The sequence below is a fragment of the Balaenoptera ricei genome, chromosome 16 (genome assembly GCF_028023285.1).
Source record: "Balaenoptera ricei isolate mBalRic1 chromosome 16, mBalRic1.hap2, whole genome shotgun sequence".
Lineage (NCBI taxonomy): Eukaryota > Metazoa > Chordata > Mammalia > Artiodactyla > Balaenopteridae > Balaenoptera > Balaenoptera ricei.
In genome coordinates this window covers 52,112,974-52,357,069 of record NC_082654.1, presented here as the reverse complement: position 1 = coordinate 52,357,069, position 244,096 = coordinate 52,112,974, and the positions used below count along the sequence as shown (strand labels likewise).

Here is a 244,096-nt window from a genome sequence, read left to right as displayed (position 1 = left end):
TAGAGCCCCAATAAAAACCTGCTCTCTCTAGCCAAATCAACAGGAAAGGTGCAGCCTGGCAAGACAGAAAACATTTAGCCAATAACCACCCCAATTTAATTAAATACCACGGGAAAATGTTATTTCAACATGTAAATTTGACAACTTAAATTTTACCGATTCCTTAAAAGCGCGAACTACCACAACACATCCAATATGAAACAGATCTTTTGAATAGCCCTATAACTATGAGGGAAATTGAATTTATACTTTAAAAATTCAGAGAAAAATCTCCAGATCCAGAGAATTCTACCAAATGTTTAAAGAACTAACACAAATTCTATGCAATCTCTTCCATATGGTAGAAGAGGAGGAAAGGCTTCTCAATTTATTTTATGAAGCTATCATTACCCTGATACCAAAACCAGACAAAAACAGGAAAACTACAGACCAGTATACCTCATGAATATAGATGCAAAAGCCCTTAACAGAATATCAGCAAATAGAAATCAAAAATACTTAAAAACAATTATACGTAAAAACAAGATCGGAAGAATCTATTCCCAGGGATACAAGGCTGGTTCAATATGGGAAAATCTATCAATGTAATTGTGGACAAAGAATGTCACCTGCCATTTCAGAAAACAAAGAATGTTGCCTGCTCTTCCAATAAACCACAAATGTTGTCTGCCATCAAGCCGTCAGCCACTGCAGCTGCCACCTGCCCACGGTGCACCCTGAGGGGAATTCAAGATAGAGAAAAACAGGATACTGGCCCTAAATAGTTAAGATGCATATCTAAGGAATAATTTCAATATGCCCAGATTCTTGCATATTCCCATGCATGGAAAAGCACTAAAATCATTAACTTGGGATGTCTGGTTTTTGTGATTAGCAGTCTTTAGATGTTCAACTACAAGTTGTTGTTGTTTTGTTTTTCATCAAAAACTCCTCTATATCCTTGCTCCTCCCTTATCTCTTTGGAGCAATTCTTGAGAGCTATCTGAGAGGCTGTCTCTCAGGCTGTGGTCCACAGGAAGGTCCCTGAATAAAACATAACTCGGAATTTTTAGGTTTTGCATTTTTCTTCAGTCGATATAATCCACCATATTAACAGACTAAAAGAATAAAAATCACATGATCATATCAATAGATGTAGAAAACACATTTGATAAAGTTCAACACCATATTATTCATAATAAAAATTCTCAGAAAAATAGGATAAAGTTATTTAAGTCAGACAAAGAAAGACAAACACTCTTCCTTAACTTGATAAAGAGCATCTACAAAAACTTACAGCTAACATTATATTTAAAGGTGAAAAACTGAATGTTTCTCCCTAAGATCAGGAGCAAAACAAGGACGTCCACTTTCATACGTCCTATTCAATATAGTCCTAGAAGTTCTAGCCAATATAATCAAGGCAAGAAAAGGAAATAAACAGCATAGAGTTTGGAAAGGAAGAAATAAAACTGCCTCTATTTGCAGATGACAAGACTGTCTATGTAGAAAATCCCAGCAAATATACAAATAAACTCCTAGAACTAATAAGTGAGTTCAGCAAGGTCACAGAATGAAAGAAAAACATACAAAATCAACTGTAGTTCTATATGCTAACAACTAACATGTGGAAACTGAAATTAAAATACAATACCATTTACAATTGCTCAAAGACAATGAAATACTTAGGTGTAAATCTAAGAAGACATATATAGGACTTGTGCGCTGAAAACTATGCAATGCTGATGAAAGAAATCAAAGGCCTAAATAAATGGAGAGACACATCATGTTTGTGAATTGGAAGACTCAACACAGTAAAGATGGTAATTCTCTCCAAACTGATGTAAAAGTATAACGCAACTCCTATTAAAATCCTAGCAACAATTTTTGTAGATATAGATTTTTAAAAATTTTATATAGAAAGGCAAAGAAACTTAAATATCCTAAAATTTATGAAAAGGAAGAATAAACTGGGAGGAATCCATCTACTCGATTCCAATACTTATTATAAAACTACATAACCAAGACTATGTAGTATTGGCAGAAATATAGTCACATAGATCAGTGGAACAGAATGGATAACGCAGAAAAAGACCCACCCTAATATGCCCAACTAATTTTTGAGGAAGGTGCAGAAGCAACTCAATGGAGGAAGGGTAAGCTTTTCAACAAATTGTGCAATGCAAGTCCATAGGCATAAACAAACAAACAAATAAATGAACAAAAATTAACTTGACCTAAGTCTCACACTTTAGGCAAAAATTAACTCAACATGGATCATGGGCATTAATATAAAATGCAAAATTATAAAACATTTAGGAAAAAAATTTAGGGAAAAAATTCACAGGATATAGAGCCAGCCAAAGTGTTTTTAGACCTGACACCAAAAGGACGATTCATAACAGGTAAATCTGGTAAATTAGACTTTATCAAAATTTAAAACTTTTGAAAGCAACTGTACTCCAATAAAAATTAATTTAAAAAATTAAGGGCTTCCCTGGTGGTGCAGTGGTTGAGAATCTGCCTGCCAATGCAGGGGACACGGGTTCGAGCCCTGGTCTGGGAAGATCCCACGTGCCGCGGAGCAACAAAGCCCGTGAGCCACAACTACTGAGCCTGCGCATCTGGAGCCTGTGCTCCGCAACAAGAGAGGTCGCGATAGTGAGAGGCCCGCACACCGCGATGAAGAGTGGCCCCTGCTCGCCACAGTTGGAGAAAGCCCTCGCACAGAAACAAAGACCCAACACAGCCAAAAATAAATAAATAAATAAATAAATTTATTAAAAAAAAAAAAATTAAAAACTTTTGCTCTGCAAAAGACCCTCTTGTCAAAATGCCTCTAAGAGTTACTTTGACAAGAACACATTTAATAGTTTCTATGAGGAAGAAAGGAAACCTCACTTCAGTTCAATAGAGATTTTTATTTGGGACCCTTTCAAAACAACCAATTATTACTGTCTCTACGATATTGCCATCCAGCCCCCATCCCTCACTACTGTCTTCATGGTAATTAGAAGGTATTCATTCATCCTGTGCCTTGCTGAAGTCCAGATACTACTGTCTAAAGCAGTTCTTTAATCTGCCTGTCTAGTGATCCCACCACAAATGGTTCTATTGAGTCTGGCACGCCTCGTGCATGGTGTGATTTTCTACACAGTACACTCATTGTAGGTGAACGGGACAAATGATCTGATTAATAAAGAAAGCTACATTCAAAGCATTTTGTCCCAGACCCAGTAATCTCCATTAGAAGGAAAATACACTTTCTATTTGAGAATCCTCGGATTTAAGTCTTCCATTTGGAGGTTGGAGAGAATAAAGAAGGGAATCTGTGGCATCTACTTCATTCAGATCTTTTTACAAGGTGAAGATTTATTAACTATTTGTTGTTTGGAACTCTTCATTTTAAAGTTCTCAGTGAAAGCAGTCTGTGATGACAGAATCTTCCTACCTCAGAATTCATGTGTGCCCTTTATATTATCAAGGAATCAAATGTTAATAATCATAAATAATTTGTTATAGAAACTACTTTCGCCCCTCTTGCCTTCATTGTACACTGCTCTGAAAATATTTCAAATTCTTCCAAAGATAACTGTCTTGGGAGTAGTCACGGAACATTCTTCTTCAACCTGCTTATTAAACCAGCAAGCAACAGCTTTGGGATTATGCACCTGTGATCAGGCCAAATGTGGTAGGAACATTATTTACCCCTGTCTCCTCAGGGATGAAAAAACTCTGCATTGCACATCAGCCTCATTTTTTTCCCCTTACTCTCTGCCCAGAAATCCAGCCCCACCCCATGAAAAGGCTGTCTATTCAATCAGAGAGACACAAAGTTGGCTTGTGCAAACTAGGCCTGAAAGACACAAGAGCAATTTATTCCGGTTAATAAGCTGGGAGAAAACATGTAGAGGCCAACTCTACGTTGGGCACAAGAAGGGTTTCTTGTCTGACCAGTGTATAATGTTGTGGCAGACACTGTTATTTGTTTGCTTACCCAGTAGCCACCTCCCACCCGCCTTCTTTATTACTTAGAAAAAAACTATCTGCTACAGATATCAGGCAGGTGGCCATGGGATTTAGGAAGGAATGATTTGCTATCAGCCCTGACAGATGAACAAATTACAATTTCTCTATACAAATGTTGGGAGCCAGCTTTGAGATGGTCAAATGATGCTCACCTCCTGGCCTTCATGCACTTGTGCAGTTGTCTCCTACAGTGAATAGGGCTGATGTGTGAGCAACAGGGTATTGTGGAAATGGCAGGGAACACTGGCTAGCAGAGCTGAGGACCCCTAGGAATAAAAAGTCTCTTAAAAGAAAATGAAACAAAACCTGAATCAGCTGAGGCCTTCTGGCCTGATGTGAGCTGCCTTTGGACCCACATAACCTTTTTAAATGGGAGGAAGAAAAGAGTGGATACTGGTAGAATGTGTACTCTGTGTTTATCACTGGATTAGGTACTTTATAAAAATTATTTTATTTGGTTCTCACACACTATATGTCAGCAAATGTGTCGGCGTTTCCCTAATGATGAAGAACCCAAGACACTGAGAATTTAAGCAACTGGCGGAAGGTCACCTAGCTAATCAGCAGTGGGGAAAGAATTTCATTCCAGGTCTGTCTCAGTCCAAAGCTCCAGCTCCTTACACTCTGGATGCTGCTATTTCCAAAAAGTCAACAACACAGTGGACTCTTGACCTATCTAAGAAGAACTAAAGAGCATTTGGATTAGGTAATAAATAATGTGGATTATTTATTATCGTAGTGCTCTGCTTGAAGTCAGGGGATACTGCTCCCTCTACATCCCTTCTTCAGCTTTCAGGGGAGCTCCTCTTAGTGCTGGAAAGAGCCTGCAAATAGCTTCACTCCTACTCAGTGGGAGAAAGTGAGGTCATTCCTGAAAACATGGGCTGGCAATGCCCTGGGACAGTGACTTAAGCCAAAGAGGGCCAATGCTTGACAGCAACCAAGGGATTTCCTGGTGTGTGGTTAGGTCCCAGGGAACAGAAGAGGCTTCACACACTAAGAGCAGGACCTCATCTTGAAGCCATGCCTGAGATGTGGTCAGTTCAACAAACACCACACTATGGGATAAACATTTTATGGTAAGGTAATAGCATGGTGGTTAAGTGCCACCTCAGGTTGTCTGCATTCACATTGTTTCCACTAGCTGTGTAATTTGGGGTGCATTTATTTAACCCCATAAGCCTCAGTTTTCCCATCTGTTAAATGGGGATAATAGGGCTGATTTTATGCAATTATGTATGTCATATGCTTGACCTATGGAAAGTATTCAATCAACTTTACCTATTTTTATTAACACCATTACTCTGCAGTGATGCAGGTCACTGAAGGAAAAGGCAGAGTTTCAACAATAAAAGGGAGAAGGTCCTTAGCGTGTCTCCATATTCCTTGAAGCAGAGCTGGAAAGACAAGATGGGCTTGGCCTCACTTCCCTCCCAGGCCCTCCCTGTTGGACTGTCATTCCTCTGCACACATTCCTCTACAGAAGCAGCCCCACCCATCTCCTGAACAATTCCCAACCAGGACAGGAGGACGTCATGGCCTCAACCCACCAGCTGCACCACAGTTGAGCCTCTTGTCAGGTGCCCACTGAATCCCAGGCCACACTTCTCCTGTCCTTGTGCATCTGACCTGACTTCTGACTGGTTTTCTCTGCTGGACACTTGTCTGGGGCTGTATCTCCACATGGATCTTGTGGTCCCCTGCCCAGAGGTTGCGGGGAAGAGGTTCCCACGCCCTAAGACGACAGCTGAGCTCAGTCCTCTGTGAGTGCCGCCTGTCAGAAGAATAATGGCACTGTGTTTAATGTGCCAGCTGTCACTGTGACCCTATCACCCAGATGAGCACATGCCATGCACCTGTGGATCACCAGCTGCTTTGTTGAGGGGTTCTCCCATCCTATGATGACCTAATTGGCTTCCCAGTCTTCCCCAAAATATGATATCACTGAGGTCCCTGTGGATCTTGCAGATAAACTCACAAAGGACATCCTATACACAAGACAAGCTGCTTATATTTAAACAGTCTTGCTCTTCGGTTCCTGGGCCCTACTTCACAAAAGATGGCAGCCAGCTGTCTGGTTTACCCACTTAGGCAAAGGGATTCAGAAGTTTTCCCATCCATTAAAGCTACCACCTTCCATTCTGAACCACACCCCTTAGTGGATGCACTGAAACACAGTCTCTCCCCTCCACCTGCTTGCTGTAACCCAGGGAAGCCCATGGGTTGTTCTTGATTTCAGTATTTCTGATTGCTATAGGAACAGGGGAAATAGCAGCCACATGAGAAACTGAGTTTGACTCTGTAATATTATAAAATTCTTATAATAACTGGTTTTAGGCTTAGGGTCTGTATTGTTAGAAAGAGATGATTCAGTGGATGCTTGTTAAAAATGGCAAGACAGAGTTTATTCAAGACTATTGCAACAGAAGCGAGACCAAACTCAACTCTGAATACAAACAGAAGGAGAGCGTAGGAGGAACTTGGTTAGGTATCAAGAGTTGGGAGGAAGAAGAACTGGATTAGCCCTTGATAAAAGGTGGAGGAAGAAGAGTTTGATTGGAAATCAAAAGGTGGTTGGGAGAGATTCTTCATAAACTGGCTTAGCAGGATTATTTGGTAAAATTAGGCTGAGCAGGTCAAGGATGAGACCTAGTCAAGAAGATCAAGGGGGGGAGTCTTTGTCAGTATCAGTCAGAATCCTTTGTAAGTATCAGAACCATCAGGATATATGTATATGGAGAAGGGGTGGGGAGGGGTGGGAGGGAGGGAGAGAGGAAAGGAAGGAAGAAAGGAGAGAGACAGAGATTTATTTTAAGGAGTTGACTCATGTAATTATGGAGGCTGGCCAGTTTGAAATCCATAAAGTAGGCCAGCCGGCAGGAAACCCAGGCTGAATTTCTATGACACAGTCTTGAGGCAGAATGTCTTCTCTGGGAAACATCAGTTTTTTGTTTTTTGTTTTTTGTTTTTTTTGGCTCTTAAACCTTTTAATGGATAGAATGAGAACCACCCACATTATGGAGGGTACTCTGCTTTTTAAAAAGTCAACTGATTGTAAATGTTAATCACATCTGTAAAATACCGTCCGTCACAGCAACATCTAGACTAGCATTTGATCAGAAGACTTCCACCATAGTTGAACCATGCTGACATAAAATTAACCATCACAAGGTTCAAAGAAAGTATGTGGAAGGCCAGCTGGGCATGTCCAGTCCCCTTTGACTTCTGAGGGGCACTCACCAGCCTCCTGATCCTATTTTCAGAGAAGATGATACAGAAGACCCCTCCCTTGTACAATGCTCCTCTTTATAGCCTAGAGATTAAAATGAGGTAGAAAATATTTGTGCCTTTACCTCAAGTGGACATTTTTTATCCAGAAACCCACTGTTCCAGGAACATCTGCCTCCCTCGGACTCTGACTGTTGAGCAAGGGTGTTTTGAGGCGTTTCATACAAGATGCATTGCCAAGGAAAGGGAAAAAATAGTCACCTGAACCTGAAAGTAGGGTCTCAGTCCCGGAGATGCTGAGGCTTGGCAAAAATGCTAAGAACACTGATATACGCACCGCAGTGTTATTTGGAGCTAAGAGCAAGGAAGGATTAAGCCACAAACCTAAAAATCAGAGATGATTGAAGTGGAAAATCTCACTTCCCATATATGCTGTTGTCTTCTGACTCTCAAAAATGAGCTAAAAGCTCATAGGGGCTTCCCTGGTGGCGCAGTGGTTGAGAATCTGCCTGCCAATGCAGGGGACACGGGTTCGAGCCCTGGTCTGGGAAGATCCCACATGCCACGGAGCAACTGGGCCCGTGAGCCACAACTACTGAGCCTGCGCGTCTGGAGCCTGCGCTCCGCAACAAGAGAGGTCGCGATAGTGAGAGGCCCGCACACCGCGATGAAGAGTGGCCCCCGCTTGCCACAACTAGAGAAAGCCCTCGCACAGAAACGAAGACCCAACACAGTCAAAAATAAATAAATAAATACATCATTAAATGTTAAAATGATAATATTAAAAAAAAAAAAAATGAGCTTTTAGATTTGGCAAGGCAGGAAAAATCACACAGATAGAAATGGCCACCATCCTCTCCCCAAATAGGAACTTGTCACAGAGCATCTTACTGCTTTGCTGAATCTTCATAACCGTCCTCCACGGAGTGAGAGCCAAGCTGCTCAGAACCGAGTTCCCACTGCCAGCTGATGCCGCTGCTTCACCAAGCACCTCAGCTCCACTGGGACTGGCTGGGCCTCCTTTCATAGGGAGTCCCTCTTGTCCAAGACCGTGGGTGGTCTTCAAACAAGCAAGGGAGTGAATAGAGTTTTCCTACTTTCTGTGATGGATTTTCTTGGTGTGATTATAAAGTAGGGTGCTTGCCTTTAAAAGGACAGCTCCCTTGATTTTACTTACTACATCCCGTTCTCCCAGAACTTAGACATTAACGGCTGGGCTGAGAGACAAAGCTGAGAGATGCCAGGTCTGGCTCCTTCCTGATAACCAAGCTCCTGATTGGATCAGGCTCAACCTGTGGGAATTCCTCCCCTCTCATTCACTCACGAGTGCATTTTAGAAATGTACTTTGAGTGCCTGCGCACCAGGCACTGCTCTGGGTGCTGGGGATTCAGCAGTGACCACACAGCCTCCGCCATCCTGAAGTGCCCCTTCTTGCAAAAAGACCTCTGCTCCCATCACCCCAGTGGTCAGATGTGTCCCAGTGGTCAGATGTGTCCAAATAGGCCTGCTTCCAGTTCAGACTCATGATGGGCTCTCTTACCCCTGCTATGTTACGTATATTTTTAAAAAATATTTTTAAACATTTGTTAAATAGCACTTAGTGGTAAATATTTCTTTAAAATAGGAAAACGCAGAAAAGTTTAAAAAAGAAAAGTAATCATTTTTACATCCATACCCATTGATAACAATTGTTAATATATTGGTATATTTCCTTCCGGTTTTTTTCCCCAATGTATATAAAATTGGAAACATACTACACATCCTGGTAATGGGAAGAATTGGCCATTATCTCCGTTTCCTCCAGAAGGACTTGGGAGATCAAAGGCCCTTGGCTGAGAATGAAGTGAAGGCATTGTTAGAAGCGTCATTTCACAGCCCCTCTCGGGGTAACCAAGGGAGCCTCCTCTGAGGCATAATGTGGCTCCTTTATTTTTCAGGCCAGCCTTAAGGAGAAGCAGGAAATAAACCAGACACGACATAGCTTAACAATGCAGCTCACTGACTCCCAGGAAATAGGGAGGTGCCCTCAAATTATGGAGCTGCTCAGGGAAGAACTCCCTTCTCATTGCGGGTTTGGACACTGACTCTGACGACTAGCATTGCTGTCTGTCCTTGGGACACATGGGTGTTGATGCTGGCTTTAGCAGGTGCATCATTTGAAGAAGCTGGATGTAACAGGTGCATTCCCTGGTAGAAATGTGGCAAAGGAAAGCCGATCTGATGCCAGCATCCACCTCGACCATTGATATCTGACAGCCAAAGCCCCTCCCGGGCCCAGGATGTGCAGGGGACTAGATTATGGGGTGGGAGTTCCCCCATCATCCTTCCAAAGCCCAGTGGATCACAGACTCAGGCTTGGGGAAAGGCACTGGCGCCTTATAAAGCGGTGGGTGTGGGGATGAGGGTTGTGTTGCTCAAAAGTTGGGTGGACGTTTATTTATTTATTTAAATTTTATTTATTTATGGCTGTGTTGGGTTTTCGTTTCTGTGCGAGGGCTTTCTCTAGTTGCGGCGAGCGGGGGCCACTCTTCATCGCGGTGCGCGGGCCTCTCGCTATTGCGGCCTCTCTTGTTGCGGAGCACAGGCTCCAGGCGCGCAGGCTCAGTAGTTGTGGCTCACGGGCCTAGTTGCTCCGCGGCATGTGGGATCTTCCCAGACCAGGGCTCGAACCCGTGTGCCCTGCATTGGCAGGCAGATTCTCAACCACTGCACCACCAGGGAAGCCCCGGATGGAGGTTTAAAGAAAGAGGCATCACCACAGTGGGGCAGGTGTGAGCGGGGGCCTAGTGCCAAATTAGGACCTGGGTCATGCCTTGAGGGGCTCCTCCATGAGGAGCTCATCTCTTTCATACTGTTTCTTTGGATTCTGGGGAGAAATGGTAATTACCACCCTCAATGTGACAAATCCTTTTCCTCCACTGACCTAATCAAAACCCCTGAATGACATCAGGGCAGCAGGTGCAGGTCAGAGTAGACAGACAGATGCCACTGAGAGGGGCTCTGTCTTCTGGAGAAAAAGGAGATAACTCCATACCTGAGACCGCGGAAGCCTTGTTTTTGTGGTTAGTGTTTAATGGAAGAAAAGAAAGAATGTGAGGACTTCAGGAAAGAAAGACACAAAGAAAGAAAATGTACTCGTAATACTCTCCCCAGATCCACAGAGAGCATTGTCAACGTGGACATAATAAGGTAGCCTTTGTTTATTGATTTAACCAAAATAGCAATGGAGCTATATTGGGAGAATGGAAGAAGGAGAAGGTGATGTAAGAAGGCTAAATCATGATCTAAAGGAAGTAAAGAGAGAATGTCTAAAATTAATAAAGTATGATTGAAAGTGCTGGGGTGCTGGGAGTCCAGGGAGCTGGGGTGTGGTCAGAGGTGGTGCAAGATATTGCTTTATCATCCTCCTCTTCTCCTCCTCTTAGTTCTCTTAGCCATGTTTGTGTATAACTTTTACCAAAAAATTTAAATCTATGAAATTATTTGGGAAGTGGAAGTATGCCTGTTTACATGGCTGGTATACGGAGGGGGGGTCTTGGGGACTACAGGAGGGTAGGGGAGGAGAAGGGCCTCCTGCATGACCCCCGCCCCCCCCCCCATGTCTGTGCTGTGTTGGCGGACGAGCAGCAGCCAGCCATTCAACAGGTGGTGTCCGGGGAGCAGCTCTAATGCCGAAGACGCCCTGCAAGGACCCCTCCTGAGAGACACAGGTTAGACCTTCTCTCTACTTGTGTAAGTAAGAGGAAGCTGGCATTGAAAGGGGAAGTCGAGGTTGACACTGATGTTTCACATATCTCTGTGTCTTGCTTTTTACACTTACGGGCATTTTGTGTGTGTGTGTGCAATATATACATCCTTTGGAAATTTGGTCAAAATGATATCTAGTCGCATGTCGTGACAATCCCATGTTAGTGGCAAAGCCAAAAACAACACTGCTGGTTAAGAGTGCAGGTGTACCAGTCTCATCCTCTGGGCTGGAACCCTGACTCTGCCACCTGACACAGCTTCAGTTTCTACCTCTGTAAAATGACCTACTTCACAGAGCAGTTGTGAGATTTAAATAAATGGATACATGCAAAGTGCTTAAAACAGCATCTGTTACAGGGTAAGCACTCAATACACTGTAGCTATTCCTTTTTTTAAAATTTAGCCATCCTCATTTTTAAATTTAAGGTTTCTTTTTCTTAAAGCTCACTTTGATAAACATCCTTGTACAATTTTTTTTTGTGAAACAGTAATACAAATAATATATATTTATTATAGAAAAAATAGACAATGCAGATGAGAAAAAAAGAAAGAAAAGAAAAGCTGCTTGCAGTATTACTCCTCAAAGGCAACCACAATATATTTGATGTATATATTTCAAGTTTTTATTTCCTATATGTGTGTATGTACACATACACACACATACACACACACACTTTACAAAATGAATCTTGTGATACTGTTTTACAATTTTCTTTCTACCAGTTAAGAATAATCATGAACACTTGTCAGGAAAAAAAGGCAACAACATAATTTTTAGTGGCTGCCTAGTATTCCTTTGCATGTTTGTATCATTCTTTATTAGCACCCATTGCCAATTACAAACAGCATTTTATTTTTCAAATTGTGCGTATGTGGTGGGGTAAAAAGTTATGCACAGTCTCCTCTGGTGCAAAAGCGTACAGCTTTAAATTTTCTCTGTAATTATCACAAGGTATTCTCTATCAGGTGGTGTAATGACAAAAATTTAGACTTGCCATTTAAAAGTGTGCTATCTCTTCTCTTATTAGAGATAAATTGCCTGTCAATATTTAGTCTCCTTCTTCTGAAATTGGTATCTGGATTGACAGGTGCACAGTGTGTGTAGGAATGAGGGGGCAGGTCCTGGGGCAGAGCTTGGAGCTGTGTACTCTGGTCATGGGGTGTAGCATGAAGTCTCTGGGGGCCCCTTTCTACCAACTGAGCCCTTGACCCCTGAATCCTGCAAACCCTCTTGAGTCTAGACACTTTCTCCATCAGTCCCCTGGCCAGTCTGTCTTCACCAGTGCTTTTCAATCTTTGGCACACAAAGCAATCACCTGGAGAGCCTGTCAAAAGAGATTCCTGGGCACCACACCCACAGATTCTGATTACAGGTCTGAGATAGGGCTGTGAGAGTTTGCATTTCTAACGAGCTCCCAGGAAAGGCAGGTCCAAAGACCATACTTTGTGCAGCCCTGGTCCACGTCTCCACCAGAGCCTCTGCTTTGGGGTCACTTTGCTCTCACCAAGGTGGTCCTATGGCTGGCTCATTGGTTCTCAACTCAGCTGCCTACCCCACATGTTACTGGGAACTTAGGAGAATTTCTGGATTCTTGTATTCCACAGAAGAAACAGGGGTGGGTGCTGGGGAAGTGCTTCCTCTAGCTCTCCCTTGGATGAACATTCCATGCTGCCTCCTCTCCCCTAAAATGAGGTGGGAGTTCCCTGTGAGAAGCATCCTTCCAAAGTACCAAATGGGAAGAGAAACACAAGCTCCCTTTGCTTTAGGCTTCGATCTGAAGAGGCAGTTCTTCCATTTTAACACTAGGACCAAATGTGGGGAGGGGTAAACACAAGGACACTGGCACCTGACATCATTTGTATCTCTTTCTCTCCTCTCTTTTCCTCCCAGAGCCAAAAAGACTTTCTTTCATTGCCCGCTTTGTCTGAAAATCACTTTTCCATTGTTAATGCCTCCTTCTTCCTGTCGTGGACATTTGGCCGCCTTCCCTGGGGCCATAATGGCAGAATGGCTTCTGGGGAACATGATTGAGAGAATATTAAAAAATACATGGCTTAATGTTTTCAAAAGATTGTCTCTGATACATTCAGTAATTGTGCTATCTTTTTTTCTTTGTTACATTTGCCAGACATTTATTTGTTTATGCTTTTTTATTTGGTTTGATTTATTAATTCTATTTTTTTCCAATTTTCACATTCAATAATATTGTTACCTTTATGACATTCTTCAGTTTTAGATTTTTTTCTAACATCTTGAACAGAAAGCTTAGTTTATTAATTTTCATCATCTTGAACTTTAAAAATATCAATATATTTCACAATCACATGCTGTAAGTAGGTAATTTTACATAAATGGGATCATGTCACACATGGACACCTTCTCTGCCACCCTCAGTTACATCATCCCTTTTGTATCAGCACCGCCCCTTGCCATTTTCTTCTTATATAATAGAACATTTGAGGCTAGAAATTTATTTCTTTAAATGCTTTGACTGTATCCTATTAGTTCGACATGTAGGATTCTCACTGTCTTTAAATTTCTATAGACATTAAAATCCTGCTATAGGTTGCCTCATAGATAATGTGAATTTAGACATACTAGATCTAAATTTACTGAGATCAGTGCTTTGTTCCTCCCCTCCTCTGAGCCCTCTTCTTCCTTTTCTTTTTTTTTTTTTTAATTTATTTATTTATTTTTGGCTGCGTTGGGTCTTTGTTGCTGCGCGTGGGCTTTCTCTAGTTGCAGAGAGTGGGGGCTACTGTTCATTGCGGTGAGCGGGCTTCTCACTATGGTGGCTTCTCTTATTGTGGAGCACAGGCTCTAGGCGAGCAGGCTCAGTAGTTGTGGCACGCGGGCTCAGTAGTTGTGGCGCATGGGCTTAATTGCTCCGCAGCATGTGGGATCTTCCTGGGCCAGGGTTCGAACCCGTGTCCCCTGCTTTGGCAGGCGGGTTCTTAACCACTGTACCACCAGGGAAGTCCTCTTCTTCCTTTTCAAACGGGGTCAGCTAAAATTCTTATCCTCCTCACAGGAAGGGGGATCTTAGAAGATGTGAGATTGGGCAATGGAGTGAAGAGAATATGGCCTCCAATTTCCTGGGATTCTCCTGGCCCATTGGCCCCAGGTCAGTTGGAAAACACCAGGTAAGAGATCCTGGGACTGTTGTTCATGTCCTGGATGTAATCAGCCACAGAACTCAAATGCACTCCTCTGAATATTTAGGTTGGGGCGGCCATCAGCTAGCAGGTAGCACCAAATGCAGCCAGATCCTGGATGGATTTGGGGAAATCCCAGCTACAAAGACGTGACCCTCATCTTTTCATCTCATTAAACATGCAGTAACATAAACCTGTGCATTTTACAAAATTGAATTTTTTGGACTCTTCTAAGTGGATTATGGTGGGGTTTTACTGTGGGATGTGTGAACAAAGAACAGAGAGCGTCACTCATCACCCAGTTATACAAGGGTTAAATCGAAACCCATGCGGTTGCCCACTAACGGGACACCCTGAGCAGGATTCAGGATGAAAAACAGGATGAGGCACTCTGTGCTTTGAATAAATGGGCCCCTATATTCCTAGAGAGTGAGAAGTCTATCTCAGGAAGAATTTCAATGACCCTAGATTCTTGCATCTTCCCACATACATTAAAAAAACACTAAAATCATTAACTTGAGATATCTGTTCTTTGTGATTAGCAGTCATCTTTTACCATGATGTATGCTTGAATATATGTATTTCCTAGCCAAAAAAAATCATATACAAGCTGGCTCCTCTCCTACCTCAGAGCTGAATGAGTGGCTGTCTCCAGGGCTATAGTCCTCAGTAAGATCCTGAATAAAACTTAAACTCACAACTCTTATGTTGTGTTTTTCTTTAAGTCAACAGATGAAATATACTTGAGTCTGTTCCTACCCCCCTAGACCATGAACACCCAGCGCCAGAGAATGGCTCCCTGCCCCTGATGTTCACTCACCCACTGCCCTCCTTCCAGCTCACATCACCCTGTGGTCCTGGCACCAGGCTTTTCTGCATTTCGCACCCTTGGCTCCTAATTCTGTCTGCCATTTCCTCCCTCAAGCCTTCTTACTCCAACCAATGATTCTGGTACTCTCCTTTTTGATTGCGTTTTAAAATGATTATTATTGTTATTGTTTGAATTTATTTCCTATACTGCATAGGTATTTCCTTCATATGGTACAGCATTGAAAAGCTACACAAGAGTCTACAGTGGAAATAAAGTCTCCTTTCATTCCACATCTCTTAGTAACAGAATCCCCCTTTGTGAAAGCAACCACTGTTAGAAGTTTCTTGAGTATCTTCTGAGAGATGGCCTTTGAAACTACAAATATTTGTGTATATACACCTATTTCCTTTTCCCTAAACAAGTTGTGGCACATTATACATATACCTCACACCTGGCTTTTTCCCCTTGACATCGTGACTTAAAGGGAGTTCCATTCCAGCACATGGAGACCTGCGTGTTGTTGTTAATGCCATTACATTTCTTGGGCCTTGACTTTTGGAAAAATGTCTTGGGTCATTCTGAGAACCCCCAAAGCTGCCTTCTACTCCCCACACTGCAGCTTCCAGTAAGAGGTACCCCATTCAGTCCACCCCACCCTCAGGGACTGGTACCATCCCTGCCGCTCTCCCAGGCTTTCCTGCCAATGATGGAGAGGAACGAGCCAGCTCTAGCCACAGCACTTTATTTCTCTCACAGAACAGCTGAGCTGAAAAGGGAAATGGCTCTTTCTGGAAGGGAGTCTGTGGACCTTCAACAATGACATGCTGATGCCTGGCAAGGAGCCCAGAGTCACAAAACCTCCCCAACCATAGCGGGCAAATGGCATTCATACGGGAGGGCAAGGCTCAGCAATATCAAATCAGCAATCCTTTCTTCTTTATCTGCGTGTTTATCCTGTAAGATAAACAAGGGGTCACTTTCCACGAGGAACAGTCAGCATCCTTCTCAGGGCCCAGGGCGGCAGGATATCTCAATTTCTTTATTCCTTGATCATGCAGGTTATTGTATTATCACTTCTTAAAAAGTTAGCCTTTTTCTCCCCAATTCAACAAATATTTTTGAATACCAGCTACGTTACAGGTTGTATTCTAGGTACCAAGAATATAACCGTACTGGAAGGTCCCTATTCTCAGTCCAGTTGTTTTTTGTTTGTTTGTTTTGTTTTTTTAATTCTCCAATCTTCCCTCTTACATGCTCTAAAACCTGTTGGCTGTTTCTTGTATAATATTGATATGTTCATTGTAGAGTAATTTCACGGGAAGGATAAAAAACTTTGCTCAATTTCCTGCTTGCTTTTGGTTCCTATTCCTTTCTCCAGACATGTCCACAGATCAGGTGTGTCAAGCAGAGTCTCCTGGCTTCCGTGGCTGAATGCCCTGGTGCTCAGGATAATGCAAAGGAGGGAATGGAAGGGAGAAGGAATCAGATACTGCACTGAAGTTGTCCGTGGTAGAAACTGCCTCTAATATACATTCTCCTTTTCTTCATAGGCATAGATTTTTATATCTGGGCACAGAACTGTAGAGAGGAAAGAACACATTTGCCAGCCTCCCTACAACTAGGTGAGGCCATGAACTAAAGTTTGGCTGAGGAAATATAAGAGGAAGCGTCCTGTGGCCACTTTCAGGAACCTACCTTAAGAGACTGCTGGAGCATGCCTTTTGCCCTTTCTTCATTCCTTTCTCCAGCCTACTGCTTAGAACACAGTTGTTGACTTAGACCTTGAAGACGAGAGCCACATCCTAGGGATGGTAGAGGAACTTCAAGAGAAACTGATGGCGCCAAGCCCCATAACGATACTGGACTACGTACACCTTGACTTTTCCTTGAAGGAGAAAAGAAATTCTGGTGTAGTTGTAACCTCTGTCAGGTTGAATTTTGCTGATTTTTTTCCCCATCCCTACCTACGTCATAAACTACCATCCACTCAGAATTCTGAAGAAATATATTTTCATGTTTATTTTAAAATCTCTGCTATTAGTAATGGCAAGGGTTAATTTATAAATGTTGATTTAAAAGCTATCAGTCATTCTCAGCCCCAGCCTTTCCAACCTACACAGTAAAATTTTCAGCTTGAAACCTCAGTCCTACTCAGTGGGTGAGCCTGAGAAGGGGGTATGGAGTGTGCATGTGGAGCAGGGCAGCGGGTATAGAGGAGTTTGGAATTGTTCTTTCAGGAGGTTGGATTCCAATATGCCCAGGCTACCCACATGGTACTCTACACACCTGTGTGCTCAGCCCAACATCCGCCTGACCCTTAGTGTCTTGCTTCTCCATCATGAGCAGGTCATTCACTCCTCAAGGGTGCACATCCTCTTTTATGTCTGTTAGAAGAACTGGCTACTGGTTGGTGGCCTAGGATGGGAATCCTCTCCATGATTAGTCCCAAGTACCAGGGAAATTGGCAGCAGAATTGGCATAGGAGCCAGTTGGGAAGAAGTGAAAAAGGCAGCCCATGGGTCATTAAGCAGATGGTTTCCTATCACTGGCACCACTATTGGCCGATGGTACATGGGCACATGGAAGTCCTCTCTACAATGTCCTTAGTGACCTGAGCCTTGGGATCACCCATCATCCCTTTTCTTCCTGGCCCATTGTTGAGCCAATTGCCCAGGATCACAGACAGATTTCAGAGGCTCTGTGGTGTTTGCAGGAGCCAAGGTGAGGCCAAGTCATCCAGAGAGAGCTACTGAGCCCTGAACAAATCAAGAGGACTATATCTCCCTCTACCTTACTTGGAGTCTTCCACTTGGAAGGTTAAACAAGGGACATTGCTCCAGTGACTACAGAAGGCAGGAGACAGCATCTTTGAGGACCCCAACTCTTCCCCAGCACCATAAGGTCTTAAAAGCTATAGCCCTTCCCATCCCCCATAAATTCAGACACCTTCTTAGAGAGAGAAGCAGGGAACAGATGAAGCCATATAGATATCGGGTCTTTTTACCAGGAAATAATCAAAGACTTCTTAAAAGGTATTGTTTAAAAGATCAGCTATGTCCAAGTTTTAAGCAGACTGATATATATTTTTCCAAAACCCAGCAGAGAAGGAGTCAGGAGAAAAGTCAGATTAGTTATAGTCAAATAAAGGAATTTAAATTTCTCTGCTGTTATGGGCTAAATTGTGTCCCCCCAAAATTCATATGCTGAAGTTCTAACCCCGTGTACTGAGTGTATTTGGAGATAGAGTCTTTAAAGTGGTAATTAAGGTAAAATGAAGTCATTAGTGTGGGCCCTAATTCAACATGCTGGTTTCCTTGTAAGAAGAGATTAGGGCATAGACACAGAGGGACACAGGGATCAGACGGCCATCTACAGGCCAAGTTGAGAGGCCTCAGAAGAAACCAACACTGCCGACACCTTGATCTTGGACTTCCAGCCTCCAGAAGTTGAGAAAAAATTTTCTGTTGTTTAAGCCACTCAGTCTTTGGTACTTTGTTATGGCAGCCATAGCAAACTAATATATCTGCATATCTGAATAATAGTGTAAATAAATTTACATCCCCGTTACGACTTTAATTTTTACATGAATTGAAGTGTGTTGTAATAATATCTAATTATTTAGCACCTCCTCTGTGCCAGGCATTACTCTAAGGGCTTACATATATTAATTCATCTTATTCTTATAAGAACCTCATTTATTCTCCATTTACAGATATGAACACTGAGGGACAGAGAAAGTAACTTCTAAAGCCTCACAAAGCATCAGTGGCACGTGGCAGAGCCAGGATTCAGAGCTAGACAGTTAGGCTCCAGAGCTACATGCTCCACCAGCACAGGGAAACTTGGTTTTTCACTTAAATATAATACTTCCTGGCAGTTGTCCATGTCAGTACATGTTTGTTTAAAGAGTCACATGGAATTATAGTTTTATTCCAGGGTATGAAAACTAAACCTGCATTGATGCCTTTGCTGCTTTAGCTAGTAGCCTTCTGACCATCCTCAGGAACAGTGACTCATCCAGAAAGAATTAAGGCATTTCCTCTCACCCCCAAGGAGGAGAGTGGCCATTGTGTTTCTAAGGATTGGTGGGCCCTCCTTCATTTAGTAGAGCTCCTTTTTGAGAAGCTTTGCCTGAAAGGAATTTAAGCCATATTATGACAGAAAAGAAGTAAAATGAGAGTTTGTAGGAGAGGTACTAGGTGGATTTGGAGCTGGCACCCTAAGAAATGCCTGGGAGCAGGGGACAGGAAGAAGTCTTTTGAAAGGTCTTGGGGTCCAGTAACTAGCCCATACTTGTGTGGTCCCATCTGTGGTATATAGTCTGGAAAGGGTCAAGTCTAACACCAGTGGGGGCAGAGGACTGTAGGGAGTTCTGTTGGAGTGGCCAGGGTGGATGTCAGACTAGAGGAGGACTGTCCTACACTAGAAGCAACCAGCCAGGGCAGGCTGCACAGTGGGGAGAGGAAACTGTGGGAGTGGGCACTTGCCCTAGATGCTGCCTGCCCAGCCTCCTGGGAAAGTCTATGAAATCCATGTCCCCTAGTGAATCATCTGCTAGTGAGGGGCTTCCTCTTTTTACCCCAGGAACTTGGCACACCTTCAGGAGATCTCACTAAATTATTTAATCTCCTGTTCTCAATCTCTTTTTCCGTTTTCATCAATTTCTGGGAGAGTTCCTCAACTTTATTTTCTATCCCTTCTATTGAGTTTTTTCGTTGTTGCTTCATCTTTTTCATTTCCAAAGGCTCTTGAACAGTGTTTTCAGAACATTTTTTATGACATCTATTCTTGTTTCATGGATGCAAGGATATTTCTTATTTCTTTCATATTTCCTTAAACACATTATTTATACTTTTTTTGTGAGGCAAGTGAATGGGGGGTAGTTTTCTTTTCCCTGCAGAGTTTCTGGTTCCTTTCAGGTCTATTTGTTTGGGTCTCTGTCTTCTGCATTAGAGGTTGTCTTCTAGTGTGCTGCAATTTTGGTTTCCTGTTCATTGTTAAGCAGGAAGGGGGAACTAAGGAATCCTATAAAACTATATTGGATTCTGTACCTATAGAAAAGAAAATATACCTTTTTTGAAGTGCACGTGGAAAATTCATGAAAATTAACGAAATATTAGGTTGCCAAGAAAATCCCAAGAAATCCCAAAGAATAGAAATATACAAATAACATTCTCTGATCATAATGCAATAAAACTTCTGGAAATTAGTGACAGAATTTCTTAAAAATGTAAAATTTCCTTTTTCCTGGTAAGTTAAAAAAACTACTAAACACCTATTGGATTAAAGGGAAAATAAAAAAATAAGATTGCAGAATTTCTTGAAAATAATAATAATGAAAACATGACATAGAATCTCTGTGATACCACTAAGGCAGTTATCACAGGAAAACTTATAGCTTTAAACACCTGGTGCAATAGAAATAAAAACATCAATATAAATGAATTTAGCATCCAAAATGGAAAGCTAGGAAAAAAGTAACTAAAAGAAAGGAGAAGGAAACTAATAAAGATCAAATTATAAATAATGACTTGGAAAACAGAAAAGAGTAGAACTAATAAATCCAAAAGTTGGTTATTTGAAAAGCACAACAAAATACACAAACAATTAGCTAACTTAAGCCTTAAAAAGGGAGAAATCACACATGTAAGAGGGAAATTGCATAAAAGGGGGTAAATCACTACCTAACTTATGCTTTAAAAAGAAAGAAATCACAAAAATAAAAGGGAAATAGCATAAAAACAGAGAAAACAATTTTTAAGAAGAAAGTATTTTGTGCAACTCTGCAAATAAATATGAAAACTTAGAAGAAATGGGTATGTTTTCAGGCAAACAGAAGTTGCCAAAATTGATCCTAATAGAGACAGAAAGTCTAAACAAATTGTTATAAAAGAAATGAAAAGGCTAAAGAGTTATTGCACAAAATAATACACAAAGAATCACCAAGCCAAATGGTTTCACAACGAAATTCCACATAATCTTTAAAGGTCAGATAATTTCATTGTTACTTAAACTATATATAATATTAGGTCAGATAATTTCATTGTTACTTAAACTATATATAATATTAATCTCTAAACCTGATGAAGATTATCAGGTTTTTATTCCAATACATTTCAACTCATTTAGGATAAATTCCAAAGATTTTTATTCCATCTATAAATCTTTTTTTTTCTTTGGCCGTGCCGTGCTGCATGTGGATCTTAGTTCCCTGACCAGGGATCGAACCCGCGCCCGCCCCCCCCCCCGTACTGGAAGCACAGTCTTAACCACTGGACTGCCAGGGAAGTCCCAAAGATTTTTATTCCAATAAAAGGAGACCACAGACTATTCTCAATTAAGAATTTCCTTATCTATTCATCCATGTCTTGGCTCTTGTGAATTATGCTGTGATTAACACTGAGGAAGAGATATAGCTTCAAGTTAGTGCTTTACTTTCCTTCAAATATATACCCAGAATGGGATTGCTGTGTCATATGGTAGTGCTATTTTTAATTTTTTGAGGAACCTCTGTAGTGTTTTCCATACTGGCTGTACCAATTTACACTCCCAACAATACTGCACAGGTGTTCTCTTTTCTCCACATCCTTGCCAGCATTTTTTATCTCTTGTTGTTGTTGTTGTTGTTGTTTTTTTATAATAGCCATTCTAAGAGGTATGAGGTGATCTCTCTCTCTCTCTCCCTTTTTTTTTTTTTAAACATTTTAAAAAAAGAAATTTATTTAATCAAAAAACCAAAAACAATTCACCCGTTTCTCCCACCCTTCCACACCCCCGCCTCTGGCACCCACCAATCTGTCTGTTCTCTGTATCTAGGAGCTTGAGCTTGTTTTTTCTTTTTTTTTTCCAGATTCCATGTATAAGAGAAATAATACAGTATTTGTCTTTCTCTGTCTTACTTATTTCACTTCATGTAATGCCTTCGAGGTCCATCCACATTGTCACAAATGGCAAGATTTCATTTTTTTTCATCTCTGAATAATATTCCATTGTATATATACCAAATCTTCTTTATCCATTCATCTGTCAATAACACAGCTGTTTCCATATCTTGGGTATTGTAAATAATGCTGCACTGAACACAGGAGTTCATGTATCTTTTCGAGTTAGTGTTTTGATTTTCTTCAGATGAAAATCCAGAAGTAGAATCGTGGGATCATTTGGTAGTTCTATTTTTAATTTTTTGAGGAAACTTCATACTGTTTTCATAGTGGCTGCATCAATTTACATTCCCACCAACAGTGCACAAGGGTTCCCTTTTCACCACATCCTCACCAACATGTATTTCTAGTCTTTTCGATGATAACCATTCTAACAAGTGTGAAGTGATATCTCATTGTGGTTTTGATGTGCATTTCACTGATGATTAGTGATGTTGAGCATCTTTTTAAAGATAATAAATGTGTATTACAGTATTTAAGCAATAAATAAATAAATAAATAAATAAATAAATACAGAAGTCCCTAGGAATATTAACTCCAAACTAGTAAAACATGTTAAGATGTCTATAAACTTAAGAAAATACACTGAAATATTACTATGATTGTATTAAGTGTGTTTGAGAATTGTGAGAAGTCTTTTCCTTGTTTTACCTATTATGATCCTATTGTAGATACTTTTTTAATCTAATAAACATGCATAGTAAAAATGTATAAATATGCTTGCTGACTCTTCTCTAGACTCATTCCCATACAGACATCTGTAAGGCAGACACCTCTTCCCCCAAACATTCTGTGCTATCATACCGTTTTTCTTAATAAGCAAGTCCAGACTGCGAATCAAAAGATCATCTGATTCCCTGTTTCTGTGCCCTGACACCACTGGGCCCATCCCAAAAAACACGAGGAAGGTTTGTCAAACTACCAACGTTCCCACCACAGCATTTTGTACATCTGCCCCTGACTCTTCATCTTCTGTTCTACTTGCCTGCTCGTGGGGCTGGGGTTATACCCTGGCCTTCTCAGTTGTTCTCTGCTGCCTAGCCTGTGTTGAAGGCTGCCACAGTTGGGTTACTTATCCACATAACACATGACACTTAAACCTTTGTCTCCCATCAGTCATTCATGGGTTTCTGGGAGATGGTCATCTCCTACCTGATTAGGATGATTGTAGCATAGATTGTTGAAGAGGTAGTTTAGTGCAATGGTTCTTAAGGTGTGGTCCCTGGGCATTATTCCTCCCAGGAACTTATTAGAACTACAAATTTTTGGGTACCACCCAGGCCTTCTGAATCAGAAACTCTGGGGGTGGTGCCCAGCAAGCTACAGTTTGCTAAGCTCCCCAGGTAATTCTAACTAAAATTTGTGAACCACTGCTCATCTTGATCTGCCCTCTCACCTTTAACCTCAGTCATAAGCAGGCTTCAGACTCTCAGAGGTCAGACTTCTAAGGATATATATAATATGTATATACAATAAATTTATATTTAATATTAAAAGCTTTTCTATATATAGCTTGATATGCCTGATAGAACTAATGTGACATGATAACAACCAACTAAATGAGGAAATTGGGATAAAGACTAAACAGCAATAAGGAAAATTAGATGAAGTTGGGAAATATTCATACACAGCAAGCCCCCAGTAACCTTTGCAGAGGAAGAAGGGAAAGGTGACAGTATTTAAGAGCTGCTAAAGAAAAGAGAAAACATAATCACCTCAAGTCTTTAGAGAATCACAAGATAGCAACCTAGCAGTTTGGAGAAGCATAGCTCTTTCTGGTTTTTGGAACAGAGATGTTCCTTTCCTAGATCCTCATATGCAGACTATCGAGTATGTAGCATCTTCCCCAATTCCCACATACAAGCTGTTAGGAGACATTTCTTTTCTTTTTTTTTTTAAATTAATTAAATAATTTATTTATTTTTGGCTGCGTTGGGTCTTTGCTGCTGCACGTGGGTTTTCTCTGGTTGCGTCAAGTGGGGGCTACTCTTTGTTGCGGTGCGCGGGCTTCTCATTGTGGTGGCTTCTCTTGTTGCAGAGCATGGGCTCTAGGCACGCTGGCTTCAGTAGTTGCAGCAGGCGGGCTCAGTAGTTGTGGCTCGCGGGCTCTACAGCACAGGCTCAGTCGTTGTGGCGCACGGGCTTAGTTGCTCTGTGGCATGTGGGATCTTCCTGGACCAGGGCTTGAACCCGCGTCCTCTGCATTGGCAGGCAGATTCTTAACCACTGCGCCACCAGGGAAGCCCGAGGAGACATTTCTTGTACCACCTCTCAATTTAGCTGATGGCATAAACCCCAAAGAGCATGTTAGTAACTGCATTTCTTGAAGGATGTTCTTGAGGGGTGTGTTCAAGTGTTCAGTCTGGTGTTTGCCTAATGACCTGACTTAATCCAAAGATAAATCGTGGAGTGTTTAGTTCTAGTCTTTCTCTACATTTTAAACATACATCTTATCATCCAAGAAATTCAATCTTTAACTTTATGGGTTGATTTTAAACATGACACTATTTTCCAAATATAAAAGTATATTATTAAGAGAAGTCTGGTTCTACAAATCAGGTATGCCCCCTCATATCAGTCTGGTAATTTCCACTCCCTTTCCTCTTGGAGTATCACTGATCTGGAGGCATGAAAGAAATGGGTATTTCTCAAGAAATCCTCAAAGTTATTTACTGCAGTGGAGGTGTTGATAAGCGTGGCCCACAAGGATTTCAGGTAAGTCTATTGCCAGACAGGTGAACCTCCAGGGCTTTTACATCCAGCTAGACCAGGGAGGCCTCCAGGGGCAAGGGCACTCAACAAGCCAAGCCATCAAGGAAGAAAGGAGAGGAAGAGAAGGCCTATGGCTGATGGAAGTCCCAGAGGGCAGGAGGACCTGGCTTCCGGCAAAAGAAACCCAGATTGATTATGTCATGAAGCTGTTTCCACTCTCAGCACTCCGGTGTGCCTATTTCTTCCCCTCAGTCTCAGTAAGATCCGGCAGAGTGTTGGTTCTGGCATTACCCAGAGCAAGCACCGGAGGGCAGAAAACCGGGATGGACCTGAAAACACAAAATGTTAGACCTGTCCACTTCACCGAAATGTGGGAGAGGAGCCCATGTCAGTCCCAAAACTCAGACTACTCCTAACTTTTCGGGGTCAGGAGGTTTAGTTGACAGGTTTGACCGCGGTCAAAAGGCAAATGTTGGTCCAGGAGGCCGGCTATAGGTGGGTCAGCCACCAGGCTGGCGTCACAAGTTGGGCGCAGGAAAGGCCTGAGTCAGGGGGCAGAGAGGCAAAGTCAGTGGAAGGGGGCGGGTCCTGAAGTGGGGGCGTAACCTGGGAAAGGCTGGCGAGAGGGCGGGGGCGGTGCCAGAAATGGGCCGAAGCCGGAGTCAGGCGGCGGGGGCGGGCCCAAAGGCGGTGCCTAACCTCGTGAGGCTCGCGCCTGCGCAGGGCGTCCCGGGGGGGCGGGTTTGCGCGCGCGCGGTTCGTGGGCCCCGGAGGGCGGAGTCCAGGCGGGCGCCGGCTGAGGGAGGGGGTGCGGTGGCTCTGGAGTCCAGCGCTCCCTGAGGCCGTGGACGTGATGCTGGCTGCTGTGGGTCGGGCGGCTGGGCCAGCGGGGATGTGACGGGCGGCCCCTCGCCTCACCTGCCGTCCTTTGGCCTGCAGGTCGCTGGGCGACCCGCAGCCGGGCCGCGGCTGAGGAGGCAGCGCGACCTCCGCACGGTGAGAGCCGGGGTCGGGGCGGGAGCAGGGGCCGGAGTCGGGGCGGGACGAGCGCCCGCGGCAGCCCTGGGCAGGGGGCGCGGTCCGGGGCCCAGGTCCGGGCGCCCGGGATAGGGCCGTGGCGTCCTCCGGCCTCCTGCCCTCCGGAGCGACCCTCTGGAGTCTCCGCGAGCCGCCTGAGGCCAGGCAGGCGTGGAGCGGGGAGGTCGGACGCCCCTCGCCCCTGGGGCTGTGACAGGCATATCGGGGCCCGTGGGCCGCTGCGGCTGCGGCCCTCTCTCTCTCAAGGAGAAATCAGGGCGAGGCTGAGATATCCAGTGATTTCAGAGCCAGGATGCTAGTGAGGGATGATAGGGAAGGTACCAAGTACCGGGATGCCCCGAATGACTGTGGGTTTTTTTTTTTTAATTTTAATTACTGGGCCCAAACAAAGACACACCCTAAACACATCCTGAGAGAAAACTTTGGTGGACCACACCGTTGCCATAGGTTCAGATGCTTCTTCTCTCTCCTTTTTAGGCATCTGCTGTTTTTATACATATATATATATATTTTAATGCACCTACTTTTTTTTGTCAGGCAAAAGGAGAATGACTCCTTTGAGGGATCATCTGACGGCTAAGCTTGAGTTTGAATTTCAATAATTGCAAATTCATCTTTGTGGGCTACCCAGCCAGTTAGGCTTGCTGTTCCTAGACTAGGCCTGAACAGCGTGGAAATTACTGATGCAGGGACCCTTCGTAGTCCCAAATTGGAATGTCTGTGTTTCACTCCCATTGGTGAGATAAATGGAGCTTAGGCTTACCAAAGTAACCTTTTGAAAGGCATTTCTTTTCTCCCTTTTTTTCCTGAGCATTAAAATATTAATGGAACCTATTAATTTTGCCAGTTTTTTTTTTTTTTTCTTAAGCATCATGTTTTAGACTAGTTTTAAAGAGAGTTTGGTTGTGGCACCTCTTCTTCAACCAAAAGGCATTTAAGATACTCGCCTTCTGCAAAAGATAGTCACAAAAAAACATGTCTTATCTGTAATCAATATATGTATTATAAGGATTTAAACATTCCTGAATGTTTTGCCTGAAGTCAGTCTTAGATGTTATTACTGTTTGCCTCTCTTAATTTATTACTTAGCATCTTTATTATTTTCTTATTTGCTTGTTTTCTTTAGTGTTCTCAACAACACTGATGTCAAATAATCTTTAGGTAAACACACACTTTCTTGAACCCTTTAGCTGTAATTCATACTGTTTTACTTCAGTGTTGTATTAATACGCCATAGTAAGAAACTGCTAGAAGCCATCCTGAACAGCAGGAACTCTCCATTTAAAAAAACACAACAAGGCAATTTATTGTACCTTTTCACATCCAGACCTGCATTCTCCGTTTGTTGTCTTGACTAAACTTTGGGGAAGAAGGGGGGACTTTGATTTCATGTTTAAAAGTCCAGCAGTGACTCTTCATAATCTGTATTTGATAAAAAGTCAGAGTCCTTCACGATTTCTCGTACTTGTCTTTGTTTCTCATTTCATCTTCTACCATTTTGCCTGCCCTCTCTGAACAAAGACTACTTAGAGTTCTCTGAAGATGTCATCTTCCTTTGTGGTTTTACACTGTTGCCTCTATTGAGAATTCTCCATCTAGTAAACAACTTGCCCTTCAAGATCTGACCAAATTATCACCTCTGAATCTTGTCCAGACATCTCACTTATCTTCACTGATCCATTAGTACATTGTACATTCTGCAGTTAGTATTTGTCAGTTGGTAGTTAATGATTTGTTAATATGTCTGTGTCCACCAGACTTTTGGGCTTCTTAAGGGAAGGGACCTTTGCAACTCTAACGCATGCTGTTTTATGGCACAGGTGCTCACAAACTGTTTACTGAATGAACTTTTGAGGAATGCTCCTAATCTTGAATATAGTTTATAGGTAAAGTATGTTAACTACCTCTTTCCATGTTAGAAAACTTAGAAGAGGTGACTGCACAAGGTACTTTAAAATTTCCAAGAATAAAGTCAAAATTGTTGTTGCTGGTTAGGAATGAAACCCCACTTATGACAGAAAAAAACCAATATGTTTTATGACAGAAGAATAAAAAGAATATGGCCAGTAAGTATTGCTGTTTCTTTAATTTAGGACTTTAAGACAAAGAAATTTGCCCAAGGTCATGCAGGTAGAAGGGGACAGAGCTGGGATACAATCCAGGTCTTTTGACCATCTGTGTCCTTGCCCCCAGTTTCCTACTTCTAAGTCTTGTTTTATAATCAGACTGGGAGGTTTTGAGAGAGTTGGACGTATATTGGTTAAGGGGGTCTATTAGTAGAATATTGAACTTGAAAGAATTCATAGATTATTTGTTTCAACTTTAAAAATTTTACCCATTAAACGACTGAAACCCCAAAGGGCAAGAAACTTATTTGAAGTTTCTTAGAGTCACTTGTATCCCACATTTCCTGATGTCACACTTGTGTATTTTTCATTATTCCATGGTGCTTTGGGGGAAAATGAGGAAGTTGTCAATTTTCAGAGGAAAAGCAAATCAGCTTCCACTTTCAAGCTCTTTGGCTGCTTAGCTGCCTGCTGCTTCTAGGGTCTTAGAGCCCTTGAGGCTAAGAAACATGATGATTCATTTGAGGATATAGGAGAAACCTAACCTCCACTATTCCATTCGTCTGGGGTTTTTGACCTCATTGCTGGGCAGAATGCCCCATAATAAGTGGCTTCTGCTCACCATATGGAGACCCCCACATACAGTTACATTTTGATGGTAAAATGAGATTTAATAAAATAAGGTTACAGCTGGCTAATAGCATGGCTAAAATTACATGTATGGCTAGTCTGTATGTGAGAAGAGCCTATCTGATTACTTCTATGTGATAGGTTTTTTGGAAAAGAAAAATTGTGGTTTTATGCCTTTGAAAAGTTAGTTTTGAAATGTGTACTTCCTATGGGAGGCCTGATCAATTCCAACAGACAACTTAATGGTCAAAGAAATAAGGAAAAAAAAATAAACTTAAAATATTCTTTTATTCATTTCTCATCATATATACATGATTTTGTACTGTAATCATAGCATAAATATAGTTCAATATTTGCCTTCATATTTAATGTTTTCTTACTGCTATAGATTTTATATATTTAAATTATTATACAGTGTTACAGTGAGTTGATTTATTTACTTATTTATAATTATTGGACATCTATGCTGCTTCCCGTTTTTCATGGGATGCAGTTAACATGGAGATGTCCTTTGTTTTGCTTCTTTCCTTTAGGCTAAAGCCCCAGCAGGGGGAATTATAAGGTCAAAAGGTATGAAGGTTTTTGTCACTTTTGAAAACTATTGCTAGGTTTGTTTCTGAAAGGTAGTATTTTTTTTTTTTTACTGCTTCCAGCAGTTTGGTTGACCAGTTTCATCTTTTACTTTTACAGGCTTTTGTTTTTAACTTTTTTTTTTTTTTTCAAATGGGTATAAGGGTACCTGCTGTCTAAGATCACTATTCACAACAGAAAAGGAAGTGCAGTATTTCTCTCATTTTATTTTCTCCTTTGTATGAATTGTTTGTCCTTTGCCCATAAATTTACTGGACTCTTCTTACCAATGTTCATTAGTACCTAGCATCATAAATATATTATTCTCTTGAAATATGTTTGTGATCTGTTTTATTTTTGTTATTTTTATTGTTGTAGACTTTGCAGTTTAAAAATTATTAAAATCATTGACAACAACAACAAAAAAAACCAAAAAAAAATCATTGACAAAATTTTTTGTGTGTGATTTCATCTTTTGATTGTGAGGTCTAAGAACAAATGTCACTCTACCATCTGATGCATATTTTTATTTTCTTAAGCTACTACAGTTCTTTTTGTTATATGTATATATCTTTAACAATACATGCAATTGAGATTGCATTTAATTTTTGTGGATTTTATACTATAGAGAATCACGTTCTTATAAATATATAAGTGAGTTTCCATTGGTAAACTGCTTCCTGCCTTTTTTCTTCTTGAACTTGAATAGGAAACAAAACGAAACTAACCTAGTTTTTTTTTATAAATGGGTACTTGTTTTTTAATAAATTATAGTAAATTTAGGCAAAAATTTCATGAAAGCAGTTTTTGGTTAATTGAAGTTTTTGTTGTTTCTGGTTTAACTAGAAGATCATTTCTGATTTAACTTTTATCGTTAATCATTCTAAAATGTACGAAAATAAAACCTTGGTTATCTTCTTCCTTTGGGAGTAAGACATTCTAGATAGATGAGACAACCCTGGTGTAGTAATTAACATTGACTGAGTGCTGGGTACTTTGCTGGTACTTGGATAGAATTTCTTACTTAATCCTCATAACAACCCTAAGATGTAGGTTCTTTTCATATCCTCATTTTGCAAATGAGAAAGAGAGGTAAGGTGACCCGCCAAAGGTAACACAGCTAGGAAGCATCGGAACTAGAACTCAAACAGCCTGCTTTTAAAGGGCTCTATTTGAAAAGTATATTATATTACCTTATTTTCTCTGCTAAGGATTTGAATTTTATCTCTTAGGTACTGGAAAAATATTAGATGTTTCAAAGCAAGGGGATGATATAGTGTGTTATATCTTTTAGGGAGATGGCTGATGTGGCATAGTGGAAATATATTGAATTGTGTTTCTGATAGGAAGTGGTTGAAATAGGTCAAATGAGAAATGAAGCCTAAACCAAGTTGGAAGTGGAGATCAGGGGTATTATGGAAAGCTATGGGGCTTAGTAACTGATAAGAGAGTGGGAAGCTGGAGTGTTGATTTGGACGTTATTGAGTGGGGTTATGACAGATGAATATGCGCTCACAGCACTTTGTTATATTTCTTTCATAGCATTGACTGTGATTTATTGTACGTAACTTAGTGACACATCGACCTCCCCCACTGGGTTATGTACTTGTCAAGGACAGGGACTGAGTAGAAAGCACGAGCTAATACAGGATGAGCTAATTCAGGAAGATGGCAAGAGACTGAACTGGGGGTAGGAGACACCAAATCATCAAAATCAAAAAGTGGCTGGAGGAAGAGAAGCTCTAGAGAGTGACAGTTGTCAGGGAGAAGGGGGAAGAGCCATCAGTGCAGGATTAGAAGAGGAGCCTTAAGGAGAGGGAAGTATTAGCACAGAAGTAAGCACGGAATGCCACCTCACGCTACAAACAGTTTTGGTTCGTGTGCCCTGCTGTGATTTGCTGATGGCCAGTGGCTGTATGGCGTTAAATCGTCTTTCCTTTGTTACTGACCTCCCCCCCCCACCCCCCATCCCCCCATCCCCCCATCCCCCCATTTCTCAGAGTATCCTGTGCCCTCTTTTAGCTTCTACCATCTTCTTGCTACAGGGGCTGTTGCTGGGGCGTGACTCAGCCTATAGAGAGCAACGAATCAGAACGCTTCTTTTTAAGTGAATTGACCAATCAAGAGTAGGATACGTGTAATCTCTGAGTTTTTAGCTCTTCTCTGCTGAGTTGATCGCCTTTGAATGCTCCCCAAGTTACCTCTCTGACTTCTAATTGGTTATTTTGAGATTTGGAGCCATTGGGAAGCCAGAGAATTCTTAAAGCCTGCATCCATGAAAGTGAAAGATTTTCACCTTTCCCATGTTGATCAGTAAGTTAGTTTGAAAATATTTAGATCATCTTTGAGGATTGTTGATCTTAAAAATGCCCCAGGACCATCATTCCAAATAATTAAGAATCTCTCTTCTCTTTGTATAGTTCTGTCATTATCTAAGGTGTGGGAATTTGTTTTAAATTTTAAATTTCCTCAGTCAGTTCGTAACTTCATGTCTGTTTTTCCAAGAGTCACTTAGAAAAGGAATTTGTGCATGATTTCTTCTGCTACCTTTTGCTTCAGAGCATCGTTATCCTTCACTGTCTGTGTTGTCCTTCCTTGTATTCATCTGCCCAGTTTCTTCTGTACTTGCTAAGTAGAATAGGAAGGGGGAAAAGAGAAAAAACATGGGTAATTATTCCTCTCCCCCGCTTTTCCATGGTTGTTACCACTCTTCCCTCCCCCATTACTGCTCTCAGCTGTCCATTTTGGCATGGTCTCCTGCCCCATCTCTTCAATTCTATGTATGGTAATGGGAGATGCAAGACAGCTCTTTAGCTGAGGAATGCTGGATTTCTCAGGGTTTTGGTTCTTCTGTGATCTCTGTTTTGGTGTCATATTGAAGAGCCCAGGTGACATCTTGTATCTTAACAGATGCTTTCTATTCCCTGGCAATCTACCTCTCTGTAAAATGGGAAAAAATAAATCCAGGTCCTGTTTCTTTGAATTCTCTCTCTCTCTCTCTCCCCCCCCCCTCCCCCCCTCCCCCCCATATCAAGATACCACAATCTCTTGATGACAGATACCCTAGTGCATACACTAGAGAAAATGAAGATAGGCAGACACCAGAAGGTACTTTGAATTGTTGTTGTCATTACATTAATGATATTTGGTTGCAGCCTGAGTGCTTTGGGGAAATTTGAGAGCTTTCTCTGACCATTATGTCTTGGCAGCCAGTGTTAGGGTTGGGAGTTACAATTTTCTCAGAAGACCATACCTTAGAAAAGCAGGGACTATTCATAACAGCTATTTAAGTGTGTAGAATGGGTCTGGTAATATTTTGGTCTAACTAACTTGGTAGGCCAGCTTACAGGAAACATATCCAGGTGGTATTTCTTTATAGGGAATAGGGAGACAGGGATGGCCATTTCTTCTTCTTTCTTTTATTTTTATTTAAACATTTTATCTCAAGCTTACTTTCTTTATTTTAAGATAGTCTGGACTTGTCAGCCCTTATTTATTATTGGCATCAGCTAGACTTGTAGACTTGGCCACTGTTGTGGCCACTTTTGCAGTTGACGTTTTTTTCACTACTTGAGGATTTCTACACTGTAAGTTTCCTCAACCCAGGCTTTGAGACCAGATCCTGAATCTGGATTTTCCTCATTCATGCCATCTTTCTATTCAACAAATACCAGCTGGGCACTTGCTAGTAATGGTGCAGTGAAGAAAACACATTTTCTGACCTTGTGGAACTTATATTCTAATAATAAGATACAGAAAATAAGTATGTATGCAATATGTCAGCTATTATGTTGCTGTGGAAAAAAACAAAGCAGAGGGCTTCCCTGGTGGCGCATTGGTTAAGAATCTGCCTGCCGGTGCAGGGGACACGGGTTCGAGCCCTGGTCTGGGAAGATCCCACCTACCGCGGAGCAGCCCGTGAGCCACAACTACTGAGCCTGCGCGTCTGGAGCCTATGCTCCGCAACGGGAGAGGCCAGCGCACCGCGATGAAGAGTGGCCCCAGCTCGCCACAGCTGGAGAAAGCCCTCCCACAGAAACGAAGACCCAACACAGCCAAAAATAAATAAATAAATTAATAAATTAAAAACCAACAAAGCAGAATAAGGTGGAAAGAACACACAGGGGGAATGCTGCAGTGATCAGTGGTGAGCAGAGATGTGGCAGAAGTGAGGTTGTGATCTAATTTGTACAGATATTAGGGGAGAGCATTTGAGGAAGATGGAATAAGAGTGCAGGTGTCTATTGTCTGAAGCATGCTTGTCCTGTTTGAGGAGTGATAAGTAGATCATTGAAGGCCTTGTGAGGAATGATTGGTGGAAGATGAGGCCAGAGAGGTGGGTGAGGGGGCCGAAGGGATGGTAGTGGGAGTGCAAAATAGATCATATATGGCCTTACAGGCCAGTAGAACTTCTTGGCTTTTACCCTGAAAGTGGGAAGCCATTGATGGATTTTGACTTGTTTTAAATAGACCTTTCCACTGCTGTGTAGAGAATGTCATAGACGGGGCATAATGAGATAATTCAGCAGGCTCCAGCAATAATGCCAGGTGGGAGATGATGGTGATTTTAGGCAGGGTTAGGAGAAGTGCTCACAGTACATTTTGAAGGCAGAGCCAACAGAATTTGATGGTGGATTGGATGTGGGTTGTAGGTTTTGGCCTGAACAACTGAAAGAATGGAGTTGCCGTTTACCGGGATGGGGAAGACTGCAGGAGAAGCAGGTTTTACGGGGAACTAATGCCTTCAATTTTGGATATGTTAGCAGTCCAAGTGAAGATACTGCCTAGACAGCTGGGTATACATGAGTCTGCGTTTCACTTCAGAGGAGGGGCTAAGGATATAAATTTCCAGTCATTGGCATAGAGATAGTATTTAATACCATTAGAACTGATTAAGATAATCTAGGAAGTGAGTATGACTGCAGAAGTCAGAGACTTCGCCTTGGGGTCCTCTAATGAGAGAGAGGGACCTGGAGAGAGAGTTAGTGCTAGAGCTAAAAAATGAGAGTAAGAAGCACCCTCCGAAGGAGGAAAATTAAGAGTGAGTGGTTATCTCTGAAGCCAAGTGAAATGTTTTAAGAAGGGGGAAGTGAGTGATCAGTTGTGTTGGCTGCAGTTAGATCGAGGACTAAGATGTGACTTAGATTTAACAATATGAAAATCATTGGTGGGAATTCCTTGGAGGTCCAGTGGTTAGGACTCCGCGCTTCCACTCACTGCAGGGGGCATGGGTTCGATCCCTGGTCAGGGAACGAGGATCCCTCATTACTCGTGGTGCAACCAAAAAATTTAAAAAAAAGGAAAATCATTGGTGACCTTAAGTTGTTCATGGTGGATTAATGGAGATGAAAACTTGATTGGAGAGGGTTTAAGAGGGACCTGTAGGAGAGAAATTGGAGACAGCCAGTTTTTTCAAGGAGTTTCAACTGAAACTGAGGAAAAACAGGGTGATAGCTGGAGGGGATGTGGAGTCAAGGAATTTTAATTTTTTTAAAAGATGGGTGCTTTTCTAGTATATTTGTAGCCGATGGAATGACTCAGTAGAGAGAAAAAAAATTACAGGAGCTATTTCTTTGAAAAATAAATGAAATTAATTTTATCCTTATCTGTGACCCTAAGGTCTGTCATTATCATATATGTGTCCTTATGTACTGACCTATTTTTTTTTCAAATAAAGACAGTGGCTAGTGGAGATAGGTATTAAAGAACATCCCTTCCCCCCAATTTGGTGAATTTTCATCAGTTCAAAACTGTAGTTTTTATATGTGGGTAACAAAATTTTTAATGAATTATTAGGAATCTGTTAAATAATCTTTGTTGTTGTTATTGACCAGTTTTTCTCTGGTAACTTTTATCATAATGTTAACTGATTATCATTCTCAGTAGTTTTGCACAGTGCTAGTAGCCATGTGGTAGGTTCTAAATTTGGATTTGGTAATCTCTGCCTGCTATGGTCGTTTTATTATAAAGTACCTTTTTTAAAAAGAAAAAAAATTTTTTTAAATAAAAAAAAACCTTTTAAATTAAAGTATAGATGAAGTACTTTTAAGGGGAAAATTTGGTGGCCACTCTTTTTCCCTTTTTTTTTTAATGTCCCTGATAGTACTTTTACTGTAATTGCTTCTGATTATGGAGTTGTTATCAGAGATGAGTTCGGAAACTCATGGTTCAAAGCCCATATTACAGTTACAGCACTTTATGTGCCTCTTTCTGTGGTTCATTTATGTTTGAGTAGGTAGTTGTCAATATTTAGTGCTGGAGCATTATTGCAATTGCTTCTTAATCTTCTTCAGTTTTCCTCGAGATTTTCTTCCCTTAGCCACTGCTACTGACTTTTGGATTTCTGAAACAAGTTTTGTTATTGCTTAAAAATCTTCTGTGGCTCTGCCCTGTTTTTTGCTTTACCATCTCCTGTCTGCACTTGCACTCTGCTTTAGGGGATTTGGAGTGCTCCTTAGGGCATTCTAATGCACATCTGATGTTTCTTACCACAGGACTATAGGATAAGGGTCAAATTCCTTATCAGTGTACAGAAGGTCTTCCATGAGCTGTGCCATGACATCTCTGTCATGTTTCCATGAAGATGAGAAACTCTTTTTGACATCTCCATGCTTTTGCACATACTATTCCTTTTGTTCCAGAATACCATTCAGCTTCTTAGCTATCTTGTTAAATCACTTCATCTTTTAAAAAGCCCAACATAGGTGTCTCCTCTTCCAGGACAGCTTCTAGGTCTATTTTCATCATGCCTCCTTTACCCATCCTCCATTATATTCTCTGTTCTGTGTTACCTGTGTTTCTTTACATTTTTCAGTGACTTTGTTGTAGTATTTGCTGTGTGTTACTTTATTTGCTTTGTGTCTGGTCCCCCTTGTCCCAATGCAAACTGATAGTCACTCAATAAATATTTTTGAATGAATGAATAAATAAAGCAAGTAATTATTTAGTATTGACCCCGTTTTTTTTGGTTTTTTTAAACAAATTTATTTTATTTATTTATTTTTAGCTGCGTTGGGTCTTCATTGCTGCGGGCGGGCTTTCTCTGTGCTGTGCGTGGGCTTTAGTTGTGGTGAGTGGGCGCTACTCTTCGTTGCGGTGCATGAGCTTCTTACTGCAGTTGCTTCTCTTGTTACGGAGCATGGGCTCTAGGTTTGTGGGCTCAGTAGTTGTGGCTGTCGGGCTCTAGAGCACAGGCTCAGTAGTTGTGGCGCATGGGCTTAGTTGCTCTGCGGCATGTGGGATCTTCCCGGACCAGGGCTCGAACCCGTGTCCCCTGCATTGGCAGGCGGATTTTTAACCACTCTACCACCAGGGAAGCCCTATTGACCCAGTTTTGATTGACCTATTTGGTTGGGCTTTTACATCAATTTAATTTTTACAGAATATGCAAGTAAGCAATTCAGATAGCATTCTTAAAGATAGAGTCATACCCCCAAAGTGTCTTAGGAAATTGGTATTTTGTTAAATATTTGTTCTTATGAGCAAATAATAAGATTTGTTGATGATTTCATGATGTATCTCAAAATTCTCTTTGTTGTTTGAATATCTGAATGCAGTTTACCCTTGAAAAACACAAGTTTGAACTGCATGGGTCCATTTATGTGTGGAATTTTTTCAAGAGTAGATACTATAGTACTACAGGATCTTAGCTGGTGAGATCTGTGATGCAGAGGGACCAAGTATAGGGAGGACTTACTGTAAGTTGTACTTAGATTTTTGGCTGCGTGGAGGGTTGGCACCCCTAATCCATATGTTTTTTTTTTTCTTCTGTGGTTTCATTTTTTGCCGTTTGATATTTCTATTTGAATGTTGTCCTTAGACACTTCTCATCCTAAACATATTTTAAACTCATTCCCTAAACTTGATCTTAACTTCTCCATTAGTGTTTTCTATATTACCGTCTTGTAGTCACTTAGGTTTCTCTGCAGTAACTTTAAGTCCCACTTCTATATTTTATCATTACTGAGTTCTATTGTAATTCAACAAAATTTTTTTTGCCTCTTCCTGTTTTCCTGTTTTGTTAGTTCTAGTAATGAGAGACCGAATAAGAGAGGGTTCCAGTCCACAAATGATTATGATGCAACGTGATGAGTACAATAATATGACTATTTTAAAAAATTTATTTTATTTATTTTGTTTCTGGCTGCGTTGGGTCTTCGTTGCTGTGCGCGGGCCTTCTCTAGTTGTGGTGAGCGGGGGCTACTCTTCGTTGCAGTGCACGAGCTTCTCATTGTGGTGGCTTCTCTTGTTGCAGAGCACGGGCTCTAGGCATGCGGGCTTCAGTAGTTGCAGTCAGCGGGCTCAGTAGTTGTGGCTCGCGGGCTCTAGAGTGCAGGCTCAGTAGTTGTGGCGCACGGGCTCAGCTGCTCTGCAGCATGTGGGATCTTCCCGGACCAGGGCTTGAACCCGTGTCCCCTGCATTGGCGGATGGACTCCCAACCACTGTGCCACCAGGGAAGCCCTATGATTATTATTATACTCCAGTCCACAGATGATTATGGTGCAATGTGATGAGTATAATAATATAGTAATAGTGGAATATCTAGGGCACCCTGGGATTAGAGAATATCTCTCCTTCATGTATCTCTTAATTCTTACTTTGTCTACTGCCAGCCTCTGTCAGGCCCTCATTACTATGTTTAGATAATTTTAAGACTGCTTAATAGCTTGTAACTCTCTTGTCATTCCAGTTCATCATGAATGTTGTCACCAGGGTAGTTGTTTCAAAAAGAAAAAAGAAAAGCTACTTGTCTTTCTTCTTCCTCACAGAATAAGATCTAAAATAGAATAAAATCTTGAATGCAAAGTGTTTGGCCCAGACATCCTTTCTTGTCTTCTGCTACATGAACTTTCCATTCCAGCAAAACTCTTCTACATTCTGTTCCAAATACACTTCGCCAAATACACTTCACACTCCTCCTTTTTTGTTTCCTTCTCCCAACAGTGTTTTTATTACTCTTGCTTCCTCTACTTGTTGAAATTGTATTAACCTTGGACATAGTTCCTAACTGTTAAATCCTGAGTGAACCATTTAGCTGATCATGCCCATGTTCTTGACACCCTCTTTTTCTTGGCTTCCATGATATCACTCTCTCCTGTTTCTCTTTCTTACCTGTTCTTTCTCAGCTATCATTACTAACTCCTGTCCCTTAATGTTCATGTTTTCCAAGGTTTCAGCCTGATTTTTTTTCTTCATTGTTATGTTTTCTTGAACACATTATTTTTTGTTATCTCATATCTGTGTTCTTTTATTCACCCTAGTTTCTCTCTTGAGCATTCCAATCCTTAAGTTTGCTATTTAGAATGCCTACCTGATAGTTCAGCAGAAAACCTGAAATATAAAACATCAAAAATTAGTACGTGGTCTTCTGCAGACTTATGTATTTATTCACTTCATTTCCTGCCATGGTTAGTGATGCTTCCCGTCACTCAGTTACCCAAATTATGAACCTGAGAATCATCTTGACTTCTCTTCATTTTCCTTTGCCTGTCAAGTTCTGCTGATGGAGCTTTTCCTTCTCCATTCCCCTTATTGTTTCCTTGGGCCAGGCTCTAATATCCTGAGTAGACCATTGTAAAAAAACCCTTTGAAAGTAATTCTTCTGCTTGGTCCTGGATATTCTACAGGAAATGCATATTGGTTGTATCCAGTAGGAATGTCAAAGGCAAAATAATTTTGGATCTGCCACCCTAGAATAGTGCTTGAACCATTAAAGGTCAATTTCCTAAATATCTCTGTTAGGTGATATTGTTAAGAATTAGTTTATGCTTTTTACAAGAAATTTGCTTAGGAGTTAAGAATATGATTTGTAAGGATTAGTGGGGAAAAGCAAGAAAAGATACATGGATAAGTCCCAGAAGTGCTCTTATAGGACACTTTCTTAATGAGCTAGAAAAGAGATTAAAACTTTGAAAGTAACACTTGGTGCTTTGTGTCCAAATGCCAGTTAAAGAGCAATTAAGTATAAACCCTACTTTCCACTTACACCAAACCACCCAAGGATCTGTGACCATACTACTATCTTTCAGGACTCCTTACCAGTCTTGGTACCATACTACCCCCTTGGCTCAAAATGCCCACTCACCCACCTTGGTCCACCTTGGGAACTCTCTCTGAAGACTTTTTCCTTTCTTAGCTTAACCCTTGAGCAGGAAGATCTTGAGGCTGTGAATAGATGAAAATAGGAGCTTTAGTGTGGGGAATTGTAAGCTAATATATTTGAGTAGTACCTTGAAGAGATGCTGTTTAACTGCCAGTTAATACCCAGAAGAGACTCCTGATATCATTGTTGCATGTTCCTGGAAGATGCGGGCCTAATATGCTGATGCTGCAGATGTGGTAACATAATCCCTGTATCTCTGCATCATCAAATATGATTCATAAGCACAAGTCGTTTAGTATTGAGTCGCCATTTTCTGAACCCAGATATAGTCATAGAAGAGCTCTTTACTTTCTTGAATTTTGTCTTGGTTTGCTAACAGATTTTGTAAAATTTTGTAGAATTTGTCTTGCTTGTTACATTTAAAGAAGTCCAAATTTGCAGAAGAAAGTATTTTAAAATTTGATCCTTTATATTCTGGATGATTTACCACATATTTCAAAATAATTGGATTTTACATGTTGTGAATATTTTGCAAAAGTATTAAGTGTATTTTTATTAGCCTTTGCTGTTGCTGCATTGTTGATCTTTATTTACTTTTCTGATAAATGTAGAGTTTATGAGGCTGGCACTATATCTCACCTGGAAATTACCTTGGAAAATCTATTTGAGCATTCTGTATTGTAGCATTTTGAAGTTTAGAGTGGGGTGTGTGTATCATTTTGGCTTATATTGTTCTGCCTAGGGACCTCCCTTGTGGAGGAGGTAAGAAAGAAAGGAAGAAGTCTTCAGAGAGAGTTCCCAAGGTGGACCAAGGTGGGTGAGTGGGCATTTTGAGCCATGGGGGTAGTATGGTACCAAGACTGGTAAGGAGTCCTGAAAGATCATAGTATGGTCACAGATCTTTGGGTGGTTTAATGTAAGTGGAAGGCAGGGTTTATTGGGTAGTTGTGGGAGAGCGCTGCTGCAAAGGAGTAAAAGCCAGATTTTGAAGGCTTTTGTAATCTTAGCTGCATTTTCTTACTGTCTGTGTGGCTATGGACAGATCATGTGATTTTTCCAAGTTTCATTTTGCTTAAATCTGGAAAATAAGAATAATGAAAATATCTACAGTGTAGGATTGTTGTGAGATTTAAATGAGGTAATGCAGGTACCTGGCATACAACTTCTCAGCAGCTGTCACCTGCTGTTGTTAGTACTGTTTTAAGGTGTTTGTTCTTTGGAGGACCACTGAAGGATTTTAAATTGAAGAGTGACATGATCAGATTTATGATTTTAAATACCAACTCTGGGAAAACTATAGGGATGAATTGAAGGGGAAGAAACTGAAGGTAGGGAATTAAGGAGATTTATGCTAGAATATTGTCTCTAGATGGTAGGATTCTAGATTAAGAAATGAGGTAGTATTGGAGAACACAGGACAGAGTTGAGAATTATTACAAATTGACATGCGCATTGTATTCCACGAGTTGGAGAGATCTAAAGGAAACTAGGAGAATAGACAGCCATCATATAGACAGAGTACCTAGCTGAGTAGGAACCATTGTATTCTCCTACTCATAATAAGAGAGTGCAGAAGAGGATGGTTAGAAGCAAGTACTTGTCATTGCCAAGGAACTAATGACTGAGCTGGGTTGCCTACTGTTCCCCAGATGGGACTGGAGGGTTTGGGCAACTCTGGATGAGTCCAGAGCAGTAACTTTGGGCAGCACACGGGGATTATATGCCAAGTGTCAGGAAACTCTCATGAGTGGAGGAGAGAAATGACGTAGACCACAAGTAGACCTTAAGCAGTAACAGGCATGAAATAGAGAAAGAGGTAGTTCCTAAGGGGTTGGAAGGACAAACTGACAGTGTTGTGATATATTTGGATTTTCTAAGTACTAAAAGAGGATCAAGCCCCACTAAGGACTCACCTAAGTTTTGTGAATTTTACAAGCCCAGAAGTATCCTTCAAGCATTTGGTATTTTAACATTTGATAGTGAGACATTTTGCAGTATTACCATATAGTCATTTTGGGTAAAGATGTATTTCTGCTTTATAGTTTTGTTTTTGAAGTACTTTATGTGTATTCTCGTTTAATCATATTGTGTCTGGCAAGTTTAATTGTAGTATTTGAAAACTACCTTTCACAGTAAAATGATTAGTTTTTAATTTGTTTACTAAGTTGCTTATTCTTACCTGACATAATTTTACTTAAAGTTTCTTTCATAATAGAGAACAAAGTTCTGTCTAGAATATTATGATATGTATTTTCTTGTCACTGAAGCATTCCTTGCGTTGTACTGACCAGTTGCCAGCATAGGTTAAATATAAATGTACTTTGATTTTAAGGTGTGGTTGGTACTCAGGCCTCAGCCTTTAACTTTTTTTCAGTCATAGTTTGTGAAATTATTAATTATTTGTCATTGAAGTAGTTAATGAAATTATTATTTGTGTTACTGACGTAAACACGATTTGGGGATTGTGCATAGTGTTATTAATATTTTAAGTTCTTTATCAGCAACCCCTAGTTACTGTGTCTCGTTTGCTATGGAATTAGAGGAAGACTCTTTCTACATACTGCTATGTCCAAGGTAAAGAAAAAAACCAAAACACCTTTTTACTAGAATTGTAGTCATAACATATTTAGATTCTTCAGTAACTTTTATTTCTTCCCTCAGCTTTTACTGAGTGTTTCTTCCTACATCTTTAAGAATTAAAAAACCCCAAATATGTTGTGGTCCTTGTTTTTAAGGAGCTTCCAGTCTAGTAGAGAAAGCAGAACACATGTAGACATGATTTTAAAAATAAAATAGTGTGATAATTGCTGTACTTAGAGAGGTATGGGAATGTTTAGGAGGAACACTTAATCCAGGTGGAGAACACATGAACATGCTGATTCTACAGTGAGGTTTATTGCTATATGTTACATGAAAATAGAAGATACAGAAGCAAAGAGCTGTCATCTAGCAGCCTGATATAGATCAGGACATAGGACATAGAACATTCCAGAGAGCAGAAATATAGATATTGTACTTCATGTGAGATTGCAGATTGCAAAAAAGCCTGTTCTAGTCCTCACCTCTTGTCATGCCATATCTCTGTAGAGCTGTTGTGTATGTTTCTTGTCTCACTGATGGAGACACTACTCTGGATAATGGAAAAGACAAGGTGGCTTGTTGGGGGGAAATACAGATGAGATGGGTTGAAAAGAATTGGAAATATTTAGCATGAATAAGAAAAATCTAGGACTGACTGCTTAAAATTTTTTTTTTTTAATTTGGAAATTATTTCATACTCAGAAAAGTTACAAGAATATGAGTAGTACAAAGACTGAGTAGTCTTTATTCAGATTCACCTGTTGTTAATATTTTATGCTATTTGCTTATCATTTGCTCTGTCACATATGTACATATATATGTATATGTATACATATGTCTGGATACAGGTATATGTTCTTGCACGTGCCCACATGTGCGAAGCATTTGAGAATAAGTTGCATACATCATGATACTTTACCCCTAAATACTGTGACATGTACTTCCTAAGAATAGGGGTTTTTTAAAAAATGTATATTACTCAGCCATAAAAAGGAACGAAATTGGGTCATTTGTTGAGACGTGGATGGATCTAGAGACTGTCATACAGAGTGAAGTAAGTCAGAAAGAGAAAAACAAATATCGTATATTAACGCATATATGTTGAACCTAGAAAAATGGTACAGATGAACCGGTTTGCAGGGCAGAAATTGAGACACAGATGTGGAGAACAAACGTATGGACACCAAGGGGGAAAAGCGGCGGGGGTGGTGGTGGTGGTGGTGTGATGAATTGGGAGATTGGGATTGACATATATACTGATGTGTATAAAATGGATGACTAATAAGAACCTGCTGTATAAAAAAATAAATAAAATAAAATTCAAGAATTCAAAAAAAAATGTAACCATGGTGCAAACTACTTCACTGAATTTAACATTGATAAAATAATTATATCTACCATTTGTAATCAATTTTTAAAAAATTGACCGAGTCTCTTTTATAGCATTAATCCCCTTCCACAGACTGCCTTTTAAAGAGCAAAGAATGAATCATGAGAGATTTTTGGTAGCATCATGGAGACTTAAAAGTTAGATTCCCCTTTTATTCCATATCTGTCTTTCCCCCAGTCTTTGCATCTCAGAAAGTGGCAGCACCATTAGTTGTTGCATTTAACCTATCATCAAGTGCTATAGCTCCTATCTCCCCCATTCACCTTGAACTCCTTTATTCCTTTCTGTCCATCTACTTCAACCTGCCTATCCGTCATTTCTCATCTGGATTCCTCCCTACCTAGCTTCTTAACTGATTTCCCTGCTTCCATGTTTTCTCCCTTCCAATTCATTCTCCACATAACAGCTGGAATAATCTTTTAGGAATGAAAATCAGATTGTGTCACTCTCTTGCTTATAACCTTCAGTGGCTTTTCATTGCACCAGAGTGCTAGCTCCTCTTAGGTACAACCTAGATACTATCCCTCTGAGATGGCTTCCTTGATGCCCAGTCTGCTGTTTTCTCCTATAGCATTTCATTGTTTTCCTTCATAGGATTTAGGATTCATAATTATTCGTTTACTTGTGTGTTTTTGTTTTTTTCTTTTTCTCTGTCTCCTACACTAGACTGTAATTGCAAAAAACATAGGGGTCATGTCTGTTCTGTCAACTTTTGTATACCTAGCACCTAGCATATTGCTAGGATCATAGCAGGTCATTAATAAATATTTGAATACACTAGTAAAAGGAAACCTGGGAGGTTATATAGTTCTACTGCCCACCCAGTATGAGTCTGCACTATCTCTGGCAAGTGATTATCTAGCTTGTTTTTGAATGCTTTCAGAGATGGACAGCCTAGTGTTTTATGTAGTAGCCCATTACCTTGTTGAGTAAATTCTGACAGTTTGAAAAGTTTTCATTATTTTGGGTTGAAAATACATTTCTGTTATTTCCATCCATTGATCCTAGTTCTGCCTCTTCTTCACACCTTAAGCTACTTGACAGCAATAATAATATATTCTCATGGTCTTGCTAGGCTAAAACATTTGTAAATACTTTGCTTTTCATCATGTAAGATGGTTCTTCACCCGTACCCCAGGGTAACCCTAAAAGTGGTATATTGAAAGATAATGATGTTCATAATTGGTCCAGTAATTTGTGGTAAAATAATTTATAGCATACAAATTCAGTGTAATATATTGTAGCCATTAAAATAACAACTATAACTATAGAAATGTGGGAAATATTTATAAAATAATGATATTTAAAAAGTAGAGTATTGCATCTAGATATTTATCATAGCCGACTTTGGTGTGTAGATGTAATTGAGAAGGGAAATAAAGTAATGAGAACAGTTGTGTTAGGGTAGTGGATTATAGGAAGAAGTTTTTAAATAAAAACTAGCAATAGTTTATAGTAATAGTTTAATAAGAAAGGAGAAAATGTACTGCTCATAATGTCATTCCAACGAGCCTTAAGTGAGACTGCAGTAATCTGCATTAACTCCTGATTTACGTGGTGCATTTCTTTTAGTGTAGTCTAAGATTGCCTGTGTGTGGCCTTATCACACTGTTAACCCTTTTGAGCTCATCAACTAAAATTGCTAAAGTTAAACTAAGGCCCCAAATTTATTTCCTTGAGATTTAAAAACATTTTAATTTTTCTGCAGTAATGTATCAAATTGGCTTAGAGACCTGAAATAGACTGAATGACTTGAGGGATTGTTTAGGGTATTCTTTCCTGTCTAAATTATTTCTTGAAGGTACCAAAACCTTAGGCTGCTGGTATATTATTTGAATGTTTTCTACCAATACTACAATTCCTACTATCCTGAAATAGGTTACTATTTTAATATTTTCAATTAAAACTAATAATTAAGTGGTAATTATAACTAAAGTTTAGAAAGTTTTTTTCTGAGAAAAAGCTTACTTATATACTATAGCATATTTAAAAGCAAACTTAACAATAACTCCATACTTCGTTTTTACAGAGAAATGTCTTTAGAATTGAATTATAGTAATTTCTAAACTTAAAGGTGTTTATTTAATACTTGGAAAGCTATTTTCTCATAAAACCATTATTTTATGTTTGTCAACCCAAAATAATAGACAGTAACACAATTGGATATTAGTAATTAAATCCAGAATATAAAATTGATTGAAATTATGCTTTTTAATTGATATGTGAAGAAAATCAAGTTTTATGAGATGAACATTAAGGAGATAGGTGGACATTTAAAAAGAATGAGGGGCTTGAGAGTAGGATTTCTGTGTTACTGTTCTTTGTATCTAGTAATTTGCTGTAAATGGTTGAGTGAATTCTGAAAGAATTTCTAGGTAAGAATTTCTAGAAATTTCTAGAATTTCTAGGTTTCTTTTCTGTGTTAGAAAAGCTGGCTCTGTGGTCAGCAGACTCTGAATGGAAATTCTCTTAACTTCTCTGGACTCAATTTCCTATACGATCTGTAATTTCCCAATTCCAAAGTTCTGGTTTATTAAATTTAAAGTACACTGTATGACAGAGTGGCATTTTTAAGGATATAGAGATTGTTAATAGCACTTTTATTTATTATATCTAATTTTACTTTAAAATATTTTTCATGATAAGAAGCCATTTTTAACTGTTTATCTAATTTTCAAGGTTTATCTGTCTTCCTCAGGCACGTTTTGTGATTTATAAGTGGAGTGAAAATAAACAAGAGGACTTTTTTTTTTTTTTTGGTTGCATTGGGTCTTCGTTGCCGCACGCGGGCTTTCTCTAGTTGTGTCAAATGGGGGCTACTCTTCATTGCGGTGCGCAGGCTTCTCACTGCGGTGGCTTCTCTTGTTGCGGAGCATGGGCTCTAGGTGGCGCGGGCTTCAGTACTTGTGGCTCGTGGGCTCTAGAGAGCAGGCTCAGTAGTTATGGCGCACGGGCTTAGTTGCTCCGCGGCATGTGGGATCTTCCCGGACCAGGGCTCGAACCCGTGTACCCCGCATTAGCAGGTGGATTCTTAACCACTATGCCACCAGGGAAGTCCCAACAAGAGGATTTTTTGTTTTTTTTCTCTGAAGTAGTAAATGGGCAAGAATTTGAAAAGACAGAAGGAGAGATGGATAAATACTTGGTTTTTAAGTTTGTGTATAAGACTGTGCTGTCCATTATGGTAGCCTCTAGCCACGTGTAGCTTTTAAATTTAAATGAGTTAAAAGTAAATAAAAATAAAAATTTATTTCCTTAGCCACCGTAGTCATATTCTAAGGCTCAAGAGCCACTTGTGGTTAGTGGCTACTGTATTGGACAGGGCAGATATAGAACATTTCAGTTATTGTAGAAAATTTTATGGATAGTGCTAGAATAAGAGATTGTATGGAATGGGATTACTCATGAGAGTGGAGACAGACAAAATGGTGACTTGTGTGCACACATTCCTTTTAAGGCTAAAGAGGCTAAATCTTGAAGGTGGGGTGAGGGAGAGGAGGTGTGTGAACAGGGCCCCAAAGACATACAATTCTTTACACTGGCCATCAGGTGACAGTGTCTACTCAGGTCTGGGGAAAGGGGAAGAATGAGGGGAGCAGTCCTATGGATGAGTGGCAGCCAGTGTGCAAGGTTTTTTTTATATATGCAAAAGTTTGTCGGTAGGGTCTTTACATTTTAAACGTTTCTTAGATGTTGCAATAAAATGTTTTATCCTTGTGTATTTTAAAACTTATAATCAGAACATTTTACACGCTGCACGCACATATATACACATAACTGAAACTAAAGTGTCATGAAGTACTTTCACTATGCATGATGCCTTCTGATATTTTCTGTTCTCTTCTATTCTTATTGCTGTATATGTAGCAAAGGTATTGATTCATTATTAAGTAGGGAAAAACTGCTTTAGGATATTACTACAATAAATCTAGTTTCCAAAATATAATATAAAAATGACTCAGTGAAATGTTGCAAGATTAATTTTAAAAATCCAACTGAACATTATAAAAACTGCTGAAACTGTAACTGTCTTAGGTTCTACACTGGTTTTTCTTATATGAAACACAAAGGCAAAAATGTTTACATAAAAGAATTACATTTTATAGTACTGTTTCAGGTTTGAAAAAACATTGCAGGCAAGTTTATAACTCTAAGTCCACTGAATGTGACATGCCTCGTTTCTTTGGTCTGACAAGTAAGACCATTACTACACACAGATGGAATCACTTACTTCACATGAAAAGACTGAGTCTGTCACCATTTTACTGTCTTTAATCTACCTTAATCTTTCATCCGCGGCTTGATAATACAATTCGGATAAAGCCTTTTGAGGTTATCTGCATCTTCTGTCCTCCTTTGCTGGCATTTTCTCTCACAGTGGTCCTTTCCAGTATTATTTTGTAATTCACCCCAAATAATATAATTATTTTTCACCTTCAGACAGTTTTGATTTTGATTTCTCAGTTACATCAATCAGAATTTCCCCTTGCTGTTTTTCTTCTTCAAACAATCAATGCCTACATGTATTTGTGTACTCTTCCAACATCTCTTTGCCTTCTATTTGTTCTCTAATAAGTTTTAGATTTCCCTGAACTTCACCTGCTACGTCTTTGCAAAAATGTCTTCCTTCATCTGTCGTCTTGTCTCACTAAAAATTTCCCAGTTGTCATTTTATAGCTTCGTTTTTCCTTATTTGTTCCATAACTTCCTTTTAATGATGAAGCTGACAGTATCTCTCCTTTTACTTAGGATTTCTTTCCCAAACTGCTTTTAGAACTTCCGTCTGCATCATCTGAATCAGACAGTTCTACTTCCAGTGTTCTTATGTCATCTTCCTGTTTAGAGAATTGCTTTTCATTTTCCTTTTGTTGATTTCTTAGCCACCTCTAATTCCTTTAGGTGGTAAGAAGTATCTTTGACTCAGTGTACAAGAGACTTCCGTTCTTTTTTTGGCTGCAGTAGTTGTCTGATTTGCATTCCTTGTTCCATTTTCTTGGCTTTAGCTATGTTTGCATGAAGAGTTATTTTAAGATACAGTTCCTACCCATGTTATAATTCATTGTTAAAAAGTGAATTTTTTTCTTACTGTGATATTCTTGAAAAAAACTGCAATTTGAATATTATTTATTTTCAGTTCTTCAGAAGGCTCTAGTAACTGTTGTCTCCCCCTGTGGCTACATTTTTTTCTCTTACTGGAGTTAAATTGAGCATCTTTTTCAGCTTTCTATTTTCAATCCCTGACCCTTTTCATCATATTCTTCTGTTTCCCTGAAGTGTTGATTTCTTCAAAAAAATAGATCATTCTTTGGGTTTGTTTCATTGAAATTGACTTTACTGTTACTTTGAATAATTCTTAAACATTTTCTCTTATCTATTCTGTACAACTTTTACATTTAAAGAAGAAGAAACAGATTTTCTGATTTGTGCTCCATGAATAAGTTTTTGAATATTTTTCACTGTTAAATTTGATTGATTCCTTCCCCATCCATTACAAAACTAAACAAACACATCTGTTACATATGCTTTTCTTGCAGTTCGCCCAGGATGTTGGCCATCTCGTCCAGCACTAGAGAAGGTATTGGGAAAAGAGTGGAGTAGTCCATTCTATTCTAGTCTTTTCATTTACAACAAAACTTGCTTGTCATAAACCAATACATTGATGTCATGATCAGCAGTTTGAAAAACACAGTATATTGCGTCTTAGCCTAGAGAAAATGAATTGGAGAGAGGCTATATAGAGTAATGGTTAAATTTGAATCCTGGCCCCACCACTTAGTAGCTGTGTGGTCTTGGGAAAACTACCTAACCCCTCTGTGTTTACTTTCTTCCTTTGTAAAATGATTACATTTACTTCATAAAGTAGTTGTGAAGGTTAATAAATATGAAACCCTTAGAACATTGCCTAACACATAGTAAGAGCTATAAGAGTGTTAGCTGCTGTTGTTCCTGCTGTTACTACTACTACCACTACTATCACTACCCGTCATATTGAGTGCTACTGACTTGGGTTCAGTAGTCTTGGTTCTTTATTATCTATGTGAACTTGGACAAGTTACTTAACTTCTGAAGAAAACTGAGTTTCTTCATCTCTGAAATGGGAATAAATGTACCTGTCGTGTGTGGTAATGAGGTTAAGATATGGTAATTCTTATAAACTGATCAGCACAGTGCCATACATATACTGTTCTTGATAAAAATTAGCTGTTATCATTAAGGCCCCTCACAGTCATGTTGTCCTCTTTTGTTTTCAGTAGGGACAATTAGGTTTTTCCACCCTCCTGGTCCCATAGGAAGGAGACTTTCTAGCCAGGTCATTGGAAACACTGCAGAGCCTGCCTTCCACAGGTGTTCTGTCTCTTGGGATATTGCCCTGAGTCGGTCCCACAACATCATTCACTTGTATGCGCTGATGTCTGTTATGTGCCAGGCTCTGTGCTAGATGATGAGAATTTTAAAAATGAGTCTTTTAATTAAGCTGTTGAGTAAATATTACAGACATTTTCATTGCACTTATATTTTTGAAATTATTGGTATTGCCCACGTTCTCAATAATCTTGCTGGTTGAGTTTGCTCATAACATCTAATAAGACCTAGTCCCTGTCTTCTACAGCCCTGTTCAGCTGCAAGCACAATTCCCACATCGTGCAGGTTTAGCCAGTCCCGACTAAGGTGGGTGAGTGGAGCCTGCAGTAGTGTCCAGTGTTCCCAGGGCTAGAGCCCTGAGCAATGTGCCTGTCAAGCTACCACCTTCTTTGTGACTGAGCTGTAAATCAGAATGTCTGCCTTGTTTTCCTGTCTAGCATTCCAGGTCTCATTATGGGACTGGAAGCCCATCTTCATCTTATATCCTGTGGTATCTTGCTCTAGCTATTGTTCCCACCATTTTCTTATTTTTAATCTTCTGTTTTAGCTCTTTCTCTGCATCTTAGAAAAGAGAGCACAAAATTAGAAAAAACCAAAACTACTGCCTTTATATCCTCTCAAGTTATTGCCTTTTTCTTTCTAGTCTTTGAAAGAATGGGCTACGTTTCGTGACTCGATTTCTTTACCTTTTTTTTACTCTTGAACTCTCTGTAGTTTTCTGTGCCTCATCTTGTCTCCTGAAACTCCTCTGGCAAAGGTGACCAAATTTGAAAACTACCAAGGGTGATCATTCTTTTCAGTCTTTAGTTTTTCTTTGCTTATCTGTGGAATTTGACACTACTGCCTGTTATCATTTTCAAATTCTCTTCCAATTCTTTTCTTTCCTTTTGGATTGTGCATTCTCAGCTGCCTTTGTTGCTTTTTTTCCCTTCTGTCCATTCCTTAAATGTTTGTGATCCCCTGGTCCTTAGCCTTTCTTTCCTTTTTCTACATCTTCCCCAGATGACCTCACCTGTTTCTGGTGGAACATTTGACTGTTATCTTTGTACTGACAGTTCCCCAATCATCTCCCATTCAGATCTTTCCCTTGCATTTCAGACTCCTTTACATGGCTTGTAAACACCCCCACCTGCACCCTCTGTAGGTACCTCAAAGTTACCTCAAAGTCAGCTTGACATGCTAAGTTCACGATCTCTTTCCCCAGACATAATGTTTGCCCTCAATTAAAGGCACCACCCTCTGTCCAGTCAGGCCTGGAATCATGAACCCTTTCTCCTCTCTACATCTAATGAGTCAATCAGTTGTCCATTTCCATCTCATACACCTAATCAGTCAGTCAATTATTCATCCATTTATTCATTAAATATTGTGCTCTCATTTTGTGTCCACTGTTATGATGAAATTCTCAAGATTCAGTATTGCTGATATCTTTTGTATTTGTATCTTTTCTCTAACCTTTTTGCTACAATCCTTGCCATCATTTTCATGTTGAAACCTCTTAACCTATCTACCTTTCTTCCTCTGGTCCATCCTTCATACTGAAATCAGAGTCAGTTTTCAAAATTCAGGTCAGGTCATTGTTTTCTGGCTTAAAACCCTTTGGCTTCCTTACTGCCTGTAGTAAAGTTCAAATTTCTTAGTATGGCATTTAAGTCCTTTCGCAGGCTGTATTTTTTCCATTGAACTTCTCTTGTTTCCTGCAGCATTTCTTTGAACCCTGTTCACTACCCTTATTTAATTAATACCAGTTTCCTGAATGTGCCATGCTGGTTCTGTGCTTTTGTTTATACTCTTTACTTAGGCTGTATTGCTTCTCACATTGTCTTTATTATTATTTACTATTTATCATTTGGACCCAACTCAAGCATTGGCTTCCTCTTTGAAGCCATTTATGAAATCCCCCTCTCCCATTAAGCACTTTCTTCTTTGTGCCCTCATGTACTACCCCATATATTCTCCTATAGCAATTATAGCACTTCATTGCCCTTTTCTTGTCTATATGTCTTTTTCTCTGTATTGGAGTGTCTGTTGTATCCACATCCTCTAGCACAGAGCCTGATTTGTAATAAATCTTCCAATAAATGTCTTCAAAAAGGCTTTCAATACATGTTTGATTACTGAATTAATGTATTCTAAGTCATGACCATGATGAAAACATTCCTTCCTTTGCCAGATCATAAGCTTCTCCTGGCAGGCATTGTATCCTACCTTGTTTATTTTTTAGGATCTTGTCTCATAGATGCTTAATAAAAAAATGTTATAGTAATCTGAGGTGGAGGTATGCAGTGAATTAAGTGGGGCTTCCCTGCAGAGGAAGAAGTTGAATTGTGATAGACCTAAGCACAATAAGATTGCTCTTACATTCAGTGGTCCTTATGCCTTACATCATGATCAACTTATAGATGCAAATATTGTACCTAACTTTAATCACTCTGATTTTTACAAAATCAATAAGATTCTCAGTGCCAATAACTCTGGTGACTGATTAAATGCTGTTAACTAGTTTAAGGATTTTTACTTTTTAAAAATGTTAAAATATGAGTATCCTAGTTCTATTAAAAGTTGCAGAGTAATTATCTAAAATACTTTGTAATTAAATCACACAAAGAACATATAAAGAGCACAATCAGACTGAGATTGTGTCATGTCCCATTTCTTTTGTAATTTATTTTTTTAAAATAATGTTTTGTGCCAAAAGTTGTAGGTTTCTTGGAAAAAACTTAAAGAGTTAGGTGCCATGGGTATGCATAGGGGATGAGATTCCAAATTAGAATAAATTCTTAAGCAAGAAAGCTACCAGGGAGGAGATTGGCTTTTTCATTGGATTTAATAACCCAGTGTGGTTTGTGGAGGGGTGGGAAAAAAATCAGTATCATGAATTTGGGTACCTGTTTTACCTAGGAAAATAGGAGTTTATAAACAGAAGCTTGTACTTGTGTCAGGCTGTGTTATGCTTTATACATATAAATGCTTATATTGCTTTTTAAAAAAATTTATTTATTTTTGGCTGCATTGGATCTTCGTTGCTGCACGCGGGTTTTCTCTAGTTGCGGCGAGCGGGGGCTACTCTTCATTGTGGTGCGTGGGCTTCTCATTGTGGTGGCTTCTCTTGTTGCAGAGCACGGGCTCTAGGCACGCGGGCTCAGTAGTTGTGGCTCACGGGCTCTAGAGCGCAGGCTCAGTAGTTGTGGTGCATGGGCTTAGTTGCTCTGTGGCATGTGGGATCTTCCCGGACCAGGGCTCAAACCTGTGTCCCCTGCATTGGCAGGCGGATTCTCAACCACTGCGCCATCAGGGAAGCCCTAAATGCTTATATTGTTGATTTGAGGTAAAACTAACAAAATTCTCAGAAAATCACTGTTAAGGGATATGCTTTTCTTGCTTTCAACCTGCATTTAGAAAATGCCAATTATGTGCGAGCCTATGTCCTAGGGCCACAGTGAGGAAACAGAAGAGTGAAAGGCATAGTTTGTATTCTCAAAGAACTTGGTTTCCAGTGAAGGGAACATAAACCTGGAGTGGTCTGAGGAACGCTTCTTGGCTTGTTGACAAGAAATAGGAGTCCACATTCATTTGAATGCCCTACGCAGTTATTGAGTTTTACCTGAACTAAATAATAAAATTTGGAGAGAGAGCTTTTGTGGTTGGCCAGGGGAGCTTCCAGTTCTTCTTTAGCTGCTAGTATTCTCTTTGTTCCTTAAATTAAAGTTTCAGGAAGTAATATACTTTGAATCTGCATTTAATAACATCATTTAATGTTCCTAAACCACAAATTCATTTTGAGACTAACTTTCACAAGTTGCTTTGATCCCCATCTGCCTGAGTAAAAAATTGTAGCTAGAGGACAAAAAGGTCAGCTTGATTAAAAAAAATAATAATAATGGGGTTTTTGGGTTGAGCTCGGTGTGCACTCTTTAAAACCATGAAGAATCTGGAATGAAGTTGTATTGTTTTAAACCTTTACTTTTGAAGGTGTTATTTTTACTTATTTAATTGCTATAATCAAGGCTTTGAATCAACTTGACATAGGTGACAGCCAGAAAAAACATGGGAGAAGAGGATATGAGAGAAATGGTTGGGTAACACAAGATAAAAAAAAAAAATTTTTTTTTTAAATTGAATGTAGTTATCTGAATGAGAAAGCAAGTTTCAAGAAGTGACTGGTAGGGGCATGTAGTCATCAGCATTGTTGTTCAGTTAACTGCTCTTGGACTCAGTAGTGAATTTATGCCTATGTAAAATCCCTAAAATGTATGCATTTCATACCTTCTAAAAAGCTATTTGAAAAACTAAAAAAAAAGAATATGAGTGGGTGGTTCATCAGATGATAAGGTAATTGATATGAAAGGAATTTGAAAAAGAGAAAGCTCTTACTTGTTCCTTTGCAAAAACTTCTTTAATCAATTCCTAGGTTCTTTGCAGTCTTCATGCTTCTCTAACCTTAGCTATCCAGTTCCTTCCTTCACTGTTGTCCCTAGCTATCAGTAAACTTCTCAGAATATTTCATTCCTTTGTCAGGAAGGCAGTCTGCATGGATCCTGGAATCAGGTAGAGTTGAACCTGAATTCTCTTAAGTAATTTATGAACTTGTGACTTTGGACAAGTGTTTTAGCCTTTCTGAATCTTGGTTTATCTGTTTAAAATAGAATGAAATCTACCACCTTATAATATTAGGAAGATAAAACAATTAACAGGGACAAAGTGGTAAGGATGTTACCTGTTACATAAGTGCTCAGTAATATTTGCTCCTTCTTTTCCCTTCTTATCCAATTGTGGATTCCTTTTAAAAGCAAAAAACTTTGATTTATAATTTTTTTAAAAAAATTATAAGTAGTTTTGAAAATTCTTTCAAATGTGAACTACCATACTTTAAATGTGCTATACTTAAAAAAATTATTCTTACAGAAAGTAACTCAAAATCTCAGATATTTCCAGGCCCTGTACCAGGTATTATTTTTAGTTCAGCATTAAACTAAAGCTCACAGACAATGTTAAAGTATTTCAGAGAAGATTATATCATTAGATGATGTAGTCAACATGTACTTTTTCAGACTTATGACTGCATTTTTTAATTGCTTAACCGACTGCATACCAGGTAAAGTGTAGCAAAGACAGCACAGCTACTAAAATGAAGCAGATTAACAATGTCTGTTTTATTTCACTTCAGAGTTATAAATAAGTATAGGAGAAAGTTTCATGATATTTAAAGACAGAAGGTAGCTCGTCAACAAATGAAGTGACAATATTCATAACATAAGCAAATATGGAAACTTTATAGAGTTGAGCTGTCAGATTAGCTTAGTTTTAAGACCACAGTCCAAGATGATTGATATCAATTATGTTGCAGTTATTTGTGCACTTAGAAATCAGTAAATAATTTTGATAGGAAATAGTACATTCAGGTTCTAATCTTTTTTCTCCCCCCCACATGATAGCACCCTAAACATTTTGTAGTAACAGTGTGTCTTTCTTGTGGGCTTATCTTGTGCCTCTAAGTTATTAATACTTAAGATGTTCTTGGGGGATAACATATATTACCCTCATTTCAGACAGTCAAGTAGAAGCATAGAGAAGTGAAAGAATAGAGTGTTCCGTTCTCAGTCTACTTGTGACTGGCAGTGAAATGTTAAAGCCTTTCTGATTCACAGATGACTCACCAGAGGACAGAATCTTTAATGTGTGTTATTTAATGATTTGCAGAATGACCCTTATATCTAATATCATTACCAGTTTTCTTATGGTCACCCTGAAAGTATTTGTAGGTGTGGAGTATGTTTTGTGGTAAAGGTCATTATCAGATAATGAGGATGGCAGTCATCTGGCATGGATATGCTGTCCCTTTTCTTGCTCGTGGCAGATAATTGCTGTTAGATCAAGATTCTTTACTGCAGAGTCTAGATTTAACCTGGAGTCCTCAACGTATTGCTCAAGGCCGCTACTACCAGTCAGTCACAGGCCCACAAAATGAAATTACTTTTCAGTCTTGGCTTACTATTTATTAAATTAATTTGCACTAAGATTATGAGTTTACTTAAAAGTTGAGGATCTATCATATTTGTGATCCTATAGCAGGCACAGTTTATGCTCTCATACTTTCTTATGGGTCAAATAAACATGCACACACATTATAAGACAGGCTCAGCTCTATTATTGGTGTGAAGGGAATAGAGAAGGATGCAAAATTAATTTTAACTGGAAAGGTTTGTGAGTGTAATGATTTTGGACTTGGAGGGTAGGATCTTCAAGGTGGTCTTTACAACTTTAGCAAAGGCATAGAAGGTGCAAAATATAGGATGGATTTTGGGGAATGATAGAAAATGTATCTTGGCTAGAATGTATAGTACTGCAGTGATAGGGTAGAAGCAAATAGAGAAGCTTGATCTCTGTACAGTGGGTTTTGGATTTTATTTTGTTGTTCCTGGGCCACACGTGGTTTTTAATCTATAGAATGACATGATCAGATCTGTGCTTTGAGAGAATAACTGTTTTGACAGTTTGAATAGAAGTGGAGTCGGAATCTTGATAACGTAGGAAGCCTTTTTAGTAATGCAGAAAGAGATGAAGGTAAGAACTAGAATTGTGGAATGGATATGGTGAATTTAGAATAAAATTTTAAAGATAAAATTGGTAAGTGAAACATTAAATTGAGGTTGAAGTCTGGAGAAATTGAAATGGTAATTTATGAAAAAATAATGTCTTTTGACTAAAAAAATCCTTTTTTGTGTTTTATCCAAACTTCTATTTTTATGTTTTTTATTTTGTGTAATATTAAACTTAATTTTAAATAATTTTTTGGTAAGATTAAACTGTTTAAGAGTCTTGTTTGATACTGAATAAATTTTTAAAATATTTTAAATGCAGTTTTTTAGTTAACATGTTTTAAATGGCAAAAATATGGGCATATTTAAAGTATTTAAACAATAACGATTTAAAGGTGAAAAGAAGTCTTCTTTTCACCTAATTCTCACTTCCCTAATGGTAATCACTATTAACAGTTTGTGTGTTTAAATATATAGGTGCACGCACATCTCTATGTGATATCTTCTGTCTGTCTGTCTGTTTATTTATCTATCTGGCATGTTACTTTTATAAAAATGGGATCTAGTGTACAATTTCTCAAAGTAGCAAAAACAAACATGTTCATTTACATGTCCCAAAGAGAGTCTTTCTGTAGCACACAATAACAAGAAGCAAAAGCATATAAACTTGAAGTTATGCTTAGTAACCAAAGTTTTAATATTCTTACTTAGAAATGATCTAGCAAACCAGTGATTATCCACTAATTAATTCAGCTTAAGATTAGTCTAAGCTTTTGTTACCTTAAAGTTCTTGGAAATTATTTGTAAGCTGACATACTATGAAACATAATTACTGTTGAAATGAAAAGTTTGTCAGAATAGTCATTCAATTTAAACACAGTTTTACATTTTCATAGTCTTAAACATTGTGTGTGAGTAATACTGGCTTATTTGATCAGTAAGCCTATATACGTTTTAGAAAGTTACTCTAATGGAATAAAGATGTATGCTTGTATTATACTTAACATTGATTAAAAAAAACAGAAGATAAACCTATTTTATTAAACTATTTTTGTTTGCCATTTACCTTAATTATATGAACTTGGTTCTTAAAACCTTTCTGAGTTAATTTCTGTAAGAATAATTTTTAAAAATATAACACATTTAAAATATTAGAAGATCAATTTGCTTATTTTCTGGGAATTTTGGTAATATTCAATTTATAAAAATAGTGCATATTTATCTCTATAAGCCAGTTGGAACAGAGCTGCTTTAAGAGACTTTATAATCTGATTTATTAATACCCTCTGAGGGTAGGAAAGCATTATGTACTCAAAATGAGAGGTAAAGACTTTTTTGAATTAATAGACACATAGCCATACAGACACTGAGAGAGCTTATCTTTTTCCAATTCTCCAATTTTAGCCATGGCTAGAGTTAACAAACACAAACCCTGACCTTTCCAGATACGGAAGAGCGATTCTCCTTCCTGGTTGGCATGAAATTCTTAATTGATTTGAGCTCAAGATAGGTAAACAAAAGAGATAAGTGAACAGGTGACTAATGAATCAGAGTCTTCTTTTTCTCTCACCCAAGGCAGATCTGTATAAACCATTAATTTGTTTACAGAGATCACTGAATGACAGTCCATAAAATCAAATTCTGAATCATTGTTATCACCAACAGAGAATAACTTATTGACCATAAATAAACTAAAAACAAAAACAAAATTAGAAAAGAGGAAAGTTAAAATAGAAAGCACAGTTAACAAAGTTCTATTGCTGTTCTTAGTTCACTTCTGGGAGACAAGAAATGTCTGGGCTTGAGCTGCCTGTGAGGTGTACTATTCTGGCAAAGAAGTAACCTAGCTCTGTCAGGTGAATCCACTGGGTATTTTGGTGGAATTTCCAAAACTACTAAGGATAAATTTTAGAAGAGAATTAAATCATGACTCCTATTCAGATATCAAATGAACATGATAAAGGTTTTATTTATCTCATCATTAATGAGGGAGTCAGAGATATATTATAGCTGGTTCAAGGGAGAATGCAAAGGACACGTACATTTACAGATCAGGAATATTGAAGTGAATTTGCAAAGCTGGCTTCTTCCATCATGGTGGAGAGAAGTCAACTGAAATGGGCAGAATTTATTTGCATGTCTGTAGACAAGAATTGTGTGCTTTACCATTAGTTTTCTATATGTTAACCTCTATCTTTACAGAGTTGTAAAATAGTCCAATGACAATTCCTGTAGGATTAAATTATCCCTAGAAGCTGCAACATTTCATCAAAAGGATCTTTTTTGCTTATTTAAAAGTCTTAAAATTTTCTTTACAAGATGATTTTTTTCAATCTGCATTCCCAGAGAATTATTTCTTTATCCTTGATGTTTTATTAATGTAATTTAGATATATATTTGGATCTATGGTTTATTGTATTTTTCCTTTCCCTTTGTAGATTTTCTTCACCTTTATTTTAGGGCTATTTTCTATCATGTCTACCTGCTTTTTCTCTTCTATTTGTTTAGTTATTCTACTTCAGGGATACTAATTATCTTTCTGTTTAGTCTCTGTCCTACTTATTCTATCTGATTGCCTTGGTATCTCTGTCTTTTTTTCTCCTCAGTACTTAGGTTATCTTATGATTTTTCTTCTTGCCATTAGTTTGATTTTCAGTGTTTGGTTCTTTTTCTTGCTTTTTTTTCAAATTCATTGTTCTTAATTGATTTTCTTAGCTCCATAGCTTTTCTTTTCAATTCTCCTGTTTTGTCTTTTTATCTTTGAGCTTTTGATTTATTAAATGTATGTGCTTATTAGGTTGTTTTCTGTTACAAAGAACTCACTGGGGATTTCCTTATTTTCCTGTGTTATGTTTTCTTTCAGACTAGGTTCTTCTTTTGTTCTTTCCTCTTCCTTCCACCCTCTTGTTTATACAGTTGCATGGCCTTTTCTTTATATCTTGCTAGGTAAAGACTTGGATAGCGAAGTCAAGACTTTGTATCTGCCCTGATATGACATGGGTGAGTTCTCCTTGATGCCATCCTCATCTTAGCTGTGACTTTGTCTCCTCCTTTTACGGTACCCCCTCAATACATCTTTTGAGCAGTGTGTTTTATTCTCTGTCTGCTTCTCTGTAGTTGAAGGATATAAGGTGGTGGTGGGGGGAGAGTTCTTCTGGGGCTCCAGGCTCTCTTGTCTCCTTAGATTTTGTTAAGTGTCCTGTACTGGCCTTAGTCCATCCTGCCGAGGATGTAGTACATTTCTAGGGGCTTCAGACCCTTTCCTTAACTCAGAAGAATGCCTTGGAAGTCAACAGGTTCTGGTGGCCACTCTGCCTGTCTCAGCTTAGGTTTTAAAGCTTCTGTGCTGAAGATGTTCTCCTGGACTTTTCTAGGGCATGCCAAATCAGGTCTCTATCCAAACCGGAGGATATTTATTAAAATATTAAAATATTTATATATTAAAAATTTCAAGTTTTATTAACTCACCAATTTTTCTCATTATTGCTTCTAGGCAGTGTAATCAGGCTAGGAGCCAGATCACACTGTGCAGAATCTTTTTCTGGCCACTACTTTTTAAAGTTTAGAGATTTTTAGTTTAATCATTTTCTTGTTTGACTGTAGCTGGTGGATTTTTGGCTGAAAAATGACACACACACACACACACATATGTATAGTCTGTCTCTCTTTTTTTTTTTATTTTATTTTATTTATTTTTGGCTGCTTTGGGTCTGCGCGCGACCTTTTACTAGTTGTGGCGAGCGGGGGCTACTCTTTGTTTCGGTGCACAGGCTTCTCATTGCGGTGGCTTCTCTTGTTGAGGAGCACGGGCTCTAGGCACGGGGCTTCCGTAGTTGTGGCTCGCGGGCTCTAGAGCGCAGGCTCAGCAGTTGTGGCGCATGGGCTTCGCCGCTCCGTGGCACGTGGGAACTTCCGGACCAAGGCTTGAACCCTTGTTCCCTGCATTGGCAGGCAGATTCCCAACCACTGCGCCACCAGGGAAGCCCTAGTCTGTCTCTTTTATTAGATATTGGGGATAGGAAGTTCTGTAATTCTGTTTCACCCCACTATCTTTACTTAAAAGTCTGTATGATTTTCTAAATATTTACTTTTGAGATGATTAATAACACATATGTACTCTAGAAGCTCTCTAATTCTTAATGTCAGGAATGATTTGGAATCCATTTTTTTTAATTGAAAAAATAAAACCAACAAGTTGAAGACAATGTCTTAAGGTACATAATTTAAAAAAAAAATCAGTGACCCTAAGGCATGTGTTTATCTTTTATTTGAATTTTGCTCTTGTATGTGGTGTTACGACATTTTTATATAACCACAATGAACATATAGTGACCATATGATATTTTTGTTAATGTTAGGGCATTTTAATATTTTTATCTCATTTTTGTAATCTCATCAGATGACATATTATAATTTAAGTTACTCAAATAGAGGACACTTTCTATTTTTATGCTCTTTTGTGTTCATTGAACCTTTTTGTTGTTTTTTATTACCTTTAAAATAATTTGAGGGACTTCCCTGGTGGTGCAATGGATAAGACTTCACGCTCCCTATGCAGGGGTCCCGGGTTTGATCCTTGGTCAGGGAAGTAGATCCCGCATGCATGCTGCAGCTAAGAGTTCGCATGCCACAACTAAGGAGCCCGCCTGCTGTGACTAAGACCCGGTGCAACCAAATAACTAAATATTAAAAAAAATAAATTTGAGAGGTTGAGATTAATGGACTAATCAATGTTATTAAATCATTATACTTCTCACCCTGGCACTAACTGTAATGTATGTTTATATTACTGGATAGAAATTCTTTTGAGATATTTGCTTAAAATGACAGCTGATATTTCAGCCCTTGATGCCAGAAGAATTTTTTTGGTACTGTTGGATTCTTTATCCACATCCTTCCCGTAACTTTAATAATGAAAGTTTTAAAATGTATTCCAGTTTTTATAAGATCAAATGCACTTAAAAATAAAACCAAAGCCACGTTTTTATTTTTAAAGGAAATAATGTTACCCAAAATGGAAGAAATAATTTGGATTGGAAATTGGAAGATGTGCTGTAGAAGTGTTATTTTTTAATACAAATTTGATATTCTAATTTTATTATTTCTGGATTTTGCTATCATCATCCATAGCCCAAGTTAATAAAAGCGTTTACAAAAATGTTTATTTTCTTCTAACATAAAGTTATTAATTAGTACAATCAGTATTTATTAAGAGTTCTGTAGGAATTATGGTAACTTTTGGTTTTTGCTGCATTTAATTATTTAAGAATATGCATTCATATTATGTAATAATCCATGTAATTATCCTTATTTAGAAATGTTTAATCTGCTTTTTTGTCTCCTCAGATTTTGTCAAATTTTAAGAACAAATGCACCATATAGCTCATGGAAGAAAAAACACAAATCAAGACTTTTTTGGGTTCCAAGTTGCCAAAGTATGGAACAAAACCTGTAAGAAGTACACTGCAGCCAATTCCAAATGGAAAACCTGTTAATTTATTGGGAACGTCCAAGAGTAGCAATGCCAAAAGTTACATCAAAAATAATGGCTCTGATTGTTCATTGTCCCATTCATTTAATTGGAGAACGGCAAATAAATACCAATTTAGTGCACAAAGTCCTGAAGAGCCTAACGGTACTCAGAGTTCACATGATAAAGAAATTGATCCTGAAAAACATGCACCTGCTCAAGGAATGTTTGATAAAAATGGGATGAAGGGAGGTTTGAAAAGTATTTCTTTACTCACATCAAAGTTAGCAAAGCCATCTACTATGTTTGTGTCATCTGCAGAAGAGTTAAACCAAAAGTCCTTGTCTGGACCGTCTAATTTGGGTAAATTCACCAAAGGCACATTATTAGGAAGGACTTCATATGCTTCAGTCAGTGCTCCAAAATCGCAGTTGAATGGATTTTATGGAAACCGATCAGCTGGTAGCATACAAAGGCCTAGAGCAAACTCCTGTGCCACCAGAAGCAGTTCTGGAGAAAGCTTAGCACAATCCCTAGATAATATTAAATCTCTTGCTTGTGAAAAAATGGTTAGGTCACAGAGTTTTTCACATTCCATTCAGAATTCCTTCCTTCCACCTTCATCTATAACCAGATCACATTCCTTCAATAGAGCTGCAGATCTTACAAAGCCTTATCAGAATCAACAGCTACCCATTAGAGTGCCTCTGAGGTCAAGTATGCTAACAAGAAATTCTCGGCAGTCGGAAGTACTCAATGGGAATGAACATTTAGGGTATGGATTTAATAGGCCTTATGCTGCTGGTGGAAAGAAGTTGGCTTTACCAAATGGCCCGGGTGTAACTTCCACTTTGGGTTATAGGATGGTTCATCCCTCTCTACTGAAATCTGGCCGACCTCCATTTTCTGGGACTATCACAGTTGATGGTAATAAAAATTCACTGGCTGACACATGTATAGAGGAAGATGCTGTACTTGTGGCTAAGGACAGAGCTAAGGATAAGGACCAAGAACTAATTGAAAATGATAGTTATAGAACAGAAAATGACCAGACCATGAAGCATGATGCTAAAATTAGATACCTGAGTGATGATGTGGATGACATTTCATTGTCTTCTCTGTCATCTTCTGATAAGAATGATTTAAGTGAAGACTTCAGTGATGATTTTATAGATATAGAAGATTCCAACAGAACTAGAGTAACTCCAGAGGAAATTTCTCTCGAAGAAAAGTGTGAAAATGTACCACCGAAGGATATATTTGATTCCCCCAAGGAAAATGAAAAATCCTTCAGTAAAACTGATGAGTGGATAGATATAAGTGTCTCTGGTAAATATTAATGTCCTTAATTTTTTTTGCTTTCTCCTAGATAATAGAACTGAATTTACACTTAGGATTATCTTCTGATTAATTCCAGGATACTAACAATTTCATGGAAGGATGGATCTAGACAAAATTGGAATGGGGCAACATTTACTTTCCTTGTGACTTTTGTCCCTTGTTCTATTTTTCATGCTAAAACAACATCCATAAAAACATTCATTCCCTTATGGTATTTTACCTTTGCTCTTCTTTGTCACACACAGGCTTATTCCTGCTTGCTTCAAAATTATTTTTTTTCCCTGCTTCCTCCAATCAGTGGCAGCCTGTTTTAAACCATCTCTTCCTTTAGGGTAGTAGATCACTACTATTTGTTAAGAGTAAAGCTGTACCGAAGGGTAAATGGACTAATATAGGTTATGTCCAATCTAATGAATTTTTTTATCCTAGGCAATTTTCATTTTTTTAAAGGAAGACTTAGATTTCTTGCTTAGTAGACTTAATAGTTAAACTTTCAGAGGAGCTTTATTTTTTTAATTGAGGAGAGTGAGATAGCACCTGTTAAACATTTCTTCTTATACTTGGTAATCCTGGTGCTAAATACTGGAGAAAATACATCTCTGTGCCCATCTGGCCTGAAAAAGGAACAAACTGAGGGTTTGGGTATAGGCATGTAGTCTGGTTGAGGGACTAGGCCATCCCTAGAGATGTGCATAAACCCTTGACTGTCTGAGGGTCTTCTAGTTAGGAGTGACTGCTGGAGCAAGTTATTTCCTTATAAGGAGTCAACTGCAAGGTTAAATGATATACACAGAGTAAAGAGTTTCCTGGGCAGTGCTTAAAAATAAATATCTTAGGAAATATTCAAAGAATATGAGGCTTTATGTACATTTCTAGAAATATTGCAGAAGTGAAAGATGGCTCAATGAATTTTCTTTATTGGGAAATATTTCAGTAGGTTATTTTTAAGATGTTGCATCTTGATTTTTTTATTGTTTAGATTTAGAAGATGCTAGTTATGAATACTTTTTTGCCAACTTTTTTGCTATATCAAATTATTAAAGCTTATATTTTTTGAACCTGAGAATTATATTTTTGTGAATTAATAACTTTTTTTTCCCTCTCTTTTAAAAAATCAGTTGAAGACAGGAGTGAATGTTCAAAACATGCTTCTGGAAACAACTTGATTTCACCAGATACAGATTACAGAGCTGGTTCTTCATTTGAACTCTCTCCATCTGATAGCTCTGATGGAACGTACATGTGGGATGAAGAGGGCTTGGAGCCCATTGGAAATGTCCACCCAGTTGGGAGCTATGAGTCCTCTGAGATGAACAGCATAGTATGTATGGATTTATATACCATTTTGGAACATTTTGTTTACTTTGCTATAGAGAGACTTGGGATATTGATTGGATTTTTTAAATTTATGAACTAACTCTCCTAGTTTGTGAAATGGGAATTCATATCTCTTAAGGGCCTACAAAACATCTGGTCTTAATACATAAGCATATATTTGTATCATATAGCACGAGTTAAATATGTTCTCATACACACATATTCATAATATAGTTGACCCTTGAATAACATGGGTTCGAACTACGAGGGTCCACTTATATGTGAATCTTTTTCAATAGTAAAAATACTACAATACTACACAGTCTGTGGTTGGTTGAATTTGCGGATGCGGAAATGCGGGTATGGAGGAACAGCGTATATATAGAGTGCCGATTGTAAGTTAAACGTGGATTTTCGACTGTGTGGAGAGTCAGCACCTCTAACCCCATGTTGTTCAAAGGTCAGCTGTATGTAAATAAATACACACACATATATTCATATGGACACACTGTACTGTTCAGGTTAAGCTAGGCTAGTGGTTCTCAGTAGGGGAAGGCAATGTCTGGAGACATTTTTGGTTGTTACATTGAGGGATGCTGCTGGCAACTAATGGGTAGACACTGGGATGCTGCTTAACATCCTGTAATGCACAGGATAGCACCCACGACAACGATGTATCCAGCCCAAGATGTAAATAGTGCTGCTGATGAGAAATCCTGGGCTAAGCTGTTCTGAGGTAACATTCTCAGTGCCAACTCTCAGTGACTTAACACAATAAAAGTTTATTTTTTACTCTTAAAATGTCTATTGTAGGTCTGGACAACTCTCTAGGGCAACTGTCTTCAGTGTTCTAAGCTGCTTTGATCTTGGGGCTTCACCATGGCCTTTTGAGACCCTTTGTCACTCTGGTAACAAGGATCTCACACATGCCGATACTGCCAGAGGGTCTCACACATGCAGTTACTGCTGTGGCCTGCAGATGGCATATAGCACTTTTACTCACAACATACTGACCGGTACTAATCTTATGTACTGAGTGGGCAGGAAGTGTAATTTTCTTGTGTGCCTGGTAGGCAAGGGCACCAGATATGGATGAGCACTAGAGGACCTACCATATATTTATACATGCATATTTTAAGAAAAATTGCAAGTAATGTGGATTATATGCCATGTGAGTAAAGTATAGTTGGTATAATTAAAGTTATTCCCTGTAGTTACTGAGTATATAAAATCAGTTTTCCAGTAGTTGTATGGGAAAATTGGTAGTCTTTGTGGATATACTAAATTCCAGGTAGACTTCAGGTGATGTAATTTTCACAGGTTTATCCATATAAACCTGTGACTTGGAAAAAAATAAACGTTGTTACCAGAGGCTTGTTAAATTGCACAGACATGGAGAGGACATGTACTTAATTTAGAGGCAGCATCTCTTATTTCGTTAGATAAAGAAAGTTCAGAAAATATTACAGTTTAGGGCCTTATGTGCTCTCTTACTAGGACTTTTAAAGCGAATATGATTGAAGTTGAAATGACCATTGTGTCCAGTAGATGGCAGCAGTCAGCCGCCTAGTACCTGACATTTTTCAGACAGTTCACTGTTCTTGTAACATAAATGATGAAATAGCCTCTGGAAGAGTTCAGTACACATCTGAATTGACCATTAGTCTCTAAGATCCATGAATTTCCTCCTTAATCATTTGGCTTGTGTATATGGGATGGGAGACTACAAAAGTGTTCATTCTGTGCTTTGGAACGGAATGGTGTCTTGTGTTCTCTTCGGATCTAAGAGGAAGGTAGTCTGAGAAAGGATGGAGAATTGATGGTAAAATTTGAAAAGAGTGTTTAAGATCTACTGTGATAGTGGATTTACCATTTATGCTCTAAAATTCTATCAACTGTTTGCTTTTTCTATTTTAAATTAATTTTGTTACATGTGTACCTGTTTAGAATTGTTTCCTTGGTGAATTGGACTTCCAGTCATTGTTTAGTGATCCTCTCTAACCCTCATATGCTTTTTGTCTTAAGGCCTCTTTTTTTTCAGAATTAGTATATTTTACCAGTTTTATTTATATATTTTCTATCCTTTCACTATCAGCTCTTTTGATATATAACAAATAGGTTATTATTTTTAAAAAAATACAATCTGTCTTTTGCTTTTAACTGGTGAGTTTGGTCCTTTATGTTTGCATTTATTGATATACTTGGAATTAACTCTGTTATCTTATATTTTTATTTAAATTATCTCACTTTTTCTGTTTCTTCTTTCTCCTTTTTCTAAAACAGTATATCTAACTTACCCAAAAAGAACTTTAGTCTGTTCTCATTTTCCTTTGTCTCTCCATTGCCTCCTTTGTCTCACCAAAGACATTTCCTAATCTTGTGTCCTTCCCCACAAGCACCACTATGGTTGTTCTTTACAACAGTGCTCATTCCGGTCCAGGTTGAGGTTAGGAGCCTTCACTAGAATGTGAGTCAGCTGTGTCCACAACTAACAGTTTAGTTCAAATCCATTGTTTAGTTTAGCTGATTTTCTCTTTGAAGAAAGCAGTGTGTTGATGCAGTCTGGTGCAAGCTCCTTATCTTGTCATAGGTCCTAACAGTTTGTAGACGGACTACTTTGCATAGCACTTGTCTAGAATCTAGGCTATTTTTTTTTTTTTTTTGCTTAAATATTGACAGTGGTTTGTTGAGGTATAATTTAAATACAATAAAATGTACAAGTCTTTTGCATATAGCATAGGGAATTTTGAAAATGTGTGTACTTGTTTAACAATCATCCGCATTTATGACATAGAATATTTCCTGCACACCAGAATATTTCTTGTGCTCTTCAGTCATTCTGTTACCCCACCCCAGGAGCAACCACTGTTCTGATTTCTATTGCTGTAGCTTAGTTTTGCCTTTTCCTGAATTCAATATGAGTAAAATTATAGACATATGTTGTTTATATCTGGCTTCTTCTAATAAATGTTATATGCATATTTGTTAGTTGTTGTTTGCTCATTCTTCTTGTTACATAATAATCCATTGTGTGAATATATTGTAATTTATTTTATTCTGCTGTTGATTGACATTTAGATTGTATCTGGTTTTGGGCTACTGCTTCTGCTGTGAAGATTTTGCAGCATGTTTTTTGGTGAACATTTATGCATTTCTGTTCACAAAATATGCAGGAGAGGAATCGCTGGATTATAGGGTATACTTATGTCTATAGCTTTAGATGCTTTCAGTTTTCCTAAGTGGTTGTATCAGTTTAAACTCTCACTAGCAGTAAATAAGCATTCCAGAAATTCCACTTTCTAGTTTATACTTTATGTTGTCTGTTTTTTTTGCATTTTTGCTATTCTGGTGGGGGTATAGTAGTATTGCATTGAGATTTTTGTCCTGTGGTTTGTGGTAACTACTTGTTTGCCATTAGTATATACTCTTCTGTGAAGTGCCTTCTGTTGGGCTCTATGTATTTTTTCTTAATTGGTTTGTAAAAATCGTTTATATATTTTGGATATAAATTTTATATATATACACACACATATACACATATGTGTATACATTTTTATATATATGGATTGCTTTAAAAACCTTTTAATAGTGTCTTTTGATGAATAGAATTTAACAATTTAACATTTTTCCTTTATTATTAGCACTTTTTGCACTGTGAGAATTTTTTGTCTACTCTAAAGTTATGAAGGTATATTCCAATGTTTATTTTTAAAAGCTTTGTTTTTTAACCTTTCCTATTAAGGTCTACAAGCCATCTCGGAATTATTTTTGTGCATGATATAAGGTAGAGGTCAAGATTAATTTTTTTTCTTCTTTTGGAAAAGTCATATTTTTCCTACTCTACTGCAGGGTTTTCTTTGTCGTAAGTCAGTAACTGTATCTATGTATTTCTTGCCTCTCTTTTAGTTCATTGGTCTCTTTGTTTATCCTTGTGTCAGTGCTACACTGCTTTAATTGTTGTAGCTTTAAAATAAGTATTGACGTCTGGTAGTGTAAGTCTTCTAGTTTTGTTCTTTTCCAAGGTTTCCCTAGTTGGCTTTTTGTAATCTATTTAAATGTTAGAATGAGTTTGTCAGTTTCTGCAAAGAACCTATAGGGATTTTGAATGGGATTGCATTGAATTTATAGATCAGTCTGGGGAGAAATAACATATTTACTATAGTGAGTCTTCTACTTTATGGGTGTGGTCTGTTCATTTATTTGGGACTTTAAGAAATATTTATTGCTAATATTTTGTACTTTTCTGTAAAATTTTATACATATTTGCATTATTTTTAGATATTTGATTTGGTTGCTATAAATGGTACCACTTTAAAAATTTTATTTCCTGAGTTTTTTATATATAAAAATACTTGATTTTTATATTTTGACCTGTTTTTTCAGTGACCTTGGTAAATCCACTTACTAGTTTTGATAATTTGCCTGTGAATGTTTTTGTAGTTTCTACATATACTATACAATGATACCATTTGCAAAGGCTCAACATCCCTCCTAAACCCTCCTCCCACCCCACCCTTTATTGCACTGGTTAGAACCTCCAACATAATGTTGAATTGAAATGGTGATAGAATTTTAGGAAAATTTTAATAGCTCACCATTAATATTTGTGTGTATGCATATGTGTGTGTGTGGGGGGGGTTGTAGATATTTTTCATCAGATTAAAGAAGTTCCCTTTTACTTTATTTGCTGAATTTTTGTTGTGAGTGAATGTTAATTTTTTTATCAAACACTTTCTCTACATCTATTGAAATGATTAAATTATTATTGTTATTTCTGTTAGCGTGGTAGATTGCATTTCTTTTTTTTTTTTGGGCCATGCTGTGCCGCTTGCAGGATTTTAGTTCCCCGACCAGGGACTGAACCCGTGCCCCCTGCAGTGGAAGTGTGGAGTCCTAACCACTGGACTGCCAGGGAATTCCCTAGATTGTATTTATTGATTTTCAAATATTAAACCACCTTTCCATCCCTGGAATAGATTTACTTGGCACTTGAGTGTGATGTACTATCCTCTTATAATGTTGTTAACTTGATTTCCTAATATTGAATATGTATTTATGTTCATTTTTTTTTGCATTTATGTTCATGAGCAAGATTGCTTTGTAATTTTCCTCTTTTTTTGTGGGGGAGGGGGTATTCTTGTGGTGTTCTGGTATCAGGGTTATGTTGGCTTTATAAATGGGTTGAAAAGTGTTACTTTTTTTTTTTCCCTTTGAAGAGTTTATGTACAATTCATGTGGCTTCTTCCTTAAATGTTTAAAAGAATTCACCAGTGAAACCTTTTGGACCTGGAGTTTTCTTTGTGAAAAGAATTTTAAGAACAGATTTAATTTTTAAAATAGATGTTGGCCCATTAAGGTTTATATATATATTTATTCTTGTGTTGGTTTTGAGAACTTGTCCATTTCATCTAAGATGTCATTTGTTGGTGAAGGTTGTTCAGGATTATCTTATTTTTTTTTAAACATCCTTATGGTCTTGTAGTGATGTTCACTTTTTCATTCCTGATTCCTGATTCCTGCTAATTCATTCATTAGCACCCTAGTAGCAAATATAAAAATGAGTTTCTTCTAATGTGTCTTACTTTAAAACAATGATTTCTAAACCATGTTGTATAGGCCATCTTTTTTTTTTAACCTTTAATGCATTTATGTATCTGTGGATAATACATGATATCGTTTTGTATATCTGTTTTACAACTTATATAAGTGATACATGATGTTCTGTGATTTTTTTTCTTTTTACTCAGTTTTATGTCTTTGCGGTACATGTGTATTTATATTATAGGTCTATTTCATTTATTTTTACTACTGTATAATATCATTTAAATATACTATTTTTTTGCTCTCCGTTCCTCTGCTAATGGACATTCAAGTTATTCCTCACTAGTAATATCAAGACAGTGCAGCAGTGAACATTCTTACTCATGTTTCTTTGATCATATATGTCAGGATTTCTCTAGGATATAAACCTAGGGATAGCATTACTGGATCAGAGGATCTGTGGATATTCAGCTTTACCAGATGCTGCCAAATATCTTCCTAAAATGGTTCTACTAATTTATACTTTGCAGCAGTGAATGAAAATTTCTCTTGCTCCTTATCTTAGCCCACTTGCTATTATCTGACTTTAAAATTTTAGCCAGTCTGTTGAGTGTGAAATGATACTCATTTTAATTTGCATCTACATCACTATTAATTTTATAATTTTTTCATATATTTACTGGTTGTTTGGTTTCCTTTTCTGTGTATTACTTATTTACTGATTTTTCTACTGAGTTGTTTGTCTTTTTCTTCTTGATAAAAAGTTTCTTGTGTGGTCTGAATTTAATTCTTGTTAAATAAAACAAATATTTCTTGTCACAAATATCTTCTCTCAGCCATTGGCTTCTAACTTTTTTTTTTTTTTAATTAATTTATTTATTTATTATTTATTTTTGGCTGTGTTGGGTCTTCGTTTCTGTGCGAGGGCTTTCTCTAGTTGTGGCGAGCGGGGGCCACTATTCATCGCGGTGTGCGGGCCTCTCACTATCGCGGCCTCTCTTGTTGCGGAGCACAGGCTCCAGACGCACAGGCTCAGTAGTTGTGGCTCACGGGCCCAGTTGCTCCACGGCATGTGGGATCCTCCCAGACCAGGGCTCGAACCCATGTCCCCTGCATTGGCAGGCAGACTCTCAACCACTGCGCCACCAGGGAAGCCCCTTCTAACTTTTTTTGTTGCCTTTACCATGTATAGTTTTAAATTTTCATGTAATTAAATTTAGTAATGTTTTTCTTTATGGTTTTTACTGTGTGTGTGTGTGTGTGTGTGTGTGTGTGTGTATGATAAAGACAAAAGCCAGGGCTCTGAGACAAGCTAGATTAAAAATCCCATCACTGTCATGTACTAGTTGTATATCTTTGGATTCTGTTCCTTTTTTTTTTTTTTTTTTTAATAAAATGGAGATAATAACAGTACATATCTCCAGGGCTGATATTAGGAAGTACATGCCTGAATGTTTTAACAGCCATGTGATAATGGTTGTTGAGTACTTTGAGTATCATCTCGGACTACCCCCTGGAATTGCAGTGAACCTTAAGTAAGGTCATACATATAAAATACTTAATGCCAGGGAAATAACAAGAGCTCAACAAATGTTAGCTATTTATTATTTTTCTGTTGTCTTCATTTGTTTACATGTAAGACTTTAATCCATCTGAAGTTGGTATGAGGCATAATAATTTACCCTCAGTAATGTTCTTTCATAATATACTTGCTGTGCAAAAAAGACTTAACATAGCAGGCCTGAGATTGCCTATCCTTAGCTGGCCCTTTGCTGGTAAACAGTTCCCTTACTGTGATACGAAACTTTCCCTAAGTGATAAAGAGTGGTTCACTGTGCCTCAACTGTGCATGTGGTTTATTCTGTGTACCTGCTTTCCTTCTGGGGTTCTGGAGTTTTGGTATGTCCTAGGCAGAGGGTGCCCATGTCACCAGCCCTCAATAAAAACAACCGAATTTCTTAGGAACGTCTGTAATAGACAACACTTTTCACGTGTTGTTACAACTTGTTGCTGGAGGAATTAAGCATACGCTGCGATTCCACTGGGAGAGGACTCTTGGAAGCTTATACTTTGTTTTTTCAACTTCGTCCCATGTGCCTTTTCCTTTTTTTATTTTGTTTCGTGTCTTTGTGCTGGAACAAATCTTAGCTGTGAATATCTATGACTGCTGAGTCCTGTGAGTCCTTCTTGTGAACCATCTAACCTGGGGGTGGTCTTGAGGACTCTGACATAGGTACTGATTAGAAGTTATCTTTGTTCGCTGCAGTAAGTATATTTTTAATTTATCATCTTTTATATTTTTATAATAATCCTTTGAAGTAGCTATGGACCAGTTACTAACTCTTGCTTCAGATCTGGATGAGTTTAGATGCGTTGAGTGAACTGATATTGATAGGTTGGGAACTAGCTTGCTGACTGTTGTACTCTCAGTCCTGTATTCTTGTTTTTCAGCCTTATATCTACTCAGGATAACTGAGCATTTTAAAACTCAGGAAACTTTTAGTCGACATTTAACTTTTTTGAACATGAAATATAGCATTTTTTTTTGTTAGTAAATATTGTCCGAATCATATTGTATGTGAACAATTAGAGGCAAAAACATTTTCCACTGTTGTACACCGAATCACAACCCTCTTTGCTGTGGTGCTGTGACCAATATAAGAGCTCTCATTGAAGAGGAATTGAATTACAATGTCACAATGACTGATTTCCTAACACTGATATATTTAGGGATTGATAATTTTAAATCATCACATGGAGTGCTTTTATTTTTGGAAGGATTTTTATGGAAGGCTAAAGAAGTGGTTGAACCAGATTTTCCCTGAAAGTGTCTAGCTTTATTTTTCTATTTTATCAGCCTTGACTTATGTTCACGTAGTAGGCAGGTTTAACCTTATCATTTAAATAGAACCTTTTTTACTTTGAAATGTAGATTCAAATTCTTGCTTGAATGCTTTTGACACATCAGTAAGTAGTTATGCCTCATGATGCTAACACATTTTATTACAAATTTTTTTACCTGTGTTTTACTAAGGGAACAGCTGGCTAGATTTGGGTTTCTACCTTTGTGGCTGATGTTGCTAGACTTTATTGAGACTTAAATGTATGCTGAATATCATAATAATCTTAGCAGTAATTTACGTGGGAATAGGACTCCCATAGGTTTTTTTGCACTGAATTTTGGAATTTCCTGTGGTCTAGAAATGTAGCAGAGGAATACTAGAATATCAAATTTGGTTTTTATTTTTCATATTTAGTTTTATTTGGCTTTAATTTGTTTCCTGTTTCTTTGGGGTATATTAACAGGGACCAGCAAGCTACAGCCTTGAGGCTGCCCACCCATTTTTGTAAGTAAATTTACGTATATGTAAAGTTTAATTTACACGTAGTCTGTGGCTGCTTTCTGCCACTGTGGCAGTATTGAGTAGTTAACAACAGAGACTATTGCACACAAACCTAAATATTTACTATCTGGGCTTTGAGAAGATGTTTGCTGACCCCTACATTAGAACACTGCAGATAATTTTAAAGATTCAGAAATTAACTTTTTAAACCAAATAAAAATCTATGGAAAATTTTTAGGCATTTAGTTTTCTCTTTGTTGTCATTGCTACGCCGTTCTTCCTCTGACCCGCAGTGGAAGGTATCCATCAATCCATTTAACATATTTGAGTGACCATCATGTGCAGAGCACTGAGGATACAGTGATCAAGACAGCTGTAGGATCTGTTTTTGTGCTTATATTCTATTAAGGCAAATGTAGTTGAAATATTTAGCTAACTCATTAATTATCTTCAATCGCTAAGTGGAGAAAGTGCTACAAAGGAGAATTACAAAGTGTGAAAGTGTATTATTGGAAAACCTGGTCTGGTGTGAGTGTAAGGTAAGGCTTTTTCAGGAAATGATGTTTAGGTTTAGTTGGCCCAGGGATACAGTAGGTAAAAAGGGTATATGTAATTGGAAGAATGTCAGGTGTTTTAGTAAACGGGATATGGAAATGCCTTGAAGTAGGAAGGGATCATGGAGTGTTTGCGGAAATATGAGAAGGCCAGTATGGCCTGAGCACTGACACAGAGGGGAGGAGTGGCAGGAGAGAGGAGGCTATTAGTATCGAGCTTTTATGGAGCACAAAGGGTTTGAATCTTTATCCTAAAAACTGAAGGGGAGCTGTTGGAGGATTTTAAGCTGGAAAGGGACATAATTTGATTCACATTTTAAAACCGCTCTGTATAAAGATTGAATTAGGGGGCTTCCCTGGTGGCGCAGTGGTTAAGAATCCGTCTGCCAATGCAGGGGACACGGGTTCGAGCCCTGGTCCGGGAAGGTCCCACATGCCACGGAGCACCTGGGCCCATGCACCGCAGCTGCTGGGCCTGTGCTCTGGAGCCCGCAGACCACAACTGCTGAGCCCACATGCTGCAACTGCTGAGGCCTGTGCGCCTGGATCCCATGCTCCACAACAGGAGAGGCCACTGCAGTGGGAGGCCCGTGCACCGCAACAAAGAGTAGCCACAACTAGAGAGAGCCCACGCACAGCCAAAAATATAAATAAATAAGTAGAAAAAAAAATTGAGTTAGAAGAGAGAGAGAAAGTATGCTGGAAGCTGTCATTCAAGTGAGGGGTGGTAGTGGCTTGGGCTAAAGTGACGGTAGAGTGAAGATGTAGTGGGGTCAGCAATCTTGAAAACGGGTTTAGAGGGTACAGCTGATGAAATTCAGTTACTCATTGACGGTAGGGGAGAAAAGTGTCACTTCCTCCCGTTTAGAAGTTATGATTAGTACTGTTGCTCTCATTCATTCTGCCAGAATCATCCTAAATTGTCAGTTTGACTTGTTATTTTCCTGATGATTTTCCCATTCCTTATAATGTCAAATGTAAACTCCTTGACTGGCTCTCCATGGTCTGTTCTCACTTTATACAGGTCTGTCTAGTTGCTTTTAATCTCCAGTTCCTACTACATGTCTTGAATATAGTTGATATTTCTCTCTCTCATCACTCTTTTAGGTTTCTGGCACTAAATAAAGACTCAATATATACTTGTTGAAATGGGTGCCATGATGACATGCCATTTAATTCAAAATAAATGGAAACCCTTAAACTAAATATAATGTTTAATATTATTCAGTATTTTTCCATACACATTGTGACATAACCTATTTACAAAGTAAGTTTCTAAGGTACCACGTGTCATAATAGCAAGTTGCAAGTAACTAAAAATGTGACATTAGCATAGGTGTGATAGTGGAGGGACAGCTTACAGAAAGTTGAGACCGTCCTAATATAGGTAAATGAAAATCTCAAACTGACATTAATATTTTCAGTATGCTCTGATATAGAATACAGAACTTGAATGCATAGAAGGGATCTAATCCAACTCATTTAACTATTTTACAGATAAGGGGAAGGAATGAGATGAGGAAACTAAAGTTTTCTTAGTTTCCTTTTTTTTAGCTAGACTAGTGAATCTCCCATGTCCATTTAATTACTAGCGTAGCTTCTTTTTTGGCCTGTTAATGTAACTTTTAGGTTTAAAAACAAAGTTTAAATTTATCACACATGGTTGTTGTGACCCTTTAAACATAATACTTCACTCTATATTGTTTCTTGTAGATTAAATCTGTTTAATATGGAGTTCAATTCAGTAATTATTTATTGAGCTTCTGGTACATCTCAGACACTCTGTTAAGTGCTGAAGTTACTGAATATGCATAAGGCTGTCTTTGTCCTTTATGAATTCAAAATCTAGTATGATAGGCAAATATAAATAGATAATCATAGTATAATTTTTAAGTGATATCATGCATGCTGTGTTAGCATGTGCATGATATACTTAAGAGGAAGTGACATCTGAGTTGAGTTTTGAAAAATGGATACAAAGTTGACCAACTGGTCAAGGAAAAGGGAGGGTGAGCATTTTAGGCATAAAGAATAGCATGTACAGTGACCTGGAGAGATCACAAAATCGTGATGTATGAGAGGAATATCTGCACACTAATAGTATAAAGTGTGAAGTAGAGAGTAATTAGAGATGAAGCTGTGGAATTAATAAAGTGGAAAGGAAGAAAAATCTTATATCTCAAATCAGAAAGACAAGTGATGTTTACAAATCAGATTTTAGAATAAGACAGATATAATTTAAATATTATATCAACATCTATATTTCAGATCTTTATACACACTTCCTGTCTGTCTAAACTCCTTCTGGGTCAAAGCCTGTGTTTCAGAGAAAAAGTTAGTGAATTTAAAAGTAGTTTGTCTTATGGTTACCAAGGGAGAAAAGGCGGGGGAGGGGTAAATTGGGAGATTGGGATTGACATATGTACACTACTATATGTAAAATAACTAATAAAAACCTACTGTATAGCACAGGGAACTCTAGTCGATACTCTGTAATAACCTATATGGGAAACGAATCTAAAAAAGAGTGGATATATGTATATGTATAACTGATTCACTTTGCTGTACAGCAGAAACTAACACAACATTATAAATCAACTATACTCCAATAAAAATGAATTAAAAAAATAAAAGTAGTTTTTAAAAAAAAAAAAGAGTAATTAGTTCACTACCAAGTCCCTTTTACCTAACATAGGACCTGGCATAGAGTAGATGCATAGTTAGTAATATTTATGAAGAAAATACTGAATTCTGTGAGTTGGATCAGATAGTTATTAAAACTAGTTATGGTTAATGAGGACACTGAAGACTGAGGAGTTAAATGCCTTTTATGAATTTTAGGAGTTGTTGAAGTTGCTGTTCTAACCTAAATGATTAGTCACTTCAGAACTGTTAATTTGTACCCCCATAGGAAACACCTTTATCAGTGAAAGTAAGGTGTTTATATAGAATTCCTTTGACTTTAGTCTTGCAGACTCCGTTCATTTCCACAGTTACTTTGGACAGTGCTTTATTCCCCTCACCTCCTTCAGTGAGGTTGTTTCATAAACTTAAAAAAAAAAAAGCATGATTAAGATTTACTCTTTGTGCTATAAAGATCATTGAATTTTGACAAATGCTTAATGTCTTGTATCATAAAGAATAGTTTCACCATCCAGAAAATGTCCCCTATATTTTATGTTTATCCCTCCCTGCAGTGAACCCCTTGCAAACACTAATGTATAGACCATCTCTATAATTTTGTCTTTTTAAGAATGTCATATAATTGAAATCATACAGCACATAGCTTTTTCATATTGGTTTCTTTCATTTAGCAATATGAATTTAAGATACATCTGGGCCTTTCTGTGGCTTGCTACCTCATTTCTTTTTATTGATGAATAATATTGCATTGTACCACAGTTTGTTTATCCATTCAGCTATCAAAGGACATGTTGGTTGCTTCATTTTTGGCCATTATGAATAAAGCTGCTATAAATATTCACATGCAGATATTTATGTGGACAGGTGTTTTCAACTCATTTGGGAAAATACCAAAGAGTGCAAATGCTCAATCACGTGGTGAGACTGTTTAGCCTTATAAGAAACTGCCAAACTGTTTTGCAAAGTAGCTGTACCATTTTGCATTTCCACTGGCAGTGAGTGAGAGTTCTAGGTCCTCTGTGTCCTCACCAGCAATTGGTATTGTCAGTGCTTTGTGGTTTAGGCATTCTAATAGGTGTATAGTGGTATCCTGTTATTGTTTTATATTTATAATTCCCTAATGACAAATGATGTTGAGTATCTTTTCATATGCTTGTCATCTGTATATCTTTAAGTGTCAGTTTGGATCTTTTGCCCATTTTAAAATTCATTTCTTACTGTTGAGTTTTAAGAGTTCTTTGTATATTTTGGATATGTCTTTTATCAGATGAGTGTTTTGCATGTGTTTCCCAGCCTGTGCCTTGTCTTTTCATTCCCTTAAAAGTGTCCTTAACACATATACACTACCAAATGTAAAATAGATAGCTAGTGGGAAGCAGCCACATAGCACAGGGAGATCAGCTTGGTGCTTTGTGACCACCTAGAGGGGTGGGATAGGGAGGGTGGGAGGGAGACGCAAGAGGGAGGAGATATGGGGATATATGTATATGTATAGCTGATTCACTTTGTTATAAAGCAGAAACTAACACACCATTGTAAAGCAATTATACTCCAATAAAGATGTTAAAAAAAAAAAGTGTCCTTTACAGACCAAACATTTTAATAAATTCCAACTTAATTTTTTCTTTCACAGATCAAGGTCATGGAGTTTTTCTACTTTGTTTACTTCAAGAAGTTTTATAGTATTGTATTTTACATTTTGGTCTGTGATCCATATTGAGTTAATTTTTGTGTAACACCTATGTTTGAGTTAATTTTTTTGCATAAACTTTTGTCTAAGAATTCCAGCACTATTTGTTGAGAAGACTATCTTTCTGCATTAAGTTGCTGTTGCTCTTTTGTCAGAATGAGTTGAGTGTATTTGTGTGGGTCTCCTTTTGAGCTCTCTGTTCTTTTTTGTTGATCTACATGTCTGTTCTTTTGCCAGTCACATTCTGTCTTGATTACTGTCTTGTTATGTCTTATAGTAAGTCTTGTGTTGTATAACGAAGAATTCAGCTGGCTTTTGTTCCTAGTTCCTGCGTGGGAGCCTCTACATCTTTGGAATTTCCCAAGTGATAGGAGTGTTTTTGTTCACTGTGGGCCGTAATAGTTTATGCTAACAGGGCGACTCAGGGTCAGGGTAGGCCATGCAAGAAAAACCAAACATGTGATTCGAGGGTTGGGGTGTTGAGCCCTCTGCTATTAGTCTGATCTCTGGGGAGCAAGGGAAGTGGGCTGGGCATTGAGTTCAGTCATGTGGCCAATGATTCAACCATGCATGCTTTCGTAATGAAACTACTATAAAAACTCTGGACACTGAATCTCAGGTGAACATCCCTAGTTAACCATACTCTCTGCATATGTTGCTCATCCGTGTGCCAAGGAGGTGACCTGTTCTGACTCCATGGGGAGAGAACACAGAGGCTTCGCATTTGGGACCATCTTAAACTTTGCCCTGTGTGTCTCTTCTTTTGGTTTGTCATGATTTATACCATTTTGGCTATAATACAGCTTATCATAAAGTATATTGCTTTCCTGAGTTCTGTGAGTTGTTCTAGTGAATAACCTGAGGGAGTCATGGGAACCTCTGCATTTGTAGGCAGTTAGTAGGACATACAGGGCCTGGGAACGCCTGAGCTTTTTTGGCTAGTGGTGTCTGAATTAATGTCAGTCTTGTGGAAGACTGTGCCCTTAACCTGTGAAGTTTGTCCTAACTCTGGATCATTAGTGTCAAAAGTCCTTGTAGTTGGTGTCAGAAAAAGTGGAATATGCTAGATAACCCTGCCTCACTGAAGCATGTGGGAAGAGAAAGGATGAAAGGCCTGGGGATGAAGAAATTTTGATTCTTGGATGGCTATCTAGTCACTCATGATATGAAACTGCAGCTGTGCTGTGATCCATTACTAAAGGCAAAAGTTGTGGAATAGAATTTAGAAATGGTGGGAGACACAATCCCCAATGAGGTGGCTCACAGGTTACAGAAGGAAATGCAGAATAATAAGAAACAAACTAAATATATAATGTGTTGGCTACTGTTACTTGTAATAGCTAAAGTGAAAGTAATATAGAGTGCTGGGGCTGATCCTGATGCGGGGCCTAGCTTAGATTTCAGTCAGTCTGATCTACAACCAATAGCTTTAAAGCCACCCCTAATGGGAGAGATTATTCTAGGACAAAAGGCAGTACTGTTATGAACTCTGGTTACCAGGAAGGTGGTCCAGTTAGGGAGAGGGAAAAACCAAGAAACTACTGAAACCAGGGGTTATAGTGCCAAGGAGTAGTCTTATTTTGTGGACCTGTGTCATCAACTTCCTGAAGAACTTTTAGTAAAATGGATTGTGAGAGTGACTAATTTAGGGGTAGTATCTTTGGTTTTGAATGCTACAGAGTGGAAGAGAATGTTGGGTTGATATAGGACCCACAGCTCACTGTAGAACAATCACAGATGGCTGTCCATAGTAGGTTACCTGAGGGAGTGGGTAGCCTGGCGGACTGGATAAAACTTGCTGTAAAGTCGGTTTATCTGAGAAGAGAGACTGTGTTTCTTCTATAAATGCCAAGTGGAACACCACAGATGAAGAGTCTGTGCACTTCATAGCAAGCCATGCTGGACTGACTTGATGATGACTGGGTTATTTATCTACTGAATATGCCCCATAACCAGGTCATGGTAACTCTTGTGATTAAGAGGGCCCCTTTTACATGGGCACCTCATGAAACAATACTGTTGTAAAACCAAGCAGCTGAGAAACGTTATTAGATTTGTTGTCTCAGTTTCCCTTATCGATGTTAAAGATGAAAAAAAAAAGTCATTAACAAGAAAAGGGAGGAAAACAGAAGGGGAGAGCCAAGGGATTCGTCCCATCAGGGGTCGATGTTTATGAGAAATGGAGTGAATATATTGGACATTGATGAGGTTAAGACAAAGGTGTTAATGCAGCAGTGTTGAAGATTGAGTGTACCAATGGGAGCTAATGCTTGTTCTACAACTTTAAAGGGGCCTCAACAATACCACTCCATTTATCCCAGTTTGGAGGAATTTTAAAAGCTTAAAGGCAAAGATAAAATTGAGAAACCTGACCTGGAATCACCTGGGACAATGGTCTGCTAGATTAGTCAAAATGAATATTGACAGAAGGGATAGGGTCCTTTGGCTCTTAACTCTTCCCCTCTGGGGACCTAAGGCCTTATGTATGTGAGTGGGTAAAATGGTCACCAGGTGTAGAAGAGACATTTCTGGGACTCCTTGACACAGACCCCCTGTACTTTGGTATCAAAACATGTTGATGAACATGTCTTAACTGCGGCCACTTTTAGACTGAGAGAAAATAGTAATGCATTGGTTGATGGGATTAAGATGAAAGTTCAAGTGGAAGTTTAAACAGGCTTTATGTGAAGTAGTTGGTCTTCTTAGCTGAATGTTTTATGGAAAAGGATATTATGCCCTATCTAGTATTGTGAAGCAAAACTGTTTGGTGAAATTTTAATAAAGGCTACTGTTAGGAATGCAAAGTTGATGGGATTACTGTCCTATGAAGGTCTGAGAATAACATTGTAATTTTCTGTAAGATGTTATGGAAAAACCCGAACGAACTTTTTGGCCAACCCAATAATTCCACCACCAACAATATAATTCTTGAAAACAGCTTGAGGATTTTTTTTCTTTCTTTCTTTCTTTTTTTTTCTATTTGAAGTAGTTTCTTTCTGAATGGTTATTCCATGAACTTGATACACAGGTTTGTGTATATTATTTTACTTTTGATTTTTAGGGATTTGTTTAAGCATTATTTGCGATAGTAGAATATTGGAAATAACACAAACACCCAAATAACATTCATATTACATAAGAATAGCATATTATAGAGGCTAAGGCAGGGGAAGGAGTATGAAAATACAGATATTTGTTTAAAAGTTTTAAGTTAATTTTTTATTACATTTTTTTTTTAGAAAAAGTAAGCAAATATGAATATATTTACCACCCCTCAGCTTCTAAACATATATATTATGCTTTTGCTATTACAACTAGTTCTTTAATAAATAGCCTTGTCTTTTTGTATTTTGGGGATAGATATATAGAATGGTGATATTGGATCAAAGGTTAGATGTACAATTAATTTTCTTAGAAATTTGAGCAATATTTTTTAATTTTCAAAAGCTCTTTTTTATTCTTGAGTGAAATTTCATTCAACATAAAATTAACCATTTTAAAGCAGACATTTCAGTGGCATTTTGTATATTTGCAATATTGTGCAACCACTACCTCTGTCTAGTTCCAAAACATTTCATCACCCCTAAGTAAACTTTGTACTCATTTAAGTAGTTACTCTCCATTCACCCCTCCCCAGCCTCTGGAAACCATCAATCTGCTCTCTGTCTGTATGAATTTACCTATTTTGGATATTTCATATGTGGAATCATACAACATGTGACCTTTTGTGCCCAGATCTTTTACTTACCATAATGTTTTTGTGGTTCTTCCACATTTTTGTAGCATGTATCAGGAGTCCATTCCTTTTTAAAGCTGAATAATTGTCCATCATATGTACATTCCATTCATCCATTAATGGACATAGGACATATGGGCAGTTTCTACCTTTTTGCTGTTGTGAATAGTGCTGCTATGAACATGCATGTACACGTGTTTGTTTGAGTACCTGCTTTAAATTTTTGAGGTGTATATACCTTGGAGTGAAATTGCTGGATTATGTAGTAATTCTGTGTTTAACTTTTTGAATAGCTGCTGAACTGTTTTTTTTATTTTCAATTGCAGCTGAATCATTTTACATTCCCACCAGCAATGTATAAGTCTTCCAGTTTTTCTACATACTTGATGACACTTGTTTACCATTTTTTTTTTTTTTATAGTCAACCTACTGGATATTAAGTGATATTCCGTTGTGGTTTTGATTTACATTTCCCAAATATATAATAATGTTGAGCATCTTTTCATGTGCTTGTTGGATATTTGTATATCTTCTTCAGATAAAGTCTATGTAAGTCCTTTGCCCATTTAAAAAATTGGATTATTTGTGGTTTTATGTATCTTGGATACTAGAGTCTTATTAGATATGATTTGCAAATATTTTCTTTCATCCTGTAGGTTGTCTTTTCACTTTATTGATAATGTCCTTTGATGTACAAAAGTTTTTAATTTTGATGAATCTAATTTAATTTTTTCTTTTATTACTTCTGCTTTTGATGTCATACCTAAGAATTTATTGCCAAATGCAAAGTCATGAAGATTCAGGGTCTTTTGTGTTTCCACACAAAGTTTAGAAATATTTCTTCTATTTCTATGAAAAGCGCCATTGCTATTTTGATAGGGGTTGCATTCAATCTGTAGATTGCCTTGGGTAGTATGATTATTTTAACAATATTAATTCTTCCAGTCTATGAGGACATATATCTTTCCATTCGTTTGTGTCATCTTCAATTTCTTTCATCATTGTCTTATAGTTTTCAGAGTAAAAGTCTTATTCCTATGTATTTTATTTTTTTTGATGCAGTTGTAAATGGGATTGTTTTCTTAATTTCTCTTTCTGATAGTTTGTTGTTAGTGTATAGAAATGCAGCAGATTTCTGTATATTAATTTTATTTCCTGACACTTCAATGAATTCATTTATTCTGTTTTTTGGTGGTGTCCTTAGAATTTTCTATATATAGTATCATGTCATCTGCAAACAGTGACAGTTTTAGTTCTTACTTTCTAATTTGATTTCCATTTATTATTTCTTTTTCTTGTCTGATTGCTGTGTCTAGGACTTCTAGTACTATGTTGAATAAAAGTGGCAAGAGTGGGCATCTTTGTCTTGTTCCTGATCATAGAGGAAATGCTTTCAGCTTTTCACTACTGAGTGTGATATAAGCTTTAGGCTTATCATATATGGCCTTTATTATATTCTCTCTATACCCACTTTCTGGAGAGTTTTTATCATAAATGGATGTTGAATTTTCTCAAAAGCTTTTTCTGTATCTATTGAGATGACCATATGGTTTTTATTCTTCAATTTGTTAATGTGTTGTATCACACTGATTGATTTGCAGATATTGAACCATCTTTGCATCCCTGGGATAAATCCCACTTGATCAAGGTGTATGATCCTTTTAATGTATTGTTGAATTTGGTTTGCTAGTGTTTTGTTGAGGATGTTTTCTTGTATTGCTATAAATTTCCTCCTAGAACTGCTTTTGCTGCATTCCATAGGTTTTGGAGCATTGTGTTTCCATTTTCATTTGTCTCCAGGTTTTTTTTTTTCTTTCTTCTTTGATTTCTTCTGTGATCCAGTGTTTGTTTAGTAGCATATTCTTTAGCTTCCACATGTTTGTGTCTTTTTCAGGTTTTTTTCTTGTAGTTGATTTCTAGTTGTCATAATGTTGTGGTGGGAAAAATGCTTGATGTGATTTCAGTTTTCTTAAATTTGAGACTAGTTTTGTGGCCTAGTATATGATCTATCCTGGAGAATGTGTTATGTGCACTTGAAAAAAAATGTGTATTTTGCTGTTTTGGGTGGAATGTCCTGTAGATAGCTATTAAGTTCAATGAGTCTAACACGTTCTTTAAGGCCAGTGTTTCCTTATTGATTTCCTGTCTGGATGATCTGTCTGTTGATGCAAGTGGGGTTTTAAAGTCCTCTACTATTATTGGGTTACTGTCAATATCTCCTTTTGTGTTTGTTAATACTTATGTTATGTATTTAGGAGTTTTTCTCTTAAATTGTTATACTTTCACCTTCAGAATTTTTATTTTTCATTGCTTTATATTCTTTATCTTCACTGATATTCTGTACTTGGTTAGATATACTTTGCCTGAGGTTTGAGCATATTTAAGATAGTTGATTTAAAGCCTTTGTCTATTAAGTTCAGTGCTTGGGCTTCCTCAGGGATCATTTCTGTTAATTTTTGTTTTTTTTCTGTGACTGGATGATACTTTCTTTGCATGTCCCTAAGGTTTTGTTGAAAACTAGTCATTTTAAATATTTTAATATAGCAACACTGGAAATCATATCCCTCATCTTCCTTAGGGTTTGTTTTTGTTACTTTTTTAGGCTATAGCTGGTTTTTTTTTTTAATTAATTATTTATTTATTTATTTTTAGCTGCGCTGGGTCTCAGTTGCAGCATGCAGGATCTTTGTTGTGGCATGCGGACTCTTAGTTGCGGCATGTGGGCTTCTTAGTTGCGGAATGTGAACTCTTAGCTGCGGCATGCATGTGGGATTTAGTTCTCTAACCAAGGATTAAACCTGGGCCCCCTGCATTGGGAGCATGGTGTCTTACCCACTGGACCACTAGGGAAGTGCCCCCTTTTTTTTTAGTGAATTTTCTAAACTATTTTTCCAAAGCCTCTCTTCTTGTCATGTATGGCCTATGAAGTGTGTGTTACTTTAGCTTGTGTTTATTTAGTGTTTTATGCAGAGATTTCCTTGGATGCCAGATGGCAAATACAAAGAAAGAAAAGAAAAAAAGAGGGAGAGAGGAAGAGTGAGAGGAAGAGGAAGGGAATAAGGGAAAGAAGAAGAGAAGGGGGCAGAGAAAGAACAAAGAATTAAAAGGAAGGAGAATTAAAAGATCTTACAGTCAAAATTAAAAAAAAAAACCCATTCAGTGTCTCTCTGCATATTGGCTCTGTGTTGGGGCACTCCTTCAATCTTTAGCCTGACCATTTACAGTTCTACCTTAGCCTTCACTTGCTACTTTTTCTGGGCCTAGAGATCAGCCAGAGGTGAAAGCTTTGGGCTTTCTTAGGTCTTTAATGAGAATACATTCTGCTCTGGGCATTTTTGTGGCTTTCTAAATTCCCAACGTACATGGCACTTTTGAATTACCTAATTTCCCAAAGAAATTCTCTCCCCAGCCTTTTTTCTCAGTCTTTTAGTATTCTATTATATCAACTATAATCTTTTTTTTTTTTTTTTTTTTTTTTTTTTTTTTTTAAATTAATTAATTAATTTATTTTTGGCTGTGTTGGGTCTTCATTTCTGTGTAAGGGCTTTCTCTAGTTGTGGCAAGCAGGGGCCACTCTTCATCGCGGTGCGCGGACTTCTCACTATCGCGGCCTCTCTTGTTGCGGAGCACAGGCTCCAGAAGTGCAGGCTCAATAGTTGTGGCTCACGGGCCCTGTTGCTCCGCGGCATGTGGGATCTTCCCAGACCAGGGCTTGAACCCGTGTCCCCTGCATTAGCAGGCAGATTCCCAACCACTGCGCCACCAGGGAAGCCCTCAACTATAATCTTTTGCCCCAGGGTGATTGTGGATTGTTTGTTTGACTTACTGTGGTTTTGAGCAGTGCCCACAGCTTTTCTGCCTGAGTGAATTCCAAGTTGGGCAAAACAAAGAAAAACACTTTGTGTTAGTCATTCAGGTAACCCCAGACAGGTTAGAGCGGACAAACACAGTATTTCGTGAATAAGTTTGTCACTGTGCCCTTTGGAACCAGGTAGCAGAGTCCCACACTGGGAACAAGGTCTACTTTAAGTCTGCAGTCAAGCTGGGGAGGGGCATATGGGAGAGGCCAGTCTCAATGATAATTGGAATGCAGATTGTTGCAGCAATTCTGGGAAATGGTTTAGCAGTTTCTTATGAAGTTAAACATAAACTCACTATATCACCGAACAGTCCTACTCACTTGGGTATTTACTCTAGAGAAATGAAATCTTATATTCACACAAAAACCTGTACATGAATGTCCATAGTAGCTTTATTTATAATAACTAAACACTGGAAAAACCAGTTTACTTCAGTGAGTAAATGGATGCACAAACTGTTACATCCATGCAATGGAATGCTATTCACTAGTAAAAAGTAATGAGTTACTGATATATTCAATGATTTAGATTAATCATAAAGGCATTCTGCTGAGTGAAATAAGCCAGTCCCAAAAGGTTACATACTGTATGATTGCATTTATATGACATTCTTAAAAAACACAACTATAGTGATGGAGAACAGATCATTGTCTGCTAGGGGTGGTGGGTGGGAGAGGGTGTAATTAAAACTGGATAGTACAAGGAACTTTCTTTGGGTGAAGAAATTGTTATGTGTCCTGATTATATTGGTGATTACACAAACTTATATGTGTTTTAAAATTCATAAACTGTATGCCAAAAGAAAAAATTAATTTTACTGCATGGTGATGAATACAAACTGGTGATGAAGTCCTTTATTTGCCAGAAACATTTAGGCTTTCTTCAGTGTTATTACTGAAGGAGAAACTTGTTAAGGAAGCACTGGCCCACCATCTCATAGTTCACTCTTTTTGAATGGAAAAGCATTCTCAGAGACCAAGGAAGTTCTGTGGCACTTCTGCTCATATGTGTTTAGTCAGGGTTTTAATTCCAGTGAGACTTGTGGGAAGCCTCTGGAAGCCAGACAGTATACAAACTTATGTTTTCATTGTCATACTCCCAGCTAATGGCTGTGCTAGATCATCTCCCAGGTGTATGTGGATGTTGGCTCCCAACAGATGCAGGCTTGCCAGTGAGAGGAAGAGCCTGCCATCACAAACATGGAAGAGAAACACTTTCCCATGTTAAGCAGTCTCCATGCTTACATGGCTTCCTTTCTTCCTATAATAATGCATTTCCTAGGCTGTGCAAATGACAGATTTCTACACTAGTGAAGAAAAATTATAATAATTTTTTTTCTTATCTGTTTGCCTGAATCCTTTCTGAAAGGTCTAATAATATCTCTGATACAACTCTTCTCAAAATCTGATATTGGAGAAACAGAGACCTTCTATGGGAATGTGGGAAGAACTGTCTAAGACAGATATTAGAATCCAGTCTTCTCAGTCATCATTGTGTCTCTTGTCAAACTCATTATTCAACAACTTTTAGTTGTCATCTATGTGGTAGTGACTCCCACACCTCAGCTCCACTCCCCTGTATATTTAGTTGTCTGGTGGACATGTCTTCTTGAAGATGCAGCAGGCATGTCAAAACTGTCAGGTTCTGATATTATTTATTAATTTTTTATCTCCTATCAGATCTGGTCATCCTTTTTCAGTACTTTATTTCAGTGAATGGGAATCACCCACCTGTTTCTAAATCCAGGAACCAAGGAGTCGTTCATGGCTCTTTCTTTACTTCTTAGTTAACTTTGGTTCTTTAGATCCTAACTCCTCAGTGTGTCTTATAATTGCTATTCTTTCATTGTCACTGACACTAATTAATATCAGGCTGCTGTCATATGTCACATGGATTCTGCAGTAGCTACAAAACTGCTTTTTTTTTTTCCCCATTTAAATCCATTGTCTACACTGTAACCAGAATAATGTTTCTTTAATGCAAATTTCAATTTGTCACTTCTTAAAACTCAACAGTCATATCCCTGTCATTGAGATACAGTCCAAACTCCTTAAGATGGCTGAAATAGTTGTTCATGATGTAGATATATTTCTGTCCCTTCCCCTTACACTCTGTTTGAGTGTTGTCTTAGTTCTAGCTACTGTAACAAAATACCGTAGGCTGAGTGGCTTGAACTGAGGCCTTTATTTTTTACAGTTTTGGAGTCTGGAAGTCCTAGATCAAGGTGTTGGCAGATTCAGTTCCTAGTGAAGGCCCTCTTCACCCTTTAACAGAATCCTCACATGGTGAGGAGAGAGAGTGTGTGCTCTGGTCTCTTGCTTCCTCTAAGGACACTAATCCCATCATCGGGTCCCCACCATCATGACCTTGTCTAAACCTAATTATCTCCCAAAGGCCATATTTCCAAATATCCTCATGTTGAGGGTTAGAGCTTCAACATATGAATTTTGGGGGGGATGCACACACAAACATTCAGTCCATAACAAGTGTTAATGAGCTACTTGAAGTTATTTGAATAGAGCAGGTCAGCATACTATGTCCTGTAAGCGAAATTTGACCAACCACCAGTGTTTTTCACAGCCTGCAAACTAAGAATGCTTTTTACACTTCCAGAGGTTACACTTTAAATGGTTATATAAGTACCTACATAATATACTTGATTTTCTCTGTAGGCTTGCAAAATCTGAAATACTTTTCACCTTTTAAAAAGTTTTTGCCAACGTTTGGAATAGATTATGCTTTTTACTTCCTTGCCCTTACCATACTGTTTAAGCAGAATATAGTCTCCTCTTCCACGTTCTAGAGGCTGAATTTGTTGTTTCTTAGGTTGTCTTGACTTGAATTTGTTTTATTTAAAAAAATTTTTTTAATTTTATTTTTTAAATTTTTAAATTTTTTGAACATCTTTATTGGAGTATAATTGCTTTACAATGGTCTGTTAGTTTCTGCTTTATAACAAAGTGAATCAGCTATACATATACATATATCCCCATATCTCCTCCCTCTTGTGTCTCCCTCCCACCCTCCCTATCCCACCCCTCTTGGTGGTCACAAAGCACCCAGCTGATCTCCCTGTGCTATGTGGCTGCTTCCCACTAGCTATCTGTTTTACATTTGGTAGTGTATATATGTTCATGCCACTCTCTCACTTCGTCCCAGCTTACCCTTCCCCCTCCCCGTGTCCTCAAGTCCATTCTCTGTGTCTGCATCTTTATTCCTGTCCTGCCCCTAGGTTCTTCAGAACCTTTTTTTTTTTTTTTTTTTTTTAGATTCCATATATATGTGTTAGCATACGGTATTTGTTTTTCTCTGACTTCCCTCTGTATGACAGACTCTAGGTCCATCCACCTCACTACAGATAACTCAATTTCATTTCTTTTTATGGCTGAGTAATATTCCATTGTATATATGTGCCACGTCTTCTTTATCCATTCATCTGTCGATGGACACTTAGGTTGCTTCCACGTCCTGGCTTTGTAAATAGAGCTGCATTGAACATTGTGGTGCATGACTCTTTTTGAATTATGGTTTTCTCAGGGGATATGCCCAGTAGTGGGATTGCTGGGTCATATGGTAGTTCTATTTTTAGTTTTTTAAGGAACCTCCATACTGTTCTCCATAGTGGCTGTATCAATTTACATTCCCACCAACAGTGCAAGAGGGTTCCCTTTTCTCCACACCCTCTCCAGCATTTATTGTTTCTAGATTTTTTGATGATGGCCATTCTGACCAGTGTGAGGTGATACCTCATTGTAGTTTTGATTTGCATTTCTCTAATGATTAGTGATGTTGAGCATCCTTTCATGTGTTTGTTGGAAATCTGTATATCTTCTTTATAGAAATGTTTATTTAGGTCTTCTGCCCATTTTTGGATTGGGTTGTTTGTTTTTTTGGTATTGAGCTGCATGAGCTGCTTGTAAATTTTGGAAATTAATCCTTTGTCAGTTGCTTCATTTGCAAATATTTTCTCCCATTCTGAGGGTTGTCTTTTCATCTTGTTTGTGTTTTCCTTTGCTATGCAAAAGCTTTTAAGTTTCATTAGGTCCCATTTGTTTATTTTTGTTTTTATTTCCATTTCTCTAGGAGGTGGGTTACAAAGGATCTTGCTGTGATTTATGTCATAGAGTGTTCTGCCTATGTTTTCCTCTAAGAGTTTTATAGTGTCTGGCATCACATTTAGGTCTTTAATCCATTTTGAGTTTATTTCTGTGTATGGTGTTAGGGAGTGTTCTAATTTCATTCTTTCACATGTAGCTGTCCAGTTTTCCCAGCACCACTTATTGAAGAGGCTGTCTTTTCTCCATTGTATATTCTTGCCTCCTTTATCAAAAATAAGGTGACCATATGTGTGTGGGTTTATCTCTGGTCCTTTTGTCCTGTTCCATTGATCTATATTTCTGTTTTTGTGCCAGTACCACACTGTCTTGATTACTGTAGCTTTCTAGTATAGTCTGAAGTCTGGGATCCTGATTCCTCCAGCTCTGTTTTTCTTAAGATTGCTTTGGCTATTTGGGGTCTTTTGTGTTTCCATACAAATTGTGAAATTTTTTGTTCTAGTTCTGTGAAAAATGCCATTGGTAGTTTGATAGGGATTGCACTGAATCTGTAGATTGCTTTGGGTAGTATAGTCATTTTCACAATGTTGATTCTTCCAATCCAAGAACGTGGTATATCTGTCCATCTGTTTGTATCATCTTTAATTTCTTTCATAGTATCTTACAGTTTTCTGCATACAGGTCTTTTGTCCCTTTAGGTAGGTTTATTCCTAGGTATTTTATTCTTTTTGTTGCAATTGAATTTGTTTTAGATTGACTCTGATTTGCCAAGATATATATCCATGTGATATACCCTCATGGCACTTGGGAATACCATACTCTGAAGGAATTGTCTGTTTGAGGGGAGACAAGTAAACTTGGAGGGTTGTTGTGACTTTGTTAAATTAACATTTGTTAAATAGAGCCCCAAGATGTTGGCTGGTAAACCCCAATTCAACAAAAGACCACAAGGGAAATTGAAATAGAGAAGTTTATTACTCTCAGGTACTGGAGGAGGTACATGGCATGCCTGCAGGGACCATATGGGAAAACGTGGCATGCCTCGAGGAGCCATACAAGGGCAAACAGAGTGGCAGGAACCTGGGGCACATGCTTTTATTATTAGGGTCTGTGGCTGGAGTGCTTTTAGGTTCCTGGGCTAATGCTCGATTGGACAGTTCAAACCAAGAAGTGCAGGTTTTTGGTAAGCTCGGCGGTGGTCTTATCTAAGGTTTCACAAGGGGCAGTCCCTGGGAGGCAGGGGAGACTGTTGCTCACAAGGGCTGCTGGAGAAGTCCTGTTAGGAATTTACATTTGCTTGTGACTCTGGAACTGTTATCTAGGGCAGGCCCCTGCAGACTTCTTGGTCACAGAAAATGGATGCCAAGGCAGCAATATCATGGAGTAGTTTAGCAAACTCTCAAGATAGGGACTGTCTTTTTACATGAATATATCGTGTACCCAGAATTGTGCCTTGCATATACTGGTTTTCATATGTGTTGAATTTTTGATGGTATGTCTTGCGGTTGCCACATGGAGCCAGGATCAACTCCCCTCCCCCCAGATTTGTTCAGTGTCGAGAAAGATGATGCCACACATGTAGCAAGAGAATGTGAAAACATTTATTATTCACATAGTGAGACTTTCTGGGAACACCAGGACAGACACCCAAACTAGTCCAGAATGGCTCGAGTGAAGAGGGGAGAGGCAGGTGGCTCTGGTTATTATTGTGGTTAGGGGTTGGGCTGGGTTGAGGATTCCCACATGCAGGCTAGATTTGTGTGGTTTGAACTTCCCTGCTGTTGCCAAAGGAGGTTCACATTTTTTAGTGTGAAGTTTTGCTTATTATAAAAGCAGTATGTCCTTACTACAAAATCAAAAAAAGTGTAACAAGTCAAAATCAAAAAGAATACAAAGAACATAAGCACATGTTGTCTCACATAGTGGAAAATAATAACAGTTCTTTGGTTTATCACCATTCAGACATTTAAATGTATTTTTCAGCATTAAAGATGGAGTCATATTGTACATATATAATTGCTTCCCCCCCCACCATTTTACAGAGCATCTTTCCATATGTCTAGATACCTTTCTGAAATATCATATATAATGATTTATTGATGAGTGTTAACTTGAAGCATAAATATGGATGGATTTCCCTTTTTGTAATTATTGCTAACTGTGTCCCCCTTCCTTTTCCATTGAGCTTTCTTAGTAACTTCTCAAAGTGATACAATTTTTTCACCACTTCTGAATTCATTAGAACAGGCTCATTCCCATTCCCTAAGACTATGTTTTTAAATCTTCGTTATAAAATGAAACCTACAGAAAACCCTACAAAACAAATGTAGACTTTAGTTAGTTATTAAAAGTAGAACACCTTTTTGGCAGTGGTGGCAGTGCTCCTTTTGCTGACTGGTGCATCTCAGCAAGCCCTACTTTGGACTTAGAAAATGAGGTTCTATTGCCTTTGATTCTTTGCTGTGTCTTTAGTTGTCGGATTTGGCCTGGGGTGCCCAACATCATCTTGTTTCACACATATTCATACAAATAGCCAAATGTTTTAAATTGAAGATATGATTTTAGGAGTAAAATTATATAAGTTATAATACTTTTTGCAGAAAATGAGAAAATACAGGTAGTCTAATCAGAAAAAAAAAAAGAACAAAAAGAAAAATCTCATAATCCTAAAATAGTTAACCTGTGTTTTGGTTTTCTTCTAAGTTTTTTCCAATGCATATTATACAATGTTTTTTTCGTAAAATGGATAATTCTATATATGCTGTTTTAGAGACATGATTTTTTTTTTTCCATTTTACATGTAGGCCTTTTCAGTGGAAGAAATGTAGCTTTTATTTTAAGATGAAAAACATCTTGTGTTCATATTGATACTTCCCACTTATACTCAGGAACATAACATAGAATTTTTACTTAATTTCATTGTTTTTTACATCTTTATTTTCTTTTTCCTAAGATGAGAATCCATTTTTCAGCAAATACCAATATACACAAGTCTCAGAATAACAACACCATTATTACCATCTGTAATGTAATTACTGAAAATAGTTTGAGGATTTTTTCCCCCACTTGAAATAGTTTCTCTCTGAGTGTTATACCATCAACTTGATATACAGATTCATTTATTTCAATTTAATGTTGACATTTAGGCATTCGTTGAAACATTATTTGTAAGAGCAAAAGATTGGAAACAAACTAGTTCGTATTTTTCCCAAATTAACATCTTTCTATGTCTGTAAATATATTTTTATTATCTTTTTTTAAGAACAACATCATATTCTGTTATATGACTATATCATACTTCCTGTTTAACCATTTTTCTGTTGTTGGACATTTAGCTGATTTCTACTTTTTTTGCCATTCTGTCCAATGCTACAATAACCACACTTATACATATATTTTTTGCATTTGTCTGTTTCTAAAGGATAAATTCTTAGGAGGGAAGACTTTGCCTTTTTAAAAAAGGTTTTAGCTAAATTTTAACAAATTGGCCTCCAGAAGGTTTGTATGAATACTAGATTCCTCTAAATCATGATAAATCCACATTGGTGTGGTAGCATTCTTTCCTACATTGTATTTATTGGCCGTTTATTTTCTATTTATTTTGTGAATTGTCCATTATGGCCTTTGCCAGTTTTTTTTTTTCCATATTCATTTTTTTGCTTGATTTTTTTAGGAAGACTGTTTTAAGGACAGCAAATATTTCATAATGGAAAGAGGTTCTGCGAAATACCTTTTTCTTAAGCCAAGGTTAAATAATTATGCAGTTTTTTTGTTTGTTTTAAATAATAACAATTATTCCAATTACTCTTAGTTCTCAGTGGATCCTGGAAGGAAGGCCCAACACAAAATTGAAAAGATTTGTGTGGAATATCCAATATAGGGAACACTTCTAATTTTATTCATATTATCTGTAATAAAGTAGATATTCCCCTTCTGTGAGTGTTTTTCAAGGTCGTAATCTCTCAGTCCCATTTAAAGATTTGTGAATTTGTGATCTTTTTACTTATATATACTAAGGCAAGATCTTGCAGTATTAGATCAGTTTTTGGATTGGAGGGATTCACTAGTGGGCTATAGGTCAAACTGAGTTCATTACCTTAAACTTAGTTTTTGTTTATTTAGTTATTTAGACTTCAGAATAAGAGTCTTCTAAAGCAAAACAGTACTTTTCTAAGGATAGATAATAGCTAACAAGATTGCAAATAGAACCCAAGAGGGACTGCTTATAACCAATTTGAGTAGTCCAGTCCTACTGCAGAGAAAGAACAAATTAAGGTAAACCAAGGAAGTAATAGTGGTGCTGAAAGTAGTAGTAGCAGCAGTGTGTGGCTCAGGAAAGGAAATGTAATAATGACATCATTAAAGACTCACTTCATTAATTTACGTAAGTAGTTAGATTCCTAGAGATAATAAAATACCACCTCCCATACCAAATATGAATACATCTTGTGAGATTGTTTACCATTTTTGATTATTCATGTTGTCAGGGAAGTTGTTAAAAGCATGGACTCAGAAGATTGACCTCCTGTTGTTCACATTCTGTTTTGGCCAGGGATTTAGATTTTCTGTGCATTAGTTTCATCGTGTATAATATGGAGATTATACTAGTCACTAAATCATAGTGAAGACTAAAGAAATCAATATCTGTGACGTGCTTAGAACAGTATCTTGCAGATAGTGAGCACTGTGTAAATTTTAAAAAATACAAATAAAAATCTACTGGTGGGGAAGAAGACTAGGAAAAGGATGTTACAAATAGCTTAACCAAGTAAACCAGTTGAATCTATTTTTTTTTTATTTTATCTTTAAAATCTATTCTTAACCACACAAACATTGAGTAAAATAAGATTCTCATATAGTGATGTTCAAAAATAATGATTACACTGAGCTAGGTTATAGCATTTTTTCTGCTTTTGTTTACAGGATATTCTGAATAATCTTGAATCATGTGACCTTGAGGATGATGACCTTATGCTTGATGTGGATCTGCCTGAGGATGCACCTCTTGAGAATGGTAGGGGGGACAATATTGAACCTTCAGAAGTATATAGTTGAGCTACTTGACTATATCCAATTTGGTATTTGTTATTTACAGACTTCATTATCTCTATGGTGGTAGCCTTTTCAGGCTGAGAATTTATCTTAAGTGATGTTAAAGAGGTTCATTTGCAAAATTATTTAAATGTTTAAAACCTGACTTTGTAGGTCTTAGGTATAACTCTATGATCCAATAAGATTGTATACCTATATCCTAAAGTATCTGGTAGATAGGATTTGTCCTTTTTTCCCTTTGTCTTATCCAATTTTTTATTCCTTTGTCTCATTTTGATTTTAAGAAAACATAAATTTAGAGAAAAAGATATCATTTGACTTGTAAAACAGCAGCAAAAACCATTAAGTTAATAAGTACTTTAAAAAAATCAATTCTGGGAAAATGGTGACCTGAATGAATCATTCTATCCTTTTTTTTTTTTTAATTTTATTTATTTATTTATTTATGGCTGTGTTGGGTCTTCGTTTCTGTGCGAGGGCTTTCTCTAGTTGCAGCAAGTGGGGGCCACTCTTCATCGCGGTGCGCGGGCCTCTCACTATCGCGGCCTCTCTTGTTGCGGAGCACAGGCTCCAGATGCGCAGGCTCAGTAATTGTGGCTCACGGGCTTAGTTGCTCTGCGGCATGTGGGATCTTCCCAGACCAGGGCTCGAACCCGTGTCCCCTGCATTGGCAGGCAGATTCTCAACCACTGCGCCACCAGGGAAGCCCCATTCTATCCTTTTTACTCTCAAATCTGGTCTGTCTTCGTCTCTGGATCCCAGTAACTGCTGGAGTGGGGCTTTAGATAATCCATGTGCAAGAGGGGCCTAGGTGCTCTTGCCCCCACTGCCATAGCATTTGAAGGATTTTCTGTCTTAAAGACTTGTCAGGAACCAGAGACCAGCCTAGGAATCCTCTGGGGCAAGGGTTGAAATGAGGATCCTCCTGGAAGAAGAATCTCAGAGAGCTATGGATTCCCTGTTAGTCAACATTTGCCGGGTTTCTTAGGCTTTCCAGGGTCCAGGGATGAACTAAAAAGGGTAGTGAAGTCCTTTTTATACATGATGCTAGAAAAATGCAAGGATATTTCAGAGAGGGTGGTTGGTTGTTCTAGTGCTTCATCGAGGTACAAGGAGCCTGCTTGATGTTCACTTTTGTCATATTGGTCAGGGTTGTTTTGTTTGTTTTTTCTTTTCCCCTGCTGCCAGGATGCTGTATAATAATCACTCTTAGAATCTCAGTGGTTTTCAAAATAAACATTTATTTTTCTCATTCATGGATCTTTGTATTAGCTGGGACAGCTCAGGCTGTGGGACTGAGTTCAGGTCTACTCCTTGCTTCTTCATTTTGAAACCAGGACTCCTTGGAGCAGGTTGTGCTCATGGCAGATGGCAGAAGGACAACAGGGTGAGGAGAAGCATGCGTATAGTATCTCTTAAAGTCTTCACTTAGAACCAGCACAGTGTTACTTCTGCCCACATTCTGTTGACCAAAGCAAGTTACATGGCCAAGCCTAAGACCCGTGCGACTGGGAAGTATACTATATTCATAGTGCGCATCTCTGCGGCAGAGGACATTGGATGTATAAGTCTATTGAAGGACAGAGTGTAGAGCTGAGAACAGTATCTACTCTACCACAGGAGTAGAGACTGTTACATCTTCTTGTGGTTCTGCTGTCACTTGGGATACTCTAGCAATCAGTGCTGAGTTCTCGTCAACTGAGAAAGAAAAATCACAGCCAGTACCCAGGAAGAGGAACAGGGAAAACAGCAGAACTCCTGGGATTAGAGTGGCCGAAAGAGATAATAATGAGAGCACTTAGAGAGATTCAATTGCAGCACAATGCTTTCTGGAGCTTATTATAAAAGAAGATTTCCCAACAAAACAGTTCAATCAATGACAGAAAGCATAGTTGAAATCTGAATTAGTGGCCTAGAAGATCAAGTGGAAAAGTATTTTAGAACACAGAAGAAAAACGTAAACCATTAATGATTATAAGGGAAAAAATAATGAGACTTTATGATCCAGGAGATTTAATGTGAAGTTTTAAGGGCTGGTAGTGAGGAATGAAGGATTTACCTCTGTGGAATAAATTATCTAATGCATTTTACTTTGACAGAACTATAACAACTTCTCTTTGGAAACCTTAGCTAAACCAGGAAGTAGAGAGATGGCATTGGTCTTAGCGCCTGCCTCATTTTTAGAGCACAACAAAAAGTTATCCATATGTTACGTAAAAGTAGAATCACAAGGCAATTTAAAGTTTCTGAGGTCTTGGCTGGGGACTTGTGAAAAGTAGGAGGGAACTCCGGAGATACAACATCTCACATATATTATAGATTTTCCTAGGAGAAGGCAAACAAGTATTGATTATTTTGAGCTAATTGAACACTGAAGAAAGCAGAACCTGGATCTAAAATATGTAGCCTTCAGAGGCACCAAAGATAAAACAGTATTTAGATTTGGTACTACTGGGAAGGAGGGAATGACTATTCTCTTTATAGATCTGAGGTCCTGAATGACTATACCCACTGCCGCTGAGTTTTTATTGACAGGATAGGAATGTTACAAGGACTAGTACAAGGTTTAAGGAGTCTTCTAATATACTTAGACTATTGGTTTTAGTTCCCTTTAGCTTCTGGTTTTTGAAGCTATTATGCAAATTTGGGTAGAGTTTTGGATGGATCACTCTGGATTTTATGGGTTCAGCCCCACTAATTCTGCCAATATCAGTGGAATTTTTGTCAACAAGAAGACTGGCAGCTTGTTGAGATCTTTAGTTTGGGTTTGATTTGGACACAAGTTTGCTGTGACTTTATTATGAATAGGGAAGTCATCTGGGATTTCAAGGAAGAGGCCATGAAGAGAATATTTAGCTGGCAATTGCATTTGTGTACCTATTAATAAGGTAGCATATGTGGTAGCACAGACAAGGAAAGAATGTTTGTTGGTCAAATGTTTCTTGGACAGTTATGGGCTAGGACTTGGGAACTGTCTGAGTTATTGGAGATAGCTACACTGGGTGGTTTAGTGACACTGAGGGGGAGGTTATATAATAGTCACAGGGTTTAAAGTTGATATTATAGTGCCTATATCAATAATATATTTGCAGGGTTGTCCTTTACTGTTTAGAAAATTTTATCTTTGAGTTTAGGTGTAAAACCTGAAATTGGGTGCTTGATTTTTCCCTCAGAACACTTTGACTAATCACCCACTTATTTTTTCTCTTTTATTTCTTAGGCAATGCAAGACAGTTTTTCAGTGCCCTGCTATTTATCTATAAGTGTATCAAGAGACTCCTTTCTCCAGTGTTTAATTTACTGGGGTGGAGGCATCTCGTTATATGTGAAGGACATCATTTTATTCTGAGTCTTATTCTGCTTTTTTCTAAGTCTCTTTCCAAGCACTGGAAGTCTGGCAAGTGAGGAGGGAGACGAGGTCACATCTCTTTCAGAATCTATTCCTGAATGCTATCTGATGGTGTTAGTCTATCTGTGAAATCTCTAGTGGATTTATTCTTCCTTTGCTTACAGAACTGAATCAGAGCCCAGTCTACGTTCACAGAAAAGACTTTGTTGACAGCCTCTGAAAGTCCTTTTCTAACTTCTGATTTCCTCTGCAATTGATGGAGTTCAGGACACACGACCCCAAAATATGGCACCTTGGCATATTGCATATTTTAAGCTGAAGGAGTTTGAGAAAATGGCAGAAGCAGAAAAGTCACTCTGATTTCCTCCCCCTCTTGCCCATCTTCCCTGAAACAGGTCATAAAACTGTCATGTGAGAGGTGCCTTCCCCATACCTAGAGGAAAGGAGCATCCTTATCTCTGAAGACAAAGTTAGACCAAGAAGATCCTAACAAACAGGCCTTGCTAAAGTTTCCCCCAGTTTACCACACTTAGACTCCTTAACCTGTCACATTCCTCCTTGACTGTCTACTCTTCATCAAGCCTAGCATAAAAATATACAGGTCTGTTTCTTTGGGTCTTCATTTCCTCATGAAGGCTCCCATTGTCACATATTAAATAAATTTGTATGCTTTTCTCCCATTAATCTATCTTGTCAGTTTTATTTTCAGGCCCTAAGAGAGTTGAGAAAAACTTTCCTCCTCTACACAATCGTGGGTTCTTAAGTCAACTTTAGGTTTTTCACACTATGCTTTTTCTATTCTGTTTTTATGTACCTAGATTTCCTTCTAATGTATGAACTAATTGGTATAGATCTGGAGGCCCTGGATTATCAGTTGCTAAAAGTATTCTAAATTCTTCTGGAAATTTCTCCCAATCTTGTTTAGACCTTAGAAAGTCTGTAGCTATGACTCTCAGCTCAGGATGAGACCACATCCAAGTCAACCTTAAGAGAATCTTCCATCTTCTGAAGGAAGGTTCACTTTAAGAGGCATAGAGCTTTTTAGGTTTCTGGTCAGCTTGAGGGGTAGGGAAAGAGGTTAAAGGGAGAGATGGGGCAGAGGGAAACTGAACATAGAATGAAGGAAGAGGAATAAAAGGAAAAAGGACTTTAGATTTGAGTAGCAATTTGGGAGGATCTAAAAAGAGAGATCATTTTCTTTTATATTTTTCTTTTACCTTGGTCAAGGAATCTCTTAAGGAAATTTTGGAATCTGAATTTCTTTTAGCAGACCAGTGGGTATTTGAGATTTGCTTGCTTTTTGTTCTAAAGTGTCTCTCATATGAACAATTTGGTTATACCAAAGGCATAGTTGTATTGTTTTATTCTCTTGCTCAGAAACTTCTAATGGTCACTCATTGCCTACAGATTAAAGCCTAGCATTTGGCACATGCATAGCATCATCCTTAGGTTTATGAAATTTCCATAGTATACATTTTCTTAGGTGTGATCTTTCTTCTACTTGTTCTGTTTTAAACTCTTCTCTGTTGAAAAAGATGTCTTTCTAATTACTTTCTGAATCCTACCCCATCAAATTATGGTGCCTATTAAATTGCACTTACTTCATGTTATTAATATATTTCCTAAGGCCACTTTTTTGCTAAACATTTTATTGAGATATAGTCATATGAGGTCAGTAGTATTGTCCTTTACCACTTTCCAGTTACTGTATTTTCTTCTGGAAATTTATCTTTCTTTTTCAGTACTAATGGCTTTTAGTAATAACAACTTCATGATTTTTTTTTAACATGAGCTTTTCTTCTTTCAACCAAATTTCATTTTAAAAGCTTTCTTGTTCAGATTGTAAAACCTCCTGCATGACACATTCTTTCCAGACTTTCTAATGTATAATTTCTTCCTGCTATCTTCATAGCCAGTTGTTAGTCATAGATAGAAATACTACCTTTGTCAGCCATTATCTTCTTAGGACTTTAAGTTATTAGAAAGAATCTAGGTTACTTTTGGCGTCATATTTCGTTCTTTATCAAATCAGAAGAAATGGGTATGATGAGTGTTAGACATAGGCATCTCCATATCCCATACTTTTCAGTTAGCTATGTTAGATTCTCTTTCCCTCATCACAGGGTAGAAGTCCTGAAAATTCTGTCTCCTACTCATAGTAAAAAACCTACTAAAATCTGCCGTTTACTTTGGGAGCTAGAAAGCCCCTTCAGAAGGCGTTTATTTATTCTCTATTCCTAAACTCATAATTAGGGTCAAATCTGGTGTGTAGATAGTTTTGATCAACATATTGGTTAAAATTTTTTTTGGAAAGCCTTTAGGTTTGCCTCATCCTTCCCAATGATATTACACATTCAGAAGGATTTATTTCCTTTCTTAGTCTTGTTTGTCCTGTTCCTTCATTGGCTCTGGAAACTGGCTTTAAATTAACTCCATCTTGTAATTTTATTGGCTTTCCACTTTATTTTCTATGTTATTTCTTTTTCTCTGCCCTTAGTCTTTTCTAAGAAATGACCACTAATGTTATTTCGCATTCTCTTCTTAGTAACATTTTAAAGTATCAAAACATGATTGATGGGTACTGCAGGTAGTAGAATAAGCAGGACCCTTCCTTCCTTCAGAGTCTTGGAGGAGACATTTTCCCCCCTCTGTCCCAATTCTAACAAGAGTGTTTTGTAGTCATGGAAAATATTTGTTTCCGGTGCCTATTTGTCAGTTATGCTGATGGTTGAGTTCATGTTTCAATGAAAGTGCTTTATTTGGAGCCTGTGTGTATTACCAACAATCTTTAGTAAATACAAAAGCAGCACATCATTTTCTGCATTATAATTTCCCACAGCATTTAACCCCATCTCCTGACCTGTTTTCCTGGTTAGTTTGCTTCTTATTACTCTGAGTGCACTGTGTGGATGATACACTAATTATATATCAGATTCTTATTACAGAATTTCTTTTTTGGGGAGTGAATGGAATTTTACCTGCGTGAATTAAGAATAGATATGAATTCAGATTTAAAAGTAGATATAGATTATCCCTCAGTTATATAGAATTGCTTAACCTAAAGTAACATTTTAATGCCATGTAGAAATACTTAAGGAACTTAACTGAGTCTGTGAGTATAATGTGAATGTCAACTAAAAGCATTTTTAAGCCTTCTTAGGATTATTTTTCAATTTATTTTTCTTTTGCTGTCTTATTTTCTCCTCCTTACTTTTGTGGCATAATGGTCACCATGCCTTTATTTACCTAACAGTCTGGTTTTCTTTATTGAACTTTAAAAAAATATGTATATCTTAATTTATCCCAATAAGATGATGAGAAATTGTTAGAAATAATTTCAAATGTAAGTCTTCTTTAAAAAATTTTTCTTTAAAAAAATTTTTTTTAAACTATAAAACCTATTGTTTTTTTCCCCAAATTGATTTCTCTAATGGAAATTTTCTAATAAACAAAATTTCAATGTCTTTTAGAACCTTATTTACATTGTTACTCATATACAAGTAATGTGTTCACAGTGAGTTCAGTGTATATGAGAATTGAACATATACACTTTATATCAACCTTTTTTTGGAGTGGGGAAGTTTGTTTTTATCTGGTATACCGTAATTAAACACTTTCCATGTATCAAATTCAGGTTTAGGTTAAGTTAAAACAATCATTTAAATAGTGAGTTTTTTTTTTTTTTTAATTGGGGAGGATTAGGTTGATTTCTAAAGCTTTCTTATCACAAGGGATTCTGAACATGCAGGATTTGAACTTTCTCATGTAATAATTCTCAGACTAGAGAAACCTTTCCTGTTGCTGCCTTGGGTTAGTGTTTAGTTGTATTTTTAGTAACAGTCTTAACTCAGAGGCTATGTAAGCACTGAATGAAGATGGAGTCACAGGGTAAACTGGGCTTGCTTCCCACAGGGAGGGCTGGGAGTTGAGCAGGAAGGAAGACCTGTTTGTCAGTGCCTTGTATGCAGCTATGTCTGAGTAGGCAGCAAGCGACACAATGTCTCCCTTGTACAAAGTAACTCTCTTTAGTGAGTGCTCAGATATGTGAGGAAAAAGTGTTTGGGTAAGTGAAGGAGAAGCTTGGGGTGTTTCAAAGAAATTCTTTTCATGTTTTTGTGGCATTTGGATTTCAGGGAGTGTACTGTTTGTTGCTGCAAAGTACTGGCTTTGTTTTCAGTGGCATTTTAGAATTTTTGAACAAGCTCTACTATCGGCAGATTGGAGCGTTTTACTTTCTAAAACTGTGAGCTTAATTTAAAAAATATGATTTGTTTATGATGAAGAGTTAATTTGTGCTTCTTGAAATCAGTAAAAATTAATTGTGGCATTCATTTTTAGGAATGAGTTCTCTACCAGACTTAAAATCTTCTACTTTTTCTTGTCATTTTCATTCTGAAGTCAGAACCAACTACTGATAATGATGAAAACCACTTAAAACTGACTACTGGTGTTTAAAATGTATAACGTTGATTTCAAGGATAATTTGCTTGTTTTAAAACAGTAGGACTGTTGTTACTTAAGTGACTGTGATAATGAAAGGTCTATAATTTACTTCAGTTTGAATAATATAAAGTTCGGTTTTCACTGAAAGAACTAGTCATTTTTCTTCTGGAAATCTTGATTTTGTGGTTAGCTAACATAAATGGCTGGTATTTTTAGAATATTACTTTCATATTTTCAGCAGCATTTAATTATTGAGCTATAAGTAGTTAGCTTTTATAGAGTGTGTGTACATGTTTCTAGTGTTTCACTTTTGAATTTGTCTAGTGGAGTGTGACAATATGAACCGCTTTGACCGATCAGACAGAAATGTTCGGCAGTCTCAAGAAGGATTTTGGAAAAGGCCACCCCAGAGGTGGAGTGGACAGGAACATTACCACCTTAGCCATCCTGACCACTATCATCACTATGGAAAAAGTGACTTGAGCAGGTGAGTCTAATGTCGATTATATTTTCTATCTTACTAGTTTTGAATCATATTTCCCCCCACCCCTCAAAACTGTTTTTCGTCTTTGTTTTTAGAGGCACCAAAAAACATTTCAAGTTATATGTGGTACTAATTGCAATAATATGTCTAATTCTTTTCTTTTGGCTCAAATCTTTTTTCATTAGCTTTGTCGTGAATATAAACATTTACGTCTGCTGTTTGAACTTTAAATTTTTGTGTGATTTTCTAGTTCTTATTTGGGAATGATCGGAGATGTTGACTTTGTTGAAGTTTATTATGTTTAAGATATTAATGTGTAAAATTAGTGCCAAGTGATTTGTCTTCTTTTGCTTATATAATAAATTGAAATTTTAAAATTCCTCAAGTACTATACTAGAATACTTTTTCTTTTTGAAGTGTAGCATAGTCTTTAATTTGGTCAGACCTTACGTATAGTGTGGCTGTGTAGTCATTCAAACCTGGGGTCAAACCCTGGCCTGGTACAACTTAGGTTTGTGAGCTTAGGTAATTTTTTAACCCCTCTCTACTTCAGTTTACCATCTGTAAAACATACTTAATAATACCTTTCTCTCAGTGTTCAAGGATCAGGGATAAAAGTGCCTGGAACAGTGTCTGACTTACTATAGACACCCGATGGCAGTTATTAATTTTTTTCATTTTTACTCTGTCATCTCATTCTCCTAGGGACTTGAGGTCCTTTTGGAGCACATTTACAATACAAATAATAAAATTGGGACAAAGACATAATGGAAGGGGGGAAACTTAAGGCACTGTATAGTTCTTGAAGTAAGAAAAAAAAATTAAGATTCCTTGCAGCAAAAGCAAAGAACAAAACTTGAACAAAACTTGAAGATTTATAATATACATAAGACAAAGGGTATGTTTCTCAATTAATTTGCTTTTATGAGATAGAAACCTGAAAGCAGTTGCTTTGCATGAGTTCTTATAAGGAGAATACCTTGTGATATAGTGGACAGGTCTCAGACAGCTTCCCAAAGTAGAAATAATGATAAATTCCTTAAGTCTGTTTTTTCTTTATGTTCTTCAATCCATGCTACAAAAAACTCTAAGTGAGAAAAGGCAGTTGTACAGTGGATCATGAAACAGTGAGGTCCAACTAAAGATCCTTCTGTTGGTAAAATTTGATGCCAGGATAAAATTTAGAAGATCTAGAAGAATGTATGGAGTACATACCCTTCCAGGCATTATTTTGGCTGTTCTGTTTCTCGTATCTGGGCTTTTGATAAGGAATGGACATCAGAGAGTTGATATTATCAGGCAGGAATCTGATGTAAAGATAGTCTTCATTGCTAATAATGAAGGTGATGCTTCCTTCATCTTTGATGGTAAGGTATATAAGGTAAGGTATTATAAGAAGGTAAATTTAAGGCCAACTTATGAAAATTTAAAAGCCTACCTAAAATATGAACCTTTGCTTATAAGATTTATTCAACCATTTGACAAGTATTTTTTGAGAACCTGTATGTTGAGCTCTGTGCTAAATTCTCAAGCTGGAATGAATTTGGAGATGGTGTGAGAGGTGAAAGCTGTAGATTGGTACTGGCTTCTTGGAGCATTGTTTTGAGGAGGTTAAAAAGAATTATGCGGTGTGTGAGGTCAGTTGGAATCATTGCAATTATCAGGTAGGTAGAAGACTCTTGTGCCTTTTCCATCCCATACAAATATGAGTAGTAAATACTTCCTGCTGCCAGGGTGTTTAGTATATGGGAGAGACAGGTATGTAGATAGTTATAATGCAGTATTAGTACAGTGTAATGATGAGAGGTGCCTCAAAGTGTTGTATACAGGACTCCAGGAGCATACAGGTTTTTGTCTAGGATAGTGATGCATAAAGAAAGTTACTGTTGAACTGATAGCTATGACTGTAGCAATTGCAGAGGATCAGTTTCTGTAGAAGGATGAGTATTCAGATGGAAAAAATAGCATGTGCAAAACCATGTATGAAACAGTGTGACATTTTCAGAGAACTGCTCTTAGGTTCATAGCTGAATTGGTAGGTCACTTGGAGGAATGAATAAATGTGATCTCTAACTGTAGATAGCAAAACTTTCTATGCATTTTAAGATAAAGGGTGGCAAATTTCAGCTTTGTGAGACTATTAATCAGAATATGCAAAATGGAATGAATTATCTGGAGATAGCAGTCTCTGTCCCTGGCAATGATCAAGCTGAGACTGATTATTTATCTGTCAGAAAAGTTAAGCAACATTTTTCAAAAACTGTATTCCTGGATGTCAATAGGTGTAGAAAAGGGAGACTCTGATCAGATGAGTATAGGAAGAACAAGTTAAACGAAGTTAATTTTTTTTTAAAATAGTAGACTCTGCAGTGCCTTTAATATATAATTATAGTACTGTGATGATGCAAAAGGTGGTAAAGGAAAATATGTAGCCATTTTCCAAAACATGAGGACAAGTCCCTTCTACACAGTGTATTTTGAGGGACTAGTGGTTTGTGGATCATCCACACTTGTGAGTCTCGATGAGGAGAGAGAAATGCACAGAACTCTTGGTGATTGCTAATCTGACTCAGCGCGGAACTTCCCAACAAGTGAACTGACACATACTGGTTTGTTATGACTAGTTATAGGTTAACCAGTTTATGGATCCCCTCAGGCTTTTGGGTAGCTGTGCGAGGTTTGGGACTTCTATATTTCTCAGAGCCAGTTATGGGGATGGGTGGTACAGAGAGAAATCTCATCCAAGATAAGCCTTACTCCAGCAAACCTTAAAACTATTATTTTCTTTCTATACCTTGATTTTAAAAGATTTGGATGTACTAACCCCAGGGCCTTTTAATATTACATGTGTAAAAGTTCCTCTTCCCATTCTATGACTTCTTGAATGTTGTTGGTTCCCTTTCCTGTCTGTCCTTCAGTTCCCATCGTTGTCATAATTAATTACAGGATTATGTCTTAATCTGTAACTCAGGGGACTGGTGGTTCAGAACCACTGATCTACTTTCTCTGTATTTTTGTCAGTACTGTTTCTCTTTTCACCTGGCCTATCCTTTTATTCCTCTTTTCTCCCCAGACCTCCCTTTTTCCCTACACCCTCCATTAACCATGTGGAATTCTCTCACATCTTAACAAACCCATATCCTTGACTTCTTCACCTACATTCTCCTGATTGTAACTTTTTCCGAAATGTACTAATTCCTCAGTAGCATTCTTATGTGAAGGATTCTTATTTTCCAGGCACTCTAGTACTGTACTGTTTAGGGGTGAGGTCTTTGTCTTCCCTCCTCATTGTTACTTCTAAATGAAGTGTTCTTAAGCCTCTTTCATTTGACACTTAGGGAATTTGGCTTTATCAACTCCTCCTTAATGGTCCCAATACCTAGCTCACAAAAATCTTGGCCCTTGGCTCACTTTCCCTCTTCATTGTAAGCTTTGCTGCAACTCTGAGTGTAGCCTCCAATGTTCATGTCCATGATTCATTTAACCTTCTGACTCCCTAGTTCCTTAGGAGTCTCTTATATATAAGATCTGTCATCTGAGAATAGAGATAGTTTTACCTTTTTCTTTTCAATCTGGATACTTTCCCTTTTTTTTTCCCGCCTGCATAATTGGCTAGAATCTCCAGTACAAGTTAAGGAGTGATGAGAGCAGACATCTTTGTCTTCTTTCTGATAGTAGGAGCAAAGCATTTGGTCTTTCACTGTTAAGTATGACGTTAACTGTGGGTTTTCATAGATACTCTTTATCAGGTTGAGGAAGTTCCCTTCTATTCCTGTATTGTTGAGTGTTTTTTTTAACCACGAACGGGTATTAGATTTTGTCAAATGCTATTGCTGTGTCTATTGAGATAATAATTTTTCCTTTCATTCTGTTACTGTGATGTATGACTTTGATTTTCAGATGTTGAATCAACCCTGCATTTCTCGAATAAATCCCTCTTGGTCATGGTATCCTTTTAGATGTTGCTAGATTCAAATTGCTAGTATTTTGTTGAAGATTTTTCTGTATACATTCATAACAAATACTGGTCTGTAGTTTTCTTGAGATGTCTTTGTGGTTTTGATATTATCACATAAATTGAACTGGGAAGTGTTTCATTTCTATTTTTGAGAGAGTTTGTGAAGGAGTTTTGTTAATTCTTCATTGAATGTTTTATAGAATTCACCATTGAGGTTATTTGGGTCTGGGCTTTTCTTTGCAGTGAGTTTTTTGATTACTAATTTAATCTCATATATTCTGTGGATGTCTGTTTGGTTTTCTTAGTTTGTAGTGTTGCTCAAGTCTTCTGTTTCCTTGCTGACCTTCTTCCTAGTTGTTTTATCCATTAATGAGAAGGAGGTATTAAAGTCTCCAACTTAAGTATATCTTGTAGGGAAGGTTTGATAGCAACAGATTCACTCAGTTTGTGTTTATCTGGGAATGTTTTAGTTTCTCTTTAATTTTAGAGGATAGTTTTGCTGGATATAGGATTCTTGGTTGATAGGCTTTCTTTTTTTTTTTTTTTATAAATTTATTTATTTATTTTTGGCTGTGTTGGGTCTTCGTTTCTGTGCGAGGGCTTTCTCTAGTTGCAGCGAGCTGGGGCCACTCTTCATCGCGGTGCCCGGGCCTCTCACTATCGCGGCCTCTCTTGTTGCGGAGCACAGGCTCCAGACGCGCAGGCTCAGTAGTTGTGGCTCACAGGCCCAGTTGCTCCGCGGCATGTGGGATCTTCCCAGACCAGGGCTCGAACCCGTGTCCCTGCATTGGCAGGCAGATTCTCAACCACTGCGCCGCCAGAGAAGCCCCGATAGGCTTTCTTTTAACGTTTTTGATCCCTATGCTTTCTGATGAAAAATCAGCTTTTAATCTTATTGAGCATGTTTTCTACATAATAAATCACTTTTTTCTTGCTGTGTCAGGATTCACTTTTTCTTTGGTTTTTGACAGTTTAACTATGATGTGTCTCTCTTTTGGTTTATCATCTTTTGGAGTTTGTTGAGCTAATGATTAGAAAGCGATTTCCTTAAATGCCTTGCACCAATAAGTTTCCCAGCCTTTTGCCAAGGGGCTCCCTGTGTGTGTGTGTTCAGGGGTGCCTTCAGCAACCTGATAAGCAGATTGCAGCGCTTTCTTAGCCTTCATTTCCTGCTTGCTCAGAGGCTCAAGGTCAGCAAAAGGTGAGGGATTAAGACCTTCTCAGGTATTTCCTTGGCTTTCACACGTGTGTGGCCTTCTCTATGCCCAGGAATATGTTGGAGCTTTCCAAAGCCTCCTGTGTACATCTCATTCCTCAGGTTTTCCTTTTAAGTTTTTTGGTCACCTTCTAGTTTGTCCCAAGTGGTATTGCCATCTTAGGCAGCTGAGATTTTAAACAATTGCCACTGATTTTTTTTTTTTTTTTTTTTTTAAACAAATGTACTAGAGATAAGGCTGTTCCCACTGAGGGAGCTCTGAATGAGGCCAAATAAAACAACTGCTGAGAATGGGCCTTTTCTAGGGAGGTGCCATTTAGGTCAAATAGTAACAATTCTCTAGAAATGGTGCCTTTTGGGGAGTTCCAATCCCATTTTACCTCCCATCCCACCCGCTAGAGATTGCTGAATTTCACAGCTATTGTACTTGTAAAGCTTTTGTTTTTGAAGCCACCACAGAGCTAGGAAGAGAGGCAGGGAAATAGAATAAATTAAGATGTCACAGAGTTTGGTCTTCTCATGAGATTCAGCTGGTTTTTTTCAGTAAGTGCTCTTCAGTTGTTGCAAGCGATTCCAGAGCTCTGAAAAAGTTGATTTTGACAAATTTGCCAGTGTTCTCAGAGCTTTTATGGAGGAGAGGATTTTTGAGATCTTTTATTTTGCCATTCTGTAAGTACTTCCTTCTTTTCCTTTTGTCATGGATTTTGCCTTTATTATTTAGAGCAGTTTTAGGTTTACAGAAATTTTGAGCAGAAAGTACAGGGAGTTTTCATATATTCCCTCACCTCTTATGCACAGTTTCTCTATTATTAACATCTTACATTAGTGTGGAATATTTGTTAGAATTAATGAGTCAATGTTGATACATTATTATTAACTAAAATTCATAGTTTATATTAGGTTTCATTTTAAATGCCTTGAAGCAATAAGTTGCATGTACATTCTATGGACTTTGACAAATGCATAATGATGTATATCTACCATTACTGTATCATACAGAATAATTCTACTGCCCTTGAAATCCCACATCCTCCATCTGTTCATCCCTTTCCCTATCCCTACCCCCTGGCAACATTCCTGACAAACACTGATCTTTTTACTGTCTCCATAGCTTTGCCTTTTAAACAGAATGCCATATAGTTGGAAACAGACTGTAGCCTTTTCAGATTGGCTGTTTTTAGCAATACGTGTTTAAGGTTCCTCTGTGTCTTTCCATGGCTTTATATCACTAAAGAACAGTGAGTTCTTTTTACTCCTAAATAAAAGTCCATTGTATGGATGAACTACAGTTTGTTTATCCATTCACCTACTGAAGGACTTCTTGATTACTTCCAGATTTGGCAATTATGAATAAAGCTGCTCTAAACATTTATGTGGGTAAGTTTTCAACTCATTTTGGTAAATACCAAGAAACACGATTGCAGGGTCATATAGTAAGGGTATGTTTAGTTTGGTAAGAAACTGCCATGGCTGTACATTTCACATTTCCTCCAGCAATGAGTGAGAGCTCCTGTTGATACACATCCTTGTCAGCATTTGGTGTTGTGTTGTGGATTTTAACTGTTCTAATAGGTGTGTAGTGACATCTCATTGTTGTTTTAATTTGCAATTTTCTAATGATATGATGTTGAGCATTTTTTCATATACTTATTTGCCATCTGTGTATCTTCTTAGTGACATGTCTGTTGAGATCTTTTGCTCATTTTTAAATTGGGTTATCTGTTTTCTTATTGATTTTAAGAGTTCTTTATATATTTTAGATACCAGTCCTTTATCAGATACATATTTTACAAATATTTTCTCCAGCCTGTGGTTTGCGTTTTCATTCTCCTAATGATATTTTTCACAGAGCAGACATTTTTAATTTTATGCAGTACAGCTAGTCAGTCTTTTCTTTCATGTATTGTACTTTTTGTGTCATATCTAAAAACTTATTGCCAAGGTCACCTGGATTTTCTTCGTTGTTATTTTGTAGTTTTACATTTTACATTTAGGTCTTTGATCCATGTTTAGTTAATTTTTGTGAAAGGTGTGAATGTCTAATTGTTCCAGTACTATTTATTTTATTTTATTTTATTTTTTAATTTATTTATTGATTGATTGATTTCTTTTTGGCTCTGTTGGGTCTTCGTCTCTGTGTGAGGGCTTTCTCTAGTTGTGGCAAGCGGGGGGCCACTCTTCATCGCGGTGCGCGGGCCTCTCACTGTCACGGCCTCTCGTTGCAGAGCACAGGCTCCAGACGCGCAGGCTCAGTAGTTGTGGCTCACAGGCTTAGTTGCTCCGCGGCATGTGGGATCCTCCCAGACCAGGGCTCGAACCCGTGTCCCCTGCATCGGCAGGCAGACTCTCAACCACTGCGCCACCAGGGAAGCCCTCCAGTACTATTTATTGAAAAGACTGTCCTCTCTCCTTTGAATTGCCATTGCTCCTTTACCATACATATATATGGGTGTATTTTGGACCCTCTATTCTGTTCCACTGATCTGTTTTTTTGTACCACAGTCTTGATTACTGTCACTTGATAGAGTAAATCTGTAAGTCAGATAGTGTCAGTATTCTGACTTTCTTCTTCTTCAGTATGTATTGGTTATTCTGGGTCTTTTGCCTTTTCATATAAACTTTAGAATCACTTTGTTGCTACCCACAAAATAACTTGCTGGGATTTTAATTGAGATTATGTTGAATCTAGCGTTAAAAAAATGTGACCAAGAAGTTAAAAATACATATGTTTAACTTTTAATATACAGTTTTTATTAATGGTGAGAAAAGAAACAAAGGTTTTGTGAAGTCAACCTGTGACTCAGATTAGGAAATAAATAAGGAAGAAAAATCTCAATCTCTCTCTGTCTCTGTCTCTCTCTCTCTCTCTCACACACACACACACACACAATCTCCATTCACCAGTCTAACCTATGAATCACAAATCTTAAGATTTGCACAAAAATCACACATCTTAGTAATCAAGAAGCTCTGATAGTAGTGGTGAAGAATATAAATATATGGATAGAGCCATATAATTTGGGGAGATTACTTTAAAACTGCAATAAGTGATTATGTAGCAATGTGATTATTAGGTGTGTGGGTTGCATATCAGGTGCTGCTACTGTATATGGATTAAGTTTGAATTGGTTTTAAAAAAGCTTATTTCTTAAAAATTCCTTTTTGTAGTTATTCTGATTGTGTTGTTTTTCTTGTTGATTTTATTGGCTGTACTTATAGAACAATGTTAAATAATATTGATGATAGTGAGCATTTCATTCTTATGCTTCTGTAACCACTGAAATAATTTTTGCCTTCATCCATGCATGTATTGGTTCAATTCTTCATATACACTAGCCGTCTTGGCCTATGTTTGGCCACATAGGTTCTTCCTTTGCAAACACACTGCCAACCTTCCAGTGTTTTGCCCAAAGCAGCTTGGAGTCTTTTGTTGCTTTCATGGTCTAATTTCCCTACTAGAAGTCCATGATTGTTAAAATTTGTACAAAAGTACAAATTTATGACTGTTAACCTAACATGAGGTATTTTTCCAATAATTCCTCTTTTTTTTTTAACATCTTTATTGGAGTATAATTGCTTTACAGTGGTGTGTTTGTTTCTGCTTTATAACAGAGTGAATCAGCTATACATATACATATATCCCCATATCCCCTCCCTCTTGTGTCTCCCTCCCACCCTCCCTATCCCACCCCTCTAGGTGGTCACAAAGCACTGAGCTGATCTCCCTGTGCTATGCGGCTGCTTCCCACTAGCTATCTGTTTTATATTTTGTAGAATATATAAGTCCATGCCACTCTCTCACTTCGTCCCAGCTTACCCTTCCCCCTCCCCGTGTCCTCAAGTCCATTCTCTATGGCTGCATCTTTATTCCTGTCTTGCCCCCAGGTTCTTCAGAACCTTTTTTTTTTTTTTTTTAAAGATTCCATATATATGTGTTAGCATACGGTATTTGTTTTTCTCTTTCTGACTTACTTCACTCTGTATGACAGACTCTAGGTCCATCCACCTCACTACGAATAACTCAAATTTCGTTTCTTTTTATGGCTGAGTAATATTCCATTGTATATATGTGCCACATCTTCTTTATCCATTCATCTGTCGATGGACACTTAGGTTACTTCCCTGTCCTGGCTATTGTAAATAGTGCTGCAATGAACATTGTGATACATGACTCTTTTTTTTTTTTTTTTTTTTTTTTTTTTTAAACATCTTTATTGAAGTATAATTGCCTTACAATAGTGTGTTAGCTTCTGCTTTATAACAAAGTGAATCAGTTATACATATACAATATGTTCCCATTTCTCTTCCCTCTTGCATCTCCCTCCCTCCCACCCTCCCCATCCCACCCCTCTAGGTGGTCACAAAGCACCGAGCTGATCTCCCTGGGCTATGCGGCTGCTTCCCACTAGCTATCTATTTTACATTTGGTAGTGTATATATGTCCATGACACTCTCTTACCCTGTCACATCTCACCCCACCCCCTCCCCATATCCTCAAGTCCATTCTCTAGTAGGTCTGTGTCTTTATTCCCGTCTTGCCACTAGGTTCTTCATGGCCTTTTTTTTTTTTTTTCCTTAGATTCCGTATATATGTGTTAGCATACTGTATTTGTTTTTCTCTTTCTGACTTACTTCACTCTGTATGACAGACTCTAACTCCATCCACCTCATTACAAATACCTCCATTTCATTTCTTTTTATGGCTGAGTAATATTCCATTGTATATATGTGCCACATCTTCTTTATCCATTCGTCTGTCGATGGACATTTAGGTTGCTTCCATGTCCTGGCTATTGTAAATAGAGCTGCAATGAACATTGTGGTACATGACACTTTTTGACCTATGGTTTTCTCAGGGTATATGCCCAGTAGTGGAATTGCTGGGTCGTATGGTAGTTCTATTTGTAGTTTTTTAAGGAACCTCCATACTGTTCTCCATAGTGGCTGTATCAATTTACATTCCCACCAACAGTGCAAGAGTGTTCCCTTTCCTCCACACCCTCTCCAGCATTTATTGTTTCTAGATTTTTTGATGATGGCCATTCTGACCGGTGTGAGATGATATCTCATTGTAGTTTTGATTTGCATTTCTCTAATGATTAATGATGTTGAGCATTCTTTCATGTGTCTGTAGGCCATCTGTATATCTTCTTTGGAGAAATGTCTATTTAGGTCTTCTGCCCATTTTTGGATTGGGTTGTTCGTTTTTTTGTTATTGAGCTGCATGAGCTGCTTGTAAATCTTGGAGATTAATCCTTTGTCAGTTGCTTCATTTGCAAATATTTTCTCCCATTCTAAGGGTTGTCTTTTGGTCTTGTTTATGGTTTCCTTTGCTGTGCAAAAGCTTTTAAGTTTCATTAGGTCCCATTTGTTTATTTGTGTTCTTATTTCCATTTCTCTGGGAGCTGGGTCAAAAAGAATCTTGCTGTGATGTATGTCATAGAGTGTTCTGCCTATGTTTTCCTCTAAGAGTTTGATAGTGTCTGGCCTTACACTTAGGTCTTTAATCCATTTTGAGTTTATTTTTGTGCATGGTGTCAGGGAGTGTTCTAATTTCATACTTTTACATGTACCTGTCCAATTTTCCCAGCACCACTTATTGAAGAGGCTGTCTTTTCTCCACTGTATATGCTTGCCTCCTTTATCAAAGATAAGGTGACCATATGTGTGTGGGTTTATCTCTGGGCTTTCTATCCTGTTCCATTGATCTATATTTCTGTTTTTGTGCCAGTACCAAACTGTCTTGATTACTGAAGCTTTGTAGTATAGTCTGAAGTCAGGGAGCCTGATTCCCCCAGCTCCATTTTTCGTTCTCAAGATTGCTTTGGCTATTCGGGGTCTTTTGTGTTTCCATACAAATTGTGAAATTTTTTGTTCTAGTTCTGTGAAAAATGCCAGTGGTAGTTTGATAGGGATTGCATTGAATCTGTAGATTGCTTTGGGTAGTAGAGTCATTTTCACAATGTTGATTCTTCCAATCCAGGAACATGGTATATCTCTCCATCTATTTGTATCATCTTTAATTTCTTTCATCAGTGTCTTATAATTTTCTGCATACAGGTCTTTTGTCTCCTTAGGTAGGTTTATTCCTAGATATCTTATTCTTTTTGTTGCAATGGTAAACGGGAGTGTTTTCTTAATTTCCCTTTCAGATTTTTCGTCATTAGTGTATAGAAATGCAAGCGATTTCTGTGCATTAATTTTGTATCCTGCTACTTTACCAAATTCATTGATTAGCTCTAGGAGTTTTCTGGTAGCCTCTTTAGGATTCTCTATGTATAGTATCATGTCATCTGCAAATAGTGACAGCTTTACTTCTTCTTTTCCGATTTGGATTCCTTTTATTTCTTTGTCTTCTCTGATTGCTGTGGCTAACACTTCCAAAACTATGTTGAATAATAGTGGTGAGAGTGGGCAACCTTGTCTTGTTCCTGATCTTAGTGGAAATGGTTTCAGTTTTTCACCATTGAGGACAATGTTGGCTGTGGGTTTGTCATATATGGCCTTTATTATGTTGAGGAAAGTTCCCTCTATGCCTACTTTCTGCAGGGCTTTTATCATAAATGGGTGTTGAATTTTGTCGAAAGCTTTCTCTGCATCTATTGAGATGATCATATGGTTTTTCTCCTTCAATTTGTTAATATGGTGTATCACATTGATTGATTTGCGTATATTGAAGAATCCTTGCATTCCTGGGATAAACCCCACTTGATCATGGTGTATGATCCTTTTAATGTGCTGTTGGATTCTGTTTGCTAGTATTTTGTTGAGGATTTTTGCATCTATGTTCATCAGTGATATTGGCCTGTAGTTTTCTTTCTTTGTGACATCTTTGTCTGGTTTTGGTATCAGGGTGATGGTGGCCTCGTAGAATGAGTTTGGGAGTGTTCCTCCCTCTGCAATATTTTGGAAGAGTTTGAGAAGGATAGGTGTTAGCTCTTCTCTAAATGTTTGATAGAATTCACCTGTGAAGCCATCTGGTCCTGGGCTTTTGTTTGTTGGAAGGTTTTTAATCACAGTTTCAATTTCAGTGCTTGTGATTGGTCTGTTCATATTTTCTATTTCTTCCTGGTTCAGTCTCGGCAGTTTGTGCATTTCTAAGAATCTGTCCATTTCTTCCAGGTTGTCCATTTTATTGGCATAGAGTTGCTTGTAGTAATCTCTCATGATCGTTTGTATTTCTGCAGTGTCAGTGGTTATTTCTCCTTTTTCATTTCTAATTCTATTGATCTGAGTCTTCTCCCTTTTTCTCTTGATGAGTCTGGCTAATGGTTTATCAATTTTGTTTATCTTCTCAAAGAACCAGCTTTTAGTTTCATTGATTTTTGCTATTGTTTCCTTCATTTCTTTTTCATTTATTTCTGACCTGATCTTTATAATTTCTTTCCTTCTGCTGGCTTTGGGGTTTTTTTGTTCTTCTTTCTCTAATTGCTTTAGGTGCAAGGTTAGGTTGTTTATTCGAGATGTTTCCTGTTTCTTGAGGTAGGCTTGTATTGCTATAAACTTCCCTCTTAGCACTGCTTTTGCTGCGTCCCATAGGTTTTGGGTCGTCGTATCTCCATTGTCATTTATTTCTAGGTATTTTTTGATTTCCCCTTTGATTTCTTCAGTAATCACTTCATTATTAAGTAATGTATTGTGTAGCCTCCATGTGTTTGTATTTTTTACAGATCTTTTCCTGTAATTGATATCTAGTCTCATAGCGTTGTGGTCGGAAAAGATACTTGATACGATTTCAATTTTCTTAAATTTACCAAGGTTTGATTTGTGACCCAAGATATGATCTATCCTGGAGAATGTTCCATGAGCACTTGAGAAAAATGTGTATTCTGTTGTTTTTGGGTGGAATGTCCTATAAATATCAATTAAGTCCATCTTGTTTAATGTATCATTTAAAGCTTGTGTTTCCTTATTTATTTTCATTTTGGATGATCTGTCCATTGGTGAAAGTGGGGTGTTAAAGTCCCCTACTATGATTGTGTTGCTGTCGATTTCCCCTTTTATGGCTGTTAGTACTTGCCTTATGTATTGAGGTGCTCCTATGTTGGGTGCATAAATATTTACAATTGTTATACCTTCCTCTTGGATCGATCCCTTGATCATTATATAGTGTCCTTCTTTGTCTCTTGTAATAGTCTTTATTTTAAAGTCTATTTTGTCTGATATGAGAATTGCTACTCCAGCTTTCTTTTGATTCCCATTTGCATGGAATATCTTTTTCCATCCCTTCACTTTCAGTCTGTATGTGTCTCTAGGTCTGAAGTGGGTCTCTTGTAGACAGCATATATATGGGTCTTGTTTTTGTATCCATTCAGCCAGCCTGTGTCTTTTGGTGGGAGCATTTAATCCATTTACATTCAAGGTAATTATCGATATGTATGTTCCTATTCCCATTTTCTTAAATGTTTTGGGTTTGTTATTGTAGGTGTTTTCCTTCTCTTGTGTTTCTTGCCTAGAGAAGTTCCTTTAGCATTTGTTGTAAAGCTGGTTTGGTAGTGCTGAACTCTCTCAGCTTTTGCTTGTCTGTAAAGGTTTTAATTTCTCCATCACATTTGAATGAGATCCTTGCTGGGTAGAGTAATCTTGGTTGTAGGTTCTTCTCCTTCATGACTTTAAGTATATCTTGCCACTCCCTTCTGGCTTGCAGAGTTTCTGCTGAAAGATCAGATGTTAACCTTATGGGGATTCCCTTGTGTGTTATTTGTTTTTTTTCCCTTGCTACCTTTAATATGTTTTCCTTATATTTAATTTTTGACAGTTTGATTAATATGTGTCTTGGCGTGTTTCTCCTTGGGTTTATCCTGTATGGGACTCTCTGTGCTTCCAGGACTTGATTAACTATTTCCTTTCCCATATTAGGGAAGTTTTCAACTATAATCTCTTCAAATATTTTCTCAGTCCCTTTCTTTTTCTCTTCTTCTTCTGGGACCCCTATAATTCGAATGTTGGTGCGTTTAATGCTGTCCCAGAGGTCTCTGAGACTGTCCTCAGTTCTTTTCATTCTTTTTTCTTTATCCTGCTCTGCAGTAGTTATTTCCACCATTTTATCTTCCAGGTCACTTATCCTTTCTTCTGCCTCAGTTATTCTGCTATTGATCCCATCTAGAGTATTTTTAATTTCATTTATTGTGTTTTTCATCATTGCTTGATTCCTCTTTAGTTCTTCTACGTCCTTGTTAAATGCTTCTTGCATTTTGTCTATTCTATTTCCAAGATTTTGGATCATCCTTACTATCATTATTCTGAATTCTTTTTCAGGTAGACTACCTATTTCCTCTTCATTTGTTAAGTCTAGTGTGTTTTGACCCTGCTCCTTCATCTGCTGTGTGTTTTTCTGTCGTCTCATTTTGCTTATCTTACTGTGTTTGGGGTCTCCTTATCACAGGTTGCAGGTTTGTAGTTCCCGTTGTTTTTGGTATCTGTCCCCAGTGGCTAAGGTTGGTTCAGTGGGTTGTGTAGGCTTCCTGGTGGAGGGAACTAGTGCCTGAGCTCTGGTGGATGAGGCTGGATCTTGTCTTTCTGGTGGGCACGTCCACGTCTGGTGGTGTATTTTGGGGTGTCTGTGGCCTTATTATGATTTTAGGCAGCCTCTCTGCTAATGGATGAGGCTGTGTTCCTGTCTTGCTAGTTGTTTGGCATAGGGTGTTCAGCACTGTAGCTTGCTGGTCATTGAGTGATGCTGGGTCTTGATGTTGAGATGGAGATCTCTGAGAGATTTTTGCCGTTTGGTATTACGTGGAGCTGGGAGGTCTCTTGTGGACCAGTGTCCTGAAGTTGGCTCTCCCACCTCCGAGGTACGGCCCTGATGCCTGGCTGAAGCACCAAGAGCCTTTCGTCCACACGGCTCAGAGTAAGAGGGAGAAAAAATAGAAAGAAAGGAAGGAAGGAAGGAAGGAAGGAGGAAGGAAGGAAGGAAGGAAGGAAGGAAAGAAAGAAAGGAAAGAAAGAAAGAAGCTATAATATAGTGAAGTAAAATAAAGCTATTGTAAAGCAAAGCTATACAGACAAAATCTCCCCCAGAAGCATATACATATACACTCACAAAAAAAAAGGAAAAGGGGAAAAATTAATATATCCTGCTCCCAAAGTCCACCTCCTGAATTTGGGATGATTCGTTGTCTATTCAGGTATTCAACAGATGCAGGCCCATCAAGTTGTTTGTGGAGTTTTAATCCGCTTCTTCTGAGGCTGCTGGGACAGATTTCCCCTCCTCTTCTCTGTTCGCACAGCTCCTGGGGATCAGCTTTGGATTTGGACCCGCCTCTGCGTGTAGGTCGCCTGAGGGCGTCTGTTCCCCGCCCAGACAGGACGGGGTTAAAGGAGCAGCTGCTTCGGGGACTCTGGCTCACCCAAGCCGCGGAGAGGGAGGGGTACAGAGGAGGCGGGGCGAGCCTGCGGTGTCAGAGGCCGGCGTGACGTTGCAGCAGCCTGAGGCGCGCAGTGCGTTCTCCCGGGGGATGTTGTCCCTGGATCACGGGACCCTGGCAGTGGCGGGCTTCACGGGCTCCCGGGAGGGGCGGTGTGGAGAGTGACCTGTGCTCGCACACAGGCTTCTTGGAGGCGGCAGCAGCAGCCCCAGCGTCTCACGCCCGTCTCTGGGGTCCGCGCTGATCGCCGCGGCTCGCGCCAGTTTCTGGAGTTCGTTTAGGCGGCGCTCTGAATCCCCTCTCCTTGCGCGCCGCGAAACAAAGAGGCAAGAAAAAGTCTCTTGCCTCTTCGGCAGCTGCACACTTTTTCCCGGTCTCCCTCCCAGCCAGCTGTGGTGCGCCAACCCCTTCAGGCTGTGTTCACGCCGCCAACCCCAGTCCTCTCCCTGCCGCCAACCCCAGTCCTCTCCCTGCGATCCGACCGCAGCCCGAGCCTCCGCTCCCAGCCCCGCCCGCCCCGGCGGGGGAGCAGACAAGCCTCTCGGGCTGGTGAGCGCTGCTCGGCGCCGAGCCTCTGTGCGGGAGTCTCTCCGTTTTTTCCTCTGCGCCCCTGTTGCTATGGGATCCGCGCTGTTAGCTGCGGCTCGCGCCCGTCTCTGAAGTTCGTTTAGGCGGCGCTCTGAATCCCCTCTCCTCGCGCACCAGGAAACAGGGAAGAAAAAGTCTCTTGCCTCTTCGGCAGCTGCAGACTTTTTCCCGGACTCCCTCCCGGCTAGCTGTGGTGCACTAACCCCTTCAGGCTGTGTTCACGCCGCTAACCCCAGTCCTCTCCCTGCGATCCGACCGAAGCCCGAGCCTCAGCTCCCAGCCCCGCCCGCCCCAGCGGCTGAGCAGACAAGCCTCTCGGGCTGGTGAGCGCTGGTCAGCGCCGAGCCTCCGTGCGGGAAGTGCGGGAATCTCTCCGCTTTGCCCTCCGCACCCCTGTGGCTGCGCTCTCCTCCGTGGCTCCGAAGCTTCCCCCCTCCGCCACCCGCAGTCTCTGCCCGCGAAGGGGCTCCTAGTGCGTGGAAATCTTTCCTCCTTCACAGCTCCCTCCCACTGGTGCAGGTGCCGTCCCTATTCTTTTGTCTCTGTTATTTCTTTTTTCTTTTGCCCTACCCAAGTACGGGGGGAGTTTCTTGCCTTTTGGGAGGTCTGACGTTTTCTGCCAGCGTTCAGTGGGTGTTCTGTAGGAGCAGTTCCACGTGTAGATGTATTTCTACTGTATCTGTGGGAAGGAAGGTGATCTCCGCGTCTTACTCTTCCGCCATCTTCTCTCCTCCCCACATGACTCTTTTTGAATTACGGTTTTCTCAGGGTATATGCCCAGTAGTGGGATTGCTGGGTTATATGGTAGTTCTATTTTTAGTCTTTTAAGGAACCTCCATCCAGTAATTCCTCTTTTGTCTCACGTTTTTACCTCTCATTCTGTTTCAAAAGTTCAGGTTTTCCTATGTGAACTGCATCATCTTCTCAGAATGTGAAATTTCAAGATCTTCATTATCTTTCATTATCTTATTTTTTTTCTTCTCCTGTTTTAACAGTGTCCTTTTATTTTCTGAAAATAACCTCCATTATGTATTTGCTTTCTGTTTCATTTTTGTCTTCTTCTGCCTCTGAGCCTTCTCAATTATATTCATTTTTTCCAGCAACCTTCAAATGGCCCTCATTGAGGTGTTATGTTATTTCCAGCTTATTGTCATATGGTTTAGCAACAAATATACACATAGATGTAAAGCATTTTGTCAACATTTATCAATTGGGGAATCTAGGCAAAGGGTATATGGCATTATGGTATTCTTTTGACATTTATGTTAGAAAAAATTTTCAATATAGAGAAGTTAGAAATTATTGATAATAATAATACGTAGTAATTGTTTTTTGTTTAACAATTATTATAAGTCAAGCACCATTCCAAGCATTCTAACATATATTATTACCTCATTTAATCCTTATACCAACCTAATGAGATAAATACTGTTATCCCCATTTTACAGCTCAGGAAAATGAAGCATAGATAAAGTGACTTGCCTGGTGTGTTATATAGCTAGTGAGTGACAGAGCTGAGATTTGAACTCAGATAATCTGTGCATTAATTGAATAATATAAAAATGAATAAGTCCCTGTTTTCAAGTTATCATCAAGTTAGAGGTGATATTTATGCAGATTTCTTTCACTTATGCTGTGAAAGAAGTTAAGCATCATAAAACAATTTTATCTAGTTAAGGGGCATCAGGACTAGGAGAAGATGTAAGTTTAGTTTTGGGTCTCACGGTGGAAGTATTTGAAATGCAGCCTAAGGCATATGAACTTTATTTGGTAGGCACTGGACAACACTGAGAACTAAAGAAACTACGGCCCAAAGATATTAAGTATTTTTAAGAGCTAGTTACTGTCAGCCAAGATATAAACTTCAGTCCTAGGCCAGAGGTGTCTCTTTTATACTATTATGGCTTTTCTAGATGCCAGTTCTTTGTCCCCATATTCAGTTAGTGATCAAGACCTGTTGACACTTCCTTTGAAATGTTTTTAATTCGTTAGTCCCTTGCATGTGGTTCATATTTATGTCTAAACCTAATATAAGCCATTATTCTATTCCTGATTCTCATGCTGTAGACTCCAGACCAGTTTTCTTCAGTCTCTTCCCTCTCTGCTTTTTCTCTTACTCATCTGGTAAAATAAAAAGTAATTTTAATTTTATTATTATCTGGAACTTTTTTAACATGACTGCTTCCAGATTATAATTTTAAAGTAGTGCTTTTTCATGTCACAGCTAAAGAATTTTAGAATTTCAGAGACGGAAGCTTAAAAAGAAAAACCAACCTAGTGGTTAAAATTCATACTTGTTACTCATTCAATAAAAACAACAACAAAAATAAACAAACAAAAGTCGTTTCTGACAGAAAAAAGAAGACACAGTCTGTGTCTTCATGGAGTTTATCATTTGGCATGGATTGCAAGTGAATGCAATGTATTGTGGCAAGTACTGTGATGGGGTCCAGCAGAAGGCTCTATAAGGACACCTGTGGAAGTACCAAGTGCTGTTTTAGGGGATTAAGGAAGCTTTCCCTGAGGAAGAGCTAACTAATTTAAATTGAAGAGGAGTTTTCATTCTCCAGATCAAGTGTGCAGTGGAGGACAGAATGGGTAGATTGGCCAAGAGTACAGAGAGGTTGAGGACATGGGTTTGGAGATGAGGGCGATTGTCGTGTGATTTGGCAGTCTCAGGTAACTGGCTATGGATTAAGAAGTCAGTCTGAGGGAGGCAGGTATATTGAGGGATGAAGTTGAAGAATAAATTGTATTCAGGCTGTCTGTAGTCTCATACGCCATGTATAAGAATCTCCTTGTCCCTGAAAAACATGCACTTTTGTGCCATTTATTTTCATTTTCTTTTTCTAGAAAACTTTACCTTTCATTTCAGTCCAACTCAAACCTCGCACTTTATAGTTCATCCCAGCTTCTTTCCTACCCAAGAAAATTTCCCAAAGTATGTCAGCTTTTTCTCCAAAAACATAACTCTTGTCTCTACTATTCATTTGCCAAGTGATTCTATCTTTTTGTCTTACTATTTAAAAAATTTTTCATCAATGTGTGTATAGCTTCTCTATTCAGTTATGGATGGTAAATTCCTACTAATAATCGATCAGTATTTGAAATTTAATAATTCAACTGTATTTTGAATCTGTAAAAGTAAAACAATTAACTGTGAACAAATTCTTATCTATGGATCAGCAATTTAAAGGTTCTTAAAAATCTCTTCTTTGGTTAAAAGAAAAATCAGGCCTGAAATCAAGTATGAGAAGTAGCTTCAGAGAAAAATAATCTTATGAAAACCAATCTCATATTGAATATTTGAGAATTTAGAGATTTGGGAATATTTGTTAAAAGCTAGAAAATTTAATAGAAACTGTATTTCTACTTTTGAAATTTAATGCATCCATGAATTTAACTTTAATCCTAATATGTTAATGTAGCCGTTATATTGGGGAGAATACTTTTTCAATGTATTACTTTAAATATTGAGATTTCACACATATAACAAGTTACTGTCTTAAAAACCACCTGGAATTATGTGTAATGTGAATGCAGTAATTTTTAAATTGCTATAGCTATGACTTCTGGTTAAAACATTGTGTTTTTCACGTCCGTGAAACACATTATCTGTAGTTGTGTTGGTTTTTTTTTCCCTCTTATTCAGCATGTATGTTATTGCATGAAACTAAAGGGAAGCTTAAATTTTTTGAGTAGTTTTTTTTAAGGTACTTTAAGATTAGGAAATATGTGGTATGTATAAGACTTCTGTAAAACCTTGTTTAATCTTTATTGGAAAAGATGGTTTATCAACAATGTAAAAACAGAAGAATAACAGTGTATCTGTCTTAACTGTCTGCTGGCACTTTGAAGACATAGGAGTCCAGGGGTGTGTCCAAACTGGGAATTAATGAGGGTAGCATAGTTATGCAGCTAAAAAAGATGTGAAGTTTAAGAGGGTAATTAAAATTAGAAGCTAAAGATCAGACTATCAGTGCAGAAAAGTAAAATAAATATAATTTTTTCCAGGCAAGGCCTTTCCTCAGAGGTTTTTGCTTCTACTCTAGTTCCTAAGGAATAAGATTTACTTAACCAATGTGTAAAATACACAAAAGGAGGGAGTGCAGATGATAATTGTGTTAATGACAACTAGGATTGATTGAACTTTTCAGTGGAAACAAATTCAGTATCTGAAGTGAGTAAAAGTCAAAGGCTTTGTGATAATGATAAATGATTTATAATAATCACTGTAATAATTTTATAACCTTTATTTCTTTCTGAAATTATATTGTATATCTTTTCCCTCCAACTTCTTCCCCTGCCCTTCCAGAGGCTCTCCCTATAGAGAATCTCCTTTGGGTCATTTTGAAAGCTATGGAGGGATCCCCTTTTTCCAGGCTCAGAAGATGTTTGTAGATGTACCAGAAAATACAGTGATACTGGATGAGATGACCCTCCGGCACATGGTTCAGGATTGCACCGCTGTAAAAACTCAGTTACTCAAACTGAAACGGCTGCTGCATCAGGTTAGTATGTAGTGAACGTTTTCAGCTCTGATATTTTGAATTGCAAAATGGATTGACTTTACTTATTTTTAAAGTAAAGTTGAATTTCTAATGTCTACTTAGATTTGTGGAGAAATAATGGTTTAAATAGTACATAATAGGAACTTCTCTGAGAGGAAAAAAAAATGTGTGATTTTGCATGGTGGTCTCAATACAGTCCCCAGCATTTATGAGCTATGTGATATTTGGTAAACTCTCTGCTTGTTTCCTTGTTTTTATAGTACCTGCACTGTAAGGTTGTTGAGAGAGTTAGAGTTAGTAGTTGCAAATTGAGTGATTTAATACCTGAAACATAGTAGGTGTTCAGTCCTCAGTGGCTGCTACTATAATTTCAGCTAAGTGAGAAATAAGGAATAGCAATTTACATAATCATATAATTTCACTTTTATTTGAAACCTTCAAGTTTAGTCATCCCCAGTCTTCTCATTTTTTTTTGGAGAAAATCTAGATGATGTGGTTGTCCAAAGACACATGGTGAGCTGATGGTAGAACCTGGCTTCTGATTCAATAGCACTTTCTTTGTTTGACCAGAGCACATACAGGCAAAGTCCAATGCAAAGCAGAAAGCTAAGGAATAAAATACTAATTTTAAATTGGGAATATATTTTGTTTAGTTTTAAATCTATATTTGTATTTTGTAGACTGGGCAAGTTTAACTTAAAATTATGGTTGAGAAAGAACAGTCTGGATTTTCTGCTCAGTTTACATTCTGAGTTACCTTCCTCAGGATTGTATATCCTAACTTCTTATGATCAGGGACCAAGTCTTAGAATTTCCGGTGGCCATCAAAGCCATCTGGCAGCCATCAAGATAGATACTCAGTAAAGGCTATTTGAAGTGAACTATGGCTCCTCTGTTAGTAACTACAATTAGTGTGAATATCCTGTTAGTCATGTAAATTGTTTTTTATTACTTTATTATGGATTCTCTGGACTATTCTCCATTCTTTTTTTAAAAAAATTATTTATTTATTTATATTTTTGGCTGTGTTGGGTGTTTGTTGCTGCATGCAGGCTTTCTTTAGTTGCAGTGAGCAGGGGTTACTCTTCGTTGCGGTGCGCGGGCCTCTCATTGCGGTGGCTTCTCTTGTTGCGGAGCATGGATGATAGGCGTGCGGGCTTCAGTAGTTGTGGCTTACAGGCTCTAGAGCTCAGGCTCAGTAGGTGTGATGCATGGGCTTAGTTGCTCCGCAGTATGTGGGATCCTCCTGGATCAGGGATCAAACCGTGTCCCCTGCACCAACAGGCGGATTTTTAACCACTGTGCCACCAGGGAAGTCCCTGTTTTTCTCCATTCAAAAAGGTAGATATTTGACTACCTTTTGAAAAGACACTTTTCTGTGCTAAGGCCGGGAGCAAGAAAGTGGAGGATCCTTTTCGGATCTGAGGTTCTTGGACTCCTCTCGAGGCAGAAAGAGATTCAGTGATTGAAACACCCAGACATAAAGCTTACAACTTAGTTTAACTGTAACTAGGATATAGATTCTCTTCATAGTATTTCTCTTCTTGCTGGTCCTGGGAGAAGACTTTCTGTCAGGAGCTTCAGAAACAAAGGAAAGAGAAGGTAGAAAAGGTGGTAAATAGCTAAAATCTGTTAAATATCTACTTGGAGTTAGTCATTGTACTAGCTTTACCACATAGCCTCTTTTGCGTCTGGGTGTATTGCCCTGAAACATGAAGCATGATTGAATATCATCTAATTAAGACTAGGCCACCTCTAATAATGAGTGAAGTAGCATAATTCAGGAGAGAATAGGTGAATTGGTAACCAACCATAGGTACCATAAAAATAGAAAACTGTTTTTTGAGACACTTTATGAAAAACTGTGAATATCTTAATGGCTCTTTCCTGTCATTATGGCCTCTGAAATTTTAGATAGTACGCATTGATCAGATTGACTTTATCCATTGTTTATGCAGTGAAAACAAAATTATGAGAAGAAAATTGTCTTTTTAGGACAACTTTAAAGTTCCCCAAAATGCTAATAGAAGTTAAAAGCTGAATTAGTCCAATATTTTGTATAATTGCCTCTTTTTTTTTTGGCTGCGTTGGGTCTTTGTTGCTGTGCACGGGCTTCCTCTAGTTGCGGCGAGCAGGGGCTGCTCCTCGTGGCGGTGTGCGGGCTTCTCATTGCGGTGGCTTCTCTTTGTTGTGGGGCACAGGCTCTAGGCGCGGGGGCTCAGTAGTTGTGGCTCGCGGGCTCCATAGCGCAGGCTCAGCAGCTGTGGCACATGGGCTTAGTTGCTCCGTGGCATGTGGGATCTTCCTGGGCCAGGACTTGAGCCCACGTCCCCTGCATTGGCAGGCGGATTCCCAACCACTGCGCCACCAGGAAAGTCCAGTTGCCTCTTAATGTTACTAAATTTTAAAAACTTCACTGTAATACATATACATGGCTTAAAAAAATCACGTAGTATCAAGAGGCTTAATGAAAAAACAGTATTTCTGTCCCTCTCCCCACTTCAGTCAGCCTTTTCTAATCTGAACAGGTTCCTATCTGAAGCTTCTTTAGAACTATCATACAGGGACTTCTTTTGTCATATTTTGGGATTTTGACCGTTATTTCCTGGATAACATATCTTCTTTTTTCTTAGTTTACTCCCTTATTTAGCTGGAGTATAGCCTTAATTTACTTCCTAAGAGAGGGCAAATGGGTGGTAAATTTTTTTAAATTAATGTGTCACTGAAAATCTCTTTTTATCTACTCTCACATTTAATTGATACAAATAGTTTGGCAGGGATGGAGTAGTTTGGCTGGGATAGAAGTGAGTTTTTCCTTAGAAATTTGAAGGCATTGCTTTTCTAAGATCCAGTTTAGCCACTGAGAAAAATCTACTACATTCTAATCCATTTTACATTTTGTTTTGTCTGTTTTTAATCTCTCTGGGAGATTTTTAGTCTTTTATTTATGGCATTCTGCAGTTTCACAGTGATATCCTGGGATTTTTTTGTTTGTTTGTTTTCCACTTAATGTATGGGTAATTAGTGAGCTTTTTGAAGATTCATGTAGTGTGAAATTTTCTTAAGTCATTTCTATGATTATTTTCTTTATGCTGTTTTCTCTGTTTCTTTCTGGAATTCTTAGTAGTCAAAACTAGAACTTATGAATTTTCAGTCTTTTTTCTTTCATATTTTCCTTTTCTTTGAGTTTGATTATGTTTCTGGTATATTTCCTCAACTTCATATTCCAGCTCCCTGTTTCTGTTGAATTATTTATCTTGGCAATTGTATTTCCAGTTTCCAAGAACTCTTTATTGTATACCTTTCCTTATTCATATCATTCAGTTCTTATTTTGTCAGTAAACTATATTAAGTAGCTTGTTTCTGTTCTTTTTTGTTAAGATTTCTCAGGTTCCCTACATTATTATCTCTTTCTAAATGGTCATTTTGTTCTTTGTGTTTATTTTAGTTTCTCTTTCTTTTGGAATATTTCTTCAAATATCTAATGATTCTTTGTTGTTTATTAATATTTAAGAGTGAGGGGGGAAAAGTTGGTTCAGGACTCTTTATACATGGGCTGGGCTTGTCAACTGGCTGGCTTCATTTTATAGTGACGGATGGATGTCAGTGGACCCTCAGTACTTCCTAAGTGGAGGATTTTTCTTTCTGAGGTTTTGTTACAGTTTCTCCAGAGAAGAAACCTCTGATTTTTTTTTTTGCTTGGAGTAGAGGTAGAAGACTGGGAATCTATTTTTGCCTTATGCAGACTTCCAGTTAATTCCCATATTTTTAACCCTAATGAGTCATATACTTATCTTTTCCTGTATCTAGTATTTTGACCCTCTTTGGAGTTTTGCAGGGCAAATTGGTTCTCTTTTTGTTCGTATTCCTTGTCTACACACACTGTAGTTGTGTCTTCCTCCAGTCCTGCTAAATCACTAGTTAGAGTTTCTGTCTGCTATGTCCCCTCTTCAGTTGTCTTTATCATTATGGTTTATATGTTATTTAAATTTCTTTACTCTCATTTTAGTATCGGTTTAAAAGAAAGATAAAAATATCTCTAATCAAAAGCCCTCTACTTCTTATCGATTAAAATACAGAGAAAAATACTTAAGTAGTACTTTAGTTGTGTGAATGCTTACTTATGAAACTTTAATGTGTCACAGCTCAAATTTTATTTAATCCTTGCATGTTGTTGTTGTTTGCTGGATTTGCCAGTAGAGAGGTGATGTTTTGTATTCATTTGCAAACACAAGAATTGTAAATAAACACTGGCGGCCAGTATTTGCTTGGGGCTTCTCATATGAGATTGCTATTATAGGGAGGAGTCACCCTTATTTCAATGAAACATGAAGCTTTTCAAGATTTGACTGAATACTAGCTCAGAAAGAAGAATGTCCACTTAGAAAGAGGTAGTTGCATAATCTCTTTTGTTCTCTTACTTTGATGTTCTCTAAGTGGCTTACCCTAAGGCAGTGTTCCTTAAACTCCAACAGAATTCTTTTCCTTGATTATTTTTAGCAAAGTTTAGTTAGGCTATTCCCTTATAAGGTTGAATTAAATTTATATAAGAATACTAAAGAAAAATGAATGAAAATAAAAATAGCATAAAAATGATTTCTGCAACCCGATTCTTATTGGAAACAACAGAATTTTATAGAGCTTCTGAGAACTTTACGTATAAATACATAAAATTTCTATTACCTAGTACTCATTAAATGTATGTTAGATTGATTTTAATCAAACAATTTTGCATGTACCTTACCTGCCTTAGTTGCTTGTTATCCATCAATACAGTGGACTCTCATTACTGTCTTTGTCTTCTTGACATCCAGGACCTGATCAAGAGACCCTACTTGACAGGACGAATGAGAAGCCACCTTTGCATTTTGTAGACTTCCCTTTAGTATCTATTACCAGTTTGAAGGAATTGCTTTTGTGTTAGTCTGGGTTCTCAAGAGAAAAAAGAACCAATAGTGTGTGTATGTGTGTATATTTATCTATCTACATGCACACACACATGTAATATATGAAGAGGTTTATTATAAGGATTTGGCCCACATAATTATAGAGGCTGAGAAATCCCAAGATCTGTAGTCATTAGGCTGGAAACCCAGGAGACTGATGATAAAGTTCTAGTCTGATTCTGAAAGCCTAAGAACCAGGAGAGTCAATGGTGTAAGTTCAGAGTCCAAAAGCCAGTGTCCCAGCTCAAAGACAGTCAGATGGAGAGAATGTGAATTCTCCCTTACTCCACCTTTTCTTTTATTCAGTCCCTCAGCAGATTGGATAAGGCCCACCCACATTCGGGAGGCATTCTGTAAGTCCACATTGATGGTAGTTTTGGCAGAAGCATTGCAAGTGTGGGAAGCGAATCATATCCAGAGTAAGGACAATAAGGACAAAACACTGCTTCTTCCGTAATGGAAGTGATCCAGTGTAATCAGCCTGCTACCAGATAGCTGGCCGATCATCCAAGGGATGGTGCCATATCAGGGGCTCAATGTTGATCTCTGCTGCTGGCAGGTAAGGCGCTAAGCAGTGACTGTAGCCAGGTGGGCCATGTTGCTGAGTCCATGCATAGTCTCCATCCCTGCCACCGTGGCTGTTTTGTTCATGAGCCTATTGGATGATAATAGGGGTGGCTGGGAAAGAGGCTGACTGGTATCCACAGAATGGGTCATCCTGTCCACTTGGTTATTAAAATCCTCCTCTGCTGAGGTCACCCTTTGGTGAGCATTTACATGAGACACAAATATCTTCATATTTTTTGCCTATGCAGAGATGTCTATCCACATATATATCTTCCCTAAATTTCCTTGTCACCAATTTTTCACTCATATTCCTTCCAACTCCTGACTATCCTGTCAAACCATCGGTTGCAGCCCATGAATTGGTATATAATTGTACAATTTTTCCTTCTAAGCAAAGTGAACAACTAGATTTACTGCTTGAAGTTGCCCACTGGGAGGATTTTCCTTTACCACTGTCTTTCTGGGATGTCCCAGAAAGGGACTGTAGTGTTGTAGCTGTCCACTTTCAGGTGTTGTCTGCATGTTGTACAGAACTATCTGTAAACCAGACCTGAGTCTTCTCTTCCCCTATCAGCTGATTATAGGGAATTCCCCATGAGGCCATAGTACAGGCTGAGAGAGAAAGACTGTATAGCAGGAGTAGGGACCATGGGCATTTGGGCCACTTTTTCATGTAACTTACTTGTATCGTCCGGGTCTGCTTGGGCCTGATCACATATATACCACTTCCATTTGATGATGGAATATTGCTGTACACACCCAACTTCATGGCTTTGTGTGCCAGATAATACCAGTTCATGATGGGCAGCTCAGGTAGCATGGTAACTTGGTGGCTCAAGGTTAAACATTTAGTCACTATTGAGATCCAGTAGCAGAACAAGAGCTGTTTCTCAAAAGGAGACTAGTTATTTGCAGAGGATGGATGGATTTTGCTCCACAATCCTAAGGGCCTACAGTGAGAGTCACCAGTGGAGGCCTGCTTAAGTCTCCAAACAGCATCCATATCTGCCACTGTCACTTCAATACCAGGGGATCTGCTGGATCATGTGACCCAAGTGGCAGAGCAGCCTGCACAGCAGTCTGGACCTGTTGCAGAGTCTTCTGGGCCCTACTCAAAACTAGCAGCTATTCCAGTCACTTGGTAAATGAGCTGAAATAACACATCCAAATGAAGAATATATTGTATTCAAAATCCAAAGAGGTCCACTAGGCATTGTACATCTTTTTTTTGGTTGTAAGAAGATCCAGATTCAAAAACTTATCCTTTACCTTAGAAGGGATATCTTGACATGCCCATGGTCCCCACTCCTGCTACACTGCCGCCTTTCTCTACCAGCAGTTGTTTATATTCCTTTTGTGTTTCTGGTAGTAACGGTAAATTGATGATTAGCAGTGCTATTCAAAGTAACGTTTACATGAAGTTTCTGTTCCTGGTCCACTAGAGTTAAAGTAGCTCTTGCCAGAATAGACGTCAACACATTTCATCCTTCTTCCACAAATTCTTGCTACCAGGGAAAAAAAATTGAGCCAAATTAAGCAGTATGTTTACTGACTACTTGATTTATATTCTGGTCCAAGCTTTTTACTGTGTCATAGACAGGAAACAGTTTGTGGACCAGAACTGTTCTGCAAATCAAACTGTGAATAACACTGGTGTAAGATACTGTCTTACCTGTAAAAGAAACATCAAGGGAATGAAAAAGATATGCAACCAAATGTTATATCAGAGGTATATTTATGTAGTATGCAAGAGAGAAAATGCCCTGGGAATGGAGATGAAGAGATTCACCGTATGCCATTTTAGAGACATTGATATTTTGCTTCCTGAGAATTGAGTTTATCAGGTGAAGAATTTTGGGGAGATCAGTGGAGTTGGCACGTGCAAAGGCACAAGTTCTTAAGAGCTGCGTTGACTGAGAGAAAACCCACAAGTACTAAGATACTCAACAAGGAGAAAACCAGAAAAACCAGGGCTCACTTGGTACACTTTGAGGTGACTATTAATACAACTTCTTACTCTAAAAAAGTTTATTAATGGGAAATAATTAAGCACTTATGCTGCATTTATAGTAGGATATATATTTCAGTAACTAAAGAGATCCTTCATGAAAGACAGTTCATCTCTGCTGAAGAATGCCGGCAAATGAATGTACAAAGTGTGATACAATTAGAGAAACATCATTTTACAAACCCTAATAAAATTCCGTAAATGAAATTTATGCCAAGATTATTATTGTTACAACCATTAGGTGAAAGAGTGATGCTTTCCCAGCCAATTCATATGGTGCCAAAGTAACATTGTATAACTTACTTTATGGTTGCAAGAGAAAAACACATAATTGTTCGTTGGAGAGATCAAATTGCCATCACCCCTATCCAGTGATTAGTTTTCCCATCACTACTGAGTTCGGTTAACCACATAGTGTGTATCTTCTCATGTGATACACAGAATTATGTGTAATATATTCTAGGCAAAAATATTTAATTTTAATTCCTCAAGTCATTATTTACAGCTTCCTTTTTATAGGAGAAACAAATGATAGGAGATTAAGAAAGGAAGGAACCAAAGAAATTCAAATGGTTGGAAATTCTGTAGGAAAGATAGTGACGTCGCTTCAGCTTCTTAGTGTCCTAAAAATTTAGTACAGGGAGGTGACAGTGCTACCTTAAAAGGAATTTAAGAGACAGCTAGATGCAATGTGAGATCATGAATTGGATACTGGTTGGACAGATAACTATAGAGGACATTTTGGGTCAGTTGGAGAAATTTGACTATGGCCTATGTATTAGATGAGGTGGAATTTTACTGAAATGGAAAGATTGTTGACTGAAGAAAAGCAGGTTATAAAACAGTATGTGCATTATGATCATATATCTTTATCTCTATATACCTATATACCTATATCTCCAGAAGGATATGCACTAAGGTGGTAAGTGATGATACCTGGGTGGTGAGAATGTGATCCTTTTTAAAAATTTACATTTTCTAATTCCTGATTTTCTACAATATATATTTACTGTTTTGGAAAAAATAAAAGGCTATTGAAAAAGTATGTGTCCTACTTAAAGATTAGTTAAAAATTGGATATGGTTAAAATGTAGAGTATTAGGGAAGAGGCAGGAATGATAAATAGGCTTAGGGCAGATTGTAAAGGGTCTGTGTACCACAGAAGGAGCTTGGGCATTATTCTGTAGGCAGTAATAAGCTGGGATTAGTGACATGGCCAAATTGGCCAAATTGGTATTTTAAAAATATTACTTGAAGGGATCTATGGAAAATGAATAGCAGAGAGAGTGACTTAAGTCATAATATTTAGGCGGCTGTTGAGGACATCCAGGTTTTAGCTTAAAGTTTTTAAAAAGTCTTCTGTTTCCTGTATGTCTTACATAGTTGTATGTAAAAATTTTATATAGTGGTCATACATTTCATACTGGGCATTCTTCTAGGTTCTGTAATGTATATTATCTCTAGTTCTTGAAAAGTGGGTGATATTGGCTTCATCTCACAGTTGAAGAAGTTGAGACTCAGAGAGCTAATTAGTGATAAAACCGGAGTTTTTACCCCAGTCTATATGGACTCCAAGGCCTGCTGCACACAGCGACATTCTAGGAGATACCCTGGGGTACAACAGGAAGAGGAGAGTGTGAAGGCAGCCTCCAGCACTCTCCTCACCATCGCCTTGCATCCCTTCAGCCAAACCCAGAACAATGGTTTATTAAATAGGTCTCTGTATTTAAGAGTTCACTTGAACAAAGTTCTCAGTGCACACAAATAAAATTTAAAAATTGTAAACAATTGTGTTTAGTATTGATCTATTTTTGTTTTTGTTAATGCAGCTCAAGGGTACTTCACAATTTAAACAGCGCCTTTGTGAACTCTATTGTCTTTCTCAGTAACACTGTGGGATAGGGAGGATGGCAGTGATCCTATTTTAATGGTCAAAAAACTGAGACTCCCAGATTTATTGTGTTTCTCAAGGTCACCTGGTTGCATACTAATGCAGAATGTATTTTAAACCCAAGGCTTTTGAAATATTTTAGCATAATACTTCTCATATTGTATTACCTAATTTAGAGAATTTTAAATAAGAATTTTTGATCCTGATCTGAAGACATGGGCACATACAGAATAAAAAAATTTTTGATGGTGTCTTATTTCCTTACTTTAATTCTCTACTTCCTGTTTCAACCACTTGAAGCATAATATGCATATAGAGAAGGGTACAATTCATAAATGTCTATCTCAGTCAGTTTTCACAAACTGAAAATACCCATGGACTCAGCACTCAGCAAGAAAAAGAACATTACCAGGACCCCAGAACAGAAGCCTCTTTCAGTCATTAACCTGCATTTCTAATGGTGACTATCTGATTTCTGAAAATATAGATGAGTTTGCCTGTGTTTGAACTTTACATAAATGAAGGGAATGTATTATATTTCCTTTTTGTGTGTGGCTCTTTTTGCTCAACATTATATTTGTGAATTATTTCATTTTTTTCATTTGTTCTTATTGCTATAGAGTATTACATAATGTGAATATACCGCAATTTATTTCATTTGTTCCACAGTTGATAGGCACTTAGGCAGTTTTTGGTTATTATGAATAGAGCTGCTACCTTATTCTGGTATATGTCTTTTGGTGAACACACGTGTGCATTTTTGTTTGGTATATACCTATGAGTGGAATCAGCTTTAGTAGATGCTGTAAAACGGTTTTCCAGAGTGGTTATGCTCATCCATTTTCTTCACTCTCATTTCATTATCTTCCCTGTATGCTTTTATCGTATTATCACATTGAGCACCTCTTTTGACCTTGGAGTGAGAAATGAAATATCTAAGGTGGAGTAATGAGAAGAAACATGATGGTATCTTTTTCTGACACTTTTCTTTGGGATTGCAAAATATTTGATCCTGATCACTCATACCCTGTCTACCTGTTTTGGGGGATAAAAATAAAGAGGTATATAGTAGTGGTTTATGAACTGTCAAGTATGATATACAGATGTTTTGTTTTATTATTTCCTCTCAGCTCCAGTGTTGAGAATAAAACCAGTAACTTGTCCCTCACATAATTCTCTTGTCTGTCTGTCTGTCTCTGCCTCTGACTCTTTCTCTCTGTTCCTGTGTCTCTATCTCTCTGTCTGTGTATGAGGGGGAGTGGATGCATGGGTGCAGTGGCAGGAGGCTGAAATATTTACAGCAGCAGCAGCATCCTGGGAGAGTGCACTAAGAGTTGAGGAGCTGCTGAGTGATTGCCACTTGGTGGCAGAGAACCATAGAAAAGTCAGGGAACTTATGCTTCTCTATCCCCAGACATTTCTCTTCATTCCAGGAAAAATAAGTTTATGAAATATACATAAAAAGAGAATATACAACATGAGGGTACACCTTAATGAATAATGTGAAACAGGTTTGTACTCACCACCCAGGTTAAGGAACGAGACATTAGGAAGCTCCCTATGAGATCCTTCCTGATTGTAGTGCCTTCCCTTTCCAGAATCTAGTATTTCCCTTGCTTTTTCTGTTAATTTTTAACCGTCTCTGTTTGTGTCCTCATGAATATTAGTTTTGCCTCTTTTAGAACTTTATATAAATGAAATTATACTGTAAGTATTTCTCTGTGAATTGCTTCTTCCATTCAGCATTTTCTTTAAGGTTCTTTCGTATTTATGTTTAGTTCTGCTTCGTTAATTTTCATTTTTGCACTGTCCAATTCTGTGAACAATTTCTTTCTCCATTTTATTCCTCATGTCCATTTTGTTTCTTTCCAGTGTTTTTTGTTGTTGTTGTTATGACAAATAATGTTGATGTGAAGTTTTCCTGGTATACATGTGTGAAAATTCTTCTGGAGTAACTAACTAGGAGTGGAATTTCTGAATCATGGGGCATAGAAATATTCCACCCTACAAATACCAAACTATTTTCCAAAATTGTTCAATCTGTTTCACTCCCTTCAAGTAGTAGATGCTTTTTTTCCATTGTTCTACATCTGAGCAACACTTCGTATTATCAAACTTCTTAATTTTTGTCCTGTGATGGGAATCTAGTGATATTTAGTTGTGGCTTTATTCTGCATTTCAAAATCAGGAAATCAACATTGACACATTACTACCATTAAATCCTTAGAGCCTGTTCACCATTTGTCCTGGTAGTGTCCTTTATAGCAGAAGCAGAAAGATCCAGTTTAGAATCACACATTGCTTTTAGCTCTCATGTTTCTGTAGATGTCTTCGAACTGTGGTACTTCCTCAGTTTTCTCTTGACTTTGATGACCTTAATATACTTACTGTTTTGACCAATTCTCCTGATTATAACCAGCTTCTCACCACCTGTCCTGTGCAGTTGCCCTCCTCATCCCTCTAAGATTCTGAATTCCCATGCCTGGCTGCTCCCCTGTGTACACCTTCCTCACCCTACTTGGGCTCTGACTCCTTGTCAGCCCCATGGGTTCTGACACCCCACACCAGTGTCCTCCTCCTGTGGATGCCTCTTCACTCTGCTTGGGCTTGATACCACGTGTCAGTTGATGCCTGCACGTGGATGCCCTCTTAGCCCTACTTGGGTCTGACACCTGGCACTGGGCCTTTTCCTGCATAGACGCCCTCTTCATGCTGCTTGAGTTCTGGTAGCCCTCTCCAGGCCCTCCTGTGGGAGTACACCCACCCCACTCAGCTTAGACTCTGACAGCCCAGACCAGGCTGCCCTTGTGTGCATGCGCCCTCCTCATTCTATTCAGGTTTGACACTGGCATCTTTCTTCCCCCATCCTTTCTGTGGATGCCCTTTTTACTCCTTTGGGCTCTGACATGCCGTGGTAAGCTGACCCCCTGCAGGGACATGTTTCTCAAACCACTTAGACTCTGAAACCCTATGCTGGGCTGTCGTTTTGGGTGGAGACTTATCTTTTTTGTCTCACCTGATGGCTTATTCAGGAAGATAAAAGCAAAGTGAGGAGGAAGAGTAAGCAAATTTTAAAAAATTTATTGACTTTATCAGGTAGAGTTTGCATTCAAGTAAAGTGTACCCATTTTAAGTATGCAGCTGGAGTTTTGATGAAAAGACACAGTTGTGAAACCCCCAGCCCCACCATCAAGGTATAGAACACTGCTGTTGCTGCTGACATTCTCTCATGTCCCTTTGGAGTCAGTCTTCTCTCAAACCTGGCCCAGGCAGCCATTGCTCTGCTTTCTGTTACTAAAGCTTTGTCCTTTCTAGAATTTCATCTAAAAGCTTTGTCTTCTTCTAGACCATCCAATGTGTGCTTTTTTTTGTTGCTGGATTTTTTCACTCACCATAATGGCTTTGATACTCATCTGTGTTTTGTGAGTTTCAGTACATTCCTTTTTATTGTTGAATAGCATTCCATTATACACGTATGCACCACAATTTTATTTTCATCCATTTACCCGTTGATAGACATTTGAGTTGTTTTTAGTTGTGGGTTAATTGGGGTAATGTTGAATCTCTAGAATAATGATGGAAGTTAATAATAATAGATGCATTCAAAAAATTAGAATTTGAATTTAGGCCATTTTTCCCACTTGTTTGTTGTGGATAAATTATCTTGGATAAATTAAATTACTTAAATTTCCTATGCCTAGACTTCCTCGTAAAAGAAATAGAGATTATAATAGCTCCTATCTCAGGACTGTTATAAAGAAAGCATTAGGAAATTCAGATAAAGTGCTAAGCATAATGTCTGATGCATAGAAGGCAGTTAATAAGTAAGTGTTAGCTGTTATTTTACTGACAAGAGCAACATCAACAGAGGTAAAAATGTGGAAGTCAAGGGTTTTTAATTGCTTGCATTGCTTACAGTCTTATGTAGCTGCCCAAAAAGCTAATTCCATTTACTTTAGTATCCATGTATTGTTATTTCATCATTCAGTATACTTTATTAAGCACTTGTTGAGTATCAAGGATTGTGGTAGTAATGAAGATAAAAAGAAAGAAGACATAATCCTGTCCTATATCTAGTGCATTGTTCTTAAAACTACACATTACAAATGGTTAGTGGGTTTTGAAATAAATTTTGTCCACCATAACTAGACTTTTTTCCTAATAAAGTAGAATGGTATAGAAACTATTAGGGGGCATCACGTACGCATGACAAGAACAGATATTGTTTTGTGAAACTTGTTTTTAGTGTGATATTTGTATCTTTCTGTCTATCTACCATCCATCTATCCATTCACCATCTTTTTTAGACACATGCATGCAAACATACACACACACGCATGCACACATATTTGAGTATATATGTACATGGTTATGATGTAAAATGTATTCCTTATTGTGGGACATGGTCCAAAAAAAAAAACCTCCTCCAACAGGTAAACAGTACTATACTCAAGACTCCAAGGATAATAAATCAAAGATTTAAATTGGAAATAATGAAATAACCACTGCATCAATAAAACATTAAATCATCAATAAATCTGAGAGATGTTTGTGATGTTTTATAAAGAACGCTGGAAAACTTTAAAAGATTTAGAGAAAATACTGATACTTATATTCTATAGGAAGGCTAAATATTATAAAAATTATCTTAATCCATGGATATTAATGTAGTAACCAAGACTACCTTATAGTCTAGGAGAACCAAGCTACCTTATAGTCTAGGAGAACACACGAGTATTAAATAATTGTAAGAATGATGTGTTGGCGTGTCACACTGACTTGACATCCAGGCTCACTGGGATCAGTCTCCAGGTCCAACCCATGTAGGGACAGGCTGGGCCATATTGAAGAACTTCTAGGGGACACACTGTACTGTTAGGGTCCATCCAGCTCCTAAACAGAGTTGCTAATTCCCCTGAAGCCAGATTTCATGGGAACTCCTTAGCCTTTCTCTCCAAGGCATTGCCAGGGAGTCTAGTCCATGAGAGGCACATGGGAGACCTCTATCTCCCATGGTGGGGGTGTGGGGAGTGGGTGTTGGGTGGATGGGAAGAACGATGTGTTTGAAAGAGCAAAGATAAGATACAATCTGAGTGTGTGATTGGAGCCTGTAGTTCTTCCTAGTACTATTGGTAGATGTAATAACAATTTCAGCCAAAATCACAACAGTTTTATTCTGGGGATTAATCAGAATGACTCCAAAATTGTTAACACCAAAGTATAAGAGTTGTATACATTAAGAAAGACAAAAAGAGGAGGGAAAAACCCTTTAGAGCAGGTTATAATATTGACACAAATAGAAACATAGAGCAGTGGAAGAGAATAGAAAACCCAGAAATATGTGCTGAAGTATGTACTAAAATCAGTTGGACACAGAAGGGTTTTGAAATAAATGTTGAGAAAAACTCAGTAGTATAGAAGGAATTATTTAGTTTCTTGTTTTATATTATAGTAAACTCAGATGGTTTGAAGAGTTAAATATTTTTTTTAAATGTAGAAAAATTAGAAGAAATCTGCAACTAATATTTGTAAGTGACAAAAGAAACCTATAGAAAAGGATATCCTGAGTCAGATATGTACAAATTAAACACAGGTTTAATAAAAAAAAAGTTTAAACAGGATATTTGTAGGTAAGGTTTGCTTAGAATATTACAGACTTTACCCATATATAACAATGTTCTAGTCAATTTGAATGCCGGGGAGATTTTTCTGTTTTGAAAATGTCTTTGCCCCAAACCATCTGTGAGGATCAACTCATCTTTGAAACACTTATTGAAAATCAGGCTTTGTGACTCTATATCTTTAAAATCTTTCCAAATGTAGCTTGAATCATTAGATTTTCAGTCCCATAGGTGAATTACAGTATTACTCAAAAAACTGTTCTCAGCGCACACATTCTGTGATGTGATGTTCATCCATATATACTTTTGTTTTTTTAAAAAGTGACTTTTGAAAAGACAATGAAACAAATCTCTCCTCTTCCTCTACTCCCTTTCCTAGGATGCCTCTTGTGATTGTGTTGTAGCATATCTGAAACACAAGGCAGTTTTGTTGACATCACTGATGCTGCTTGTCAGCAGAGATTGGTCAGTGCTGCAAACTTTTTGGTTAGTCATTTCAAGTGTCCATGTCCATTGCAGCTGCTCTGGAACTCATAGGAAGACCCCAGTTTTTGCAAACTCATGGAAGAACCACTTGGGTAAGATGGAGTTTGTTATAGGGTTTTCCAACAAGTTAATATGTGAAGAGTTTAATATTAGAACAAAAGTTTACCTTTCTGCTTTGTCAAAAAGAAAAGTGGAAGATGGTGGACATCTTCCTCTTAGGACAGAGGAAGGTTTACCTATCTTTTTGAATCTTTAGCAAAATGCTAATGACATAAGAGTTAATCAACTTAAGGTTAATTGCATTCAGAGTTCAAAAATCCTAACTAGACCCCACTAAGACACTTCACTTAGTAAAGCAGCCAGAATACTTCGATAATCAGTTAACTATGAATTGCTTACTTTTGTGCAGTGGTGTTTTATAGTTTTTATGTATTATTTTTGTATCTATGTATTTATTAAATATGTTTATGCAAAATGCTTAGAACAGTTCCCAGCACTGGTCAATAACTGTTAGCTCCTTAATATGTGTAGTATGAAGCATGAAAATTGCATGCATGGTTGTTATCCAGTGTTTTTAAAAAGAGAATGTTTTCTGTACATTTTATGCTTTTCCCCCCTCTAATACTTAAAAAAACTTGTCTCAAAATGTTTCCTAATGTCTCAAAATGTTTGATCTGAACACTTTTCATCTTAGTCAAGGTTTTATAGCGAGTACTACCATTATTTAGGGTCAAAGTTATTTGGAGGGTAGGTGGTTTTATTATTGATTGAATTGGAGATTATATTCATGTTCTTTAAGCTCTTGTGCTTTGATGGAAATAATAGCTTTTTCCTTCTTTGATCTCTTGAATCTAGACTACTAGTCTGTTAAAAAAAATTGGAAGGCTTTTTTTTTTTCCTTTGAGACATAGCAATAACTTAAACATCAATGACTCCCAATTGTCTTGGGCTGTACTATAAATTTATTTTATTTAGAAGAATTTTTTCAGTTTTCAGAAATATTGGTTTGGAATATGAAACTCGCTTTTTAATTAATTTCTAATTTTAGTATATTAATAGTAAAGAATAATATCTATATGATATAAATTCTTTGGAATGTGTTGATATTTCCTTTGTGTTGGAAAACTTTTTCTTGGCCAAATAGTAAATATTTTAGCCTTTTCAGCTGAGAGGCAAAATTGATGTTGTTATGTAGATATTAATAAAATCATTTAAAATGTAACCATTTAAAAATGTAGAAACAAAAAAAAAATGTAGAAACCATTTTTAGCTCATGGACTGTAATAAAAATAGGCAGTTGACTGCAGTTGTCCTGTGGACAATAGTTTGTTAACTAACCCCTGGCTTGGAGCCTGGTCAGTTTTTGTGACTGTTCTCTGTTTGTTTGAATAGGATATATATTTTCTATGTTTTATGTAGTGGTATATCTATTATATTAATCTTTTAGTATCTTTAGGATATTTTATTAGGTATATAAATCTTTATGATTGGCATATCTTCTTGGTGGATTGTTCCTGTGGTCATTAATTAAAAGCCTTTCTTTATCCTCATTAATACTTTTCATCTTTAATTATACCTTAATTATAACCCGTGTGTTATAATAGTATTGCTGTGTCAGCTTTATTTTCCTTGGGATTGTTGAGATTTATCTGGTGTTTCTCTCTTTCTGTTTGCTTTTGTTTTATTAGTCAGGCCTTACATTAGTTTTCTAGGGCTGCCATAACAAAGTACCACGAGCTGGGCAGCATAAACAACAGAAATTTATTTTCTCAAAGTTCTAGAGGCTAGAAATCTGAAATCAAGATGTCATCAGGGCCATGTGTTCTTTGAGGCTCTAGGAGAGCAACCTTCCTTGCCTTTCTAGCTTCTGGAGGTTGCTGGCAATCCTGCCATTCCTTGGCAGCATCTCCAGTCTGCTTCCATCTTCACATGACCCATGCTTCCAAATTTCTGTCTTCTTACAGGGACACCAGTCATATTAGATTTAGGCCCCACCCTAACCCATTATGACCTCAACTTGAATATATCTGCAAAGATCCTATTTCCAGATGAAGTCATAGTCACAAGTTCTGGGTTAGATGAATTTCTAGGGGGACACTATTCAACCTGTTACAGTTCTATTGAGGTATAATATACATGCAGTAAAATTCAGTCTTTTTTGTTGTACAGTTCTGTGAGCTTTGACAAATGCATGCAGTTGTGCAGCTATTATAATCACACTCTAAAATTTCTTTTCTTTTTTCCTTAAAGTCAATCTCTGTATCCACTGCTAGCTCCTGGCAACCACTGATCTGTTTTATGTCTCTGCAGTTTTGCCTTTTCAAGACTGTCACATACATGGACTTGTATATTTTTTAGTCTTTGGAGTCTGGCTTTTTTCACTTACTGTAATGCATTTCAAATTCAGTCATGCTGTAACATGTACCAGTAGTTTCTTCCTATTTATTACTGAGTAGTATTACACTGTATGCATATATCATATTCTGTTTATCTGTTTACCGGTTGAAGGATATTTGTGTCTCTTTCCAGTTTTTGGCAATTATGAATAAAGCCACTGTAAACATTCATGCACAAATTTTCATGTGAGGATGTTTTCATTTCTCGCCTGGGGGTGGGGATTGCTAGGTTGTATGGTAAGTATATATTTAACTTTTTGAGAAATTGCCGAACTGTTTTCCAAAATGGTTATATGATTTTGTATTCCCACCAGCAATTAATGAAAGTTCCAATTGTTTTGCATCCTTGTCCACACTTGGTATTGTCAATATTTTTCAAAAGCCGTTCCCATAGGTATACGTTGGTATATCACTGTTTAATTTGCATTTGCATAATAACTAATGATATTGAGCATCTTTTGTATGCTTATTTTCCAACTGTATATCTTCTTTGGTGAAGTGTCTATTCTTTTGACTATTAACAAAAATTTTGTCTGTTTTGTTATTGATTTTTGATAGTTCTTTATATATAAGTCCTTTATCAGGTATATAAATGATGAGACAAATGAATATTGAAAAAATGGAATGCGCTTTTTGGGAAAGTATTTACAATTGTGAGTTAATGAAGTCAGTTAAAAACCCTAGGCTTTCACATTATCATTATTTTTGTTGTTGCTATTGTTAAAAAATAGCCACTTTATAAATGCCTTTTGCCTTTTTTGCAGTTTTGCTAATGATTTTGCATTTGTCAAAAACCCTGCTTTTGGTTTTATTGATTTGTTTCTTGATTTTCAGTTTCATTAATTTCTGTTCTCTATTATTTTTGTCTGTTTGTTCTGGCTTTAATTTGCTCCAGTTATGGATTTGACTGACACCTTTGCTTTAATATAAGTATCTCATACAATAATTTTTCCTTCGAAGCACTGCTTTAGTTGCATTCCACAAATTTTGATATGTGGTGACTTCATTTTCCTTCGATTCAAAATATTTTCTCATTTACTTTGGGACTTCTTTTGACCCACAGATCAAAGAAATTTGTTATTTACTTTCTAAGTGTTTGAAGGTAATTTTTCTGTTACTGATTTCCAGTTAAATTCCCTTATGTTCAGAGAGCACATTCTATTTTCTCTTCTTTTAAATTGAGCTTCTCAAATATGTAGGTTCATGTCTTTCACCAGATATGAGGTGTATTTATCCATTATTTCTTCAAATATTTTTCTACCTCACACCCTTCCTTCTGTGACTTCAATGATATGAATATTAGATCTTTTGTTATTGCCCCACAGCTCCTGCAGCAGGCTCTGTTTTTTTTCTCTTCATTGTTCAGACTGGATGATTTATGTTGATCTGTCTTCAAGTTCACTCTGTTACCTCAAATGCTGGAATTTAGTCCATCTAGTGCATTTAAAATTTTTGGTTATTGAATCTTTGCAGTTCTAAAGTTTTCATTTGTTTCCACTTTTATATTCTGTCTTTGCTGAGACTTTCTCTTTCCATTCCCTTTAAGATTTCAGCCTTACTTTTGGAGAATTTTTATAATAGCTCTATTAAAATCTCTTCTAATTAATTTCAACTTCTCTTTTATTTTGTCATTGATGTTTGTTGATTATCTTTTTCTGTGTGAGTTGAGATTTTCTTTGTTGTTTTTACATTGAGTAATTTTGGATTACATTTTAGATGTTCGAATGTTGTGAGACTCTGGATCTTGTTTAAATCTTATGGAGAATATTGGTTTTTGGGTTTTTTTTAAAGCAGACAAATGATCTGGTTGGGGTCAGACTGCAAGTTCTAATTAGCCACCTTTGGATTGTGGTTGTAATATCAGTTGTTTCCAAAGCCTCTGCCATGCTTGCCATGTCTGTTTTGAGTGTACACCTTCCAAAGGCTAGCTTGGGACCTGGGGATAGTCTTAGTTTATTTCTCAAAGTCTTTGAAATGCTATTTAGGATCAGATCCGAGCAACTCTGGTGCTCAGGAGTCGTGAACCTAGTAATTTACATACAACTTCCTGGAGTCATTTTCTTTATGACTTCCTGATATTTTCTATTTCCCTGGGCTCACCTTTTTATTCCTGTACAGTGAAAACTGATGTATTATTTTTCCTGTTCTGCTTCTTCCCACAACTACCCCCATGTCCAAGGCAGTTGAGCTTATGTTGTCTCCTCTTCTTTGAGGTTCCTGCTCTGTACTGGGCAGGAAGTTATTGTGGATGTTGGGAAATAAGTCAAATTTTACAGTCCCTTTTTTCTCAAATATATACTTGTTTGTAGGACTGGCCCTGTTTCTATATGTCAAGGCAGAGATAAACTTTTTACAGAGATGAGTCTTGTAAAACTTCTTTTTCTTTTTTTTTAAACATTTTTTAATGTTTTCTGAGAACATTTGTTCTTCATTAGGATGTTACATTCTCTCTCAGGTCAAATTCTTAATGTCTGTATGGCATCACCAATAAAAATGTAATTTATCTCTGCTGGAAATTTGACAACTGCTAATACTTCACTGTCAATCACTATTACCTGTTGAATTTTTCTAAATACTCATTCCTAGGCCTCATCACTAGAGATTCTGATTCAATAGGTATACAGTACAATAAGTAAAGAAGAAAATGACCTACATACTTACGTCTCCTATTTTATCACTCCTGTTTCAATACAGGACATTTCCATGGTCTGGGAGATTTCCTTCAGGACAGATAGGTCTGAGGAAGGTTGCTATGGCAGTACTCCTTGAAGGTTGTTGACTCAGTGGGTGTCCCAAGGCAGCTAAGTACCATCTGAACAAATAAGGTATCAAGCCGCAGTTGTACTGCCTTGGTCAGGGACTCAGTCCCTCACCATCATCCCAGGCATATTCTTTTCTGGTTCATCTTTCTTAAGGTTGTCTGTGAATCGTTGAACATGCCATTTTTCAGCTGGTTATTCCTAAACCACTTCAGCAAGGGGTAGGACATAATACTATTCTGCCATTTTTTAAAATTTGGGTTTACGGGCAAAAAATTTAATTTTTTCAATTTTTTAAATTGAGGTATAGCATACATTCAGTAAAGTGCTTAAGGTGTACCAGTCTTAAGTGTAAAGCTTGTACTTTTCATTTGTATGTATGCATGTAACTGCCATACAGACAAGACATAGAACATTTCCAGCATCCTTATGGATTGTAATGCACTTTACTGTCAATAACCCCTTTCCCCTGAGTCAGCCACCGTTCTTCTGATTTTTAGCACCATAAATAGTTTTGCCTTTTCTCAAACTTCATATAAATAGAGTCATGCAATATGTATCTAGTATTTTTAATCAAATGATTTTTGTGGTCAAACCTTTTTGAGCCATTTAATATTATTGTTTCTGACTCCTTTATACTCAGAACACCACAGCTAATTCGAATCAGATTTAATTTGACTTTTATTTTACATTTTTCGTAGGTGAGGTAGTCTTAAAATTTTTAAGGAAATTTCCCATATTCCTTTTCCCACTTTAAAACTTTTAGTGGCTTTCTGCATCATCAAATTGTATAGTGTATGTTATTTATTCCCATAAAATATTCTTTCCTGAGCTCTGTTGTTTCCTGTTCCACATTTCTTTCTACCAGTGCATAGAGATGAAAAGGAGATTTCTAAAATCTTATTTCCTGTTTGCCATGCCTGCATTTGGCCTGGGGTGAATTCAGGTTGAACTCAGTGTCTGCAGTTAATTGTATTAATCTTACGTTTTCTTTTTCTTCTTTCTGACAGCATGATGGAAGTGGTTCATTGCATGATGTTCAACTCTCCTTGCCATCTAGTCCAGAACCAGAAGACGGTGATCAGATATACAAGGTATGATGACTAGGTAGTCATGCTGAATTTTTCAAAAAAAATTTTTTATTACTAAAATTATAAAGCAATAATAGTTAAAACATTTAATAATAAATATATTAAAACCTGCAGCTTTGCTGTCTTGGGTTTTAATCAGATTTCTTTTAACTTTTACTACCTTATTAAGTTAAAATGATATCACTGTGGTGCTTTAATTTGAGTTTGTTTTATCAGTTGGATAATCATCTGTCCCTGTATTAATATTGGTACAGGATTCTTTTTTAAAAAATAAAAATCATTAAATTCTTTTTTTATAATTATGAATAACAGTTTTAAAAATATGACTACCAACAAAAATTAAAACAGTTAATAGATACTTCTCATACATAATCACAACATTGAAGAAATATTAATGAATATGACATTAATTAAGTTTTTTCATGTTTAAAGATATAGAATGCAGATGCAGGTTAGTGTTTGAAGGTGTATTTTTTTATAGTTCTCATCATGAGGTCTGATTTTAGTTGAAGAAAGCTCTTTTTGTTTTTTGCATTTACCTGAATCACATATTTACTTCTTAAGCACATACAGGTATTCTTGATGTCTTTCATGTTTCCAAGTAAAATTATTGTTTCCTTTCACATTCTGTTTTCAAGGTATGATAGTCAGTGTGTGCTACTTATCTGTAGTAACAACCTCAAAATATTGGTGGCTTACAATAACAAAAGTTTATTTCTTGTTATTTCTCAGTATGTTGCATTTTGGTTGTAGATCAATGGGACTTCACGTGTTCTCTTCATTCTGAGATCCAAGCTGAAGGATCAGCCCTTATCCTGGGACATATTTTTTGTACCTGAGGGAAAGTAGCATTGGCATAATAACATGTGGATTCTGCTTGGATGTAACATATGTCGTTTCCAAAACAGGTCAAGTGGCCACGCTTGGTATTAGGGGTCAGAGAAGCGTAATTTTCTCATAGGATGTGGAGTGACCTATTGGGAACAAATTTATGTATAAAACACAAAATCAAAAGAATATAGGATAGTAGTCACATCTGGTTATCTAATCTTGGCTTTTCAACATGTTACCTACCTGTTTTTATATAAATTTCTTCCCGCCTCTGGGCTTCCATCCTATTGTGAGTATAATAATAGGTTTGCAGTAGGACATCTCTTTTTAAAAAACTTTTACTTGCATACTCAATTGAGAACCATTGATGTAGATGATTTCTGATTATCTCAGTTTTTTTAAGTTTTGTGACTGATATTTTAAAAGTAAAGTTGACTTTTTTTCTGAATTCTTTTTTGTGAAAAGTTTTTTACATGTAAAGAAATTCTTTTTAAAGAAAAAAAGTTTAATTCCAATTTTTTTATAGCATTAGTGTCTTCATTTTGCCCATCTTCCTTTACAGTTTGTCTATTAATTTAATATTACATGATAGACATATCATGTATTTATTTCTTGTCCCCAATGCTTTCCTTTCAGGCAGATCATTCCTAGTCTTTCTTCCTTCTTTCCAAGTGAGATGCAATAGCTCACACTGTCTCAGCCCAGTACACTAGACTGTCCTTCACTTTCATCAGCAAATCCCCAAATATGTCATCTTCTTATCCAAGATGGTTTCACAGTTCAGTTTCAAATGATAGAAATACAGTGACTCATACCATTACAATTTTAGGGTCTAAAATCTCCACTGGACCTGCCATGTCTCCAGTCTTTCCTTTATCTCAGGGCGGCTGTCTCTCCCATTCCCTTGGTGAGCTGTTCCAGACACTGACCACTCTCCTCAGCCTCTTTCTCAGCTGCTCTTCTCAACTTCTGCAGGTAGCCTTGTGTTTTTCAAGCAAGATCTTCTGCTGCCTGCCTTCCGACTTAGTCTGTGTCTATGTCACTCTCAATCACTTTGTTCCAGTTGTAGGAAAAAGTGACCGCTGTGCTGTGGAAGGCCACCCTTTCTTCTCGTGTTCTGGACTCTTGTCTTCTGCTGCAGTTAAAGACCTCCTCTCTCATCTCTCTTCAGTGTGCTTTCTCAACTTCCCCTTCATCCTCACCTTGTAAATTTCTGTATCTTACCTATCCTAAATTCAGTAAATCGAATAAACCTTTTCCTGACTCTCCTTAAACTACCTTTCCAGTTAATGTGGAAACCTGGGAAAATAGACATTTGGCATGGCCTTTGTTCTACAAGCATTATCCCTTGGTTTTTGTGTCACTTCTGTCTGAATTCCCTATATACCCCTTAACTTCGCCCCCCCTCCATTTTCTTTGTAGGTTCCTTTTCTTGTTTAGAATGTAGATTTATATCTTTAGTCCAGTCCTCATCAAACTTTCTACTGTAATGATTTCACATATAACATATATATTGATAACACATAAAATCAGTCTCTCTCATACTTGGTAATCCAGTTGTCCACTGGACATTTCCACTGTGTGTCCCACTCACAGGTGGAACACCTCTAACACCTCTCAAGAGGTGTGTGTACCTCTAGCAATGTATTTAAAACTCAAAAATATTCCTCATTGGGGAATTCCCTGGCGGTCCAGTGGTTAGGACTCAGCGCTCTCACTGCCAGGAGCCCAGGTTCGATCCCTAGTCAGAGATCCCATGAGCTGCACGACGCTGCCAATATACATATATATATTTCTCTTTGGACATATTTCTCCTCCTTCATTCTCTGTTTCTATTTGCTATATCATCTAAGCTAGAAATGGAGATGTCACTCTTGACTACTTCTCTGTGCTCTTCTCTCACATGCAGTGAATTGCCAACATCTCCTTTTCTCCTGTTTCTTCTCCTCCCTATTATCACTCTCTTGGGTCAGGCCCCTGCTCTTACCTGGCATATTACAACATCTTGATAACCAGTTTCCTAGCCTAGTTTTGTTGTTGTCCTTGTCAAGTATATCCTCCAAACAGCTGTCAAAGCCATCTCAAATGCAGATCTATCTGTTACTCCCTGGCTAAAGCCATGCTTGATGTTCAGGCCCTCTATGATCTGGCCCTTGCCTAGTTTACTAACCACATTGCTCCCTACTGTGTACCACAGCCTTCATGTGACAGCATCACTGCTTGTAATTCTCCAAATATGCTATGCTTGTCCCCGTCTCTGTATTGTCTTATAGAATCCCTTACCCTAAAATACAAAGCCTGCCACACTTTGTGTCCTTAGAACTTTTTACTTATCCTTTAAGACTCCACTGGAATTACCCATGTCCTGATGTGTTCTCCTTTGCCTGTCTTTATGTGTAAAATCCTTAGAGCAGTGCCTATTCTAAAGTAAGTGCTGTATGCATGTCGGTTATAAATGTTATTACCATATTGTGTTTTGATTTCAGCTTTGAGTCCATTTCCTCCAGCACCAGCAGAACCTAGCCATGACTGAATGATGGCAGTGTAGTATTCCATCAAGTCGCTCACTGCATTGTATTTCAATTGTCCTCTTATAGGACAATTCTAAATTTGTAACTTTAAGAGAATATCTTATTATAGGTTTTCTTGTACTTAGGATCATTTCTTTGGCATAGGAGTTGGATAACTGAATCGGAGAGTGCAAGTAATTTTTATGACTTTTGTATATACAGGCATACGTTTGTCCAGAAACGTCAGTTGTTATGTCTGATAATGTACCATTTTTTCTGCAGTCTTGTTAATCACATTGAGTATTTCTCCCCCAATTTAATACCTGTAAAATAATACCTTTAATACTTTAATTTGTATTTCTTCAATAAGTCAAATAGAACATTTTTCCAGTTATATGTCTATTTGTGAGAACTGACTATTTATCTATTGGGGCCTAGAAATGATCTTATATGTTTGAACAGTCTCCTAATATACTTGAGTTATAAGTTCTTTGTCATGTTAGCATAGGTTTTCACCAGCTTTTAACTTTAATGTTAATTGTATAGATGCTTTAAGTTTTTATATAATCAAATATATTTATCATTTCTTAATAGCTTAATTTGCCACTTAGTTTAAAAATGTGCCCTTCATGATTTGCAGTCCATCTTTTTTTTTTGGTCTTGATTTATTATTTTTTAAAGTCCCTAAACTCTTTAAATTCAACTGGAAGTCATTTTTTATATATAATAATTAGTCTTTCCCAATTGTGGTATACATAACAGCATTTTAAAAAATATATTCTTCCCTATTGTTTCTTCCCCATTGCGATGCTTATTTGATATGTGAAAGCCTTCATAAAATGTCTGTTTCCAATCTCTTGTTAATGAAACTGCAATATTTTTTTTTTGTTCCCAGTATATCTGAAGAAGAGTGTATACTTTGCTCATGACCAACACATTATAATTATTTGCTTACTTACTTTTCTCTCTGGAAAGATGTATCATTCACATATATATTCTACAGTTTATCCCTGAACAACACAGTTTTGAACTGCGTGAGTCCGCTTACATGCGGATTTTTTTCAATAATATATACTGTGGTACTACACCGATCTGCAGTTGGTTGAATCCAAGGATGTGAGCCTTGTGGATATGGAGGAACTGTGGATGTCAAGGGCCGACTAAAAGTTATACCCAGATTTTTGACTTTGCAGAGGTTCAGTGCCCCTAACCCCTGCTTTGGTGCCCCTAACCCCCGCGTTGTTCACGGGTCAACTGTAATTTCCTTGTTTGCATTACTTCATCAGTATATGTTTCTGGATAGTTGAATAGCAGTAAACAAAATGGGCTAACTATAGGGTAATGATACCTTATACTTGGAAATGTAACTGGATTCCTGCTAACCTTGACAATAGGTTTCTCTTAATACTATTAGGAATTTCTTATAGACTAAGTTGACAGGGTATTTACTCTTTGATTTAGGCAGTTCTCATGAAAGTAGCTCATGGAAAAAGAATCTTCCGTGTTATCCTTCAGGCACATTTATCTTTCTGCTGATTTCTGAACCAGGCATGAAATGACTCTGTGCCTTTAATTGCACAGTTTTCTCTACTTGTGGCCTTCATTTCCTCTGACAGGCAACTCTTATACATTCCTTGAAATCTAGCTGAAGTTACTGTTTTGTGTGTAATTTATTTTACTACGTGGCCTAGTTCCCAATTTTCTTGTCTGTAAATTGGGGATAATAGTACCTACCTCAGGGTTGCAGTCAGAATCAACTACTTAGATACCTAAAAGGTACTTAGTTCTTGGCACCTGATTAATACTCAATGAATGTTAGCTGTTGCTGCTATTATTGTTCATTGTTTACGTGTCAGACTCCTTAGACTATGAATTCTTAGAAGACCAAAATGGGTTTTTTTTTTAAATGGATTAATAGCTGGCATATTTAAGAAGAATTTCCCCCTTAAATAAACAACCAATTCATTACTCAGTCTTCATCATTGATTTAATGCTTCTCATTAGTGTTTTTAAATACAATTAAATACTTCATGTTAAATTTTTTAAAATATTTCAGAATGAAGATTTATTAAATGAAATAAAACAACTTAAAGATGAAATAAAGAAAAAAGATGAAAAAATCCAACTATTAGAACATCAGCTTGTAAGTATTATAGTGTAGTATGTAAAGTGCAGGCTTTTCAAACTGGGCAATATGTATATTTTTTTATAAAACTAGCCAGAATTGAAACTGGATTTTATTTTTACCTTTTAAGATTGCACTATTGTATTATTTTTAGGTTACATGCACTCTTAAAGTATGTGGTTTAACTTTCAGTCTAAATAATAAATTTTCAAGGTGAAAAACTCAATCCATTTTCAGTTGCCTCTGTTTTGGGTATTTGAAATTCACCAATTTACATTCATGTTGTTGAGGAATGAACCTGGGTGTTTAGTCTTAGGAATCTGAATGGCTGTCTGTTAGAATGGCTGTTCTAAAAAAAAATGTTTCTTGCCCATGGATGATACTGAGTGATCTCTCAGAGATATGTCTGAATCTTTATAATTTTATAATTGTTATGATATCAAATGTTAGTTCCATATGAAAACTGTATGTGCTGTATCTTGAATTTAATTATAATTTGGTTTGTAATAATAAAAGGCCAGGATAACAAGAATATAATGGCATAACAATCACAACAAGCCAAAGTAAATCTTTGTTGGAAGTCAAAACTTGTTTTGACATAGCAAAGCAATGCAGCAATATGAAGGAGTAATCTCACTCAGAATATAATATACTGAGCTCTGAGCCATTGGGGTCAGATCAGAGATCCACCTTATGAATAAATAGTAAGAACAGATGGATCAGATGTTATGATTAAGGGTATCAGAAAACTTATGAATCTGAAAAAAGAATAATCGAATATTGCAAATTGAGGGCCTACCAAATATAAGATTAAAAAGGAAAAGAGTAAGACCAGTGTTTGTATTTAAAAACTAAAGACAAAACCCAACCCAACCAATTTTTAGGGAGAAGAAAAGGTACTTTTAGGAAATTAAGCTTCAAATTTTGCAAAAATCTATTACAGAGCACAAGAAGTTGTATCTAGTGCACTTTAAAAAAAAAAGGTTGGGCTTCCCTGGTGGCGCAGTGGTTGAGAATCTGCCTGCCAATGCAGGGGACAGGGGTTCGAGCCCTGGTCTGGGAAGATCCCACATGCCGCGGAGCAACTGGGCCCGTGAGCCACAATTACTGAGCCTGCACGTCTGGAGCCTGTGCTCCGCAACAAGAGGCCGCAATAGTGAGAGGCCCGCGCACCGCGATGAAGAGTGGCCCCCGCTTGCCACAACTAGAGAAAGCCCTCGCAGAGAAACAAAGACCCAAGACAGCCATAAAATAAAAAAATAAATTAATTAATTAAAAAAAAAAAAGGTTATGACCCTCACATTTTATAGCTAAATGCATTTTTATTTATATACAAAGATACACTCTCAGACCTTTAGTGTATTGAAAAATATGCCACCCAGTTATCTTTGTAAAATTATTTAATAATGCATCCCAAATGCTTGAGAGAGAAATTTAAAAATAACTCAAGAATAAGGAAGTAAAGATTTAAATGAATGAGTGGTGAAATGAAAACCATCTTTAGAGAGATTAGGTGGGATAAACTTCCCAACTACTAACGGGAGAAAACTTAATGCTCATTATTTAATCTTATGTAATTATATATCATTTAATGTTAAAAAATTTTAATTTATTAATTAAAACATGTTTTGAAATAAAAAATTATTTTTAATTAAAATTTTAAATTGCTATTAATTTTTGTAAATATTTAGATTAAATAAAATAGGTTTGAGAAAAAAGATAAGGGATATGCTGAAGAAGTCAGTAGTACTGAATTGTTTATCTACAAATGGGTATCTAAAATTATTCTTTTTATATACTTAGATAAATTAAAATGTTTGTGAAATGCTTTAAGATAACTAATAGTAGATTAGAATAATGTATCTTGCAAAAGATGAAAGTAAAAAGACATCTAAAGCAGAGAAATACCAAGGATGTCTAAAAACAGCAGAAGTAAAGTGACAGAAATAAGACCAAATGTAATAAATATAATAGTAAATGCAATGGCCTTATCTCATGGAGAGAGCTTTGTTGAGGATTTAAAGCAAAATCCATTAATTTCTTTATATAAAGGAAATTTAGATAAAGTAAAACAGCACAGTAATGCTGAATATAAAAGGTTGGGTGAGACAGAATAAAGTTATTCTCATCTAAAAAACTGAAGTTGCAGTATTAAAATTAGAAGAAGAAATCTGAGAGTGAAAGAATTATGAAAAGAGATCACTTTATATTGATATATGATTAATAAATAATGAAAGATATAGCTTTTTACGCTGAGAAGTTTTAATAGTGTTCTTTTTAATTTCAGTGTGCCTCTTTAAAAAATAAGAAATGTTCTCTTCCTAGCTGAAATATTATTACCTTTAACCAGTTAATAGTAATTTTTTAATATTTTCTAATATCCAGTCCATATTCAGATTTCTGCAGTTCTAAAAATATCCTGTACATTTGTACATTACATCTAGTTATTCCTTAAGTCTCTTTTACTTTAGGATTATTCTTTTTTTCATTGTACTGACTTACTGAAAAGACTGGGCCAGTTATCCTTAACAATATCTCACCTTACAAATAACTTTTAGAAAGGTTTTAGAAATATCTAAGAGAATCCTAAAGAAAGGAAGAAAAGCAAAGAAAAGTGAAAACATTACTCTTTAGTGATATGTGCTTTGAAATTCTCTGTATTTGATACATTAAACTTAGAAATCGTATTTATCTTGGAAGATCCCATCACCTACCTTTAGTTTAGTTGTGGAACTGGAAAGTCACTTGTTCAAATCAAGAGAATTTAAAGAGTTATAAACCACTGAAAGTAGAGATAGGTAAGAGCATTTTTCAGATTACCAAAATTAAAACTGCCTTTCTCTTTACAGTTTTTTTTTCTTTCCTTGTATCCCTAATTTGCTCTTCTTAAAAATAGCAAAATGGCATCAGAGGAGCCATGGAATAGGAATTAGATAACTTTTCTTCAGTACTAATTAGCTGAATCTCTTGTCTTCAGTATTAATTAGCTGAATGACATTGGCAGTTTCCATCAGTCTCTAGTGCTTTCTTTATCAAAAATATGAAGTTTTTTCTAGATGATTTCAAAGTCTTTTTCCATTTCTAGCTTTCTATATATTTTATCTTTTTTCAAAAATAGGCACTCAGCTCTAACCTATGTTTACATGCAAACTTTAAGAAAAATATAGCAACAATATGATGTGTTAAATTCATATTTTGTGTGAAATATACAGATATAAAATCAGATTGCAGTGCTCCAGAAATGAAGCTGAAAGGTATAGAGGTGTGACTATTTGAACCTTATTCCAAAATGCTGAGAATGCCCATTTATTTTCATCTTAGTTTACTAGTTAAATGGTAGTTAATTTAGATGCATTTGTTCATTGAATCCTCAGAATAATCTTATGAAATTATTATGTAGAATTTTCTTTGTGGAGACATTAGAAAGTGGAATTCAGCTTAAGTAGGTTAGCAATGTAATATATTTGAGAAGCCATGACCAGCCTGAAGCTGCATAGACCTGAGTTCAAATCCTGGCTCTGAAACTTAGTAGCCGTCTTCTCTTAGGGAAGTTACTTAATTTCTCTTAAGCCTCTTCTATATGTGAGGATAATAAAAATAATACTGACCATATAGGGTTGTGATAGCTAAATGAACTACATATGTAAACTCTCTAATGCTACAGTTGGCCCATGGGTGCATGATAAATAATAACTCTTATTTGATGATTTGCCCCAAATCATCCAGCTAGTAAATCAGTGCATATCTAATGATGTTTTAAGTTTTAAGTAAAAGTCTAACTAAAAGTGACTTGAAAATAAGAACATTTATAAACTTAAATAACAAGGAAGTATATTGGTCCCATCTGCTTCCATGGTTTCCTAATTGGTCATTTGGGTAATGGCAAAGTTCTAGGGTAGCTTTTTTGGGATCCTCTTGGCTGCCCCTTCATGGTCACAGGATGTCTGCCATAGCTCTATGTGTCATATACTCAGTAGTTCCCAAAGATAGGAAAAGCACCTATTTTCTGTAGCGTACCAATTTAAAAAATTAAGAGCACTTTCTTAGAAATAACCTAGGCTTGCCTCATGTTTTATTGGCTAGATTTGAGTTCTTTGTCCCTTAAGCACTGAGGAATGGGATTAATCAGATTGGTTCAGACTAATCAAAATCTATCACTGGGTCAAGAGAGGATACATACTTCCCTGAATATGGGACTGCATAGAAGGTGAGCATCTGAACAGAATCTGTCAGCAATAAAGAATGCAGATGGAGAGGGAGTGATTTGAGTAGCTGTTTTCTATCTATTGAAATGTCACTAAAAACTAGATTTTCCAAATTGTGGAAAATTCAAATATTTGCCGGTTATTGTTCTTCATATGTTAACACATAGGCAACAGACAGGACATTATTTCTGGAATTGCAGCAGTCAGGATAGAATAAGTAATGTGTTTGCATTAAGATAAATGTCTTACAAAAGACATTAATGTCTATCTTATGAAAGAAATTAAAGATGATACAAACAGATGGAGAGATATACCATGTTCTTGGATTCGAAGAATTGACGTTGTGAAAATGACTATACTACCCAAGCAATCTACAAATTCAATGCAATCCCTATCAAACTACCAATGGCATTTTTCACAGAACTAGAACAAAAAATTTCACAATTTGTATGGAAACACAAAAGACCCTGAATAGCCAAAGCAATCTTGAGAAAGAAAAATGGAGCTGGAGGAATCAGGCTCCCAGACTTCAGACTATACTACAAAGCTACAGTAATCAAGACAGTATGGTACTGGCACAGAAACAGAAATATAGATCAGTGGAACAGGATAGAAAGCCCAGAGATAAACCCATGCACATATGGTCACCTTATCTTTGATAAAGGAGGCAAGAGAATACAGTGGAGAAAAGACAGCCTTTTCAATAAGTGGTGATGGGAAAACTGGACAGCTACATGTAAAAGAATGAAATTAGAACACTCCCTAACACCATACACAAAAATAAACTCAAAATGGATTAAAGACCTAAATGTAAGGCCAGACAGTATAAAACTCTTAGAGGAAGATATAGAGGAACTCATAGAGGCAGAACACTCTATGACATAAATCACAGCAGGATCCTTTTTGACCCATCTCCTAGAGAAATGGAAATAAAAGCAAAAAAAAAAAAAAAACAAATGGGACCTAATGAAACTTAAAAGCTTTTGCACAGCAAAGGAAACTACAAACAAGATGAAAAGACAACCCTCAGAATGGGAGAAAATATTTGCAAACGAAGCAACTGACAAAGAATTACTCTCCAAAATATACAAGTAGCTCATGCAGCCCAATATCAAAAAAACAAACAACCCAATCCAAAAATGGGCCGAAGAAATAAACAGACATTTCTCCAAAGAAGATACACAGATTTCCAACAAACACATGAAAGGATGTTCAACATCACTGATCATTAGAGAAACGCAAATCAAAACTACAATGAGGTATCATCTCACACCAGTCAGAATGGCCATCATCAAAAAATCTACAGACAATAAATGCTGGAGAGGGTGTGGAGAAAAAGGAACACTCTTGCACTGTTGGTGGGAATGTAGATTGATACAGCCCCTATGGAGAACAGTATGGAGGTTCCTTAAAAAACTAAAAATGGAACTACCATATGACCCAGCAATCCCACTACTGGGCATATACTGAGAAAACCATAATTCCAAAAGAGTCATGTGGGCTTCCCTGGTGGCGCAGTGGTTGAGAATCTGTCTACCAATGCAGGGGACGCAGGTTCGAGCCCTGGTCTGGGAAGATCCCACATGCCGCGGAGCAGCTGGGCCCGTGAGCCACAATTACTGAGCCTGTGCATCTGGAGCCTGTGCTCCACAACAAGAGAGGCCGCGATAGAGGCCCGCGCACCACGATGAAGAGTGGCTCCCGCTTGCCGCAACTAGAGAAAGCCCTTGCACAGAAACGAAGACCCAACACAGCCATAAATAAATAAATAAATAAATAAAAGAAAACACATTAAAAAAAAAAAAAAAGAGTCATGTACCACAATGTTCATTGCAGCACTATTTATAATAGCCAGGACATGGAAGCAACCTAAGTGTCCATCGGCAGAGGAATGGATAAAGAAGATGTGGCACATATATACAATAGAATATTACTCAGCCATAAAAAGGAACGAAATTGTGTTATTCGTAGTGAGGTGGATGGACCTAGAGTCTGTCATACAGAGTGAAGTAAGTCAGAAGGAGAAGAACAAATACCGTGTGCTAACACGTATATATGGAATGTGAAAAAAAAAAGGTTCTGAAGAACCTAGGGGCACACAGGAATAAAGACGCAGACATAGAGAATGGACTTGAGGACACAAGGAGGGGGAAGGGTAAGCTGGGACGAAGTGAGAGAGTGGCATTGACATATATACACTACCAAATGTAAAATAGATAGCTAGTGGGAAGCAGCCACATAGCACAGGGAGACCAGCTCGGTGCTTTGTGACCACCTAGAGGGGTGGGATAGGGCAGGTTGGAGGGAGTTGCAAGAGGGAGGGGATATAGGGATATATGTATACATAGAGCTGATTCACTTTGTTATATAGCAGAAAGTAACACAATGTAAAGCAATTATATCCAATAAAGATGTTTAAAAAAAAGATAAATGTCTTATATTTTCTGTTTTCTTCTTTACAAAGTCCTATTATATTGAATTCCAGGAGATCTAGATTGACCTGCGTATATATTGAATTTTGTTTCAATGACTGTCCCGTGTTTGAGAATGGGAAATATGTCTGTACTAAGAATGGGAAACAAGTCTGTATTACAGAGATTTTTGTTTTGATTAGATTTTATTTTGATTATGGAAATTGGGATGATCCGATTGCAATTAAGAAAAAATTTGAATATTGGTAAATATTTTAAAAGTAAAAACTTACCACTTTAGCTTGATGCAATAATCAAGAATTTGTTATGTAGGTTTTCCCACAAGAAAGCATATTTACCTCCAGTGGGGTTGTTTAATAAATAATATGGCTATATTTCAACTTCACACCAAGGAGAAATTATCATTATCAGTCTTTTCCTTTTTTAAAAATTTGATATTTATTTGAGACACCATAGTTTATACAATAGGCACGTTATTTTGTGTTGTATAAATAATTGAATGAGTATGCTCTGAGTGAAGTCATGTGAAGAGAATTTATTTATGAACTGAGATGGTCAGATGGATCTTGTCAAAGGACAGAGATCCTTTAAAATATTCCAGTCCAGTAAAGTCAACACATCATTAAAGGGGCTTTTAAATGCATTGCACGGGTGAAGAGACAACCTTACTTGTGGACTGGTGGTATTTAATAGCCGAGTCCCATCAAAAATGAATTTAGGAAACTGTGCTGCAGTGATTGTAGTACCATAATAGTTTAGGGAAGTATTTAAAGTTTTGCTATTATATTCTTTATATACTGTATGTTGCTGTATATGTTCTACATCTATATACACATATATTTATATACATAAAGTCATAGGTAGTGTGTTGTATGGGCAGTATAAGAGATTGCCAATGGTAATTTTGACTATTCAAAATTTTGCCTTGCTGGGTGAATCTAAAATCCAGTCTGTGAAAAAGATGGGAGACTACTGAATAGATTTTGATGTTTGCCTTTTTATTTTAACCCCCTAAGAGAGACCCTAATTACTTTGTTTGTATGTATATGTGTATATATAGAATTATACCAATGTAAAAATTTGTGTTTTTGTTCAGGCAACTCGGTGTAACTGCCATCAAAAATCTAAAGAGGAAAAATGCACATATGCTGATAAGTATACCCAAACACCCTGGAGAAGAATTCCTGTAAGTAACAGATACTCTTATCCTCTTTTCTTGTCATTTACTATTTTGATGTTTTGTTCTACTCTTTTTACTCTAATAATTTTGAATCTGCCATGGCTGTCAGTTTTTTTTTAAGGTAAGTGGATTTTTCTTGTTCTTAGGTGTTTCTGTGCTTTCTAAAGCTTCTCTTCTGTGTCTTATATGAATGAATGTGCATTTAATAGCTTTTCCATTCTGCATACTGTAGGTCTTTTTATTTGAGTGTCTAGTCTCTCTCTTATTGCATGTATTTATGAGAGTAGTAGTTTCCCATGCCCTACAAGAAAAAGAAGTCCAAAATGCAGTCTTCCCTCTTTAGCAGCATATGACTCTGAAAATATACTATATAGCCTGTTCTTTTTATTTGTTGAGACTTTTCAAATATATTCTGTTATTATAATTACTCAAATAAATATTGAGGCTATTAGGAAGTATAAATGCATTAAGATACAGACAGTAAAGGTTATGTTTTGGGCATAGTTAGGGTAGGGAATGGCTTCTTCTAAACAGTAGAAAATAACCATGCATTCTGTGCTTCTTCATTGTTTTTCAAAAATACTACATCTCAAAACATGTTTAGTGTTAAAAATACACTTTCTGAACTCAGCTCAGGATATGCCTGAGCCAGAGAGTCATCATGGCTATCAGTCATCGTTATCCTATTGTATGGTGCCAAGTAATAGGTATTTCGTGGTAAGAGAATGCCTGATAAGCCAGCCTTGACTCTTCTTTTGCCTTATTTTAAGCAGTGGAATCCTAGTAACACAAATGAACAGGGAATTATAATGGTGAGTGTAATCAACAATCTGCTTTTTTTAAACTTAGCTATAGGCCTTTAAAGTTTATAAGATACTTATTTCTTTTCATCTAATAAGTAGTTATTTTTTGTATGCTCTGTATAAAGTACAAAGCTAATCGTTAATTTGTTCAACAAAAGTTTGATGAGCCCCTCCCATCTCAGTTATTAGCCTCTTGAAGTAGAAGTGGGGAATTGGGAAAGAAAATATACAGACAAATAAGGATTCTTCCATTAACAAGTGCTTATTGAAGGAACTGACGATGTGATATAGTTAAAGTGTAGAAAGTGCTGTAAGGTTCAAAGGATTGGGAAAGTCTAGGTGGAAGAATCAAGCTTGGTGAAAAGGGTGAAAGTAGTGGTTGAATCATAGAAAGCAAAAGATGTCAGTAGACAGAGACGAGTTCCAGAATTGAGAATGAGAGACTATTCTACATCAGCACTCTTCCATGGAATTTCCTTGAGGTCCAGTGCAGTAGCCACTAGCTACATGTGACTGTTGAATACTTGAAAATGTGGCTAGTGTGACTGCAGAAGATAACTGTAAATAATATTTAATTGTAATTAAATGTAAATAGCCACATATGGCTAGTGGATACCATATTGGACAAAGCATCTTTAGAGTTAATGATGAAGTAGACTTAGATGGATTATAGGAAAGCCACCTGGAACAATAAGGGGAAGTCAGTGAAGGCAATTTTTGGAAGAAATGAAGGAAAATAAAAAAGATAGAGTTCATATTTAGGTAATGGGAAAAAAAGAGAGAAGGAAGGTAAAAATGAGTTGTAGAAGATGGTACCTTCAGAAGAAGAATGGATAAGTCAAATTCTGACCAAATGTTCTCATCTGAGGGACAGAATACCCAGATAAAGTGGTGAAATGGATAACATGGAAAGAAGAATAAAAACATGGAAGGTGCCTAATCATTCATACAAGAATACTTGAAGAGACTAGGCATATGCAGGAAAATGGTGATTATGTGAGAAATAAGGATTCACTTTAAACATATAAACTTATAAAACTTTATTTTAAACATAGTATGACATTGTTGATCCATGTACAAGCATGTTCTTATAAATAATATTATCTTGGACTGAATTTTAAGTTTTTAAAATGTATTTCCAATATCGTTTTTAAAGCATTTAACATCAGTATTTGAAGATTTGAATAGTTATTTTGTACATTAAGTAAATTCTAAATTTTCACGATAGGTACTTTTATAGAATATTTGTTTGAACATCTTAAATTAACTAGAGAAGACAAAATACCAGAATACATTTCTAGACTCACACCATCAAAGCTTATTATTTATGCCCTTGAATCTCAAAGAAGGGATTGCAAGATGGACCGAAAGGATTCACATAATGACCCAACCTGGATTACTCTGAAAATTGAGTGTAGGAATAAACACTGTTTTATTGGTATCAATGGGAAAGTTGTTGATCAGTTAAAACTCAGATTGTGCACAATTTGACCTGATACTAGTTTCCTCTCATATTTTAAGAACTAACTCTTATTATATATAGCAAAGGAGTTAAGAAAGATGCTTTTATATAAAATTTAAATGCTCTGTTGGAATTAGTTTCTAGTACTGAATCACAGATTAATCCACTTTATAGCATATTTAATAGATATGAATAACATTTATATAAATTCAAGAATTGGAGTATGATCAGCATTATTTGCAATCCTTTGTGCTTAGAATTAGGTTTGCATGACTCAGATTTATTGGATCATACATATATTTCAAAATGTCATAGTCAACTATGTTCCTATTGTAACTATTTATAAAATAGAAAATATTGAATCAGAAAAATATATCACAGACATATCACATACAAAAAAATCAATTGTTTATAATTCCCAAAGGAGAAGGAATTTACTTAGTCCTACCAGTCACGATATATGTGCTAGCAAAGAACTCTGCTCCTTTTTTTTTTTTTTCTGCTCCTTTTTTTTCCCTTGCCTGGGAGATAAGACGAAATGTTAAAATAAGGAACAATATAACCCAAAGATTTGTCTCAAGTACTCTTTCCTAAGTCCTTTTTCTTTTAGACCACATGCCTTTCTGATTTGGAAGTGGGCAGTATTATTGGTTAATTTTTATGTAAGATTAATGTCCTGATTTTAAACTTAGATGTGCCATTTTCTCCCAATTAGAGAGTCATTACATTACTATTTATATATATTTCCAAAGGGAATTAAGGGATTTATTTCTTTGCTAAGCTCTTTATTTATATTCACTATTACTTATATTTAAAATATGCCACTAGAAGTATTTTAAGTGAAATATATATATACTTTGGTATATAAACATGTAATATTTATGATGTGGTCATGCAATAATGTTTAATCAATATTAGACATTGAACATTGAATATGACCTATGTTTCAGTGAGCTAAATGCTGATAGGAACCATCTTTGTACTGAGACATCACATTTTAGCATGCATGTGAGTATGACAACACACCAAGAATTCTATTATGTGTGTCTTTTACACTGTAGTTTATGAACAATAGCACCTGAAACCAATAACTGAAAAATGGAATTGTTTTTCAAGGCTAGGGACAAATGAAATAGAGATATTAGAGCAGCTGAATAATTTATCTGGTCATAAATTTAAGGGTATGTAAATTCATATCCTCTAATACCAATTACCAGAACTGAAGTAGGCATTTTTGGAACTTTGTTTAAAATATCCACTGAAAGGGACTTCCCTGGTGGCACAGTGGTTAAGAATCTGCCTGCCAATGCAGGGGACATGGGTTCGAGCCCTGGTCCGGGAAGATCCCACATGCCGTGGAGCAACTAAGCCCATGTTCCACGACTACTGAGCCTGCACTCTAGAGCCCGTGAGCCACAACTACTGAGCCTGCATGCCACAACTACTGAAGCCCACACGCCTAGAGCCCGAGCTCTGCAACAAGAGAAGCCACCGCAGTGAGAAACCCGCGCACTGCAATGAAGAGTAGCCCCTGCTCGCCGCAACTAGAGAAAGCCCTCATGCAGCAACAAAGACCCAACGCAGCCAAAAATAAATAAATAAATAAATTTTTAAAAATGAATAAAATAAATAAAATATGCACTGAAAGAAACAAAGTTTGTTTGCACAGTAGTTAGAAAACAAAGGACAGCACCAAAGTTTTCCACTGCTGGTATCCATTTCATGTGTGTAATGTAGGGTTTAACTTACTGACTTAACACAATGAGGGTGTAGGCAGGACATAGAGAGATTTTACTCTTAGAATTTAATGTTAGATAGCAATCAGTGAGAAATGGATGATCCTGTTAGGTTTCCAAGAAGCAGCATGATCAAATTAGTCTTTTAGAAGAAATTAATCAGCTTCCTTAAGAGGTAATAAAAGTTGCTCCTCTTTTAGTTTATGCTAGCAGAGTGCTAATTTATTAGGCCTTTATTTGTTGGAGCATTCTAACTTTTCTTGTTCTTAGGTAATTACGAAAACATTTTTACAGATGTTTTAGAAAATTACTATTTTTTAAATGTCAGATGTAACTAAATTTTTTCCTAGAGAATGTCTCTTTAGTATTCTGCTCGGAGGGTTCTTTCAAAAAGTTACATTGATATTCCTGATATAGCAGAAAATAATACCATTTCTCTTACCTAGTCCTAAAGTTTCTAAGCAAATATAGCTATCCTGATCATTCAGAGCAGTGAAGTGTCAATGTACCTTCAGCCAAAGCCCACCAGGAATATATCTGTAAAACAAGTTGGGTGGATTACTTGTTGCAGCCAGGGAGAACACACATCGTGAAAAATGATCTCAAGATTGTATCAGAAAGAACCTTTTATAGGATCTGAGCTTTTCTTGGATGATTTAAGGGAGGGTCTAAGGAATCAGGGGTTTGCTCAGGTTGGATACTATCAGAAGGTAGAAAAGTCTAGAGTATTTTCTGGATGGCACAGTGTGACCTTGCCTTTATCTGTACTTAGGCAAAATTATGAAGTGACCTTATTTTCTTTCATGTTACCATGGTCTCAGAGTAACCATGGTATTCTGTGAGATTGTTTATGAGATCACTGGGCACTAGGGGCTGCTTGTTATCTTTCTCAGAAGGAATACCTGGGCATGGATTAAATAAAAATTTACCAGCCAGATGAAATTTCTTTTACGATTGTAACTCTGTAACATTTGGATTGTTACCTCTCTGTTTTTTTAAATCATTTACTATACTTTGCCATGTTTTAGTGTAGTTATTGGTGGTGGTAGTAGTAATGATTACATAAGAATTATTATGAGGAAAGAGAGAAGTTTGGAGAGTTACAGTCGGATCACATTATGGAGAGACTTAGATGTTAGACTGAGAACTTTCAACTTAATTCTGTAGCAGAAGGTTGTAGCAGGGGCCAGACTTAACTATATTTTGTTACAGGGAGAGTAATGTGAGAGGAGAAACTGTGATTGTCTTGAGGCAGGGGCTGTGTCTCATTCCTTCATCTGTGCTTAGTGGCTTAGCACAGGGCCCAGTAGGATTGAATCAATTCCAGTGAGAACATAGTGAAGGCAGGGAAAACTACTTAGAAGATTATTATAATAGCCCAGGAGATGAGGCTAACCTATGATTTTTTTTTTTTTTTTTTTTTTTTTTTTTAAATTATTTATTTATTTATTTATTTATGGCTGTGTTGGGTCTTCGTTTCTGTGTGAGGGCTTTCTCTAGTTGCGGCAAGTGGGGGCCACTCTTCATCGCGATGCGCGGGCCTCTCACTATCGCGGCCTCTCTTGTTGCGGAGCACAGGCTCCAGACGCGCAGGCTCAGCAATTGTGGCTCACGGGCCTAGTCGCTCCGCAGCATGTGGGATCTTCCCAGACCATGGCTCGAACCTGTGTCCCCTGCATTGGCAGGCAGATTCTCAACCACTGCGCCACCAGGGAAGCCCCGAACCTATGATTTTTGATCTCTCATGGAGATGGAGAGAAAATCACTGAGGCAGAATCTGTTGTCTTGGAAAGTGATTAGGTGAAAAGGTGTGATGAATGGGAAGAAGATGAATGTAAGTTATCAAATGTGGATGACTGGGAAGATGACATGTCAGTTAAGAAAATAGGAGAACCAAGAGAAGGGATTTTATTAGGTAAGAAAACTGCTAAAGGTTTTAGATATATATTTTAATCACTTGAGATTGAGATTCTGGCAGGACAGAAGGGTAGAGGAGTTTGAATATGTAGGATTGGAACTTGAAAGGTGCCAGAGAAGTTAGAGACAGATGTAGATTCAAAGTGGGGCAGTGGGAGGTGGGCATGAGTTTATGAAAGACAGAAATCTCTAGTAAAGAGTTTCATCCACTAAGGAAGCTCAGTGTTACAGTGCCAACTGCCACAGACCCCTTTCAGAGCAAATAAGACCATTCCAGGAGGCTTCCTAAGCTCTCCCAGAAGAGGCAGGCACAAGCAAACTAATCTTCTTGAATCAGGAAAAGTTTTATCTTTTCAGTGCTAAGATTAAAAATTCTCCATCCTCTAAGCTCAGGTGGTAACTCTCATCTGTTCTCATCTCTTGCTTTAAGAAAAAGCAGCTGCTGAGGGAAGAGCTGCAAGTGTTCTGAAGAACCTGGCTCCCAGTTCTTCATCTTATTCCACAAGGTTCGAGTTCACAGAAAGATGTTTTTACTTGGTCTCCCTAGGCTTTATCTTGAGAGAAATGAAATTTCCTCTAAAACCCTGAATCCAGATACTCTTGGTTTTTTTTAAAATTATTTATTTATTTATTTATTGGCTGTGTTGGGTCTTTGTTTCTGTGCGAGGGCTTTCTCTAGTTGTGGCGAGCGGGAGCCACTCTTCATCGCAGTGCGCGGGCCTCTCACTGTCGCGGCCCCTTTTGTTGTGGAGCACAAGCTCCAGACGCGCAGGCTCAGTAGTTGTGGCTCATGGGCCCAGTTGCTCCGCGGCATGTAGAATCTTCCCAGACCAGGGCTCGAACCCGTGTCCCCTGCATTGGCAGGCAGATTCTCAACCACTGCGCCACCAGGGAAGCCCGATACTCTTGTTTTTCAATGTTTTCGTATTCTTTTATTTTGTTCTTGTTTGTGTGCGTATGTATGTGTTTGTCCCACCGATTTAAAGTGTAACTAGAATGTTATGCATATGGTTAAACTATACGTCAGATATCCTATGTTTTCCTACAAGTAGATTTTTTTTCCCCTTGGATGTGATATATTCATATGCATTCCTACTGCTTTTTGTTTTTATATACAACCATTGTGATTTCTCTAGCAGAAAGCATCTCATATCTTCATCTTAAAAGTCAGCAGAAGATTTAAAGTAGACTCAGATGAGCAAAAGGCCCGTTCCTGGGCAGAGCTTAGGGATCTTCACAGCATCAACTAGGAAAGAATTATGCACTTTCCTGCCCTCTAATTAGTGCTCCAATATAAATGTAATGTGAGCTACATATATAATATAAATGCTTTAGTATCCAAATTAAAGCAAGAAGAAACATGCAAAATTAATTTTAATAAAATACTCTATTTAACCCAGTAGTACATTTGAACATGTAATCAATATAAAGAAGATATTGAGATATGTTACATTCTAGTTTTTGTTTTCGTATGAAGTCTTTGACATCTTGTGTGTATTTTACATTTATACCACATTTCGATTGAGACTATCTGCTTAACCCTATGTAGCTGCTATCAACCATATTGGACAGTGCAGCTCTGTATGGAGGTCACTGGGTTTGGCTTTAAACCTGAACTATGTAGCAGGAATTGACCAAAAAAACACAAAATAGAAAATTCCTTCAGATTTTAAACCATAGGTCCATTTATTCATTCATTCATTGAACTTTGACTAGTTTTTTCTATTTTTCAATCCCAGTGCTAAGGGCTTTGGATACTAAATAAAAGACATTGCTTGATTCTTAGTTTATGATACTCATGGACAGACAGCAAAGTGTAAATCAGATGATAGGACAGTGAGGCCTTGTTTCTGGACCAGAGGATGGTGGACATGTCTTCCAGTTACGGGGACTAGACCTTCTGGCTCTCAAATCTATCTTCACATGGCCGTGACTTCCAGCAGTCTTCAGTTCAGGAGTGTAGTGTATTCCAGGACTCACTGCTGGAAGAGATCTATCCGTCTGGGAACTTTTTCTTTCTTTGTTAATACTGTCTTTTTGCTCAAAATCATGTTTCCCATCCTTTTCTTACATCTTATAAATCATACGTCTTCTTAGTTTCTAAGTTAGGGTCTTCCATACAAGTTCCCTTCTTTGTAGAAACACTTCCAGTAGACATGGAATCGTGGGGAGCCAGCACATGCTGTTTCTTAGCGCTGCTGCTTGGTGTTGCTCACATGTCTGCTGTCTCTGAACTTGCCTGGTCTCAAGGTTTAGTTAGTCATGTTTTATAGCTGTTTCAGTTGGTTTTTTTTACTATTGAAAGGAATATATAATCATCTTTTTATTATCAGGGAAATTACCTTTAGTTTATAGAGATGAGAAGGTCCTTAAACATGTTTTCCTTCTCTCCCCAAGAAAATATGATCCTACCAATATAATTAGCGTTTCAAATAATTTTCCTCAGTATCACTCTAATGTGCATTGTTTTTACTCCTCTATTTATGTTTTTACTTTTTATTTTAAATTCTTGTAGATTCATAGGAAGTTGCAAAAATAGATTCCTTATTTCGCCCAATATCCCACAACAGTTACATTTTATATAGCTGTAGTACAGTGTCAAAACCAAAATTGACTTTAGAGTATGCATAGTTCTGTGCCATTTTATCAGTTGTGTAGATTTCCTGCAACAACTACCATATTTAAAACACAGAATTATTGCACCACTACAAAGTTCTCTCTTCTGCGCTGCCTTTTAATAGTCACAACCACTTCTTCCCCTACCATGCCTAACCCCTGACAACCACTAATATTTTCCACATCTAAATTTTGTCATTTCAAGAATTTTATATAAATGGTGTTATACAGTGTGTGAGCTTTTGAGATTGGCTTTTTTTCACCCAGCATAATACCCTGGAGATCCATCCAAGTAGTTGTGTCTATCAGTAATTTGTTCCTTTTTACTGCCGAGTAGTAGTCCATAATATGGATGTTCCACAGTTTTTTTAACCACTTGTGTCTATAATAGATAGACATGTTGGTAGTTTCCAGTTTTTGGCTATTACAGATAAAGCTGTTATGAATATTTGTGTAGATGTAAATTTTCATTTCTCTAGGATAAATGCCCAGTAGTGCGATTTCTGGGTAATGTTGTAACTGTACGTTTAGTTTTCAGAGAAACTGGCAAACTGTCAGAGCGGCTGTGCTATTTTAGATTCTCATCAGCATTGTATGAGTGATCCAGTTTCTCTGCATCCTCACTAGCACTTAGTGTTGTCATTATTATTTTTTTAATTTTAGCCATTCTGGTAGGTGTGTAGTTGATATTTCATTGGTTTGTTGGTCTTGGGGGAGTAAAGAATGGGTATCATTGTGTTTGTTTTTTAAGATTTTTAGGTGCTTGCAGTGTGTGTCCAGGCCTGGCAGATGTTATATATTCATCTCTAGGTAAACACAATAACTTAATTTAATTCAGTTTGAATCAGTAAACAGAGTCTCCCGTTTGCTGGGGACGGTTAGGCAGAGAATGTGGGACATTTAACATCTTTTAAACTCCTGCCAGGTTCTAGGTATTCTTACAGATACTTTCACTTAAATTATTTTAAAGAACTAATGATTTATCATGAGAGACAATTTAATGCAGTTGTTTTAAGTGCTGTATAAATAGAGTTATAAAATTAAAGGATAACAATGACTCTGGAGTGGGGGGTGTGTGAGCCAACTGAATTACAACTAAAAGTGAGACGTTTCTTAGAGATGAACCGTTCTATCTTAGTTCGTTCAGGCACCTATAACAGAATACCACAGACTGACTGGCTTATAAACAAGAAATTTATTTCTTACAGTTCTGGAGGCTGGAAATTCCAAGATCAAGGCACCAGCCTGCTTCCTGGTTTATAGACAGCCGTCTTTTCCCTGTGTCCTCAACATGGTGGAAGGGGTGAGGGGGCTTTCTGGGATTTCTTTCACAGGGCAGTAATCCTATTCATGATGGCTCCACCCTCATGAGCTAATCACTACCCAAAGGCCCACCTCCAAACCATCACACTGGGGCAGTAGGTTTCAACATATGAAACTTGGGGGCGGGGACACAAATGACTTAGTCTGTAGCACATTCCAATTCTTCATCTTACAAATGAAGAGACTGAGACTCAGAGAAGATCAGTGGCATTCTCAAGGTTATAGGCTCTTAGAAGATCCAAGGAAAAACACAGTTCCCTGATTCCCAGTGGGTACTATTTCCATAAACCCCCAGGGAGACCTTATTTCTTTGAGAAGGAATCTCTGACTGCTGGTTTAGTTTATATACAAAATCCCTGTCTGAAAGTTTCTTTACCCAGTGCAGTGAGTAGAAGCTGGTCCTGCCTGGTGAAACCCATAGGGAGAAAAGTACATGCCCCTTCTTGGCTGAGGACTTGCTTTGTGTAAAGGTTTTGGACCAAAACATCTCTGAAACAGCAAAATGGAGTTGTATCAGGTAATATCTATGGAGAGCACCTGGGGTCATCACCCTATTAAATATTTCCTAATCTGTTTTCACAAACATCCATGGCTAAATTAGTGGAGAAGTTACAATAATTTCAAAAGACAGGATCTTTATTTACTAGGATACTCTAAAGATCATTAATTTTATTTAGTTTCTTGTAGCTATTTGTTCCCTTAATCAACATAGAAAATGGATCTTTTTTTGGTTTTTGTTTTATAGTGAGCAATGTAGGATTATTCTTAAATAAATGTCTGATTATACTCAACCTGAGGCAAGGAATGTTGATACAGGAGTGGACATAAGTTTTTTATTTGGATCAGTGTTCCTGAAATATCTAAACATTAGTAAAATACATTAGTAATCTTCTAGTACATCATTTCTATATCAGATTAATTGGTGTGAAAAATTATGCATACTTTATTTTGCAAATTGAGCTGGGTGTGATGATGATTTACAAGCTCATTTTTCTTGATGCTATCATGAGTGTTTCTATAGTTTTATGTGTGGGTATGTCTCATCAGTGAGGAGGCTAGGAACAGAGAGACATGAGACCCAATCTGGTTCTATTTGTGTGAACAAATTCTCTCTTGAAGACCCAGTTTTACCTGGAATGTGAGGAAACTGAAGTAAATGACATTTCTGTTGTTTTCCAGTTCTGATAATCTGATCAAAATAAGTAAAGCTAAGAAGCCACAAGTTAATAAAATTAAAAAGTTTGCATGTGTAACCTGTGGCCTGTATGTCACATTCTTGATATAGTACTCACTCTTACAACATCCTAAGTCTTTTGAATGTTCTGTTGGTTCTGCTATCTTCAGCTAATGTTCTTTATTTTAGCTGCTAATCCTTTGAAAACCTATGAGTTAAAAAAGAAAAAATTTTTGTATGATAATTTTTTTAATGCCTAATTTATTATTGATGCAGTTTCTGTGTGTTTAACACCTAAAGTCTATCTCCCCTTTTAAATGCTTTCATCTTTTGCAAAAAAAACTGGAATCTGCTACTTTAAAAAGAGATACATGATGATAAATGTAATTGTATGCCAGAAAAAATATATTATTTCATATGCATTAACTACAAATACTAGAGGAAAATAATTTTTTTCTTAACATATGAAAAATAACTAGTTTTGGATTATGATGTATTTTTAGTAATTTGGGCTGTCTATATTTTAAAGAATGAAATCTGTCTTCTCATTAACACTGTTGTTATTTTTTTTTTAAAGTATGACTGTGGTTTCTCTATTTTTGGTTCCCTTTTTTATTATACCTCCCTACCCCCATCTCTCTCTGCACAGGGTGGGTATTCTGCCCCCTCCTTCTCTCCTTGGCAGGGCTCCTTCCAAGGCATCCCACGGACTGTTCCACCGCACCGCAGACAGAGTGAGTCTGTGTCTCTCACTCCTATCCTGCTCTGGCTTCCCGTTCATGGTATTCCCCTTCTGCATGACTGTTCCTCCCCAGCACCTCCTCTCCCTCCAGAGTGACCTGCAGGCACACACTAAACCAGCACTCCCTGGGCTCTCCTCTCTTAATTAATACTTCCTTTGACTGCATGTAAATAGACTTTTCTCCTTAGAGCCTTAGGAAAGCTGTCTGAAGTTAATGTCATTCTAATGCCGTTTAAACCTATTGCCAGTGACCCTATACCTACTGACATGCATCTGTCTTTAATATATTTTCTATTTTCATGACCTTGAGATATATGAATAAAAATTGTTTTTTAAATCTAGTCATGTTAAAAATGTATACACTATCTGCAGTAGTATAATGGACAGATGCATATTGTTTAGGGAGAAGGCTTACTAGACCATTGCACATTTCTTTAAATATTTTCTAATCAAAAGGTGTTGATTGCGTTTCACTGTCATCTAATACAAAAATCTTTTAAATCATTTTTAAGAGTGTTTTTTAATAACTAATATGTCTTTGTAATTTATCAGCTGCTTTACAGTACAGAAGAAATGGCTTTTGAATATGCATGGTTTACTAACATTTCTAATGATTTAGTAATTGTTTGACTTCAAAAAAAATCTTTGTTTACATTAAATCTGCTTTCCAAAACAGTGTTTATTATTTTGTGTTATGTACTTAAGTATATAACTGGTAAGTTGGTTATATTTTATCTTTTTTGAAAAGTCACCCCAAAAAAGCTAATGTTAATGAAAAAGATATAAATGTTGTCAGAGTCACTTTTATGCCTTCTCCATGGATTTGCCCTGATTTGTGATTCATATCAATTTTTTCATAAATTATTCTTATCAAAATCATGTGACGTATCAAAGGTCCAAAAGGGGGAAATTTTAAGCAGTTAAAACTTTAAAATGTGATTTATTCAAATAAAAATTTATTTCTTGAATTAGTCAGTTATGAAGTATCAACATGAATTTGAGACAAGGTTTGAAGTTTATTTTTTGGCCATTATGCCTTTCCTTCCCTTTTGCACTTTTTAAAGAACAATGGAATAGAGAGTTTGCATAGGCTTTTATATCAAGTTTATTTACTAGCAAGTTAATTTGTTGAGTGAAAGCGTTCCTCCCTTTTCCTCCTTTCCCATCTCCTACCACCTTTGTAAATCCTCCTTTTTACTTCCCTTGCTTCAATTAGGTTGCTTTCTCCTCTATTTAAAGATGGCTAGCACATAAAGAATTATACTAAATTGCTAGTGAACTAATCTAAATTTCAAAGGGCAATTATAACAAATGATAATGTATTCTTAAGCTGTAGCCAGTATACTGCATGGTTGACAGATTTACCTCAGATTGAGGTAAATTATGCACCTACCTTAACTTTTCTGAAGCCCCCTTATAGTCCCTGTTCTTTTTCCCCACTGTTCTTCTCCCCTATTCTCCTTCTCAGCTACATATAATAGGGAATTGGAGTTTAAGGTTAATTATTCAGTATCACAAATAGTTCAGATTTATTTTTAAAACATGTTTCCCAGAAGCACCCATTTCACTAGTTTCTCATTAGTATAGCTTTAGAAATAACTTATCCCTCACCTGAATTGTTGACTCTCCATTTCCAAATGCTTCTTTCTCCTTTGGGTTCAGAGGTATTTTTTTCATTTCCAACTATGAAGCAGCACTGTCTGTCCTTCAGCACTACTATCAAGAACTGTCTTTTTAGCTTTTCTAGATCAAACCTGCTTTCTCTGCATCTCCAAGTTAGCAAAAAGAAAGTTTGGTTTGCCAGAGTTTGGATGTGTTGGCCACCTAGGAGAAGGTATATACATTGGAGTCTTTTCCTGGGTAAGTTCTCATGGCTTATGCACCTAAGAGAACTGGCCCTGAGACTTGATCATTGAGACTTGTAGGACTCAGTTTGTGGAAAGTGATAACTAGAGGACTTGTTCACAGCTTTTTGACAGCTCTTATTGAGCTTTGAAGGTTCCTTTAAAGGAAATATGTTTAAATTACTACACTGTTTTGAATTTACCCTGAGAAAGCCTGAAGGAGTATAAAAAATAATAATATAAAGGAGTATAAAATAATAATAATTATTATTTTATAATGATAAAATATAGAGGAGAAGGGTATGAAATTATGGGAGTAAATCCAGTAGTTTTCCAGAGAGTTTTGCAATAGGTGTCCCCTTTTCCTGCACTAAACTGCTATGTATTCAGTGAAACAATATTTGTCTCCACATTTAGTCAGTATGTGATTTCTAGTGCTGATTTTAATTTTGGAGAGGTTAATTCTGTAAGTGATTGTATGTAGTTGAGAGAGTTCTCCTACATTATCGTGTTTCAATAATAAGTTCTTTCTGATGCCCTCTTGAACATCAACTTAAGCGAACTGCCTTTTTTTGTAAATGCAGAAGCCAGGTAAGCTTGGCTACTAATCTTCAATAAGGTAGTCTGTTTTTGGTTTTGTTTTTTATAATGTGTAAGAGTAGTGGACCTAATAAAACAGGCATAAAGAGATAGCCTGTTGTAGATATTGCAGAGAGTGAAATAACTAATGTTTACAGGGACTATTTAGCTCTGGTAACTCCAGAAAGCTGCAGTGGCCAAGGATGTTCTTGGTGAATTTAAGAATAACTCAAAAAAATGGAGATAAAAGGAAAATCCTGGTCTTTTAAGTTTTTTTTTTTTTTTTTACTTTCTCAGGAAATTTTGACTTACATTCCTTTTCTCAGGTGTATTACTAGTCTCAGCTTGATGATGCTTATCTTCCAGTTTCAAATTAAATTTTCTCTAGGTTAGCAGAAAATATCTACATTTAAACATTCAAAGGTCTTCCTGCTGTCAGTAGGCACTTCAGCTTTTGTCCAACTGACTTAACTGTCATTTGTTTAGTCTTTCTAATTTCCAACTGTGTAAAGTTAAGAATGATATATATATATATATATATATATATAAAACCTACCTCACAGTATGAAAATTTAATAAAAATAATTACTTTTGGCAAGTAAAAGCCTTAATGGTAATCTCAAATAACATTTCTTGCCGGAGCATATTCTTTCAGGAATACCTGACTTTTCAAAAAGTATATCTTGAAATAATACCTATTTCTTATCATGCCTAAAGAGACTTAAAATTTGCTGTTTAACACCTTTCTTGAAAGAATTTAGAAATCTTACTTCCTTTAGCTTCCATTTACAGTAACTTAAATTGGAAGAAAAAAGGTGTTTTTAAGCAACAAAAATAACATAAATACATGTTTATATCTTAATAGCCATATTAAGCCCAGCAGTTTCTTCTTAAAAAAATTTTATTGAAGTATAGTTGATTTACAATGTTGTATTTAGTTTCTGCTGTACAGCAAAGTGACTCAGTTATACATACATATATTCTTTTTCATATTCTCTTTTATTATGTTTTATCACAGGATATTGAATATAGTTCCCTGTGCTATACAGTAGGACCTTGTTGTTTATCCATCCTATATATAATAGTTTGCATTGGTAATCCCAAACTCCCAATCCAGCCCAGCAGTTTCTTGATGCAGTGCTGCCTGATTTCTAAATTTATATTACAATAATCACTAATTGTATTCACCAGAATTATATTAAGAATGGCAATTATATTGTCTTATATTTTCCTCCTCCTCTTATAAACTTCAGGGGTTGTTTCACAAACCTTTTTTGACACAAATTCATTTTACATCATAACCCAGTATATATTTACTGAATGAAACTATATATTTACAACCCAAGGCACACGTGTGTGTATATTTAAAATTCAGATTAAAGATTCATGAAACAGTACTTTCTCTTATGAGAAATATGATACTCTCATATTTTTTTTCCAATTTTTTGTTTTGCTTTTTTTCACATAGTATTATATGAGCATTTTTTATATAATAAATATTTCTTGAAAACATTTTAATGGCTACATGATAATACATTATCATGTGACTATGATATCATTTATTTAATGTTTTCCTGTTGTTTGACATTGATGTTGTTTCCATTTTCCCCTATTAAACAGAGATACTATTGTAGTGCAATTTATTCTTGTGTTTAGATCAGTGTCAGCACTAGAAGGATGGTTCTTAAAGGGTGTGTGCTTTTTAGAGATGCTTGATGTGTATTGTTGAACTGTCAAACATGTTCATACGGTAAACATTAACGTGGCTCAATCCGATTGGCTTCACCATGTGACTGTAAGCAATTGTACATGTAAAGATAGCATCAGTCAGTGCCTTAATGAGAAATTAGCTCTGAGAGTGACTTTTCATAAAAATAAAATATTTTTGATGAAGTGGAAAATAGTAACTCAGTAAAAACTGAACAATTCGATTTTACAGTAAGCTATTTTTTTAAAAGTGTGGTTGATCCAGAATATGACACTGTGTCCATATTTGCAGTTAATTCAAGTGCAGATTAGTCATTGGTTAGTTGACTAGAAATGTGCATCAAACTCATGGTCCAGGAGGCCGTCCCATAAACGTAGGCAGGGGTTAGTTTCTTCTCAACACCTTGCATTTTTGAGAAACAAAGCAATTGCTGTTATCTGTATAAGCCTTTTATAACAACCTGCTCTGCAGATTGTGGGATTGTTTTGTTAGCTGTATTTGTTGCCATATCATAGTGCCTGCAGTATCCTACTCTGGATAAATATACCACGCGTATTGGTCACACCAGTGGAATTGTACTATTATGATGTTATTTAGTTTAGTTTTTTTTTTTCCCCTGAACTATTCTCCATCCCAGAGGTAGATGCTGATGGGTTCTTTGTCTTAGAGATATAGACTCATGAAAATTAAGCAACTCACACTAATTATGCCTGTGCAGTAAATGCTTACTTAAGTCACTATTATTCACGTTGATAGTTTTTATGTTTTTAATTAATTTGTATTGGAGTATAGTTGCTTTACAGTGTTGTGTTGATAGTTTTTAAAAGCAGTTAACTGATCAACTTAGAAAAGTCATTGAACTCCTTATTTCAGAAATTGCTTATTTATAATTTATATTTATCAGTCAGATATCTTCCCTAAGTTCTCTGAGATCTAGAGGCACTATTCTGAGATCTAGGGATTCCTTGGAATCAGATTCCTGGTCCTCAGGAATCCTTGGAAGCTTTGATTGGGTTCATGTGAATTACAGACCAGAATTCTTTGAATCTAGTTATACTAGGGATCCAGTCCTGTCTTCTATCTCTATAGTGATGTGTGGAGCCTTGCTTATAATGTAGAACATTATATTTAAGACATACATGAAGATCAGATTATTATTTTATTGGTCTTTAATGCAGCAGCAGTTAAAAGTAAACTAACATTCAGTTGTATTTATAATATGCAAGACTGAAATTATTAAAAATAATTTCTACTTCCTTTATAAGGGATTACATGCAGCTAAATCTTTTTAGATCTTTGGAGTATGAATATTAATTGCGTCAAAAGTCTTTTCAGTATTTTATTTGGTAAGATTCTTCAAGTGATTCCTTTTAAGGGTAAGAAGATTATATACACTGTTCTGTGGATATGAATATTTGTATTAACTTGCAAACCACTTCATCAAGAAAGTATAAATCTATTAAGAATATGTTTTCATTTTATAGAAATATATTAAAATAATAATGCCTAGAAAAATACAACAAAAGAAAAGCAAATACCGTTGGCTGCTACCCAGTCATGGCAATTCCTTGGTGTTGTATGTGGTCTCTGACACCACTGTCCTGTCTTTTTCTTGTCTCTGCTTTCCCATTATGCCATTGGCAAGGAGTTGAGAAGTTAGTCCATTACTTCTCTGACAAAGCGTGGTACAGTACAATTTCAGATTTTTTCCTACCACCTTCTTCATTGTAACTTTTTTCCCCCCAGTTTGCATGATGCATGTCAGAGCCTGCATGAAATTACAGGCATGTTACAAATGGCTCCATTACCATCTTCCTTTTAACCTTTGAAATGTATTTAATAATGATAATAAACTTGTATGTATCAAGAAAATAATATTAGGTCATTCCTGTATCTGTTATGCAATAGCATTTTTATGCTTTAGAACATTTTCTGCTTTCTACCTTACACACTTTGACATATTTTTACTCCATCAGGACTTGATATTTCTAGCTGCTGTCTTATTACTGGTGACTTTAGAACAAGAATGTTTACAGAAACTTCCTTTGTATGTTTACAGATATGACTATTTTTTCTTATGTTAATGCTAGAAATCTTTGAAGTGCTATGAAATGGTGAAGGTGAAGAGTTTTTGTGATGAGTGCTAATTTGCATTTCCTTGTGTTCAGTGTATTTCCTCCAGTGGGTCTCTTGGAACCACTTTTCCCTGGAAATACTGCTTTACCATGTGGCTTGAATTTGGTGTCTGAGAGTTATCCTCTGTAGGACAGATCAGCTAAGAAGGAAATAGGACATTATCTAGGAAAGTTAATACCTGAATGTTGGTATTGAATCTGTCTTTTGAGTTTTTAAAACAATCATCTGGCTATATTGCATATTCTGAAAGTCTGTGAACTCATTGGACTTAACCCAAATATCACAGAGTGATAAAACTTTAGTGCTGCATTTTAAATTCTCTGTCAGTTCAAATTCTGGCTTTGCCATTTACTAAAGTCTGTGAATTTGGAGATTCTACTTAATTTCATTTAACCTCAGTTTACTCATTTACAAAAAGAAGATAGTACCTTCCACCTAGGGTCTTGTGATAGAGATTATGCATGTGAGCGTAGAGTTTGGTTATCTACCATTGGAAAGAAGGGAAACCCTTCTTTTACAGTCTAGAGTATAATATTTCTCAAGTATTTGTAATGTGTCAGGCATAATACTAAGCACTTTATATGCATGTTATCATTTGTGATTTACAACAATTCAATGAGGTGTAGGTACTATTATCCTCATTTTACAAGTTACAAAATTCCATCTCAGAGTAGTAAGATAATTTACCCAATATCTCACTGATAGAGATAGAGCCAGAACTCAAACCCAGATCAGTCTGACTTCAAAAGCTCAGTGATTCAATACTGTGTTGTACTAGCTCCTTCATGTAACCACATGTAAATTTTCTCTAAACGTTAAAGTGCCTTGCATGTCCTAGCTCTGGTTTATCTCCAGGAGGGCACTTGAGGAATCTTGACTTCTGTGTCATATCAGATATGCCTCCTGTGGATTTAAAACATTTAGATATGACTGACATTATTGAGATATGTATTTGGAGCCTAGAAACCTTGCAATCTGTAGCAACTAGTTTATTATAATACTATTATAGAACTTGCTTTCCCCCCCCCCCACAAGATGTAGTTACAAAGGGGCAATGGCTTGAATTAATCATTTTCACACCTTTTAATAATCGTAAGTGACATTTACTGAGCAATTTTGATGTGCTCTGGGAGGTTCTATCCTAAGTGTTTTACATGTTATAATCATTTTTAATTATTAGAATTAGAAATGGAAAATAGTTGAATGCTTGTTAAGACAGTTTCCCTAACATATTTCATCCAGAAATGTCGAGTCTCCAACTAAAAAACAACTCTGGCATAGCTGGTGGGTCATTATGGGAGGTGCAGGTCATAATGGGAGGTGCTGCGTTCAAGCTAACATGTAATGAATCCTTCATGCTATGCTTCTAAGCATGAATCATTTAGTTGACTCCAAACTTATTTAGAGAAAACATTTTTTTAATTATAAGATTTCTTTTCCATCAGTTATTAAGACTCGTTTAAATTAGTGCTGCATCATTGACCTAATAGGGGAGTATCATTTTGCTAGTCTATTACCAAAGAAGCCGTGCTGGAATATACCACTTACCAATATTCATTTATTTATTTATTATCTAGTAAATATATATTTAATCCCTGCTATGTGCCAAATACTGAGGATACCAACTACGACAACAAAAAATGAATAAAGCACGGTACGTGCCTTAAGAAGCGCATAGTCTCTGGTTATCTTTGTAAGCAGCACAGAATAGACATTTAAGGTTATCATTGAAGATGCCTATCAATCCCTTGCATAATTACCCAGTAGTGCCTATTGCTGGCACTCTTGACCTTAACATCTGTAGCCATTGCATCTGAGAATTCTCAGAATAGTGTGCTGAAGTATATGTATTTAACTACTAAAGTAAGACTTGAAGTTGCTGAGTCCAGTTAGAAGCCCTGAGTTCTTTCAGTCTAGGAATGGATCCACATTTTTAAGCTTTAGTAACCAACCTTTCTACAAGTTGCAAGGATGGAGTACTAAAGCTCTACGAATTTGTGACTACAGAGAGTTTCCAGAGGTCCCTGCAGTAGTGGGGGAATTCCTTTTGCCCTCTGAGTCTTGTGGGCGGCTGAGGCTATGTAATGAATGGGCTGGTGGGCAACTTCCCCAGAGGTCTTTTTTTGATACAGGGCAATACCTCGTCTTTCATCTTCGAAGCCGGAAACCTGAACTCATCTTAAGTTCCTCTATCTCCTTCAAAACTCTTTCAATCATTTCCAGTTTTTTTCCTGATATCCTAATTTTAAACCCTTATAGTTTATCACCTGGGCTGTTAGCAATGGCGTACTACCTGGGTGTTATGCTTAACAGTCTCGTCCCCTACTGTTACATTCCTCACTGATTCCACCAGAGTGACATTCTAAAATACACATTTGGTCTTACAATTCCTCTGCTTAAAATTCATCAATGTCTCCCATCATCTACTGTACAGAGTCAGAACTATTCGGCCTGATGCGAGTTCCTTTATGAGTTGGCCCTTGCCTGCACTTTCCTACCAACATTGTGCTTGCCACTTCAGTCTAACAATCTGAAGTTACTAGAACATAATTATGTTCTTTTTTTTTTTGCCTTTGTGTTTTGCATGTACTGGCCCTTTACCCTGAATGTTCTTCCCTTCTTGTCTTCTTGGCAAACTCCTACTTATCTTAAAACTCAGTTCAGATGTTTGCAGTTCTTGGATGCCTTCTGTGACCTCTCTAATCAGGCATATATTTTCTTCTTGCTTCTACATTTTGTTATGCTTGAGACATGGTCTCATCATTTGTCTACCTGACTCTTTCTTATGAGGCCTCTCAACCACAGGAACAGCATTGTGTTCAGGTTCATATTTTCCTACACCTACTACAGTGCATGATATATCAGACATTTTTAAAATGAATGAATGGTTTTGATATACCTTCCTATTGATCTTATTATCCCTGATTACATGGGATTTTTCTTTTTATATTTAAAATTCATTCTGAAAACACCTGTGGTAGTGCAGTAGTAAACGTGGGCAAGATGAATTGTTAATATACAGCTGAGCGTTTAGAATTTGGGGAATTGTACTGCAAGCAGCAAGCTGTCCGAACACATCTTTGCTTTTGCTTGCTAGATGTTAAGAGGCAACTTGTTCTACTTGTCAACAGGTAATTAATGACAACCCAGTCTTTAGTGGGTAACCAGTTTTACACAATCTTCCATAAATCAGGTGTAAGCCTTTCCTTGGTCCTCACTATAGTCATTTCTTGATCTTCTTCTAGAGACAGAAGATCAAGTAGCAGAATTGATTTACAAACTAGTTTTCAAATAAATAATAAAACAAGACATTTATTTTGGGATAGGGAAATTAAATTTTTATTTAAAATAAACTTTTAATAAAAATATAAAATCTATATTATTCAGCATTTAGAAACCACTGATTTATTTAATGTAATTAAATGATAGTATGGACACTTTTTGTATAGTTGGTCAGTCTAACTTTTTGTATAGTTGGTCAGTCTAACTCCTCTCAGTTAAAAGACTCAAAATTTTATTATTTTTTAAAAACCTGATTATTTTCTAGTTCTTTAGTATTTGTTATTGAGCTTTATTGCCTTTAATACAAGCAGAACATCTTTCTGACATGACACTCTGCTGTATTTCCATTTAGTTCTCTGGTAAGCAGTGGTCATTTGGGTAATATAAGTAATAAGAACAATGCACATGGATAATTTATCTACAGTTCATAGTACCCCTTTTATGGAGGTTTGATTATCTTAATAATCAGTTTAATCTTACTTAGAAAATTATACCTGTTTATGCTTTGAGCTGGTAGCGCATGTTTATACCGTTTTTTTCCTTATGGGCAATAGATATATTACAATAAAATCATTTTTTTAGATTGTCACTGATATTTTCAAAGGTCTTAAATTGTTTTAAGATTTTTAACTCAAGACTAGACTATCTTACTGTTTTTAAAGGTGAAAAGAGGTAAAAGGAAAATAGATCCCCATTCAATTAACCATTTGATGTTGCACTTTTCTCCTCCTTGGTTGCTTTTTTTTTCCCCCTTAGGTAGATTTTGGTTTGCTTAATAGGGCCCTGCTTTATATTTTTACTGATCTTTCTAAAGAATATATCACTTTGGCATGGCCAGTTTTTTCTAGGGAATCCCAAGGAGAGTCTTGAATAAATTCCTTGATGATTTTAGTACCTCTAAATCATCTCTATGGTGATAAATTGTGAAAATGCCCAGTGACTTTAACTAGAACATTTATCTTGAAGCAAAAACTGAGATGACTTATTTATTTTAAATATTCTAAGATAAAAGTTTAATGTAACATATTCTGCATTGATTAACTTTGAGTAGTTAATTTTCTTGATTTTTATTATTCTTATAAATAGCAAGTCAACCCCATGCCATCATGACCAACCATCCCTCCATGAGGTGGTGACCTTTGTTCTCAGTCACTTGTAACCCCTCCATAATCTAATCCCTGATTGCTGACTCTGGTAGCCATCGTCCAGTGCTGGTCAAGGAGGTGAAAAAAGGAGCAAAACACAAATGATGCAACATAAATAGATTCACCCTTTCTTTTGGGGAAATTAGAGATACTGTGTAGATTTGTTTGTGGATTAGCGTAGTAAAAAAATTATTAGTAAAATATGATCTTTTAAAAACATTCATGTTTCAAAGCCCTTTGCCAAATTTTTTGACATTTTCAGCCCACATCATTTAATAGAACGTATATGTGAGTGTGTGGGTGTGTGTGTGTGTGTGTGTGTGTATGTGTGTTTAAACATTTAGAGCAACTATTCCTGTACCATAATATGACCAATAGGCTCTGCCCCATAAACTTTTAACTGTTTGGGCCATTGAAAGATAACTTTAAGATTCATATTTCTTTACTGAATGTCCCAAAGTAATGGAAGTTGTATGTTTCCTCTGATTTGTATAGAATATAATCACACAATAAGCTCCAGAGAAGTGTGTGCAAGGCATGTGAGCCTTAAGAACTTTACTTTTATAGGCTTCTGAGCTTTAGTTCAAGTTACAGGCAACTTGAAATCTGTTTTAATCTCAGACATCATTCAAAAGGCTGGTTATTTTTAGTTTTATTACTGGACATTTGCTCTTGGGGAAGGTAAATCTGTTTTTCACATATCAGCTATAAGAGAACCTTGGTTGATCCCTCAAATGGCAGTGAGACAGAACAAATAAGCTGTGAAAACATTTTATTCTGAAACTTTTCAATAAGAATATTAAAGGTAGGTTAATATTAGCTAAAGATGTTGACCTATTTTTTTTTAAGTTATTAGAATTTCACATCAACTGAGAATATAATCTTCATTCTAAATTGTTTGCCTGCTGGTAATTATAATTCTCAATAGAGGTACAGCACCTGACACTTTGAAGTTAATGCTTCCTCTGGTGAAGTGTATTGAAGTGGTATAGAGCTTTCCTTAAAAAATAAGCCTTTAAAATGGGTAATATTCTGAAGGTCATAGTTGCTATCTGAATGTTATATGGAGAGTAAACCAAAGGGCTCTAGAAATCATCCTGTCAAGCTCTCTTATATATGAAGTTTTAAATAATTAATGAATCAATTAAGGTAGGAATCTTTTTTTACAGTAAATCAGTACTTTAATATTTTTCTTTTCTCCTGTTTGATTTTGGATCTTGTTTAGTGTTACTGCCCATACCATTTTTTGTTTGCATCATCACTCTTGTATGTGTCTCATGAATTACTTGAATATTGCAATTTATTTTTTAATTAAAAAACCCCCACATGCTTCTCATATTAAAACATAATAAGTACCAACACAGCCTAATTGGAACTTATATTAATTCTGGGTGTTATTTCTAAAACGAATTGTTGCTAATGTTGTTTTTAATTCTAATAGCCTCAAGTACTACAGCCTTCCAGCAGCCTTCCCAGACCCACAGACCACGCCCAGGGAAAACTAGTAAAGCCACAACATATCGAGGCCCACAGTGAGTGCATAATCCAGGGCATACATCAGGCTGTTGCACCTCTGGATGAAAGCTTTACACATGGCTTGCAACAAGAAAGCAGCAGTGGTCTGGAAGACCGGCCTTTTTCATCAAGCCCACAATTCACTAAGGATGTGGTGGAGAGTACACCTTCTGAAGCAGACTTGAACATGACCATGAATGCTCAAGAGCCTTATCATTTGGCAAATAATCAAATTAGTGACATGCAGTTTGTAACCACTTCTCTTCAGACACTTCCCCAGTCAAGTATAGTAGACCAGGCTAAGAGAGTTGGAAGAAATCAGTCTTCACCAGAGGGCTACACATCTCAGCCCAAGTCCTTGAAGCTTTTTAAGCCATCCATCTTGAATTCTGTGGTACCTCCTCCAGTTCCTGAAACGTGTCCAAGTGGGAATCCCACTTGTAAGAAGTCACCAATAATCACACAATGTAATTCTGCAAAACTCCAGCCAACATCTAGTCAAACAAATCTTGCAAATAATCCAAATCCAAAAGCGTCTAAGCTCCGCCCCCCTGCTGGCTCTTTCAAACAAAAACAAATAAGCAACCCCCGACTAGAGCCTCAAAACTTCCAGGCCAAGACAAGCATCCCAAGGCCACTAACAAGAAGAAAAGAAATCATGCAGAATCCTAATGACAATTTGAATTCTGGGGATTGTTTGGCCTCTAATCAATATTCTCGTCTTCCTAAACCAAAGATACATTAAGCATAGCCGTCACCTGCCAATTTGTTTTTTTTAAAAAACAGTCTGTAATAGCTTTATGTGCAGTTTGCTACTGTGATGGAGGTTCTATTAAAAGCTTGCAAATCTAAAAATTAAAATGTGGAAGCTTCTACTAGTTTGGCTCTTCCATTTTATATCCTGGTTGAAGTACACAGTATTTGAGCATATTTGTCTCAGGTAAACACAAAAGTTTGCTTACCCATTCAGAGGTCTACAGAAGGCTCTAATCATGTTATCCATCCCTCTGCACGTCAGAAAATTCATAATATTCCACTTAGCAGGCAACAAATGTGCTTTGCTGATTTAGTCCTTTTAAGGTCTGTATTAATTGTGGTTGTCAGAGCCTCAGCCTTTTTCACTCATCCCTCCTGTGAATATGGTTACTATTTTAACTAAAGATTTGGTGATAATGGAAGATGGTAGTCTGTAAGTAGAGTTCTGGCCAGTGATTTGTATATTTAAAAGGTCTATGCAAAAGCTCTGTGATGAATACAGGAGATCAGGCTTTTATTGGGAAGTTTATGTAAGTTTTATTTTTCTTTGCTATAGTCTCAATATTTATTTACCAGACAAATTCCCCTGGCTAAAAATGTTTCATATTATATATATAAACCAATTATATGTTGCTTTAACATCTTGTTTTACACACACGCACACACACACACACACCACATTTGTGTTTGTTTTTGTTACTGAATAAATTTTGGAAAGCTCAAGTGAGGATACATCTTGAAACCTGACATAAAGATGTATTCATTTGTAACATATGTTGGTGCTGGAGTTTTGCTGGTAATTCCATTTTGAACCCTATCGGCTTATGGATCCATGATAGCTGTTTTGAGGTTCCACAGTATATATTTTAAATTAAGTCTTTATTGTAATGTTTATATTTATTGACTTTCTGCTAATATCTGAAGACTGGAATAATGGACTTGAAATGTTTGCACAGAACTTTGATGGGGTATAAATATCCCATATATAGGGATTTAAAACTATTTTCTATAGCAAAGCGAGTTAAAGTATTTTGAGTATAATTATAAATTTAAGTAAGACTATCTTGAGAAAACCGGAATTCATAATAGCTGTGTTTTTTTGAGTTTTCCAGGTTTCCCTTTTACGTTGGTGTATGTTTGAATGACAACTTCTTGAAAGTAGATTTGGGAAGAAAAATAAAATTGGAAAGGGGAAATTATGTTTTATTAAAAGGTATTAAAAGATATTTCAATGGCAATATGTTTATTTAATGTGCTAGGAAGGTAGCTGTGGAACTGCCAAGGGACCATATGCATTAACCTAATTATGCTGCAGGCCGCTTGTCGGGTGGTTCAGTAAATTTGCCCTCCTGTTTTCCCAAATCATGACATCTCTAGGCTGTTCAACTGTTGCTGCTTTTGTTAGAATTAATGTCTTTCACACAGATAGTATTTACAGTGTCAATTTTTGTTGTGATCAGCTGACCAAAAATTTATCAAAAGGGTTTATGGCCAAAAAATCAGTCACTCAGATTCCTAGGGATCCCTTTAAAACAATGTACATCGCCCCATTTTAGAGGAACAACACAGCAAGTACTCTAGCGGAAATTTGAAAAGAGGTGTTTACTACCATTTGATGCAATCTTCCCTTACCTATAAGGAACCATTTGAGTGAATTTGCCATTCACCGGATATCAGCCATTCTTGGATTTGGTAAGAGGTGAGCAACACAAATCTAGTATCATACTCTCATCTGACAGCACTTCTGCCAGAGAAGCACTAAAGTTTAGAAAGTTTTTCACATAGTCCAGATACCGTTACTATGCTAAGCGATCAGACATATCAGGAAGGCTCTTTTTTCTTCATAGGGACAAGCAGTAATAGCTGAAGCTGTAAGTGGGTACATGTGGTTTTTATTTTGAAGGAGAAAGAAAACTGATCTCAGGTATTGCAAATGGGGTGTTTCCCTAAAGTAAAACATACTGATTAGTAGGTCTTGGTTTATTTAGAAATTGATATAAACTCTTGTGAAACAATATTAACAAGTAGGCCTTTATCTTTAGGGGAAAATCTTTAAATTTTTACTTTATTTTTAACCCCCTAGTTTGAGGGAAATGTCTTTATTAAAAATGTTGACCCCTGCAATATGTTTATTCTAATCCTTTTCCTGCTCTGTTTTTTATCCCTCATGAATTTGCAGAAATATTAATCCATCAGTTCAATTTCTCTGTACCTTTGTTGAGCCTTAATCTTGGCAGAAGGCTCATTAATATAATTATGAAGCATACTATTACATTTAAGAGAAAAAAATCTAGGATGCTTGCACGAAACAACAAAGTATTTGCCTGCTGTTTTCTTTAAAAACTGCAAGAATATTATGCTAGTCTGCTCCTTAGTAAATGTTAAGTCAGAAATGAGGTGAGGCTGTAGCTCACCTGAATAATCAGAGCTCACTCAGATTTGGCTTGATCTCTCTTTAGTGCTTCTGTAAGTCAACTCTGTGCCAAATCCTCCTGCACAGGAACTCAGATCACTCTTTTCCTTGGTTCTTGTGATTTCGGTGAAGATGGTGGCAGTGTATGAATTCTAAATCCCAAGGAAGAAGTCTTATGGGCATTGGTTAAGTTTCACATTGGTGAAAGAGAAAATAGAGTATGTAGAATTATACATTTGGCTGTTAATGGGATGCATATAAAATTCCTTAAAGACAGCTTGGCTAAGGAGTTAATCAGTACAGGTGCAGATGATTTTAAGGCATTAAAGGATTGTATAGTAATATCATTTAGAATGTTTCTAATAACTGAGACCCTCTAGCATTTTTCTTTTGGAGTCTCATTTTAATTTGTGCAATATTTTCAGGCATATAGACTACTGTTCATTGTATTTATATAGATGTTAGGGAACTTTACTAAGTATTTTAACAAGTAAAAATCTGAATATGAAAGAGAATATCAGATTTGCACTTTAAATGAGCTTAATTGCTTGGAGTTGTGCCTGAAATATCGAAATGCCTCCTATCGGGTGTGGCTTTCTTTGTTGAAATGAATTTCTCTATAATTGTTGCTGTTCGAAGTACAGCCTTTCACAGTTGTATTCTAAGCATGTCACTTTTTCCATTAAAGCACTGAGTTCTTTGAATGTTTCATTGTCCCCTTAAGTATTTTACTCAGATGCATCAGAGAGAACATGGACCCCCTAGAGCTGTCACTTCTAAATCTTCCTGTAGCATGGATGGTGTAACAGACACAGAGATGCACTCTTCATTTCTGAGTGGAGTTGTCATGATGGTTTCCTGGTCTCTAGGGCACTGAAGATGTAATTTGGAATCACCAAATAGGCTTGCAGTGAAGAGCAGTAAGACTGCAGCATAGTTTCAGTTTACTCTCAATCTTACATAATAGTTTTTGTGTTTATGAATTAGTTGGGGTGGTTATGTTTGCATGCTTATGCACACATTTGAACATTAATTATAGCTGTAATACAGATACCTGATGTTTTTCCTTGGGGATGATGGCCTTGCTATTTTTCTTAATTCTGATGCCTGAATTATTTTAAAATTTTCTTTCCACACCTCCCTTCAATTTTTCTGCTGCAGCAATTCGAAAGAGTATGTTTGGGTAAATGATTATGATGGTGAGCACCAATCTGCAACTATGCTGTTAAAGATACATCAGATGTTTAAACTTTGTTGGGGGAAAGCTACCCACTTTCTCCTTGGTAAACCATCGCCATAACAAAATAATACTGACCCTAAGAATTTAAAATCTCTTAAGTCACTGCTGACTAAAAACAGAAACACCACGATCTTTAATGTCTGCAGTATTGTTTTTCCCATTGATTTAAAAAACCAGTTCAGAGTAAATACTGTATATTAGAATTTGCTTGTAAAATGAATTATAAAAACTGGATGTAAAGTCTCTTTCTTGAAAATGTTGGCATAGTAAATAAAAATAAAGTTCATAATTATAAAAATTTCCTTGTCCTTCTCAACATTGACATCCACAGTGTACTTTTTCTCATATCTTTTTTCCCACAAAGATCTAAAATATTCATTTCGTTGATTTTTTTTCAAACTGTATCATGTCACACACTCCCTTCAGCATACACACCACACTCCCAGCCCTGATTGAGTAAAAGGAATAGGGAATTTATAATTTATTTTATTTTCCAGTTTAGCTATATGTGATAGACATTGTATAATAGGATATTTGAAGTTGCTGCAGTGATATATCACATTATTACAGAAAATGGTTCCATAAATGCCAGAAAAAGTGAATGAAATTTTATTAGTAATAAATGTGATAATGGCATTTACCATGTCGTAAGACACCTATATCAGTTTTAAGGCCCTCTGAGTTGTTAGCAAGTATTCTCTTAGATTAACTCAAAATTTTTCCTTTTTAGTCTTTCATCAAGTGCAGTCATTTGTTTCCCATTATGTTCTTTCCCCACATTTTCCATTCTGAAAATCTTTTTCTTCCCCCACAGAGAAAACAAGTAGAAGTTCTAACTTGTGTTGATCAGGTTTAAGTAATTTTGCTGGGTATCTTACCTATTCCATCACTGTGAGGGCTGCTGGGTGGGCAGAGATGAAGGCCACGTGGTCTCTGTCTCCTGGAGCTGAAGAACCCACTGGTGGTTTTTAATACCGTCTCATCCAGTTCATCATCTTGTTCGGAGCGTAACAGTAAAACTCCTCTCCACTCCTTTCATTTCATTCTGGGCTTTAATTCCCTTGTGCTATTCTCATCTTTGCTTCTGTGTTACCTTTCTTGGTTACAGTTCTTTGTTTCCCTTTGAAAACCTGGCCTTTTATAATAACCTGATTTTATTCAAGAACTCCTTTCTCAGCTGTACTGGATAGTCTTAAGTATTCTGCATTCTCTTCCATAGGTGATTTGGTCAAGATTTAATTTTGAGGTTTCTCAGCTATCTGAAGCCGCCTTCCCTTTCTGACTTCAGCCCATAGATGTCTTGCTTACAGGGGCCCAGCCACTGAGGTAGCAGTCTTAATTCACAGTGTCCTGTTACAGGATTATAAAGGGCCAGGAGTCAGTCCCACAGCCTCACACACAGAAGAGCCTGTGGGCCAAATGGAGGTCCCATTTCAAACATCTTAGATACTAACAGGCATAGTAACACAAACCTTAGTTTATAAAAAAGCGCTGTGACAAGTACTCTGATACGTGCTGTATGTGTCCATTACAGTCATGATAGCTAATAACCCTTGTCCTATGCGTGCCAGTCATCACTCTAAGCACTCTATGTGTTACTCTTTAGCAACAATCCTATGAAGCAGGCACTAGCATCTCCGTTTTACAGAGAGGAAGGTAAGGCTCAGAGAAGTTAAATAAGCTGCCTAAAATGTCACAGCTATTAAGTGGCACAATAGAACTGGAAACCAGGCCATGTGGTTCAGGGTCCATGCAATTAATCACAAGGCCTTTACCACTTCCCAAGGTATATTTCATCTCAGTTCGTTTTCACAACAGCCCTTCCTTTCTCACGTGATAAAACTGAGACTCAGGGTGTTAAAAGTCACTTGCCCAAAGTCACACACTTATTTAGCAGAATTGGTTCGGGGTGGGGCTGAAGCCAATATATTTTTATTGAATTATGCTGCCACCTAGTGGTAAAATTTGGAAACATCCTTACACAAACATTGCCTTGCCCGTTTCCAAAAGACTTCAAAGCTGCTTAATATTTCAGAAGACAGAAGCCCTGCAAAATCCCCAAAGCATTATAAAATAAGAGTGAAGGGACAACAACTACATGATAATGGTGGAGGCAATATCTTTTAACTGAGAGCAGACTTGGTTCTGAGTTTCCTGGCAGCCAAGGCAAAGAGGGGAACTTATATGTGTTCCATTTTTCTCACTGCCAGAAAAAAAGTAGATCAGTACATCACAAGAGTTATCCTGGTCTTGGACTTCATTAGTAATTCAACAACAACAGCACTAAAAATGCTGGAGGTTCCCTCAGTGTGGACATTCATTTACCTGGAAAAGCCAGCATAGAGAGTCTCAATAGAACTGGTGTGCCTGTTTATACAGGAGCCCTGGCTCAGCCTCCTACTCTCCGCAGGCAGTCATTCCTGGGATGGGAATGCCCTGTGAAGGCTTTAGCAGACTATCCACTAGATCTTTTTTTTTTTTAATTTAATTTTATTTTTTTATACAGCATGTTCTTTTTAGTCATCAGTTTTATACACATCAGTGTATGCGTGTCAATCCCAATCTCCCAATTCATCAAAACACCCCCCCACCCCGCCGGTTCACCTGTACCATTTTTCTAGGTTACATGTATATGCGTTAATATATGATATTTGTTTTTCTCTTTCTGACTTCACTCTGTATGACAGTGTCTAGATTCATCCACGTCTCTACAAATGACCCAATTTCGTTCCTTTTTATGGCTGAATAATATTCCATTGTATGTATGTACCACATCATCTTATCCATTTGTCTGTCTATGGGCATTTAGGTTGCTTCCATGACCTGGCTCTTGTAAATAGTGCTGCAATGAACACTGGGGTGCATGTGTCTTTTTGAATTATGGTTTTCTCTGGGTATATGCCCAGTAGTGGGATTGCTGGGTCATATGGTAATTATATCTTTAGTTTTTTAAGGGACCTCCATACTGTTCTCCATAGTGGTTGTATCAATTTACATTCCCACCAACAGTGCAAGAGGGTTCCCTTTTCTCCACACCCTCTCCAGCATTTGTTGTTTGTAGATTTTCTGATGATGCCCATTCTAACTGGTGTGAGGTGATACCTCATTGTAGTTTTGATTTTCATTTCTCTAATAATTAGTGATATTGAGCAGCTTTTCATGTGCTTCTTGGCCATCTGTATGTCTTCTTTGGAGAAATGTCTATTTAGGTCTTCTGCCCATTTTTGGATTGGGTTGTTTGTTTGTTTAATATTGAGCTGCATGAGCTGTTTATATATTTTGGAGATTAATCCTTTGTCCATTGATTCATTTGCAAATATTTTCTTCCATTCTGAGGATTGTCTTTTCGTCTTGTTTGTAGTTTCCTTTGCTTTGCAAAAGCTTTTAAGTTTCATTAGGTCCCATTTGTTTGTTTTTATTTCCATTACTCTAGGAGGTGGACCAAAAAAGATCTTGCTGTGATTTATATCAAAGAGTGTTCTTCCTATGTTTTCCTCTAAGAGTTTTATAATGTCCAGTCTTACATTTAGGTCTCTAATCCATTTTGAGTTTATTTTTGTGTATGGTGTTAGGGAGTGTTCTAATTTCATTCTTTTACATGCAGCTGTCCAGTTTTCCCAGCACCACTTATTGAAGAGACTGTCTTTTCTCCATTGTATATCCTTGCCTCCTTTGTCATAGATTAGTTGACCATAGGTGTGTGGGCTTATCTCTGGGCTTTCTATCCTGTTCCCTTGATCTATATTTCTGTTTTTGTGCCAGTAAAATATTGTCTTGATTACTGTAGCTTTGTAGTATAGTCTGAAGTCAGGGAGTCTGATTCCTCCAGCTCCATTTTTCGTTCTCAAGATTGCTTTGGCTATTCGGGGTCTTTTGTGTCTCCATACAAAGTTTAAGATGATTTGTTCTAGTTCTGGAAAAAATGCCATTGGTAATTTGACAGGGATTGCATTGAATCTGTAGATTGCTTTGGGTAGTATAGTCATTTTCACAATATGGATTCTTCCAATCCAAGAACATGGTATATCTCTCCATCTATTTGTGTCATCTTTAATTTTTTCATCAGTGTCTTACAGTTTTCTGCATACAAGTCTTTTGTCTCCCTAGGTAGGTTTAATCATAGGTATTTTATTCTTTTTGCTACAGTGGTAAATGGGAGTGTTTCCTTAATTTCTCTTTCAGATTATTCATCATTAGTGTATAGGAATGCAAGAGATTTCTGTGCATTAATTTTGTGTCCTGCTACTTTACTGAATTCATTGATTAGCTCTAGTAGTTTTCCGGTGGCATCTTTAGGATTCTCTATGTATAGTATCATGTCATCTCCAAACAGTGACAGTTTTACTTCTTCTTTTCCAATTTGTATTCCTTTTATTTCTTTTTCTTCTCTGATTGCCGTGGCTAGGACTTCCAAAACTATGTTGAATAATAATGGTGAGAGTGGACATCCTTGTCTTGTTCCTGATCTTAGAGGAAATGCTTTCAGTTTTTCACCATTGAGAATGATGTTTGCTGTGGGTTTGTCATATATGGCCTTTATTATGTTGAGGTAGGTTCCCTCTGTGCCCACTTTCTGGAGAGTTATTATCATAAATGGGTGTTGAATTTTGTCAAAAGCTTTTTCTGCATCTATTGAGATGATCATATAGTTTTTATTCTTCAATTTGTTAATATGGTGTATCACATTGATTGATTTGCATATATTGAAGAATCCTTGCATCCCTGGGACAAATCCCACTTGATCATGGTGTGTGATCCTTTCAATGTGTTGTTGGATTCTGTTTGCTAGTATTTTGTTGAGGATTTTTGCATCTATATTCATCAGTGATAATTAGTCTGTAATTTTCTGTTTTGGTAATATCTTTGTCTGGTTTTGGTGTCAGGGTGATGGTGGCCCCATAGAATGAGTTTGGGAGTGTTCCTTCCTCCACAAGTTTTTGGAAGAGTTTGAGAAGGATGGGTGTTAGCTCTTCTCTAAATGTTTGATAGAATTCACCTGTGAGGCCATCTGGTCCTGGACTTTTATTTGTTGGAAGATTTTTAATCACAGTTTCAATTTCATTACTTGTGATTGGTCTGTTCATATTTTCTATTTCTTCCTGGTTCAGTCTTGGAAGATTATACCTTTCTAAGAATTTGTCCATTTCTTCCAGGTTGTCTATTTTATTGGCATAGAGTTGCTTGTAGTAGTCTCTTAGGATGCTTTGTATTTCTGTGGTGTCCGTTGTAACTTCTCCTTTTTCATTTCTGATTTTATTGATTTGAGTCCTCTCCCTCTTTTTCTTGATGAGTCTGGCTAATGGTTTATCAGTTTTGTTTATCTTCTCAAAGAACCAGCTTTTAGTTTTGTTGATGTTTGGTATCGTTTTCTTTGTTTCTATTTCATTTATTTCTGCTCTGATCTTTATGATTTCTTTCCTTCTGCTAACTTTGGGTTTTGTTTGTTCTTCTTTCTCTAGTTCTTTTAGGTGTAAGGTTAGACTGTTTATTTGAGATTTTTCTTGTTTCTTGAGATAGGCTTGTATTGCTATAAACTTCCCTCTTAGAACTGCTTTTGCTGCATCCCATAGGTTTTGGATCATCGTGTTTTCATTGTCATTTGTCCCTAGGTATTTTTTGATTTCCTCTTTGATTTCTTCAGTGATCTCTTGGTTATTTAGTAACATATTGTTTAGCCTCCATGTATTTGTGTTTTTTATGTTTTTTTCCCTGTAATTGATTTCTAATCTCATAACATTGTGGTCAGAAAATATGCTTGATATGATTTTAATTTTCTTAAATTTACTGAGGCTTGATTTGTGACCCAAGATGTGATCTATCCTGGAGAATGTTCCATGGGCACTTGAGAAGTGTAATCTGCTGTTTTTGGATGGAATGTCCTATAAATATCAATTAAATGTATCTGGTCTATTGTGTCATTTAAAGTTTGTGTTTCCTTATTAATTTTCTGTTTGGATGATCTGTCCATTGGTGTAAGTGAGGTGTTAAAGTCCCCCACTATTATTGTGTTACTGTCAATTTCCTCTTTTATAGCTGTTAGCAGTTGCCTTATGTATTGAGGTGCTCCTATGTTGGGTGCATATATATTTATAATTGTTATATCTTTTTCTTGGAATGATCCGTTGATCATTATGTAGTGTTCTTCCTTGTCTCTTGTAACATTCTTTATTTTAAAGTCTATTTTATCTGATATGAGTATTGCTACTCCAGCTTTCTTTTGATTTCCATTTGCATGGAATATCTTTCTCCATCCCCTCACTTTCAGTCTGTATGTGTACCTAGGTCTGAAGTGGGTCTCTTGTAGACAGCATATATATGGGTCTTGTTTTTGTATCCATTCAGCGAGCCTGTGTCTTTTGGTTGTAGCATTTAATCCATTCACGTTTAAGGTAATTATCAATATGTATGTTCCTATGACCATTTTCTTAATTGTTTTGGGTTTGTTTTTGTAGGTCCTTTTCTTCTCTTGTGTTTCCCACTTAGAGGAGTTCCTTTAGCATTTGTTGTAGAGCTGGTTTGGTGGTACTGAATTCTCTTAGCTTTTGCTTGTCTGTAAAGCTTTTGATTTCTCCATCGAATCTGAATGAGATCCTTGCTGGGTAGAGTAATCTTGGTTGGAGGTTCTTCCCTTTCATCACTTTAAATATGTCATGCCACTCCCTTCTGGCTTGTAGAGTTTCTGCTGAGAAATCAGCTGTTAACCTTATGGTTGTTTCCTTGTATGTTATTTGTCGTTTTTCCCTTGCTGCTTTCAATATTTTTTCTTTGTCTTTAATTTTTGCCAATTTGATTACTATGTGTCTCGGCATGTTTCTCCTTGGGTTTATCCTGTATGGGACTCTCTGTGCTTCCTGGACTTGGGTGGCTATTTCCTTTCCCATGTTAGGGAAGTTTTCGACTATAATGTCTTCAAATATTTTCACGGGTCCTTTCTCTCTCTCTTCTCCTTCTGGGACCCCTATAATGCGAGTGTTGTTGCGTTTAATCTTGTCCCAGAGGTCTCTTAGGCTGTCTTCGTTTCTTTTCATTCTTTTTTCTTTATTCTTTTCCAGAGCAGTGAATTCCACCATTGTGTCCTCCAGGTCACTTACCCGTACTTCTGCCTCAGTTATTCTGCTATTGATTCCTTCTAGTATTTTTCATTTCAGGTATTGTATTGTTCATCTCTGTTTGTTTGTTCTTTAATTTTTCTAGGTCTTTGTTAAACGTTTCTTGCATCTTCTCGATCTTTGCCTCCATTCTTTTTCCAAGGTCCTGGATCATCTTCACTATCATTATTCTGAATTCATTTTCTGGAAGGTTGCCTATCTCCACTTCATTTAGTTGTTTTTCTGGGGTTTTACCTTATTCCTTCATCTGGTACATAGTCCTCTGCCTGTTCATGTTGTCTGTCTTTCTTTGAATGTGGTTTTTGTTCCACAGGCTGCAGGATTGTAGTTCTTGCTTCTGCTGTCTGCCCTCTGGTGGATGAGGCTATCTAAGAGGCTTGAGCAATTTTCCTGATAGGAGGGACTGGTGGTGGGTAGAGCTGGCTATTGCTCTGTTGGGCAGAGCTCAGTAAAACTTTAATCCGCTTGTCTGCTGATGGGTGGGGCTGGGTTCCCTCGTTGGTTGTTTGGCCTGAGGCGACCCAACACTGGAGCCTACCCGGGCTCTTTGATGGGGCTATTGGCGGACTCTGGGAGGGCTCATGCAAAGGAGTACTTCCCAGAACTTCTGCTGCCAGTGTCCTTGTCCTCACGGTGAGACAGAGCCACCCCCTGCCTCTGCAGGAGACCCCCCCAACACTAGCAGGTGGGTCTGGTTCAGTCTTTATGGGGTCACTGCTCCTTCCCCTGGGTCCCGATGCACGCACTACTTTGTGTGTGCCCTCCAAGAGTGGAGTCTCTGTTTCCCCTAGTCCTGTCGAAGTTCTGTAATCAAATCCCACTAGCCTTCAAAGTCTGATTCTCTAGGATTTCCTCCTCCTGTTGCCGGATCCCCAGGTTCGGAAGCCTGACGTGGGGCTCATAACCTTCACTCCAGTGGGTGGACTTCTGTGGTATAAGTGTTCTCCAGTTTGTGGGTCACCCACCCAGCAGTTATGGGATTTCATTTTATTGTGATTGTGCCCCTTGTACCATCTCATTGTGGCTTCTCCTTTGTCTTTGAATGTGGGGTATCTTTTTTGGTGAGTTCCAGTGTCTTCCTGTCAATGATTGTTCAGCAGTTAGTTGCGATTCTGGTGCTCCCACAAGAGGGAGTGAGAGCATGTCCTTCTATTCCACCATCTTGAACCAGTCTCCTATCCACTAGATCTTACAGGCCCCGGTGCCCACAGGTTTGGTACTTTTGGCCCAGTTATATTTCAAAAGCAGCACTGAGGACCTGACACCCTGGTTTGGACTTTGAAGAATGACAATGATGGTGCTCAGTTGTGTCGTGAACTCGCAGAAATGAACTCTAGACCTGAACAGTCCAGTAAAGTGGCTGTGAGCCACATGTGGCTACTGAGCTCTTGAAATGTGGCTAGTCTGAATTGAGATGTCCTGTAAGTATAAAATCTGGATTTCATATAGAATATCTCACTAATAATTTTTATACTCATTATATTTGGAATAAATTTTTTCATATTGGGTTTAATAAAACACGTCATTAAAATTAATTTCATTTATTTCTTTTACAATTTTTAAATGTGTCTTTTAAAAAATTTAAAATCACATATGTGGCTAGCATTGCATTTTTGTTAGTGCTGGTCCAGACCATTTACCCTCCTCTTCCTGGCTCCTACCAGAGAGCAAGTGGACTTGGCAGTGTGGTTGCCCTGTGATGCCCAGGACTCTTAAGAATCTTCTGTGCTATCAAGAGAAGAAAACTTGTCTTTGTCTTCCAAATACAGGCTGGCTCCAGAGGGGATATGCAAGACCCTGATACGAACCATACCAAAGCTGGTTTCGAGTTGGAGAATTTGACTAAAATATTCAGTAGTCTCAAACAACTTTGCTCTGTCAGTTGGGACATCTGGTTCTCTATATGTGTGTAAATAGTCCTGGGACGGGGGCGTGGGGGTATTGCCAATAGCGGGAGAGGAAGAAGCAGAAAGCAGGTCTGTTTTTCTGAAGTCCAAAATGAACAACCCCATGTACCTGAAGTAGGTCTCTCCTTTGTAAAATATTCTTCAGTTTCCAGGTATATATTGCTGAGTCCTCTTCAGGGTCTAGGTCCAGGGGCCAGGGTTTGGACTCCACCCTCTAAGGCACACTCTGATTTGCTTTTGCATTGGTTATAGCTTTAAGAGGCCAATCTCTGCAGATTTCCTCTGGATTTTGAAAAGGCTAGAGGCAGGGAGATGAGAGCATAAGGTTTGTGTAAACTATAAAAAATCCGAAGTGCATACAAGTGCACACACTTTCAACCATGAAGCAACCACAAGTCCCCAATCACATAACTGAGCTCATCATTACTGTGATTCCATTTTTTTCTACATCATGTGTTACAATATTGAGTCAATTTCCCAGAAGTTTCAGTGGCTTTTCTCTGACTAAGCCAATCAGTAACAAACCCTCACAGTCACGTGAAGTGAATGTCAGCAGATCCCAGTGTGCCATGCTCTGCATAATGACTAAATGAAGCGAAATTTCTTTAGAGCGCTGTTGGAGGACAACAGGAATCTCTGGCAAAATCCAAAAGATGGCATCAACCTCTTCCATGTACCCTGGGAAGACTGGCCAAAATGTGATGGCAACTTGCCTGGATGGGCTTCTTCAAACTTTCCGGTCTACTCCTAATGCATTTAAGGGCATACTCCAACTCTTAGATAAGATTAGGTAGGACCAGTGCCCACCTGAGTTATCAGAGGGGTGTGTGTGCCTCCCACACAGTAACTCCTCCTTAAGTATGAGTTTCCACATCAGGGGAGACAGATGTGCATAAGGCCTCTACCTGGAGCTGGAAGGAGGGCAGGGAATGATTGGGGCTGGAAGGAGGGCAGGGAATGATGAGAAGCCTCCTGCTGAGGTGCACAGCATTCACTGTGGGGCCTTGGCTCTTTGGTAAGTCTGAATTTTGGGGATAGATCTAAAAGACTCTAGTAGCCTGTAGAGGACACAGCTTTGGAGCCAGGAAGGTGACTGGCTCTTGGAGGGCACTCCATCAGTCCTGCTGAATGACTGCAGGGATGAAGCTGAGTGAGCAGTGCTAGTCTTGCTGCCTGTTACTCTGGGCCACTTCTTTTGTTCTGTCCCACATCTTTAGGGCAGCCCTGGAGGGGACTTGCACCCAGCTCAGGCTAAAGTTCTCATGGGAGGGCCAAGACCCTGGGCCAGTAGGTGCTTCTTAAGCCCCCAAGAGGAAGAGGAGAGGATGCTCCCCAGGGGGTGGCTATCATAGGAGGTCCTGTTCTATCAAGTGTCCTCCAATTTGAGTAAGGCCTGTGGAAGTGCTGCAGGGACCTCCTCCCCTCTTCCTCCTCCTGCCCCCCGGTGGTGCTTCCTCCCCAGGGCGTTTTCCTAGCCGGTTCTGACTTGGGGTGGCCAGGTTCCAGGACCTGCGTTCCCAGAAATGGCCACACGGGGGCGCGCGGCTCCCGTGCCGGAGCAGCGTCTGGGTCTGGGTCGGGAGAGTAGGGAGAAAGGCAGCCAGGCCGGGGACCGAGGACGACTCCTGTTAGGGTCGCAGGGCCCCTGGGCCCCCTCCTTGTACGCCTGTTTCAGGGCGGGATACCCCTTGAGCATCTAAGGGGGACGCCGCTGCACCTGGAGGTCTCCTCCGACTTCGTTTCCAAGGACGCCCGGGCGGGGACCCCTGGTGCAGCCTGGGTTCCCACCCATCGTCCGGGAACGGTAACAGTAACTTTTTCCTGCAGGGTTGTTGAGAGAAGGAAAATGTTAACAGGGCTCAATTAGTACTTCTCAAGTGCAGGGGAGATTGACGGGGGTCTGTGCTGGGGGTTCGTCCTGGCGGCGGGGTGGGCAGCAGAGCCGGAGACAGGGCGCCGTGGAGGCCTGGGAACCACAGGCAGGCTGGGGGCTCCATCAGGAACCCTCTGCGGTCCCCGCTTCTCTCCTCCTCCCCGCCTCCGGGCATGGGTCTGTTTGTCTGTCTGTGTCTCACAGGACCCCAGCCTTTGCCCCCAGCTGGGGAGCCTGCACGATGAGAGAATTGGGCTGGCCATAAAGTTGACAGCTGGAGCAGGGGTTCCTGACCTTCAGTCCTGTCCTGAGTGATACAGGGAATCAGCCTCCAGACTCTCAAAGGAGAGGTTGGGACGACGGGGTCCTGCCCAGGTACAGACCCGGTGACAGAGGGGCTGGGGCCTGCGCAGTAGCGGCTCCAGTGCCCGGCACTCACCACAGGCCCAGCACGCCACGCCTCATGTGGTACCTCATTTAATCCCACCACCGCTCAGGGACATAGGTGCTCATGGTCCTGGTTTCACAGGTGAGAAAAAGGAAGCACAGTCAGCTTAAGGAACTTGCCCACAGCTATCCAACTGTAGGGGGTACAGGGCTGTGGGGGTCTGACCTTAACCACTGCAGGTCCCAGGACCTAGACTCACCCGAGGGTTGAATCCCTGCTCTCCTAGTAGCTGGCAGCTTCTCAGGTTTACTATCTGAGCTCAGCATCCTTGTCTAACACCACCTACACCTTCCAGCACTGCCGGGGTGAAATGAGTTTCGTGTAAGACACCTAGGGCAGGTCTAGGCCCAGAGTAAAGGCTGACCCATGGTGCAGAATTCCACTTGTGAAGGACCAGGGAGGTGTCTTATAACTCCCGGGGGATTCTTCCATGTTTTATGTGAAAGTCTGGAGTTCTTTATTCAACAAATATTTTTAAGGTGTTTGCTCTATGTCTGCCCCAGTTCATGGTGTTAGGGATGCACCAGTATGGAGAAAAAAGACACAAATCCCTACCTTCAAGAAACTTACATTCTGGTGGGAAAGACAGAAAAGAAGATACATGGACCTTTAAATGGTGATGTGTGCTAGAGAAAAAAAGCAGGACAGGAGAGGAGGAGCTTGTGTGAGGTGTGTGTGTGTGATTCTGTTTTTGATTGGGAGGCCAGCGCAGGCCTCACTGAGAAGATGCCATTTCACTTAATCCCTGAGGGACCCCACCCTCTGACCCGAGGCTGCAGGGGCTGTAGAAGCAAGTTTACAAGCCCTGGTGCAGATGGGGTGCATATTGAGGGCCCACCAGAGTCCTCAGCATTGGCATCTGTAGAAAAATGATGGGTCATGTTTTCAAAGGCTCCAGAGACAGCATTTCCTGTAAAAACAAGGCCAGGGACATGGAAACAAGAAAATCGACAAAAAGGTGAATGTCCTCTAGACGAGTAGCTGGTTACAGTTGTAATATATTTGACTATATGATAACGTGGAATTTAAAACTTTAGACAGCAGCGGGCAGAAATGTGGAATTTGACCTTCATAAAGTGCTTTATTTAAAATCATTATAAGTTCTGCCAGTTAATGTGCTGAGGAGGCAGCTGCAAGGCTCCCGACTCATGTGTGTCCCCAGCGTCCTGCTTTGGGAACTCATTAGGTCTCCTGTGGATGGGTCTGCGAGGGGTCAGCCCGCGGTGGCCCTGGAAGTCAGGGCTCCCAGCCAGCACGGTTCTCATTGTCTGCTTGGCAGGCAGATGCCCCAGCTGTGTGTGCACAAGTGCCTGTCTCTGTGTGATTAGATTCCAGAGCCCAGGTCCTGGCACAGTCCTCTGCTGACTGCCCAGAGGTTGACAATCTTGTCCTGATTTGGCCTGGCTGTAGGACTGAAAGTCTCACCACCCGAGAGGTCCCTTCAGTCCTGGGAAAACCTGGAAGGCTGGTCATCCACTGGGGGACCAGACACCCTCCCTAGGTCTCTGCCTGCCTCTCCGTCTGTAGCCTATAGATGACCTCTGACGACCTGCCGATTGATGCTACGTTCCTGCAGGGCTGTGCACTTGGCCCTGGGGCATCTCAATTTCACACAGCTACTTCTGGGCTTCTTCCCTGGCCCTTGGGCATTGTGGCTTTCCAGCATCAGTGTGGGAATCCCAAGGGAGGGCTCTGATTGGGCCACCCAGGAACTGCTGACTGTGACTAGCCAGGAGAGGGCTGCTTCTGGGAGAAGGGGTGCAAGGGGCTGTCACAGAGTGACTTGTATGGCAGAGACCATATCTATAGATTGGTGTTATTATCCCCATTTTACAGAGGAGGAAACTGAGGCTCAGGGAGGAAAAAATACTTAGTCCACATCACATGGCTGGAAGTGGTGAGCTGAGATTCGAACTCAGGTCCAAATGACTCCAAAGTGCTTCTCCCTCTGTACTCCAGGCCTGTTCTGCGGGGAGCCACGTGGAGAGCCCGTGGGCTCCTGATCCACCTCTTAGGGCAAAGGAGGCTGGGCCTTCTGTTCAGTGCCCTTGGCTTCCAGGTCTGGCTTTCCAGGTGTCAGTTCCTGTCTGGGCCTCTAGATGTCGCCCGCCTCCAACGTCCATTCTAGGCTGAGCCGTGCCGTTCCCAGGATTAGCAGGCAGAGCTCACAAACTCTGTGCTCGACTTCCACTCAGGTGGAAGGGCTGGGCCTCCCTCTAGCAGGCCCCTGAGGCCCCAAACGCTCTCAGTACCTGGGAGGCTGCGCATCTGGGCGGGAGGGAGGGTGGGAGGAGTGGGCGGGGCCGTGGTCACCGCGTGCCCCTCCCCAAGCCCCTCCTCCGCGCCGGAAGTTCCGCCACCCACGGGCCCACAGGCCTTTTCACTTCCCGCCTGGCTCAGGTAGGCCCTTGGGGTACACGAGCCGGTCCGTGATGGAGCAGCTCCAATGCCCAGGCTCCGCTGATGAGCAAATCCCCACTTTTCGTTATTCTGGTGCTGTGGGTCTTTCCCTTGCTGACCGTGCAGCTCTCATTTGTCGACTCCGCAACGCCTGTGCACATGGGCCGGAGGAGCCCTGGACGTTCCGGTCTCTGCCCGTAGTGCCCCTCAGAGGGGTGCCCCGACCACCCTCTGTGCAGTCAGTGGTCAGCCCGGGCACACCTGTCGACTCTGCTGCTTGAGTTCCTTCCCAGCACGCGGCAGACGTGAATTTGACCGTCATGGACTTGGGTGTATCGAAATAGTCGTGTTATTTCTCTACGACACAATTCTGCGTGGCTCACAGGCCCCGTTTCCACTAGAGAGCGACACTGTGACAACCTGAGGTAAGTCTGTGACTTTTCACTAAAATGCAGTCGCTTTGGGTGAATGCTTTCGTCGGGTGCCTGGGGAAGCTCTTCCCCTCCCCCCTTCCCTCGCCGGTCGGGGCGTGACTTCGCTGTGGGAAGCTGGAGGAGAGTGGCGTCCGGCCTCAGGGCACCTTCTGTCCTCCTCGGCCGCACCTGAGGGGGTCCCAGGCCCAGCCAGGATCAGGCGGCCCTGTGCCCACTGCTCTCATCGGCCCCACCACCATCTCAGCTTCGCCTCCCCTTCATCCCAACCACCGGGCCTCTTCCACTGCCTGGGTCCTGAGGAGGGGTACACAGGTGCTCTGGAGGGGTGTGTCCTGAGGCGTTCGTTGGGCTGGGTCTTAAACAAAGGCCTTTTCCACTGTTTGACGTTTCAACTAGTAAAAACCCGAACTGCTAGCCATCATCTCTCACCCAGCATGACATTATGCCTCACCGGTACCCCATCCACATGCACCATCGCCCCTAATCCTCATCAGCTCAGCGACTATGAGGGTTGTTGCCCGTGTCAGCTGCCGAGCAGGGTGAGCGGGTTACGGTCAAACCCAGACCCTCCTGACTCCAAGCCCAGGTTTTCCACATGATCCCACAGGGCTCCATGGAGGACGGTAGGTCAGAGGCAAGTCCGGCAAGAAACTGTGCCAGTGTTCCAAGGAGGCTGAGCCCAAGCCCAGAGGGAGCCCCACAGGCACGCTGCCCTCTTGGCCACAGTCCCCGCCCACCCCAGACTCGGGGTTGGGGGGGGAACAGGATGGTGTAGAAGAGAGAAAATTGGAAAATGAGCAAAAAGTGGGGGAAGAAGTAGAAGAGCCCAAGGATGATCATCATCCTTCCCCCCTTTGGGGGAGGTCGAGCCATGTGTTTCTTTTTGGAGGAGGGGGGTTAACACAGGGTGACTGTCTTTGTCTATTTGGGCTGCTACGATGGAATAGGCTTATAAACAGAAATTTACTTCTCACAGTTCTGGAGGCTGGAAGTATGAGATCAGGGTGCCAGCTTAGTCGGGTTCTGGTGAGAGCCCACTTCTTAGTTGAATGCTGTCTTCACACTGTAACCTCACTTGGCAGAGGGGTGAGGGGTCTCTGTTTGAAGGTCATTAATCCCATTCACAAGAGGTCCACCCACAGGGTTTAACTACTTCCCAGAGGCCCCAGCTCCAAATACCATCACGTTGGGGATTAGGATTTCAACATGATATTTTGAAGGGAAACCAGCAATTCAGTCTGAAGCAGTGACAGAGCTGGGATCCATCCCCTGTTCATCTGTGAGGGGTGCCTGGGGCTTTGTGATGTCCTTGACAGATTGGCTTTGCCCTCCTGGGCTCTGGGGATGGAACATGAGGCCAGCTTCCCCCACAGCTGCTGCCCTTTCATCCTGGGCCCCAGGATGAGCTCATATAGCACAGGTGCCAGCCCGTAGTGGGGAGATCACAGCTGAAGCAGGGCTGCCCTGCTGAGCCCAGCCTCAACTAGTGGTCCTCAGTGGGCCACACTCATAAGCATGAGAATAAGTGCTGACTCATATGCCACTGAGTGTGGTGGTTGTCCAGCAAAGCTGAACGATTAGTGCCATTTTGGGGTCAGGTCTGAATGAGTTACAGCCCAATTCCATGATATAAAAGACTTCATGGAGACACTAATAGTTTGAAGATTGTGCAAGCTAGACTGCCATTGGTTTTCCTGGGGGAGGAGTTTTTGTTGTGTGTGTGTGTGTGTGTATGAGTGGTGTGTATGTAGTGTGTGTGGTGTGTGAGTATGTGATATGAGTGAGATATATATGGTGTGTACGTATGGTGCGTGTGTGTGGTGTGTGTGAGGCATATATGGTGTGTATGTGTGGTGTGTGTGTGTGTGTGTGTGTGTGTATGTTTGGCGGGGGGAGGACATGATCTCCGGTCAGGGCTCAGGCAAATGGCCTGCACAAGGTGAGGGGCTGGTTTCCCACCCAACGCCACCCTGGATGGAGCTCCTCCTAGACTTTACAGATGAGTCGGCTTGACACTGCAGCCTCATTATTAGCCGTCTCCCAGTCCTGTAAGCCTTCTGCTTATGGAACAGTTGCTGCCTGTGGGTAGATTCTGATTTTGTCTTCTTTCCTCTGTTGGGTGGAGGTAAGGCCGTTGTCCCGTCTCCATTCTGATGCCACAGCAGGTGCTGCCGCCAGTGAATCAGTGTTTCCAAGCATTACAGACTTCCTGGTCCTCCCATAATTTAAGTACAACTTTGTGGTCTAAAGATCCTGATTTGCCCTGAGTTTACATGCCAGGAAGTGGTTTCCTTCCCCAGAGCCATAAAGCACTGTGAATAGGGGCCTGAGGGCCCAGCACAGGTGTCCACAGCAGTCAGCCACCAGCCAGGAAAAGCCATGACATGAGCAGTGGGCCGAGGTGTGGTGGGCAGGCCACAGCCCATGCAGATCCACCATTAGAACTCAGAGAAAGCGGAGGCAAGGCAGCTTCACAAGCTTCAAACCACCCTCTGGTTTGATGGGGTAGGTAGAAGCCTCCGGAGGCTTCCTGTGGGGCATTGACAGCTGACTTTGGCCAATCACTGCGGGCTCCCCTTCCCCGCCTTGCTGCCCACTTGGACATGGTGGGTGACTGGGGGAATTTCTGGCCAGCTCTGGATCTCCCCTATCTCCACCCCCTCCCCATTCCCCACCATCTCATGTCTTCCTGGGCATTGCTTTGTGCAAAGACAGAAAATACCGGGGAGTTGTCAGAAAACGCAGGGGCCCCATAGGATCCACTGGGTTTGATGTCCAAGCTTCTCTTCTGAAACTCAAAACGGGAGCAGATTTTCAGCAGCCACTCCAATTCCTTTCGATATGATGAAATAATGAGAAGCAACTGCCCCGTGACATCTGACACAGAACGTTTCTTTTTCTAGTTTACCCAAATAACAAGATAGTTTTATTTATAATGAGATAAATGGAAAGGATGCTCGTTAAGGCTTGGAGTCATTATAGAGCTATTTCTATGTTAATGGCGCTGAGAAGAGAATGCCGAAATGGCTGTCACAGATTGAAAGGGGGTGATGTTAAATATGCCTGTTGCAGTGTAACCAAGGTGGAAGGCCCCATTTCAATAAGGAGGATGAACAGGCAGTGTATGACTTTTGTGCTTCCTGGAGAAGAGGGTGTTTGTGGCCTTCTGAGGCCCCTCCCCAGGGTCCTTCCAGCAATTGCTCTGGTTTTCTTACATCAGGCATTTGCTCCTTTAGGCCTAGTGCAGGTGTTCCTGGGGATGACCCCAGGGATCCTATGGGATGCAAACCTCAGGTGGTCGGCCTGGGCACCAGCAGGCCTGGGAGGAGACAGACCACAGTCTAAGGGGCCAAGGAAGGGACCTGACATTGAAGACAGGGCCAGCTGACTCCATGCTGGGCCAGGGGTGAAGCCATGGGATTGACTCAAGTAGATGACAGAAAACCAGATCCAAACTGGCTTAAGCAGAAGGGATTCGATGTGGCTGGATTTGGGCTTAAAGGAAGCCATAAGAGTGCCATTTCTCGTTTTTCCTGCTTTGCACTCCATTCTCTCCCATGCTGTGTCTTGTCTCAGGCTCCCTGTCGTGGTTAGACCCTTACGCCTGGCAGTGCAGCCACATCCTGGCAGGCTCTGAGGAAAGAGGGACAGTCCCTTTCTAGGGCATCCAGGAACGTGTCATTGCCTACCTTTGACTCTGGCCCCTGTGCCCATCCCTAAAACAACCCCCGTGCCAGTCGAAATGCAGTGCTCTGGTTGGCCAGGCCCGGGCCATGGACTCTACCTGAATCACATGGTCCCCAAATGATGGTCCTCCATCATTGCCTGAGGCTGGTGATTCATTCTCACTGACAGTGCTTGATGACAGGGAGGCAGGTGGGATGAAGCAGGGTCCAGCCCAGAGCCCACTGGGAGGTTTTAGGAAGGCAAATCAGCATGGGTCCCACAAATGTGGGATTCCCACCCATATAGCTCTTCGGTCCATCCTCTTTTCTGCCTGCATTGCTGATGCCTTGTTTTGAGCCCCCATTTTTCTTTTCTCCCTCCAGAATCATTACTGTCTGAGACATTTTTGTGGAACACAAAACCTCAGCGTGCCACTCCTCTTTCACTACCCCAGTGGTTCTCACTCCCACAGGATGAGGCCGGAGTCCTTAGTGTGACGACAGAACCTTTCCTGGGTAGGCCTCTGTCCCCTTCTACAGCCTCCTCAGACCAGTCCAGGTCCTCCAAACATCATGCTTTTCCCATGCTTGTGCTTTGCATATGCATCTGTCTGAGGTGCCCAGCCACCCCTGCCATCCAGCTAGAAAAACTAGGCGCAGGTTCTCCCAGGCATTAGTCTGTGCTCAGGCTCTCTGCGCTGGCTCTTTCTTTATCGGTTTTAACAGCTGCCTTCTTGTCTCATGTCCCCAGGAGCCTGGAAGTTCCTTAAGGACCGTGCTATAAAATATTCTTTAAAATTTTTTATTACGGAACATTGGAAAACTACAGAAAATAACAAATATGTATTCAAAACCCAGATTTGATAGATAACAACAGTTTGCCACATTTGTTTTAGCTTTCTCTTTGAAGAAATAGATATTAAAAAATACCACCAAAGCCCCAATTCCCCGTTCCCTTTCCTTCCGCTCCCAGGCTCCTGCAGTTGGATGGAATCTCTATTCAACATTATGCTCTTGAGAATTATCCATGTTGATTTATGTAAATATGTTTTGCTCATTTGTACCATAATGGAGGGCTTTTGATTTTAAGAATAAACTGTAGTTTACTTATCCTTTTTCTCCTCCCAATGAATGGCTCTGTTTTTGATTTTTCAATGTTATAAACGTGCTACAGGGAATGTTCTTGCGTGTGTCTCCTGAGATCACAGGCAGGAAGGTATCAGCAGATAACCCAGTGGTAGAATTGTTGGCTCATAAGTATGTAGAGTCCATGCATCCTCACCTTTAATAAACTTTGACTGAGTTCTCACCAGGGTGTTGTACTTGCTCACGTGCCCCCAAGGGATTTCAGTTCTGAGCTACCCTCAAACCTCACCAACATTGACTGTTAGGAGACTTTTAAATGTTTGTTACTCTGAGTAGAAGAGAATGAAGTTTTGTTTCATTCTCCTTGCCCCATGACTGTTGAGGCTCAACCTTTTGTCTTTTTTCTCCCTCTTTTTTTAAAAAAAATTTATTTATTTATTATTTTGGCTGTGCTGGGTCTTTGTTGTTGCGCGCAGGCTTTCTCTAGTTGCGGTGAGCGGGGGCTACTCTTCACTGTGGTGCATGGGCTTCTCATGGCGGTGGCTTCTCTTGTTGTGGAGCACAGGCTCTAGGCGCGTGGGCTTCAGTAGTTGTGGCTCGTGGGCTCAGTAGTTGTGGCTCGTGGACTCTAGAGCACAGGCTCAGTAGTTGTGGCGTGTAGGCTTAGTTGCTCCACGGCATGTGGGATCTTCCTGGACCAGGGCTCGAACCCGTGTCTCCTGCATTGGCCAGGTGGATTCTTAACCATTGCGCCACCAGGGAAGCCCTCAACCTCTTTTCGTGTGTTTGTTGGTCATTCAAATTTTCTCTTCTGTGAGTTGTCGGTTTTCCTGGTGGCTTGTTTGTCACTCTGTGTCCTGGAGCTGACTCCTTCGTCTGCTGTACACACCATATCTTATCCATCAGTGTGTCCCTGCATCTCCCTCAGGGCCAGACCCAGGCTGCCCCTGGCGAATGTTTGCTGGATAGTGAGGAGGTGAACCAGGGGAAGCAGAGAAGCCAGCCCCACTGTACAACCGGGATGGAGGAGATGGGTCTGCCTGGGCTAGAATCTGAGTGAACAGAAAGTTGGCGATGGCCAGTTAGGGCAGGAGGGTGGAAGTTGAGACCCTGAGAAGGGATTTGAGCCAAGGGTCCAAGGCTGTGCTTTAAAGAAAGCCTCTTGAGGAGTGGGGTGGGGAGGAGAAGCTGGGGAAGGGGCTTAGCAGGAGCAGCTGACCCACCCCGTGAGGACTGAGGACATCACAGCCTCCCAGAGGCCAGAAGAAGGGGTCAGGGAGGCTGCCGAGTCCAGTGACCCTTCTCAATTCCACCCTCCACAAAGCAAAGAGTCTCTGGGTCTTCCTGACAACAGTTGACAACAGTTCCTCCCGAGGCCTCCCTAAGGTCCTTCGGGGCAGTAAGAAATGAGCTAGGCTCTCAGTCCTCTTCCCAAGGTGAACCCATTAGCAATGATCCTCAAGACTCACATCTAGACATTTTATTTCCAATTTTTTCCCATCTTGCTCCTGTTCTGAGTCATTCAACAGGCTCCCAGGCTCTCTCCATTTGGACACACACTTGAGGGAGGGCAGCCCCTGGGTGTTCCATGGAGATAGTGAGGGCTGGCCCTGTGTTCCAGCACTCACCCTGGGAGAAGTGGGGACTGGAGTCCTGAGTCCTAATCATGTCTTTATTAGCGAAGACCCACTTACAGCCACTCTGTGGCCACAGTTCAACTCTCATCTATGTGTGAATGATTCTTTAAATAAATAAAGTTCAGAATAAGCTTTGAGAGGGCAGGGATCCTAGCTGACAGTGTCCCAGCACCTTCAGTACAGCTGGCACATAGGAGACCTCACTAATGATTTATTCAATAAATGAATGAAAAGACCAGAACACCCAACACTCCAGAGATGGCAGTTCTCCCCAAGTTTGTCTATACATAGAAGTCCAGTTCAGTTAAAATATCATCAGGGTCTTATTTTATTTTTTAAACACTTAATCAGATTATTCTTAAAGTTCATCTAAAATCATGAACATAGAACAGCCAAGAAAATCCTGAGATCAAAAATTTCCATGAATTAAACTTCCTTCATATAATAAAACCTATCATAAAGGGACAGTAATTGAAAGAATACGGTAGTGGTCCAGAAATGGATATATTAATGGATGATATTAAAATGCAGAAATATATTCCAGTAATATTGGAATTTTGGTCATAATAAAAATGGCATATCAAAATAGCAGAACAATGATTATCTAGTTGATGGTGTTGCAACCTCTGCCAGAATATTTGGAAAACCAGAACAGTTAAACCTTCGCTTCACTCCATGCACAAAAATAAGTTCCAGGTCCCGGGGGGAGTTTTCTAGAGTGCATTTCCAGTTCCCACTGGACCAGCCTGCATTGTTCCTTATCTCTAGCACCTCTCAATAGAGGGGTCTTGGGCCCATCCCCACTTCCGTGGCCTGTCGTGAAAGGCCACTGCTCCTGATGGGTGTGGGTCCCTGGGTCCACACTTGCCCTTTCTGCTCAGGAAGTTGCAGTCCTGTAGGGGTGTGAGGGTTTGGGGGGCTGATTAATGAAAAAGATACGACCACAAGAGGCAGTAACACACAGTAAGCTTTGTTGGGTGATGCTCGGACGGGGTTGCGTGTGGGGGAAAGGAGTCCGTTGTAGCAGGAACCTGGCCAGAAGGCATGGCGGCTCAGGGTTGCTACTCAGAGGGGAGGAGGGCAAGGGAACTCCCCAGGAGAGAAGGGAAGTGAGAGGGGGCTTATGTCTCTGGTGAGGTCTCTTAGCAGCATGGGCCTCAGCAGCTTGGGGCCTTGTGACTGCAAAGCCCCATCCTATCAGTAGGTAACAGCTGCTGGGTGAGGTGGTCTGCAAAGCAGGCGTTCTCTAAATGGCTAAAAAGTGCTTGTTTGGACTGTATTAACAATAATTGGATGTGTAAAAATTTGAATTTAGCATGGGCAGGCTTTTGAGCTAAGGGGTCTCAGCTTGCAGTGAAGAAATAAAACAATGTGGAGGCCAATACACAGAGGCCATCTTTGGCTCATTTATATAACAAGTCCCCATCAGCGACTTCAGTGGCGGTGACTGGTGGGGTACCCCGCCCTTGTCAGAGGAGCTGTGTATGATCAGACCCTGTGAGTAGGGCCCAGAAGCTGGGATTTTTTTTTTTTTTTTTTTTTTTAAAGCTCCCCAGGTGATTCTAATGTTTTAGGCTGCCCTGGAAACCACAGACATAGGTCAATGGTCCTCAGACCTAGCTGCATATTAGACTATTTGGGTGGAGGTGAGAGTGGTGATAGCTTCCAACACATATTAAAACCTGGACCCCATTCCCCAAAATTCTAATTCTATCAGGGCACAGGTAGTTCTTCACCTCCCAGATGAGTGTAACATGCAGCCAAGACTGAGAACCCCGCCGTGGGGCCTGGGGAGGGGGAGCTGGTGAGGCGTCTTCCGGGAGGGCCACAGTGCCCACAAAGACAGGGCGTGAGAGTGTCCAGTTACTGGCTGCTTACACACTGCACATGCCAGGCACTGTGCTGCTTGCATGATCTCCTGTGTCCTTGCATCATTTCAGACAGGAAACCACCCCACACGGCCTTCCACTCCCTCCTGTTTCCTTCTCCATGTCACTCAGGCTTTGCCAAGAGTTTTCCTCGACTGGCAGTCACACTGCCCAGAACTGGGGTTACCTGCAGTGGTCATGTCCGCTCACCTCCCACTCCTTCCATGGTGTCTGAAAGAGCTCGTCCTTTGCCTGTAGAGCTGAAAGGCACTGGAATAACTGGCACATCTTCCCGTGGCCCAGATTGAGGCCTTGTCTGTCATACCTCAGGACGTGCACCTTACCCACTTCCTCTCACAGGCCAGGTGGGCTCTGCTCAGCCTTCTGGCTGCTCCACAGATTCAGAATCTGGCCTCAGATTCCCACACAGCCATTGTACTCATCCATGGGATGCAGATAGCCGAGTGCCAAGGTCCCTCTCCAAACCAAACTGAGAAACATGCATAGTATGTCCTCTACGTGCAGGGCCCGAGACTCAGCCTTGTACACATCCCCACTCCTGGCTGCTCCAGAGCCCATATTCTGCTGAGTCCCGGGCAGTTCCCAAGTCCCTTCCCAGAGATATTCAGGCTGGGCAGGGAGGGAGGGAAGCCAAGTCCCTCTGTGCTTGTCTCCCTTCCCTCCTCGCCTGCCCAGCTCCTTCCTGTCACATGTGTTTACCCAAGCATGGCACCAATACCAAGAGTGGAGTTTGACCTTTACAGAAAGGAATAATTTGATTTCCCGGGGAGGGTAGTGAACATCAGATAGACTTTAGCAATATCAAAGCAGCATATCAATTAAGTATCTGCCTAAGAGTCCTCTCTGGGTTTCCATATTCTGAAAGGCTCATGATAAAATTAACTCCAAAGTTACTGAACTGAGAAATGTACAATTACTGTCTTGCTGGTACGGTAAAATGGGATGGGTTGTTTAGGCATTTAATTGGCATCCAACAACAGGCGATGGTATGTTAAGTAGACATCAATTACGGCAGAGCTCTAATTGACGTTTGATAAGCGTTCTGACTGATCACCAGTGTTTGCCCTGCCAAATTAAATGCCTCGGTGGACGGTGGACTGTGCTTGACGGCCGGGAGGGGGCTTGTAAAAGGGCTTTGAGTGCCTGGTGGCCTCTGGGGGCAGGGGCTGTCTCCAGAACACCCTTCCTCTCATTCAGAAACACTTCCGAGAGCCCAGTGATTGCTTTCGGGCCTTGAGTTTTCTGCAAATTTTGCCTCTGGGAAAAGAGATGGTCCTCCTGCTGGAACCAGGCTTTGCCTGCCTCACATGCAGACCATCTTCCCATTTTCTGTCTTTCCTTCTCAGCCCACTCAGCCCCAATTTTGAGTCCAATTTCTGTGGGCTCTACAGTCAGACCTATTTGAATGCTAAGCCTGGCTCCACCACTTCAAAGCTGTGAGCCTTGAGCAGTTCGGCTGACTCCTCTGGACCTCATTTTCCTTCTCGGTGCTACAGGGACATTGCTTCAGTGTCAAGACCATTGGGAGAAAAGTGCTGGCCAAATTCTTAGCACAGAGGAGGTGCTCAGCATGTTTTAGTTCCTCTTTTTCTCTCTCCTCTCTTTCCCTTGTGGTCTCCTATTCCTACTCCTGGGCTATGGTTTTGTTCCACTCTGTTGCATTGTGGCCTGGATACGATCTTTCCCAGTGCTCCATCTTAGCTGAGACCCAGGTTTGACAACTACCAGAGAAGCAGAGGAGCTTGGGCTCGGGATTTAAACCCTGGTTCTGCCACTCATGAGCTGTGTGTGACATTGAGCCAGTTACTTCACTTCTCTGTTGTTTGGTTTTCTCATCTGTGTTGTGGGGATAATTGATAATAATTACCTTCTAGAGTTAATGGAATGACTTAGGATGATGCCTGTGCTTTTAAGTGCCCAAGGTATAATACATTGCCTGTTGTAATCATCAGACCCATTTGTCTAGGGTGAAGCCATTGAACTTGATTCTCTTATTCAGTAACCAACTCTTGAGTGTATTCAGGCTTCCACAGTCCCTTGTTTCCAGATGGCAGCATGCCAAATGGCGTAATTCCATCCTCTTTACCTCCTTTCTCTTGAGGGCTGCTGGATCAGTTCAAATAGACTCTGGCTGCTGTATGTGGCAACTGCATGGCATGCTTTGTTTTTTTGGTTTTTTTTTTGAATTTAATTTATTTCTTATACAGCAGGTTCTTCTTAGTTATCTATTTTATACATATATTAGTGTATATATGTCAATCAAAATCTCCCAATTCATCCCACCATCACCACCACGCCCTGCCACTTTCCCCCCTTGGTGTCCGTATGTTTGTTCTCTACATCTGTCTCTATTTCTGCCCTGCAGACTGGTTCATCTGCACCATTTTTCTAGGTTCCACATATAAGCTTTAATATACGATATTTGTTTTCCTCTTTCTGACTGACTTCACTCTGTATGACAGTCTCTAGATCCATCCACATCTCTACAAATGACCCAATTTCATTCCTTTTTATGGCTGAGTAATATTCCATTGTTTATATGTACCACATCTTCTTTATCCATTCTTCTGTCGATGAGCATTTAGGTTGCTTCCATGACCTGGCTATTGTAAATAGTGCCACAATGAACATTGGGGTGCATGTGTCTCTTTGAATTACGGTTTTCTCTGGGTATATGCCCAGTAGTGGGATTGCTGGGTCATATGGTAATTATATCTTTAGTTTTTTAAGGAGCCTCTGTACTGTTCTCCATAGTGGCTGTATCAATTTACATTCCCACCAACAGTGCAAGAGGGTTCCCTTTTCTCCACACCCTCTCCAGCATTTGTGGTTTGTAGATTTTCTGATGATGCCCATTCTAACTGGTGTGAAGTGATACCTCATTGTAGTTTTGATTTGCATTTCTCTACTAGTTAGTGGTGTTGAGCAGCTTTTCATGTGCTTCTTGGCCATCTGTATGTCTATTTTGGAGAAATGTCTATTTAGGTCTTCTGCCCATTTTTGGATTGGGTTGTTTGTTTTTTTAATATTGAGCTGCATGAGGTGTTTATATATTTTGGAGATTAATCCTTTGTCTGTTGATTCATTTGCAAATATTTTCTCCCATTCTGAGGGTTGTCTTTTCATCTTGTTTGTAGTTTCCTTTGCTTTGCAAAAGCTTTGAAGTTTCATTAGGTCCCATTTGTTTATTTTTGTTTTTATTTCCATTACTCTAGGAGGTGGATCAAAAAAGATCTTGCTGTGATTTATGTCAAAGAGTGTTCTTCCTATGTTTTCCTCTAAGAGTTTTATAGTGTCTGGGCTTACATTTAGGTCTTTGATCCATTTTGATTTTATTTTTGTGTATGGTGTTAGGGAGTGTTCTAATTTCATTCTTTTACATGTAGCTGTCCAGGTTTCCCAGCACCACTTATTGAAGAGACTGTCTTTTCTCCATTGTATATCCTTGCCTCCATTGTCATAGATTAGTTGACCATAGGTGCGAGGGTTTATCTCTGGGCTTTCTATCTTGTTCCATTGATCTATGTTTCTGTGTTTGTGCCAGTACCATATTGTCTTGATTACTGTAGCTTTGTAGTATAGTCTGAAGTCAGGGTGTCTGATTCCTCCAGCTCCGTTTCTTTCTCTCAAGACTGCTTTGGCTATTCGGGGTCTTTTGTGTCTCCATACAAATTTTAAGATTTTTTTGTTATAGTTCTGTAAAAAATGCCACTGGTAATTTGATAGAGATTGCATTGACTCTGTAGATTGCTTTGGGTAGTATAGTCATTTTCACAATATGGATTCTTCCAATCCAAGAACATGGTATATCTCTCCATCTGTCTGCATCATTTTTGATTTCTTTCATCAGTGTCTTACAGTTTTCTGAGTACAGGTCTTTTACCTCCATACGTAGGTTTTTTCCTAGGTATTTTATTCTTTTTGTTGCAGTGATGAATGGGATTGTTTCCTTAATTTCTCTTTCTGATCTTTCATCATTAGTGTATAGGAATGCAAGAGATTTCTGTGCATTAATTTTGTATCCTGCAACTTTACCAGATTCATTGATTAGCTCTAGTAGTTTCTAGTGGCATCTTTAGGATTCTCTGTGTATGGTATCATGGCATCTGCAAACAGTGACAGTTTTACTTCTTCTTTTCCAATTTGTATTCTTTTTATTTCTTTTTCTTCTCTGAGTGCCATGGCTAGGACTTCGAAAACTATGTTGAATAATAGTGGTGAGAGTGGACATCCTAGTCTTGTTCCTGATCTTACAGGAAATGCTTTCAGTTTTTCACCATTGAGAATGATGTTTGCTGTGGGTTGGTCGTATATGGCCTTTATTATGTTGAGGTAGGTTCCCTCCATGCCCACTTTCTGGAGAGTTTTCATCATAAATGGGTGTTGAATTTTGTCAAAAGCTTTTTCTGCATCTATTGAGATGATCATACAGTTTTTATTCTTCAATTTGTTAATATGGTGTATCACATTGATTGATTAGCATATATTGAAGAATCCTTGCATCCCTGGGACAAATCCCACTTGATCATGGTGTATGATCCTTTTAATGTGTTGTTGGATTCTGTTTGCTAGTATTTTGTTGAGGATTTTTGCATCTATCTTCATCAGTGATAATTGGTCTGTAATTTTCTTTTTTTTGCAGTATCTTTGTCTGGTTTTGGTATCAGGGTTATGGTGGCCTCAGAGAATGAGTTTGAGAATGTTCCTTCCTCTGCAGTTTTTTTGGATGAGTTTGAGAAGGATGGGTGTTAGCTCTTCTCTAAATAGGTGATAGAATAATAAGTGATAGAATTTGATAGAATTCACCTGTGGAGCCATCTGGGCCTGGACTTTCTTTTGTTGGAAGATTTTTAATCACAGTTTCAATTTCATTACTTGTGATTGGTCTGTTCCAATTTTCTGTTTCTTCCTGGTTCAGTCTTGGAAGGTTATACCTTTCGAAGAATTTGTCCATTTCTTCCAGGTTGTCTATTTTATTGGCATAGTGTTCCTTGTAGTAGTCTCTTATGATGCTTTGTATTTCTGTGGTTTCTGTTGTAACTTCTCCTTTTTCATTTCTAACTTTATTGATCTGAGTCCTCTCCCTCTTTTTCTTGATGAATCTGGCTAAAGGTTTATCAATTTTGTTTATGTTCTCAAAGAACCAGCTTTTAGTTTTATTGATGTTTGCTATTGTTTTCTTTGTTTCTATTTCATTTATTTCTGCTCTGAACTTTATGATTTCTTTCCTTCTACTAACTTTGGGTTTTGTTTTTTCTTCTTTCTCTGGTTCTTTTAGGCGTAAGGTTAGATTGTTTGAGATTTTTCGTGTTTCTTGAGATAGGCTTATATTGCTATAAACTTCCCTCTTAGAACTGCTTTTGCTGCATCCCATACGTTTTGGAACATCGTGTTTTCATTGTCATTTGTCTCTAGGTATTTTTTGATTTCCTCTTTGATTTCTTCAATGGTCTCTTGGTTATTTAGTAGCATACTGTTTAGCTTCTATGTGTTTGTGTTTTTTACATTTTTTTCCCTGTAATTGATTTCTAATATCATAGCGTTGTGGTCAGAAAATATGCTTGATATGATTTCAATTTTCTTAAACTTACTGAGGCTTGATTTCTGACCCAAGATGTGATCTGTCCTGGAGAATGTTCCATGGGCACTTGAGAAGAAAGTGTAATCTGCTGTCCTGTAAATATCAATTAAATCTAACTGGTTGTGTCATTTAAAGCTTGTGTTTCCTTATTAATTTTCTGTTTGGATGATCTGATCATTGGTGTAAGTGAGGTGTTAAAGTCCCCCACTATTATTGTGTTACTGTTGATTTCCTCTTTTATAGCTGTTAGCAGTTGCCTTATGTATTGAGGTGCTCCTATGTTGGGTGCATGTATATTTATAATTGTTATATCTTCTTCTTGGATTGATCCCTTGATCATTATGTAGTGTCCTTCCTTGTCTCTTGTAACATTCTTTACTTTAAAGTCTATTTTATCTGATATGAGTATTGCTACTCCAGCTTTCTTTTGATTTCCATTTGCATGGAATATCTTTTTCCATGTGCTCACTTTCAGTCTGTATGTGACCCTAGGTCTGAAGTGTGTCTTTTGTAGACAGCATATATATGGGTCTTGTTTTTGTATCCATTCAGCGAGCCTATGTCTTTTGGTTGGAGCATTTAATCCATTCACATTTAAGGTAATTATCGATATGTATATTCCTATTACCATTTTCTTAATTGTTATGGGTTTGTTTTTGTAGGTCCTTTTCTTCTCTTGTGTTTCCCACTTAGAGAAGTTCCTTTAGCATTTGTTGTAGAGCTGGTTTGGTGGTACTGAATTCTCTTAGCTTTTGCTTGTCTGTAAAGCTTTTGATTTCTCCATCGAATCTGAATGAGATCCTTGCTGGGTAGAGTAGTCTTGGTTGGAGGTTCTTCCCTTTCATCACTTTAAATATGTCATGCCACTCCCTTCTGGCTTGTAGAGTTTCTGCTGAGAAATCAGCTGTTTTTTTCTTTTTTTTTTTTTTAACATCTTTATTGGAGTATAATTGCTTTACAATGGTGTGCCAGTTTCTGCTTTATAACAAAGTAAATCAGCTATACATACACATATGTTCCCATATCTCTTCCCTCTTGCATCTCCCTCCCTCCTGCCTTCCCTATCCCACACCTCTAGGTGGTCACAAAGCACCGAGCTCATCTCCCTGTGCTATGCGGTTGCTTCCCACCAGCTATCTATTTTACGTTTGGTAGTGTATATATGTCCATGCCACTCTCTCTCTTTGTCACAGCTTACCCTTCCCCCTCCCCATATCCTCAAGTCCATTCTCTAGTAGGTCTGTGTCTTTATTCCTGTCTTGCCACTAGGTTCTTCATGACCTTTTTTTTTTTTTTCCTTAGATTCCATATATATGTGTTAGCATACTGTATTTGTTTTTCTCTTTCTGACTTACTTCACTCTGTATGACAGACTCTAACTCCATCCACCTCACTACAAATAACTCCATTTTGTTTCATTTTATGGCTGAGTAATATTCCATTGTATATATGTGCCACATCTTTATCCATTCATCCGATGATGGACACTTAGGTTGCTTCCATGTCCTGGCTATCGTAAATAGAGCTGCAATGAACATTTTGGTACATGACTCTTTTTGAATTATGGTTTTCTCAGGGTATATGCCCAGTAGTGGGATTGCTGGGTCGTATGGTAGTTCTATTTTTAGATTTTTAAGGAACCTCCATACTGTTCTCCATAGTGGCTGTATCAATTTACATTCCTACCAACAGTGCAAGAGGGTTCCCTTTTCTCCACACCTTCTGCCCATTTTTGGAATGGGTTGTTTGTTTTTTTCATATTGAGCTGCATGAGCTGCTTGTAAATCTTGGAGATTAATCCTTTGTCAGTTGCTTCATTTGCAAATATTTTCTCCCATTCTGATGGTTGTCTTTTGGTCTTGTTTATGGTTTCCTTTGCTGTGCAAAAGCTTTTAAGTTTCATTAGGTCCCATTTGTTTATTTGTGTTCTTATTTCCATTTCTCTGGGAGCTGGGTCAAAAAGAATCTTGCTGTGATGTATGTCATAGAGTGTTCTGCCTATGTTTTCCTCTAAGAGTTTGATAGTGTCTGGTCTTACACTTAGGTCTTTAATCCATTTTGAGTTTATTTTTGTGCATGGTGTCAGGGAGTTTTCTAATTTCATACTTTTACATGTATCTGTCCAATTTTCCCAGCACCACTTATTGAAGAGGCTGTCTTTTCTCCACTGTATATGCTTGCCTCCTTTATCAAAGATAAGGTGACCATATGTGTGTGGGTTTATCTCTGGGCTTTCTATCCTTTTCCATTGATCTATATTTCTGTTTTTGTGCCAGTACCAAACTGTCTTGATTACTGTAGCTTTGTAATATAGTCTGAAGTCAGGGAGCCTGATTCCCCCAGCTCCATTTTTCGTTCTCAAGATTGCTTTGGCTATTCGGGGTCTTTTGTGTTTCCATACAAATTGTGAAATTTTTTGTTCTAGTTCTGTGAAAAATGCCAGTGGTAGTTTGATAGGGATTGCATTGAATCTGTAGATTGCTTTGGGTAGTAGAGTCATTTTCACAATGTTGATTCTTCCAATCCAGGAACATGGTATATCTTTCCATCTATTTTTATCATCTTTAATTTCTTTCATCAGTGTCTTATAATTTTCTGCATACAGGTCTTTTGTCTCCTTAGGTAGGTTTATTCCTAGATATTTTATTCTTTTTGTTGCAATGGTAAACGGGAGTGTTTTCTTAATTTCACTTTCAGATTTTTCGTCATTAGTGTATAGAAATGCAAGAGATTTCTGTGCATTAGTTTTGTATCCTGCTACTTTACCAAATTCATTGATTAGCTCTAGGAGTTTTCTGGTAGCATCTTTAGGATTCTCTATATATAGTATCATGTCATCTGCAAACAGTGACAGCTTTACTTCTTCTTTTCCGATTGGGATTCCTTTTATTTCTTTGTCTTCTCTGATTGCTGTGGCTAACACTTCCAAAACTATGTTGAATAATAGTGGTGAGAGTGGGCAACCTTGTCTTGTTCCTGATCTTAGTGGAAATGGTTTCAGTTTTTCACCATTGAGGACAATGTTGGCTGTGGGTTTGTCATATATGGCCTTTATTATGTTGAGGAAAGTTCCCTCTATGCCTACTTTCTGCAGGGCTTTTATCATAAATGGGTGTTGAATTTTGTCGAAAGCTTTCTCTGCATCTATTGAGATGATCATATGGTTTTTCTCCTTCAATTTGTTAATATGGTGTATCACATTGATTGATTTGCGTATATTGAAGAATCCTTGCATTCTTGGGATAAACCCCAATTGATCATGGTGTATGATCCTTTTAATGTGCTGTTGGATTCTGTTTGCGAGTATTTTGTTGAGGATTTTTGCATCTATGTTCATCAGTGATATTGGCCTGTAGTTTTCTTTCTTTGTGACATCTTTGTCTGGTTTTGGTATCAGGGTGATGGTGGCCTCGTAGAATGAGTTTGGGAGTGTTCCTCCCTCTACAATATTTTGGAAGAGTTTGAGAAGGATAGGTGTTAGCTCTTCTCTAAATGTTTGATAGAATTCACCTGTGAAGCCATCTGGTCCTGGGCTTTTGTTTGTTGGAAGGTTTTTAATCACAGTTTCAATTTCAGTGCTTGTGATTGGTCTGTTCATATTTTCTATTTCTTCCTGGTTCAGTCTCGGCAGTTTGTGCATTTCTAAGAATCTGTCCATTTCTTCCAGGTTGTCCATTTTATTGGCGTAGAGTTGCTTGTAGTAATCTCTCATGATCCTTTTTATTTCTGCAGTGTCAGTGGTTACTTCTCCTTTTTCATTTCTAATTCTATTGATTTGAGTCTTCTCCCTTTTTTTCTTGATGAGTCTGGCTAATGGTTTATCAATTTTGTTTATCTTCTCAAAGAACCAGCTTTTAGTTTTATTGATCTTTGCTATCATTTCCTTCATTTCTTTTTCATTTATTTCTGATCTGATCTTTATGATTTCTTTCCTTCTGCTATCTTTGTGGTTTTTTTGTTCTTCTTTCTCTAATTGCTTTAGGTGCAAAGTTAGGTTGTTTATTCGAGATGCTTCCTGTTTCTTGAGGTAGGCTTGTATTGCTATAAACTTCCCTCTTAGAACTACTTTTGCTGCATCCCATAGGTTTTGGGTCGTTGTGTCTCCATTGTCATTTGTTTCTAGGTATTTTTTGATTTCCCCTTTGATTTCTTCAGTAATCACTTCGTTATTAAGTAGTGTATTGTGTAGCCTCCATGTGTTTATATTTTTTACAGATCTTTTCCTGTAATTGATACCTAGTCTCATAGCATTGTGGTCGGAAAAGATACTTGATATGATTTCTATTTTCTTAAATTTACCAAGGCTTGATTTGTGACCCAAGGTATGATCTATCCTGGAGAATGTTCCATGAGCACTTGAGAAAAATGTGTATTCTGTTGTTCTTGGGTGGAATGTCCTATAAATATCAATTAAGTCCGTCTTGTTTAATGTATCATTTAAAGCTTGTGTTTCCTTATTTATTTTCATTTTGGATGATCTGTCCATTGGTGAAGGTGGGGTGTTAAAGTCCCCTGCTATGATTGTGTTACTGTCGATTTCTCCTTTTATGGCTGTTAGTATTTTCCTTATGTATTGAGGTGCTCCTATGTTGGGTGCATAAATATTTACAATTGTTATACCTTCTTCTTGGATCGATCCCTTGATCATTATATAGTGTCCTTCTTTGTCTCTTGTAATAGTCTTTATTTTAAAGTCTATCTTGTCTGATATGAGAATTGCTACACCAGTTTTCTTTTGATTTCCATTTGCATGGAATATCTTTTTTCATCTCCTCACTTTCAGTCTGTACGTGTCCCTAGGTCTGAAGTGGGTCTCTTGTAGACAGCATATATACAGGTATTGTTTTTGTATCCATTCAGCCAGTCTGTGTCTTTTGGTGGGAGCATTTAATCCATTTACATTTAAGGTAATTATCGACATGTATGTTCTTATTCCCATTTTCTTAAATGTTTTGGGTTTGTTATTGTAAGTGTTTTCCTTCTCTTCTGTTTCTTGCCTAGAGAAGTTCCTTTAGCATTTGTTGTACAGCTGGTTTGGTGGTGCTGAACTCTCTCAGCTTTTGCTTGTCTGTAAAGGTTTTTTAAGTTCTCCATCAAATCTGAATGAGATCCTTGCTGGGTAGAGTAATCTTGGTTGTAGGTTTTTCTCCTTCATCACTTTAAGCATATCACTCCCTTCTGGCTTGCACAGTTTCTGCTGAAAGATCAGCTGTTAACCTTATGGGGATTCCCTTGTGTGTTATTTGTTGTTTTTCCCTTGCTGCTTTTAATATGTTTTCTTTATATTTAATTTTTGATAGTTTGATTAATATGTGTCTTGGCGTGTTTCTCCTTGGATTTATCCTGTATGGGACTCTCTGTGCTTCCTGGATTGGGTGGCTTTTTCCTTTCCCTTTGTAGGGAAGTTTTCGACTATAATCTCTTCAAATATTTTCTCTGGTCATTTCTCTCTCTCTTCTCCTTCTTGGGACCCCTATAAGGCAAATGTTGTTGTGTTTAATGTTGTCCCAAATGTCTCTTAGGCTGTCTTCATTTCTTTTCATCCTTTTTTCTTTATTCTGTTCTGCAGCAGTGAATTCCACCATTGTGTCTTCCAGGTCACTTATCCGTTCTTCTGCCTCAGTGATTCTACTAATGATTCCTTCTAGTGTAGTTTTTATTTCAGTTATTGTATTGTTCATCTCTCTTTGTTTGTTCTTTAATTCTTCTACATCTTTGTTAAACATTTCTTGCATCTTCTTGATCTTTGCCTCCATTCTTTTTCTGAGGTCCTGGATCATCTTCACTATCATTATTCTGAATTCTTTGTCTGGAAGGTTGCCTATCTCCACTTCATTTAGTTGCTTTTCTGGGGTTTTATCTTTTTCCTTCATCTGGTACAAAGTCCTCTGCCTTTTCATTTTGTTTATCTTTCTGTGAATGTGGTTTTTGTTCCACAGGCTGCAGAATTGTAGTTCTTCTTGCCTCTGCTGTCTGCCGTCTGGTGGATGAGGCTATCACTCCTGCTTTGTTAGAGCATATTTGTGTGTGTGTATGTGTGTGTGTGTGTGTGTGTGTACTCGCATATCGGCATGCAGTCTAGTTAGTCCTAGTTCTCTTACAGTGTAAGAAAAATGTGACTCTTTCTTTGCTACCAGTTGGCATTTTATTCTAAAATATCACTTGGGAACTTAGATTGCTGATGGAACTAGGTCAATTTGATGAAAACTAATTTATTGAATGGCTAATTTGCCAAAAGCCAATTCACCAAAGTTAATTTGCTGAAAATAAATTTGTTGAATCATTAAATCACTGAATGACCAGTTCACTGAAAACTGTCAAACCCTCAACCCCGTGTAGGAGTGGTGGCTGTAGATGTTTTGCTGTCGGAGCAAGAAGCACATGTAGAGAAGACTCATAAGCAAAGGTAAGGGTTAGGCAAAGATCCTTAAAAATAAAGAAGCTAGGAACCATGAGTTGAAGGGAAAGCCCATCCGTTTGCAGTTAAATAACAGCTTTTGAACAGTGAAACATACAAGGATTCCATATGCAGTTGACCTGGGCAGGTTGCTCTGTGGTTAAATGGCTGCAAGAAAGCTATGATGAAACTAAAACAAAAATTAATTCTCAAAAATTTATTACTCAGTCATTTACAGATTGGCTTTGGCAAACTGATTTTCAGTGAATCAGTCTGTTTCCTTCCCCAGTATGACCTTAGCCTGAGACTGAAGTGATAATGTGGCCAATTGGGAGAGGCCATCCATCCATCCATAGAAAACAAGGGACTGATGGTGGCCTCTGGTCTACATCTGCATCTCAGCTAGGGCTGGGGCAGGGGAATCTGGGGCTGGGGATCAGGGTCAAAGAGCCTGTGCCTCTGGGTGGTGGTAGGATTGATGATTAAGCCAGTAGTGGTTCTCTGTTCTGGGGGCATGCTTAGAAGGATGCCAGACCCAGCCACTGCTAAGAATGCGACAGGCAGAAGCTCAGAATTGACCTGGGCCCAAGGCAGTAGGCAGGACTGTGGGGAGGGACCCTCTACAGCCCCAGACCTTCTATGAGGAGCAAAACAGAATTGGTAGGAGCCTGGGGACAGCCCCAGCACAGCAGGCTAAGCTAGGAACCCCAGGTTCCCTGAATGTAGGCTCATTTATCGAGTTAAAAAAAAAAAATCTATTGTGTGCCCATAATGGTAAAAAAATAATTTTAGCTGAATATATTGAGCATTTACTGTGTCCTAGAACTATGCTAAACACTTGTGTGCATTAATCATGTGAGCAACTCTATAAAGGAGTTGCCATTTTTATTTCCATTTAACAAAGAACCAAGGCTTAGAGATATTAAGAAGTTTGCCCAAGGTCACAGGGCTAACAAGAGTCAGAGGTTGTCTTCACATCTAGCTCTGTCTGGTCCCAGATCTATGCTCTTAACTCAAAAATGTTTATGTAATTATACTAATATATGTAAATATATATACACGTTTGTATCCTTTCTTTTAAAAATACTTACGAGGTAATATACTGTTCTTCCTTTTACTCTTCATTTAAAAACATGCATTGGAGTTCTTTCTATGTAAGCACATATAAATACCTCATTCTTTTTAAAAAACTGAGTGGTATTCTATTGTGTAGATCTGTTGAATTATAATGTATTTAAACAAATATGAGAGTTCCAATTGCTATATTTGACAGTTCTTGGTATTACTCATCTCTTTAAGTTTAGCCATTCTGGTGGGTGTGAAATCATATTTCATTGTGATTTTAATATACAATTGCTTGATGACTAATGAAATTGAATACATTTCCATATATCTATTGGGCATTTTTCTATACTTTTGTGTGCCCATTCAAGAATCTTTCCCATTTTTCTATTGTGGTGTATTTTTATTTGCTTGTAGTAGATCTTTGTATATTCTGGATTCAAGTCTTTTGTTACATATGTATATTGCAGAAGTTCTTCTCTCATCCTCTGACTTGTTTTTGATTCTCTTAATAGTATCTTTTGGAGAACAAGAGTTCTTAATTTTAATCAGGTTCAACTTAGCACTTGTTTCCTTTAAAGTTAGTGCCTTTTGGGTCCTATTTAAGAAATGATTCTTTACACCAAGATAATGAAGAAATTTCCCCATATTATCTTCTAGAAGTTTTATTGTTTTATGTTTTTATTTAAGTGTACAATCCACATGTTTAATTTTTTTTTTTTAAACGTGATAATCCATTTATTTATTTATTTAATTATTTATGGCTGTGTTGGGTCCTCGTTTCTGTGCGAGGGCTTTCCCTAGTTATGGCAAGTGGGGACCATTCTTCATCGCAGTGCGCCGGCCTCTCTTGCCGCGGAGCACAAGCTCCAGACGCGCAGGCTCAGCAATTGTGGCCCACGGGCCTAGTTGCTCCGTGGCACGCGGGATCTTCCCAGACCAGGGCTCGAACCCGTGTCCCCTGCACCGGCAGGCAGACTCCCAACCACTGCGCCGCCAGGGAAGCCCCCACATGTTTAATTTTTGTTGATGGTATAGAGGTCAAGATTCAACTTTTCCAAATGTTTATCGAATTGACCCAACACCAGGTTGATTAAAAGACCATTATTTTCCCCTGTGCTCTACAAAGTTACCTTTGTTAGAAACCAAGGAGTCATATTGGATTGCCTGTTTCTGGACTCCATATTCTGTTCCATTAGTTTAATTACTGCCTTAATTATTTTGGCTTTCTAAGTCTTTACACTGAGTAGCTCTTATTATTCCATCTGGTTCTTCTTCAAGAGATTCTTCACTTTTCTTGGCCTTTTGCATTTCTATATAAATTTTAAAATTGTCTTGCCAGCTTCCAAGCTGAATTAGAAAATCCTGCTGAAATTTTGGTAGAGTCCATGAATGTGGTATATCCCTCCATTTATTTAGGTGATCTTCGATTTCTCACAGTATTTTGTAGTTTTCTGTGAAAACTAGAGTTCTTGTACCTTCTTTGTTAAATTTATTCTCAGGTTTATTTTTTACCATACTATAATTGGAGTATTTTAAAATTTCATTTTCTACTTGCTCATTGGAATGTAAAACTACAACTGCTTTTTGTGGGTTGATCGTGTATCCAGTGACTTTGCTAAGTGTATTTATTAATCCTAGTAGTTTGTCTATAAATTTTTGTATATTTTCTGTTTTACACTATGTAGTCTACGTGTTAATTTATGATCCTTATATCTTTCTTTCCAGTCCTTAAATATTTCATTTTTTGTTCTTGCTTAATTGCATTATAGTATCTCTAGCATAATGTCTAATAGAAGCTGTGAAAATAAGGATTCTTGTCTTATTTCCAACTTTGGGGGAAAGTGTTTAGAATTTCATGGTTACATGTAATGTTGTAGATTTTTTGTACCTATAAATCAGTAGATTAAGAATATTTCATTCGAATCCTAATTTGCTAAGAGTTTTTAAAAAATCATGAATGGGTGTTGAATTTATCAAATGATTTGTCTTTACCTATTAAAATGATCATGTGATTTTCTGCTTTATTGTTTATGTGGTAAATTAAATTCATTGATTTTCTAATGTTAAATTCCTGTCCATTTGTAGAATAAATACATCTTGGTCGTGACATATTATTACTTTTATATATTGCTAGATTTGTATGAATTTTGATTCTGTGTTTATAAGAGAGATTAACTTGTGATTTCCTTTCTTATAAAGACTGTCAGATTTTGTAATCAAAGGTTGTACTTGCTACATAGAACAACATGTAGGGAAGTGTTTCCTATTTGCTGTTTTCTGGAAGAGTTTGGGTGTGACTGGCATTATTTCTCTTTAAATATTTGGAAGAGTTCACCAGTGCAGCTGTCTGGGCCTGAAGTTTTCTTTGAGGGAATATTTTTAGTTATGGATTTAATTTCTTTAAAATGCATAGTACAGTTCATATTTCCTATTTTGGGGGTGTTTTCTTAGATATTTATCCTTTTCACCTAAATATTTAAATTTGTCCAAAGGTTGTTCATTATTTCTACTTATTTTCTTTTTAATGCCTGGCAGATATGTAGTCATTTCTCTTTTTCATTCTTGATATTTATTTCTTGTACCTTCCCTTTGCCCCCCATGATTAGTCTTCCTAGGGATTTATAAATTTTATTAAAGCTTTCAAGGAGCAAGCTTTGTTTTTGAACTTTGGTTCCCTTGAATTTTCTCTGTTCTACCTTTGTTTTCTATTTTATTAATTTCTGTTCTTTATTATTTTCGTTCACTTTGAGCTTGATTTACTATTCTTTTCCTAACTTAAGATGGATGTTTAGATCCTTGTCTTTTGGCATTTCATCCTTTCTCATGAGTACATTTAATAGTAAACATTTTCTTCTATTTACAGTTTTAACTGAATTTCATACATTTTGACATGCCATGTTTCACTGCCATTCAGCTCCAAATATTTCTAGTTTCCATTGTAACTTTTTCTTTCACTAGGTACTGTTTAGAAGTGCCCTGCTTAATTTCTAAACATTTGAGAGATTTCTAGTTATTTTTGTTACTCATTTCTAGTTTACTTCCATTATAGTCACAGGTTATACTCTGTGAAATTTTAATCTCTTAAAATTTGTTGATATTTGCTTTATGAACAGTAATATATGGTTGATATTAGTAAATTTTCTATGTGCTCTTGAAAATAATGGTATATGTAGTTTGGGATATAGTGTTTTATATATGTCAATTAGCTAAATTGTGCTACATAAGTTTAAATACTGTCTTTTTCTGGATTTTTGTCTACTTACTCTTTCAGTTATAAAGAGATGTATATTAAAATTTTTCCCACTAAAATTGTGGATTCATTTAATTTTTTTCCTTTTAGGTTTGTCAATTCCTGAATTATGTATTTTGAATCTATGCCATTAGGTGCATACAATTTTAGACTTTTTCCAGTTTTACTGATTGTTCACTCTTTTATCGTTATGAAATATCCCACATTACCACTTATAATGTGTTGTCCCTAAAGTTTATTTTGTCTGGTATTACTATAGCTATCAACTTTCTGATAGTTAGTGTTTGTATGGTGCATTTTCTTTTCTATCTTTTACTTTCATCCTTTCTATATCCATATATTGGGGGTATGCCTCTTACAAGAAGCATATAGTAATTGATTTTTAATCCCCATGATAACCTTTACCTTTTAATCCACATGATAACCTTTTACCTCTTACAAAAAGCATATAGTAATTGATTTTTAATCCCCATGATAACCTTTATCCCATGATAACCTTTACCTTTTATTTATTACCTTCACCTTTACCTTTTAATTAGTTAAGGAATATTTAATTAATTTATTTATTTTTAAGGAATTCTTTTGGGGGAAGGTGATTTCTTTCTTTTTTTTAAAAAAATTATTAGCACCTTTAATTATTATTTATTTATTTATTTGGCTGTGTTGGGTCTTCGTTTCTGTGTGAGGGCTTCCTCTAGTTGCGGCAAGCGGGGGCCACTCTGCATTGCGGTGCGCGGGCCTCTCACTATCATGGCCTCTCTTGTTGCGGAACACAGGCTCCAGACGCGCAGGCTCAGTAGTTGTGGCTTACGGGCCTAGTTGCTCCACGGCATGTGGGATCTTCCCAGACCAGGGCTCGAACCCGTGTCCCCTGCATTAGCAGGCAGATTCTCAACCACTGCGCCACCAGGGAAGCCCAACTTATTTATTTTTAATATAATTGTTGATATGAGTTTAAATCTGTCATCCTAATGGCTTTTTTCTATTGGTTTCAGCAGTTCTATGTTCCTTTCCCTATGTTTTCTTGCTTTCTTATAGATTCATCAAGTAGTTTAAATTTGTTCCCTTCTTTATTAGTTTGATGGCTTTTATATTCTTTTACTGTTTTTTAAATGGTTATCTTAGACATTACAGTAGGCATCCTTAATTTTTTAAACTCTAATAAATTATCTTTCACTTCTCAGTAATTCAAGGGCTTTAGGATACTTTAACTTAATGTTTTTCTTGCCTTTTGTACTGTTTTTCTCATGTATTTTAATTGCATGTATATTTTTAAACTTCATATGATGTCATTATTATTGTTGTTTCATACAGTCAGTATTCATTTAGATCTGTCTGTCTATATGTATGTACACTGTATATCCTTTCTAATTCTCTTTGTTTTATTTTTTTTCTGGAAATCCATACTTCCATTTAGAATTATTTTTCTTCTGCCTGAAGAACTTTCTTTAGTGTTTCATCTGACGTAGATCTGTTTAGTTTTTGATTATCTGAAAAGATGTCTGTATTTTGTCTTTATTGTGAAGGACATAAAGGATTTTTATGCTGGTATAACATTCTTAGCTGTCAGTTAGTACTTTGCATATATCATTCCACTATTTCAGAATTCTCCTCCTTGTTTCCATTGGGAAGCACCAATCCTATTTCTCCTTGATAATCAGGATCAGGTAACCCAGTCTGTATAGTTAGTCCCCCTTGTTGCTTGCTGGTTTAATAGCATGAGGAGCTGTGGGAATCTTAACTCCCAGTGTCTCTGGTGGAATAATTTCTCCTTTAGTAATTACGAGCTTGAAACCAGCAGAGCTTCACTTTGTGCTATATTTAGACTCGTACCCCCTGAGTTATGCTGGGATCTGATCCTGGTAATGGGTCTTCAGGCAAGAGGGAGTGGTGGTAGTGGGGGTGTGGATCTTAAGGAGTATGATACTCCTCTTGCAGTTAATCCTCTTGACCCCAGGTAAGGGCAAAGCTCTTTAAGCAAGGTAGAACTATGCACTCATCACTGAGGAGAGAGGGGAGACTTCTCTTGGCAAGGGATGACTCAGAAGGATTTGGGAATTTGCGGTGTTCGGTTTCATCCAAATCTACTCAAATGACCCCATTCTCAGGGTCCATTCCAGTTATTACCCTAACTTTACCATGAGAGATCTGGTGAGGGTATCATTCTGGTTCTTCAGGCTGCTTCTGCTTGACTCAGGAAACTGCAGAAGACTCTCGCTTACCTCACAATAATTATACAACCTTAAGGGCGGGTGAATCAGAAAGTTATTTCCAAGTCTGAAGAGAGCAGAGACATAAACAATATAAAAAAACAAATGGTAGGGTTAAAGAACGTGTGCAATATTTGTGCTGACAATGGGCAAATACCCTCTTTAAAAAATTACTTCCATACATTGTTAAGTGTAGTAGGCAGACTCATGGCCCACAAAGATACCCCCACCCTAATCCCCTGAACCGATGAATAGGTTGCTTTAGGTGACAAAAGGGCTTTGCAGATGTGATTAATGGACCTTGAGATGGAAAGCTATGCCTGGATCATCCAGGTGGGCTTAATCTAATGCATCCTTAAAAGCAAAAGAGCCTTTCCTGGTTGCAGAGAACCAGAGAGATGGCAGCGTGAGAAGGACTTGGATGGTTATTGTTGATTTTGAAGATGGAGGAAGGGGCCATAAGCCAAGAAATGTGAGTTGCCTCTAGAAGCCGGAGAAAGAAAAGAAACAGATTCTCTCCTAGAACCTCCGGATAGGAACATAATCTGGCCAACGCCTTAATTTTAGCCCAGTGAGAACCATTTCTCACTTCTACCTCGTAACTGTAAAATAAGTTTGCGTTGTTTAAGCTACCAAGTTTGTGGTAATTTGTTATGGCAGCAATAGAAAACTAATACAGTGAGAAAAAGACAAATAACTCAACAGAAAAACAGGCAAAGGATATGAACAGATAATTCACAGAATTAGCCAATTAACATTTGGAGATATGCTTAATCTTACTAATGAAGCAGGTAAATGCAAATGAAAACAAGATACCATTCTTCACTCATCAAATTGGCAAATGTTAAAGCACTTGATATGATAACACACCCTAACAGTGGGAAGTAAACACTTTTAAACATTGCTGGTTGGAGTGTGAATTTCTGTAACTTTGGGGAAAGTAATATGGTGATAACTAATAATATAAATAACATACAAATCCTTTGACTGAGTAAATAAATCCAATTTTAGCTATCTTTCTCTTGCTATCTTTCTCTAGCTATCTTTCTCTCTAGTAACAAGGCTATTTTTTTTTTTCTCTAAACGTACGAGAAAATTTGGTGTCAAAAAACTGGAACTAATCTGAAGTTTCATCTTGGGGAATGGTTAAATAAATTTTGATAAATTCATGATATGAAACATTATGCATAAGGTAATACTAACTAGAGCTCTATGCAGAGGTCTAGAGGGTGGTCCGTTGTATACTGTTGACTAAATAGGTTGCAAGATAATGTCCATAATATGAATCCATTGAGATGCAAAATAATACAACAAAGCATAAAATAACGTTTGCCTGCATATGTTCGTATACATTTCTGTTTGTATAGAGAAAGATGTGGAAAGAAACACACCAAGCAGTTAACATTGATTATCTCCAGGAATGGCAATGGGAGTGAAAGGGCATGTGGGAGAGTGAGAGAGTTACCATTTTCTTCATACAAGTCGATTGTCCATCTTTTTACAATGAGCACATACAACTTTTAAAGTAAACATTTAAACATTTCTAATAGAGCATTTAAGAAAGGGATAAAACCTTGCATTTTTGAACTTACACATTTGCCCATCAGCCAGTAAATCACCCTTTCAGCTGGTGCTGGTGGCACTGCCCACTGGCCAACAGTCCAGTTTTGGCCACAGCACACCTTCTTTGTCTACACAGCAGTGTGCCTTTATGCAGCTACTTCAGCATTTTGTCCCTCCTTTATAAAAATGAGGGGAAGATGGGAAAAAATGAAAGTGCAGATAAGAAGTGTAGGTTTCATAAATTTAAACCAATAGAATCAAAGGTGGAAATCGTTAGGTATGCCAAAAGTAATAAATCTCTTACCTGAATCAGATACTCACTGGACTTGAACCAGCTGACTGTGAGTTTGGTTGTGAAAGAAAAGAACAAAATTAAGGAAAAGAGACAAAGATCTTTTATATCTTTTAGGACAAATAACTGGTGGTTACATGATATATTTATTTATCCTCTCCAAGATGGAACCACCTCTAAACACACTTAAAATATATAGGTCTGTTGCAGGTTTTTCTCACATTACACTTTTTCTTTTTTCCGGTACACATTTGGTGTGTACAATAATAACATATGCTTACTGCTTTTTCCTGCCATTTCTTTGTATACATTTCCTGATTCTCACCTCTGGTCAGGCAAGACCCTCATGTGGTTTTCAGGATGAGTAAGATAAATAGGAATAAAAAGTACAAGGAATAGTCAAATTTCAACTATTTGTTTCCCAAAACAGGCTCTTAAGATTTAAAAGGGCAAGCCCAAGTGAGGCAAGGTACAGAATGTATCTCACAGTGATAAGACTGGAGAGAAAATGAAGGAGGAGGCTACCCCTCTCATGCTGATGGGGAGCAAAGAGAAGGTGGCTGAGGCTGGAGAGGAGGAGACTAATGGGGTCTTTCATGGGGGTCTGTGTGTATGTGACCCAGGCAGGAGGCCATGACAGCCTTTGGTCTTTGCTTTGAGCAGGAATGAATATGCACCTTTAAAAAAAAAATAAAACCAAACCAAAACAGTTTTGTTTGTTTGTCTGGAGGCAACACCATGGTGCTCAATGACATTATGCATTCTTCAGTATTATCTGGATTTTTTTCACTTCACCCCACCATAAGCATTAGTGATCTGGTGACCCCTTTGCTTGCCTATCACTCACCTTCTCACATCTGCTGATAGAGGGGTGGTGGTATATGTCCCCTACACCCCTGCCTATAACTGATTGAATCAGTGGTGGGCGCAAGACCCAGATTTGTTCAACATGGAATTTGCAGTAGGACTCAGAGACTCTGCCTCTGCAGTCCTGAGTGCTGGGAGGAGGCGTCATGAAGAGCTGGGGCGCCCATGTGCGCAGAGAGAGAAGCTGGGGAGAAAAAAGGCTGAAGTAGGGCTGCTGGGAGATGAAGGGCTGAGAGAGGAATGAGACCTGCCGCTGTAGCCTGGATAGGCAGGGGAGTCTAGTTCTAGACTTTTCCATTTCTGATTCCCTCCTGAGCCTTGACTGTATCTATCAACTTTTTGCCATGAAAAGAGAGGCAATTAGGATAATTATACTTCCTTTTACCTCTTGCCTCCTCCCCACTCTTTTATTAGTTCTATTGTTTTAACCTTTTTATTTTGAAATAATTTTAGATTTACCGAAGAGTTGGAAGGGTGGTACAGAGTGTTCTTGTATACCCTCCGCCAGCTACCCCTAATGTTACCATTTACATAACCAGGATACACTAGTCAAAATTAAGAAATGAACTTGGTAACCAACTCATCCAGGTTTTTCTGACACTTCCCTGGTTTTAGCACTGAAAGCCTCCTGTGCCAGGAAGCTCCCAGTCCCAGACAAACCAGGGCTATTCTAATTTTTAAAATTGAAAGTCCCATGCCCAAGGGCCCCCTTCAGTCCTGGCAAACTGGGATGGTTGGTCACCCTATTACCTAAAGTACAGACTTCATTTGCATTTCCCCAGTTTTCCCACTAATATCCTTTTCCTGTTCCAGGATCCAATACGAGAGATCACTTTGCATTTAGTTCTCATATCTCCTTAGTCTCCTCTGATTTGTGACTATTTTTGGGTTTTCCTTGATTTACGTGACCTTGATACTTCTAAAGAGTACTGGTCAAGTATTTTGTAGAATGTCCCTGAATTTTGGTTTGTCCAATATTTTCTCATGAATAGTCTGGGGTTATGAATACAAGAGAGTGAAGGAAGCAGTGCCCTTCCTGTCATATCAGGGGGGTACATGACATCAAAATGACTTATTACTGGTGATTTAACCTTGACTGCTCGGTTAAGTTGATGTCTGTCAGTTTTCTCCAGTGTAAAGTTGCTATTTCTGCCTTTTCATAGTCTATTCTTTGGAATTGAGTCACTAAGTCCAGCCCACATTCAAGAGGGAGGAGTACCAAAGAATTTCTGGACATATGTTAAAACCACCATAGCAATGGTTTGGTGGAGATACTTTGAGGCTATGCAAATATCCTTGTTTCTCCTGAAAATTTGCCCACTAATTTTTAGCATGCATCAGTGGGTCTTGCTTGTAAGCATTTATTACTGTGGTGTTCTAGTGGTGATTTTCTATCCTTTTATTAATTTAATTGTCCAGGTGTATAATACTGGTACTCTGTCCAAGGTGCATCTTCTCCCTTTTAATTCTGTGAGCTTCACCTGCATTTTCGAATAGATTCTCCATTTTGCTAGGCTTAGCTCAACTGGGTTCTTTTCCTTACAAGCAAATGATGCCTCCGAGAGTGAGTACCTGGGATACAGAAGGTGCTTAATAAATGATTATTCTCTTCTGCCTTTCTCTCCAAGCCTGTCAGGGATCTATGCAGAAGAGTAGCATCCCATTTGAGGCCCCTGTGGCTGAGGATTCTGGAAGAAGAGGGCTTGGGGCCTTAAGTGCTACTTCCCAGAATTTCTCTTCCACCTTGGTAGAGGACCCACCCTAACATGGAAGCACTTCCCTTCTGTTCTTCCCCTCCTTCTACTAACTTCTCCCCCATAGACCTTTCACATGGCTGCCAGAGTTCCAAGCTATCTTCCTCAAGCACAACACTGATCATGGTTCTCCCTTGAGGGCTATTCATTGCAAACAGAATTATTTTCTAACTTTTCACAAGACCCTCCATATACTGACCTTTACTTCCCCCTTCATCCTCATCTCTCACCATCCTTCTCTTTAGATCTAAAACTGGAGCCGCACTGTACATTTTTCCTTTTCCTAAAACATTGCTGCTATCTCATGCCTCTTTGACTTTGCATAGGGTGTCCTCTCCAGCTGGAATGTCCTTCCACCTCTTTCTTTCTGTGAAATCTTCCCTGACTTTCCCAAGATCTAGTCTCTGTGTTCCTACAGCAGCTTTCACCTATAAACCTCTGTCATGGATCATATTATTTTTTGCAATTTATCTGTGTCCATTTCTGTCTTTTCTAGTAGAGGGAGAGCTCTTTAAAAGCAGGCCATCTTGTTTATTTATGTATTTTCATCACAGAGCCTGGCAATTAATAATATCAGCTAATATTTTTCAAGCACCTACTTTTTACCAGACAAAACAAATTAGCTCAGTGATTCCAACTAAGAACTCTATAAGGGCGGTATTTTTAACAATTCAGTGGGGGAGGGCTTCCCTGGTGGCTCAGTGGTTAAGAATCCACCTGCCATTGCAGGGGACATGGGTTCGAACCCTGGTCTGGGAAGATCCCACATGCAGCAGAGCAACTAAGCTCGTGCGCCACAACCACTGAGCCTGCGCTCTAGAGCCTGCGAGCCACAACTACTGAGCCCGTGTGCCACAACTACTGAAGCCTGCACGCCTAGAGCCCGTGCTCCGCAACAAGAGAAGCCACCTCAATGAGAAGCCCATGCACTGCAATGAAGAGTAGCCCCCGCTCACTGCAACTAGAGAAAGCCATGCAACAATGAAGACCCCATGCAGCCAAAAAAAAAAAAAAAAAGATATTTTCTAAAAACAAAAACAAAACAAAAAACAATTTAATGGGGGAAAGTCTTTTCAACAAATATTTCTGAGAGAACTGGATATCCACATGCAAAAGAATGAAAATTGAACCCCCTACTTCACACCACATACATATTAAATTAGACCATAGACATAAATGTAAGAGAAATTGCAAAACTCTTAGATTAAAACATAGGAGTAAATCTTCATGAACTTGGGTCAGGCAATGGTTTATTAGATATAGTGCACAAGCAACAAAGGAAATAGATAAATTAGACTTCATCGAAATTAAAAACTTTTATGCTTCAAATCACATTCCAGAAAGTGAAAAGACAACCCACAGAATGGGAGAAAATACAGGCAATTCATATCTCTGATAAGGGACTTGTATTCAGAACATAAAAAGGACTTTTACAGCTTAATAGTTAAAAGACAACCCAATTAAAAAATGGACAAAATATTTTAATAGATATTTCTCCAAAGAAGATATGCAGATGGCCAGTAAGCACGTGAAAAGATGCTCAATACCATTAGTAGTTAAGGAAATGCAAATCAATACCAAAATGAAATGCTACTTCTCACCCACTAGGATGGCTATAATCAAAAGGATCAATAATAACAAGTGTTCATGAGGATGTGGAAAAATTGGAACTCTCATATATTGCTGGTGAGAATGTAAAATGGTGCAGCCACTTTAGAAAACACTTTGGAAGTTTCTCAAAAGTTAAACATGGAGCTACCATATGACCCACGAGTTCCACTCCTATGTACAATCATCCCTCTGTATTCATGAGGGATTGGTTCCAGGACTCGTGCAGATACCAAAATCCTCGGATGTTCAAGTTACTTTTATAAAAAGGTGTAGTATTTGCATATAATCTATGCATATCCTCCTGTATACTTTAAATCATCTCTAGATTACTTATAATACCTAATACAGTGTGTTACATAAATAGTTCCTGGTGCGCTGCAAATTCAAGTTTTGCTTTCGGGAACTTTCTGGAATTAAAAAAAATATTTTTGATCCATGGTTGGTTGAATCCACAGGTATGGATCCCATGGATATGGAGAGCCAACTGTGTATACTCTAAAGAAATAAAAACATGTCCACACAAAACCTTGTACATGAATGTTTGTAGTAACATTATTCATAACATCCCCAAAGCAGAAACAACCCAATGTCCGTCAGTTGATGAATGGGTAAACAAAATGTAGTATATCTATTAAAATGGAATATTATTCAGCAATAGAAAAGAATGAAGTATGGATACATGCTACAACATAGATGAACCTTGAAGACATTATTCTGAGCAACAGAATACAGTCACAAAAGACCATATATTATATGATTCCATTTGCATGGCGTATTCAGAACAGGCTAATCCATTGAAACAGAACATAGGTTAGTGTTTACTAGAGGTTGAGGGTGAGTGACTGCTAATGGGAATGGGGTTTCTTTTTTGGGGTGATGAGAATACTCTAACACAGATACTGTTGATAAGGGGCTGCACAACTGTGAATATACTAAACTCCACTGAATAGTACTGTTTAAAGGGATGAATTTTATGCAGTGTGACGTATCTCAATTAAGCTGATACATCTCATAATATCATATATATGTGTACACACACACACACAGTTGAAGATATGAGGTGGAGGTAGCCTGTGTTTGAGTATGTCAACAATAGTTGAAACTATTAGTTACTAATAAATTTCTTCTACTTAAAAAAAATTGAGGATGTATAAGTATTTATATCAATGCTATGTTTCTGAGAGTTTAATCAAATAATATCATGTATTTTGAGAATGTTTCCTTACCCAAGGGCTTAAATAGTTCAAGAGGTGAAAAACTCCTTTTCCCACAAGTAAGAATTCTGAGAAACTATGGAAGAAATGAAAATGAAGTATTAGAGATGAGATAAAATAAACCCAGACACTTGAATGAAGTGCTGGAGCCATGAGGATGGGCAGAGCACATTGAATAAAGAGAAGTATACTTGGGAAGAGAAGCATGAGGAGTCCCTTAGCACCCATCCAGTGAAAGTACCGGGACTACAGTTGTCAGCAAGCTGGAAGGAGCAGAGAAGGGCAACCAGGGGAATATGTGTTTAACCTGGAGATCGACAATGCAAGGTGCCGGAGGCAAGAGCCAAACACACCCAGTACCTGGAGAACTATCTTATTAATAACTACTGAGATCTGCTGGAACTGTTTAAATTACGCTCGGTGCATCTAGTCAGATAATGAAAGGTCTGGAGAGAAGGTATTCAGTAACGGTTAGTTATTTCTCTTCCTTCCCTCTGTGTACACCTTCCTCATTTCATTTCCTACAGTTAATGTTTTGTGTCCTTTAAGTGTTCCATGCAACAGAAGACACTTTAAGCTATTGTCTATGGGCTAGTTCTCCGGTGGCAATGACCAGAACACTCTCCTTGGCTTCAGTTGGGGAAAAAAATTAATGGAAATCCGAGGGCAGTGCTGCAGTGTGAGTAGAAATGGCTGGTGGTTTCTGAAGACTCTGTGAACTGGACTTTTGTGCATCTTCATGTTACCTTTCAGGCAGACTCACAATAGTTGTACCTCTTAAAGCTTTGGCAGCTGCAAGGACTGCCCTTTTCCACTGTCTTGCAGGCCACCCACATGGGTGGCAGTGCGGCAGCAGTCCCCTTATGGAGGGGGCAGAGCCTGGCAAATCATCTGATGCTTCTCCTCATCCTCGTCTTTCTCTCCCTTCTTCTCACCCTCTTCTCCTCCTGATGGCCTTTTGGGCAGGGCGCACTGTGGGGAAGAGGGTAAACTCTGTACGGGGGCAGTGTGGAGTGACAGTCTTGAGTGTGGTCAATCAGTATTACATCTGTTGCCTCCTGGCCAGTCCCCAGAAGGTTCTCCAAGTTGCTAAGGAGAGGAGGTGTCAAATCATCTAAAACTGATCCAAATGAAAGAGCTGTAAGAAAAGACACACTGGTCCTCCCTGGCTGGGAAAGGGAACATCCAAAGCTGACATGTCAGGACACTGCACTGAGTGCAATGATTAGAAATGAAATGAAAGCATCACAGGTCTGCAGTGGGGTGGCAACAGGAGCTGCAGCTTCAGCCAAGACAGGTGAGGTCCACTTCATGGCCATGAGCCCAGGGCCGCCCAGGAGGAGCGCCACTGGGTGGGGACAGTGAAGACAGGAGTGTGACGGCCACCTACCGAGAAGCACCACAGGACACTGAGAGGCAGGTTCGTGTCTGATGAGCTTATGAAGATTTCACACCTGGGGTTGAAGTCAGAGACCCTTGTCAGTGGGACCCACGTTTCATGATTTTGGTTTTCCAGTCTGGCCTGTGGGAATGGATGCTATTTCTGGCCCTGTTGGGTGCTGATCCCTCTAATACTTGAAGGTGCCTCCCACGCAAGGTTCAGGTGGTTTACACACACACACACACACACACACACACACACACTCTCTCTCTCTCTCTCTCTCTCTCTCTCTCTCTCTCTCTGCTAAGTACCTGAGGGGATGGGCTGCGCATCTCCGGGTTTCCCCTCTGTCCTGTGAACTCCGGCCGCCTTGGTCTCCCTGGGCTCTCACTGCTGTCTCCTCAACTCACAGAGCCCAGGGCCCTGCATGGGCCCTCCCTTCCTCCCCTGATGCTCTCTCAAGGCAGGAAGCTTACCGTGTCGGTTTCCCATCTCTCAAGGATCACCGTTCTTCATGGCCAGATATCCAGTGTCTTGAAAACCATTATTTCGTACATTTAATGTTTTTGTTGTTGTTTCAAGGCAGGAGGCTAAATCCAGTCCCTGTTACTCCATCTTTTCCAAAAGCACTCCCACCACCCCTCAAGCACCAGGCACACGCAGACTCTTTCTTAGCCAGCAAACATCAGTGCAGCAAATTCCAGTCGATGTGCCACCTCCTCAGGCCCTTCCTGGCCTCCTGGATTTGAGTTTGGCCTCCTCCTGCTGTGCCTTCAGAGCTCCCCGTGGCCCCCGTGGGCTGCTGGCCAACTCTCGCCAGCATCTCCCCCACCTGAGCTCCAGGGCTCACTACCTACCCCCCACCTCGTGCTCAGCAAAGACTGGTCCAGTGGATGACTGAGGGGATGAACGAGTGAACAAAACCCAGCTCCTCCATCAGCTGAGCCCCAGCAGACTGGGCAGGAGGCAGTCTGGGGAGAGAAATGAGCTGTTTTAAGTCTGACCTAGTAATCCTAGCAGAAATGCCCTCTGGGATCCACAGTTTCTAGACTGGTTGACCAAGCGTGGGGAGTTGAACCTGTAAAAACAGTGGCATTTTATAGAGAAGAAACGTCACCTTCTTCTTAGTTGGCATATTTTCAAGTGATAAAGGCAACGTCCAGTGAGTTCAGTATTGTGATTCATGAAAAACATGTCTTCACAGCCACCTTCTCATGGGGGGTGGGGAGGGGTGGGGCTCAGATGTTTGGCGTGATTCCCAATATCCAGGAAAATATCAGGAAATGCATTGCTGATGATGACAAAGCCAGGCCCTGGGGGAGGAGGCAGGGGGAAGAGGCCTGTGCAGAGTGGTATGAATTGGGGAAAATAAGAGAAAGACGAAAATGGTTTGTTTTTAGGCAGGGATGGTGTCATCTCATACTATTTGTCACATAGAGGAAAGAGTGTGACTTGCATCAGACACACCTGGGTGTAAATTTAAGATCACTTGGGCTCCTTGCTTCACTTCCTGGAGGCTCAGTTTTGCTATCTGTTGAATGGGTTGCCTGGATAAGGAAGACAATGTATGGGAAGCACTAAACCCAACATCATGTGACTTCTCTTCCTCTTCTCATCTCTTTCCATCTCCTGCTCCTTCACAGAAGATGGGAAAAGAAAGGCCAGGTGTATATGGTTTCAGTTCCTCAAGAAAATGATGACATGGGAGCAAATTCTCTCTACCAGCTTGTCTGGAGCTTCAGGGGGTGGGTGACTGAGCTGAAGTCTCCCTGTAACTGGCTGGTTGAGGATGCTCAGCCCAGAGGGGTGTAAACATGAGCAGTTTTATTTTTCCCCAGTCATTTTTTTTATCCACACTCTGTTGAATCTCTTTCCCATCCTTCACAGTATCTTGGTAAAATTCTGTAACTTTCAGGTCTCTTTTGGCTATTAAAATTTAATCCAAATTTACACCTTCAATCTCAGCCTTGATTTACATCTCATCTCCTTGGAAACTAGGATGTGTTTTTAGTGGGGGCCCTAACCACTAATTCTCAGGCAAGGGGGAGACTGTCACTCAACAGTAGGTTTTGCTCCTTTATGGTGGAAGGGCAGGCGTGGGCTCCTCTGGGGCGGTTAGGGGGACTGCACTTGTCACCTTCAGCTGCTGGTGTCTGCCCAGGAGTGAGGAGCAGGCTGTCAGGCGTGGCTGTGAGTGGGGAGAACACTGTTGTCCTGCTGTCTCTCCTTGTCCTCAGACGTGTGCTGTTCACCTGGGGATTCGGGAACATCACTTAAGAGCTGCTGAAATCATCTCCACCCCTGCGTTCTAGCTAGACGGTCCAGTTGTCTTTCTTTCTGAGCCACATCTTCTGCTGAACCATCAAGAAATGTATCTCTCAAGTAGAAGGGTATCTGATTCACAGCCCCACCTCCCCTTTTCCTGTCTGCTGGTGAGTGGGGAGTCTATTGAGGGGTCCATGGAGGCCATTTGGCCCTCTTTTCTTCTACTTCCAGGTTCCCCCACTCTTTCCTGAGTCAGAGACACCCATCGGGCTATATGGGGGCTCCTGTCATTATTGTCCTGTGGTCTTTCCTTCATCAGCTCCATTCCTTGCCTTTATCACTCCTGAGATGGTGTCCCCATGTCTGACCAAGTCTCCAGGCAGGCAAGACCCACATTTCAGGGCAGATGCCTGGCCCCTGGGTTGGTGGTGGGTACAGCAGTGGTGTGGTACAGGGCACTAAGGACGGTGGTCCAAGGGCACAGTGCCAAAGGCAGCATCATCCAAGGGCAGGGAAGAGAGTGCAATTCTGGGTAAAAGGGAAAACTCCAAGGGTGTTGGAAAAGACAAGAAAGCTCAAGAAATTAGAGAGGTGTTGGTCTGGCTCCATGCCGCAAGTCTTCCAGGGGAGACAGCTTCCCATCAGCAGCAAGGGATGCTTTCTGCTCCTGTGTCAGGGCTCCAGGCCTGTGGGCCAGTCCCCTCCCATGGCTGAGTTCCTTTTCCCCCTGGACCCGCTCATGGCCACCCACTGTGACCAGATATGCAGTGATTTCTTTCTAGATCACTGCTTGGAGGCTCTTTACACTTAATCTCACTATCTACACCAGACATAAAACAATCTCATTTTTTGTATCACTGAACTGAACATGCTCAGGAGACCTCATTTTCAATGAAGGCAGGACCATCCCTCTCACCACGTACCAACCAACTAACTTTAATCTTGGTAATGCAGTTTCTTCTGGTTTAAGACATTGTAGATTTGGTTACATACTCAGCCAAATTCAGAACTGACCCTTTGCCCTCCTCCTGTCCTCACCTCTGGGGAGAAATAAGTTCTTAGTGTATGTTTCTGTGTTGTCCTGGCTTTGGAGCAAGGCTGCAGGACAGGGCTCAGGCAAGTACTGAGAAGGGTACAGCAGGGTGCAGCAAGACACCATCACGGGGCTGTCTCTTCATAGACGTGGACGGCTGACAGCTGAGCCCTGTTCACCTGACCATGGGCATTGCTGCCCCCAGACTGCTGGACTTCATCCCATCTCTGCCACCATGGAAACCAGCTACCTGACCCTGAGCTCTTGCATCACTCAGGAGCCAAGACCTGGTGGTAGCACCCGATTGGCTATACTCAGGTCACATGTCTACCCTATGGGCTGGCAGGTGGGGAGAGGGAATATCTGCCACCTATTCTCCCACTCCATGGCTTCAGAGGTAGAGCTGCTTCCTTTCTGTCTTGGGATTCCCCCACATAGGAAAGATGTTTGGATTTTGGAAAGCCAAAGTGAGAAGTATTTTCTGGAACCAGAGAGGGCCTGAGTCAGCCTCTGCCCACCTAACCCAGCCTGTCTCATCTCTTGCAGAGCCTAGAGAAAATCCACAACAATTTCTGTACCTCTTGGAGAGGGATGCAGACATTAGCCAGGGATTCTGAGACAGTGTGCCTGCCTGAGGTCACTGTGGGGTGAGGCATGGTCCTCCCAGTGAGTGAGGAGTGGGCTGGGGACAAGGGTGGGCATGGCTGAGTCTCAGAGGGTCAGCAGTGCAAGAATGATGGCGTCATCTACGTACGGAAGGACACGGGCCAGCTTCATGCAGCCAGCAGAGAGCATGAGTTGCACCAGCTTCAGACACTCAGCCGTGGCATCTGCAAGGGCAGAGGCCAAAGGCCAGAGGTCTCCACTGCCCAACCAGGGCTGCATGTTCCATGTCCCTTATGTCCATTCTGGGGACGCTCTGATACCCGGCTGATAAATGTGTTTTCTGATTATTTAGCCAGAATTGGTTTCTTTGTTTTAAACCAAGAATCTTGACAAATATGTTACCTAAACATGCTGTGCCACCAGCTCTATTCTCTAGGGGTCCCACATTGCTGTAAAGCATCTAGGTGTTAATATTCCAGAATTTCAGCAGGAAGTGGGGCAGCCTCCTACCCTCTGCTTTCAGGTTCCCCTCTACAAAACTCAGCTCTCTCAGTCCCTTCAAAGGGACACAGGCAATGTCCCATTCTTGGTGTCACCACTTCCAAATCCTGTTGATGACCCCCAGCCCCATCTCAGCAGGGAGATGGTTCTTTGTCTTTTCCTGTTTCCTTCCCCACATTCACCTCCTCCACTCTGGGACTTTAACTCCAGGCTGCATTCTCAGAGCTGTGGTTCCACATTATCCAAGTCAAATACATCCTTTGAAATTCAAAGGAGAATCAGTTCCCTCTTAAGCACCCAGCTCTTGGAATTGAGCTCAAAGGTGAGAATTTAACTCTTTGTTCTGGTCTGAATCTTTCCCTCCTCCTCCCCCTGAGGGCAGTGCTGGTAAAAAGCCAAGGTTCCCAGAAAGGTGGGGAAAGGATCACAGGACTGGATGCCTGGGAACGGCCTTTTAATATCTGAAGATGATACACCACTACATTTTACTTTTAAGTTAGGTCACGTTTTTATTAATGATCTCTGGAAGGCTTATTGAATTTTGAAGATTATGGTATGAAATTATTAAAGATGACTTTGTAAATGGTAACACATTTTTGAATCCAGATATTAAACTCAATCAAAGACTCCAATCCCAGATGGAGATGCGGAGATGTGTCTGCAGGGAAGTCAGCCTCAGACCCTGCTTGCCTCGAGGGAGCATATGTGCAGGAGTCCAGTGTTCCCACAGCTGTAGCTCCCTCCCTGCTGTCCTAGATGGGCACCCCTGCTCATTCAGTGTCCCTCCTCTCCGCTCCCCCAGCACAAGCCTCTGGGATTTGCAGAAGTGGATTCTACCTACCCAGCCACAGTGATTCCACCAAGAGGAAGCGCAGAGCCCCTGCAGGGGGAGACTGACGGCTGGGGGTGGGCAGCGGTGCTGATGGACCTGAGAACCCTGCTTCCTGGGTTCTCAAGCCACAAATAGCTGAGGCTGGAATGAAGGCAAGAAGGTGGAGGCAAGAAGCTTTTGGTGGTGTCCTTTTAGATCTGTTGGGGAGTGATATTTATGTGGATCTAAGGGTAATCAGGAGCATTGCATCCTGACAATGTGAGCTTGCTGAGGCCTCGGTGACCAGGGATGGCATGGCCATGGGAGGTCCTAGAGCCGGGGGTGGAGTGAGCAGGCCTGGGCAGTGAGCTGGGGCTGGCGGCAGGAGAGAGTACTGATCCAGGTGGTGGGAGGAGTGAGCTTTCTAATGACAGTATCTAAAGAGCCAGTTCTCACTGTGGGTGGTTCAGGCCTTATTTGGCCAGATGGTGCTCTCCTCCCAGCCCTGGAGGGACGGAGTGCCCAGTGCTGTGATCTCTGTCGAGTCTATGACAATGAGTGGCTTGGCTCATGAGGAACAGGGTCAAAGCTAGACAGGGAGGACTGGGCAGGTGGAAAGGGTGTCAGTCTCCGTCCAGCACCTGACATCTAGGACAGTCCCTGCCCTGCAGGGATCAGGGTGCAGGAAGTGGAAAGAGGCTCACCTGTCCAAGTGCAGCCAACCCCAGAGGGCCAGGTCCCCTGACTCTTCTACTCACCTGAGAAGGGGCTCGAGCAGCAGGCCAGCCCAGAGGCCCTCCTTTCTGTGTTTAGGGACCCCTCTGCCCTGGAGGTCACTGGACAGATGGAATCAAAGGTTGAACCCCTCCTTCCACTCCCCTTAATCCTCCCCCACCCCCGTAATCCTTGTGTTTTCAGAAGGCTGAGGCCCCAAAAGCTGTCCTTGGAAAGATCCAAACAGGAATTTCTTGTCCAGTCCTATACTCATTAAGAATCATTACAAGTAAAAGAACAGGAGTCAAGACAATTTAAATGAAAAGAGGGTAGTGTTTTTGTTTTTTTTTTTAACATCTTTATTTGAGTATAATTGCTTTACAATGATGTGTTAGTTTCTGCTTTATAACAAAGTGAATCAGTTATACATATACATATGTTCCCATATCTCTTCCATCTTGCATCTCCCTCCCTCCCACCCTCCCTATCCCACCCCTCTAGGTGGTCACAAAGCACCGAGCTGATCTCCCTGTGCTATGCGGCTGCTTCCCACTAGCTATCTATTTTACGTTTGGAAGTGTATATATGTCCATGCCAATCTCTCACCCTGTCACATCTTACCCCTCCCCCTTCCCATATCCTCAAGTCCATTCTCTAGTAGGTCTGTGTCTTTATTCCCGTCTTGCCACTAGGTTCTTCATGGCCTTTTTTTTTTTTTTTCCTTAGATTCCATATATATGTGTTAGCATACTGTATTTGTTTCTCTCTTTCTGACTTAACTTCACTCTGTATGACAGACTCTAACGCCATCCACCTCACTACAAATACCTCCATTTCGTTTCTTTTTATGGCTGAGTAATATTCCATTGTATATATGTGCCACATCTTCTTTATCCATTCATCCAATGATGGACACTTAGGTTGCTTCCATGTCCTGGCTATTGTAAATAGAGCTGCAATGAACATTTTGGTACATGACTCTTTTTGAACTATGGTTTTCTCAGGGTATATGCCCAGTAGTGGGATTGCTGGATCGTATGGTAGTTCTATTTTTAGTTTTTTAAGGAACCTCCATACTGTTCTCCATAGTGGCTGTATCAATTTACATTCCCACCAACAGTGCAAGAGGGTTCCCTTTTCTCCACGCCCTCTCCAGCATTTATTGTTTCTAGATTTTTTGATGATGGCCATTCTGACCGGTGTGAGATGATATCTCATTGTAGTTTTGATTTGCATTTCTCTAATGATTAATGATGTTGAGCATTCTTTCATGTGTTTGTTGGCAATCTGTATATCTTCTTTGGAGAAATGTCTGTTTAGGTCTTCTGCCAATTTTTGGATTGGGTTGTTTGTTTTTTTGTTATTAAGCTGCATGAGCTGCTTGTAAATCTTGGAGATTAATCCTTTGTCAGTTGCTTCATTTGCAAATATTTTCTGCCGTTCTGAGGGTTGTCTTTTGGTCTTGTTTATGGTTTCCTTTGCTGTGCAAAAGCTTTTAAGTTTCATTAGGTCCCATTTGTTTATTTTTGTTTTTATTTCCATTTCTCTAGGAGTTGGGTCAAAAAGGATCTTGCTGTGATTTATGTCATAGAGTGTTCTGCCTATGTTTTCCTCTAAGAGTTTTATAGTGTCTGGCCTTACATTTAGGTCTTTAATCCATTTTGAGTTTATTTTTGTGTATGGTGTTAGGGA

General features: G+C 38.7%; 1 protein-coding gene across 12 annotated transcripts; it reads left to right on the top strand.

Annotated features, from left to right (window-relative positions):
- Positions 1-25,395: 25,395 nt before the first annotated feature.
- Positions 25,396-183,307, top strand: CCSER2 (coiled-coil serine rich protein 2). 12 transcript variants are annotated; one of them, XM_059899512.1, is made up of 12 exons: positions 25,396-25,600; positions 61,230-62,682; positions 63,813-64,015; positions 94,358-94,448; positions 102,603-102,765; positions 123,207-123,402; positions 145,087-145,170; positions 150,565-150,651; positions 158,367-158,456; positions 170,131-170,263; positions 178,068-178,144; positions 182,359-182,444. In XM_059899512.1, the coding sequence occupies exons 2-11, from the start codon at positions 61,269-61,271 to the stop codon at positions 178,136-178,138; spliced, it is 2,532 nt and encodes an 843-aa protein (XP_059755495.1). In that variant the 5' UTR covers positions 25,396-25,600; positions 61,230-61,268; the 3' UTR covers positions 178,139-178,144; positions 182,359-182,444. The 12 variants fall into 12 exon arrangements, 11 of the variants coding, with proteins under 11 accessions (XP_059755495.1, XP_059755489.1, XP_059755496.1 ...); XM_059899506.1 differs by lacking the exons at positions 170,131-170,263; positions 178,068-178,144 and adding an exon at positions 48,516-48,556 and having other exon boundaries at positions 182,359-183,307; XM_059899513.1 differs by lacking the exon at positions 178,068-178,144 and having other exon boundaries at positions 170,131-170,215; positions 182,359-182,554.
- Positions 183,308-244,096: the final 60,789 nt, after the last annotated feature.

Bases quoted from the DNA above. Each gene is read 5' to 3' on its own strand.
- CCSER2 (XM_059899505.1), top strand. From the start codon at position 61,269: ATGGAAGAAAAAACACAAATCAAGACTTTTTTGGGTTCCAAGTTGCCA. The intron at 62,683-63,812 runs GTAAATATTAAT...TTAAAAAATCAG, and splicing joins GATAGATATAAGTGTCTCTG to TTGAAGACAGGAGTGAATGT. The intron at 123,403-145,086 runs GTTAGTATGTAG...TCTTTCTGACAG, and splicing joins TGAAACGGCTGCTGCATCAG to CATGATGGAAGTGGTTCATT.